Here is a 287236-nt window from a genome sequence, read left to right on the forward strand (position 1 = left end):
TCAGGAAGCCTCTCTTAGATGAGAGCGTTTGCTTGCCTCTAGCAAGCAGAGCAGACCCGAGAAATTGCTGCTACCACATCGGGCGCCATTCTATAGTATGAGCTGAGGGCCTCTTCCCACAGCCCGGCTCCTGGCCGCCTGGTTAGCTTATACCCCGAAATAACAACACACAAACTGTATTCATTTAAATACTGCCTGGCCCATTTCTATTAATGTGTGTAGCACCGAGGTGAGCTTACTGTGAAGATTCTAGCCTACGTCCATCCTAGGTTGGAGCTTCATCGCGCCTGCCCCGGTGATGAGCTACATGGCGTCTGTCTGAGGTGTCTTACCTCACTTCCTCTTCCTCCCAGCATTTTGTTCTGTTTACTCCACCCATCTATGTTCTAATCTATTAGGGCCAAGCAGTTTCTTTATTAATTAACCAATGACCTTCCTCCATCAATTTTTTTTTTTTTTTTGGTTTTTCGAGACAGGGTTTCTCTGTAGCTTTGGTGCCTGTCCTGGAACTAGCTCTTGTAGACCAGGCTGGCCTCGAACTCCCAGAGATCCACCTGCCTCTGCCTCCCAAGTGCTGGGATTAAAGGCATGCGCCACCACTGCCCGGCTGACATGAATATTTTTGACAATACGTTTTCCACAATGAGTGTGATTGACAAATAAGGAAGTAAGTCCCCAGAGACCATTTTTAGTTAAGGGCTTCACAAAGCAAAATGTACGTGAACGTGTATCTATAAGTCTTCCATGTACAAATGTAAACAGTGTCACCTACTGGATGTCTCTGGTAAGACAGAGTTGTCTGTCTAACAGTCATTTATAAAGCATTACTTATGCACACCTCCGCCACAGCAGCTGTGTAGAGGTCAAAGGTCAGCAGTTCTGGGAGTATTTTCTCCTCCCATCTGACCTCGATCAGCTCAGACATCTTGCCAGACCCTATGACAAACATTAAATATTGTATATGACAGTTGTACGTAAAAACTGGTTTTCAACAAGAGGTGGTTGGTGGGGGCTGGAGAGATGGCTCAGTGGTTAAGAGCATTGCCTGCTCTTCCAAAGGTCCTGAGTTCAATTCCCGGCAACCAAGTGATGGCTCACAACCATCTGTACCGAGATCTGGCACCCTCTTCTGGCCTGCAGACATACACACAGACAAAATATTGTATACATAATAAATAAATATTTTTTTTTAAAAAAGAGGTGGTTGGTGCACACCTTTAATTCCAGCAAGTGGGAGGCAGATGCAGGTGGATCTCTGTGAGTTAGAGGCCAGCCTGGGCTACGGAGTGAGTTCCAGAACAGCCACGGCTACACAAAGACAATCCTGTCTCAAAACAAAACTGGTTCTTGGGGGCTAGAGAGACGGCGGTTAAGAGCATTGCCTGCTCTTCCAAAGGTCCTGAGTTCAATTCTCAGCAACCACATGGTAGCTCACAACCAACTGTAATGAGGACCTGTGCCCTCCTCTGGCCTGCAGGCGTACACACAGACAGAATACTGTATACATAATAAATAAATAAAAATTAAAAAAAAAAACGGTTCTTCATACCATGTTGGGTTTTATCTTTTTATTTAGTGGTTCACCCCATATGTGAAATATAACAGGAATTCTGGTTCATGTTTTCTACCATGCTGGATCAATTCATAGGCTGTTATATTTTATTTGACCTCTGAACGGTGAGTTGTGATTTTCCTTTGTTCTAACCTGTCAACAATCCTCAGAAAGAACTTGACTTCAGGGGCTGGGGTTATGGAGAACACATACAGGTCAAGGCCTTCTTCAGAGTTGTGCCCCAAAGTCACCAACACTCAGAATCCAATCTTTATAGTTAAAGTGTTTTTTTTAAAAAGGCCATTGAAACAGCTCAATGGATAATAGCTATCAAGAGATGTGGTGATATTTTGTTTTAACAAATAAAGCTTGCCTGAAGGTCAGAGTGCAGAGCTAGCCACTAGTTAGCCATAGAGGCCAGGTAGCGGTGTAACACACGTTTAACTGCCACACTCTGAGATCTCTGAGAGCCCAAGGCCATCCTAGGCTGTGAGAGTTGGAATCTACCTAAAAGAAAGTACTGCCGGGCCGGGCGGTGGTGGCGCACGCCTTTAATCCCAGCACTCGGGAGGCAGAGGCAGGAGGATCTCTGTGAGTTCGAGACCAGCCTGGTCTACAAGAGCTAGTTCCAGGACAGGCTCCAAAACCACAGAGAAACCCTGTCTCGAAAAAAACTAAAAAAACAAAAAACAAAAAACAAAAAAACAAAACAAAACAAAAACCACAGAGAAACCCTGTCTCAAAAAACCAAAAAAAAAAAAAAAAAAAAAGGAAGTACTGCCAGCAGCTCACACCTTTAATCCCAGCACTTGGGAGGTGGAGTCAGGAGGTGGTGGTACGGTGGGCGGGGCTTAGAGAGGATATAAATTCGGAGGGGAGACAGGGGCTTGTGTTTCAGTCTGAAGTTTCATAGAGGCAGCATTCAGTCTGAGCACTTGTAGAGAGAGGATACCGTATTCGGTCTGAAGCTTTGTGGAGGTAAGAACTAGTGGCCTGCTCTATTTCTCTGATCTTTCAGCTTTCACGCCCTAATATCTGACTCCGGGTTTTTACTATTAAAACCAATTAGAATTCGCACTGCCAGCGACAAGACTCGCGTCCCCTGCGACCCGAGGCCCTGGCCCAGCCGGATTTTTCTCTTCGGGCAGACATGGACTTCAGAGAGATCCTCCTGATTGCTTCCAAGGGACAAGGTGTCAACCATGTTCCGAAAAGATACAGTTTGGCAGTGGGGCCTCCTAAGAAAGATCCAAAGGTGAAAGGTGTCCAGCCGGCAGCTGTGCAAGCTTTCCTGCAGAGGAAAGAAGAGGAGCTTAGGCGGACCGCCTTAGAGGAGAAAAGGAGGCGAGAAGAACTAGTCAGAAAACGAATTGAGCTCAAACATGACAGGAGAGCCAGAGCGATGGCCAGAAGGACAAAGGACAATTTTTATGGCTACGACGGGATTCCTGTTAAGGAAAAGACAAAGAAGAGCCAGAGAGCGGAAAGCCGCCCAGACCAGGGCACTAACCCAGAGTATGAGGTGGAGACAGGAGAGTTCCCAGACTACAGTCAGGGTGAGTTGGAGCAGGAATTCAAGGAGGACCAAGAGCCTCTCAAAGCTGAAAGCCAACCAAAGGCCCGCCTTAAAAGGACCCCTCCCCCCATGACCTTCACTGAATTAATGAGGTTAGCTGAGAAGAAGCAGTTCGAACCAGTGGAGGTCAAGGCAGTAAGAAAAGCAGAAGAGAGGCCCTTGACTGCAAAGGAACTCAGGGAGCAAGAGTTTCTTGGACGAATGCATAAGAACAAGAAACCTGAGACAGAAGCCAAATTCCCTCTGCCTGTGTCTCCCTCTCATAGAGACAGTGTGGGCACAAAACCCAGCAAGGGTTCTGGGGACAGGCAGACTTTTTCCAAAGGATTGCTGTTTCCTCGTGCTGAGAAGACATCCAAACCCAGCACAGGCAATGAGAAGCAAGTAGCTTTGTCTCCATGCAAATCCACTCCAGGAGAGAGGATTAAGGCCGAATCTGGCAGTAGCTCCCAGGCCTCACACAATAGACCTGTCTCCCATGGGGCTGGAAAGCCCCAGCCCAGCACCTGTTCCTCAAGTGTCCCAAAGACTTCTGCTAGTGGGACTCAGAAGTCTGCTTCTGAGCAGAAAGCCAGAAAACCTCTTCCTTCTCATCCAAGTCATTCCAAACCTGGGCCCACAGTCTTCCCACACAACGAAGCTAAGAGTCCAGGTATCAGACAGCCAGGCAGCAACACCGACTCAGCTTCTGGACGACCCAGCCCAGGGACAGCTTGGCCCACAGTTAGTTCTGGCGCCATGCGCAGGCGCCAGAACAGCAGCTCCAGCTCAGGACCCGAGCAATCCATCAGTGGGATCAGAAAGCTGGCCAGCAATCCGCATCCCTCTGGACGAACAGTCAATGGCACAAATGGTACTGGACGACCCGCCAGCAGCTCCACTGGCCCTGGGCGACCCATCAGTAGCCCTGGTGGTTCTGGAAGATCTTCGAGCAGTTCTGGAGGTCCTAGGGGGCCTGTAAACAGTCCACATGACATCCGACGACCAGTGAGCAGCCTAGGTCCCCCAGGACGGTCAGTCAGTGGCCCTGGGAGGTCTATAAGTGGTTCCGTTCTAGCTAGAAGGACTGTCAGTTCAGGCCCTGGAAGACCAGTGAGCAGCTTGGGACCTGGACGCACAGTTAGTAGCCCAGGCCTCCCCATAAAACCCAAGTGCACTGTTGTCTCAGAAACAATTTCTTTAAAGAATATTATTAGTCGGTCAAGCAATGGACAGATAAATGGAATGAAGCCTCTGCCGTCTGGCTACAGATCTGTCCCAGGTCCTCAAAGGCTCCCCTTCCCTACTGGCTACAAAAGGCTTCGAGAGTGTAAAGAAGAAAGTGATGATGAATATGACCCAGACATGGATGATTTCATCGAAGATGAAGGAGACCCTCAGGAAGAAATATCCAAGCACATTCGGGAAATCTTTGGCTATGACCGACGAAAGTATAAAGATGAGAGTGACAATGCTTTACGTAACATGGAGAGCAGCTGGCAGGAGCAGCAGAAGGAGGAAGCCAAGAGTTTAAGACTAGGAAAGCAAGAGGACCTCCAGGAGATGAGACGTGAGGAGGAAGAAAGGAAACGCCAAAAGGCCAAGAAGCTGAAGCTTCTGAAGTGAGCTCCTGCTAACTTTGTGAATCTAGGACACTGTTGCAAGGATTTCTGCCTTCAACTGAACAAGCCCCTTACCAGTTTAGATGGACACCTGGGCACTCAGGGGGAAGGGATGAGGGAATGCAGACTGTCCTGTCATTGCGGGCTATCATTTGAGTGTACTGCGTTATCAGTGTTCTCAAAGAGACCAGAGTGGAATCTATAATGCATGTGATACGATGTGCGCTCTGAGCTCTGGTGAAGTTATCCCTTTACTGGTGCTGGCTTAGATCCTGAGGAGCTGTGCACGCTCATGTCGACCAGTCAGCTGGTCTTTTATTGTTCCTTTGCTACTTTTGAATGGAGACAAAGATTGATGTGTGAGTGGGGTACTACCCAGAACTCAGTCGTACTTGTCCTTAGGAAGGGCCTAGCCCTTCTTTGAATGCTGCAAGCAAATAAATAAAACCTCATACCCACACAGGACAACACATACATGAATACAAAATAAAGAAAATGTAACTTAAATTTTGTTGGTTTGTTTGTTTATTCAAGACTGGGTTTTTCAGCCGGGCGTTGGTGGTGCACGCCTTTAATCCCAGCACTAGGGAGGCAGAGGCAGGCGGATCTCTGTAAGTTCGAGACCAGCCTGGTCTACAGACTACAGAGCTAGTTCCAGGACAGGCTCCAAAGCCGCAGAGAAACCAAAAAAAAAAAAAAAAAAAAGACTGGGTTTTTCTATGTAGTTCTGGCTGTCCTGGAACTTGCTCTGCAGTCCAGGCTGGCTTAGAACACAGAGATTTGCCTCCTGAATGATGAGATTAAAGGAGTGTGCCACCACCTCCTGGCCATTAACTTAAATTTTTAAATGAATTGCTCTATTTTTAATCCCTCCCCTTTCCCTTCCTTCCATTCTGTGAGGGCAGATGCCTGAGTCCCCAAGGAGGCAGTCAGAAGTTACAGGCGGTTGTGAAGGTCTGATGTGGGACCTGAGAATCTAACGTGGGTCCTCTGCAGGAGCAGTAGACACTCCTCTGAGCGGTGCCTATGGAGGCTGGGATAGAGTATCAGATACCCTGGAACTGAAGTTACAATCGAGCGGCTATGTGGATGCTGGAAACAGAATCCTGGTTCTCTACAAGAGAAGCCAGCGCTCTTAACCAGTGATCTTTCCAGCCCCGTTTTTAACTGGGAGGTTCAGTAGGCAGTAGAAAGAGGTACTACCACAACTTCACCTTCCATAGCATGCTCCTCTCCATTGGCACTAAAACTGAAAGATGGGTTTAGAGCTTAGTCCTTCGTCCCGCCCCTGCGACTGTAGTTCCGCCCCGCCCCTCGTGTCCACGCCCCCTAAGGATCCATCCTGTCTCGCGTGGCTCAGCTCCCTAAGAACTAGCCCCTGTCCACTCTCGCGACTCCGCATCCTCCGGTGTGGATCGGCTTCCGAGCCTCAGCCCCGCCCCATCCCGCTGGGCCACGCCTCCTCCGGCCCCGGGCGGACCCCAGCGGTCGCCCTACCCCCGCTATGGCCGCGCCGGTGACGCGGCAGGTCAGCGGCTGCGCGGGTCCAGTCCTGACCCCAACCTGCTCGGACACAGAACCCGGGCAGCCCCTGGCAGCTGCCGTGGCTGATCTGCCGGTGCTGGATGCATCCGGGAGACGGGTGTCGTTCGGCGCGCTTTTCCGGGAGCGTCGGGCCGTGGTGGTGTTCGTGAGGGTGAGCAGGGTAGGGCGGGACGGGAAGGGCCTCCCGGAGGCCGCCCCGCTGCTGGGTCCGTGTGGGTACCACCCTTCACCCGGAATCGAGCGCCTGAACCTTCCAGACCCGGCTGCTGCCTTGCTGACGTGCTCTTCCGCATTGTTGTTGCCTTTCAGCATTTTTTGTGTTACGTCTGTAAAGAATATGTCGAGGATCTGGCCAAAATCCCCAAGAGCTTCCTCCGAGTAAGTTTCCTGAGTGAGCGGCAATGACCTGTGCGATGGGGGAACCGTGTGTGGCTGTCACCTCTTCTTCCGTCTTCTAGTGAAGCAGAGACCTAATGAGCACCTTTGCGCCCTCTTGACTATGTACTAACCATCATGATTTTTGTTACCTGTAAGCTGCCTGTGTCAAACCCAGTGTTGCGTAAGAATGCAAAATCAAAACAAGACACAGGCTTCAACTGCCTTATATTTTTGACGCTTTAATTTTATAACTCAAATAGTTATTTGGTGCTCCTCCTTGCAACAGTTATTCATTATATGAAAATGTTGACATATCTTGGAAGTGCAGGTTTGTATTTGCCAATAAGTTCCAAGTCCCACGTCCCTGTTTTTCTTCGGTCACCAGATGTGGGTGGAAGATGTGAGTGGAAGACATCCAGATGTGAATGTGATGTATGGATAGAAGGTGTAAATGGGAGACACATCCCCGTCCCCAGATGTGGATGAAAGATCTGAGTGGAAGACATTTGTAGAAATAAAGCCTATTTTCAGCACACATGTATCAGTTAGGGTGTATGAGGGGAAAAAATGAGCTGTTCTGCCTGGCCTTCTCTTCCTTAGTTTGCATGTTAATATTCTGAAGCCTCTTTCCAATGTAAAGGCATTACATCTACCTAATATTTTTAATATTATTGACATTGTTGATTTACTGAACATACAAATGGGTCTTCTTATATTTTCATGTGTGAATACTTTGTTCTTATTTGCTGCTTCTCCCTTCCTCCAGAGCCACACTGACTTTCTCCTTTGCTGTCTTCATACATATCTTCATATTCCTTTACCCTCTCATGCCCTTCTATCGCAGACCTCATCCTCTCAGCCTCCTTTCTACTTTAATATCCTACGTAAATGCATGCATAGAAATTTAAACCTAGATCCTGCATGTGAGAGAAAACAGACATATATGTCTTGCGTGGCTTCTTTGACTTGGCACGCCAATGTCCACTTCCGCCCATTTCCTGCACTTATCATGACCTCATTCTTTATGGCTGATTGCATTTCCATGTGTGTCTGTGATGTTTTTGTTGGTGTTGATTTTTTATTTGTTTTTGTTTTTTGTTTTTCAAGATAGGTTTTCTCTGTGTAGCTCTGGCTGTCCTGGAACTCACTCTGTAGACCAGGCTGGCCTCAAACTCACAGAGATCCACCTGCCTCTACCTCCCAAGTGCTGGGATTAAAGGTGTGTGTTACCACACCAGGCTATCAAATATCAAAATACAAAGAACTTTTAAAGGGGATGGATTTTTGGTGATTTTGAAATAGACAGCATGTTGCTAGTCACTATGTCAGTATGCTGGGCAGTAGATTTCTGAAATGATCGTCTTCCTCATATACAACTGAAACTGTACCCTTTGAATGATTTTCTCCCAGACTGTGGTAACCAGCCACTGTTTTTTTTTCTTCTCTACATCCATGAGTTAGACTGTTTGAATCCATATGTATTATAAGTAGAATCGTCTAGTTTTTGTCTTTCTGTTCCTGGCTTATTTCACTTAGCATAATGTCCTTCCTGTTTTCACAGTTGACAAGAAAACAAACCTCCTTTTCCACGAAATGCTACTTCATAGGGATTTGTCCTCTGATGCATTTGACCACTGATAGACACTTGGGTCGCATCCTTGTCTTAGCTGCTGTTGATCATGCTGCAGTGAACATAGAAGTGTGGGGTCTCTTTGCACGCCCATTTCAGTGCATAACCAATTAGTGGCATTTCTGGATCATGTGGTAGCTCTGCCTTTAATTTTTTGAATAGCCTGTGTACTGTTTTCATAAAGTCTATCCTAATTTATTCTCATTAATGCCACAGAAGGGTTCTCTTTGTTCTATGTCCTCACTGATAGTTACCTTTTTTTTAAATATGTATTTATTTATTTATTGTGTATACAAAGTTCTGTCTGTGTATATGCCTGCAGGCCAGAAGAGGGCACCAGACCTCATTACAGATGGTTGTGAGCCACCATGTGGTTGCTGAGAATTGAACTCAGGACCTTTGGAAGAGCAGGCAATGCTCTTAACCGCTGAGCCATCTCTCCAGCCCCCTAGTTACCTTTTTTTGGTTAGTAACATCGCTCCTGGGGTGAAGAGATACTTAATTGCTGTTTTCATTTCCATGTCTCTAATGACTAGTGATGATCATTATTTTTGTGTCGAGAGTGTACAAATTCGTATGCACGTGTGTACAAGTTCATGTGAGGCCAGAGGTCAGCCACAGGTGTTGTTTCTCAGGTGCCATTCACCTTGTTTTTTATGTAACGTCTCTCGTTGGCCTGGAGCTTGCTGATTTAAACGGGCTGGCTGAATTGGGACCCCCAGGATCCACCTGTCTCCAACCCATTGCTGGGATCACAACACACGCTGCTGCACTGGCATGGATTCTGGGATAGAACTCAAATCCTCATGCAAGCACTTTACCCACTGAGCCATCTCTACAGCCCAAGAATTTTTCATATAGCTACTACCTATTTGTATGTCTACTGTCTTTTGAGAACTGTCTAAGTTTTAACCCCCTCATTGCTGGAGATCAAATCCAGATCCTATGCATACTAGACAAGCCCTGATCCCTAGCCCATTAAGTCTCTTGACAAGTGCATAATTTGCATAGTTTTTCTTAGTCCAGTCAGTGGGTTGTGTCTTTGTTGTTTCCTTTGCTATATAACACAACTTCTTGTGTGTTTACTTTCATTGTTCTGCTTTATTGATTTATATGTGCATGTGTGGAGGTCAGACAGCCTGCAGGAGTCAGTTCTCTCCTACCTGTGGGTCTCTGAGATGGGAACTCAGGTGATCAGGGACAGCAGCACCTGTACTCACTGAACCAAATCATTGTTATACTAAATTTCCCCCTGTGTTTTCTTCTGGTAGTTTGATGTTTAATGTTTAAGTCTTGAAATTCTTACATAGAGAAAACAAATTATCTGAATTACTCAAATATTGTGCCATATATATCCTTCTACTCATGGAGTTTTGTTTTCTATTCTCCTAGAAGCCTATAGGTGGCATCAGAACAAAACGAAAGAGCTGCTCAGTTCTTAAGGCATACTTTCTAATAATATGCACTTGTCCCTCTTTTCCCAAAGGAAGCGGATGTCACCCTCATAGTGATTGGGCAATCATCGTACCATCATATTGAGGTAACTAACAAGACGAGAAGCCCCATTTAAATGTGTTTCAGATATAAAAACTGCATTTGCTGAGCCCCTGTATAGTCTCGGTTGGCAGAAAAATTTTAGATTGCCATTACTTTTTAGTTGTTCTAATAGGAAGTCTAATTACTCTCGTTTTAGCCTTTCTGCAAACTGACTGGATATTCTCATGAAATCTATGTTGATCCTGAGAGAGAAATTTATAAAAGATTGGGAATGAAAAGAGGTGAAGAAATTTCCTCCTCAGGTAAGACATTTCACATACAGTGTAGTTCTCTCAAGCACGTGTGTGTTCTCACACTAGAGCATATATGCATAGCAAAGCTGTGTTTGATACTTTTCCTGTTGTTGTGACAAAATAGATATCAAAGGGGCTGGTGAGAGAACTCAGTGATTAAGGGCACCTGCTGCTTTTGCGGAGGACCTAGGTTCAGGTCCCAGCACCAACATAGTAACTCACAACAACTTTTAACTCCAGTTCTGAGGAATCTGACACCCTCTTCTGACATCCAAGGGCTCCTGCACACACACACTTACATATTATTTTTTAGATAATAACAATAAAAATACATCTTAAAAAATTTTGGCAAAGGGAATTGTAGGCAGAAGTTTCTGTCCCACAGCAACTCCCAAATACCCAGCAGCTGCTTCTGAAATTACAACAGAGAAGCTTATATTATAAATGCTCGGTTGGTAGCTCAAGCTTATTACTAACTAGCTCTTACACTTAAATTAACCCACACTTCTTATCTATGTTTAGCTACGTGGCTTGGTACCTTTTCTCAGTACAGCTTTCTCATCTGGCTTCCTCTGCATCTGCCCTCCCTCTTCCCAGCATTCTTAGTTTGGTTCCCCAGCCTATCCTTCCTGCCTGGCTACTTCTAATCAGCGTATTATTAAACCTATTCAAGTGACAAATCTTTACAGTTTACAAAGGGATTATTCCACAGCAGGGAATTTAAGGTATCAACACTGTTCAGAAGTCCAAAGGCTCCCCTGAGATTCAGGCTTTTAACTGTGAGCTCTCAAAAAAAAGAAGACAAGATCTCCCGAGTAAATTGGAAGCATGGGGGGGGGGGGGAGTAGGGGGAAGGGCCAAAGGGGAGAGGGGAGGAGGGAAGGGAAGTGGGAGAAAATGTACAGCTGTTGGGGCCCATGCTTCAACAAGGATACCACTTACCAGGGTCGGGGCATGAGGATTAGGAAAATAGTAAAGAAAATGAAGACGTTAATGGAAATAATAAAACAGAAAACATAGGATAGAATTGGGAGGGAGTTCCAGTGAATCCTGAAATTCATCTACATTTAATTTTCCATACACTTTTATACCCCAGTACCACAGGGGTAAGAAGACAAAAGACCATGTGATACAAAGGAGAACTCAAATAGTTACTTGCTTCAATACTTTGAGACATCAAGTCAACATTCTGTTGTTTAGGCAGTGAATCCGCCATAGACCAAGTATTCTGAATGCAGCCACTCCCAGGGTCAAACCTCCTATTTTCCTGCACTGGGAGGGAGGGAAGAGGTAAGTGGATCTCTGTGAGTTCGAGGCTCAGCCTGGTCTACAGAGTGAGTTCCAGGACAAGCTCCAAAGCTACAGAGAAACCCTGTCTTGAAAAACCAAAACCAAACAAAAAAATCAAAAGAAGGAGCAGCAGAAGCATGCTTGAATTTCCTGACCCTTGGTCAGGGGATAGTGAATCTACCATCTTAATGTCAAAAGGACCAAGTAAGCCGGGCGGTGGTAGCGCACGCCTTTAATACCAGCACTTGGGAGGCAGAGGCAGGCAGATCTCTGTGAGTTCGAGACCAGCCTGGTCTACAAGAGCTAGTTCCAGGACAGGCTCCAAAACCACAGAGAAACCCTGTCTCGAAAAACCAAAAAAAAAAAAAAGGACCAAGTAATCACACCCTACGTCAGGACGTGTCAACAATTTTGAGCAACCTCTAACTCTCTGACCTTCAGACAAGGTGGAAATCGTCTCACATTTTTGGGCCTCCATGTAATAGCACATTCTTATCCAAACAATTAAAATGAGAAGGATTTAAAAAATAAATAATATCTTAAAAATTTTACATATTATAGCTGGGTGGGGGTGGCACACACCTTTAATCCCAGCACTCAGGGAGGCAGAGGCAGGCAAATCTCAGTGAGTTTGAGGCCAGCCAGGTCTACAGAGTGAATTCCAGGACAACCAGAGATACACAGAGAAACCCTGTGTCAAAAACCAAAAAGGAAAAAGAAAGACTTATTTTAAATTTACATATTTTATTAATTTTATAAAATACAATGGTGCAGAGTAAACACTCCCATTCCAGAAAAAAAGAAAGGAAAGCTAATTGGTTTCTTAGTAAGGATTTCTGCTGTGGTGATGAAACACCATCACCAGAATTAACCTAGGGGAGGAAAGGGCTCATTTCGTCTTATACATCCACGTCACAGTCGTCGTTGAAGGATGCCAGGGCAGGAATCAAGGCTGGGACCTGGAGGCCTGAAGTGAAGCAGAAGTCTACTTATTGGCTTGTTCCCCATGCCTTGTCAGTCTGCTTTCTTATACACCCTAGGATCACCTGCCCAGGGGTGGTACCACCCACAGTGAGATGGACCCTCCCACATCAATCATTAATTAAGGAAATGCCCCACAGATTGCCTACAGGCCAATCTCATGGAGGCATTTTTCTCAATTAAGATTATCTCTTCCTAGATGTTTCTAAGTTTGTGTCAAAAACTAACCAGGACAGCAAGGAAAGACCAAACACTGCAGGACTAGCACCAAATCCTGCAACTCCAGGTCCCAAATCTGGAACTCCTGGTGGAATCCTCAGTGTCCCAACAAGCTTAAGCACCTCACCCATCCGGTTCTACCGTCTGCAGCACGGGTTGCCTTTCTGTTGATCTGGCTCCACTTCATGCCTGAGGCTTGCTTCCTTAAAATTTATTTATTTATTTACTTGTGTTAATTAAATTTAATCATTTATGCCTGAGGCTTTCTTTAGCAGATGTCCCACAGCCCTGGCATTTTTAGCATCCTGGTATTCCCAGAGCAGCGTAAGTTTCACCTTCACACCTCTGCCATCCCTGCCCGGCTACTTGCCAAGAATGTGACCCTGCCACACACTGCCTGGCCCCAGTGGCTCTGTGGGACATGGGTGCAAGCTGTCATGACCTCACAACTTCTGCATTTCTTGTGTCCACAAAACCACACAGGCAACGCTGCCTAGCTCTGCCAGCTCAAGTAGCAGAGGGGCCCCTTCTACAACAGTGTTGATGACCTGAGTCTTGGCTATTAAACCTGGGCAAACACTTCCTTGAGCAGTTGTCTTGGACGGAGAGCCCCTCTGACGGACAGAGTACTGTCGGTTCATGCTCTTCTTAGGTGGATTTACATTCACACAAGTCTGAGGCTCCAGTCTTGGGGTCCTGCCCTCAAAGCAGCTCTCCTGTCTGTGAAGAGCTTTCATACGTTCTGTGGGGGCATTTACTTCCATGATTAATATAAAAATATGATGAGTTTACATGCTTTTGCCCTGTCTCTGCCTCCCAAATACTGGGATTAAAGGAGTTCACCACCACTGTTTGGCAAATACACACATTTTAAATGAAAAATACTAGATTCTATAAAGCAATTTTTTTTTTGAGACAGGGTTTATCTGTGTAGCCCTAGCTATTCTGGAATTCACTCTGTAGACCAGGTTGGCCTTAAACTCACAGAGATCCACCTGCCTCTGCCTCTGAGTGCTAGGATTAAAGGTGTTCATGTGTACCATCTGGAAAGATTTTATAAAGTGATTTTTAAAGTTTTATTTTTATTTTATGTGTATGAGTATTTTGCCTGTATGTACCATGTGCAGTGTCCATGGAGACCTGAAGAGGGAATTGGATCCCTTGGGGCTGAAGTTTCAGACTGTGAACTACTTGGGGTGCTGGGAACTGAGCCATCCCTTTACTTCATAAAATGCTTTGAAAGGTTCTTCACAGTTCTGAGAGTCATTCCTAGGATATTCAAAAGCTAAATCACTAAGGGTGGGGAAATGGCTTAGTGGTTAAGATATTGGTTGCTCTTTCAAAGGACACAGGTTCATTCCCAGCACCCACAGGTATCTCACAACCCTCTGTAATTCTGATTCTAAGGGACCTGATGCCCTCTTCTGGCCTCTGTGGGCACTGCATGTACATGGTGCACAGCTCTATGTGCAGGCAAAATGCCCATGCAAGTAAAATAAAAATTTAAATAATAAATCTGCTAAGTTTATATTTTATGCTAAATGTTAAGTGATTATGTCATAGTTTCATTTCTGTGGCTGTGATAAAACATCCTGCCAAATGCAACGTGAGGGAGAGAAGGTGTACTTGGCTCATGATCCTAGACTATAGGCCTTCAGTACAGAAAGTCAAGGTTGCAGGGACTTGCCGCAACCAGTCACATTACATCACAGTCAAGGCGAGAGCCTTGAATTAACGCGTGCTTGCTTGTGCTCAGCCTCCTTTCTACTCATACGTAATCCAGGATCCCCTAACCAGAGAGAGAATGGTGCCACCCACAGTGGATACACTAACCATAATTTCCCACAAACCTGTCATCTAGACAGTTCTTCACTGAAATTCCCTTCCCAGATGATTCTAGACCATCTCAAACTAACATTAGCATTAACCACCATAGACTGTTTGCTTGAATCTGTGAGTCAGTCAAGAAAACTCATTGCATTCCAAAAGGGCTTATAGGAATCCCACTATAACCAGTCACAGTCTTCTGGTGTGCAGACATATATAACACCCTTATACATAAAATAAATACAATTTTTTTAAAAAAAATTGTTTTTCGAGACAGGTTTCTCTGTGTAGCTTTGGAGTCTGTCCTGGCACTCACTTTGTAGACCAGGCTGACCTCCAGCTCACAGAGATCCACCTGCCTCTGTCTTCCAAGTGCTGGGATTAAAGGCGTGTGCCTGGCTCAGTTTTGAAAAATTAAACGACCTAAGCTTGTGGTTAACGTCTGTATTAGATAGGGACTTATCTTGAAACTTAGCCTTCCACCTGTCTGATCTGACATTATCTTCAGGTAGATTTTTGTCACCACCAAGTTACTGCTTGCTTGGCTTGTAGATAAAGGCGCCTTCACGTAGCTGGAGCCAAACTGATCTGAGTCAGAAGAATGCAGTAGAGGAAGGTAAGTTTAGTCTGAGTGGTTTTTTTTTTTCTGTATAGTCATCAAACTTTAAAAGTCAGACATAAACAAGGCAAGAATAAGAGAAAAATAGTTATAAGATACAGCAGAGACTGAGTTTCTCAGCTCAAAAGGAGCAGAAATGTTAGTCACAGAGCAGAAACTGTGAAAAAAAAATCAGTCACTGTGAAAAGAGAAGTAGATGACAGGCATCAAGCCTTCTGAGACCCAGGTCTTGCCCTCCTGTGACTCTGTCATTTCCCATCCAAGGTTTCCAAGATTTGGAGAGAGGTTTTGGGAGCTTGCTCCAGAAGCAACCCCTTCACTCAGTAACTAGAACATTACCACAGCTAATGTGAGGGAAACCGGAAAGGGCAGCCTAGTCGTGGGCCCAGGAAGGCAAGGTGTTGACCGTCACTGAACAGCCTCTGCAGACTGTGTTCTGGGGAGGTGGCAAGGAACCAAGCAAGTGTACACGGGAGACTAAGAAGCAAGACAAATGAGAAGTTTGCAGTGATGTTCTCTGTGGCAGATGGCCCAGGTCCATCCCTTCTTCCTTTAAGACAGTGTCCTCAGCAGACATTACCCTCCTGGCACGTTTGTCCTTCACTGGAGATAGTTTTCGGTTGTCCAACTCAGTGACCAGTGTTATGGACATTTAGCAGTTGTAGAAAGCAAGGATGTGCCGGGCGGTGGTGGCGCACGCCTTTAATCCCAGCACTCGGGAGGCAGAGGCAGGTGGATCTCTGTGAGTTCGAGGCCAGCCTGGTCTACAGAGCTAGTTCCAGGACAGGAACCAAAAAGCTACGGAGAAACCCTGTCTCGAAAAATAAAAAAAATAAAAAAATTAAAAAAAAAAAGCAAGGATGTTGTTGCCAAATGTCTTACACTATACTAGAAAAGGACTGCCTCTGCCGGTACAGCGGCAGGGTAAGCCGTTGTTAAAGTTCAGTGCTGTGCTTTCCGCTGCAGAGTCAGGAAAGGATGATGGCCCCAATACAGAGTGCTTCCAGACTGGAGAGATGATGGCTCAGCCACTGGGAGCTCGCACTGCTCTTGTGAAGGACCCAAGGGGATTCAGCACCTTCTTCTGCCCTCCAGTGGGCACAGCACGCACATGTACAATCACACACGGATACAGACAGACAGACAGACATACAGACAGACAGACATAATTTAAAGTAAGTCTTGTTTTAAAGAATGTTTTATACAAGAACCGACGTGTTTTTTAAATTTATTGTACATGCTGACCACAATTAATCACCCTCCTCTTCTCTTCCCTCTCCCCATCCCCATGCGCTCCTCCTCTGTCCCCATTCAGAAAGGGGCAGGCCTCCCATGAGAGTCAACAAAGCATGCACATCAACTTGAGGCAAGACAAGGCAGCCCAGCATGGGGAATGGGTTCCCAAAAGCTAGCTCAAGTACCTGGAACAGGTCCTAATCCCACTGCTAGGAGCCCCACAAACAGAGCAAGCTACATAACTGTCACACACATGCAGAAGGCCTAGGTCAGTTCCAGGCAAGCTCCCTAGCTGTTGGTCTAGAGTCGGTGAGCTCCCGTGAGCTCAGGTCAACTGTCTCTCTGGGGTCCCCTGTCATGACCCTGACCCCGTCCCCCTGGCTCATACAATCCTTCCTCCCTCTCTCTCTTCAACAGAACTCCCAGAGGTTGGCCAGTGCTTGGCTGTGGATCTTTGCATCTAACACTTACTTGCTGAATGCTCTCTAATGCAATTAGGGTAGTCACCAGCCTGATAAGAGGAGGAGGTCAGTTCAGGCCCCCTCTCCACTATTGCTAGGACTGACCTCTTATTGGAATACAAACACCTAAAGACAATTTTCAATATTTCAGGACAGAGCCCCCACATAAAGTCCAACCTGCTTTCGGGAAGCCTTCAGAGCCTGTGGCGGGCAGTCACTGGCCCGCTTTTTGATTTCCAAGGAGACCCAGCTCAGCAAGGCGGAACCTTCATTTTAGGTCCAGGTGAGCATCAAGGACAGGTTATGTCTCAGTGCCCTCTGCAGTCTAAGAGCCATCCACCTTCCTTATGTGATAGATACTGGTCTAATGAGAGGGCATGCTCTGATAAGGAGCATCTTTCATTTTCAGAGACTTCTGGGTATTGATGTCTGTGTTTGATGAGGGTCCTCATCACTATAGAGTGAGGGCAGGGACTTGGGACACAGAGAGTAAGCTATGAGTTGCTGACTAAAAGTTCAACGGGGCTTAAAGAAATTGCTCAGCGTTTATGAGCACTGCGTGCTCTTGCGATGGACCTAATTCAGTTCCCAGCACCTATATCAGGTGACTCACAACCACCTATAACTTTAGCTCCTAGGGATCTGACGCCCTCTTCTGGCCTTGGGGACCTACACTCGTGTACAACCTCCCCCTCCCCACATACTTACAAGTATACATAATTAAAAATAAAATAAATCTTAAAGGAGTTCAGTGCTCACTTTGGCAGCACATATCCTAAAATTGGGACAATGCAAAGACGAGCATGGTCGCTGCACAAAGGACAACATTCAGATTTGCATCCTAGTCCACATTGTTCCTTCGGCACTCAGAAGAAATCTGGAAATTTCTATGAACAAAGTGGGGGATCCAGATGTGCACAGTGATACCAGGCTGGTCAGAGCCATCTGGCCCAAAGGAATAGGAATGCTCCACAGTGGGCCCCTGTCCATTTGTCCAGAAAACGAATTGAGGCTGAGGAGTCACCAGTCTCTACACTTTGATAACCTGTGTCCTTATCACACATTAAAAAAAAAATCTACAGACAGAAAAACAGACACAGTTGGGAGGTAGAGGCAGGTAGATTTTTGATTTCAAGGCCATCCTGGTTTATAGACTGAGTTCCAGGACAGCCAGGGCTTAAAAGGAAAAAAAAAAAGCTAAAAAGCAAAAAACCAAAACAAACAAAAAACCTACAGTTAGTGGGAATGAGAATATGGAATAAAGTTACAGAACTGTCAAAATATAAGTTCAGTAGGGGCCTGACCAGATAGCTTCCCAGTTAAAGTTACAGAACTGTCAAAATATAAGTTCAATAGGGGCCTGACCAGATAGCTTCCCAGATAAAAACACTTGCTATTCAAGCTTGGAGAGGTGAGTTCCTTTTGTAAATGAAAGAATCTTTACTTTTGCTGACTGAAGTAAGAGACCCACACAGTGTTGGAAAGCAAGCCAGTACCAGGGTTAGCCCGTTCTGAAGTGAGGACTGCCATAAGGCACGACTTCAACAACCGCATTGACCGTGTCTGGGCCAGCAGTGTGGAAAGCAGACTTTCTCCACATTCACGGTCTGCAGTAACAGACCAAACAGCCACTGGCGTAGGCAGATTTTTCTTCATTCTCTGCCTCTTTAAAATTGTACCTCCTGGTGAGTTATTAACACGTCTACCAGTCCCAGACTCTTCAAAGGCCTGCTTTTGACTAAGTGTTTTGTTTTTTGTAGCAGGTACACTTGTACCCATCTCTTACAAATTTAGATCATTTAAAAAAATAAAGAAAAAGAAAAAGCTCTTTGGAGCTGGAGTTGTAACTCAGTGGAAGGTGCATTGTCTCCTAGGCTCATCACCGATAAATGACTAAGTAAATACATGAGCCCATTTTGAGCTCAGCTCAGAGCTCGCTCCTTTCCATCCTCCCCCCCCCCCTTTTTTCTTTTTTTGAGACAGCGTCTCCTGACGTACCTGTGGCTGTTCTAGACCTCCCTCTGTAGTCCAGGCTGGCCTTCAACTCACAGAGATCGGCCTGTCTCTGCCTCCTGAGTGCTGGGATTCTTTAATCCACTACCTCCCAGCCTCCATATTCTTTTTTTTCTCCATGGTGTCGGGTATTTCGCCCAGGGTCTTGTGTACTGTACAGGTGCTTCTATCACTGAGCTACACCCCAATCTTCCAGACCCATATTTTTGCATAACTAATTTGCATCCCCAGACCTGGAAGGTGTTGTTGGAGGCTGTTCGTTTGTTCCCAGACATTCAGACCCAAAATAATTACACAGAAACTATATTATTTAAAACACTGCTTGGCGCCGGGCAGTGGTGGCGCACGCCTTTAATCCCAGCACTCGGGAGGCAGAGGCAGGCGGATCTCTGTGAGTTTGAGACCAGCCTGGTCTACAAGAGCTAGTTCCAGGACAGGAACCAAAACCACAGAGAAACCCTGTCTCGAAAAACCAAAAAAAAAAAAAAAAAAAAAAAGAAAAAAGAGTAAAATACTGCTTGGCCAATAGCTTAAGCGTATTGCTAGCTAGCTCTTATATCTTAAATTAACCCATTTTCATGATTTTATATTTTACCACAAGGCTTGTGGTTTACTGGTAAAGTTCCCAGGCATCTGTCTCCTTCCGTGGCAGCTACATGGCATCTCACTGACTCTGCCTACCTTCTCTGTACATCTATGTTTGGATTTCCCGCCTGGCTTTACTCTGTTAAGCCACTGGCCAAAAGCAGCTTTATTCCTTAACCAATAAAAGCAACACATATACAGAAGGCCCTCCCACACCAGGAAAGGGTTGTTGATTTTTACCCCATTCCTCATCTCATGTCACTGAGTCATTTGACCATTGTCTTAGTATTTCTACTGCTGTAGAGACATCAACAACAGCTGTTGGTGATGATGATGATGATGATGATATATAGTGTTCTGCTTGTGTGTATGTCTGTACTCCAGAAGAGGGCACCAGATCTCATTACAAATGGTTGTGAGCCACTGTGTAGTTCCTGGGAATTGAACTCAAGACCTCTGGAAGAGCTGTGACTGCTCTTAACCTCTGAGCTATCTCTCCAGACAGGGTTTCATCAACTGTTATATAGGAAAACATTTAATTGGGGCTGGCTTGCAGTTCAGAGGTTGAATTCATTATCATCATGACAGGAAGCATGGCAGCATGCAGGCAGACGTGGTACTGTAGAGGCAGCTGAAAGTGCTACATCTGATTTGTCAAGCAGCAAGAAGAGAAAGTGCCACGTGGGGCCTAGCTTGAGCTTCTGAAACTTCAAAGAGGTCCTGTTGACATAGTTCCAATAAGACCTTACCTACTCCAACAAGGCCACATGTCCTAATCCTTTCAAATAATGCCTTATAAGTCACACCATATCCACAGGGGATGAAGAATTAAACCTGTTACTATAGATGTGGCCAGTGGACATGATGCCAAAAACCATGTTCTTTGAGCTAATGTTTCAAGTTAAATTCTGGTTTCGGCTGCATGGTGGCACATACCTTTAATCCCAGCATTTTGGAGTCAGAGGCAGGAGGATCTCTGTGAGTTCAATCTACATAGTATTTCCAGGCCAACCAGTGCTATATAATAGAGAGATCCTGACTCAAAACAAACAAAAATTCTGGTTTTGAGTTCCAGGTGGAACTAACAGGATTTAGACGATAAATTACAACTTGAGTGTATAGGATTGTCAGTGTCTAGGTTTACTGTAGCTAGCTGGCTTCCTGCCTTCACTCCTAACCTCTTTGGTTAGTTATAAAGCATTCTATGAAATCAGTGTTTTTCTTTCCTTCTCGCTCTCTCTCTCTTTTTTTTTTTGGCAGTGCTAGGGATGACCCAGAGCCTCATGAGTACTGCACCCCCTAGCCCCAGGAGTGAACTTTTTGAAGCAAATGATTTATTTTATTAATGCATATGCTAAGGAAATAGATCTTAATTTCCCAGCTGATACCTATGTTAGTTCCAAATTCTGCCTGTCTGGTTGGATGTTTTATTTAATTATACTTGAAACTGAATAGAAGGGTATAATTTAGGATGCTGTTCCCTCAGAGCTCATAATGTGTTAAGAAACACTCTTATTCAACCATTGCCTTGTCATGGTTAATTGCCATGATGCAGAATTATGGTGGCATTACATAGGAAGTATAATGGACTCCAGGTAATTAATTTTTCCCTTAGGACTAATTAGCAATTGCAATACTTCCTTGATCCCGGTAAGCAGTAAATCTAAAGACTAGCACGGCATTTGCCCTCAGCATTTGTCCTTGTTCTCTTCTAGGTAACAGCATCCACTTTGTGCACCGAGACAGGAATAGGTTGGATCACAAGCCCATAAACTCTGTTTTACAGCTTGTGGGAGTTCAGCCTGTGAACTTCATGAGCAGACCTACAGTTATCCATGTGTGAATGGGCCCTTGAAACGTGAGACAAAATGCCAGGCTTCATGAGATTATGAAAACAAAACTCATGTGCCTATAGAACTATATTGAGAGGCATCAGGAAAAAGCATTTTAAATTTTATAGCCTCTATAATTATCCATTCAATGAAAGATTTTTGGCAACTATAATATAAGAAGGGGGCTGGAAAGATCACTTCGTGATTAAGAGCACTTGCTTCTCTTGCAGAGGACCTAGGTTTGGCTCACAATCGTCTGTAGCCCCAGTTCTAAGATATCCAACACCTTCTTCTGGCCTTGGGGACCAGGTGCACATGTGGTAAACATGCATGAATGTAGGCAAGCACATGAAAGAAGGATAAATAAATCCTATAAAACTACATACATATGTGCATACATGCATGCATGTATGAAGGAAGGGAAGAATGGGCCAGGTATGATGGCACAGGTTTGTAATCCTAACACTGAGAAATGGGACAAGAATTCAGCCTGCCCAAGCAATGGGTGGTGCACACCTTTAAACCCAGTGCTTGGGAGGCAGAGGCAGGAGGATCTCTTGTGAGTTCGAGGCCAGCCTGGTCTACAAGAGCTAGTTCCAGGACAGGATCCAAAAGCTACAGGGAAACCCTGTCTCTAAAAACCAAATAAATAAATAAATAAAATAACAAAAAGCAAATAAATGTACAGCCAGATGTGGTGGTGCGTGGGGAGGAGTCAGGAATTCTAGAACAGACTTACATTTTTAGATACCTGCTTTTCTCACCCCCAAATCTGTCTTATTTAGAAAACTATTGTCATATTTTACTTTTTAAGAATTTTAGTTTTGGCCAGGCAGTGGTGTCACACACCTCTATTCCCAGCACTCAGGAGGCAAAGGCATCTCTTCAAGTTGGAGGTCAGCCTGGTCTACAGAGCAAGCTTTAGGATAACCAAGGCTAAACAGACAAACCTAGTCTCAAAAACCAAAGGAAGCAGGGGAGAATCTTAGTTTTTTTTTGTTTGGTGTTTTTGTTGTTGTTGTTGTTGCTGTTGTTGCTTTTTCTATTCTTTGAGACAAGGTTTTTCTGTATAGTCTTGGCTGTTCTGGGACTCCTGCTCTGTAGACCAGGCTGACCTAGAACTCAGAGATCTGCCTGCCTTTGCCTCACAAGTGCTAGGATTAAAGGTGTGTGCCACAACCACCCAGCTAAGAATCTTAGTTTTGTCTCAGAAATTCTCAAGAAAACTATCTCAAAATCAAAATATTGATAATTCTTAGCAACTGTAATACTACTATGACCTTATACTTTTATATAAGCATATTAACTCACAAAACTATTTAATGTATTTTCACACAAATATATATGGACAGTCATGGTTTTAAATCAATAAATTTAAAAATTTAAATTTAAAATTAATTTTTTTTGCTATTTTTTGTTTGGAATATTTTGTTTGTTCTGGGGTCCTTTGGGGGTGAGGGAGAACAATTCCTCACTATGTCATAGGCTGGCTTAGGCTTCCCTAGCCCATTGAGAGATGGCTCATCCTCCTCTTATAGAGGTCCTGGGTTTGTTTTCCTGCACCCATACCAGGCCCCTCACAAATGCCTATAACTCCAGTTCCAGGGGATCTGGCCTCATCAGCATGTGCATGCAAATGGCGTACATGTCCTCTGATACACACACATACAATGTGTAAGGAATAAATCTTAAAACAACCACAAACCTCTCTATCCTAGGCTGGTCTTGAACTCTCAAGCCTCCTGCCCCAACCTCTCGGTGCCGGAATTAATACAGGTATATGCTGTCACACCCAGCCTGTTCTATTTTGAGCATAAAAGAAAGAATAATAGCCAGATCCCCTTTTGCCAGTTTTAACCAAAATTTATATATTTGAAAGTATAAATAAGTGTTATATTTGTGGCTTTAGGGAGGTACAGATCCATAAGGACTGTGCATACGGTTGCCACCCGAATACATGAATACCAAGGCAACAGCTGGGTGTGGTGCCGTCTGTGAAGGGGTACCATGACCACAGCGACTCTTTGTTGTTGTTGTCTTCGAGACAGCCTTGGCTCTGAAACTTGCTCTGTAGAGCAGGCTGGTCTTGAACTCACAGAGATCTACCTGCCTCTGCCTCCTGAGTGCTGGGATTAAAGGCGTGCGCCACCACTGCCCAACTCTTTAAAAAAAAAAGCATTTAAGTACTCTCTTTGGCAACATACATACTAAAATCTGAATGATACAGAGAAGATTAGCATAGCCTCTTCACAAGCATAACATATAGATTTGTAAAGCCTTCCATATTTTTGTAGAATTCTGCAGTTTAAAAAAGGCATTTAATTGGGGATGTGTTTACAGTTTCAGAGACTCAAAGCATTAGCATCATGGCAGGAAGCATGGTGGTATGTAGGTGTTGTAAGACCTTTACATCCTGATCTGCAGGCAGAGACAGACAGACAGACAGATAATGCTTATGGGCTTTTGAAACCTCAGAGCCCACCCTCCAGTGGTACACCTCTGCCACCAAGGCCACATCTTCTAACCCTTTTAATCCTTTCAAACAGTCCAATTCCCTGGTGACTAAGCATTCAAATACATGAGCCTCTGGGGACCATTGTTATTTAAACCATCACAGGTAACATGCACCTATAGTCTCACTTATTTGGGAAATGGATCATTCACTGGAGCCCAGGACCAGCCTGGGCAGTGTGTGTGTGTGTGTGTGTGTGTGTGTGTGTGTGTTATAAAATTATAATGCACACTGAACTATATAAACACACTCCCACCCAGGTCATGATTATACTAAAATCGAAATCCTAAAACTCTTTCTATGAAAAATGTAGAAATTGTAGATAAAACAATAATATTGGACTGGGGAGTGTGGCTCAGTACTTACCTAGCATGTTCAAGGCACTGGGTTCTTACACAATACCACCAAACAAAACAAAACTAAAACATTTTTGTGGTGCTCTGTGTTCACCTATACACTCTTTGCACACCGTGTGGAATTACTATTATAACCATCATCCAGAACACACATTTCACAGAGAAGAACCTTTTTTACAAGAAACTCCAGAGGGGCCACAAACAACCTGAAAGCAGGTTGATGACAATGTGTGAAGTCACGGATCACCTGGGAGGCAGGAACTCCTTCCCAGCTTATGAGAAAGCTGTTCTTTGGCCACTTCAAACAACAGAGTTAACTACGACCCTTGCATGAAACCCTCTGAAGACAACCTGGGGTCCGAGACCCATGGGCTGCACCTTCTCAGAACGGTCAGATTCCCCATGGGCCATGACCCCATGAGGGAATTCACTGGGAACCTTCTGCAGTGAACCTCTGTGCAAACAAAAACCTCGATGACGTAAGAGCAGATTTTGAAAAGCATGGCTGAAAGCAAGGAACAGTCAACTAAACTGCAGTCACAACTACTCAGGACGCTGAGGCAAGATCTCTTAGCCCACAAGTCGCACAACAGCCCTGACAACAGCAGCCCGTAGCTAATAAAGGAAAACAAACCAATCAGGCTGGCCTGTAGCTCATTGACAGTATTTGTCTCACGTTATCTTGAGCACTGGGGGGAAATCAAGCTCAGATTTTTGTTTTAGGGGAAGGGTATGTAGTTCCATGGTAAAATGCTTGCCCAGCATGTACAAGGTCCCTGAGTTCCATCCCTAGAAACAAAGAAAATCTTAATTTAAAATAGAGAATGAACCCCAAGAGGACTTGGGATAGACGAGAAATCTGCAAACACTTGCTAAAGTTACCTTCTACCATGCAGCCGAGGTGAACTCTGACCATGTAGATGGAGAAACGTCTAAGGATGTGTAGTGTTCTACTTCAAAATCAATAGTCATTTTAAGCAGAGCGTTCTAGGGCTGGGTTGTGACATGGTGGTAGATGCTTGCTTAATAGCACAGGCAGATGAAAGAATGGATGATGGATGGATGGATCATTTAAGACAGGCTCTTGACATGCATACATTTTGTAAAAAAATGGTTTTCAATTTAGCTTAAAGAATTCATTTTAGCTAGGCTTGGTTGCATATACTTTTAATCCCAGCATTCAGAAGGCAGAAGGAAGTAGATCACTATGAGTTTGCGCCAGGCTGCTCTACATAGTGAGTTCTAGGCCACCTAGGTATATAGTGAGGCTCTGCCCCCCAAAAGAAAAACCTCAACAAACCAAATCCTCCATAATTGTTAGGGGCTATGAGATGACTCAGAGAGGAAAAGGTACTTGTCACCAAGCCTGAAAACTTGTGTTCTGTTCTTGGTAGAAAGGGGGAATCAATTTCTGAAAGTTGTTTTCTAACCGCACATGCACTGTAATGTTTATAAACACATATGTACACACGTGCACACCACCACTGCCTACGTGTTTTTTAAATCACAAAAAACAAAAAAAGTTCCTAGAAAAATATCAATGATATTTTGGATTTAAACAAGATTCAGACAAATAAAATAAAAACAGGCTAAATAATAAAAACATTTAAAGAACATTTATTCTGTTGTTTTTTTGTTTTGTTTTGTTTTCTTTGTTTTTTCTGTTTTTCGAGACAGGGTTTCTCTGTGGCTTTGGAGCCTGTCCTGGAACTAGCTCTGTAGACATTTATTGTTCTGTTTATTTTATTCTTAGTTAAGAATTATTCAATATTAAGATCACACACTGAACCAGGCAGTGATGGTGCACATCTTTAATCCCAGGCCTTGGGAGGCAGAAGCCAACTTGGTCTACAGAGCTAGTTCTAGGATGGCAAGGCCAAAGAAACTGTCTTGAAAAGCAAAACAAAACAAAAAACAAGCAACAACCAAAAAACAAACAAACAAACAAAAAAACCCCACTGATCTTCAGAGGACCCAAATCCAGGTAGCTCACAACCACAAGTGACTCCAGCTCCAGAGGACCCAATACGCTCTTCAGGACTCCTTGGGCACTGCGCACATATGTGCATACACACACACACACACACACACAATCAGCCAGGCATGGTAGTACACACCTGTAATCCCAGCACTGTATACATCTCCAGAGTCTGCTTCACATAGAAGCCAGACAAGAGGCTGGAGGATGCCAACTGTAACACTGTCACAGCTATGAACTGGAGATGCCCCAAATGTCCAGCACCAGAAAAATGGTCAAGGACATTGTGTTTATTGTATATACCCGTGAGATACAAACCAAAAGCGTGCATAGCTGAGAGGTGTGTCTTAGTTACTTTTTATTGCTGTGCAGAGATGTCACGACCAAGGGAACTTACAGAGGGAAACATCTAACGGGACTCAGTTTCAGAGGGGTTAGAACCTGCAACTGTTGTGGCAGGCGTGTACTGTAGCTATAGCTGAGAGGTCACGTTTAGACAGTGAGACAGAGAGCCAACTGGAATGGTACGGGTTTGTAAACCTCAAAGCCTTCCACTGTGACACACCTCCTCCTTCCCAAACAGGTCTACCCACTGGGGACCAAGTATTTAAATATATAAGTCTATGGGGATCATTTTCACTTATGTTACCACACAACATGATCCCAGAAAACAAAGCAGTTACAGAGAAAAAAAATCCTTTATATAATACACACATTTATATATACATATATGTGTACTGTATATGTATTATACATGTATATGTATACATACATACACACATATATATACAAATACATACACACATATTTAGGCTGGGCAGTGGTGGCGCACACCTTTAATCCCAGCACTTACTTTAATCCCAGCACTTAGGAGGCGGAAGCAGGCAGATCTCTTTGAGTTCGAGGCCAGCCTGGACAGGCCCCAAAGCTACGAGAAACTCTGTCTCAAAAAAACCAAAATAAACAAGCAAATAAACAAAATTTATAAATATATATTTAAATGTGTGTGTAGTTTCTTGCTTTTTTGTTTTATGAGGCAGGATCTCACTATGTAGCCCTGTTTAGCCTAGCGCTCACTATGTGGATTAGACTGGTTTAAAATTTACATAGATTTACCTACTCTGCTTCCCAAATGCTATGCTTAAATCCTGATGAACTGAGTTCAATTCCTGGGACCCATTTGGTGGAATGAGAGAACTGAGTAATGTATGTTGTTCTCTGACAGCCTTCTAACATACACACACACACACACACACACACACACACACACGCACACACACACACACATACACACACGCAGGCGCACACAAACATGCTGTGGCAAACACGTGAATATATACTCACACACAAAAACAAATAAATGTAATTTTTAAAAAGAAGGCTAGGGAACATAGCTCAGCAAGTAGAGTGGCTGACACCCACGAAGCCCAAATTCCCAGTGCTGCATATGCCCAGACACGATGCCACATCTCTGCAGCTCAAGCACTTTGGAGATGGAGGCAGAAGGACCAGAAGTTCAGGTCATCCTCAGCTACACTGAGTATGAGACCAGCCTGGGCTACTACATAAGACCCTGATTCAAAAACAAAGCACGAAATGAGTGACAAGCATCCCTTTGCATGGGGCAGACTAGTTCACAGGAACTGGAAGGTTGGGGACTGCAGTCAATTGAAGCTCCAGAGTTCAGAGCAGCTCCCAGCAGCTACGCATCAGCCTTATTCATCACAGTAAGACACTGGATCAAAGCACTTACAGAAGTCAAACTGGTTTCAAGAAAAGCATTTTGCATGCTATGCCGATCTTAGTACAATGACTTAAAAATGTAGGTAGGAAGTCAGAATGTTTTAAAAGGTTCTTTAGTGAGTCCTACAGCTGGCTGTTATTTAGTCTTATTCAGCTAGCAGTCTGGAATCGGTGAGTCACTGGCATTTCTAGATTTCAACCCTTAAGGCCTTGAAATGTCATACGTGAGCACATTTACTGACTTAATGTAAACGGAACAGCTTTTCATTTCCAGGCATTGTGTGGGAACAGAGGCCTGCACTCTCACCTCCACAGTACAGAATGAGAGACAGGAGGATAGTAGTTTGAGACCAGAGACCCTGTCTCGCAACCCTCTTTGTCAGAGGGCTGTGAGTGTAGCTCGGTGGTTGAGTTCTTGCCTCGCATGCTTGTGCCTATCATTTGCTTCCCAGAACCTTAAATATGTCTACCTACACAAATGATCCATATTTGTTAGGATTTTGGGAAATTAAAATTTAGCCCCAGAGACTTCCTGGTATGGAGACATGTCACCAAACTTAAACACCATAAGCACTGACACTTTTGGAGGAGAGAAAAAAAGTGTCACTTCCCTACATTGGAAACGTTTGTGGATGGAGAACTCCGGGCTGTCAATGACATCACACAAATTTCATTAAAATCCTAGCACTCAGGAGGCAAACAGAGCTCTGTGAGTTCTAAGCCATCCATGGGGTTGCTTAGCAAGAAGACTCTGTCTCAAGCAAAATAACAACATCCCCCAAAACCCAGTAGGGAGAGGGATGTAGGTTAGTGGTAGGACATTTAGCTGGCATAAGAGAGAACGTGGGGGCCGGACGATGGTGGCGCACACCTTTAATCCCAGCACTCGGGAGGCAGAGGCAGGCGGATCTCTGTGAGTTCGAGACCAGCCTGGTCTACAGAACTAGTTCCAAGACAGACTCAACCCTGTCTCGAAAAAAAAAAAGAGAGAGAGAGAGAACGTGGGACTGGCTGGTGGTGGTACAGGCAAATCTCTGAGTTAGAGGCCAGTCTGGTCTACAGAGTGAGAGAAACCATGTCTCAAAAAACAAACAACGGGGCTGGAGAGATGGCTCAGAGGTTGAGAGCACTGGCTGCTCTTCCAGAGGTCCTGAGTTCAATTCCCAGCAACCACATGGTGGCTCACAACCATCTGTACTGAGATCTGGTGCCCTCCTCTGGCGTACAGGCATACATGGAGGCAGAATGTTGTATACATAATAAATAAATAAATCTTTAAAAAAAAACAAACAACAAACAAAACAGAGAGTGCACGAGAGAGCAAGGGAGAACATGGGTTCCGCTCCTAGCATCAACACCCCATTATAATGTATCAAATTATTTATATATACATATATTTATATGTTTTTATTTATATATATATTTTTATATATACATATATATTTTTTCTACTTGTATGCCTTCTTAAGTTTTGTCTCAGGATTGAGAAATAGACCAGAGCCAACTGTAGTAGTATGCATCCTTGGTCCCAAGCAGTCAAGAGCCTGAGTCAGGTGGATCTCTCTGAGTGGAGCAAGAGCAGGGATTACCTGTAGAAGGCAATGTGTGTCCTAGAAGGGATGTAAGGGTAGCAGCAGGTGAATCCCTGAAGTCCCTTAGCCATCCAGCCACTGAATCAGATGAACATCAAACTCAACGAGAAACGCTGCCTCAAAAAATAAAGGTGGAGGGGCTGGAGAGATGGCTCAGAACACTGGCTGTGCTTCCAGGTTCTATTCTACATGAGAGCTCATAGCCATCTGTAACTCCAGTTCCAGAGAACCCAAGGCCCTCTTTGTCCTCCAGGCACCAGGCACCAGGCATGCAGGCAAACCACCCACACATATAAAATCAAAAATTTAAATTAACATATAAAAAGATGGAGATTTATTGAGGAAAGACACCTGTCAACCTTTGGCTACCACACACACGGGCATAACTGTATATGACCTTATGTGTATACACACAACACACACAGAGGCACACACATAAACTCACGCAAGCACAGACATGCACAAGACATGAGTCACTTTCACTAATTTTCATAATTTGATTGCCTGTGTTATGGGTTCCTTAACCTTTGGATGTTTTCCCTCTTCCCTAGCCACTGACTTTGGATTAAAGGATTCACTGTTTGCATGATTGCATTAAAAAACAGAATGGGGGCTGAAGAGGTGGCTCAGGCTGTTTTGTTACTGCTCTTGCAGAAGACCAGGACACATATGGTAGATTACTCCTGAAACTCAGGTTCCAGGGGATCTGAGGCCCTCTTCTGGCCTTTGTGGGAAAACGGAGACCTAAGGGTGGACTAGGACTTCCTCCCCACACAGGGGCTTGAATAAAAAAAAGGCCCAGAGGAAATCACTGTATTCGAATTGGTAGTTAGTTCTCTTCTCAAACTGGACAATCTTCGAGAATGTTCTTCCTAGCCCCACCAGGAGATGAAGAATAAATTGCTTTTACATTGCGACAGACTAAGAGACTTGAAATTGATGTCTTTCAATTACTTCCATATCAGTAAGGGGAGAGTTAGACAAGAATGTCTGTCTTGTTTTGTAATAGTTGGCAAAAAAAAAAAAAAAAGGTGTAGCGTGGGTAAAGGAGCAGGTTGGCTATCTCCAGTTACATGATTATCTTTGCTGATTTTGACTGTGAAGCCTACTGTCTCCTGCCCTGGGAGGAGGCCGCCTAGTCTGGCAGCAGGGCCCATAAGCAGAGTCTACTTGGATCTGCAGCCACTTCCAAAGAGTCCGGGAGAAACTGTCCAAGGCCCGTGTGTCTAAGAGTACCTGGATTCAGCCAGAAGAGCTGATCCAACTCGGTCAGGATGAGAGCGCCAGAAATAAATTTCAGAAGCCAAAGTATCGTGCCAGAAGCTATATCTGACCTGGAGAGTAGAAAGTGAAACAAAAAGAGGGAGTTGGAGGCAGGGGAATGGCTACAGGACATGGTTTGGGTAGAGGTCTGACCTACAGAATCATGCTCATGTCTGTATGTAGGGTTAGCTCATGGTTATTGCTGTAACAGAATACCAGAGGTTAGTTATTTCAAAAAAAAAAAAAAAAAGAGAGAGATTTGTTTAGCTCACAGTGTTGGAAGTTCACTAGGGTGATGGCACACACCTTTGACCCCAGCACGAGGGGCATAGCCCCAGTATGTACTGGGTAAATGGTGAAAACTGCAGCAGTTTGAGAGTAGCAAGTGACACACACAGAAGAGAGATTCAGGTGAAGTGCTAGCCTCTCCTCTATTAGTCTACCCTCTTAGGGGCTAACCTTGGTCTAGGACACCTGTATTAATCCCTTCTAAAGGTGGTACCCCCAAGACCTACTAGCTTTCTACTAATCCCTTCTCTTAAAAGTTCCATCATATCAATACCCCCACGTTGAACACCAAGCCCCCAACATAAATGAATCTTTGGGAAGTAGGAGGCATGGGCATGCATGGGCAGCCCATATATGGTGGTTTTGTTGAGCTTGTCCATATTGGATTTCATGGTCTAAGTTGATGAGGACGACTGGCCAGGTCCTCTTCCTCAGGAGGGCACCAGATCTCATTATAGATGGTTGTGAGCTACCATGTGGTTGCTGGGAATTGAACTCAGGACCCTTGGAAGATCAGGCAGTACTCTTAACTGCTGAGCCATCTCTCCAGCCCTTTGGGAGGTATCCTCAAATCAGATTTAAACTACAGGAGGTGATATTTTAAAAAGACTCATTGGGAGCTGGGCATGGTGTCACATGTTTTAATACCAGTACTCAGAAGGCAGAGGCAGACAGAGCTGGATCCAGGTCACCCTGGTCTACATAGTGAGTTTCAGACAGTCAGAGCTACATAGACACTGTCTCAAGAAATAAAACAAATAAAAAAGACTCACTGGTTATATAACTTGTTTTGGTCAGTGGTTACCTACCATAAAGAATTTTATAACTCACTGAACTAATACCTAATGTGTTAGCTTTCATTTCTGTAAGAAAATACCTGAGAAAATCAACTTAAAAAGAAGAATTGTTATATTGACTTATAGTTTCAGAGGCTTACACTTGGTTGGTTCACTGCTTTGGGGCCATTGGTGAGACAACAGATAAGGCAAACATAAAGTGTAGAATAAAGCTGCTAACTTCATAGTCAAGAACCGAAAAATGAAAAAATCCCATGTCTCACAGTTCCCTATAATGGCGTGCTACCAATGACTGAAAACCTCTTACTAGGGCCTGCCTCTTTGATTCCCACCATTTCCCATAGTGCTTAGGGAGAACCAAACCTTTAACACACGAGCCTTTCGAGTCCACTCAAAATCCTTGTGCAATCTTTGTTTTTACCATTGCTAATTATACTTTTTAAAAAATTTCCTGAGCCAGACATGGTGGTGCATGCCTTTAATTCCACCATGGAATTAAATGGGAGGCTGATGTAGCAAATCTTTGTCCCATGAGCCAGCTCCCAAATAACCACATGGAGACTTCTTATTGATTATGAAAGCTCAGCTGATAGATTAGGCTTGTTTCTAACTAGCTCTTATAACTTAAATTAACTCATTTCTACTAATTTACTTTCTGCCTTGTGGCTTTATTACTTCATCTCTGTAGTGTCCTTCTGCTTGTTCTGCATCTCTTGGCGTTTTCACCTTTCTTCTTCCCAGCATCCTCTCTGCCCCAAAAATCCTGCCTAAACTATTGGCCTTTCAGATTTTTATTAAACCAATCTGAGTGACCATATTCATAGTGGCTTTATTACCTCATCTTCATAGTGCCCATCCTGATGACTCTGCATCTCCTGGCATCTCTACCCCTCTTCTTCCCAGTGTCCTCTATGCTCCCCAAATCTTGCCTTTCAGCTTTTTATTAAACCAATCTGAGTGACACACATTCACAGTGTACAAAAAAGATTATTCCACAACACGCCGAGGCAGGTGGATCTCTGAGTTTGAAGCCGTTGTGGTCTACATTCTGAGTTCCAGAACAACCAGAGCTACATAGTGAGGCTCTTTCTCAAAAAACCAAAAACAATTAAAATTTACTTTGGGTTTTGGAGATAATGTCTCACTCTATATTCCAGCTGACATGAAGTTCACTAGGTGGCCCAGGCTGACCTCAAACTCACCATACTTCTCCGGCTTCAACCTCCCATGGGTTAAAGGGGTGTCATCATGCCCAGCAGGAAACAGTTTTATTTTAAAAAGAAATGATTTTACAAGCTTGGCGTTTTGTCTGCGTGCATGTCTGTGTGAGGGTGTCAGAGGCCTTAGAACTGGAGTTGCAGACTATAGTGAGCTGCCATATGGGCACAATTTAACTCGGGTCCTCTGGAAGAGTAGCCACCGCTCTTAACCATGGAGTCATCTTTCCAACCCCATGGGATGAGTTTATTTTTAAAATATATAAAACACACCAGCCCCTGAAAATATTTCTATATAAAAGAATATTGAACCTTTGCAAATTAGGCTTTACCAAAAAGGCTTCAATTTGACCTTTACAACAACACTGTGCTGGAATTGTGTGTGCGTTCACGTGGGTGCACAAGCACCTGTGTGTGTGTGGAGGCAGACTGGCCACAGAGCCTCAGAAATCCTCCTATGCCTGTCTCCTCAATGCTGGGATTATACATACTTATCCGTGGTTTTTTTTTATTTTTTTTATTTACATGGGTACTAGGGATCCAAACTCAGGCCCTCATTGTTACATCGAAATTACTTTACCCGCTGAGCCATCTCCCAGTCTGGAACTTTTCTGGAATTATTCATGTACCACAGTACATATGCGTTCAGGTGCTTAGGTTGCCAGATTCTCTGGAGCTGGAGTTTCAGGCAGTAGTGAGCAGCTTGACCTGGGTGCTAGAAACCAAACTGCAAAAGCAGTGTTCACTCTTAACTTCTCAACCATCTCTCTGGTCCCAGTCTGAAATTCTTGGTTCTCAGCTGCTAAGATCCTTCAGTGAGAATCCTGAGTAAGGGGCTTATCCTTCTTCCCAGGCCTCCATAATGTTCCCTGTCTTTTCTATCTTGACTGACCACTCCTCTGTGTCCCCTGTCCTCACTGTCAAAGGAGAGCATCAGACCAAATACTGTCTAAGGTGCTTTCAAACTCTACAATTCTGTGGCCAGTGAGCAAACAATGAACAATAATATACTCATACAAGCAAACTCAGGCACTTTCCTGCAGCCAAAGTTTCAGAACCTAGAAACCAGACAATTCAAAGGCAATGTCACACACACAACAAAGATCAGCTGAGAAAGTCCTGCCACTATGTAACCATGACAGGAAAACAAAATATAAGGAGAGCTTGAGGTTACATTTACTTATGTCTTTATGTGTGGAGGGGTATGCGTCAGAAGACAGTTTGCGGGAGCTGGTTCTCTTCTAACAAATGGGTGCCCAGGGATTGAACTCAGGTTGTGACATTTGCTGGCATGTGCCTTTTCCCATGTGCCATCTGACTGGTCTTAAATCTTTTTATTTGGATCTGGTTGTAGCCTAATTTAAGAGAGGATGATCTTAAACTCCGTATCCTCCAGCCTCCACCTTCCAAATGCTTATATATTATAGGCCTGTGTGGCCATACCCAAATGATGAACATATTTAACACGTGGCTTCTAGTTCCCCAAAATGAAAGACATGTCTGAGTAATTAGAAGGTTTAATCAAAAGCCTTGATTTAAAAATACTATTTCAGCAAGATCACAAAATTATGAATTTGCAAAATACGAAAATGCTTACATGGTATAATTGTGTATACATAAGCTCTCCCCCTTTACTTAAGCCATATATGCATTTTGTTAGAATTTCCAGCAACTAGAATCTAGCCCTAACACTATTTGAAGGTGAGAGGAAATCAGCTGAATATGGAAACTACTCGGCTCTTAAGACATTTGACTAAGCCAATCTCAAAAAATAACGTGGGCCAGGAATTTGATTTACTAATAGATCACGTAAATGGCCCTGGGTGTAAATCCCAGAACCTCGAAAAGTGTAACACACTGGACACAAGCACAGAAAAAACCCTGTAAGGTGCCTGCGGTGGCCCACACCTGTAATCCCAGCACTGGAGAGGCTAGTCTGCTTAGTAAGACACAACACATAATCTTTTAGAATACTTTCTTCTCTATAATCCTAGGGACCCACTGGAGTAACCCTGATGTAATTATTTAAAAAAAAATCTACTCTTAAAATTTCTGATTGTGACACGTGGTGGCCTTTCTACTGGAACAGTGTGAAAAGACTTCCTCTTCCAGGTCAAATGTTTTTGCTCCCACGACAAACATGTAGAACATTTTAAATCTAAGGCCTACGTTGGCATCCTTACGGAAAACCGAAAGATGAACACGAAACCGAGCAAGTTCTTAAGCGGTTCCTGGCTAAGGCGACGTCCCACTCTCTTTATTTTCCAACTTAGCTGGTTTAATGGATCGCCTTAAAACAAAAGCCAAAACTACCCTAGAGCGAGGAACTCCGTGAAATCTGCATTTCTGAGAGGTTCCTTGGGGGAAGGGAGGAGGGGCTGAAATTTATTCCTCTCTGACTCTGGCTTCCCTTGCAGACTGGGAGTTAAATCGCTGTGGACAACAGGAATTGGCCTGCAGATGGAGAATTTGGGACCACCGACTCCAAAGGCAGTTTCCAGACTTCTCGCCTATTTAGATGCGACGGTGGAGCTAGGCCCTTCAAAATGGCAGCTGTGGTCAAGTTCCGAAAAGGTCTGACAAATTTTTAACACAGTAGCAAAATATGGGGCTGCATTCCTGCAGAACTGAAAGAGCAAAGTCCGAGGGCCCCGCTGGCCACGTGCTCCTACACTTCTTGTTAAATCAGACCGTGGGCACCCGGGCTACGCACGGCAGGAGTGAGCGCAGCTCCAGGGTCCCGGGACGAGGTGCGGAAGGGGCAAACCACGGCAAATCATTTCTCCAGGTGGCTTGTCTTTTTTTTTTTTTTAACCGACTCCGAGAAGCCCTCGTTGCTCTGTCCCGATAAGTGGAGAAAAGCAGTGCGGGGCTGAACTTCCAAGTTCCGAGGTCCGCTCTGCCTTGTGACCACTGGGCTGCTGACCTCTTCAGCAGGCTACACTCTCCTAGCAGGCGGCCATGACAAGCCTCCCTTGGCGCGAATTACAAGGAAACCCAAGAAACACTTTTAAAAAAGAAAGAAAAGAAAATTCCATCCCAAAGCCCCGGAGTGGAGTCACTTGGGCAGAGCTGTGCAGGAACTTGGGGACTCACTCGAAGAACTGGGGGCTGGGGCGTCGCACCTGGACACGGGAGACAAAAGTTGGGAGCATCCCACCCAGGGGTCGCCAGCATGCTTTCTGCCCGATTGGCGGAAGCGCTCAGACTTTTCTTTATGGCGTCACCGGGTACCTGCCTGTAGGAAAGCCCCGGCTGCGTGACGTCACGCCGCGCTGACCAATGAACGGCCCGAGCCGGCGGGCCCCGAGGAGGGTTGTGGGCTCTTCTTTTTTGTGAATGAAGCTCCACGGAACATCCCTCCTGGGGGTCTCCGGGAGCTGCGGCCCGCAGAGCTCGGGCGCCCACGCAGCAGCGTCCCAGGGCGCGCGCGTTTTGCCCCAGCCGCCGGCCAGCGCTGTGTGGCCCCCGGGGCGCGGGCGGCGGGAGACGCAGCTTGAGGACTCGGGGCCGGGCTGCCGGGCCATGGTCGCGATCCCCTGACGGGCCGCGGCCGCCTCCATGAAGCGCAAGAGCGAGCGGCGCTCGGCTTGGGCTACCGCGCCCCCCTGCTCGCGCCGCAGCTCGTCCTCCTCTCCCGGCGTGAAGAAGAGCCGCAGCTCCACGCCGCAGGAGCTGCACCGCCTGGAGCAGCAGGACGACCTGTACCTGGACATCACGGGTGAGCCCCCCGCCACACCCCCCACGAGACTCGCTGCTTCCTCGCGCCTCTCGCCGCCCGCCCTCGCGCCGGCGGCTGCAACTTTTACACCGAGAGGGGCCGAGGATCACCTCTGTAAAATGCACCCGGCCTCCGGAGGCAGTGAGGGCTGTGCCCTCGAACCCACCTCACTTCGGGAAAGCTGGCGCGGTTGTTCTCACGCCTGTCCGAGTTTCTGCTGAGCTCCGAGGGCCCAAGTCCCCGCTGCGTCTTAGCAACGCGTGGGATCGCCCCCCCCCCACCCCGGAGCCCCTGGCCCTTGCCCCCTCTTCCCCACGCCGTCGCGCCCTCCTCAGGCCTCCTCGGAGATCCTTGCCCTCCGGCGCCTCCAGAGAGGTGTCACGGTGATGGCGTTGGAACCATCCAGCGTTCTAAGAGCCCAGAGGTGTCACTTTTGAGAAATCCCCGCCAGTCCGAACATGTAGAAAAGCCGCTTTCGAGGGGTGATTTTTCTTAGTGTCTCAGTTCTTGAAATTAATTTGGCAACTGCTGGGTTTGCTGGGATTGGTGTCGAAGCCAGAGCTTGCCTTCGGTGTGCTGCTGTACGTGAAATCGCTTTATCAACTGCATAGCTGTCTGCGCGGTTGAGGGAATGTGCCGCGTTTTCTGGGGCGGATGGTGTCCACCTCTGCGTGGGGTTTTAAGAAACGGTTTTCAGGCCTTGGACTTGGACTTTCTTAGGTGGGCTCGGTTGGCGACAACGTTATTGATTTAGGAAGTGTTTACACAGACACAGAAATTTAGTAGAAACTATATTCTAGATTGATGGGCAGCTAGAAAATAAGGCCGATTTTAAAGGAAGCCGAGAGGAGAGGGGATGGTTTCTTAGCGTTTGAAGGAGGAAGAGGAAGGAGTTGCTTTAAGTACAGCCCCTGACTGGCTTCTTCCCAGGCCTAGGGGTGGCCCTGCAGGAGGAGATGCCAGCTTGCCCAGGTTCCTTCGTGCTGGTGGGATCTGCGCATTCTTTACGCTCTTTCTTACACTTCTTAAAATCATCTTTGGTTAGGGCTAATTATTATGGGAACAAGTTAAGCCCTGTATAGCTCTGAATTGTAGAGGTACACAAGAGTATACTGAGAAAAGTTGGTGGCAAAGAACAGGAGTGTCCAAATGTAACCGATGTTGCCAATTTCTCGTGAATCTTTCCAGAAACACCCTGGACCCGCGCACATATGTATCTATTCTTTACAAACCCGTGCGGGATGGCATACAGTTGACTTTGCCTTGCTCTGCAGAGTACTTCAGGGCAGAATGTCAGCCTCCAGTTGCTGTGTTCAAAACCTCATTTGATTAATTACTACCCAAACCAAAGGATGTGTGGCTTTAAAGGATAAAACTTAAAAAAAAAAGGTTTATGGATTTAAACACAGTTATAGATTTAAATGTTTTATAAATTTAGACAGTTCTCTGTTGAACATTTAGATAGTTTTCATTAAAAGTTGTAAGACTGGGCCTTTAACCCTAATAGCACTCTTTAGGCAGAGTCAGGTGGATCTTTGTGAGTTCAAGGTTAGCCTCATCTGTATAGTGAATTCCAGAACAGCCAGGTCTATGTAGAGAGATCCTGTCTCAAAACAAAAACAAAAAGAAAAGAAAAAAAAAACTGTAATAAGATTAGGTGGTTGCTTTCATAATAGAAACTGTTAGTGGCCCCGAAGCTGGCATCAGGGCTTTGTGCGTGCTAGGCTAGCTCTCCCAGCATTGAGCTACAACCCACCAGAAGAATTTTGACAGCAGTCGGAGGAAATATTTCTATTTCATGGGGATAGAGTGTAACTTGGCAAGCCTTCTTGAGGAAACCATCAAAGAATTAACTTTAGAAAATGTCAACTGTTGGGCTGGAGAGATGGCTCAGTGGTTAAGAGCACTGACTGCTCTTCCAGAGGTCCTGAGTTCAATTCCCAGCAACCACATGGTGACTCACAGCCATCTATAGTGAGACCTGGCACCTCCTTCTGGCATGTGGGCACACATGGAAGGAATGCTGTACACATAATAAATAAATAAATCTTTAAAAAAAAAAAAGAAAAAAAAATGTCAACTGTTGGGCAGTGGTGGCCCGCGCCTTCAATCCCAGCACTTGGGAGGCAGAGGCAGGCGGATCTCTATGAGTTTGAGGTCAGCTTGGTCTACATAGTGAGTTCAGAACAGCCAAAGCTATACAGAGAAGCCCAGTCTCGAAAAACAAAAACAATACAAAACTAACAGTTGGAAAGATCAGATTACTTTTAATTTTATTTATTTTGTGTGAGGTGCTGATGGAGGAAGGCTTTGTGCTTAGCAAATGGCACCTGGTCCTTTAATTTCCCAAATTGTTTTTGCCCCAGTCATGGTCTTACTGTAATTTGCTTTTTGATACAGGGTCTCACTCTGTAGCAAGCTGGTTTGGGTTTTCCTGCCTCTACTTCCTCAAGTGCTGGGATTCAAGGGATGTGCCACCATACTTGATACCCGACAGTTTTCTTTCTTTCTTTCTTTCTTGCTTTTTTTTTTTTCCTTTTGAGACAGGGCTTCTCTGTGTAGCTTTGGAGCCTGCCCTGGAACTTACTCTGGAATTAAAGGTGTGTGCCACCACCGTCCAGGCCTGACAGTTTTCTTAATTGTTTAAGAAAATCAGACATTATTACCAAAACAGTTTGGTCTTTTTTTTTTTTTAATCCTTCACTTTTTTTTTAATTTTAATTTTTACTTTATTTGTGTTGGGGGATGGAGGAGAGTTATTGATTTCACCTTAACGGGGCCCAGTGTACAAGTCAGGATAGCTTGTGGGAGCTGATTCACTTCTGCCACACGGGTTTCCAGAATTGAACTAAGGTCATCAGTCTTGGCTGGAGGCTCTCTTTCTAGCTGAGCCATCAGGATGGTTTGTTTTTAACTGCCAGTGCTATCATACTGTATGGCTGAATCACGATTTCTTTAGCAGTAGTGAGCAAGAACACTTGGGAATGTGTTCAGTTCTATTGCAAATGGCTGTGGAAGCATCCCTGTGGATGGAGTCTGTGTATTTGTGACTGCATTTTTGAGCGGATTCTAGAAATAAAAATGTCGGGCCAACTTCTACAGCTTAAGTGGACTTTTGGACCTGTGTGTATGTTGCCACCATCCACCTTCGTGTTCAGGACATGCTCAGCTCCTTTGATGCGTAGCTGGGAGTATACTTCTTGAATTGTGTGCTAACTTCGTGTTTTCATCTTTGGCAGCTGCCAGACTGTTTTAAAAAGAGCTTTCGCCATCAGCTTTCTACCCTTGAGGTGCCAATCATTTCTACGTCTTTACCAATACTCGTTAGTGAACAGAAAGACTCTTGTAGCAGGCATGGTTTGGAAAAATTAAACCATGTTGTCTGTTTCGCCTGTTCTGCTCCTAAAGCTTTTTTTCTTACACAGTTTAGGTTTGCCTCAAGTGCGCTGTGTAGCTGAGGAGGACCTTGAACATGTGAGCCTTCCATCTGGGTGCTGGGATTATAAACACAAATGACTTTGCCTGGTCTTACGTGGTACTGGGATAAATCCAGGCCTTCAACATCCTGGGCAAGCACTGAGCTACATCTCTAGACCCCAGACAAGACCCTTGATAGAATTAATTAATTAAATTATTTTTGAGACAGGATTTCTCTGTGTAGCCCTGGCTAGCTTTGTAGACAAGACGGGGCCTTGAATTTACAGAGGTTTGCCTGCCTCTGTTTCCCAAGTACTGGGATTAAGGGATTTGCCACCATTGCAGGTGGATCCTTGATATTTTTATGATGGCTTATTAAATCTGTAAATTGAATTCCTGCCAACACCAGGGTGCAGCATTGTGTGGTCATCATTCTTGTTTGGTCCAGAGACTGGCTAGCCTCACTGCTGTGCTCTGGGTGGGGGCTTTACTCTTTCCAGGAGCCAACCTACTCAATAGTGGTTTAATTCTTACCCCGACACAAGCAGTATGCTTTGTTATTGATTTTTTTTTTAAACTTGAAGTTATTTCTGGTGTACCGTGAAAAACAAATCTCCTAAAGACAGGTGAACTGTGTAGCTGATACCCCGAGATACTAAAGATACACAAAGGAAGCAGAGAAAAAAAAGAGGACTTGAGTTTTCAGTGGGTTGAAAACTGTAAGATCCAAAATTGGGACAATAGATGAGAAAAAATGGTTGGATGCAGGCAGGGATTTAATTTTTTTATGAACCTCCTTGGTGCCAGAGTTAGAAAGCTTTTTTTTTTTCAACTGTCAAATCATTAAATAGGGCCTTCCATTAAGTGGCCGTGCAAAACTTCCTTTTTTGTTAATAACAAGGACAGTCTCCCTTGTCCAAATATTTGTTTTGTGAGGGGCTGGAGGTGATGGCAGAGTCTCTCTATAATGAACTTGAACTCCATATGTAGACCAGCCTTGAACTCCAGGAGATCAAGACAGAGCCTGCCTCTGTCTCCAGAGTGCTGGCATTAAAGGCAAGCACTGCCACCACCACCCGGTCTGAAGATATTTTTTAAGCATTCCATCACAGCTGCAAAGTCTGATCATTTTCAGGATCTAATAGTTGATGCAGACTTTTGATTTATTTCAGTATCTTAATCTTTTAAGTTTCTAATGATTGAAGAAAATTAGTAATAGTTGCTATTGCCCGAAAGACAATTTAATTTTATTTGTTTGTTTTTAGAGACAGAGTCTCATTTATGTAGCTCAGTATAGCCTAGAAGTTGGTATGTAACCAGGGTTGTCTTGGAACTTCTGATCCTCTGCCTTTACCTCCCTAGTGCTGTGATTATGGGCCTGGTTTATCAGCGCTGGGAATGGATGGAGCCCAGGCCCTTCTGCATGCTAGGCAAGTACTCTAATGACTGAGCTACGTCTACAGCCCCTGTTTTAAAGTTATTTTTTATTTTTAATTTAAAAAAATTTTTCAAGACAGGGTTTCTCTGTGTAACAGTCCTAGCTGTCCTGGAACTCACTTTATAGACCAGGCTGGCCTCGAACTCAGAGATTCCCCTACCTCTGCTTCCCAAGTGCTGAGACTAAAGGTGTGCATCACCACTGCCTGACTCTGTTTTAAGTTTCTCTATTCTTCCTCCTTTTATGTTTCCTGGTGTTTGCCATGATTTAGCCTTAGTGGTGTCTATGTAATAATAGGATTTACTGGAGAAACCCTAGTAGAGGTCAGGCTGGTCCCATCCGAGCACTGGGTAGCAGCAGCACAGGCGACTCATCAGATGAAATCAACAGAAGCATCTCTTGCCCCCTCTCCTTTCTCTTTAGGATCCTTAAAATTCACAGCAGATGTCATTAGGCTAGGAAATGTATTCATTAATTCGAGAAGTGTTTATTGAATGCTTACTATGTAAAATCCTCATGCATATTCATTGTTTGCCCTAATGGAAGTGTCTTTTTCTGGATAGAAGAGGAAATACCGTGACACAGAACATTGAGCCAGAGGGCAAAATAAATCCATTTTCATGGCTCCTTTTGTAGTCAAGGTGGCTGAGTTTCAGGAACCAGAGCTCTGTGAGCTGCTCATTTGTCTTCCCACCTGCGACATGTTTCTGCACTTCGTGTCTCTTGTTTTCTCTGCTTCCTGGCTGTTCTTCTTTGCTTCTGGTTGGTCACGATACTTGCCTTTAAATCTTCTAGCTAAGGCATTTACAGCCCACATACAGGTAAAAAGTTAGCCTCAAATGTTATCCGTTTATGGCCTTAGAATGGCAAGGCATAGAGGTAAGGGGAACGTGGGTAACTTCCCAGCCCTAAAGCCAGGGAGTGAGCAGTTAGTGATCACTGTTAGTTCTCTGTGTTAGTGAGTGGGGCTGGAGCCAGCGGTGCCAAAGTCACTCTGGGTTCTTAGGATGTAAATAGAAGGCAATGGTGCAGCTCTTGAAAAATCCTGATTGTCCCTGAGCTACAGGGAAGGTGCTGTGTTTTTAACATTTTAAATTATGTTATTACTCGTGGTTGTGTGTGTGTGTGTGTGTGTGTGTGTGTGTGAGAGAGAGAGAGAGAGAGAGAGAGAGAGAGAGAGAGAGAGACGGCACTCAGGACAACTTGCAGGAATTGGTTCTTTCTACTGTATTATGAGTCCTAGGGATTGAACTCAGGTCGTCAGGTTTCTGAGGCATCTTCCCAGCCATAGGTGTGTGTTTTAAATAATTCCAAGTGGTCATCTACAGATAATACAACCCTTCACTCTCCCACTGAAGATGCCAACCCAATGCAAGAGACTGGTGACTGGTCCAACGGATGGTTTCTGTTTGATAAAGCCTTGACTGTCTGACTTTGCCTTCTTCCAGCAGGTAAAACTGCTTCGTAGTTGTACAAAACTTACTTGTCACGTTGACCATTTAATTTAGTAGTACATCCTGTGCCCCTTAGGCAAGTAGGCATGTCGTGATGGGTACTTGGTGACTATTACCTGCGAGGGTGAATTTAGCTGGTGAACTTTGGCAGGTGCAATCTGTGGGTCCTCCCAGTGCACGCTGTTTCCCAAATTGACCACCAGCATAGCCCGAACTTTTCAGATATTCCTTTCATTCAACAGTGTCTCAGGTGCTGAAAAAAAAAAGACATCACTAGGACGTATGTGTGTGTGTGTGTGTGTGTCTGTGTGTGTGTGTGTGTGTGAATTGAGAAGACAGAACTTGGAGGGTGAAGCTGAGAGAGAAGATGGCAAGCGTGTACTGTGTTTGAAATCCTTGGGGGCAGGTTCTGAAGAGCGAGACCAGGCTTTTGGAAGGCTGAAGGACTCAGGAGGAACCTTACTTGGTCCCTGCTACCGCTCATGGGACTGACTCAGGCTGATTTTGTTCATAACCCTTTGGAGCCTCAACTCCCCAGTGTGTCAGGGGTGTAGTGAAAGGGATGCCTGGGAAAATGCTGAGGATTGTGGCTGCACCAGGCTCCAGGGTTTCCCCGGTAACGGTGGTGGGGTGTGTGTGTGGGGGGAGAAGGTCATTATGCTGGAAGTCTCCTCCTAGTTGAGGAGGGCGCAGTCGTCCCCTTCCCGTGAATCAACACGGAGGTAGTGCTGTTCTGCTGACATCTCCCAGTTGCTGCACGGTTGTCACAGGAAGCATCAGAGCCAGCAATGAGGCCAGAGACACCGAGGAGTGTTCTTTAAAGACTTCAAAGCGTAGCACTACACCAAAGCTCCGATTTCACGTCTGAGCCGTTATCCTGCAGGGCCTATAGTTGCTAAGTTTACATGTGTCTTCGTGTGGGAAACACAGGTAGAAGGTTTCAGAATGTAAAACAAACACACACCGAGCCAACAACCATTTTCAGGATGGTTAATTGCAAGCATGATTGTGTCCTGTCGTATCTGTATTCCACAGATGGCCAGCTGCTCAAGCGTTTGGTCTGGTGTTGCCTGTCTACCAGGGGGCCTGGTTTTAGTTTGCTCTTGGTTTTGTAAAGCAGATTGGCTTCCAGAGGCCCTTTCATTAATTACTTCATGAGGAGCAGAGACATGTTATATGGAAGGGTCAAAAGCCAGAAATAGATCCCCCCCCACACACACAGGGTTTCTCTGTGTAACAGTCCTAGCTATGCTGGAATTCCTCTTGTAGACCTCGCTGGCTGGCCTTGAACTCGCGGAGGTTTGCCTGTCTCTGCCTCCCGAGTGCTGGGATTAAAGGCGTGCACCACCACCACTCAACTCTAGTTTTTTAATTATTTTTTATATGTAGACACGTGTTTTGTCTGCATGTGTGTCCATGCACTCCATGTGTGCTTGGTGTCTGTGGAGGCCAGAAGTGGATGTCAGATCCCTTGGACCTGGAGTTGTGGGCGTTGGGAATGGAACCTGGGTCCTCTGCAAGAGCAGTAATTGCTCTCAGGCCCCCTGTCTTCTGGTGTTTTTCGTTGTTTGTTTTTAGATGGTCTGGCTTCCAATATTTTACAGAGATTACTATAGAAAACATTTTCAAACATAAAATTGATTACAAAAACAAGGCAGGAGAGAAGGCTCATTAGCTAAGACGTGGTTCCCAGCACCTACGTCAGGCAGCTTACAGTCTTATAACTCCAGCTCTAGGGGATGCAGTGCCTGCTTGGTGTCCTTGAGAACCTGTAGACACAGTTAAAAATAAGTTTTAAAAACTGATTTTAACTTTCCCAAAGCCAAAGATAAATATTTTTAAATTTTTAAAATTTATATTTCTTTAGTGTGTGTATGTATGTGACCGTGTGCGTGTGTGTATACATGAATAAGCGTAGGTGCTGGAGAATTGATTTTCTCCCATAACAGTCTGTGTCCTTGGGATCCAACTCTGTCAGGCTTGGTGGCAAGCCCTTACTACAAGTTAAGTATCACCCTGGCCCTCAAAGTCAAGACTATCGAAGTGTGATGTGTACATCTATCTCATCTGGGCCCTGTTGCCATGGAAATTTTACGCCCTTCTCTCTCTCTTCTGTAGTTTTTTTTTTTTTTTTTTTTTTTTTGGTTTTTCGAGACAGGGTTTCTCTGTGGTTTTGGAGCCTGTCCTGGAACTAGCTCTTGTAGACCAGGCTGGTCTCGAACTCACAGAGATCCACCTGCCTCTGCCTCCCAAGTGCTGGGATTAAAGGCGTGCGCCAACCACCGCCCGGCTCTTCTGTAGCTTTTCATGGATATTCCCCAACAAAGGGATTCAGATTCTTGCCTACTTTGTGGTTCTTTCTGGTAACTTTTTTTAAAATTTATTTTATTTATATGTATACAATGGTCTGCCTGCATGTGTCCCTGCAGACAGAAGAGGGTATCAGATCTAATTACCAGTGTTTGTGAGCCACCATATGGTTGCTGGGATTTGAACTCAGGACCTCTGGAAGAGCAGTCAATGCTCTTAACCACTGAGCCATCTCTCCAGCCTCCTCTGGTAACTTTTAAACAGTAAAATCTCACCGTTGAGTTGTGGCTCTTGGTTCTGTCTGTGTCTGCTTGTCCGTTCTTGAGGTGACAGATTCAGCTCTGACTTCTTCACAGCTGAAGAGTTGATTAATGTGTATGATAATACCAAATGTGATTTCCAGATATTTTACTGATTATGAATGCTAAGTGGTGAATATTTCTGATAGCATTAAAGTTTGTCTTTTAAAATTAAAATACCTTTGAATGTGCTTTCTGAAGGAATATTTATAATTAACTGTTATAGCAGGTATTATTTTGGTTTGGGTTTGTTTTGTTTGTTTGAGTGAGCATTTTTAAAATCTTGCCATTTTTTAGGATTTTTGTGCCTACAGGGCAGGCTTATGTTTTTGTTGTTATTGTTGTTTTCCATGAAGCAGTAGGGAAATTTCATGAAATGCTAATTTCAGTTTGGGGCTCGGGAAGTGCTTTTATGTTCTGTTTTGGGTTCAGACAGGGAATCAAGCTGGGTGCTAGGGTTCAGTCCCAGGGCCTCATGTGTGATTGGCAGGTCCTCTGCCATGGAGCTGCAGAGCTACAGCAGAAGTCATTCTCTGTTTTATTTAAAAATTTTAAATATTTTAATTTATTTTGATTTTCGAGTGTTCAAATAAAGAGAGAGTGATCTCATACATACAATAAGTAGCATATATTTCAATTATTCACTTTATATATATATATATACATATATATATAATTTTATGTGTATGAATGTTTTGTCTGCATGTAAGTGGACCATATGTGTGTGATGCCCGAGGAAGCAAGAAAAGGCCACCAGATCTCCTCAACTGGAGTTGCAGATGGTTGTGAGTTGTCATGTGGGTGCTGGGAATTGAGTGTAGGTTCTCTGCAAGAGCAGCCAGTGCTCTTAATTTCTGAGCCATCTCTCCAGCCCTGTACCGTTCTTAGTATCGTATATATTCCATAGGGGCAGTTCTGGAGGATGCTATGTTCACCAATCAGATTTAGTCCCTTTGTCTGGAAAGCAGAGGAAGCTGGGCTGGAATTAATACTAGACCACATCACTCGCTGACTCCATTTTCCAGGTAGTTCACTTTTATCCCATTAAAATTCTGTTGGCAGCCTGCTCTTCACAAAAGCAAAACATCTTGTTCCTGATGTCACTGGAATTTGTTGTTCCTTCAGGTTCTCATTTGGAAGTGAAATTATTCTCAGCTCTGCTGTGCAGTTTATGACATTGATCTTTTTATACCCAATCCATAATTCTTTAATATCGTTTACAAATTTCAAATTCTGCAAAGCTCCCTATTTTAGAACCATCTCCGCTGAATCATTCTCTGCATTTTGCTCATCATGGAATTAAATAAAATATCTATTTAATAAGGATTTATTGCGCAATTGCTATGAGCAAGGAGTTGAACCAAGTGTTACTGAGGGGAGGGGCAGAGGACTAGAAGATTTATAATAGCACACAGATCATATTCTTGGTCATCTCAGTGAGGACAGGTAACAAGGACTTAACCATGTAGCTTTCCTCTTTAAAGTACCAGTTTGAGACAGTTTTATGTCCCTTGATCATTCCTGCTCAGTGTATCTTTGTGTGTGTTTCTGTGTGCATGTTTTACTTTAAAATTATTCGTTTATGCTTTAGTTTTTTTCTTGTTAGATATAAGCTAGAGTCATCTGAAAGAGGGACTCTCTCCCGCGCCCCCAGACAGGGCTTCTCTAAAGAGGAAATCCTAATTGAGGAATTACTTTCATCAGATTGGCTCGTGGGCTTGTCTGGCTGTGGGGCATTTTCTTGGTTACTGTTGGATGTGGAAGAGCGTGTCCTTAGGTCTGAATAAGAGAACAATAAATTTTTAGTCATTTGGCCTCAACTGTACGGTTTCAGATTTTGCCCTTAGGTCTGTGCCTTCAGTTCCCTCAGTGATAGACTATCATCTGGGAATGTAAGACGAAATAAGTCCTCTCCTCCCCAGATTGCTTTTGATCTCTTATGTGGAAGTCACTAAATATTAATTAAATTGCTAACTATTTCAGTAGCTGAGCAGAAAAACACCCTAAGTCTCACATTCCTTTAGGGTGCTGAAGGAGAATTGCTTTGACAAGCATTGTGATGGAATTAAAATCATGTTAACTTTATGGAAGATGTTCTCAGACTGCATTTGGAACTTACTGTTGAAATACCGTCTAAGTGGTTTGTTGGAAGTGCCTCATACATGGAACTGGAGCATCTTAACATGCGTTTCTCCCTTTTGATACTGAAATATCAGCCAGGCTTAGTTTATAAAGCCAGGGACACAGCTGAGCATGGATTTTTAACTCCACTGTTAATGTGTTCTCATTTTAATATCATTGAAACTGAAAGGGCCTAAAGCACAAATTCAATCAAGACACACTTGAATGCATTTTCTATTTTCATCCTTGCACTGGCTGCAGGGAGAGCTGCAGCAGAGACTCAGCGAGGGAGTTAGAAAAGATGAGGTGTGGCCTGGTGCTGCTCTTGCTGTGTGCAGTGGATGCCTTGGGATGATGGGATACCTGGAAGTTTGAGTAGGATTTTCAGGCTTCCTTTCTCTCCCTCTCCCTCCCTCCCTGCTCCTCTCTCTGTCCCTTTTCTTTATAATTAAAAAAGGTTTTTTTTTTTTTTTTGAGCCTGGCAGTGGTGCATGCCTTTAATCCCAGCACTCGGGAGGCAGAGACTGGTGGATCACTGTGAGTTCGAGGCCAGCCTGGTCCACAAGAGCTAGTTCCAGGACATCAGGGATTGTTACTCAGAGAAACCCTGTTTGTGGAGGGATGGGGGAGTTTTTTTGAGACAGGGTCTCACTATGTAGCCTTGGCTGGCCTGGAACTTGCTTTGTAGATCAAGCTAGCCTCAAATTCACAGAGCTCCACCTACCTCTGGCTCCTGAGTGCTGGGATTGAAGGTGTGTGCCACCATACCCAAGTAAACATTTTTATTATGATGATTTAGTGTGTGTGTGTACATGTGATCATATACACACACGCACTCACACACTAAATACACACATACACACATGCTCTCACACACTAAATACACACGTACACACACATGCTCTCACACACTAAATACACACGTACACACACATGCTCTCACTAAATACACACATATACACACATGCACTCACATACTAAATACACACACATACACACATGCACTCATACACTAAATACACACGAATACACACATGCACTCACACACTAAACACACACGAATACACACATGCACTCACACACTAAATACACACGAATACACACATGCACTCACACACTAAACATACACATATACACACATGCACTCACACACTAAATACACACATACCCACATGCACTCACACACTAAATACACACATACACAGATGCACTCACACACTAAACACACACGAATACACACATGCACTCACACACTAAATATACACATATACACACATGCACTCACACACTAAATACACACACATACACACATGCACTCACACACTAAACACACACGAATACACACATGCACTCACACACTAAATACACACATACACACATGCACTCACACACTAAATACACATATACACACATGCACTCACACACTAAATACACACATACACACATGCACTCACACACTAAACACACACGAATACACACATGCACTCACACACTAAACACACACGAATACACACATGCACTCACACACTAAATACACACGAATACACACATGCACTCACACACTAAATATACATATACACACATGCACTCACACACTAAACACACACGAATACACACATGCACTCACACACTAAACACACACGAATACACACATGCACTCACACACTAAATACACACATACACACATGCACTCACACACTAAATACACATATACACACATGCACTCACACACTAAACACACACGAATACACACATGCACTCACACACTAAATACACACATACACACATGCACTCACACACTAAATACACATATACACACATGCACTCACACACTAAACACACACGAATACACACATGCACTCACACACTAAATACACACATACACACATGCACTCACACACTAAACACACACGAATACACACATGCACTCACACACTAAACATACACAAATATACACACATGCACTCACACACTAAATACACACATGCACTCACACACTAAACACACATGAATACACACATGCACTCACACACTAAATACACACATACACACATGCACTCACACACTAAATACACACATACACACATGCACTCACACACTAAATACACACATACACACATGCACTCACACACTAAATACACACACATACACACATGCACTCACACACTAAACACACACGAATACACACATGCACTCACACACTAAACACACACGAATACACACATGCACTCACACACTAAATACACACGAATACACACATGCACTCACACACTAAATACACATATACACACATGCACTCACACACTAAACACACACATATACACCATGCACTCAGCTATCCCCTGCCCTGCTAGTCTTGGGTTAAACCCAGATAGCCAGGCTTGGCAGCTGACTCTAAAGATTGTCTTACTTCCCCTCTAGAGCAAACAGGAACTAATTTTATGTATTTATTCACTCACTTAATTTTTGAGACAGTTCATGTGACCAGGCTAGCTTCAAATTTAGTAGTCAAGGATGGCCTTGAATTTCTGATCCTTCTGCCTCTACTTGAGTGCTGGGAGTACAGATGTATTACCCCAGGAATTTTTTCTTAAGCAGAAAGTTTTGATAATTTCCAAAATGAAGGTGTGAAATATTTTGAAAAGTAACATATCCTGTATCTTGTTCTTCATTATTATTATTACTATTATTATTATTTTGAGATAAGGCATCACTTATATAGCCTAGACTGGCTTTTAAAATCATAATTCTCCTGCCTCAGCCTTTCTGGTGCAGGGGTTGCAGGCATGCTTCTTTAAATTTTTAAATTGAAGCTTTGAGTTAAGAATCATTTTTAAATGATATATAGGCCCTGAGAGTGTCACTAGATGGTATTTAACAGCATACTTTAATCCCCAGGTTCAGTACCCATCACCCCTCACCCTTATAGGAATCCTGTTTTCTGTTAGTTTGTTTCCAAGTCGGTCGACTTTGTGCAGGGTCCGTCCTTAATCTTGGATATTGTTCTAATTTTAGTTTCTGAGCTAATGAAACAAGCATGAAATAGGAGATTTATGCTTTGAGTAATTTTTAATAAGGCCATTTTTGTAAACACAAAATCCTTGGCAAATGTTGCTTTGTTGCAATTACATTGTCTTTGAAGAAGTCTACTGAAAATAAGCAGGCTTGTGTAGAGCTGAACCCAGTGCCATTGTCTATCAAGTTGTTGCTGTAGAGACCTGGAAGCCAATTTGGGTGCTAGCCTGCAGTTACCAGAGTGTACAGGCCTCTTATGTTTATAAATCAGTGGGTGACACAGTCATTGCCCGAGGGCTACTTGTGGCAGAGTTTTCAGGGACTGTCATGTTGGGCCAATCAGTCTCCTAGGTAGAGAAAGCCTTGAAAGGAATGTTGATGCAATTGAATTGAGCTGGAAATCAGGAGGGGTTGTTAGGCTTTTCTCTTCTGAGAAGGCCTCGTGTAGCTCAGGCTAGCCTTGAACTCACTACGTAGCTCAACCTAGCTGAGGTTGACCCTTGTTCATCTACTTGTTCTACCACTCCCGATTTTTAAAATTAATTAATTAATTTATTTATTTATTTATTGGTAGTACTAGAAGCTCAGGTTCTTATATATCTAAGCTTGCACTCTACTCCTGAGCCAAAATGCCAGCCCCTGGATGAGGTTCTTAAAGTGCTTGCTTCAGATAGTTATGTAGTTAAGGTTTTTCCTTCCTGTTTTTTATTGTGAAGCTTTAACTTATTGCACCCTCTGTCCCAGCAAATGTGATATTGTCACTGTTAGTATTCAGGCACCTGTACTGTCCTGACCGTGGGGTCCTGACAGGATATTTCCTCAGCTGCAGCTACTAAGAGCACCTTCTGTGCCTGTTCACTAAGTTCCCTTTTAAGAGGGCCCTGCCCACCTCCCCCCTATCTCTCCCCACTACCTCTCTGCTCTTCTGCTGCTCCTGTCCCCAGAGACCAGTCTCCCCCCTCTCTTTTACATTTCCTTTACCCTGATAAAAGCCTCTCCACATGAGATGTGTTGCATGGTGTCTTTCTCGCGTGGCGCTTTTTTAAAATTAGAACAATCATTGTGTCGTGTCTGGCTAGTTGGCATTTTTGGGCTAATGGGAGAATACCAGGCTGGATGTTGACGATGGAAACCTAACAAGACTTTTTTTCAAAGACACATGTGTGCTGGGTCTGGTTTTTGTTGTTGTTGTTTTGTTTTCTCTTTTAAACCCCATCAACTTGAAACAAGCTAGAGTCTTCTGAGAAGAGGGAACCTCAACTAAGAAAAATGTCTCCATTAGATTGGCTGCAAGCAAGTCTGATTAGTGATTGATGGTCTGTGTGGGAGGGCACAGGCCACTCCTACTCAGGCGATTCTGATAGATAGAAGAAAGGTGGCTAAATGTGAGCCATAGCTGCTTTCTTCCACAGTCTCTGTCTAGTTCCTCCCTCCCGGTGCTGCCTCGACAACCCTCTGTGATAGTCTATATGTTGAAATAAAGCCCTTTCCCTCCAAGTTGCTTCCGGTCATGGTGTTATCAGAGCAACGGAGAGCAAACGAGGACACAATTGGTACTGGAAAGTAGGTGGTTGCTGTGACACACCTGACCGTGTTTTTGGGGGGAAGGTTGTGGACCTTTAGGCTAGAAGAGCATTGAATAGTTGGAGTTCAGTGAACTGTTGTTCTTTTTTTTTTTTTTTTTTTTTTTTTTTTTGGTTTTTCGAGACAGGGTTTCTCTGTGGCTTTGGAGCCTGTCCTGGAACTAGCTCTGTAGACCAGGCTGGTCTCGAACTCACAGAGATCCGCCTGCCTCTGCCTCCTGAGTGCTGGGATTAAAGGCGTGTGTCACCATCGCCCGGCAGAACTGTTGTTCTTTAGGAACCTGGAAGGTGATGTTGAGAGAGGTGCAGATGGTGGAGCCTGTCTCCTGAAGGTTCAGAAATATGTAAAGATGACCGGGGCTGTTTATGGAATCGTCAGGTCCTCTCAAGAATATGGCTGTAAGTGTTGTAGCTCTGAGGAGAAAGATTTCCTGGGAGTTGGGAGCCAAGGAATACCATAAAGTCACACTGCAACAAACCTCACAGAAGGGAAAAACTCCAGAGGGTAGCTGCCCCTGCTCTGGGCAGAGGCAACAGGGCACTGAGTGAAAGGCGGGCTTTTATAAGGTTTCTTGGGGAGGGGCGGGGTTCCGGGGTGGGGGGTGCTGGTGGGATTTTAAGCTCAGGGATTGGTGGATTTTCCAACCCAGAAGTGAAGATGTGCTTTTTACCCTTTATTCCCGGTTTTTTTTTTTTTTTTTACTATTAAACAGTCAGGGGTTGCAAAAGGGGGTGGTGTTATCGTTACGTTAGACTGCTTCCGTTGGTTGGAGGGCATCAAAGTACTTGAGCAGAAATTACTTGAAGATCGCTGCCTCGCCAAAGCCCCCACCCTAACATGGGTGAGCTCACACAAGCATGGCCTGTGGGCAGCTAACAGTTTGGAGAGTTCCCTTTCCAGGTGCCTCAGTTGGTCTAAATCTCCTTCAGGCTGTCAGGCTAGTTTCTGCTGCTTCTGGGCAGCCTATGTGGTTTCAGTCTTTGCAGCTTTGCCTGTGTGAAAGTTGTCTTCTGCAGTTTGGCTTCTCTTTGTCTGAGAGGATCTTTCAGCTCTTGTTTACTCTAGTGGAGAGAGGCCTAGTGAATCTGGTCAGTTTCAGGAGCTGCCTGAAGTTATTTTGAGTTGCTTACCTTCCTGAGTTTGGTGGTTTTGATTGAGACAGGGGTTCTCTGTTTAGTCCCGGATCTGGAACTCCCTCCGTAGACCATGCTGGCCTCTGACTCGGAGATTGCCTGACTCTGCCTCCTGGTTGCTGGGATAAAAGGCGTGTGCCCAGCTTTCACCTTTTTTTTTTTTTTTAAGCTTCCCTGCAGGATTGAATGTTTCAGTCTGGGAGGATATGTTATACAACAGTGAGTTGAGCGGGTAGGAGAGAGGGGAAAAAAAGAATCTGGATTGTGTCCATTGTGGCCGAAGAGTCAGCTGTGATTAACAAGACCACAGCCACTGAGGTGAAACCTTTGCTTTACTGGGACCAAGTTGGTGAGCTGGGTTGAAAGATCAGCTGTCATCAGTGAGACCAGCGTCCCTGAGGCGAGGTCTCCAGTGAGGTGTGGTCTCCAGTGAGGTGTGTAAGGGATCAAGGGAGTAAGGACTTAGATTTCTTTCAGCAGGAGGTCTTGTAAACATTACTGCTGCTTGAAGGTTCTATTAGCAGTTGTGTCAGGAACATCCAGAAGGTTGGTGAGCAGGCAGATCTTGACTGTGGTGAATGTGGTAAGACTGGAAGAACCAAACCATTGCCAAGGTGCAATGCCAGGAATGGGTCTCCATGGAGACTCAGCCGACTCAGAGTCAAGTTCCATTTCCAGGAACTCTTTGTTCTCAGCTAAATGGAGTGTGCACAAGTGTATGAAGCCAACTTTAAGTCTGTCTTCTAACAAGCTAGATAACAACTCTTAGGCCTTCCTGGGACTAATGCAAGATATATACCCTGCAGGTTGAACTGCTCGGGACTTGGATGGACTGTGTGTGACAGGCTTGTGTGAAGTTATATGCCTGGAAAGTAGGGATGCCTTGGTTTACAGGATGTGATTTAGTAACTGAACACTGCCTTCCACCTTTTGGGTTGCATTCTCTTACTTACCAAAGCCTTGCACAACACCGTGTTTCCTTTGGGAAGAATGCATTCTTAGTCCACGGAAAATAAAACTGCTCACTCTGGCAGACCTGTCATTGAACAAAACTGAAGCTTTCTCCTGGTATCCGCATTCAGAGACTAAAGTCTTGACTTTGGAAGCATGAGAGATAATTTTTCCTTAGTCTACTGAATATCAGTTGGCAGCTTTAGAATTTCCTAGATTAGAGCTTCTCGTCTTACCTACCATTTTGAGCCTGTTCCCTGAACTAGGGGTGCAGTTAGTATTCTGGGTTCTTCACACATCATGTGTTTCAGAGTTCATGGAGACTTCTGGTCACACTTGATGGTGCTGCCTGGGGATCATTCAAAAAGGCAAAACTGCCCCTAATAATTTGGAAATATTAGAGTGTTTTCAGGGACAAGCTTGGGAGCAGTAATGGGGTCAGGAGGGCTGCAGGTTAACCACCACGTGTGACCCTGCCTCAGAATAAAGAGGGCTGTGGATAGGGCACCTGTTTAACATTCACAAGACTCTGGGCTCCGTTCCTAGTACCATATACACAGATTTTTCATGTTTATTCTTTTTAGAAGTTAATTACATTTTTTTTGTTGTGAATCTGTGGGTGGGGTGTGTCATGGCATCCTCAGCTCTGAAGTCTAATATTATTTGAATAGATGGTCTCTTGGGGATTGTTGGCTGTCTGTCAAAAGTGTTTCACACGGGATGACTCCGTCCACATTGTCACATTAACTTGAAAAATATATGCAGAGGATTTTGCCCTCCAAAGCATGCACATAGCTTGTCTTAAGAGCCTCTCGCTTCCCACTTCCTGTGGAGCCGATGCCAGGTCCGTGTGCAGCACAGCTACTGTGGCTGGAGCTAAACGACACCACAGGGAAATCAGCTGTAATTAAGTTGACCTGTAAGTAAAGGTGGGGATGCCTGACGGAGCAGCATTGCTTCGCTGTCTGGGTCCTTGCTGGGCACCCCACCTAGTCCCTTCTGCTCTGCTTGGCATTGTGTCCTCTGGAAGGTGCAGAGCTGAGGGGAAGCTCACATGCATGGGCTTCATTGCTCCCACTGCACCTTGTTTTTTCTTTCCTTTTTCCTTTTTTTTTCCCAAATAGTTCATGCCATCTGATCCAGAATCAGCAGTTGGATGTGGAACTTAATTACTGCCACCAGGCGCTCACAGGAGTCACGCTGTGATGCAGTAATCAGGACCGAGCGAGGAGAGGGCATCAGTCACGCTTGCCTAGTGTGCACAAAGCCTGGAATTCTGTCCTTAGCACCACATCAGCCTGTCAGAGTGGTGCATGCCTGTACACAGCACTGGCAAGGCCGAGACAGGAACATCAGAAATCCAAGATCAGGTTGAGCCAGCCTGTACTACATGAGTCTCGGTGTCAAAAAACAAAAGAAAGTCTTTTTCCTTAGCTCCAGCAGCGTCAGTTCTGACTGCATAAGGTGGTTGGTTCTGTGGGGTCAGAGTTTTGATTTACCCAGATGGCACAAGCCAAATGATGTAGCACAGTTGGTTTGTCTCTCTTGATGCTTTCTGCTGTTTCCTTATTTATTAGGTTCAGGGTCTGGGTTCTGGCAGCCCTAAGAAGCCAGCCTTGACCACCTGTTCTCAGTAAGCGAGTTAAACAAATGAGTCCTAGTGAAAAATAGAAAAAGAAATTTATTCAGTGGGGCCACATTGAGAAGGGGAATAAACAAAGAGATCCATGTGCCCTGCCCCCCGTCCATGTTCTAGAGTTTTGATGTAAAATTTATGTGTAATTGGGGTCCAAGTTTGATACAGAAGCACACACCTTTTATCCCAGCACTCTGAAGACAGAATCCGGTACTCTGTGAGTTCCAGACCAGCTTGCTCTACTACTTAGCAAGTTCTAGTAGGCCAGCCAGGGCTACATGAGACCAGGCCCAAGGTATGCTTAGCTACGCAAGAGTGGTTGAGGTCTGGTCACTAATGCCATCATTCTCTGTGAAGGCACAAGACACCCCAAGACCAAATTCTCAGCACAAAGGAGATTTGCCCCAGAGGAGACAGAGACAGGAGATAGAGGATGAGGGAGAGGGACAAGAGAGACAAGGGTGTTTTTCCTGGTGTGTGTGTGTGTGTGTCGGTGGGGGGGAGGGCATGGCCCATAGACAGTTGGCAGTTTTATAAAGGTAAATGGGATACTCGGTGTTAGGATGAGGCCTTAAATTTTGATTGGGCATGCTAATTAGGGCAAGCCAAAGGGAGTTTTTGATAGCTGAACTTTAATAGATGGATTTTGGTAGTCAGCCTCTGGCGGAAGAAGAGGCCAAATAAGGAAGCAGACCTTGGTAGCTAGCTTCAGGAATGTAATCTGTTTTTAGCCAGGCAGAGGGAATGGAGGAGAAGGGCCAGGCCTGCCAGAGCCATTTTGCTGTGCCTGAGCTGGCAGAGAGTCCCTTCAGTCTAGGCTCCAGTTTCTCCCAAAAGGCAGTGCAGTTCCCAGAAAGTTCCTCCTCTGGCTGGCCTCAGACTTCAGTCTCTCCCTTTTTTCAACATGGAATTTCTGGGGAAATCCCAGTTTCTTGGAGTGTATAGTCTGATAGCCAAAAGGAGGGGCTCAGTGTCTCTTTAGAATACTTTTTCGTTTCTACCAAAATGGTAACACTCCCCGTAGTGAAGTCGGGGTGCCCGGGCATCATTAGATGCTGGATGCCAAGATGCCCTAGTCGGGTGCTTAGACCAGGATGGACTCCTAGGGTCCCTTTTGTTCAGCTTCACTTGTATTTCCATCGGGTCGTTAAACAGGTGTTGGTTAAGTGCCTGTTTTGTTTCCCTGGGGCTGAGAAGCTTGGTGCTGGGGAGTTTTCCAGAGGGCCTCCAGAGTGGCAGGAAAGACCAGCTCCAGTTAGAAACTAGAACTGAGAGGCCTGTAAGCTCGCTGGGCACCAGAGCAGCGGACAGGCGGATAGGCACAGGCACCGTCTCTGCAGAGGGCTGTGCCGACAGCTGCAGGAACTGCTCTTTCTCCTTATTCTTAATCCAGTTCACATTTTATTTTTAAAAAATTTTTTAAAGACTTTTTTTATAATTTATGTAACTTTATTTTATGTGCATTGGTGTGAAGGTGTCAGATCCCCTGGAACTGGATTTAGAGACAGTTGTGAGCTGCCATGTGGGTGCTGGGAATCGAACCCAGCCTTTCTGGAAGAGCAGTCAGTCTCTCAACCGCTGCGCCATCTCCCCAGCCCCTAGTTCACCTTTTAAATAATAAATAAAATGTGGTTTACTTGCAAGGAAGGGCAGATGATCCTAAGGAAAGTAGAAGTCCCGGGGTGTAGCTCAGCGGTGGTTCACCTGCCTAATCCCTTCCACTCACTGCCCCTCCCCACAGAGAGCACCTGGTTTCTGTGACCTTTCCTTTGTGAAGACCTCAGCACCCCAGTCCCTATTTTTTTTTAGAATTTTATATTCCTCTTAATATTATTCTGAGCAAACAGTTTTGACTGAAAATAAGTAAAAATCATATTTTTATTATCTTAGTTTGGGACAGTTCTTTCTGTTATGTAGCTCTGGCTGTCCTGGAACTAGGCTGGCCTCAGACTCAGAGCGATCAACTTGCCTCTGCTTCCCAGATGCTGAGATTAAAGACATGTGTCACCATGCCCAGCATAATAATACTATTTAAAGAATCTTAATTTTTTTTTTTACTATCCTTAATGTGTTATCTGGCAAATCTTTAGGAGTCAGGGTCTCTGTAACCTAGACTAGCCTTTGACTGCAGCTGAGGATCACCCTGAACTTCTGACCTTCCTGCCATCACTGCCCACATCAGTTTTAGGCAGTGCTAGGGAGCTAACCCCAGGCTTCCTGCGTACTAGACAAGTGCTCTCTCGATTGAACCTCATTCTCACCTCATTGTTTCCTTAGTTTTAGGTTGCAATATACTTTATTATTTATGATCTTGAGATAATTAGGTTAACATTATCCTTCATTGTGTTCAACATAGAACATTTTGTTTCACAAGTCTAAGGTAGTCAGAATTCTTTAATTTTTATTTATTTAAGATTTGTTTATTATATATACAATGTTCTGCCTGAATGTATGCTTACGAGCCAGAAGAGGGCACCAAATCTCATTACATATGGTTGTGAGCCTCGTTGTGGTTCCTGAGAATTGAACTCAGGACCTCTGGAAGAATAGCCAGTGGTTTTCTTGTTTGTTTGTTTGTTTTTGGTTTTTAGAGACAGAGTTTCTCTGTATAAGACAACCCTGGCTGTCCTGGAAATCACTTTGTAGGCCAGGCTGGCCTCGAACTCACTATCCACCTGCCTCTGCCTCCCTGCTTCTTATAAAGAGGTTCAGTTTCCTAATCTGTGAGGTGCAGCCCCGTGTAGAGCTGGGTAGCTGAATGTTCAGGCAGCTAAAAAATGGTAATAGTAAAAAACTTCTAAAGCGTACAGTGAGCAAATACTCATTCAGAATCAAACCAGAGTGGCCATGAGGTGTCCCTGGCAGCCCTTGCTGGTGGTGTTGCTGGGCAGCCTCACTGCATCCTTGGTTTTGAAACACAACATAGCGGTTTCCAATGTGCATGTCTCTGTGCAGCTTTAACCAGCGCTGCCTGGGACACCTCTTAGATTGCATGGTTTGCTGCACATAAGATCTCTTCTCTCACAGACATTCATTTTAATTATTGAAGGCAGAGACTTTGGTCATCCTTCCCGCTGCCACCTCAGCATGTATGTGTATCTTTGGGTTGTGTTATGGTAAAATATTTGATTTTAAAAATTGCTGACTTGAGTTTGTTAGACAAACTAAAATGTTTGAATGAGTTTTGCATTGAGATTGGGACAGAATTGAGACAGTTTCTGAAATGACTTTATAAACGTATCTATGACATTTTGTACTATATGTTTATGTAAAAGTTGCATGTGTTCTCAAGCACTGATGATTGTAAAGTCAAAATGTTGAATTCTGAAAAAATCTTGAAGATGCTTTGTGTCCTGCATTATCAGATATTCGCCCCGAAATTCATTCTTTGTGTGAAAACAAGCAGCACATCCATCTAACTGGCCACTTTGGTTTAGCCTTTAGTGGTAAAGTTCACATGTATGCCAAAGAAGTGCTTAAAAATAATTTTCCTCGTGATTTGCATGCCTATTTCATACACCCGTGTTTTACCTAGGTTAATATAAAAAATTCCATGGGTAAAGTGGTCTTCAGCAAAAAACAAAACAAACAAAAAAACAAACACACAAACAACTTTAAGAAGGCCTTCAGTGAAGTATGTTGAAAATATTCCTTAGGGCAAATTTTCCCTTTGAAATCAGGTAAATATAGAGGTAAATCCCCTCTGATGAAATTACTTAAATAGAAAGATAAGAATGTTAAGTTCCTGGCTCATAACCATAGATGAGCATCCATCTGGCTAGCGTGCCTGTGTGTGACTTCTCTCTGGGTCAGCTCTGCCCACTGTGCCTCCTGGGTATGCATGGGACCTGCTCTCTGACCGCACTGAGTTAGTTGTAGTCGGACTTTTATTGCTGTGATTAATACCATGGCCAGAAGCAACTTGGGAAGGAAAGGGTTTATTTTAGCTGAAAACTCTCAGTTCAAATTTTATCACTAAGAGAAGTCAGGGGAGGAACCTGAAGCCAGAGACCATGGAGGAGCTCTGCTTATTGGCTTGTTGTTATGACTTATGCAGCCTGCTTTCTTATACAACTGAGGACCATCTGCCTAGGGATGGCATCCCCCACACCGAGGTGGGCCTTCTGCATCAGTCTACCCCTATGATGGCATCACCAGTATGATGAAGGCAACTCCTCAGTGGAGAGTCTCTTTTTTAACATCCATTTCTGAAAAATCTTGAGTAGAGGGAGTTTGATAACACCCTCACCCTTGGCTGTGGTCATACTCAGAGATCAGGTTCTCTTTGGGCAGACTCCGGTATCTCTTGTATAAGATTGTTATTCTTGGTATTAGTACCACTCAGCTGGTACTTCATACCAGGAACTTGATGGGGGGGCCTGCGTGGTAACCAGCTCCCTAAAATAATAGTCTTCCTAGGCTGACTCTCTCTCTCTCTCTCTCTCTCTCTCTCTCTCTCTCTCTCTCTCTCTCTCTCTCTCTCTCTGTGTGTGTGTGTGTGTGTGTGTGTGCACGCACGCGTGTGTGTTGGTAATGAAGCCATGGGCCTTTTGCTGCTAAGCAGCACAGCACTGGAGCACTGGGCTACACCTTTACCTGAAACGAAGGTCTTGTTTGTTTTTGAGATGGGTTTTGCGTCTCCCAGGCTGGCCTCGAACTTCTGTAGCTAAAGATGACCTTGAACTCCTGTTTCCCCTGATTCCACTTTTCTGGTTTTTCTTTTCTTTCGGTTTTTCGAGACAGGGTTTCTTAGTAGCTTTCGAGACTGTCCTGGAACTCAGTTTGTAGACCAGGCTGGCCTCGAACTCACAGGGATTCGCCTGCCGCTGCTTCCCAAGTGCTTTAGGCGGGCGCCATCACCGCCCAGCCAATTCTACTTTTCAAGAGCTGAGATTACAGCTGTGGGGTACCATGCGGTTTTATGTGGTGCTAGGGATCAAATTCGGGCTTTGTGCCTAGACAGTGTATCATTGAACCGCATCTCCAGCTGAAACTAGAATGTGAACTGGAGTTTTTCACATAGTCAGAGAGCGTGTGAGACATGCCGGGCAGACCCGTGTCCCCCCCCCCCCCCCAGTGAAGTTTCAGGGCCCCTCGCTTTAAAGGATAGTCATCGTTTTCTCTCTCTGGGTCAGTCAGTGGGCATATACAGGAGTCACACAAGGCTGAAAAGATTTTATCTTTAATTTAAAAAATAGTGTGTGCACATGACCTGTGGGAGGCCAGAGGATAACTTTGTAGGTCTTTCCACCATTATGGGGGTTTTGGGCATTAAACTCGGGTCGGGTCATTGGGCTTGAATCTTTGAGGGGTAAGCACCTTTACCTGCTAAGCTTCTTAACACCTATTTATTGAGAGAGACTCTCAACTTAGGTTGGCCTTGAGTTTTCTTTAGGTGAGACTGACCTTGAACTCTTGATTTTTCCTTCTACCTCCGTCTTCCAAATGAGAGGAGCCCAACTCCAGCAGGCTAAACTCACCGTGCTTTACAGTTTATTGCGGAGCCTTTCTGCAGGCCTGTCTGGTCCAAGCGGTGGCGCTCAGCTTTGTGGGTCGCACAGCGCCCCCTCGTGGTAGTGGGGATGGCGGGCGACCGGTGGGAGGCGGGGGAGGCGGTGGTGGGCGGGAATCCCGAGCCTGTGGCGGAGGCTGTAGGCCTGGCTCCAAATCCTTCTTCACGCGTGCCTGGATTGTGCGAGATGGCGGGTTTTGAACTGTTCCTGTGTACCTTGAGCTAACTGAGTCGCGCATTTTGCAAGACAACTGGCCACACGCTCCTGTTTGTCTGGTCGCCTCCTTTACTGGACAGCTGGCCCTAATTGCGTATGCTTGTGGGCTAGGTCTCTCATTTTACAGGGCATTTGACCCTTAGTCGCTCGTACCTGTGGGCTGGGCCCTTTTGCAGGACACTGGCCCCTGGCCACCCCGGGGACGTCCCAGAGTTTGGACTTCCGGGGTTGGCTCCCAGTCTGCTGCTTGTCACCCGCCAGGGCGTCGCCGTGCCAGTGCATGGGCGAGGCCCTTTAAACTTCACTGTTTTTTAAACTTCGGGGGTGTGGTCGCCCTTGCATTCTTTTTCCCGTGGCCGGTCATCCCTGGACCCGCCAGGTCCTTCTCTTGTCCTGCCTTCCAGATGCTTTGGAGTCATGAGCCGGGAGGGCCCAGGGACCCCTTGGGTGGCCGAGGTGATCCGAGGTGAGTGCTCAGGGCAGGGTAGGGTTCGGGCTGGCTAGAGGAACGATCTGCTGCCCCAGAGACCCAACTGGCCTCCCCTCTGGGGCTAGTGGCTTTGGGGCTAACCGACACCTTAGTGTGCTTATGACCTCTGTGCCCTACACCCTCTCCACCCACGCTTGGAAGCTACTGAAATCCCAGGCACTGAGCGCCGCGGATCAAAGGTCATTTGTGGTTGGAAAGGACTAAGCCCTGGCACTCCTTTGAATGCAGTTGCTGGGAGTTTGTAGTTGCGTTTACTAGGACCTATGTGCAGCGGCTCTAAGAGTGGAGGTGCAAATGGAAAAGAAAAGTTTAAATTGCTGTTTGGGGGAAAGCATGTGCCAGCTTGTGTTGTTTCTTACCCCTAATAAGTTGGTTGAAATAGTATATATATTTCAAAGGCTGTCCTTGATTTTTGCCATGTTTTGAATGTAAGCATCTAATTACTGTGAGATAGTGCCCTTTTCTGGGTGTTGGGGGTAAGGGTGGAGCCTTTGGGTTTTACCGCCCTTCTTGCTGAACTCCACGGCATTCTGCATTCATGCAACAGATGCCATCCCAGTCTGGCCTCCCACTGCTTCGGTTTTAACAGTAACCGTAAGAAACTCAAAGCCACGATTCCAAAATTTAAAAAAAAATACGCATCTGTGCAAAGAATTGGGTAAACACACCTTGTGCTGTATTGGTATAATCAGCAATATTGAAAAATTATTTGTTTCTACTTTCAAAAGGTTTGTTTCCTGCTGCATGTCTTTTCAGGATGTCCTCATAAACCTGATGCTTGGCTGCAGGCTAGCCTTCAAATGCATGTTGTATTTCCCAAGATTTCTTAGTTACTTCAGAAGGCAAAACAGTATCCCTGCAACCACTGTAGGAACTGACAGATTAAGGCATTCCTTCTTTAAAAACGTTTGTTTATTTATTGTTATTCACCAAAAGAGACTGTTTAGAAATTTTACATTGTCACCTTTTCCATCACCACGGAGTGGGGGTGGGTTCACACTAACTAGAAAATTAAACCTTGTTATCTTTCCCATCTGAAATGTGGGGTGGGCATGGACACACAAAATCAATTTAGAAAAAAAACAACTTCCATCTTTTAATTCATCAGAAAAGAATTGGGTCTTGACTTGGGACACTTTTAAGAGCACAAAGGAAGGAACATTGCAATTTTTCCGTTTCAGATCGCCTTTGTTTTGCCATTCTCTACAGCAGACCAAAGAGTGCGTCAAACGAGCATTATTTCAGCATAGATAATGAACTTGAGTATGAGAAGTAAGTATTGCCCCTTGAAAGATAGAAACTTTCAAACTGTGTTCTGAGGAATCTCCTGGTGTGAGCACAGAGGACAGAGCCTCGGAGACTCCTATACCTGATGCTCACTTACAGCTGGGTGCTGTTTCAAATCTTGGTAATAAAATAGATCTTTGAGAACTTCCATTTATACACTGAGATTTGATACTGCCGTAGTTTGCACCGCAGAGCTATGTGAAATATGAATATGTAAGATACTGGGTTTGCTAATGGAAAATGTGTGCAAGAACAGTTTTCATAATTGAGGTTAGAGTTAGTCAGCACCTCTGGGGTGTGTGTTGGGGAGGGGCTGCAAGGCCTGGTGCATGCTAGCTGAGCTTTCGCCACCAATGAGGTGCAACTCTACCCCACGCATTGCCTATTTAAACAGGTGTTGGTTACCAGAATGTTCCTTCTGTTAGCGTTAGTAGGACAGGGCCTTAGAGTTGATTTGGGTTGGTGGAGGCCCTCTTGCCGTAGCTTGTTTTTAACAGCTTGTTTTTACGTTCACAACAGCTAATTCATACTTGTTTCTGTCCATTTTTTTAAAGCTTCTACGCGGATTTTGGACCACTCAATCTGGCAATGGTTTACAGATATTGTTGCAAGATAAATAAGAAGCTCAAGGTAAATCTTTTAAGTCAAGGTTGACTGAGGTGATCACTCAGCAGCATTTTAGAGTAAAGCAGAGGAGACTCGGCTCCTTTTTAAAAAGTGTTTAAAAAATTCAAAATTTGAAGGAACACTTCCTCTTACAAAACCAAAACAGTTTCAGACCAGGTGTGCTGGTGCACATGCTGGACATATGAGCATTCGGGTGGGGGGGTCCCAAGTTCAAGGCAAGCCTGTGCTAGACAGAAAGATCTTATCTTTAAAAAACATAAAGGGCTTACCAAGAAACGAGTTTTCTACTGAAGTGTGTCTTGAGGACATACTAAACGTTTTAGCAGTGTGGTAGAATGCACCTTGTAATCTCATACTCTGGGGGATTGCTGTGAGTTCACTGGTATATAGTCACTGTATGAGATTATATAGCCTGACCTGCCTTGTGAGAGTCTATCTCATAAAAAGGTCTTGTGTCTCATTGTAGTAGTATTTAGAGTATATACTTTATTAAGTAATAATAATAAAATGATTTTTTCTAAACAACTACTGCATCCATTTTTTATCCTAGAGTTTTTTCTGGGTTTTGAGACATACTTATGTGTAACCCAGACTGGTCTAGCAGTGTCTGCATCCCCTCGTGGATGCTAACACACGTAACTCGGTTCCTAGAGTAGGTTATGCTTGGATTATTTTGATTCTGGTTTGGGTTTAGGATCCTCAGTGAAAGGCAGTTAGTTAACTAGGTCCCTTTTTGTCTGACCTAATGGGAGCTGAAGCTAGGACAAGAGAAGAATTTCCCTTGCTTTGGCCATCATTCTTCCCACCTTCCCCTCAAAGTGAAGCTGATGCATGGCTGGGAAAGCAGACCCTGGTTTCTCTCTCTGAGCTGGAAACTCGTGGACTGTGGCATGGGTTGCTCCTCAACTTGGATCCTTTACACATCTAACCTGGAAGGGAGAGAAACAAAGGTCATTGACCTGTCCTCAGCTGCCTCCCTGAGAGCACAGTGTGAACACAAACCCCATTCCTTCATTTAAAAACTTTGAATTACTGATCAGACACTTCAGGAGTACCTAGCTGGGCTTGATGGTGCATGCTTTGATCTCAGCACATGGGAGGCAGAGGCAGGTTGATCTCTGTGAGTTTGCAACCAGTATAATTGACATAGAGTGAGTTTCAGGACTACATAGTGAGGCTGTGTCTCAAATTTTAAAAAAGTAACTAGTCATTATAAACTGTCAAGTAGAAAATACTGAATTTGTTATCAGTAATTAAAAACAAAAACTTATCAATGGGTTACCTACCATAGAACAATGCAAAACAAAAAACATTTATTTTTGCTTAATATTGTTACAAGTTTGAGCAAAGGAGACATTTCTCCTCCTGAGCATCAACTGTATTCACTACACATTCAGACACAGGAGTAGATTTCTTCCCAGGCTCTCTTAAATAGCAAAGTAAACACCTGTGGCCTTCTTTCTTTGGGTCCCTCTCCCCTTTTCCACTTGTCACAGGCAGTCTTTTGTTCCCACAGGACTGAGAGGCTAAATATAATCCCCTCTCCTTCCAACTATTGTCATTGGCTTTAGTTTTGAAAGAGTAAGTCTGCGTGTGTGCACCTGTGCACACACCTTCATGCCTAGCCTGTTGGAGACTTATTGTGTCCACCAGAAATGAGTGCATTCCTTTCTAATGACTTGCTAGAAGCCCTGAAAAGTTGAGCACCAGCCTGTCTGAAAACTCACTGGCCGTTTAGCTGGTGTGATTCAGAGAGTCCTAGATGAGTCGGGTGCCTGTGCTGCCAACGACTGACTGGGTTTTGGTTTTGGTTTTAGTAGATTTAGGTTCCTAAGTTTATGTAAATCACTAGGAGAGAAAATAGCATACATGAATGGCAGAGGCACTGGAACAGGCAGATGGGCAGGGCTTTCCAGCTGAGCTAAGCCCCTCTCTGTTCTAGCCTTGGTACATCTCACATTCGTGAAGTGACCCTGGGGACTTGCTGGGCGATGATGACTTCCTTTTCTTTTTAACTTTCTGTCGAAATGTAACATGCATAGAGAAACATACACAGATCCCCAGTGTACACTTAGTTTTCATAAATTAAGAAGAGGCCTTTCAGCTGCTGGCTCATGTCTTTGTTCTGCATACCCTTTTAATTTACTGGCTTTAAGACTAGAGATTAATTTTTTCAAAAAAAATTTTGTTTTTTTTTACTTTATGAGTATTTTTCGTGTGTGTGTATGCAGTGCCCTTGGATTTGAGAGGAGTACATTGGATCTCCTGGGACTGGAATTAACAGACAGACATGAGCTGCCATGTGGGTGCTGGGAATCAAACCCAGGTCTTTTTCAAAAGCAGCAAGATAGGCAGATCTCTGTGAGTTGAAGGACAGCCTGGTCTACAGAGCTAGTTCCAGGACAGGCCCCAAAGCTACAGTGAAACCCTGTCTCAAAAAACCAAAAATCAAACCAAAACAAACAACAACAAAAAAGAGTTCTCGGCTTTATTCCCAGCTTTCTGAAATGACCGGGAGGTTGGCCTGTCCTGTAGGCAGTCCCTGTCTGTAGACAGTTCCCTTTCTCCCTTTTAAGTCATTCTAATGTCACCGCAGGTCTCATGGGAAGGCACCTGAGATTTCAGGGCATCGGGGTTCTTCTGGGAGGTTCTGATATCTAGATTACTTCTGCGTGTGAGATGTAGAATTTAGGAAGCTTGAAGTGGTCAAGAGAAGACTAACAGCAGTTTGTTTTGGTGCAGTCCATTACGATGCTGAGGAAGAGAATTATCCACTTCACTGGCACCGATCAGAGAAAACAAGCGAATGCTGCCTTCCTTGTTGGGTGTTATATGGTAAGTGTCAGCCGGCCGAAAGGTCGGTCAGTGTGCGCAGCTGTGCTGCGTTACAGTCGGGGTGGGTATTTTGAAACTACTCTTTGCTAAGGTACTGTCTTGGTTTGTTTCCAGAGGGGATGTGTTTTTATTTTTGAAAACCGCTCACTCAGGGAGACTTGGCTCATGCTGCTGGGGACTACATGAGTCTCTGTCTACCAGTTTTACTGTGAACTTAGAATGTGAAAACAAAATTTTATTAAAGATTTTTTTGACTGATTACTATGAAAAAGTTGATATCTTTTAGCTTTTAAGGTTAGTGAATAATGTTCCATAGCTGCTTTTATTAATCCATGATCCATTTAGAGATTTGTAAAGTCATTTTATTGGGGTCAATTCCAATGTAGACTGTGTGTGTGTGTGTGTGTGTGTGTGTGTGTGTGTGTGTGTTAGACGATGGCTTTCAGGATTGTTTCTCTCTTTCTACCTTGTGGGTTTCAGGTTGTCAAGCTTGGTAGCAATCACCCTTACATGCTGAGCCATCTCTCCAGATACCTCTGCCCCCTTTAAAGACTTGTTTATTTGTGTGGACATTTCTCTGTGAATATATGAGCTTGTGTGTGTAGCTTCGTGTACACTGGACACACGCGGGGGGGGGTGTTAGATATGGAGTTAGATCAGGCATTTTGCATACACACACACACTCATTCACACACTCACGCTGTGTGTTAACTGATTTGAAATGAGGTCATGATTGTGCAGCAAGAGCTCTTAACCACTGAACTATTGCTCCTGCTTTGATAGGTTTATATGCTTGCATGTAGAAGGAGACTGTACGTTGGTTTCCCGGCTGCCCAGGCCCAAATAATCGTACAGAAACCATATTAATTACAACACTGTTTGCCAATAGCTTAGGCATATTCCTAGCTAGCTCTTACATCTTAAATTAACCCATTTCTATTAATTTGTGTATCTCCACGAGGCTGTGGCCTACTGATAAGGTTCGGAGTCTTTCTTCTTTGGCAGCTACATGGTGTCTCTTTGACTGTGCTTAATCTCTCTAAATATCTTTATTCAGATTTCCTGCTTGGCTTTACTCTGCTAAGCCAATGACTGAAACAACTTTATCAACCAATAAAAGTAATACCTACAAAGAAGGACATCCCACATCATTTGCATTTGTGATGTTGACCCCAGGCCCTTTTCTCAGGCTAGGTATCTCTTTTTCACTGGGCTGGATCCCCAACACAAGTCTTATACCACCCCATACTCATTTATAATTTTCTGTCATACAGTTTGGTAATCTGGTTTACAAAGATTGAGTCAAAAAACTTGGTGGAGTTAGTTGAAGGTGCACCTCAAAATTTGATTTTTTGTTTGTTTGTTTGTTTGTTTTAGAGACTGGATTTCTTTGTAGCTTTAGAGCCTGTCCTGGAACTAGCTCTTGTAGACCAGGCTGGCCTCAAACCCACAAAGCTAGAAATATGCTTAAGCTATTGGCCAAACAGTATTGCAAATAATATAGTTTCTGAGTAATTATTTCGGCTCTGGGCAGCTGGATACGAATGAACAGTCACCGCCAACAGCTCATGCACATCAATTCTATGTATGTATGTATGTATTCATTCAATCATTCATTCATTTTGGTTTTTTGAGACAGGGTTTCTCTGTGTAGCTTTGGTGCCTGTCCTGGAACTAGCTTTTGTGGGTAGACCAGGCTGGTCTTAAACTCACAGAGCTCCTCCCGCTTTTGCCTCCTAAGTGCTGGGATTAAAGGTGTGTGCCACCACCGTCTGACTTTTTAAAAATTTTATTTATATACATTGGTGTTTTGCCTACATGTATGTCTGGGTAAGGGTGTTGGGTCCTCTGGAACTGGAGTTACAGACAGCTGTAAGCTGTCTATGTGGGTGTTGGGAATTGAATTCGGCACTTCTGGTAGAGCAGTCAGTGCTCTTAACCGCTGAGACTTCTCTCCAGCCCCACACATGACTTCTTAACCAGGGTTACCCCTCGATCGATTTCTTGTCCGTTGTCAGATAAAGCACTGGTGGCCATGTTGTATGGGAGCCAGCTGCTGTAATTTTAGAGTGGAAAATTTCTCAGAAAATGATGGAGGATATGGTGGCATCTTAGGGTTAAAACCAGAAAGTACTAGATAATTTTATAGACATGAAGTTGTTCTTGCTGTAGTGTTTTTGTTGTTGTTTTGTTTGATTTGGTTTGGTTTTAGTTTTTTGAGAGAATTTCTCTGTGTAGCCCTGGCTGTCTTGAAACTCATTTTGTAGATCAGGCTGGCCTTGAACTCAGATTCTCTCCTATCCAAGCCTGGTATTAAAGGTGTAAACCACCACACCCAGCTCATTCTTGCTGTTTTTATTCCTTGGTTCTTTGGATTAAACTTGGGGCCGTCAGTATCTAAGGTGTTCTACCGTAAAGCTGTGTACCTAGCCCACAGCTGGTGTTTTTCAACAGTGAAAAAGATAACTTCTTGTATATATGGACAGTGTCTTGACTCTTGACTTAGCTAGCGGTTGTATTTGGGCACACTGAGGCTTAGTTTATTTTTGTTTTCATAGTTAATATGTCTGGATTTAGAGTTCTGCTGAGAGGTTTACCCTTGCACGTCAATGCCGATTCCATGGTAAAGAATTTGCCGGGAAAGCTGGACAGACTTGAATATTCACCAAGGAGTTTATTTCTCTGCTCACATAGAAGCCAGTTCCCGGGAGGGATTAGTGAATGGCCATGACAGGTGCCTTTGAGGCCATAGTGGGTGGTCAAATGGGGGAGCTTGGTGGGGAAACAGGAGAAAGATTTCCAAGAAAAGAAAGTTGTTCATAGTTGGAAAGAGTGATGACACGTGATAAGGACACTTGAGAAGATAAAACACCTAAGTCATCAAGGCCTCTTTTGCTTAAAGTCAGTTTAGTTATCTGGTTAAAGTATTGTAGAGTTGAGCGCTAACCCCTATGAATTGAAGTTTTGGTAACTTCTTCTAGAGTTGTTGAAATTTGGAGGTAGGAAAGCTTGAGCAGTAATTTTGAAACAAAACCAAAAATGTGGATAGAATTTTCCAGCTCAGTGGTAAATTGAACACTTGGCCTAGCATGCAAGGGGTCCTGAGCTCCACCCCCAGTACTACAGGGGAAAAAATTCAACAATTAACAAAAAGAAACAGAACAAAGAAAAACTGGGAAGATGGAGCAGTGGATAAAACTGTACCCATGTGAAAAAACGGAGCAGAGCTGCATGAGCTTGTAGTGTGCCGATAGGCAGCCCTAACTCTGAGGAGACAAATGAGCTTTCAGTTTAGTGAGAGACCTTGTCTCAAGGGAGTAAGTTAGCAACACAGGAGGACATGTGATGTCTTCCTCTGGCCTCTGCATATATGTGCACATGTGTGTACCCACACTCTCATGTGGATAATGCACACATTTGTATACATAGGCATGTACAGAGGCACATATATATGCATACATAAACACATGCTTGCACATGCACACACATGCATGCATACACACACACGTATATACATACACATATCTATTTAATTGCTGGTTGTGCAAATAAAATATTTTTTAGGCCAGACAGTGTTGGTACACTCCATTAATCTCAGCATTTGGGAGACAGAGGAAGGTAGATCTCTCAAGTTTAAGGCCAGCCAGGGCTACACAAAGAAACCCTGTCAAAAAATCAAAACAAACAAACACACACACACATATATTCATATATATATATATGTTACAAAACAATTTTATTAACAGTTTTAAAGTTATTAAACAAGGGTTAGTGGGTTTTGAACGTATTTGCTCAACATTTTACAAAATGCCTGTCAATTTCCAATTTTTTCAATAAAAGATTTATGTATGTATATAGATTTTTTTTCCTGCAGGTATGTTTGTGCTCCATGTATTTGTCTGGGACCTTCAGAGGTCAGAAGAGGGTGTCGGACCTCCTGGCCTGACTAATGTGGGTGCTGGAACCTGAATTTGGGTCCTTTGGAAGAGCAACAAGCTTTCTTAACCACTGAGTCACCTTCTCAGCCCCCGAGCTTCCCTTAACCTGCCCCCCCCCCACACACACTTAATTTGGGATTGAACGTAGGACTTAATGCCTTCTGGTTAAGTGCTCCACTGAGCTACATTTATCTTAATTTGTGTGTGTATGTGCTTGTGCACACCATGGAACACATTTGGAGGTCAGAGAACAACATCTAGAAGTCAGTTCTCTTCCACCGTGTGGGGCCCAGGGATCAAGCTGAGATTGTCAGCCTTGGTGGCAAACTCCTTCACCCACTGATCTGTCTTGCTGCCTTGAAATCTGCTTTTTAAATTAAAAACAGTTGCTATTCTGTCTTACTGGTTCTTACCTTCTAGGTTACACATACTTCTGAAGGCAAGGCTTTTTTGTTTGTTGACTTTTCAATACAGGGTTTCATTGTGTCGTGTAACTCTGACTGTTCTGGATCTCGCTGTGTAGACCAGGCTGGCCTTGAACTCTCAGAGATCCACTTGCCACTGCCTCCCAGGTACTGGGATTAAAGGCCAGAGCACCACCTCCCAGCTGACTGGAACATTTTCCTCTATAAATAAATAAATAGAATTAATTCAAAGGCTCCTAGTGTAGACTCCATGACACAGCAGACTCCTTACCGTATAGCTTGCAAGTTTGCTTTCCTCCATGGTTAATAAATTACTCTGGAAGAACTAATTCTGGTAACTTGTAGGTTCCCTAGTAAATATTTGTCACTGTACGTTTTTTAAATGGTTCTTATAGTCTTTAGAATGGCTTACTTATAAGCATTCATATGGAAAATTATGGTCCTAATTAATTCCTGAGAATATATTAGCTCAGCAGTCTGTGAGTAGAATCCCACAGTGTGAGATTGCCTTAACAGTCAAGCTGAGAACTTCAGGACTTTATTTAGTGGTGGACTTTTGGACCTCTGCTGCACTTTTTAAGTGATTTCATTATTTTGGACTCTCAGTAGCCAGTTAAGGTGGCTCCAGGGCAGAGGGACTGGACAGGATAGGGGGAGGCTGAAGGTCAGATTACAGTTCAACCTGCCCTACAGATGGAAACCATAGGGGTAGAACCAGGTGGGATGGTAACAGGCTCTGTAAACACTCTGGGGTAAACCTTGGATGTTAAAGGCTGTAAACATAGCAAGCAGCCAGGCCCACAGGCAGATACTGCTCCCAGCTCATGAGGCTTACTTCTCTGTCCACTCGGGTCAGCGCCCCTGAGACTCTGCGGCCCCTGGGATATCAGCTGAGTGATATTAACTGACTCTTTGAGCATGTGTGATTCTTGTTTGCAAATCTGTTGCTCTTATCTTTTCGGTCCTGCTTTTAGACAGGGTGGTTTCTTGTGTATAAATTAGGATCGGGCAGTGGTCTCTTATCAGCAACAAGCAGAGTGACCCCAAATGAGCAGTTAATGCCACCTTTGGAGAAGAGCAGCCGTCCATGGTTATGTAACTAACAATATTTTTAAATAGTTGTGGTCCTCCACCCTCACACGTTTAAAAATTGTGATCCCAGAACTGGGGATATATAGTTCAGTTGGCAGAAGCTTGACCAGCATGCAGCAAACCTAGGACTTGATCCCTAATGTGGAATAAACATGGTGTGGTGGTACCTGCTTATAATCCTTAACACTTTGGAGTTGGAGGATAAAACATTCATGATAAGTCTTGGATACATAGCGGGGTTTGAAGCCAGCATAGGCTACATGAGACTCAATGCTAATAAATAGATAAATAGATAATAAATAAGTAAAATACAGGGCTAGAGAGATGGCTCAGAGGTTAAGAGCACTGACTGGTCTTCTAAAGGACTGGGATTCAGTTCCCAGTACCCAAAGGCAGTTCACAACTGTCTGCAATTCTAGGATCTGACATCTTCACACAGACATACATGCAGGCAAACACCAATGCACATAAAAAATAAAAATATCAAAAAAATGGTGATCTTTTAAAAAACTCAGAATGTGCTGGGCATGGTGGCACATGCCTTCAAATGAAGCACTGGGAAGGCAGAGACAGGCAGGTAGATGAATCTTTTTTAGTTAGAGACCAGCCTTGTATACATAGCAAGTTCCAGGCCATCCAGGGTGATATAGTGATACCCTGCTTCACAAATCAAAAACAAAGCCACATGACTAAAACATTTTTATATACATGTATGAAACTATCAGAAAAAAATAAAAAAGCATCGAGTTTTTTTTTTTTGTAAACAGAAACTGCACTTTATTTCCCGACTGCCCAGACACAGAAACTATATTAATTACAACACTGTTTAGCCAGCAGCTTAGGCATAGTCCTACTTAGCTCTTATATCTTAAATTACCTATTTCTGTTTATCTTTGCATCGCCACAAGGCTATGGCCTTACTGGAAAGGTTCTGGCATATTTCTGCTTCGGCGGCTATGTGATGTGACGTCTGCCTGACTCCACCTTCTTTCTCCCCGCATTCAGTTTAGTTTTCCCATCTAGCTCTGTTCTGTCCTGCTATAGGCCAAAGCAGCTTTTTATTAACCTAAAACATATTTACAACATACAGAGGGGAATTCCACATTTTTTGTATACATGTGTATTTATTTGTTTATTTGTTCAGGGGCAGGGTTTCTCTGTGTAATAGCCCTCACTGTCCTAGAAGTCACCCTGTAGACCAGGCTGGCCTCAGACTCATAGAGATCCTCCTGCCTCTGCCTCCCAAGTGCTGGACTAAAGGTGTGTGCCATTGCAGCTGGATAGTAGAGAGATTTGATAGTCTGGACTTACAGTTCTTTTACTTAAGCTAAGGAACTTAATGTCAGCCATAATACGCTTATAAGTAAAAGTAATTACAAGCTAAAGCTATTGTAATGTAAGGGCAGCTGATGTCTTTGGTTTTGTTTCCTTTTGAAGCAGGATGGGCCTTTGTAGCTCAGGCTGATTTCAGATTCTCCATCCTTGTGCCTCTGCTTCCCTAGTGTTAACAGGCCTGTGCCACCATACCTGGATACCATCTGATAGTTTTACAAAGTGAGTTAGTGGCTGGGCTTGATTACTAAAGTACTTGAGGATCTGAGTTTGATTCCCAGAACCTGTATAAAAAAGCTGGGTATGGTGTTTAGCCTAGAGACAGGTTTCTGTCCCACCTGGAGGGGAACTGCTGTGAGATCATGCTGTTGTACACTATAAAGATTTGTCACTTGCATTGTTTTTTTGTTTTTTATTTATTAAAGATTTCTGCCTCCTCCCCGCCACCACCTCCCATTTCCCTTCCCCTCCCCCATCAAGCCCCCCTCCCTTGTCAGCCCAAAGAGCAATCAGGGTTCCCTGCCCTGTGGGAAGTCCAAGGACCACCCACCTCCATCCAGGTCTAGTAAGGTGAGCATCCAAACTGCCTAGGCTCCCACAAAGCCAGTACGTGCAGTAGGATCAAAAACCCATTGCCATTGTTCTTGAGTTCTCAGTAGTCCTTATTGTCTGCTATGTTCAGTGAGTCCGGTTTTATCCCATGCTTTTTCAGACCGAGGCCAGCTGGCCTTGGTGAGTTTTAAAACACTGATTGGCCAGTAGCCAAGCAGGAATTAAAGGTGGTGCAGCCAGACTAAGAGGAACCTGTGGAGAGGGAAGGCAGAGAGTCAGTCACCAGCCAGATGCAGAGGAAGCAAGATGAGAATGCCTCACTGAGAAAAGGTACTAAGCCACGTGGCTAAACAGAATTATTTATGGGTGAGTTTAAGTTGTAAGAGCTAGTTAGTAATAAGCCTGAACAATCGGCCAGACAATAGACAACCTGCCTGAGGTTGACAGCTGAGATTGTCTGCCAGCTTTCACGTGTACACACACATTAGAAAAAACAATTGTGACATTTTTTGTTAGTGTTTATGTGGGTCTGTGAGTTATGTACATTCTGCAACTTTTCGCAGCTGAATATGAACTTCTGTTGATTCTGTGCATATACTGTGGTAATTTGAAGTCTTTTTTTTTTTTTAACTCAGTCAAGTTCTTGGCACACAAAAGACTGTGTCATCTGGCTGACATGTGAAAATAGTTACAGGAGCCTTTAAAGACTCCAAACATTGTGACATTTTTTTGCATGAAGAATATTTGCAAATAGTTTATTGGTTTCTCCTGTGGCTGTGTTTGTTGTTGGGCTCCAAATGCCTTTTGTTCTTAACTGCGACTGGTGTGATGTTTGGTCTTGACACATTATCAGAGCCTGTCTAAGTATGTAGATGAAGCTTCAAAGTGTGTATAAGAACAGAAATGAGAAACACATGTTATGTTGGGTCTTCGTGGCCAGAGGCTGGGCTTGTCAGAATTAAAACCATACGTGATGGAGTAGGGGCTCCTTTTCTAGGTCACCAAGCCCTCTGTCACTAGTGGCATCTTCCAGTATTCCAGGGTCACGGGTCCAGGACCCAGAACTTGTAATCAAAGACTTAAAAAGACTAAATAAGAAGGGTTGTAGTGTGAGGTGGTCTAAATGGGACCTGTCGTTTGTTTTTGTGTCTGTGTCAGAGAGTCTCATCATTCCACTCAAGCTGACCTTGTATTCCCATCCTTAAGCTTCCTGCCAACTAGCTGGGACCACAGTCTCTGTCTCTGTTTCTGCACCACACCACCATTCTTGGCTGGCTGTGATTCATTGATTTAAAAAGGATCATCTTGCTGCAAGTACTTATTACTTTCTTGGGACTTCAGTTGCTGAATAAAAATTACTGATCATATCATATCTCTGCAATGGTCATGTAATTTTCATAAACCAACTGGAAAATTACATGATTATTGCAGAGATATGATACGATGAGTAATTTTTATGCAGTTGTTTTATCTAGTATTATAAACTGAGTTTTTTCCTTACTACTGGGCCTGCTACTGTATAACCTATTGCTGCCCACGTCACCTCTAGAGTTGGTGACCTAAAATAATAGGAAGTGATCTGGTTTTTGTTTGTTTGTTTGTTTGTTTTGATGAAGGGTGTCATGTTACCCAGGTTTACTTTGAATCTGCCTTGCCCTGTTTTATGTGGTGCTGGAGACAAAAGCCAGGACTTTGTGCTTCTAAGACAAGCACTCTTTCAACTGAGCTTCAGTCCCAGCAAATACTCTCTGGGTTAGGAGTTGTGAGGGCTTCTCTTGGGTGGGTCTGGTTCTCAAGCTCCTAGTCCTCAGTAATCTTGAGGATCTTCTCCAGAGATGGCTTACTTACATCTCTGGCAAGTCACTGTTGAACTTTGGCAGGAGACACTGTTCACCATGTGATGTTCCCAAAGTGACAGTTTGCTTTACCCAGTGTGAGGGATCAATGCAGAGCCACATTCTCTGTGCCCCGTCTCAGAAGTCTCTCTGCTGGGTCTTTGTTCCCTCCATTAAACATTTGTATTTGTTTATGTGTATGGGTGTTTTTCCCCTGCATGTGTCTATATCGCATGTGTCCTGTGCCCTTGGAGGCCAGAAGACAGTGTCTGAGCCCCTAGAACTGGAGTTACAGATCATTTACCACCAAGTAGGTGTTGCGAGTAAAACCAGGGTCCTCTGGAAGAGTTGCTGGTGCTCCTAACCACTGAGCCCTCTCCCCAGTCCCACGCTCTTGTTGTCTCTGTAATTTGTGACAATGCACACATTGTCCCTGTTACTGTACGAGAGGAGAGGTTAAAGGTGGAAATACAAGGAGCTAATGTGATTTGGGAGTGTCTTGGAATCTGGCAATCATAGTGTCTAATCTTTCTCTTGGTAATCATCTGTTTCTTGGCTTCAAAATAGCATCATGACATTCGAGTGGGCATTCTGTATACATAGCTTCTGATATAAATATCCTGAAAGCATTTGCCAAGGCATTCCTTGTGTCCAAGTAGCCGGCAGTGATATATTATGAAATTGTGTTGATTCTTGATAATTTTTGCTCATCTGAGCATTTGTGTTAATATAGAAACCAGTTAATAGGGTTCCTCCTGAGAGCCACTTCAGGTGGGAAGGTCTTCGGGTCAGAAAGACAAGTAGGTGTGAAAGGAAAAACTACAGATATTAGCAGACATTTTTTAAAGATTTGTTTTTACTTTATGTGTAAAAGTGCTTGCCTATGGCTTTGTACACCGCGTGCATGCAGTGTTTGTGGCGACTACAAGAGGGTGTCAGATCCCCTGGATCTAGGGTCATAGATGGTTGTGAGCCACCAACTGGGAATGAACCCGGGTCCTCTGCAAGATCAGCAAGAGCTCTTAATCACTGGGCCATCTCTCCAGCTTGCTAGCAAGTATTTAATAGTTATATGTACAGGGGCTTAGATTAAATCTCTAAGTTTATTTCTATTTATCCTGTTAAGTCTTATAATATCTATTTCTATGTATTCATTTCCCAAACAGATTTTAAAACCACAGCTTTTTTAAAAGTTCATAGCTGGGAATCTGGAGTTTTCCCTCACCATCCCCCATAGGAAAAAATGCTACGTTGTTCTCTTCTTCTGAATTGAACTTGTATTCCAAGACTAACCCACAGTTAATGAATTAAAAGGCTATTTTTTCTCTTGAAATTTAGAAAGAAATCAGGGCATTACCATTTTGGTATTTAAAGAAACCATGAAGCTACAGTCTGGCGGAATAAAAATCACTTTAAATTGATGTTTAAGCAAAAAGCTTGTATAGTTTTATACAGAGAAGGTGGTCTTGGAAAGCTAGAGAAACTTTGAAAGAAGGTTCTCTGGATTTCATTAGTTTGAATTACGTGTGTATGCATGTGCACGCGTGCTCTTCTCACTGACTAGTGGGCTTTGGTCCTGTGTATTTGTTCAGGTGATTCATTCAGGAGCACAATGTCTTAGTTTTGTTTTCTTGGCAGTTCTCTTTATTTTAATTCTAGTATCCTCCAGGAGAGAGTTTATCTGATGTGTCTCACATGTCCAGGAGTTTACGGCATGATGTCTGATTCGATCACTAATAAAAGTTGCAGTGAACCAGGAGCCTTTAATCCCAGCAGTGTGGCGATTTCTCAGAAAATTAGGAAAAAAACCTTCCTCAAGACCCAGTGATAACCACTTTTGCCAAAGGATGCTCAATCGTGCCACAAGGACATGTGCTCAACTATGTTCATAGCAGCTTTGTTTGTCATAGCCAGAACCTGGAATCAACCTAAATGCCCCTCGACCGAAGAATGGATAAGGAAAATGTGGTACATTTACAAAATGGAGTACTACACAGCAGAAAAAAAAATAATGACAGCTTGAATTTTGCAGGAAAATGGATGGAGCTAGAAAACATTATTTTGAGTGAGGTAACACAGACACAGAAAGACAATTATCACATGTACTCACTCTTGGTGGTTTTTAAACATAAAGCAAAGAAAGCCAGCCTACAAACCACAATTCCAGAGAATTTAGACAATAATGCGGACACTAAGAGAGACTTACATAGATATAATCTATATGGGAAGTAGAAAGTAGAAAAAGACAAAATCTCCTGAGTAAATTGGGAGCATGGGGACCTTGGGGGAGGGTTGAAATGGGGAGGGGAGAGGCAGGGAGGGGAGCAGAGAAAAATGTAGAGCTCAATAAATATCAATAAAAAACAATACCTTTCTTTGTTCTTGAAATTGATTGATGTTATGGTAGACCTTTTCATAACGTTACTGAAGATAAGTAAATATTTGAGCATTCTGTTAATTAGTGTATTATTTTCCCATTGCTGTAACTAAATACTTAACAAAAATAATGTAATAGAAGGATTTATTTTGGCTCCTGGTCAAAGAGAGTTCAGTGTAGTTTATGATAGGGGATGTGGCTGGGATTCTTCACTTCTCAGCTGACAAAGAAACAGAACAGGATATTCTGCCTAGTCTGAAGCCTCAGCCCACTGGAGAACAAGTCTTTTCTCTTTAAATTGCTCTAGAAATGCTTCAGAGACTGGTAGAGGTTGTGCGTCTTCTAGATGATTCCAAACCCAGTCAAGTTGATAGGGAAGGTTTACAGCTATAGTTTGTGGTCTTTTGAGATTAAAAGGAATAAAATTCTAGCAAGAAATAGTTCAGATATTGGGGAGACAGGCCCTTTATAACTGTTAAAACAAAATAATTGAAATATCCTCTGAAAGGTGTCAAGTTTTTATTATTTGTTCTAAGATCTAGCTTTATGCTTAAGATTTTTGCTCGATATATTAACGTGTTGTTGACTTGTGTGTGTGTGTGCGTGTGTATACACATATGTATAGATACAAGAGGTAGATGTATGTGTCTTCCTCATTTTCCACCTCCTTTTTTTGAGGCAGGATCTCTCACTGAGCCTGGAGGCTCATCAGTTTGGCTAAGCTGTTCTGACCACTGGGCTTCAGAGATCTGCCTGTCCGCCTCCCAGCACTGCAGTTAGAGACTTGCATTGCCATGTTCACCTTTTACACAGATCCTGGAGATCCGACTTCGAATGCTCATGCTTGCTTAGTTATCACTTTACCAAATGAACCCGTCCCCAGCTGTGGTCTCTTAATCTTTGTTTTGAGACACGATTTCTCTATGTAGTCCTGTCTGTCCTGGAACTCTCTTCTCTGTAGGCTAGGCTGGGCTTGAACTCAAGAGATTCAACTGTCTGCCTCCCGAGTACATGGACTAAAAGCATGCACCACCATGTCTGGCTTTGTTACTTTCTTTTTTTTAAAAAATAATTGCTTTTAATCAAGTGATGGGCTTACATTAAAGTCAACTTACTTATGAACAGTTATTAAGTGCTCTTTATTATCCTAAGTACATTGGGTTCTACATAGTAGAATCATTCATTTATGCTTGGACAGGAGTTGAGTGATAGGAAACACAGCCTTCACTTCAGAACGCCTCCAGCCATAAGAACAACTTTCACTTAAGAGTATTAAGCACTAGAGACAGAAGCTTGTAATTGAGCTGATGCTGGTGGTGCAGGCCTTCAATCCTGGCATTCAGGAGGTAGATGCAGGTGAATCTTTGAGTTTGTGGCTAACCTGGTCTCCAGATAGAGTTCCAGGATAGCCAGGGCTGCCCAGGGAAACCCTGTCTTGAGAAACAAAAACCAAAAGAAGCAGCAATAGCTTGTAAGTAACTTGGTAGTGTTTTTTCCCTTTTATTCTGTTTCTTGGACCTAGGGAATCAAATTCAGGGCCTTCTGCACTCTGCTACCAAGATACTCCTAACCTAGATTTGATTATTTATTTATTTATTTATTTGCTATTGTAATTTAAAATCTATTTTCTGTAAATAAGCTTTGGAATTTAGTTTCTGTCTTCATATGTGTCTAACTGAATGCATGTGGGTCCCTGGTTCCTGCATGGGATTTGGGAACACCCTGCAGATAGTGGTGGCTGGGGAAAATAGGATCAGCTTCTTCAGAGATACAGGTAAAGCTCTCAGATGAAAAGACCTCAAAACAATATACAAAAGTTGAAGAAAAGACTCCAGGCCACAATCAAGGTATCTCAGCATGAACTACGATTGGTAAAGAAGGGGATTTGTCCAGGTCTGGTAGTGCATTCCTGGGGTAGGTGCATCTCCATGAGTTTAAGGCCAGCCTGTTCTGCATAGTGAGTTCTAGGTCAGCCAGGGCTACAAAGATCATGAGACTGTCTCAACAAAAAGAAAGAAAGAAAATGTGTTTTTAAAGTGCTACACTTCTTAGTACAGGTTGTTTAGTGTTGGTGCACTCAGGGTTCATGTGGCAAGGAGGACTCTTCCCTGGTAGGTTGTGCTGTGGGAAATGCTTTTGTTCATTGTAAAGATTTGTCTTTCATATTGGTTTAATAAAATGCTGATTGGCCAGTAGCCCAACAGGAAGCATAGGTGGGGCAACCAGACTAGGAGAATTCTGGGAAGAGGAGAGGCAGAGAGTCAGTCATTACCCAGACACAGGAAGCAAGATGAGAATGCCTACTGGGAAAAGGTACCAAGCCACATGGCTAAACATACATAAGAATTATGGGTTAGTTTAAGTTGTAAGAGCTAGTTAGTAATAAGCCCGAGCAATAGTCCAACCAGTTTATAATTAATATAAGACTTTGTGTGTTTATTTGGGACTGAATGGCTGTGGGACTGGGCAGGCCAGAAACTTCTGTCTATAAGGTTGAAACAAACAATTAACTTAGGATCCTGGGAGCCTGAGAACTTGGCTCTGCTGCTAGGCTAGAACTTTTGTAAAAACTGCTCCTTGGTGACAGAACCGTGTCATTTAGAAGTAAATTGCCCTTTTCTTTTTTTCCAAATACAGGTTATATATTTGGGGAGGACTCCAGAAGATGCATATAGAACATTAATCTTTGGAGATACAGCTTATATTCCTTTCAGGTAAATGTATAGATCTATTTGTGTAAATGTATAAATCTATAGACCAAATAGACCTACTTGATCTGTTTGGTCAGATCCTTACCAAGAAGTTCTTAGTGGTAATTCTTTATCTTTTTAAATGAATTTTTAATTTTTTTTTTTAACGCCTTGACCACAGTTTTCCCTCCCTCCACTTTTCCCAGTCTCCCCTTCACCAACTACCTCTCAGCCCCACCCCCATCTACTCCTCTATTTCTATTCAGAAAAGAGCAGGCCCCTCATGGTAAAACCCAAACATGGCGTCTCAAGTTGCAGTAAGACTAGGCAGGCGCTTCCTCTCTTATTAAGGCTGGACGAGGCAACCAAGTAGGAGGAAGGGGTTCCAAAGGCTGTCAAGAGTTAGAGACAGCCCTTACTTCCACTGTTGAGAGTCCCACAAGAGGACCAAGCTGTCACATATATGTAGAGGGCATAGGCCAGCCCCATGCAGGCTCCCTGACTATCAGTTCAGTCTCTGTGAGCCTCTATGAGCCCTGGTTAGTTGATTCTGTGGATTTTCTTGACCCCTCTGACTCCTATAATTCTTTCCTCCCTCTTCTGCAGGATTCCCCGAGCTCTGCCTAATGTTTGGCTGTGGGTCTTTGGATATGTTTCTGTCAGTTGCTGGATAAAGCCTATCTGATGTTTCTGATGTTAATTGGGCTTGGCTCCAGTTTATGAGTATAGCAGACTATCATTAGGCATCATTACATTGACTTTTTTTTTCTGCCAGTCGTGTTTGGTTCTATCCTAGGTCTCTGGGCTGTCCAGCCTCCGAATCCTGGCACTCTAGGCAGTGTCCGGTGTGGGCTTCTCCTGGCATGGGTCTCAGACTGGACCAGTCAGTCATTGATTGGCCATTCCCTCAATTTCTGCTCCTTCTTTACCCCAGCATATCTTGTACGCAGGACAAATTGTAGGTCCGTAGTTATGTGGATGGTTGATGTCCCAGTCCCTCCTCTGGAAGTCTTGGCTACAGGAGATGACCTGTTCAGGCTGCATATGCACTATTGCTAGGAGTCTTGGAGTCACCTTGTAGATTTCTTGGGAGTTTTCATTACACTGGGTTTCTCCCTCACCCCAAATGCCCCCCTCCAGTGTCTCTTCCAGTACTCTTTCCTTTCCATCTCCACCAACTTGATCTCTCCTATTCCCATCCCCACCCACCCCAGTCCATTTGTAAAATATATTCTGTTTCCCCTTCCCAGGGAGATCCAGGCGTCTCCCTTTGAGCCCTCCTTATTACTTAGCTTCTTTGGTTGGTTCTGTGGATTTGTAGCATGATTGTCCTTTACTTTATAGCTGATATCACTTATGAAGTGAGCACACACCATGTTTGCCTTTCTGGGTCTGGGTTACCTCACTCAGGATGATGTCTTTTCTAGTTCCATCTTTTTTTTCTGCAAATTTCATGATGTCATTGTCTTTAACAACTGAGTAATACTCCACCTGGTAAATGTACCGCATTTTCTTTATCCATTCTTTGATTGAGGTACATTTAGGTTGTTTGTAGTTTCTGGCTATTACGAATTTAAAGCTGCTATGAACATAGTTGAGCAAGTGTCCTTGTGGTAAGATGGAGCATCCTTTGGGTAGATGCCCAAGAGCTGGGTCTTGAGGTAGATTGAGTCCCAGTTTTCTGAGAAAACGCCATATTGGTTTCCAAAGTGGCTGTACAAGTTTGGACTCTTACCAGCAGTGAGAGAGTGTACCCCTTGCTCCACATCCTCACCAGCATGAGCTGTCACTTGTAGTTCTGATCTTAGTCATTCTTGACAGGTGTAAGATGAAATCTCAGAGTTGTTTTGATTTACGTTTCCCTGATGGCTAAATGTGCTCAATGTTTCTTTAAATGTTTGTCAGCCATTTGAGATTCTTCTGTCGAGAATTTTCTGTTTTAACTTTGTACCCCATTTTTTAATTGAGTTATTTGTTTTTTGTCGTTGTTGAGATACAGTTTTTTTGAGATGCAGTTCGCATTGTCCCTTGATCCTCTTCTTTGCACCTCCGAAATTCTAGGGTTACAGGCATGCACTACCATGCCTGTCCTGTGGTTATTAATAGCTCGCTTTGGTTATCAGATAGAGAACTGGTTCTCAGCTTTGCTGTTGTCTCCTTTACAAACTTAAGCCTCCATTTGTAATGAAGATAGGAACTATGACCTGCAGAGGTTATGCACATAAAAACAAACAAGCAGATTTAGTGCCTGCTCTCACCCACTGTTTGCTCAGTGTTCATAGCCCTTTCTCTTTTTTTAAAGTTGTTGCATATTTGGAATTTGGAAAGGAAACACTAATGTAAACAGACATTGCATACAAACGTGTACATGTGCACATGTATGTGTGCAGCACTTAAGAGTTGAACTCAGGCATTGCACGGGCACACACCACTGAGCCTGAACCCCAGCACAAAACACTAATCTGAATTATACAGCTGAGTCTTACACATGTATGTGTGACTGCCACACTTTTGGGTGTAGAACTTGGCTCTTATTCCCAAAGATTCCCTCTTGCCCTGGAGACTGCTCTTAGGTTACCTTTCCTGCTGTGTCTTAGACCTGTTTGCTTTTGAACTTCCTGTATTTGGAGTCCTCCAGTGTGCATCTTGAGGGGATGGCTCAGTGATTAAAGCAGTTGCTGCACAGGCCTGGAGACCAGGGTTTAGGTTCTCCAGTACCCATGAATGCTGGGTGGGAATGACAGCCTGCCTGTAATTCCTGCCTTGGAAAACAAAGACAGTGTATCCCTAGAGCAAGCTAGGCTAGCAAGGCCAGTCATGTTGGTGGACTCTGGGTTCGCTGAGAGATCTTACCTCAATGAATAAGGTGGACGAGCAATTGAGGATGATTTCTGATGGCTCAGGTCAAGGGTATTCATGAAGCAAGCATGTGTGTTCAGATAGGGGGTGGGTCTTGAATAGAGCAGGCCTTGAGCTACCGTGGTTCTCAGAGAGATCGTGCATCAGATTCTTTGCAAGGTTGAATATGCAAGCCTTTAGCTGGGTTGGAGAATTGTCGATCACATTAAGGAATTAATGATAGTAGTTAATAGTTGCTGTCAAAGTCGTATTACTGCACTTGGAAAGTTTCCTCTCTTCCTATTGATTGATATAGGGCTGGTGTATTTGACTGTCTGTCGGCTAATTGTGCACTTGCTCAGATGTGGAGAGTTACCAGAGGACCTGGGTTCAATTCCCAGTACCCACATGACACTTCACAACAGTCTGCAATTCCAGTTCCAGGGACTCTTATCCCAGTGTGCATAAAATCAAGTTAAATAAATTAAAAAAGAAAAGAATTAGGAAAAAGTTACCCAGTTAAAGTTGTGATATAGCTGTGGGAACAAAATACTTGGGACTGCTTTAGAGATCATTGGTGCATTGACTTCTAGCCAGCTTTGTCTGGGGTGAATATGCTGTAGAACATTAACAGAGTAACACTTTGGGAATTTCAGAGACGCTGCCTACGGAAGCTGCAGTTTCTATATTACACTTCTCGACTGTTTTCACGCAGTAAAGAAGGTGAGTGTCTTGGAGAAGATGAGGCGTTCTGCACAGCTCTGTTAGAATTTCTTCAAAAGAGGGGTGTGAGGTCAGAAGTATTCCATTCCCAGTTAACATTAAAGAGACCCCAAAGCGATAGACAGCTCATTCTGAATTTCTCATTGCTTCTCTGCATGAATGGGATGGAAAAGGCACAGGCAGGAGACAGGCTGGGTTTGTTCGTTAGTTGGTTGAGCACTAGTATAGTGTTGACTGAGGTTTCTGTCCTGCCCAGTTCCCGCAGCCGTTAAAAAAATCACAGAGAGGCCTACATTAATCATAAACTGATTGGCCCAAAGCTCAGGCTTTTTTTATTAATTGATTCTTATAATTTATATCAGCCCACAATTCTTGTCTGCGTTAGCCACGTGTCTTAGTACCTTATTTGTGTTGACCGAGGTTTCTGTCCTGCCCAGTCCTGCAGCCGTTTAGTCCCAAATAAATTCACCGAGGCCTACATTAATTATAAACTGATTAGCCTGTTAGCTCAGGCTTCTTATTAACTAGTTCTTACATTTTACATTAACCTATTATTTTTATCTGTGTTAGCCACGTGGCTTGGTACCTTTTTTGGCTTCCTCAGAGGCTGGGTCACGACTGTAGAGTGAGCTTTCCTCTTTCCACAGTTTTCCTGTTCTCATTGCCCCGCCTGTATTTCCTCCTTGGTTGCCCTGCCTATATTTCCTGCCTGGCTACTGGCCAATCAGCATTTTATTAAAAATAATACAAGTGACAGAATAAAAGATCGTTGTCCCACGGCAGTGTAGCATGTGAGAGGCTAAGGGGTCAACCCCAGCATCACAAAAATAAGGCACAAATAAGAGAGTTAAGTAATTCGGTTCTAGATACAGTATTAGTTTTGAGTGTGTCTGATTTAAAATAAAAAAGTTGAATACTTTTTTCTCCCAAGTTCTGTTTATGTATCTGTAACATAATAGCCGTGGGGCAGAGACTTGCTCAGTGACATTGTTGGGTTAGCATATACAATGTCCTAGGTCCCAGCCCCTGTACCAACAACACAGTAACTTGAGACTCAGTTTTCTTTCCAGGCATTGAACTTTGAGTTCAACATTGTCACAAAGTTTTATATAAAAACAAGTGAGTCACAATCGCTTTCACAGAAAGTTTCAGGGCTGGGGGTATGGCATAGGGCCCAGCAACAAATAAGCGAACAAAAGTCCCATAGCCTTAGAAATCGCTCAGCATGAATTCAGTGATACTTTCTAGGACGTTTCCTGGTGCTTAGTAGAAACTTGGGTAGGACATTGGTTTTTTTTGTTTATACCTTTGTTCTTAAAAAGTTTTCCTTTCGTATTTTAGGCAATGCAGTATGGCTTTTTAAATTTCAACGCATTTAACCTTGATGAATATGAACACTATGAAGTAAGTTCCTGGCTCTTCTCAGACTCCCTGCCCCACACTTCACTGAAGTGCCCTTGATCGGTGTATCTATATTAGTGCACAAAGTAATGCTTTTAATTTGTTGTTACTGTTATTATTTATATGTGTGTATATGATGTACATTGGTGAGCTTGTGAGGTCAGAGGACAACTTAGCAGAGCCAATTTTCTCCTTTCACATCTGCGTGGGTTCTGGGGCCCAACTTGTCATCAGGCTTGTGTGGCAACTGCGTGACCTGTTAAGTCACCCCACTGGCCGGGATGATGTTTTGATGGATATGTGCTTGCGAAACGGGTCCCTGAGTCAAGTTCATTCACACGTGTGTTATCTCTGAAAACATTTAAGATGTAGGAACAACTTGACAGCGGTGACTGGTGGTGGCTCACACCTTTAATCCCAACACTTGGAAGGCAGAGGCAGGTAGATCTCCATGAATTTGAGGCCAGCCTGGTCTACAGAGTTGGTTCCAGGACAGCCTGGGCTGTTACACAGAAAAACCCTGTCTCTTAAAAAAAAAATTCCCAGCACTCAGGAGACAGAGGCAGATTTCTGAGTTTAATAAGTGGTTCCAGGGTGAACAGTTTTTCATTGGTATAGTCTTTGCAATGCTTAGTTTAAATTCTGTTTTTAGTCTTGGTGATTTTCCTGTAGTGGTGGGGATACAGGTTTTGAAGTCCTCAGTGTGGGCACAGAAAGGTAATTAGTTGCTGTGTCTAGTGACCGCCAAAGTATATTTGACTGTTGTTAGAGCCTATTTGTATTGTCTGGACACTTCTGTTTCCAGTTATGAAAACTAAGCACAAATAACCAGGCCTGGTGTCAGACACCTTTAATCCCAGTACTCAGGTAGATCTCTGTATCTTTGAGGCCAGCCTGGTCTCATATAGTGAGTTTCAGGCCAGCCTGTAGTTTGAGGCTACATAGTGACACCCTATCTAAAAACAAAAAGCCCCAAATGTTTTAGATAAAAGAGTGAGCCTTTTGCTGGAATCCGCACGTTAAAAATCCAGGAGCAGAGCTGGGGAGATGACTCAGTAGATAAAATGGTTATTGTGTAAGAGCGAGAACCTGATTTAGATCTCAGCACCCATGAAAGAAGCCCAGTGTGGCAGCAGACATCTTTAATGCCAGCACTGGGGAGGTACAGAGAGCAGTGTCCCTGGGGCCCACTGGTCAACTGTTTTAGTTGATATCGGTAAGCTCCAGATTCGGTGAGAAAACCTGTCTCAAAAAATAAGGTGGTGCAACCCATGTTGGGGTTCTAGCTGAAGATCAGAAAAGCAAAACAACCAAGCCACAGAAAAATCATACCTCTTACAAGGCTGATGGGCTGCAGACTGAGCCCCGAGCCTCTATCCCCTCCCCTTTAGTGCTGGAATTAAAGGCCTATGACTCCCTAGTACTTGCATTAAAGGTGTGAGCCACTACCACCTGGATCTGTTTTTGCATTGATCTTGTTTAGCCCAGGTAGAAACTCTGTCTCCCAAATCCTAGGATTAAAGGTGTGTGACACCACTGCCTGGCCTCTGGTGCCTTAGTTTTACCTTCTGATCTTCAGGTAAGCTTTATTTATTAAAACATAAATAAGTATCACTGTAAGGTGGAGAGGAAGTCGACCTCCGGCCCACACACATACGCACATACACACACATACACACACATACACATTTGCGTACACAAGCACAACACACACTCATGTGGGAATGTGGATTATTTTTACCAGACTGAAGTCTCTTCCAGGAGCTCTGGTCCTGGCCTACCCTATCAGATAAAGAAGATGGAGAAGATGGGGCAGGAGAAAGTATCCAGGCAGGAAAATTCACAGATATCTTTAAGTTATATATCTTTTAACTTAAAGATAAAAAAAAAAACCCAGAAAATCCTCGGTTCTAGATGTCCTCATCCAAACAGATGAGTAAGAGGAAAGCTGTAGTTACTTTGAGGAGAGGAGGCTCTTTAGACCGTACTCCATGCATTCATATCCTAAGTCCATAGGTAATTAGCTTTTGCTGTTGGTTTCTAAAGAGCTTTTATTTAGAAGTCTGAAGTATAATTGAAGTGTTTTGTTGACGATCTGGGCTGTTTTCATGGCAGAGATAGAGCAAATCCTTGGGGTTCGCTCATGGCAACTGTGTCCTCCTTGTGATGCCAGTGAGTAAGCCAGGCAGGCATGGCTGAGACCTGTAATCCCAGCACTTGAAAGAAGAGACAGATGATTCCAGGGGTGGGTCAGACCGGCCTAGTTAGTGTCCGCAAGCTCTGGCTTTAGCAAGAGACCGTGTTCCAACAAATGAAGCAGAGAGTCATTGAACATCAGATGTCAACTTTGGGCTTCCACACATGCGAACATGCACACATACATGTGCACCATATACACTTAAAAATACTTTTTCTAGGTGTATGAAATATTAAAATAGCAGTTGGCACATGAAGTGCGGTGTTTCTTCTACTGTAGTTGAGTGATTTCTCTCTCTCTCGGCACTGATTCTCTCTGTCACGGTCAATTGCCTTTTGTTTCTTTAAAAGTCTGGTTCTGCCAGGCGTGGTGGTGTATGCTTATAATCCCAGCCCTTGGAAGGCAGTGGCAGACAGAGCTCTGTTGAGTTGAAGGGCATCCTTGTCTACATAGCGGGTTGAGACCATCCAAGGTTACAGTAAGAGCAAGGTGGACAGTACCTGAGGAATGGCACCAAGGCTGTCTCTGTCCTCTGCGCACGCACAGCATAAAGTGTTTTCTTGCTTCCCTCTTGTTAGATGGAAGCAGTGGAGACCGTGCTTCTATCTGACACATTCCCTGTTTTTACTCAGGGAGTCAGAATTAAAATTGTTTACATAGCAAGTTACTCATCTGTGTAGGATAATGGGTGGGAGACCTTTTAGAGTCCTCGTACACTAGACACGTTTGCGTCCTTACTAGGAATTAGTTTCCTATCATAAGAATTTTTTCAGATAAAATAACCAGGTAGTTGAAATATAGTAATTGAGGTCAGAGTATGTTTTCTAGGCTGATGACCCAAGCAAAGAAATACTTTTAAAACAAAGTGATTGACACCAGGAAGGTTAGCCACCCCTTGGGAATACCCAAAGCAAGGCACAATAGATTTCTATCTTGTGCTCACTAACAAACAACAACATGCTAACGCCAGTGGCTTGGAACTCTGAGAGTATTGAGAAGGGAGGTGGAAGGAGATGGGGTTCAAAGGTTATTTGTCCTGGTCTTCCTTTGCAGAAAGCAGAAAATGGAGATTTTAACTGGATAATACCAGAGCGGTTTCTTGCCTTCTGTGGACCTCATTCAAGATCGAGGCTTGAAAGTGGTATGCAAAACTATGGAACCATTGTAGCCTTTGGAAATGGAAGCCCAAGCTGGGCATAGTAGAGTGTGCCTGTTCTCTCAGCTGTTTGAGAGCCTGAGTGAGGCAGGAGGAAGAGTCCTGAGTTCTGGTGTGCTGTGGGGTTGGCTGCCGGTATTGCCATGGTCACCTCTGAGAATGACCCAGCCCAGCTTAGAAAGAGAAGAAAGAATTAAGCTAAGCTTGACTCAGTCTGTATGATTTAATCACTCTTGGTGGTTATTGGAGCGCATTGTTTTGCCTGGATGTTAACTTTTTACAACTTTTGTGTTTTACAGTTATAATCAAATCCAGACACTGTTTCCACCCTCTTTCAGGTGAAACTATTTTTCATTCTTTCCTTCCTGCATTTTACAAGATGTGGTGCATTTCTTCGTGTAGGTTACCACCAACACTCTCCTGAGACTTATATTCCGTATTTTAAGAGTCACAATGTAACCACCATTATCCGTCTGAATAAGAGGATGTATGACGCCAAGCGCTTTACGGACGCTGGTTTTGATCACCACGATCTTTTCTTTCCGGATGGCAGCACCCCTGCGGAGGCCATCGTCCAAGAGTTTCTGGATATTTGTGAAAATGTTGAGGGTGCCATTGCAGTGCACTGCAAAGGTAAGCGGCTGGGCTGGGTTAAAGAGCAGTGTACGCGTGGAGATACGCGTCGTATCCGCTTGTGTTACCAGGAGACATACGACACTGTGTTTTTGAAAGAATGGTTTAAAGTTTTTCTATGACATTATCGTGTGTGTGTGCGTACGCGTGCGTGTGTGCGTGAGCACGCGTGTGTGTGTGTTCTCTTACCATATAGTTTCTGGGGATGAAACTCACATCATCAGACTGATAGCAGATTACCAGTGGATCCATCTCACTGGCCAGAAAGAATGATTTTAAAACCCTAAAATCATGAAAAGCATAGTAAATTATTTTCATGAATAAGCCTACAAAGGCTTATCACATTGAAATGTGTGCATTTATTCAAATGTCTGTCGTGTGCCTATGTGGTAAGTCCTTAGGTTGTCAGTGATAGAGCAAGGTCTTACTGCAGCTTGCTGTGTGGAGAATAAGATCTGACAAGGTGTATTTCAGCAGCCGTAGCAGGTTCTCATACTAAATGTTCCGTGAATGACTGTAAATGACACACTGTATGGATATAGTAGAGTTTATTTAACTTTAATGTGAACTGGTTAAGGAGGCAAGGGATATAATCACTAAGAAAAGTTCAATAGCAAGATAAAGAAAAAATAAAGCAACCACCAAATTAATTTCTGGAATTAAAACTGTATTTGTAGTTAGGAGTCGAGCTATAACCCCAACATTCAAATGTTCATTTTGCAGTGGAAGATGACAAGGCATACCAAAAAGTAAAGTGGAAGGGGAGACAGGAAAAGTAGAAAAAATCCACAAAAATACCCTTGAATTGAACAGTGGTGGTGGACACCTTTAATCCCAGTACTTGGGAGGCAGAGGCAGGCAGATCTCAGTGAGTTCGAGGCCAGCCTGGTTTACGAAGAGAGTTCCAGGACAGCTAGGACTATTACATAGAGAAACCCTGACTCAAAAAACAAAACAACAAACCAACCCCCCCTAAAAACAAAACAAAACTATCCTTGACAAGGATCAGATAGTGGATTCTTTAGATGATTTAACACAGCACCCTCAACGGTGCTCATGGTGAAAAGAAAATAAGAGAAAAGGCGGGGGGGGGGGGGAATTGTGAGCAAAATCTAAGTGTCAATAGAAGACAAAAACCACAAAGTGAACCCAAAAAAACAGTTCTGAAAATACATTTAAAAACTTACTGATAGGGGTTGGGGATTTAGCTCAGTGGTAGAGCGCTTACCTAGCAAGCTCAATGCCCTGGGTTCGGTCCTCAGCTTCAGAAAAAAAAAAAGACAAAATAACAAAAAACTTACTGACAGGGTTCCAAAGCAGACTTGCGCAGGCAGAAGAAGCAGGACGGTTAAGAGCAGAACAAAACCATTAAAATGTCACCAGGCAGGGACTGGAGAGATAAGAGCACTGGCCACTCTGGCTGCTCTTCCAAAGGACCTGGGTTCCATTCCCAGGACCCTCATGGCAGTTCACAACTGTCTGAAACTCACGTTCCAGGGGATGTACAGCCTCACACAGACATACATACAGCTAAAGCCCCAATATACATTTGAGAGAGGGGGAAGAACAAGTCACCAGGTCTAGCAGAGTTGTGGGATGGAGCCCATAAGACCAGCTCCATTGTGTGGAGGAAGCTCCAGCAGAGGAGAGGGAGAAAGGAGGCAAACTCTTGGCTTGGAAAATTTTCCCACTTTGATGAAAGACATGATTGTAAACATTCTCCAAACTCAGCAAACTCCAAACGAAACCAACGCAGAAACTCCCGTGAAGATGCATTATAATGAGACTGTCTAAAGACAGACGACAGACACTGGAAGAAGCATGAGAGGAAACTCTAGTTAACCAGATCTTCTGTTAGAAGTTCTGTGGAGACCAGAGGCAGTGAATTGATACTCATCTAATTGCTGAAGGAAAAACCCTACAACCAAGAGTCCTATAAGTCTTCAAAACTCCCTCAAAAATCAGGAGAAACTAAACCACCCTCAGATGGTCCTGTGCTCTGTTGGGTGGAGTGAAAAGACCCCCGCAGGTATTTCTGGTAGAGGTGAAATTGCACGTGGACAGTTAAAGACTAGTGATAGCTTTTGATATTGTCATTATTGTAATATAAATACTGTAACATTGAAAAGATTGGAAACCAGTACAAAAAATCCAGGATTGGTTCTGCACAAAGTCTAACAAAAATCACAAACCTTTAGTTATATTGATGAAGAGAAAGGAGAAAAGGCTCAGATTATTAAATCGAGAAGTGACCATGTGGACACTAACGGAGAGTCTATAGAAATGACAAGAGGACCTGAACTTGGATCTACGTGTAAAAGTTAGGCAAGGCTGAATGTACCTATAATTTCTGCATGGGGCTTGGGGCACACAGGAAGATCGCTGGGCATAGCAGCCTGTCAGCCTAGGTGAAACCAGCAAGCTCTGGGATCACGGAGAGACCATATCTCAAGGGTCTGAGGTTGAAAGTGATAAAGATGACTATGAGCAGTTGCAGAACAGAAAGTTGGGTAATGGAGATGAAGTGGAAAATTCCTGGAAACACAAAGCCTACCAAGACAGAGTTTCCGTGAGACGTAGACAGTGGGTTTAAAGTCTAAAACACAGAGAAGGTTGAAATGAAGTTTCCAGGTGAAGGAAAAACACTGGACCATGCTTATCCCCTGTGAATAACACCGACTCTCAGAGACTTACTCAAAGTTTAGGAGACCACAAGTTGTTGTGTGAGGCTCGGATTGTCTTGCTCTCAAGCACAAACAAAGAAGCCGTAAGGTACTGTCAGTATTGTAAGCATCCTGAACAAAGGTGTTTACCAGCTGAGCTCAGTAATATGTAAATGGATTACAGGGAGCTGGGTCTCTGTTGGTAGAGGGCTTGCTTTGCAAACATGGTCTGCAGCACTGCCTAACCCAAGTGCTGTGGTACGCACTGCAGTCCTAGCGTTGAGGATCAGAATTCAAGATTATCCTCAGCCACATAGTGAGTCTGAGGCCAGTCTGGGGTACAGGAGATAATACAATACAGTAAAATATTATGCACGCTAATAAAGTGTTTGTCCTGGAGTCACAGAAGTAGTGCAACATAAAAAAGTCGGTGTGAATCTCCACGGCAACAGTGAATTCCAAAACCCACATCATCAGCTCTGCTAATACGGGAATGGCATTTGATGGAATTCAGCCCCTCCCTTTTGTGATAAACAAAGTAGGCCCAGAAGGAAAGTGTCTCAACATAATAAAAGCCGTGTTTAAAAAGCCCACAGCCGCTGTCACCCTGTGGGTTGTAAGAGAGGGAAACTGTTCGTGGCTTGCTCTGATCTGGGGTGGTTTTCTTAATATCTGCCTCTGTTCTCTCCCATATAATTCCAGTTCCAAAGCCACTGCCACAGTTTCATGTATTTGCTTCATGGGACTCCATTTCTAAATCGTGGGGATCAGGGAGGGTCCTCTAGAGAGCAAAAGCAATAGCGTGTTTATATATAGCATGGTTTATTAAAAGAAATTGTGGAGTTGGTGAGTCCATCCGTCATCTGTACTATGAGCTGCATGCCTGGAGGCGTGAAGGCAGACCTGCTTTTGGGTGGAAAGAAAGCTAGTCTTTTTGTTCTGTTCAGACTTTGAATGGTTTGGAAGAGGACTGCCCACATTATGGAAAGCAGTGTGCTTGCTAAAAATGGCACCAATTGAAATGCTGGTTTTTAACCAGAAATTCCTTCCAAGATGACACAGACCATAGGAGTTAATCATGATGGGCTCTGTAGGAGGAGAGAAGGCCAGGAGATGACTCAGCATCTAACGTTCTGCCACACCAAGCCTGAGACTGGAGTTCAGATCTCCTTGACACACATAAACGCTGGGTGGTCATGTAGCTCACTGATAGTTACAGCGACAGAAGAGACAAGGATTTCCACACCAGCTAGCCAAACCAGCCATTTGGGTGAGATCTGTCAGGTTCAATTTAGAAAGCCTGCCTTAGTGAGTAAGGCGGGGAGCAATGATGGAAGACTCTTAGACTTCTAACTTAGGGCTTCCTCATGCATGTGCCCCCCCAAAATGCAATCATACATACACACTCACGTGCACATCACATACAGAGACACACACAAAATGGGGGGAAGAAAAGGAAAAGAGTTGAGGGTATATTTAGGGCGGAGTGCTTGTCTAACATGTCCAAGCACCCCTCAGCTAAAGCAGAGCGTGAACAGTTATGAATGCTGAGAAAGTGATACTGTTGGATTTGATAGCGGATGTAAGGCTTGGGCAGAAAACACTTCTTAAAAATTTATTTTTATTTGTGTGCATGTGTGTGGCTCTTGAGCCAGAGAGTGTCTGATCTCCTAGAAATGGAGTTACAGGCAGTTGTAAGCCACCTGGTAGTGGGTGCTGGGAACTGAACCTGGGTCTTGTGTGAGAGCAGGGGTGCTTGTAGTACAAATAACTTTCTTTTTTTATTTTAGACAAAAAGGGGAAGTAGAGTGATATTTTATTTGTGTTTTAATAAATAAAGCTCATCTGAAGATCAGAGTGCAAAGCTAGCCACACCAGTCAGCCATACAGGCCAGGCAGTAGTGGCACACACCTTTAATCCCAGGAGCCACAGTAGTTAGCCACAGAGGCTGGGCAGTGGTGGTACACGCCTCTAATCCCAGCACCAGAGAGGAATATAAGGCGGGAGGAGACAGGAATTCACCCTTTTCAGTCTGAAGATTTCACAGAGGTAAGAGCTCAACGATAGTTTGCTTTTCTGATCTCCAGCTTGCACCCCAGTATCTATCTGTCTCCGGGTTTTTATTGTTTGTGCTGCAAGTGTTCTTTACCATTGGGTCTCCTCTCCACCACCACATTTCTTAAGAATCTTAAGAATCCCTGTTCAGAAAACGAGTATCAGTCTTTGGCTTCACATCGAATCCTCCGGGGATTTTAGAAGGATCCAGTCTCTGTTCCTAGGCTGCATCCTCCTAGGTCTTGAGGATGAAATCTGGTACTGCCCTTTTTACAGACCTCTTAAGACTGACTCAGAAAACCTCTGTGGAGGGAGGCAAAACCCTGGGAAGGCTTTAATATTTTTGCTTTTTTTTTATTCCTCCTGTTCCAAAAATTCTGGAGGATGTGCAACCAGGTTTCATGGATTGTTTGTTTTTCTAGCTGGCCTTGGCCGAACAGGTACTCTGATAGGCTGCTACCTCATGAAGCATTATAGGATGACGGCAGCCGAAAGCATTGCCTGGCTCAGAATCTGTAGACCGGGTTCCGTGATTGGACACCAGCAGCAGTTTCTGGTCATGTAAGTACCCTGGAAGCTTGTCTCCTGTAACAGCAGGAGTGTGAGTAGGGGCGGGGGATGGGAGGGCATCCTTAATGGAAAGCTGTATTTTCTTGTTGTCTAAACACCCTAGGAAACAGTCAAGCCTCTGGCTGGAAGGTGACTATTACCGCCAGAAGTTGAGAGGGCAGGAGAATGGACCCCCCAGAACAGCCTTCTCCAAACAACTCTCGGATATTGACGACATTTCGATAAGTGGGCTTGAGAATCAAGACAATCAAGAGCCAGAGCCGGTAATGGAACCATCCCGATCACGCTGTTGTTATTGCTGTAAATGCTGTTGAGATCCTTGTAGGGCATGGAGAAAACCATAGGTAAAGATAATAAAGTGACCTTGGAGGGCTGCCACCACACAGTTGTGTTAAGATACAACCCTCTCTGGAAGTGTTTGACTGGAAAGAAAGTTGTGTGCTCGTAGTGTCTTACTTCCTAAACACAGATGGAAATGAGCAGTAGGGAGCCATCTTCAGCTGGATCTGGTCACTGCCCCACCCCAGCGTCCCGTCCTCTTAGCTGCTTTAGAGGTTCAAATGGAGAACTTTCAAAGAGCTGCACTTTCAGAGGCAGCAATACTAGGCTAAGGGGTAATGAATGAATGTCCAAACTGTTACAAGTTCTAATACCAAAAGCCTATTATGTATCTTTACTCTTTTACATATGAGGGCTTTGGGTCCAGTGACTCCAAAAGTCAGCTTTGATTGTCATGAAATATATGGCTGATAGTTTGATTTTTGAAAACTCTTGTAGCATTCAGAAGAAACTTAAAGTATGTGTGTTTGCATGTGCGCATGAATACACATACCTCTTTGAGTGCTCACCCATGCCTCTGAGTGTGTTTGTATAAGTTTGCATGTTTCTGTGTGTGTACATGTGTGCATAAATGCATACATGCTTTGTGTGTGTGTGTGTGTGTGCATGCCTGTGTGTGTCTGGATAAGTAGCCACTTTGCTTCAGTAGGAACCTAAGTTAAGAGCTCAGTGTTTTCTTTTTCTGTTGCTGTTGCTTTAATCCACACAGTATAGTGATGATGATGAAATCAGTGGAGTAACACAAGGAGACAAGCTTCGGGCCCTGAAAAGTGGGAGACAGTCCAAAGCCAACACTATCCCCCTCACGTGAGTGGTTTTCCTTCACTGTGCTCATCCTCGTTTATATCGTGTAGGTTCCTAGTGGACGTTTTTCCTGCATTCTTTTCTCCCTAGCTGCACACCTGTGATGCAGTGATCACACGTGTGATTTAAAATCTATAGGTGCTCACCTGGGAAGCGCTCAGCCGTTCACTTTTCTCTGTGTTCTATTGTAAGCCTCAGGAGCCATGATAGGTAAGAAAACGATATTAGCAAAGCTTTTGTCCAGAGACAGTCCGCTGTGACACCTTCAAGAGAGGAATTGCAGATGTCAAGACCAGAATGACAGAGTTGGCCGTAGTTATTAAGATGATTACATGTCAGTCCTCAGTCTGCACACAGTAGGATGGAGTCAGTTGTCATGTGATGTCTTAAAATCATTCTGTCATCTCAGGGTAATGATAAATTCATCCCCAAATTATGTTCTTATAATTTTTTTTTTGGTCTGGAGAATTAGTTTCAAATTGTCGACAGAGATTTAGTACAATAAGAAATTTTATAGTGGGTGTCTTTATCCCCGTGTGGATTCCTTAAGCACTGTGTTAATTTGGCTCCAACTACAGGGAACAAATTGGTGTACAAATACGGGAACTCAAACTATATAGCCTCCTAGCAGCTCTCCACACACCCAGCTGAGCTTTTGAGTCATGTGGGCGCTTACCTTATTAATGCAACTTCTGGTTGGAACTTTTGGGGTGGGATTCTTATTTCTTTCTTTTTTTTTTAAATTAATTTATTTATTATATATACCCTTTTCAGAGAGTGCGCCAGATCTCATTACAGATGGTTGTGAACCACCATGTGGTTGCTGGGAATTGAACTCAGCCAGTGCTCTTACCTCTGAGCCATCTCTCCAGCCCTAGGATTCTTATTTCTAGCAAGCCTCTTTTCCTGCCCCTTACTCCTGGCCTGGTAGGTGGGTGGGGCACGATACCCTTTGAATTGCAAAGCCTAGGAAGCGAATGCTTCTGTAGATTACACACTTTTTGTGCTAAGACTGTCCATTGCCAGTTTAATTTTTAATAGATTGTTTTATTCCGTATTCAGAAGGTAGGGGATACATATTCTGCTTGATCAAAAGTTCTTGTTATCAGCTAGAGAGATGGCTTAGTTGCTTGAGAGTACTTGCTGCTCTTGCCAAGGCCCCAGGTTTGCCTCCCAGCAGTACCCAGATCAAGCAGCACATAATCACCTGTAACTCCAGCTCCAGGGAGCCTCTCCTCTCTGCAGGTGCACACACACGCACACAAATAAAAGATAAATCCTTTTTTTTTTTAAAAAAAAAAACTATTCTTGTTAAATAGAACTTTCATGAAATGTTACCTTCTCCACTCTTTAGATCTCTTTCTTAGGGACACTGAGATTATGTAATTCATAGCCTTGGGTGTATGGAGACTAAAATTTAAAGACCTTTGGAACTGGCAGAAGATGTCAGATGTCCCTCCACTCAGCAGGGTATGAGACTGGGCTAGACGGATGCTGTTCTCAATGAATGAAAGCCACTAGAGGGGTTCGGGTGAGCTCAGTGGGAGGGTGCTTGCAGGGGGCTGGGATTTAATCCTCTTCACTGCTGGAAAAGGAGGAGAGGGAAGGAAGAAAGGGGAGAGGGATTTAGGAAAGACTGGGTGAAAAGACTGGCCTTCTCTGCAGGCATTTGTTTAGTTATACCCTTCCCCCACTGGGATTAAAAAGAACAAAAGAATGGTAGATGCCCAAGCTTTTACTGTTGCTGTGTTTAAAATACTGGAAGGGGGGTGTTATTTAGGCTCAACTCACAGTGTAATTAACCGCGGTGGAAAAGTCAGGGCAGGAGACCTGGTCACATGTCATTTGATGTTTGTGTGCGCTCAGCCAACTTTCTCCTTCTGGGGATGGCACCACTCGAGGAGGGTTCCATTTCAGTTAATCTTAGATAACCCCTCTCAGACACATCTTGCCTCTTGGATGGTTAATCTATATTCCGTCAGGTTGACAGTATTGACCACCAGATGGCCTGTCACTCTGTTTGCCACTAACTTTCTGTGTTAGATCTCCAGGAAAGAATGCACGGAGGCGGGGTTGCAGTTGTATCCTACGTGGTCATAAGGTAGAAGCATACAATCACTTTAGAAAAACCACTTAAATCCAACCGTGCAAAAAAGACAAGTGAACATTTCAACAAAGAAAAGTAACTCTTAAGCTTTGAGTTTTACCAGAGGAACAAATGGAGATCTCTAGTGCAGACACCCCGTTTGCGTGCCACTACCCACTGAGATAACAGTGTAGTCAGTGACTGTGAGTGAGAATAAGGTGGAGGACAGCTGAGAAAGACCCTGGCATTGACCTCTGTCTTCCACACACATCCACACAGGCATGTGCTCACATGTGAATACCTACAGCACACACACAAGAAACTGGGTATGTGGTGCACACTTGTAATCCTAGCACGTTAGCACTTGAAAGGTGGCAGTAGGAAGATCAGAAGTTCAAGGTCACACTCCGCTACATAGTAAAGTCAAGGCCAGCCTGGGCAATAGGAGACTTTGTCTTAAGAAAGAAGGGAAAATTAGGAAAAAGGAAAATTAATATCAAATTTTGGGTGTGTATTAGATACTTTTCCATTGCTATGATACACACCATAACCAAGGCAGCTTACAGAAGGAAATGTGTATTTGGGCTTTTTGTTCCAGGGGGTTGGAGTCCATGAGCATCACAGGGAAGCGACAGCATGCATGGTGGCAGGCCACCTGGGAATAAATAGCAAGAGGCTTAGAAACCTCAAAGCCCACTCCCAGTAACATAGTTTCCCCCATCAAGACCACACCTCCTACAGCTACCCAAACCATCTAACCAACTGCAGACTAAGCACTTAAACTCCCAAGGCTGTGAGGTCCATCTTTTTCAAATCACCTCAGGTTGTGTAAAGAAAACAAGGAACCACACATAGCGTGACCACAGTAGTGAAGTTGATGGTTTCTGGTCAGGTCTGCTTCTGTAATCCCTGCTGTCAAGTCTGCAGATCACCTGGACTTCCAACTAAAACTCAGTTCCCTGTTCATAGCCACGCCTCCTGATCTTGTCAGACGTCTGTGGGTTGTTTCTGCCTCCTTTTCTCCCGGTGCTCAGGTGTAGAGTTTTGTATGAGCATACTGCGTATTTGACTATGGCCAAATATGTGTTGTTAAGTCAGGATGGTGGGGTGGTTATCCAGCCAGACATGGAGTCTAACCATTTGTTCCTGTGTGCTAAACTAAAGTCAGCATTTTTGTCTCAACAGAAATTGGACCACCACCACCACCACCACCCTCCTTTCCCACCCCTTTGCCATCACAGTTGCTGCTTTGGGACTTTTAGGGTATCTCAAAGCCATAGGCAGCTCTGTGTTTTATTACAGGATTTGTTTTGGCTTCCCAATGTGAACATCTGTTCTTTCCCCTTCGCCCTTTCCAGATGTCCCCTAGCTGTGCTGACCTCTGCACTGTGTAGTGTTGCCATCTGGTGGATTGTGTGTGACTACATCCTTCCCACCCTGCTGTTCTGTCTTGATGGCTTCAGAACACAGTAGCCATCCGGACCCTTTGACAGATAGTTTGCTGTGTAAGTTTCTTGTTCCCGTTTCTCTCCTGCCTTCTCCTGTTGTCCAGTGTGGTTTTCAAGGTGCATGTGTTTCTCCTTCTGGCTCTCCTGGCTGTTTTGGTTTGCTTATTTTCCAGGGTTCTCTTTCTGAATCTTTTTCATGAACTGCATGGTGGTAGCAGCAGGGGGTGGGGCGGGGCCTCAATGATCCTTTGAAGCCAAGAATGATGAAAAATGACACCCATTTTTGAAAGTTGTGCTAGTTATTTATATAAGTGGACTTTGAAATAGTTCTCTTCCCTGTAGAAATGTTTAGGTAGTTGGCCTGGTTAGTGTGATCTCCTTTCTACCAGGGTCTGCACACTCCTCTCACGTTCTGTACCTTGAGTGTGTCTCCAGTCAAAAGGGTTTTATCTCCATTCTTATTTTAGCAAAGATTGGGTTTGTAGCATGGAGGCCCAGCGAGGACTGTAGCGTGATTTCTGCCCACGGAGCGTCTCTCTTGAGGTCCCCTGTCTTTGGTGGTAGAGCACACGCGGTCATGTCGCATCCTCCTCTGTGTTGAGTGAGACTAGGAGACAGAGCTGGCTGTCTCCTTCCTGCTCAGGTTTCCACCTTGCAGTCTCTAGACTCTGCCTTCTTCCTTTCTCAAGCGTAGCTAGATTGTCTTTATTAGATTATGTACCCAGGTTTGTAGTCTCTTGAGATCTGTCATCTTCTTTTCAGCAGAGTGTTGTAAAAAACACCCATGTGGAGCACCACAGTTGAGACCCACAGAGGGAGACTTTGTCCCACAGCAACAACACCCCAAATCTGTCTGTTTCCCGTAACCTTTCTTCTGTTCATTCGAAAAATGACTCTTCTTGTCTCAGATTGGACTTAGAAATTACCAAAGCATTCGGAATTCCTTTCTAGGATCTCTTCCAAAGTAAAAGTGCATTGCAACCAACCCTGGTCCTTTGTGGTTCTGTTGAGTGTTTTCATATGACTGAGAAAAATAAAAAATTAATCAGTGCCAATTCTTGAAGATTAAAGAAAACCTACTAAACACATTTTTATTTATGACATTTTCTTGAATATCTTAGGTGAATTTATAGTCTTACATTCACACTCAGGTTTCTATAGAATTTAAATTTTTTTTTTTTTTGCCTCTTCTGTCAACTGAAGAGCGGTGTTGCCTTTTATAGTTCCTCTCAGACCATTCCAAGTGGCCAGGATGTTCTGAGTGGGTGGAGTTGCTGCTAATAATATTTGTCTTCAGGCTCAAATGTCTTCAACTTAAGTGTTGCTTCTGCTGGGGATTTCCTCCTCGGCGTCCTCTGCCAGATAGTCAGGTCACCTGTAACGGGTTGCCACCACACTTCAGGACCTAAGCAGGGCATTCCATTTAGCCTGCCTACTGATTTGAACTTACAAAAGCAAAAGCCTTTCCGTAGCTGATCTTCGTAGCCATCTGTGTGATCTTTGTAGCCACTAGTTCCTGGTCACTTTCTTCCAAAGAGGCTTCATTTGTGGGTGATGGTCCGTTGCTGTGAGCTGGTAAGAGAGCCTTGCCTAGCAACTGTTAAGACTCCATTAGCTGGTTGTCTGGAACCTGAAATCCAGAAAGCTTTTGGTGTTCTATGTCTAGTGCATGCATGGGGGGGCGGTATCGCTAGAGAAATTTGGAGGGTTTTGTGGGGCATCATACAAAAAACTCTGTGGCAGTCAGTGGTCCCTTAGAAAGCTGGCCAGGCGTTTGGAGGCTCAGAGAACACACTGGTCAAACATTTGGTTTTGGTTTTTTGTTTGTTTGTTTGTTTGTTATATTATAAACTTTGGTATGGCTCATCATTTGCTTTTTGTTTTTTAAGACAGGGTTTCTCTGGGTAGTCCTGGAACTTGCTCTGTAGACCAGGCTGGCCTTGAACTCACTGAGATCCACCTCCCTCTGCCTCCCAAGTGCTGGGACTAAAGGGGTGCACCACCAGTGCCCAGCCTTTTTGGGGGATGTGGGTGGGATGAGGGGCGTTGTAGTTCTTCATATTGTAAAGCACTTAAACTTTCAGTTTCAGTTTTAAGAAACCAGGAGCAGATTTCCTGAGCAGGCGGTGCACTGGTTTCTTGGGTTTTTTTTGTGCTAATGATCTTACAGTACGGTAGTTACCCTTGCTTTTGACCTCAAATAATTTGAAATAGAGGAGTGACATTTCAGAAAAATGCAGTCTCATCTTTCTCTTTTGTCAAGAAGCCATAGAGGAGAATCAACTATACACACTGCCCAGAAACCTGGAAAAATCAAACCAAACCTGGTGGGTTTGGTTGCCTTTATGCAAATTCTAGATTCATATCCTTAAGAGAGATAAATAAATGTTTCCTCCTCCATTTGTATTAGCAGAAAGAAATTTTAGCAGTTGGTTGGGAGAAGTAGTATCAGTATTCTGTATAGCCCAGTATGGGCAACTGTGGTGACGACTGAGAGTTTCTTAAGGCGAGGGAGGGGCCTTGAAGGTTTCCAGCACTAGGGGTGATGGATGAGGCCGGGCTGAGTCAGCTCCTCCATCTTACTGTTATACATTATATACACATACTGAAGTGAGTCCTCGTGCCCAATAAATACGCGGGATTATGATGTGCACCCTAAATTGTTACGTCATTCCTTAAAAAGAACTTTCACTAAATCCTATTTTGGGTATCTGGGCTCATGTTGGTTCCTTCCTGAGTCACATTTTTGCGCGCACCTACTGTTTCTACTTAGAATATTTCAGGTCAGTTGTGTGACACGGGCAGATTCAGCCAGGGCCTCCATTGCCTGTGAAGTTGCAGGGCTTTTGGAACAGCAGTGGGTTGTTCTCACTCTGTTGTGAGTCAAGCAGTGAGGTGTTTGGGTGCCTTTACTGCCGGCAGTCCACCATCATCAGAACTTCGGAACCTGTGCTTCATTAGGAGGACCAGTTGTTGTCAATCATCCTGCCCATGACAGGCCTGTGAAGCGGACTCCTCCAGAGCTGAAAGGACTTATTTTTACTCCCTGGAGCTGGTCTCTTGCAGATTGTTATTGGCTCTCCCGACTATAGTTTGACTTAAAAGGAGGGAGCCCACTCTACCCCCAGACAGGGTTTCTCTGTGTAGCCCTGGCTGTCCTGGAATTCACTTTGTAGACCAGACTGGTCTCTAACTCACTGAGATCCACCTGCCTCTGCCTCCTAAGCTGTGATTAAAGGCCTCACCACCACTGCCCGGCTAAGGAGGAAGCTTTAAAGTCAGTGTTTTCTCCTTCCTCTAGCAAACGCTGATGAAGGAAAATGAGTGCGGGTGGTTCTGAAGCAAAGACTGGCCTGCCAACGTCTTTTGGTGTTTTCTGCTATTTTCTCTTCTGACCGTTTAATGAGAATCACTTATGGGGAGCATGCTTTGTGTGTGACCTGCTCTGTTTTGTGATTTTTCCTCCTAGGCAGTCTTCTGTCATAGAAAGGCTTTTAGGTTTTAACTAAGACAAGTTTCACAGCATTTAAGTGATTAACTGAACATTTAGTACATAGTTATGATACAGACAAAACTAAAATTTTGCTTGAACGTTATTTAAATTTTCCATTGGCATATAAAATTATTTGTTATTATATCTGCTTTCTGCTCTGACCAGTGAATATTATGTAGCTGTTTTGCTACGTTTATATTTAGACGTATATTTGAAATACTGGATTTATGACTATTCTGGTTATCTCCAAATAACCTTCAAAGAGAAACGAGATGCTTGGTGTAGTAATGTGCTTCAAGGTTTGTGTGTGTGTGTGTGTGTGTGTAAGTGGCAAATGTTGACTGCACAAAATTCTTCAATTTGCAAAACAAATAATTATATCAAAGTGCAAAATTGCCTTTCTCTGTCAACTATTTAAAAGTTATTTTAGTGACTGTAATCTTACCTTTTTCCAACTGTTTTCAGAGTAATTCTTCAGCCCAGTGTTCAGAGCTGTAAAACCCCTGAACCTAACCTTTCTGGCAGTGCAGGCATTACTAAACGAACCACCAGATCTGCTTCGGGGAAAAGCAGTCTAAAAAGGTGAGAAAAGAGTCCTGCTCTGGAGGGCCCGTTTGTCTCCAGTTTACTCTCTTGGCCCCAGCTTCTGGGGCGGACATGAAGATAGGAAGGTGGAGTTTCTGTGATGAGAACGGAGGCTTCTGTGTTACTGGCTGTCCAGAGGAAATTCCTTGTGTTGCAAGTGCTGTCTCTGGCATGACATGGGGAAGCTGAGGGCGTTGCCCCAGAACTCTTCCAGGGTGCTGCGCCCGTCTTGGAGGAAGCCCCTTCATGTCATGTCTGTCAGGTCCAGCTCAGTGAGTCATAGCAGAGCAATCTCTGGCCACAGCTCTCTCTTCAAGACCTGCCGTGGCTGCTTCCTCTTCTGTCTCCTCAGTTGTTACTCTTTTCATTTATGCTAGGCTCTGTTGAGAAAGTTTTCCACTGTTTCCGGATGTTTGTGTAATTTTTAAGCTGTCCTGAGACCCAGCCTCTGATAAGGGACAGACCACAGGGTCGCTGTTTCCCGCCCATAAGTAGACAGCAGGAGCTTGGGCGCCATCTGCTGGCCGTGGGGCCGCTCCACTTTGAAATGGGGAGCTCTGAGCTTAACCTGAGCCAGACTCTGCATTCTCCTCGCCCACCTCTTTTACAGTCTTGTCCTTCCTCATCACTTACATCGGTGTAAGTTTGCCCTCATGTTGTGTGTCCATCTGGACTGAAACCACGTCCAGACGGCGTGGAGCATGCAGACTGTGCGGGATAGAGAGGTTTGGTTCCTGCGCTGGTGCCCTGCGTGGCTCCTGCTCATTTGTCAGGTTCAGAAGGAAGTTTGTAGTCTCCACACTTTACACCCCCTACCTCCTCTCAGGAGTGTAAATCCATTACAATGCTGCCTTTCTGTGTTTCCACCCTCATCGCACCCCATCGCTGCATTTCCTTCTGTATGGTCCTTTCTTTTTCATTATTTCATCCCATTTTCCTAAGTCTGTCTTGTCCAAGTGACTTTTCAGGTTGCATCTTTGGGAACCATCACTCTTCTGCCACCAAACTGTCCTAACGCCTGTGGCTCGGGGTAACTTGTACCTTGTCATCCTGTTACGTGGTGTGGTGTGGTGCTCGGGGTCCTTCATTACTCATCCAAACCATAAATCAGTGTGTCTGTGACCATCTCACCTGAGGTGGACTTTTGAAGTCTTCGCTGTGAAATCCATGGCCATCTTTCCTGTCTTTGCATCACGACTCTCACGGTCTCGGCCCCTGGGTCCTGTTCCATTGCTCTGGGATTTCATCCTTCATCCACCATCATCTCCAGGAGTCCCGGGATGTTGTCTCTATTTTTAAGTGCTGGCATTTGGATTCCAGTTATATTTCTGTTTGATTAGACCTGCCAGTTGTCTTTTTACTCAGTACTCTTAGCTCATGTCTGTAAAAACTACACACCAAATTCAGATGTGTCTTCTGTTAGCCAAGTGAGGGTCACCTCCCGATCAGAAGCAGTTTTATGGGTGACTTTGTCTTTTCTTTTTCTCGCTCTTCCTTTTTCTCTGAAAGTTGCCAGTGGGTTTGAAACATAACATTGTGGGAGGAAGGGTGAGTCAGGTTGATTTCTGGTGAGCCCAGATCTCCTTACAGACAGGCCAAGCACTCTGAGAAGGTGGGGCTGCCAAAACTAGAAACTGCTTGAGGCGCTGGAGCTTTTCCTGTGACCACATTCTGGCCTTGGAACCACCCAGTAACCCCTCTCTCTCTCTCTCTCTCTCTCTTTCCGTTCTTCCCTCTTCCCCCACAGCCTGGCTCCTTGGAGGGAGAGGAGGAACGCTTTGCGACAAATGCCCGTGCTGGCGTTATGGTACCTTGCCTTGCTCTGCTGCCTGCGCCTGCTTGTGTTTGTTTATTTTGTTTGTTTCTATTGCTTTTTTTTTAAAATGAAATTTGAACTTTCCTCTGCCCTGCCTTCCTCTCGTGTCTGTCTTCATGGTTGGTGGTGTCCTGTCTCTTCCAAAGAGTCAGATGAACCACACCACGTATGCGCTTCTCCGCGTGTCCCTGCTTGTCTCATGTTGCCGCCCTTGTCTTCAGAAACTCCCTCTGGGACGCTTGAAAGTCTTCATGGTAAATCTTTTTCTTTTTTCTCCTCAGTCCAGCCGTTTCAAGGACTAAGACAGTCTTGCGTTAAAAAACCGCTGACCAGCACTCCAGGGAAGACTAGGAACAGAAAACCCCAACAGGAGTTAGCCAATCGCTCTGAAAACAAAACAGACACTGCAAAGGCCTTAGTTTCTCGCCACATAAGAAGTTCATTCAATGAAGAAAATATCACCGGCCTCTCAGCCACGCACTGACTGTAGGGCGTGGCTGAACATTTGAGGGCCCGACTCCCCCTTTGTAATCTCAAGTTGGATGAAAGCTGCTATCGAAAGTTTAGTCTCAGGTGTCAATACCCGGCCCTCCGCCACCAGAGAGCTGTCTGGTGAGCGTGGTACATGTGTGTTCCTGTGATGGCAATCGTGTTCGCTGCTGGCCTTCAGAAGGATCTGATGAAGGTCTCTTGGGTATTTATTTTTTGTTCAGCCTGTGACCGCCGTCTTGCGATTAAAGATGAAAGAAGACGAGCATCTCTCCAGTGGTACCCTCCGTCTAAGACAGGATTTGGTACAATGTTTCACTTTGCTCCTGTTAATACTGTCGTGATGTTCACTGTGTGAAGTACCCAAGCTGCTTGTCTTTCACCAAAGAGTGCTTTAATAACAATCTGTGAAAACTACATTTAAACACTGTTACGTGTTGCTGTGGTTACCAAAACATGCTAAAGAATGTTGATAGAGTGTTTGAACCTTTTCTCAGTTGAAAGGTTATGTAAGTCCTTCCTTGTGTCCTTTAGGATGAAGACTTCAGGGCTGAGCGTTAGATCGCTCAGTCACACGTCAGAATTGTGTTTCCTCCAGTACATTAAAACCAAACAACAATGCTGGTGTTTGATGGCTTTAAAGACAAAATTGTTCACCCTTTGTAGAGTCTTTTCTCTGTGCTGCTGTGGAGTTTTGTTATTTGTATGATTCACAGTTTGATTTTAGCGGCAATTGCTTGCTTCTGGAGTTAGGCTGTTTGTGTAAGAGAACTCACTGTTGCCTTTGGTTAGGGAATACGACTAGAAACTGTAGCGTGCCTTCTCTCTTCACCCCTGCTGGAAGTCAACAGCACCTGTGCCATGAAGCAATTGCAAAAGCCAGAATTTATCTGTTGCCAAAAAGAAAAAGACAGAGCCAATCGTTAGAGAATGCTTTAGAGTTGTCCTGGTTACCTCCACAGCAGAGGAATGCTTTTTATTGACTCTTCCCAGTTTGGAGACTGGAGAAATGCAGTATTGAAAGCCATTGAGAGCCAATGCCCTCCTAAGACAGACGAGTGTCAGGCGAGCAGGCGATCCCACTTGAACAATTGACCTTCTTGTAGATGGAATGAATAAGTTAAAGTCTGGTAAATTAAAAAAAAAAAAGAAAGAAAGAAAGAAAGAAATGGAAAGACATAGGGTCCCCCGTTTCAGTGTTTCTATCCTCTGTGGCACTGGCTGGCATTGAGTTGGGGGCCTAGGGATAGCAATGTAGAATCCACATGAAGAGCCCCTCCCTAGTCAGCTTTTAAACACCAGAGAAAGGCAGTTAAGGTCTAGGTAGGAGGACATTTCGTTTACTTGTAATGCTCAATCAAACTGCACCTGAGTCTAAAATAGCACCCTCGCAGGGAGGTTCTCCCTCCCCTGAGCAAGCCAGGCCTAGTACTTAACCTTACTTCCTTGTGAACCAAGCTGGATTTGCCCTGTGTATCAGGATGGATGAACAGGGCCCGCCCACCGTGACTCATGGTGATTGAGTCTGGGAATAAAACCACTTGGGCGTCAGTGATAACCACAGTGCTTTTTAGAAATTGCCCCTTTGTTTTCAGCTCCAATTGCTACCACTGTGGTGTGGCTCTTGCTAAAATTTCCTCTCTTTCCTGGTTGCTTAGGAAACGTGAGTTGGTGAGGACACATTCCCAGGAAATCCTACTTCGTTCAGATGCTGTGGTGATAATTCTAGGGATGGACAGTCACCAGCACCAACTGGTGGCATCTAGGACACAGGAAGTCTGGGTCTGACTAATGGAAAATCCTTCCTGCTTTGAATTAGTGGGCAGAAGACCCTGTTGCTACAGAGCATAAATCAGTGGCTGTTGGGTGGAGGGGCCCCTTAACTTCAGATGGCTTTGAAAGTCATCAAGTCCTTCTCCAGCAGAATTAGAACTGGGAAGTATGCATATAGGTGAAGGGAAACTCAGAGCTTCCAGAGTTCCAGAGAGTAATCTCTGCAAAGCTGGGCTTCAGGACTTACAGATAGATGAATACAGTTACGAGGCCCAGCTAGAACTCTGTTGCCAAGAGATAGGAAGGATGGGCCCTGAACAGTGGTAGCCGTATTGGTCAAACATGGCCACATGATGCTCTTCCTCAGAACTTTACAGCTTTAACTTGATTCCCCAAACGTAGTCCCTACCCATTGTCCTGCCCCATGCCCTCCCGCCTCTCCCCCACGGGTGGCTTCTACCTCTTGGCTTGGGCCCTGACAGGTCATAGAGGCTTTCTCAAGTGTTCTCATGAGGCTCTTGGAGCGTTTTCGGGTCTAACAGACCTTTCCAGCTATCTGGGTAACTTTGTGCCTGGAACGCTTAGGCCTCCGTTACCTTGAATCGCTGTCGTTTGGTGTGTGTCCTAGAAGTAACAGCTGCTTTCTGCATATATTTTCTGAAAGTTCTTACCGGAGTTTAGAAAGCAGTTAGTCAGAAACCTTAAAAATCTATTTTCTTTAAGATTTCTCTTCCACTGAAATGTCCTAGTAAGGTTAGCGACCGCTCTTGCATTTCTCCTTAAATCTGAGTGTTTCCCATGCCACTGGGTGGAAATAATACTACAGATGTGTTTGATAGGAGTTTGCCTATCCTGTATAAGAAATTACCTCCTTAGTGACCCAGTAGAACTCACTGTGGATGGATGTGTCCGTCAGATTAGAGAACTCACTATGGATGGATGTGTCCGTCAGATTAGAGAACTCACTGTGAATGGATGTGTCCGTCAGATTAGAGAACCGCAGTTCTGCATCCTTCATTTGAAGACTTTGTTGTACGCTCATGTGCAGGTGATTAAGTGAAGTTTTAAAGTGTAACTGACGAATCAGTATTTGATCAATCGTTGTCTTGATATTTTATTAAATTGTATATTTCTAATCATATTTTTTAAAGCTGAGAGAAGTGGTTGGATGTTTATTCTCCTGAAGGTATTTTTAAGACAAAGCTTCACCGTAGCCTGTAAACTTGGCACATACATGTAGTTTTTGATACTTCTTGTTGCATTTGAAAATCTTGTGTATTGTAAAATGGTTTTATACAAAATATTAAATAGTAGAAATTGTATAATTTACAATCATATAATTAAAAATATTAAACAGTTTTTTGACTTAATGCGTCCACTTATTGAGCAAAATCAGTAGATAGTAATTTAAATATAAAATGGATTTGATTTTGTTTTCTCAAGACAGGTTTCTCTGTAGTTTTTGGAGCTTGGCCTGGAACTCACTCTGTAGACTGGGCTGACCTCGAACTCACAGAGATCTGCCTGCCTCTGCTTCCCAAGTGCTGGGATTAAAGGCGTGTGATTTAATTTTTAGCTTGCAAGGGACATCAAAACAAAACACTACAGACTGTGTAGGACAAGTAAAGAAAAATATATTCCCTTAGTGCCGGAAGCGCAAATCTCAAGATCAAGATGTCAGCGGAGTGGGTTTCTCTTGAGGTTGCTGTTCTTGGCTTGCTGATGGACCCTTCTCACTGGACGTCCTCTTTGTCTGCCCATCCCTGGAGTTGTCTTATGAGGTCACCAGTGAGAATGGATTAGGGCCATGGTAGTGGCTTGCCTTCACTTCTTTAAAAGTCCTGCCTCTAGATGTAGCCAGTTGTAAGGTACAGAGGGGTTAGGGCTTCAGGATTCACAGGAGGTGAGTGAGTGAGGGTGCCTGCTATAAAATCATTCCACACTGGACAACCTGGAAGATAAGAGTCAGGAATAGTAGGCGTGGGGCCTGTAGGTCCTGGATCATAGCATGCAGCCTGGCCGCATACCTGGCAAAGCCCTTTATGTCTCAGCTCCCTGGGTTATCTGCTTGTGTGACCCGGGGCCACACGGTCTGTAGTCTCATCTCCACACTGACATTCCTTCCCTAGTGAACCAAATGAAACAGTTCATGCAGAGTGTTCCTCACGACTGGAACACAGGTTTGCGGAGGTTATTTTGTACCTTTTAGCACAAGTGAATGTCTGATAATGTAGCCTGATTTTAGATTTATAGCTCCCTATCCTGGTATCTTTGGTATGTAACCTCATGCATCGGAATGGGGTCAGTTCACATTAACTTTGCAGGAAGGTGGAAATACACCCAAAGCAGGCAAGTCTCTGGGAGTGTCTTCTTCAGAGCCCTGGCGAAGGGAACGCTAAGCAAAAGGGCTACCAAGATGGCCCAACTAGAAGCCACAGAAAGGTGGAAGGAAAGAACTCGACACAACTGTCCTCAGCCCTCTACAGGGTGCACACACTCCCATCCCCAACATACACACAAACATTTCCTTTTAAAGAAGCAAAGCCAGTTTTCACGCCTATGTTGGTAGGAGCATGGTAGGAGCAGGAGAGCCCAGACTGGTTGTGTATAAAACTGGTCTCTGACCACTATCGACTGGGACTGAGTCAATCGATCTGTTTCTACTTCTGTAAGATGGGGATGATAATATTCCTGCTGGATTATATGAGTTAATACCATGAGCCACTCAGGGCAAGTGCTTGGTATGTACTAATACGTATTTTCAATTAAAAAAATATGAAAATATTGCTATAGTGCTTTTCAAATGGATGGTAACAGCTCCCGTTGGTAGCTGTTGAGACATGGATGAGCTGGTTAGTCAGATAGCAGGATATTGACCCCCCGCCCTGCACTGAGGTCATGGATGGGGTCTCTTTTATCCAGATTTGAAGTGTTTTGTTGTTGGTGACTGGCACAGGATGACCCTGTTTCTATCATGTTTGTTGTGGGAGGGAAAAGGACCCTTCTGGGCAATCTGTACAGTCTCTTCCCTCGTTCCCTTTTTGAAGGGACTGGTTCATGTGTGTGGGAGTCCTTAGGTGCTTCCCTGTACCACGCCTGCAGTCCTGCCTTGTTTCTAACGGAGTCTCATCTCTTTGTCAGCCAGTCTGCATGGCCTTGACGAGCCCATGGATGACCAGTGTTCTGTGCAAACGGAATTGGCCAGGTAAGGAGGCACTTGGCCCGGAGGACCGGATCTCATAGGGCTGCCTGCTACCAGTACTCACCAGTGTTCACAGAACAGCACAGTTTTAAACAGCCTCTGGGTAGGAGAAGGCGGGGGAGGAGGTACAGGCTGGGTGGGTGCTGCCTTACTGGGAGCGAGCTTACAGAACAAATCTTTTCAGAGGACAATTCTCCCTTGTATAGGACTCTAGATGATGCTGGGTGTCTGGCAGTCCCACCCACACCTCAGTGCCAGCCAGACTCCCAACCATTGGACAGCCCCCATCCCCTCCTCTCCCATTTCTGCCAACGTCAGGGGATTCTGCTGCCCTGCCCCCAGAATGACTAAGTGCGTATAGAGCTTTTGTTGGAAGCATCAAAGCTGCCGCCCAAGCACTGGATCCTGCTGAAATAGGGGTTCCTTGCCCTTTCTGCTCTGGTCCAAGACCTATGGGAAGGGAAAAGACATCACTTAGAGACAGTGGAAAAGTGGAGCTTCTGTGGCCCAAATTCTAGGGTGAGCTTGGGGTTGTCTAGTCAGCTATTTTCCTGCCTGATCCTAGGTGTCTTCACTGTAACCTGTATCTGTTTTCCCTTGGAGATGGGGCAAGTCTGTGGTCTGACTGGACGACACAGGAAACACTTCAGGCAGGCCTGGAGTTGGCAGCAAGTCCTCCGGCATTGTGGATTGGCAGGACAGGACGGGGAGGGGAGCTAGCGGCGGCCATGGTGTACTTATCGGGAGGGACATTCTGCAAGGGTCTCATTGGTCATGCTTTGCCATGAGCACAATGGCTGGCCCTGGACTAGGGGTAAGAACAGGTTTGAGAACAGCTTAACCATCTCCTCCTTTTCCAGTGATAGCTGGCTGTCTCGGGCTCTAACCTTTCTAGACCGGCTTTTGATATGGCTCAGAGTCCGCAGGGCCGATCCCTCCTGACTACAGTGCTGCGCTCCTCACTGTGAATCTTGTACAATGTAAGCCTATTTTCTCAGGCTTGTACCTCAGCCACCCCGCAAACGTGTCTGCTTCTTTCTTCCAGTATTGCCACTGGGTGTCACGTCGGCTCTGTTGGTGGGTGAGGAGGGTGCCCAGTTGATAGCCCTGGGGTAGCTGCTCAGTTACAAGCCCAGTGGGGCTGTTACCACTTGAGCCCTCTCAGGTCAATGCCTCCCGTGGGCAAAAGACCCTCAACTTCTCCAGCAGCGTGGCTGGTTCCACGGGTACACAGCATGCCGGGGAGAACAACCTGTTTGCCTGTTACCTCAAGGCCTTATGGGATGCTCAGAGAACATCCTCAATAGTGGTCACACCAGTCATGGTTCACTTACCTCATAGGCCGCCTGGTATTATTTCTTCCCTTTCTGCCCTTCCAAAAGCCAATCTGCATTCCTGAGCACTTGGGACTTTATTAAATAAAGAGCCTCCTGTTGCTGTCCCATGAAGCCGTCTGCTAGTGTCTCCGTGGGCCACCAGTACGGTTCTGGGGTTCATCAGGAATGAGCACACAAGTGCCCTTGGTGCCTTTAGTATTTGACAACTCAGGACTGCCTCTCTGTTCACCCTCTTATAAATGTTTCTGTGTCCCCAGCTACAGTTGGCCATCCGCAACTGGGCATTCTTATGAAGAGTGCTTTAAAGGCTTCTGTGGCTCTGCCCTGTTGATTGGACCTGCCAGGCCCACAGGTGGTTCTCTGGTTTGTAAACACCTGTTTTGATTAGGGGCATTCCTGTTACCAAGCCTTGTAGCCTGAGCAAAAGTTCTGGAGCAGAGATGGATGAGGTTGAGGCAGCAGGAGCCACTAGGGCCTTAAGACTGAGCTCTCCCTTGGTTCCTAGTCTACCCCAGTACCTCTCTGATGGTGGTCCTTGGGGTGGCTGAAACAAGAGCGTGCCACAAATACTCCAGGATTCCTATGTCCCACTGAGGTACACATGGTCCTTTGTGTTCCAGTTACAGTGCCTAGAAAGAACACTGGGCTCGGGGAATGGGGCCTTTGTCTGCCTTGGGCTCTTCCCATGGTGGGGACACCCATGCTGTGGGTGGTCTGAGTTGTATTGTTTCCTTTTAATAGTAATTCTGGTGGGTCAGGATATGGTGCCTTGAGGGAGAAATGACGTTAGCACAGACTCTGAGGAAAAGTGTCTTGGTGTGGACTTTAGTCATCAAGAGTTCTATCTGTTTAAGGACGGTTTCATCTATTTAAGGAAAGTTTTGGGTGAACCCGTTTTGTTTTTTTTCTTAATCCTTTCCTGTACCATATAAACATAGGTGACTACAGGACATTGCCCAGCCAATTCAGTGCTCAGAGTCCACTTGGAGTTGTTCCTTGGGTTGTACCTAGGGCCACAGTGGGAGTAGACTGGACCCTGGGAAATTGATTCTCACAGGGATAGTGGGAGGTAGCAGTAGCAGGAGGAAATATGGGCGGACCTTGCCTCTCCTTGTAGTACTGCATGGTAAACCTGCAGTGGGCAGCACATGTTCACAAGAGTGTGGTCAGTTTTCCCACCCTGGGACAGCTGGCTCTTCAGTCTTGCCTGCACATGAGGAACTAAGGCTGACAAGACAGTGTGTGCCTGACCTGCCTGGAAACAGCAAAGACGTTTGCAGAACAGCCTGGCCAAGAGTGCAGACCTGCGGAGGCCCTTGCAGCAGACATCCCTAGCGCAGCAGCAGCTTCTGGTTCCCAAACGCCTTAAGTTGTCACTCATCCAGAGATGGGAAACGATGTGTTGGCACGGCTCATGCCCCAGCAAAGCAAGCAGAATTTCTTTGCCCGGCTATGTTCTATAGCCCTGAAGTCTGAAACCACTTGGTTCAGAAGTCACACACACACACACAGGCCACCCCGGACTGGTCTCCCACTTCTAAGAGACAAGGTTTTGTAGTAATAGGAGCAGCGGGGCTGCGTCCCCAGCACCCCGGCCGCTTCCATGCTAGCTTATGCCCTGAAATAACAACACACAAATTGTATTCATTTAAACGCTGCTTGGCCCTTTAGCTCTAGCCCTTACTGGCTAATTCTCACATATTAATTTAGCCCATTTCTAATCATCTGTGTAGCGCCCCTAGGTGCGCTTACCGGGAAGATTCTAGCCTTTGTCCATCCTGGGTCGGAGCTTCATCGCGTGCATCTGCCTGGGAGCTGGGAGCATGGCGTCTCTGTCTGAGGCATCTTACCTCACTTCCTCTTCCTCCCAGCATTCTGTTCTGTTTACTCCACCCACCTATGTTCTAAGCTATGAGCCCAAGCAGTTTGTTTATTACTTAACCAATGAAATCAACAGATTGATATATGGCACTCCCACATCAAGGTTTCTCTGGTATGACTAATCTGCTTGGGTTTTAAGTTATTGGTCAGAATCACTGGTTGAAAGTGCCCACCTCATGACATGTTTCCCCCAGCCCCTGAAAGGAGCCTGGCAGGCAACTTTGAGCCTGGGTCCTACTTTGGGTATACATCCATGCAGAATGATCTTGCTGATGGCTTTCTCTGCCCTTGACTTGTTTTTTTTTTTTTTGGTTTTTTTTTTTTGGTTTTGTTTTTCGAGACAGGGTTTCTCTGTGGTTTTGGAGCCTGTCCTGGAATTAGCTCTTGTAGACCAGGCTGGTCTCGAACTCACAGAGATCCGCCTGCCTCTGCCTCCCAAGTGCTGGGATTAAAGGCGTGCGCCACCACCGCCCGGCCCTTGACTTGTATTCTGCCATCTTCTCTCGAATACCCAGGCTGTGACCCAAGGTACAAGCAATAATTAAATCAACTAGCCCCATCAAATCAGCAAGGTGTCCATCGTCTGACGTGTGACTCGAGGCAGCATTGCTTCAAGCTTTCCCAGTGTCATTCACAACTCAGATGGGAATGTTCTTAACAGGAAAGGAAGCCTTGCTCTGCTGACCTTCAGAGCCAAGGGAGGCAGAATGACGTCGTGGGGCAGCCCTTAGTACTCACAAGCAGTGTGCCAGCTCCAGGGAAAATGAATAAGACAGTCAGTTCATATATCTTTGTACTCATTTAATAAACATGGGATCAGAAGCAGGAGGACACCCGAAGCGAACATCCTTGGTAGTAACGTATCTAGAGGTTCAACTTTGATTCAACCAAACCCCAAGAGAGTTCAGAGGGAACGCCGACCCTCACTCACACCTGGGTCCAGTTCAGCACCATCTCAGACTATGACCAAGTGGGGAGGACACGGGTCTTGGAGGCGAGGTTCCACCATAAGCACATCTCCACAGCTGTGATACCTTGGCTCGCCCCCCCCCCCCAAGAGGAATCTTCCGATTTTACCAGTGGCTGGGTGGCTTTGCCTTAGTGGGCTTCCAGGTGAGTGACTGACCCGTGAGGTGATTCCTAAACTCCACCAGAGGTGGGAAGAACAACACAGGAACTAGGGGATGGCCCAGAGGAGGAGCCTGCCACGGTGTTCACAGTTGGTTATAAGTCCGTAGTAACAGCGCTGAATTCTGACACTATGTTTTGTTTTGTCTGTTTTAGAGACAGAGGCTCACTCACTATGTAGCTCTGGCTGTCCTGAAACTTGCTCTATAGACCAGGCTGGCCTTGAACTCTGCGCCAACACTGCCAGGTGACATTAGTTTTAAGAAAGAAAAACTATACATTTACCAGGAAGCTTTTCATTTGATTAGTGACTTAAATAACACAGTTTTAAATCATACACCTAACAACCATCTGAACACTAAGTGTGCACAGACATATACCACGAGGTAGTTTAAATCACCACTGAAAGCTAGTACTTCCTCTGCCTCACCGAGTGGTTGTTACTGGTGCGTGATGACAGTTTAAAGTTGGTGTCTGAATAAAAACAACTCGGGAAACTTCTCAGCAGAACTGAACCATTATGGACAATGGTGTGAAAACCAGGCTATGGCTGCTTTAAATGGGCAGCTCCTGAAATGCTGGAGGGCTTGTCTAGACAACTCCCTAAGTCATCTCAATAGGTGGTTCTTCTTTATTTTTATTTTCTTGGATTTTCACAATTCTCTCTGTAGACAAATCTGTCCTCCAAGTGCTGAATTTAAAGGCGTGCACCACCATGCCCAGCGGCTCTGCCATCTGATTACTTTACACTGGACTTCGGTGGCAGAACTGTTAGAATCTGTGTATACATTTGAAACATTATTCCTTACTAAGGTCTCCATCGTTCATCTGTGGGAAGTGCCTGACCTCACGGGACCTGCACTTCACATCCCACAGAGCAAGAAAGTGCAGCCAGTTCACACGACACAGGAAAAGCAACATCTATTGTTCTTAGAGTCTGACTCTTCTCGCGGCAAGGAAAGTCTCCTCATAGTGCTGCTCTGCTGACGGGGAATGGCTGTTAGGCCAGGGCCGGGAAGTCCTCAGGGTCATCCGGGTTGGGAGCGACATCTTGGGTCTAAAGAAAAGAGGTTTTAAAGTCACTTCCCCCACCCAGCTGTGGCCAGCATTAGACCACTTACTGGGTGACACAGGCGGCCACCTCATTTCTACCCCTGACAGCCCAGGGAGGAACCAATGGAGCCACAGTGGAAGGCACAGTGGCCTGAGGGCCACCGTCAGGAGCTGTCTCCTTCTTGCCCTCTGGATCTGACACTTTCTTGTCCCAATATGTAACTGTTTAGGGCTGTAGAGTAGGCTCAGTGGTTAAGAACATTGACTGCTCTTCCAGAGGACCAGGGTTTGATCCCTAACATTCACATGGTAACTCACAGCCATCTGGATCCAATGCCCTCTTCTGGCCTCCAAGGGCACCAGGCATACAGGTGGTAGACACACACATGTAAAGTACTCATATACATACGCATAAAATAAACCAAAAAAGTAACCATTTACTACAGGCTAGGTACCTAAGGTAAGCAAGAATGAATTCACAGTTTCCCACACAGAGCTTAAGTTTCAGGGAGACCTGAAGTCGGGAACTTAAGTCACAGCAAGGTTTTCTGAAGAGTCCTGAGATGAGCCTCAGCATAGGAGCAGGGGACAGATGTGGCACCTGTGTCCTGCACGGGTTTGCGGTTGTTCGCTCAACAGGAGTGGCAGTTACTGTTCACAGAATACATTTGTTTTTACTTCAAGTGTGTGCTTAAAAAGGTCTTGTCTTTGTTTTTTTAAATATTTATTTATTTATTATGTATACAATATTCTGTCTGTATGTCTGCAGGCCAGAAGAGGGCACCAGACCTCATTCCAGATGGTTGTGAGCCACCATGTGGTTGCCGGGAATTGAACTCAGGACCTTTGGAAGAGCAGACAATGCTCTTAACCACTGAGCCATCTCTCCAGCCCTGTGTTTGTGTGCTTAACAAGCTACAGACCCTTCATCCCAGCACGGGAGACTGGGCTGGGACTGGCTATAGCCTCCTGGAGGGAGCAGCACTGATGGGTAATCGCGCAGTAGGGGGACACAGCAGGAAGAAATGGTTCATGAGGGAAGCCTTTGCTCAGAAACCTCGACTGTTGGAGGGCGCTGTGCACAAGGGTGCTTTAGAGGCTGGGGATCTACGCGAGATTGGCAGGGGAAGGCACACAGTCGAGGCTCTGGGGTGCGGCCTGTTGCAGCTGGTCACAAAAGGCCGTCAGGACTTACCACCACTTCTGCTCTGGGGACATAGTTCTCTGTTCTTCTGATCCTTCCTCGGCCTCCTCGGGCATTGCCTCTGGCTCCCCGTCCGGGCCGAGGGAGGTTACCAAAGTTAATCTCCAGCTGGGATGTGATGTCATTGGCAGCTTTCCGGAAGACGTGGGACTCATCCTCATAGTCATCCTTCACCATCTGGAACACAGCCACGGGTCAGGCGGTCACACGCACGGCTGTCTCCACAGACGCACAGCCTGGGCCTAGTAACCAACATTTTTAAAATGCTGCACTGGTGGCCTGTGTGTCCCTGTGGACTTGGAAGACCCTGGATGTGTCCTAGCTAGACACCAGACACTGGTCTAATACAAGCAAAACCACCCAGGCTGCTCTCCTGCCCTCAGCCTCCCAAGTGCTGGGGATATAGGTATGGGATCCTAGTTAGTCTCTGACCAAGCATCTTTGAATTTACTATTCAAGTAGAACCAAAATCCTATTGGGTGTGGTGGCTCATGCCTTTAATCCCAGCACTCAGGAAATAGGCAGGTGAATCTCTGAGTCTTAGGCCATCCTGGTCTACATAGTGAATTTCAAGACAACCAGAACTACATAGTAAGACCCTGTCTTAAAAGGAACAAATAAAAAAATAAATAACCCACTCTGGGCATGTTAAAATGTAAGATTATATTAGCATGTTTCAAGTGTATTTTGAAGGTCAATGAATCAGCTAACATAGTTACATCAAATATTCCGACAGATCTCTGCAGCCAGGGAATATGAATCGGACTCGGCTAGTTTGGTTTCAATAAAGTAAATGTCTTTGGCAGGGCGATGGTGGCGCACGCCTTTAATCCCAGCACTCGGGAGGCAGAGGCAGGCGGATCTCTGTGAGTTCAAGACCAGCCTGGTCTACAAGAGCTAGTTCCAGGACAGGCTCCAAAGCCACAGAGAAACCCAGTCTCGAAAAACCAAAAAAAAAAAAAAAAAGGTAAATGTCTTTGGTCCTAGTTAATCTAGGACATTTTTAGCCAGGATCATTCTTAAAGCAACATGAGCCAAATCTTGGGGTTGGTTTTGGGGTCTTTTGGTTTTTTGAGACAGGGTTTCTCTGTAGCTTTGGAGCCTGTCCTGGAACTAGCTCTTACAGACCAGGCTACCCTCGAAGGTTTTGGTGTCTTAAAAGACCTCCCACCAAAGAAAGTCCTAGGATACTATGTATTCTTTGAGGAACCGGCTCCTATTTTTACCTGTTTCCCAGCCTTAACAGTACTGTGGCTTCACAGGAAGCTACATTTCTAGTGTTCACAACAGAAAAGAACAACAAAAAGACGTGCTGCCTGCTAAGCCAACTTTGGCCTCCTAGGTCTCTGGTAGAACATCTCAGAACTTACCAGTCAAGTGTCTTAGACATTGAGCTGACCAGGAAGGCAGAGTGGATACACTGTGTCGTCAGCAGCCTCCTAAATGAAGTACTCAAGGTAACTGACCAAAGTGCGCATGAAAATCCTCACAGGAATCTGGAGGAGGTGGGCATGGTAAGAGGAAGTGGGTCGTGGGGCTGAGTCCCAGATGGGGACATCATTAGGACATCAGCTCCTTCCTGTCTGTTTCTTGGCCGCAGTGAGCCAAGCATACGGCTTTCTGCCATCTGCTTGCATCTTTGGGTCACACAACCTGAGGCTGAATCAAAACTTTTCTCATTATAAGTGATCTCAGACATTTTGCTACAACACTGGAAATCTAATAGAGAAACACAGAGAAAAATACACAGTGTTCTGAGCTGGAAGTCGGCGAGTCTCCCCAGCGGGGAAGATCGCTCATCACCACAGTCTGGCTTGTGCTGTGACAACAGGAATTTTTTTTAATATTTTTTATTATGTATACAATATTCTGTCTGTGTATATGCCTGCAGGCCAGAAGAGGGCACCAGACCCCATTATAGATGGCTGTGAGCCACCATGTGGTTGCTGGGAATTGAACTCAGAACCTTTGGAAGAGCAGGCAATGCTCTTAACCACTGAGCCATCTCTCCAGCCCTGACAACAGGAATTCTAAACTCTGCACCTGGGTGCTTCAGTGTTCCTTTAACTTCAGTAACAGGAGAAAGTGGTAAGGGATCAGCCTTGTAAACATTATTTACTTATTATAAACATTATTTCCCTGGAGCCTCTCTGTCCAGGCATCTGGTAAAAAGCCCTGTGCTGGGCTGGGGAGATACAGCCACGGTGGTGAGGGTTGAGTGGATCCCAGCACTCGTGTAAAAAGCTGAGCGCATCTGTAACCCCAACAGTGGGGGGCAGAGACAGAATTAGGATTGTTGGAGCTTGTTAGCCAGTCTACTTGAATTGGTGAGTCCGAGGTTCATTGAGACACCTTGTCTCAAAACATGTCTCAAAACAAAAGTGAAGAGTGATAGACACACGAGCAAGTATGTACGTACACACACGTACACACACACACACACACACACACACACACACACACAGAGGATCAGTGCTAGACAGGAACTGTGAAGAATAAGCCTACACAACACAGAGTCCATAATAATGCCCTCAGTACAGCTGGCTGCAGTCTGGTACCTGATAGTGCCATCAGCGATCTAGGAACTTCTCAGCAGTTCCTGGAGTTAGACAGAGGAAGCAGTGCTGTTCAAATACCGTAACAAAGGGATCACAGAATATAGGTGCTGTGGGATGTCTTTCTGTATACTGTGAATATGTGGTCTCATTGGTTGATAAATAAGAGCCAGGAGGGAAATCCAAGCAGAGATACAGGAGAAGAAGGGCAGAGTCTTGGAAATGCCAGCCAGCCAGCAACAAAGGAAGCAAGACATGTAGAAAATGAGAACAAGCCACGAACCACGTGGTAAAGCATAGATAAGAAACACCGGGTAATTTAAATGTTAAGAGCTAGCTGGTAAGAAGGCTTAGCCATCAGCCATGCACTTATAAGTACTAGTAAGCCTCTGAGTATTTTAAAAGCAGCTGCAGGACTGGGCGGAGCAGCAGAAAGCCTCTGTTTACATATAGGTTCCCTGGTCTTGGTTCAACTCACAACTGACCCAGTGGAATGCTCATCTTGAAAGAGGAGTGTGGTGGTGCAAACCTTAGCCTGGCCCTCGGGACACTGAAACATGGGTCAGTGGAGAGTCTGAGGCCAGACCAGGCTACATACTCAAGACTTTGTCTTAAACAAAAGAACCCGAGGGGATGGCGATCTAATCATCAAAATAGTAGCCTTTGAAACAGCTGCTCTGTGCCTCCGAGAGGCCAAGGTGGACGGAACCCTTGGCGCTTGTGTCTTCCTGGCTTACTTTCAAGGCCAGCAGAGAATGCGGTATTCTCCTGTCGACACACCAAGTTCCATTCCTTCCCATCACCTTGGTGAGGCCTGAGCAGAAACAAGAACGTCAGGTGGAGGGGCTGGAGAGATGGCTCAGTGGGTACCAAACCTGATGGCCTCAGTGCTGAGAACCACACGTCTCCTCTGGCCTCCACATCACACTCCCCACACAGATGGTTCTGTTTTCACGTCCTCCAAGAGAGGTCTGATTGTGCCTGATGAGGGCAGCAGTACATATTCCCCCAAGACAGAAGGCTTACTTACATCGTCTCTGTATTTGGACTTGTGAATCACCACTGCCTTGGAAGGAACTGTGGACTCTGGCTTGCGGATGTTGAACTCAGGCTTTGGTCTGGTTTGCTCTTGAAGGTTTTTCCACTCATCCAAGGTCATCTCTTGGACTTGATTTTCCTCTTCTACCTCCAACTCAGGAACTCTGTAAAGGTATATTATCATAATTTTTTTTTGCTGATGGAACTTTTGTAGCACTTTATTAGAAATGTAGTAAGGTGAAAAGTAACCAGACCCTCAGGGTCACATCTGAGTTTTATCTCTTCCATCCTATCCTGCACTACAAACTAAAGGTACCTTCACAGTGGTTTGTGAAAATGACGTCATCACCCCATGTTCTCCCCATCAATTACACCATCATGCACCTTTTCTGAAGGCAGGGGGCAATATGATAATTGGGGAAAAAATAAGAGATGTTGTGGACACAAAGTCATGGAAATCATGGACTGAAGTCTTAAAACAATGGGTCACAAACGTACACTTTTATAAATACCCCTTCGGTTGGTTCAGACTCTCTCCAGGCCCATGCTCCAAACCCTTTTTAGACCTCTTCCTCATTATGCCAGAACTATTTTTGATCACATTATAAGTTTAGGTTTTCTTGTGGCCTCATTATATCTTCATGCTTATTTCCACATTTGTCTGATAACTTCATCATGAGAACCTGTTAAAAATCGTTCATGTTTTACCCTCTTCTATGAGTCAGTTTGGAGTGAGGTTTTTATTGTAGACCTTTTTGGAGCACTGTGGGTGGAGCTTAGGGGTAGCATGTGTTGAGCAAACGTTCTGTCCCCATCCTATCTAAAACAGACTAGGAGATGGCTCGCTCTGGAAGCACCAGTTCCAAGGAATCTTGTGCCCTCGTATGGCTTCCAAAGGAACTGCATTTGCACACACACATGCAGGCAAAATAGACACATTAAAAACCTTTTCAAATGCCCAATATCATTAGTCGTCAGAGAAGGGTGGCAAACCACAAGAAGTTACCCCATTCCACACCTAACAGGACAACTGGTATCAAAAAGGCACTTTAAGGGTTGCAGAGATGGTTCATCAGCAAGAGTACTTGCAGCTCTTGCAGAAGACCTGGGTTTGGGTCTCAGGATTCATGTGGTGGCTTACAACCAGCTGTATTCAAGGGGATCCAACGCTCTTTTCTGGACCCCATGGCACCAGGCACACATATGGTATACATGTATGCAGGCAAAGCACTCATAAAAATAATTCTTTTTTAAGAAGGAAAAAAGTGTCTTTAAAGGCATTTAAAAAGTGTTGACAAGGGTGTCAAAAATATATGGTTAGGGAATTGTGTGTCAATTTAGAAAACAGTCTGGTAGGTGTTCAAATTTTACAGTCAGGTGTGGTGGTTCACGCCTTTAAACCCAGCATTAGGGAGGTAAGGTCAGCTGGACCTCTGTGAGTTCAAGGACAGCTGATCTACAGAGTGAGCCCCAAGACTGCTGAGGCTACATAGCAAATTCTAAGGCAGCCTACATAGAGAGATCTTGTCTCGAAATTTTTTTTTCTGACAGTTCATATATGACCTAGTAATTTCACACCTGAGAGAAATGAGAACATGCATCCATGTGAGACCACACACGAATGTTCACAGTGGTACTACACAGCGCCTCAAACTACAAACTACCAGTGTCTATTGTCTGATGAATAGATAAGGAAAATAAGGGATTAAAAAATAACAAAGGCTGGGCATGGTGGCATATGCCTTTAATGACAGCACTCGGGAGGCAGAGCCAGGTGATTTCTAAGTTTGAGCCCAGCCTGGTCTCCAGAGTGAGTTCCAGGATAGCCACAGCTGTTACACAGAGAAACCCTGTCCCAAAAACAAAGCAAAGCAAAAGTATTAAGGAAGGTCATTAAATGACAGAAATTTGGAAACATGATGAAGAGTGAAATAAGCCAGCATGTCCTCTTTCCTGTGTAAGATCCCACTTATGTGAGTTCTCCAGTGAAGAGGAAAACTCAGAGACCAAAGCAGTCAGGGTAGCAGACGCCCTCCAACGTCAGAACGCTGTGATGAGGAACAATTCAGCTGCTGCGTGAAGCAAGGGAGGAAGTGTCTAACACATCGGTAAACTGGCCAAACTGGAAGAGTAAGTGTGTGTTTTAGGTTGTACATGCAGGATTCAAGCTCTTCCGTCGAGAAGTTCTGAGCCCGAGAGGTGAACTGGAGCTGCACTGTGGCTAATGCTGACAGCCAGAGCCACGGGGAGAGAACATCATTGGCAAGGAATGGAATTTTTAAACCATCAAAAATGGCACATCGCTATGAGATTTCCATGATTTTGAAGTTTGACGGGGCCAAAGAAACAAGAGCTCCTCAACATTGGCCAACATGGTTTCTCCGCTGGCCGCACTGAATTCCCACAGAGGCTTACATTCCGCTGCTCTGCACAGAGCAGCATGGTGGCCAGCCTTGCTTAGCCTCCTCCAGTGTTAGTCCATCCTACCTTGTCTAATATTAGGAAGGCCACTGTGTCTTAATTCTGTCAATTAGAATGATAAAAACTTGCTGGCTTTCAACCTCCGTGCACCTGAACACACACAAGTGTTTACTCCTCTAACAGTGTTTCCTACATAATTCACTTTCCCAGCTCACAGAAATTATGTGTCTGTTTCTTTAGTTAACACTGTCCAAATAGGCACATTAACTATGAGTCCTATATTAAAAACACATTCTTAGTTGTTTTGAGCAGTAAGTTCGCAGCTGTTGCGACTGTCAGTCACCGCCAATTTTACAAGAAGCAAAGATGAGACTGGCAGGTATTTACATGGCAACCAAGCTCTGGCTCCATTCTCGGTGCCCCTCCCTCTCTCCCACTTGTGGATATGAACATAGCCGTGCACACAACACAGTCCTCACAACTCCGTGCTGCGGCAGCTGGTTAGCCCCATTTTACAGATGAGGGCAGATGAAATAACTTGATCAAACTGGTGCAGTCTACTCTGCAGCTGAAGGTGAGTAAGAAGCCAGCAGCAGGGTCAAGAGCAGAATTCAGCAAGCAGGGAAGCAAGCCTACTACGGCTCCCAGTGGGGTGAGGATAAGGTACATTCAGAACACGAAGTAGGGGCCACAAAATGAATCCCGAGAAGGCACAAGAATAGTCAAACTTGAGTGTCCCAGCGAGGCCAGGCCCTGCGGGACTGTACACATCAGGGTAAGAACAGAGAGGGAACAAGAAGCCACTGGAGGGGGTTTCAAGGGGTCGGAGGACATGACACTCAGAGAACCAGTCTAAGAGCCACTCTGGTGCAGTGGGAATGCAGAGGCCATCGGGAGCTGCAGTGACAACCAGAAAACAGGTTAGGTTGTACCGGTGACAGACAGTGAACAGTTAGGGTCTGAGCGCAAGCCTGAATTTGGGGGTGGGAAAGGACTGAAGACAGGGCTTCCCAGGGAGACTTCTTAGCTTCCATTGTGGAAGCTGACAGGTGATAATGCTGTTCCAGCAGACAGACACTGGTGAGGTCAGACGTCTATGGGGAAGCAAGCAGTGCAGTCACCTAAGCGTGCAAAGCAGAGGGGATGCTGGAGAAGGCGTGCAGGAGGCGCACACAGACCTTGAGCTCTTACTGAAGGAGGAAGCCACTGATCTGTATTCTGGTGTCAACACAGGCATGACAATTTAAGCAGCAGGTATGTAAGATACTGTAAAGATTCAGAAAAGGAGAAGAGGCCTAAGGCAAAACCCTCATGAGTCACAAAGGAGATGTTCAAGGCAGAGGGAAACCAGAGCCAGAGAGCAGAGCTCAAATCCGCACAAATCCAGAATGAAGTAGCCATTAAGCCTGGTGACGTGGAGGGAGTGTTCAGAGGGTAATGACAATAGGAGGCAGGTCTGGAGTTAAAAGAATGAGTAAGAGAGGAAATAACCATGGCACAGTGCAAGGCCAGTAGGAGACAACCAGAGCTGGGGAGGAATACATGAACACACTGACAGCTTGAGGGTTTGAGGAAATCCGTGGGAATGGACCCAAAGCTCTAAGAGGTGGGAGAAGAGATGGTCCAGTGTTCTGCACCGAGGAAAAGAGGCTCTGAGGATGGGAAGACCACCAGCTTCCTGTCTGGGGCACTGGATTGCTCAGAGGTGTGGCAACACCAAGGGAAAGTCCTGTCAAGGTTTGGGATGCTGCCCGGTGTGATTGTCCAGAGGGGATGGAGAGATGGCCCAGTGGGTAAAGGTGCTGTACACAAGCCTAGTGACCTGGGATAGATCCTGGAATCCACATAGAGGAGGAAGGAGAGAACAATGTACAAAGCTGTTCTCTGACCTCCACATGCACATGTGATGCATACACAGACATAGTAATAATAAAAGTAAAAACCAAACTAAACAACAAAAACCTTTCAATGGTTCCAATTAGCCCTGCCTTGTGACTTGCTTGGCTATGGATTCCAGGAGGTGGCTTTGCCTTGAGAGACAAAACTAGGATACTGGAGGATCCTACGAGTTCTGTGGCTAGCACCCTAGCTCATTCACAGGGAAAGGAGGCTTAAAGCCTCAGTGTGCTAGGTATGAACCAGAGACCAGTTCTTCATGGAAAAAAAGGAAGACAGGAGAATAAAGGGGACAAAAGCAAAACAGAAGAGGTAAGGGGGCAGAAGATACAATGCTTGAATTTAATCTATTCTCACTTAAAAAAAATCTATCAGATTACTTAACTAGTTTGTTAATAAGATCAACCTAGTATGATATGAGAAAGGGCTCAGCTTTTAAAACCATTAAGGAAAGACTAGAGAGATGGCTCAGTGGGTTAAGAATGCTTGCTCCAGCTGGGTAAGGTGTGTGCACCTTTAATCCCAGCGTTGGGGTGCAGAGAGAAGTGAGGCTGTGTGAGCTCAAGGTCAGTCTGGTCTGAATATTGCATTATAGGACAGCCAGGGCTACACAGAGAGACCCCATCTTCTTTGAGAGTACCTGCACTGCAAACATGAGGACCACAGTGTGAATGTCCAACACCCACCTAAAAATTCCAGGAATGTGGAGTGGAGACAGAAGGATCCTAAGAATTCACTGGCAACCTAGCTTAGCTGAAACAGTGAGCTTTCATTTGTGAGGGACCCCGTCTCAAGGCAACAAGGGACAAAACCACAGAGAAAGACACCCAGTACCCTGCTCTGGCCTCTACATTCACACAAGCAACCTCCCCGCACACACACACACACACATGCTCACATGCACACATGCACATTCTCACACGCACATGCACACAGTGTCCAATCTTGGGAGGGGAAATGTATCATTAAGAATCACTATGAGAGATAACCCATAGGTCTAAGAAGCAGCTGCTTACTTGGCAGGAGACTCCTCATCCAGGGTGCCTTGGGACTCCTCCATCGCTGAGATCTCGTCCATGGGTACAGCTGGCTCCGTGTCACTGAAAAGCAGCAAGAACATTTGTCATACAGTCCGTCATGCCAAGGAAACACAATTTAGGCCTCGTTTCTTAGGGGCATGCCCTTGAAGCGACCATATCCATACTGCAGTGAAAAACAGTAGTAAGGGCTGCTTAAAAATATGTTATTTCCCACTCAGGAGCAGAGGCAGGAAGATCTCTGTGAGTCCAAGGCCAGCCTGGTCTACAAAGCAAGTTCCAGGACAGTCAGGGCTACAAAGAGAAATCCTGCCTTAAAAACAAAAAGTTAGCCGGGCGGTGGTGGCGCACGCCTTTAATCCCAGCACTCGGGAGGCAGAGGCAGGTGGATCTCTGTGAGTTCGAGGCCAGCCTGGTCTACAAGAGCTAGTTCCAGGACAGGCTCCAAAGCCACAGAGAAACCCTGTCTCGAAAAAACCAAAAAAAAAACAAAACAAAAAGTTATTTCCAAAATGTTAGAGATAAATAGAAACATCCATGAATGCTCTAAATTTAAGACCAGACGATAATGATCAGGGGAAAAAAATCCAAACTCTTATAATACTGGAGAATCTATCTTTTCATTTTCTCTTTATATATATATATATTTTTTTGAGTAAATGTCTCACTGTGCAGCCCGGAGTGTCTGAGAGCTCACTGTGTAGACCAGGCTACCCTCAAACTCACATACAAATCTACCTCCCTCTGCAATGGGCTGGGATCCTCCCTCCAAGTGCTGGACTCACAGGTGTACGTTACCAAGCCTGGCAAGAATTCCAGCTTTGGGGGCTGGAGAGATGGTTAAGAGGTCTTGAGTTTAATTCCCAGCAAACACATGGTGGCTCACGGCCATCTATAATGGGATCTGGCGCCCTCTTCTGACATGCAGGTGTACATGCAGATAGACAGAGCACAATATACGTAAAATAAGTAAACCTCAAAAAATGATTTTAAAAAATTATTCTAGCTTTCAATTTTTTTAAAAGCTTATTTTATTTTCTGTATATGTGTGTTTGTCTGCATGCCTGTATGGGTACCATGTGGGCACAGTGCCCACCAAAGATAGAAGAGTTATTCAAAACTTCTGAAACTCCCTTATATGAGCAGCAAGTGCTCAATTTGATACAAGGCTTCATGAACTCCTTATTTGCTACAGATAACCTTGAACGTCAGAACCTGGGATTACAGGTATGCACCATCACTCCCAGTTCATACGGTGCTGGAAACAGACCCAGACTTTTCTGCATGCTAAGCAAAAAAAAAAAATTTTTTTTTTTGAGACAGGGTTTCTCTGTGTAACTTTGGAGCCTGTCCTGGAACTAGCTCTTGTAGACCAGGCTGGCCTCGAACTCACAGAGATCCACCTGCCTCTGCCTCCCAAGTGCTGGGATTAAAGGCATGCACTACCACCACCCGGTTGTGAGTTGTTCTACCTGAGCCACATGTAAAGACCCTGCAAAATACTTTACCAAATAAACAGCTGTAAGAACTTTGGACACTCACAGGGAAATAAAGTACAGGCCTGAGTGTGATGCATATGTCTATAACCCCAGCACTTGGAAAGCTAAGGCAGAAGGATTCACAGTAATCTGGGCCAAATAGTGAGAACCTGTCTCATATATATATATATATATATATATATATATATATATATATATATATATATATATACACATATTCTGAGATGTGCAAGTGTACACACCATATACTTAAGATATATGAGCATATATGTGGCCATCTGTTTGTCAAGTAGAAATTGATGTGGATTGTTGTTTAGGGCGCGCGCACATCTGCAATTGACTGAATCAGGAGAAAGCTTGTAAAAACATAGTTGTTGTGTTGTATTTAGACTCAAAACTATTTTTAAGGTCTATTTGCTTATTTACTTGCTTTATTTATTTGAGACAGAGTCTCATGATGTAGCCCTGGCTGGCCTGGAACTCATTATATAGACCAGGCTAGTCCAGAATTTGTTGAGAGCCTCCTACCTCTGCCTCCCAATCCAAAGCATCTGCCACCATACCCGACCCCCTAAAGGTCTATTATTTTATCTTATTTTAGCTAAGTTAAAAACAGTCTAAGAATCTAAGTACAACACAACAACTATGTTTTAAAAAGCTTTCTCCTGATTCAGTCAATTGCACATATACACACATGCACACACACACACTCCAAACAACAATCCACATCAATTTCTACTTGACAAACAGAACCAGAGAGAACACAGTTTTTAAAAAGCCAAGGTTCAGGGACTCTGGCTCCACTGCAGGCTCTCAGGGAACACGCCCTTGCACCTTACCTAGTGTCTTTACCTGATCCCCAGGAGCGCACACTGCAGACCCCCATGCTGTCCTCCATTCTGTTTGCTCTGAAGAAACAAAGAACAGCCATGTTCCTCATCGGCCTCCAATCAGAAAGCACTACCCCAGTGTCTGCGGAGACAACTCTCACAAAGGGCCTGGGTTTAATTTCCAGTGCTTACATTAGACAGCAACAACTGTCTGTAACTCTGGCATCATCTTTTGGCCTCTACAGGCACGGCACTCATGCATGTCAGCCCACCCCCACAACATACACACAGATGCACGTCATCTTATAGAATGAAACCCTGTTCCACGAGAATGACCGCGCTCGTATTAAGCTGGTCATCAACAGACACAAAAGCTGAAGTAGAAATGTCACAGCAAAGGAGCTTACGCTTTATCATTGCTGCTGTATCTCTCAAAGTCTCGCTTCCCTCTTTGGTCAAAGGAGTCAAAAGCTCTGTTCCCGGGTCCACCTCGGCCTCTGCTCCTCAGGCCTCCTCTGGGGCCTCCGCGTCCTCTCAGTGGCCTGTCTCGGTCAAACCTGTCAACTGGTCTAGGAGAAGACAGGAATGATGAGAAGTGGTGAACTGGACTTAAAAGGTCCGAAGCCTTTTTGAAAAGAACATGCCAACTCTAGAAGGCAGCTATGGTTATAAGTCAGAAAGTATGATGGCTTGACTAAACTAACAGTTCACCACTGAACACAGTACCTGGCACTTCTCTGGGCACTGAACACACAGCACTTTAATGCTCACAGCCACGTTTAATACACAGAACTTCTGTAAAGAGACGAGAACCTGAGGAAGGATCTGCCCCAGGTCACATGGGTATCAGGTAGGGAGTACAGGTCCTTGTTCTTTCTCAACTGGCTTTCACTTGTGAATTCAGTTTCCTCGTTTATATACAATGACTGTGTTAGTTAAATGTAAAGGTTCTTTCCTGTCTTGGTATTAAACACTTAATTTGAAATGGTCTGTGTAAGAAAAATGCTTCATCTTTAAAAATTATCCCTCCAAATCTCTCTTCTAGACATACCCAGAAGGTGATATTTAGAGCTGAAAACTTTAACATACTGAACTTTTTTCTATTCTGTGACCAAAGACAGGGAAGACTAGTGATTTTTAAGATTAATTTATTTATTTTGTTTTTTGAGACAAGGTTCCACTGTGTAAGAGCCTTGTCTGTCCTGAAACTAGCTCTAGACCAAGCTGGCCTCGAACTCACAGAGATCCACCTGCCTCTCTCTGTCTCCCAAGTGCTGGAATTAAAGGAATGTGCCACCACCACCCAGTGACTTACCTTATTTTTATTTATGTGTATGCCTGTGTCAATCTATATGTAAGCAAACATCTCTGTGTGTGCTCTTGGAGGCCAGAGCTGGAATTACAGGCAGTTGTGAGCTCCTGGTACGTAAATGCGCTGTAAACCAAACTCAGTTCCTCTGGAAGAACAGCAGGTGCTCGCCTGCCAAACCTAAAAAGTCTATGTTCAGAGGGTTCGATTAAGTTCACTAAGAGGCCTAAGGAAAAGCTCCTGCTTCACTCAAAGGAATATTTGCGTCCCAGATCCACATACACCAACATGACTATTCTCTGCATCTGATCCTGGGCTCGGTCAACTCCTCACACAAAGGATGTCACTTCTGAAGGAAAACACGTGTTCTGCCTGTATAGAGTCAACATCCTTGTCAACTAACTGAGATCCGAGTCACTCCAACTCTAGTGTTTGTTTTCCATCTCTAAGGGCTGAATTTAGACTCTTTTAAGATAACAAAAATTTTATAATTTTGTCTAGTAACGTGTATCAAGAAATTTGAAGTAAGTGCACTTTAATTCAAATAAGCAAAAGCCAACCTGGATTACAGCCCAGTTTGCAGACTATGCTGTGGGAGATGCTATCCCAGATAAGTGACAAAGCGAGCTGGTAGGTAGCTGTGACAGTGGTTTGTCACTGTGGGTCGACAAGCCTCCCCCATCCCAATTTTATCTGTTTTTATACCATCTCTACCCACTTAACTTTGTACTAAAGCAGATGCAGGTTACAACCTCACCTGGCTTCTAATTCTAGGACTCTACTGAGGAAATGCCTGACACAGAACAAAAGCTGCTTCTGCTCCCATGCATCATTAAAAAGCCTGATGCTGAGCCAAGCACAGGCCCATTAGCACTGAGCAAGTGGCGATGTATGAGACACCCAAATAATGGGTCACTGAGTACACAATTAACCACTGAGTGTACAGTTAACGCATTGTGTGCAGTTAGCACACAACCAAAAACACCGAGCAAACGCTGCTGATCCCATGGGAAACCGTCATGTGTGTCAAGAAGAATAAGGGAATAGAGTGGTCAGGCGTGTGCACTACCATAGGGTCACATGTTTGGATGTTTGCCTCGTAGTTGGTGGAACTGTTTGGGAAGGACTAGAGGTGTGGGAAGGATTAGAAGGTGTGGGCTTGATGAAGGAGGTGTGCCATGGGGGGTGGGCTTTGAGGTTTCAAAAGCTCTCACTAGCCCACTCCTGTCTCAGTTAGCTTGATCTCTACCTCGTGGTTATAGATGAGAAACGAGCTCTCAGCTGCTGCTCCAGAACCATTCTGCCTGCCTGCTGCCATGCTCCCTGGCATGATGGTTAAAGACACACCCACTGAAGTTTTAAGGCCCCTATTAAATGCTTTCTTTTTTCATAAGTTGCCTTGATCATGATATCTTGTCACAGCAACAGAAAACTAATGGGGCTGGAGAGATGGCGCAGAGATTATGAGCACTGGCTGCTCTTCCAGAGGATCTGGATTCAATTCCCAGCACCCACATGGCGGCTCACAACTGTCCGTAACTCCTGCTCCAGGGGCTCAAACATCGTCACACAGACACAGATGCAGGCAAAACACTAATGTACATAAAATACAAATAAATAAATTTTTTTAAAAGTAAAATTTTTAAAAAGAAAGAAAAATAACTAATATGTCACTTTACTACCTCAGTAGATTAACAGATGGAAAAATGTTGATTGGTTTTGTGATTTCACATGTGTTTGTTTATTGTGTGTGCATGAACACACATGTACAACAGTTTACATGAGGAGGTCATGGGACAACTGCTAATCTCATAGTGATTATATCCCTAAACCCAAAATTAGTTTCCTAATCTAACTTCAGAAGAATTTTTAACCTCTTCAATATACTTGTGTGTGTGTGTTTTGTTGGTTATTTTTGTTTTGTTTTGTTTTATAACATGAGAGCTTTTCAGGAGTTGGAGAAATGGTTCAGAGGTTAAGAGTGCTGGCAGTTAAGAGATCTTAAAAATGACCTGGGTTTGATTTCCAGCATCCACATAGTGGCTTATAACCATTTGTAACTCTGCTTCTGGGAGATCTGATACCCCTCTGGCCTCCATGAACACCAGGCACAGATGTGGTACACATACATACACAAAGGCGGAGTCCCACAAACATAAAATAAGGTTTTTTTTGTTTGTTTTTGTTTGTTTTTCTTTTCTTCGAGACAGGGTTTCTCTGTGGCTTTGGAGCCTGTCCTGGAACTAGCTCTGTAGACCAGGCTGGTCTTGAACTCACAGATCTTCCTGCCTCTGCCTCCCGAGTGCTGGGATTAAAGGCGTGCGCCACCATCGCCCGGCTAAAATAAGTTTTTTTAAATGCTTTTTGTATGAACCTTCTGTTCTTTGAGCTTTATGCATGGTAGGCAAATGCTCAACCACTGAGCTGCACCCCAAACCCACAACTTTTTTTGTTGTTTTGTTTTTCAAGACAGGGTTTCTCTGCACAGCCCTGGCTGTCCTGGAACTCCCTCTGTAGACCAGGCTGGCCTTGAACTCAGAGATCTGCCCGCCTCTGCCTCTCAAGTACTGGGATTAAAGCCGTGCACCATCACCTGGCCACAATTAATTTTTAATTGTATAATCATTTCCTATATACTAAGGTATAGGTAAATGGAAGATCCTTCATGTTCTACTGAAGGTAATATGACTTGAGACTTACTTTGGCAAATTATTTGTAGGACTGCCACCACAGAAATGTCACAAAGCCTAGTAGTTATCTGGAAATCTCTGGGGCCCCGGCCACCCTAACTGAGGTACTAAGGTACATACTTTTCATCTGTAAACTTCTCCGCTGCCAAGTCTGCCTGTCTCTCAGTGTCATAGAGTCGATATTCCCTGTAGGGCCTTCGCTCTGCTCTATCAAGCGCGTCTGTCCCCCGGTTGTCATTCCATCCTTGCTGCTCACCTCTTCTGGGAGTCCGCTTCTGGCCTGCGGGGAACCAAAGCAAAGCTCGAGCACAGCATCCACAGCACCACGGTTTCTGCCCAGAATCAAAGTCGCTGGAAAGCAAGGGCTTCAGGGAGAAACAGTCACCGCCTCCCAGTGCCGCGTCTGCTAATTAGAAAACTGCACCATGTCCTGGAAATGCCAGGGTTAGCCCATACCAACTACAGACTTACAGGATTGATGACCATCTTGCCTCAGGTGTGCCACCATGCTTGGCTAGTCTGACATTTTTTCAGTGCCTCTGTGAATGCTGTCAGGTGTCTTTTACTGGATGGATGGCATTTCACAAATACACCTTTACCAAGCCATAGTGATAAAGATTCATCTAAGAAAATTAAAGGATTAAAAACCCTGTACCTCAGACAATACTTTTAGGATCCCATCTGCAGCTGGGCTTGGTGGTGCTTTAATCCCAGCACTCAGGAGGCAGAGGCAGGTGAATCTCTGAGAGTTCCAGGACAGCCAGGACTACACAGAAAAACCCTGTCTTGAAAAACTAAACAAAAACAAAACAAAACAAAAAAGAATCCTAGCTACAAACAAACCAAGGGCAACTAGGGTCTATCTTCTGGCATGAAGACAGGTGTTTGTGGTATGCTTAGAACATCGAGAGATATAAATAGAGCTTTTATTGCAAAAATTTACATTACCAAGAAATCAAAATTGGGTGCTGGAGAGATGGCTCAGTGGGCAAAGTGCTTGTTGTGCAAATTATGAGGACCAGAGTTCAGACACCCAGAACCTAGAGAAAAGCCAAGAGTGATGAAGAATGCCTGTAACACCAACACTAGGGAGGCAGACTAGCCTTAGTCAGCTAGAACAGATACACAGTAGAGTTCTGGCTTTATTGAAAGACCATGTCTCAGGCAGTGGTGGCAAAGGACTTTACTTCCAGCACTTGGGAAGAAGGTGGATCTCTGAGTTCAAGAACAGCCTGGTCTACAGAGAGTCCCAGGACAGTCCCAAGATTACACAGAGAAATCTGGGCTCAGAAAAAGAAAAAAGAATGAAAGAGAGAAAGGGAAAGGAAAGAAAACTATGTCTCTAGGGGGCTGAAGAGATAGATGGCTCAGCTGTTGGGAGCACTGACTACTCTTCCAGAGGTTCTGGGTTCACTTCCCAGCACCCACATGGCAGCTCACAACTGTTGGTAACTCCAGTTTCAAGGGATCCGACACCCTCACACAGACATGTATGCAAGCAAAATACCAATGTACATGAAATAAAATAAGTCATTAAATTTATTTTAAAGGACCCTGACTCAAGAAAATAAGGTGAGGGCTGGAGAGATACCTCAGAGGTTAAGAGCATTCGCTGCTCTTCCAGAGGTCCTGAGTTCAATTCCCAGCAACCACATGGTAGCTCACAGCCATCTGTAACTCCAGTTCTGGGGATCTGACACCCTCTTCTGGCCTCTGTGGGCATTGAAATGCATATACACTGTATATATACACACATGAAGGCAAATATGCTCACACATAAAAGACAAAAAACGATCTTTTCAAGAAAAGAACTATTATTTTTAATCAACTTCTGATTTCCCACTTGCCACTCATATTTTTAACTATGTATCTCCGTTCAGCTACAGAATTGCTGAAGTGCTTATTCTCACTTCTTTCTGCTTCTCTTAGTTATTTCTTTTTTTTTCCGAGACAGGGTTTCTCTGTAGCTTTGGTGCCTGTCCTGGAACTAGCTCTTGTGGACCAGGCTGGCCTCGAACTCAACAGAGATCCGCCTGCCTCTGCCTCCCGAGTGCCGGGATTAAAGGCGTGCGCCACCACCGCCCAGCTTCTCTTAGTTAATCGATTAAGTGTCTTCCAGTGTCCCTACTAAATGTAATTTATTATAATAATGGAATACCTCGCAAACATTACAGTTCTCTAAAATCCCAAAACAAAGGTAACCAGAGAGATTTCCGTGTTCCCCCACAACTTGGTTCTAGGAGATCCAGTTGCAACTGGACCTAGCTTGTTTCTCTGTGCTGAATCAGCAAGGCAGTTGCAGATGCTGTATTTCCCCAGCCCTTTCAATAAGGAGCTGTCAGCTGTCTACAATAAGACTTCCTAAAAGACAGAACTGAATGTGGGCTTACCCACCAGAACCCTGAAAGTCTATGAGAACAAGAATGGAACAGCCGATGACTGAAGAATGAGTTTATTGGACAAGGCTCACCCAAGGCTCATCATTAGACCGACAAGAACACTAGAAATCTGTATTTCCATGGGAAAAATAGTGACTTCTACATCACTGAGATCAGCAACTGTTCTGTTACACAGCAAATGTGCTGAGTATTTGTGCTCACTACACATTCACTCAGGACATTCAAAGTTTGCATTTTTTTTCTTTTTCTTTTTTTCCAAGACAGGGTTTCTTTGTGTAGCCTTGGCTGTCCTAGAACTAGCTCTGTAGACCAGGCTGGCCTGGAACTCACAGAGATCTGCCTACCTCTGCCTCCTGAGTGCTGGGATTAAAGGTGTGCGTCACCACTGCCCGGCTAAATTTAAAAAAAAATTTTGAGTACAGTAAACCATGGTCTTTCAGGTCAGTTAGCACTAACACCTACAGTCACTCTCTGCGGTCCATCAGATACATTTAGAACAGGAGCCTCGGGCATGGTAATCATGCACACTTGGAAAAAGAACCCTCATTTCAAAATTTCCATTCTAACAGCATCAACTAGGTCTCTAAAGCCAGAACCCCTAGACTGTGGACTGACAGAAGAAAGTTCTAAGTCTACTAGCTTACGGTTCCAAGTGAGAGAGTAGATTGCAAAAACAGAAACAGCAATGTGCTGTGTGCACGCGTGTGCCAGTGTGCGCATGGATCCAGAAGCAAGAGTAAACCCTGGTTCATACCCTCTGAGACCAGGCCTCTCTCTGGGGCTCATGGATTCAGACTAGGGATTGAACATGAGGTCCTCATGTTTTTGACCCACACTGTGCTTTCATTACATAAATATATGTATATAATGCATAGTGCTACTGATAATAAAAAACTAAGGGACCCATTTGCTAGCTTCATACATTTCTGAGATTGCTTGGGGGGGGGGTGGATCACTTGCTCATCATGCATCAAACACTGGGTCATCATAACAAAAAATATTTCTAATTTTTAAAGGGCTAAAAAAATCGACATTTTAGCCAGGCGTAGTGGTACATGTCTTTAATCTTGGCACTAGGGAAGCAGAGGCAGGCATATATCTCTTTGAGTTCAAGGCCAGACTGGTCCACAAAGCTAGTTGCAGGACAGCCAGGGCTGTCATACAGAGAAACCCTGTCTCAAAAAACAAACAAACAACAACAATAACAAATCAAAAATTTAACTGGTACTCTTCAAAGGCTAATATATTTTCACTTGATTAAGAAGTAAATAGAGGGGAGGATGGAGGGAGGGTGGCACGTCTTTAATCCCAGCACTCGGGAGGCAGAAACAGGCAGTTCTCTGAGTTTGAGGCCAGCTTGGTCTACGAGCAAGTTCCAGGTCAGACTCCAAAGCTACAGAGAAACGCTGTCTCAAAAAACAAACAAAACAGAAGTAAATAGGCAAAACAGCCTTTCTCTAATCTTTCCCTTCCATTTTTATAAATGCGTTTAAGAGAAACACATAATAAAACTGTACAGTTTAATGCATTTCAATTTTAAAAGAAATCCTACACCCACTGTGGTATCCATCTTCGTTGTAATAATTTTCTGATTCTCAAGCAATGTCTCAAATTAACTTCACAGATTACAGTAAACATTACCTAGCCGAAGCCTCAACCGTAAAGCTAGAGGTTTTCTAGACCGTTTTTCTCAAGCAAGGACAAAGCAATAATGCTCACAGGAATACCTGCCTACCCCGTGGTTAAACTGCACTCCGGTCTCAATACTCCTTCTTGCCAACCCTACATACGGTCATAGTGTTATCACGGGGAAAACGGGGCAAGCAGGCGGCAAGAGCGTGGCTGCAAAAGCCTTGACGCAGCTCAGGTGACAGCCCCGAAGTCTGAAGGAGCCTGCTGTGCACACAAGCACACCCAGCGGAGGGTTGGCCCTTCTGCTAACCAGAAAGCGTAACTTTGAACATTCTGACTGCAAAGGTTAAAGCCGGCTCTCCAAAACCAGTACTGAATCAATTACAGTTACACTCCCCACCTACGCTATCTGTTCCACCTGCAATCAATGCCACAGAAGCTACGAGAGGGAGATAAAGAAAAGGGATAAGGCGCAGAGAAGCCGGGACCCCAAGCTCAGGGTCTGCCGTTCCGGGGCTCCTGCACCCTCGGGTGCCCAGGCCTCCCTGAATCTCGAGGCCCAGAGTCTGGGATCCCTGAAGGCTTCAACTGCGCGTCGCCTACGGAGCTGAATCCCGCAGAGGCCCGCGGGGTGTGTGTGTGAAGGAATGAAGGAGGCAGCCAGGGGCAGATGTCGGGATCTTAGCTTCGCAACCCTCAGCCTGTCAGTCCCCGGACCCTCCATCGAACCTGGACCCCGGGCCTTCTCGTTCATCAAGAACCTCCAGCTCGGTCCACTCCATCCCCGACGCAGAGCGAGTTCATAGGGACAAGGACCCCCAGACCCCACTCGGGAGGATGACTCCCCTACCCCTTCTCGAGGATAAGGGATCCTGGGAGAGTAACCAAGGATCCTCGGTCCATCAAAATTCACTGCCCAACTGTGATGAGCCTACCGGGATTAAGACCCTGGCCTCTATACCGAGACAGGGTGACCTGGAAAAGTGACAACCCAGGAGGGTGGCCCTGGAGGGTCATATCTTGCGAGAGACTGACTCCAGGAAATTTGACTCTGAGGGGGTGACCCTGGAGGGTAGGATATTATAATAACCCACGGGAGGGTTATTAGGGTGATTACCCTGGAGGGTGGCTGCCAGAAGGGTGACCCCGGGCCCTGAGCCCATCAGGACTCCCAGCTCTGACTTGACTCGCCCACGCGGGACCTGTCTCCGCGACCAGAGTCCAGCGGCGGAGGGGGTGAGCTGGGTGCCCACGGCGTACCTGACGGCTGCGAGCCCCCAGGGTTGTCCGGCTGCTGTGCGCTCGCTGCCGCGAGGCTTTTGCGCTCTTTCTGCGACTCCCTGCGGCCGGCCGCGCCGGGTCTGTGTCCTGAGGCCACAGCCGGGCTCCGGCCGCCGCGGTGCCAGACCCCGCTGGCTGCCGCCGCCTCGTCGCGCCGCTTGCGCTGCAGCTGCTGCTGGCGCCGGTGCTCGGCCTCGCGCAGGATGTCGAACGGGTCCGACTCGTCGTCCAGCAGCTGGTGGAAGCGGTTGGCCACGACGCAGCCGAACGTCTCCTGCATCGCGGCGCCCGCGGCGGCCACCGGGCTCCCCAGGGCCCCCTTCATGCCGCCGCCGCTGCGGGCGCCGCGGGCAGCCTAGGCCAGCGAGGCTCAGGGAAGCCGCGGGCGAGGACCCATGCAGCAGCCGCGGCCGCGCTCCCGGCCCGCGGTCGGCTCCGCCCCGCCGGCGCGCGCCAGCCAATCAGCGCTCGCAGACACGCCCCCGGGCCCGGGCGCGCACGACGACTCAATGGGCAGCCGCTGTCTGTGACGTCACGCCCCACCTTATCCTCCCCCCCCCCCCCCGGTCTGTGGGCGTGGTGGTGCGGGACTGGGGCGGAGCTACCACGGGAGGCACCGCGGAGGCAGCTCGCCTTTGCGCAGCACAGCTTGGTGGGAATCCGGTTGCGCCTCGCTGCACTTCACCTAGGTGACCTGGTCACTAGTCTTTCAGGGGCTGCGTGTTCGGGGAATGGCTGTAGACTGAGAGAAAGTGCTTAGAGGAGAGTCAGAGTTCTCAGGAGATGGAAGTATTGCTGGGAACTGAGCCAGTCAGGCTTGCAGAGACTTGAGCTTCTGACAGAGGTGACAGGGGCAAAAGAGCAAACCAAAGAAATAACCCTGCGACCCACTGTGATGAGGTGATGCGTGCAGGCGCGGACAGGGTGAGGTTTAGATAGTGGTTGTTTGCTTTTGAGACAGTCAGTTAAGGCCTGGTTTCTGGTACTCAAATTTCAAACTAGCTGTCAGGCTTGCTAGAAAGTGCCTTTACTTCCTAAGCCATCTCTCTTGTCCTGAAAATTAACTTTGTAAGTTATCATACAAGTAATGGTTCTGTGGTATATGTGTTTATATATGTGTATATATGCATATATATGCTGTTACGCTTTCTTCAAAATTGTTCCCTTCCCTCACTTCTCCATGCCCCACCCCTGCCTTCTGTTCACATGTAAAAGGAATAGTTAAACCCACGCGTTAAAAGGTCTGAGTTTTACTGCTATTCTACTTTCCTGTGCAAAGAAGTCGAAAGTGATTTTTGTCTCAAGTTGTAATCCCCCAGACTTGCCATTCAGGCAGCTGATAGATTCTCAGTAAATACATGTTGAATTGACTAGAGATTTTAAGAAGCTGGTCATTTTCTTTTTTGAATTAAAGAATAATGCCTGCATTTTCTAGCAAAAATTGAAAACAGTTATTGAAATGAAAACGTGTATTATTCTCAAAGGTGCTATTCATAGTGAGCAGAAGGCAGAGGCAACTCAATGAAGTGTGCCACAGCAGCAGCTTGTATTCTGGGCAGAAAAAGAACAAGTGTTGGTACACTCTGCAGCGCAGATGAACCTTGAAACATTGTGCAAAGGGTCAGGTCATGTCAGGAATGGGTAAATCCACATGGTTTAGTTACCTTTGCCTCGCTGCATTCACAATAGCACATTAGATTTGTTTTGGCTCCTAGTATCAGAGGTATCCAGTTCATCATGGCAAGGAAGGCATGGGAAAGCATTCGGTTCATGTCGGGAGCCTGGGGTGGAGGCTGTTCTCATCATGATGGACCAAAAAACCGAGAGCAAAAGAGGAACCAGGCAGGGGTAACTTATCCTCCAAGGACTCATCCATCCAGGCGCTCTCTCCTAAAGACTCCATAGTCTCCCCAGATAACACTACCAGCTGAAGAACAAGTGTTTAAAACCATGACCCCACGTGGGCATTTCAATATTCCAGCTGTATCACTTGAAACAGAAAGCAGGTTAGGAATTTAATTGGAATGCCTTCTTTTCTAGAAACTAAGGTATTCAATGATTTGTTATGTGGTGTAGATTCATGGCATTTAGTTTATTCTGTGAGTGCAATCCTGCTATGGGATAATGGTCTCACACACTGTAAAGATTTGTCACTCATGTAGGTTTAATACAGTGGTGATTGACCAGTAGCCAGGCAGGAAGTATAGGTGGGGCAACCAGAGTAGGAGAATTCTGGGAAGAGAAAAGTCAATCACCAGCCATATGCAGAGGGAGCAAGATGAGAATGCCTTACTGAGAAAAGGTACCGAGTCACATGGCTAACTATAGATAAGAATTATGGGTGGATTTAAGTAATAAGAGCTAGTAAGCAATAAGTCAGAACAATAGGCCAAACAGTTTATAATTAATATAAGCCTCTCTATGTTTATTTGGGACTGAATGGCTGTGGGACTGGGCGGGACAGAAACTTCTGTCTACACAATCCTGAACTACATTTTGTTGTTGTGTTTTGGTTTTTTGAGAGAGATTTCTCTGTGTAGCCCTGGCTGTCCTGGAACTTACTCTTTGGACCAAACTGGCCTCAAACTCAGAGATCCACCTGTGTCTGCCTCTCAAGTGCTGGACTTAAAGGCATTGTGGCACCACCACTGGCTTATATTATTCATTTTGTTGCCCATGTCAGTGCAGCTTTAGACACAGGACCTTTCTCATTGACTCCTGTGTTGCTTTGAGATACATAATGATAGTGTTCCCATACTTTCTGGAAGTAAAGATGATTATTTACTCCTGGAAGCTCTTGTACATTTCCTGGATTGGTCTTGGCATCAGCCATTTCTCCAAAGAGACTTGATTCCTATTACTGATGATTGATTTTAGAGACCAGAAGCTGTGGGAAGGTGATCTCTTTGTAAATATGACATCAAAGGCACAAGCAAGTCACACTTCATCAAATTTAGCTGTTAAGGAAAATGGAAATAAAAGCTACCTGTGACAGCCTGGCACATTTTCTCTGATAACTGGCATTTCTATTATTCCATTGTATTTTTCCCATTTTTACATGTGTGTGGTGTGTATGTTTACATGTGTTTGAGCACGTATGTATGGATGTGTGTGCACCTGTGTGCAAGTGCTTGTGGAGGTAGGTCTGAGGTTGATATTAGGAATTATTCTCATTTCCTCTCCCACCTTATTTATTGAAGTGGAGTGCCTCAGTCAAACCCAGAGCTTGCCGATGTTGCTAGTCTCCCTTAGCCGGCTTCGTTAGGGAAGTCTCCTGGCATGGCTGTAATTTTTAAAGGAAAGCAAAATATACATTAGGAGGATGTGAAGAGGTTTGGACTTTCAGTGTGAGCACTGGAGGAAAGAGCAGGGCAAGTCTTTAAAAAATTAAACTTCAGAGGTTCTAAATGGGCTTCTGCTTCATGCAGACATGTTGGAGGGTGATTTAGAAGATTTAGAAATTAAATAGAATCAGGCAGAAAAGGATTCAGAAATGAAGACATTTGTAACTGTGAGATATGTATAAGTAGATTTGAAACACACATCCAAACAGAAACTTATACACAAATGACGCTGGCATTATTAACAAAAACAACAGCCCAAATTTGGAAGCTACCTAGCACTTATCAGCTGATGGCTGGAAGAACTTTTTAAGGATTTTAACTTTCTCTCTCTCTCTCTCTCTCTCTCTCTCTCTCTCTCTCTCTCTCTCCCTCTCTCTTTCTCTCTCTGTGTGTGTGTGTGTGTGTATCCTTTGGAACTGGAGTTACAGGCTGTTGTGAGCCACCTGGTGTGGGTCCTGGAAATCAAGCTCTGGTCTTCTCTATAGAACTATTTTTCTAGCTGCATTTCTATAACATTATAGTAAATAAAAGAAGCCAGACACAATATGCCAAAGGCAATAGGATTCCACTTATGGAAAATATCAATTATAAAGTTCATACAGACAGAAAGTAAATTAGTGGTTTCCAAGGGGTGGTATCTACATATTACAAAAGCCTCCTGTTTAATTTTTTCAGATTTAAATATTTTGTGTGTGTGAGTTTTTGCCTTCATGTATGTGTGTGCATCATATGAGTACTTGGTACTGGTGGAATCCAAAGAGGGTGGAGGATCCCTCAGAACTAGAGTTGTGGGTAGTCGTGAGTCATTATGTGGGTGCTGAATGCTGAACCAGGATCCTCTTCAAGGACAAGTGCTCTTAACCCCAGAGTCAATGCTCCATCCCTCAAGTCTCCTGTTGTAAATGCAAAATTCCACTTAATAAACTTAAAGCTTTGTGCACCATTGTTACAATCTAGTTTTTAAGCTTTTTCCCTCCACTTCAGAAGATACCTCTGGCCAATCAGTCAACCTTCTTTCTACCTTTAGCACAAGGCAACCACTAATTTTGTGTTCTAGCTCTATTGATTGATAAGTATGTGATTTTGTTAAATATTTTTATTGCTTTTGTGGAGCCCTCACAGTGTCTGTCTTAGTGTTCTCGTGTGTGTCTTAGACACCATGACCACAGCATATCTTTTTCTCTAAAAAGAAAAAAAAAGCATTTAATTGGGGCTTGCTTATAGTTTCAGGAGGTTTATTCTGTTGTCATAGTGGGAAGCATGGTGGCACACAGGCAGACATGGTGCTGGAGAGGTAGTTGAGGGTTCTACATCCTGACCCACAGGCAGTAGGGAAAGAGAGCAACTGGCCCGAGCTTGGGCCTCTGAAAACCTCAAAGCCCACCCCCAGGAACACAGGCGCTCCAACAAAGGCCACACCTCCTAATCCTTCCTAGTAGTACCACTCCCTACTGACCAAGCATCCAAATCTATGAGCCTGTGGGGGCCATTCTCATTCACATCGCCAGAGTGTCCTCATGTATAAGTAGTGTTATTATATTATATTAAACCTACATGAGAAAGATGACCTGATTTGAGCTTATCAAAGAAAGGTGATTCACTCCCTAACCTATTTTTTCAACTGTTGTACATGGACAATGTCATACATGCAAGTAATTCTCAACATCTATCTCTATATAGCTCACATTTATTATTACTATATTTTAGTAGGGAGGGGCCTTGCATGCCACAGTGAGAATGTGGTCTGAGGACAAGTTGCAAGACTCAGTTTTTTCCTTTCCTGCTGTGAGTCCAGGTATTGAACTCAGGTTGTCAGTCTTGGTGGCATAGGTCCTTACTGGCTGAGGCATCTTGCTGATCCCATCTCTATTCGTAGGTAGCAATCAGATTTTTAAATCTTTCTGAGTTGTTCAAGAATGTCTCCCAGGTCCTATTGTCTCTGTTTATTTGTTTGCTTTATTTTTCCTGCTGGCTGTCATGTGGAACTTCTACAGTTTCAGCCACACCAGCCCTGGAAGGTGTGAACAAGGTGCCAGCCAGTCTTCTATTGCCTTCATTCCTCACAGACTGTAGTAGAACACACCCCTGAGTGTGCCAGACTTTACCAAGTGGTTGGACTAATTGCACGAAAGAACTTGAAGTTCCAGGTGAGATTACTAAAACTGGACTTATGTGTTTGAATGCTTAACCATAGGGAGTGGCACTATTAAGAGGTGTAGTCTTATCACAGGAACTGTATCACTGTGGAGGTGGGCTTTGAGGTCAAATACATGCTCAAGCCATGCCCAGTGAGACAGACTCTTTCTGCCTGCTGATCAAGATGTAGAACTCTCAGCTCCTTCTCCAGCACCTTGTCTGCCTGCGTGCTGCCATGTGATAATGGACTAAACCTCTGAAACTGTTATCCACCCGCAATTAAATCTTTTCCTTTGTAAGAATTGCCATGGTTGCTGGGCGGTGGTGGCACACAACTTTTATCCCAGCACTTGGGAGGCAGAGGCAGGTGGATCTCTGTGAGTTTGAGGTCTACAAGGGCTAGTTCCCAAACAGGTTCCAAAGTTACAGAGAAATTCTATCTCAAAAAATGAGGAAAAAAAATATCATCGTGCCTCTTCACAACAGTAGAAACCCTAACCAACACCTCCACAAACAGTGGCTTTCTTTCTTCCTCTCTCCTCCTCTCCTCTGCCCCTCGTTCTACTCCTCCACTCTTCCTTTCTTAGAACAGGGCATTGTAGGGCTGGTGAGATGGGTCGGAGGTTAAGAGCACTGACTGCTCTTCCAGAGGTCCTGAGTAATCACATGGTGGCTCACAACCATCTCTAGTGCCCTCTTCCAGTGTGCAGTCATACATGCAGGTAGAACACTGTATACATAATAAAAATCTTTAAAAACAAAGAAACAAACGAAAACCAAACCGGCGCCTTATATAGCCCAGGTGGCCTCAAACTAGTTTACAGTCAAAGATGGGCTTCCTCTTCAGATCCTCTTGCTCCCAGTTTTGAGTGCTGGAGTTACAGGTTTGGGTCACCTTTCCTGAATCAGGAACTCTTTTCTTGCTATAATTCTTTGCTTCCCTGTCATGGGTTACACTTTACTATGAAAGGACTTCCTAATTAACCCTGCCATACAGGTATCTTCCATCTCTCTCACTCTTTAAATAAGCCTGTTTCCTACACACAGGATCGTGATTCTTTTTAGGATCTGAGTTTTTCCTGGAGCCGTTTAAATCCTCAAGTATGAGTTAGTCCATCTAAATTAGAATAATATCCCAAGGATTGGGGCTGGGATACTGACTACAGTATACTATAGGATACTTCTACAGAAGTTTGCTGTATCATAATGTAAAAGCTGCTTCTTGGGGCTGCAGAGTTGGCTCGGTAGTTAAGAGCATTGACTGCTTTTCCAGAGGATCTGGGTTTCATTCCCAGCCCCCACATGGCAGCTCACAATGGTCTGTAATTCCAGTTCTAGAGGATCTGGCACCCTCACACAGATATCAATGCATATACAAATAAATATATTTTTGTTGTTTTTGGTTTTGGTTTTTGAGATAGGGCTTCTCTATGTAATAACTCTGGCTTTCCTGGAACTTGCTTTGTAGACCAGGTTGGCCTTGAACTCACAGAGATCTTCCTGGCTTTGCCTACTGAGTACTGGGGTTAAAGGCCTGTGCCACTACTGTCAGGCAATATATATATCTATATATCTATATCTATATCTATATCTATATATCTATATCTATATATCTATATCTATATATATCTATATATCTATATCTATATCTATCTATCTATCTATCTATATATATATATATATATATATAAAGGCTTCTTGGGCTGGAGAGATGGCTCAGTGGTTAAGAGCACTGCCTGCTTTTCTAAAGGTTCTGAGTTCAATTCCCAGCAAGCACATGGTGGCTTATAACCATCTGCAATGAGATCTGGTGTTTTCTTCCGGCCTGCAGGCATGCATGCAGGCAGAATACCGTATACACAATAAATAAATAAATCTTTTTAAAAAAGCTTCTTCTTGATCAATGGAATCTGCCTTTGACATTATTTAGTAGATGTTGTAATATGAACAGTGTTTACGATTCCTTCCTGTTATTGTAAAAAAACACTTTGATAAGAAAAAACTTAGGGGAGGAAAAGTTTTCTTTCCTCTGATATTCCCAGGTCACAGTCCATCACTGAGAGAACTAAGGGCGTGAATTCAAGGCAGGAACCTGGAAGCAGGAGACATGGAGGAATGCTGCTTGTTGGCTCACTCAGAGACTCATGTTTGGCTAGCCTTTCTACACAGCCTGAGAACACCTGCCAAGGGAATGGAGCTGCCCACAGTGGGCTGAGCCCTCCTACATCAGTTAACCTAGACAATTTCCCACAGAATTACCCCAGGCAATCTGATCTGGACAATCTTTCAACTGAGTCTCCCTTCTCAGGTGATTCTAGGCTGTGTCACGTTGATAGTTAAAGCTAATTAGAGTAAATAACTTTAGTTCTTTTATCTTCCTCTTCCTTTGCTTTCACACTGTGATCTCTCAGATCTTCCAAGGAAACAAAGTAATCCTGCTGATAGCCTGTAACTTTTTTTTCTTTTTCCTTTTTTAAGGGACAGCCTTGGGAGCCTGTGACTCTTACTGGATGCTTCTTTAGCTGTATTGGACCAGTGCTTGCTTATTCTTCAAAGACTCTTGGCTAAGGTAGGTCATACTCTGTCTAGACAGAGGTCATGATCCTGTAGCTGTAAGTTTATAATTTCTATTTTACTAAACAGCTCACAGATATGGTGGTACTTTGTTAGCCTTTATTGAATGATGCCTCTAAATAGCACCAATATGAACTGTTGACTTCAGAGCAGAAGACTAGAAAATTGCTTTAAAATAGTTTTTTAATCTAGGGATTTGACTAGAATCTGGTAAGGATCAAATAAAATTATTCAGGATTAATGAAAACAAGAGGAGTGTTTGTAGCCTGGGGACTCAATGAATCAAAAGCATATATATATATTTATTGTATATGCTGATGAGCCTGAGTCCGGAAGGGGATGTCAGATGCCCTGGAACTGGAGTTTCAGGCAGTTGTGATCCACCAGACATGGATGCTGGGAAACAAACCAAGGTCCTCTGCAAGAGCATCAAATATGACTGAGTCATCTCTCCAGCCTCCCAGCTTCCATTTTCAAAGCTGCTTCATGTATATTTTCCATGACAGCAAATCACTTTATTTAAAAAATTACTATGTAGCCAGTCAGTGATGGTGCATGCCTTTAGTCCCAACACTTGGGAGGCAGAGGCAGATGGATCTCTTAAGTTCGAGGCCAGTCTGAGTACATAGTGAGTCCCAGAACAGCCAGGGTTACACAGAGAAATTCTGGAAAAAGGACAAAACAACAAACAACAACTACAATAACACCCAGAAATTTAGTGTCAAAAACTTTAAAAATTTTTGTATCAATTGGCGCCCAACGTGGGCTATTTTGCCCCCGACTCAAGCAGGTAGCCCGCTAGCTAACACAGCACCCTCCTGGGTGCTGTTTTTTAGTTCGTGACTTGGGCCCCAGTGCCGAGTCCGAGACACACTGGGCCACATAGGCCCATTCTGCCCCGCCTGCTCGCCAGAGCAATTAACCCCTCCCTGCCTGCCTTGGCTAAGTTTGGAGCGGATCCCACTGCCTGAATTAGCAGAAACTCAAGTACCTGCGGTTTTGCAACACCAAGTGCTGGGATTAAAGGTGTGTGCTACCACTGCCGGGCTGGCCTCAAACTCAGAGATCCGCCTGCGAACCCATGACCCTGAGATTAAGACTCCACAGCTCTCCTCTCTGGAGCAGATGCCTCAGAGAGACACCATGCCCCAGCTCCGACCCAGGATGGACTTAGGCTAGAATCTTCCCGGTAAGACCGGTGCTCACAGATTATTAGGGATGGGTTGATCGGGATATCAGAATTAGCCAGTAAGGGCTAGAGCTAAAGGGCCAAGCAGTGATTAAAAGAATACAGTGTCCGTGTAATTATTTCGGGGCATAAGCTAGCCGAGCAGGCGGCCAGAGTGCTGCAAACACAGCCCCGCCGCTCTTATCACTACAATTAATTAGCAATAAAGTAGACTCGTGCTTCTTTATGCACTACATGTTCAAATTGAAAAACCTTTTTTACTTCCGTTTTGAGACTTGAAGATACATTTAAAAAAGACTTTTATCAGACTTTTTTTTTCCATAGTGGGTGCTGAGGATTGAGTCCAAAACCTTACATATTCCTAGGTGTACCACTAAACCATACTCCCAGGCCCTAGGGACTACAGTTTGAATAATTAGTCAAATAAAATAATGTAATCTGTTTTCTGAGATTTTTGTTTGTTTTTGTTTTTTGAGATGGTTTCTTTGTGTAGCCCTGGAACTCACTGTGTAGCTCAGGCTGGTGTTGAACTTAGAAATCCATCTGCTGCTGCCTCCTGAGTGTCTGGACTAGAGGCACGTGTTGTCACCACCTGGCCTCAGATGGGTTTTAGTCTGTCTTCAGAGTTATTCCACATCATTAGACTGTTTGTTAATTATATCAGATTTCCAGAATATAACCACACTTCATATAGCCCCCTGGGAGCACAGAAGTGAAACCAGAAGCAGCTCTCAAAGTGACTTCAATTCTCCCAGCATCACACTCAGGTGAATCCCCACATTCCTGATATGTTTTTCATTCTCTTGAGGCTGGAAGCCAATGGAATTTCCCGGTTACCCTTGCTCAGGGGTAATTTTTAGAAGCATTAAGTCAGTGTACTGCTTGCTCTGTGATTCATCCTGCATATGGGCATGTTGTGAATGCTACACAGGAACTATTGGCCAGTGTTTAACCGTCGACTCTTGCCAGCCCCTAATTCAAGTGTTCCTGTGGCCATCACTCTTTTCCCTTCCACTATCAAGTGCCAGATAGATGACTTATAGTTCCCTTTCAGGGGATTCCAAAAATTGTACTAAGGCTTTTTTGTTTTTAAATTGTAAAACTTTTTTGTTTCACAATTTTATTACATTAAAGGAAACAAAAGCTGAGCTTTCAGTTTCCAAATTGACTATTAAAATCTCATCTGGATTTGCCCTACACATACAGTAGATACCAGCTCTAGTAGCCAGCCTCCAGGAAAGAAAGAATATATATTTACAATTTTAAATATGTATGGGTGTTATGCTTCCTTTGTGTATATCATATGCATACATTGTCCTAGGAAACCAGAAGAGGGAATCACATGCTGCTACCATGGGTGCTAGAACTCAGGTTCCTGAAGAGCAGCGAGTGCTCTTAACCACGGAGTCATCTGTCTGTCTGCCCAGTTCCTTATTTTTTGAAAGGATATTTTCACTTGTCCCACTTCAAAGATACACATTATTCAGTGTATCCCCTTGAAATATTTTCACTTCTGTTCCCAAGTTACTTTCTCTCCATGAAATCAGATTTGATTTGTGTATCTTGCCATATTTTGTTTATGGCAAAATGTGATTTCTCCACTTAAAAAAAAAATAAAACATGAGACGCACACTATTGGCTGCTTTGATTTGTTAACTTGGGAAGTTCCCTTTAAAGCAAAATAAAACATTGTGGCTAAATTAACTTACGCATAACTTTGCATTAGCAGGTTTAGTTAACGTGTTATTTTGCACACATGATGGAGTTACCAGTTCTATCGCTTGACCACTGGATATTCATTCGATATATATATATAAATCTTTACTGAATTGCTATTAGGATCAGGCTGCCTGGAAAACACAGCGAATGAGTCAGTTACCAGATCTATCCTTTAACCACTTAATTTATTTGTCGATTCAAGTCTTTGAACCGCTACCGGCATCGGACTGCCTGGAAAACACGGCAAGCAAGTGGGCCGGAGCCACGCTTGCACCTTCCAGTGAGGAGGTTGGGCCTTCGATTTGCCACTGTTCGGGCACTGGGTGCTGAGACGGGAAGGGAGCAGAGGGCGAGAGCCGCCTTATGAATGCACGGTCGCTCTGCACCCCACCGCGGTCCCAAGCTTAGTGGCAAGCTCCCGGAGGCGGGGGACGCTGCAGGACTCATTCTTAGCGACGCTGGTCCCAGGACTCCATTAGGCGGGCATGCTGGCGCTCGCCTTAGTCCTAGCAATCCAGAGGCAGGGGAATGTGAGTTCGAGGCCAGCCTGGTCTACACAGTGAGCTCCGGGCCAGCCAGGGTTATGTCGAGAGACTCGGGTGACTCGTCTCGAATACAAAAACCTGTGCCCTGCTGTCGCTGAGCTCGGAGTAGGACCAGGGCCCCGCACGGCCACAGCCCTTTAAACAGGCTCCGCGCGGGAACCACCGCCCAACAGACACAGGCGGGCCCCAGGCGGGCGGGGTTCGGTAGGGTGGGGAGGTGGGGAGCCCTTCCTGCCCAGCAGCGACCTTTACTGGTGTGGGCGGGGCCGAGGGTACTCTGTCCCCGCCCCTTCCCCGCAGCGCTCCAATTATCAGCCTCCTTTTGCAGGGCACACCGGCGGGGGCGGAGCTTCCGACGGGTGTGTCCGGAGGAGGAGCGCGCTCCGACCGACTTTTCGAACGCAGTTGGCCCTCAATACAAAAAAAAAAAAAAAGGGGAGAAAAAAAAATATGAGAGCGGCGGCCAATGACGTGGCAGTAAGGACCCGCGCTCGGACTTGGTTCCGCCTCCTCCGGACGAAACACAGCCTGGGCCCTGCTATTGGCCCGCGAGACCTGTCACTCATTGCGGCGGCCAGCCGCAGGGTCCTCGCGGTGACTGGTTCCGCCCAGGCGCGAAATGTAACGCGGGAAAAGTCGGAGCGGGGGGACCGCAGCGGCAGGTTGTTATTCTCGGGGACTCTGGTCAGCGCCGCCTGCCATGAGCCGGCGGCTGTGAGGCGCCGAGCCGGAGCAGCACGGGGGAGCAATCCGAAGCTCGAGCTGAGAGCGCGAGGGCTGCAGACGGGCCGGTCGGCATGATCCGCGGCGCCCCGGCACCCATGGCGGAGCCGCCGCCGGTCATCTTCTGCCACGACTCCCCGAAGCGTGTGCTGGTGTCAGTCATCAGGACCACGCCGGCAACGCCTCCGTGCAGCGGCAGCAGCAGCGGCGGCGGCGGCGGCGTGGGGGAGCCCGAGCAGCCGCCGCCGCTCGTCCCCACCAGCCCCGGTTTCAGCGACTTCATGGTGTACCCGTGGCGCTGGGGGGAGAACGCGCATAACGTGACGCTCAGCCCGGGGGCGGCGGCTGGCGGCGTCGTGTCGGCTGGGCTGCCCGCGGCCGCTGAGCTCCCGACGCTGCGGGGTGCGCCGCCATCCACCGCTTCGGTGACCGGGGCGTCGGGGGGGGAGGACGAAGAGGAGGCGAGCAGCCCAGACAGCGGCCACCTCAAGGTGAGCGGCGCGGGAGGGCGGGCGGCCGGGGCGCGGGGCAGCCTGGGCCCGTTAACGGTGCGGCTCAGCCGCGGGGCGGGGCTGGGGAGGAGAAGCGGGGCGGCGGGGGCAGTGGCTGACAGGACGCTGACGTCACTGCCGCGCGCCAAAACCGGACCCCTGGGGGCGGGGCGGTCACGTGACGGGCGCGGAGCTAAGGCCGGGCGGAGGGCAGCAGGTGCAGGGGGGTGATGAGGGAGGCTGGCCGAATCCGTGGTCCAGACACCCCGCACCTCAGGCTTCTAGATCTGGGAAGAAAGGTTGTGAGCTCCCGGCTTCAGCCTTCATGGGGGTAGGGGTCGAGGTATCAGTGTAGCCCTGGCTGGCCGGGGACTCCCTAACTAGACCGGGCTGGCCCCGATCTCTCAGAGTTCCACCCCTCTTTACCTTCCGAGTGCTGAGATTCTAGGTTAGCGCCACCATGCCCAATAAATACTTTCTATCCGGAGCAGCTGAGGCTTCAGAGTTTGTTGAACCGTTTTCATTAAGATCGCATAGTTGGCTACTGGGAGTGCTGGTCAAGATTTTGTGGGGAGCCTTCCTTGAGTGTTGGTACAGGGTGACTGCTTGGATGGACCCTGTACTGTGTCTGTGGACTTTAATACTTTACAGTCGTCAGCGCTCGATAAAGGTGCCGGTAAATTTGTGTGTGGAATAAGTATTGATAATACGAGATAGATATCCAAGTTCTATTGGTTGGGTGCCTGAATAACATAGGTTTGCTACAGATGTAGTGAGCAAATCACCTAGCTACAGATGTATCACCTAGTGGATAAAGGGATACTTTGTTTATAAATTGAAACAAGTTTAATCCCATTACTGTCTTTAACTAGAATGTTGAAACTGTTTCGGTGGAGGAAATCAGTCTTTACCTGTGGCATTATTATTGGAGAGCAGTTAAGTTTTAAGACTGCTTTGGCACATTTCAAGTACTGAAACTGCACGTCAGTGCATATCTGAAAGAGCAGTCGAGGTGTTGGTACCTGTGTTGGTGTAGGGAACAGCTGCTGTTGTCGGCTTTAGGTAGTCTCCTAGGATAACATCTTAGGTGCCTTAGGTAGCTGTAATTTTTGTGTTAATGTTTTAGTCTTTCTTAGAACATGCCTTGTAAGGTTAAGCAGTGTAATGACTTACATGCACAAATACTTGTGGAAGGTTTTGTATTTGTGACTTTAATTTTTAATTTTATTACTTTATGTGTATAGATGTTTTTGTTGCATGTATGTCTACACATGTGCATGCCTGGAACTGGAGTCATAGACAGCTATGAGCCACCATGTGGGTGCTGGAAATCTAGATTGAGTCTTCTGGAAAAGTGCTCTTAACCACCGAGCTATCTCTCTACCCATTCCTCCCATGTCTTAATCTTAGCTTTAACTCAATATGTTTTTGGATTATCAAAGAAAAATAGTGTTGTAAATCAATGGTTCTTAACCCTCCTAATGCTGTGACCCTTTAATACAGTTGCTCATGTTGTGAAATTATTTCATTGCTACTTCATATTTGTAATTTCTACTATGAGAAATTGTTATGTGAATATCTGTATTTTCTGATGGTCTTAGGCAACTCCTGTGAAAGGGTTATTTGACCCTCCCCCTAGGGGCCACTACCCATGAGTTGAGAACCACTGTTATAAATAAGTAAAATCATAACTGTGTTCTTTTTTACTTGAGTCAGACTTATCTTTACACAGATCTGTGTAAATGTTCTCACAGTGCATAAACTTGAGTTTTATTTCTGCATCTTCACCTCTTTTAGAGGAAAATATACCAGAAGTAATGTGGAAGTGAAAAAGCTGTTACATATGTATTTTTTTTCTTCTCACAGAATATTTGTAATTTTCAGAAGTAATTTGATTACAGATTCTGTCTTTTTTATTTTCATTAGTGAAGACATCCAAGTGCAGCTCGAGAAATTCATTTAGGATTCTAAACCTGAGAGAAAGTGCTGGAATATGCTTTTATTTGAGAAGGGGACCTTGTCTGGTTTCTGGTCAAGGTGTTGGTTTAAAGAGGGAGTTCAGTGCCCCTTGTGTTACAGTGATGATCTCTGAGTGAGTCATGACGCTTGCCCAAGTCTGTGGGTAGCCGGTGTCAGCAGCTCTTCGCACCGAATGGCTGTGAGCAGTGTTTACTTTCTGTTTGTTGCTATGACTTCTAGGGGCGGTGTTAACATCTGAGTTGTGCACACTCTGTATCAGCTTTCTGTTGCTCTTTTGTGTGTCCCTACCTATGCTGCCTTCCTGAGTGGATAAAGAATATGTCACCTGCTAGCTTGTTTTGGTTCCTGCCTGTCCTGTATTCATTTTTAATATCCAAACATCTAGAGTCTGTAGTCTTATACATAGTTGATTTGTATATAGTAATTTTTGATCATCATCACCTAAAAAATCTATTCTTTTAGCATAGTTGCTACCATTTGTTACATGACATGAAGTGGACACTTTGTAGTATCAGGAGTAAACAACCAGGATGGCATTGCTTTTTCTTTGAATCACCAATAATCTTGACAAGATTTGTCTTTCAGGCTAGGGATACAATTGGTTGCTGATAAACTTGCCTAGAAACATGGTTTTCTTATTTTTAAGACAAAAATGAAAAGGGACTATTCAAATAATACTGGTTATTTTAATATGTGGTTGGGACTGGGGAGGCTGCTCAGGGTGCAAAAAGCATGATGACCTGTGTTCAGATCCCTAGCACCCACGTAAAAGGTGAAACACATCTATCTATGTCCACAGTGATGAATGTAGAAAGACAGGCAGATCCCGGGGCCTCTGGCCAGGTAGCTTAGTAGAAATGGTGAGCTTCAGGTTCAGCTAGAGACCCTGTCTCCAAAAATAAGGTGGAGAGGGATAGAGGACACTTGACACTGGCCTCTGGTTCCCAGATGTGCACACACAGGCATGCACGCAAATATGTGTGGCTAGTAGATACTGCTCATTATTGAGCTACTACCTGTACATGGCAAATATGTTGTATTTGTGCGCCCCTTACAACTGAACATGTCTTATTTTTCTCTAGTAGTAAAGAAAATAGTAGTAGGTTCTTTAATTAATTATTCTTTTTCTTTTTGGTTATTTGAGACGGGTTTTCTGTATAGTCCTGGCTGTCTGGAACTAGCTCTGTACACCAGGCTGGCCTTGAACTCACTAATCTAGAGTACTGGAATTAAAGGTGTGTGCCACCATGCCTGTTGTGAGTTTCTCTCATTCTAGGTTTGAGGCTAAGATTTATGCTTTGGAAACATGTAGGTTTTTACAAGAAAAGCAGTGACAACATCTTCACAGTGCTTATAGCTGTGCATGATACTTGTAGCACTGTTCGGTTTTCATGTAACCTATGAATGTGACAACTTACCTGGAAAATAAAATGAGTTCTTAAAGAAAAACATGTCCTTTTAGATTAGAGGAGATAGTCCAGACTTCCCATGAACACTATTCAGTTCTGTCTTGTTGTTGTTACTGTAATACATTTGTGACACACTGGAATGCTATCAGCTATTTCAATTGTCTTTTGTTTGCTGGTTGGTTTTGAGATAGAGTTTCATTTGTAGCCCAGGCCTCAGACTCACTTGTAATCATCCTGCCTGGACTCCTGAGTGCAGGGATTACAGGTATGTGCCATTATAGTGTCTTGATTTTTTTTTAATTTAATTTTTTTTTCTTTTTGAGGCTTATGTCGTCTTGGTTGGCCTTGAACTTAGAAAAATCCATCTGCCTCTGCCAAGTGCTGGGATTAAAGACTTGAACCTTTTTTTTTTTAAATTAAGGTAAAACTGTATGGCATTAAATTATTAACATTATGAAGTGTACAATTCTGACATTTAGGGTATTGATGGTTGTACAACTTTCAGAACTTCATCACTGTCCCTGCATCCACTGAACAGCGATCCTAGAGCCCCATTTCCCAGCACACACAGAATGACCCTTTCCAATTTGGGAGCTTGTCTTGGGTTGTATTGATGTCTTTAGACCTTCAGATTCCTGACTCAGGAGTTGTAATCTGTTTTCAGTTATATCAAAATGTTTTCTCTTTTGTCTTGTACAGCTTTTGAATATTTAATTCTCTAAGGTTTTTTTCTTTCTTTCCGTTTTTCCATGTGTTGTTAACTTACAGCTTCATTCTTTGTGTCCAGGAAAGGGGTCTAGGATACATTGAGATGTGTTTCACCCTGCTAAGGCAGGGTCTGTCCTCTTTCTTTGTGGTCCTGCTTATTTGCCTTACACACTATTGAAGTCTCCAGATTATTTTGAACTATTTCTTCCATTAATTATGTCATTTTTAATTGTGCATATTAGGGAGTCTATTTGGTGTGAAGTATTTGTAATTATCTTTTTTATGTCCTTTTACTAATATAGTCATGTTTTATCTAAATTAAATCTTGTGGAAAGCATGTAGTTGTCATTGAAAATCTCAGTCTTAGCATTTTAATGGGAGACTTTGCCCTCCTCATTTTCAAAGTAGTTACTGATGAGGAAGGACTTCTTTTTTTTTTTTTTTTAATGTTCATTCAACTTGGTCTGTTTTTCAATTTCTTTATTGATGCCTTGTATGTTGAGCTGACTTTCCCTCATACACCATTTTAATTTCTTTTTTAAACTTCCTGGTGATTGTCCTGAAATTATTAATTCACCTTTTAAATGTATAATAATTTATTTTGAATCCACATTACCTTAGTTTCAGTAGCCTATTAAAACTACACCTGTGCTGTTTTCATTTATGATTATCTCTTTCTAGGGCAGAGGACTGAGATTAAGCTTAGGGCCTCCGGTTTAAGCAAGTGCCTCGACCCTGAGCCACATTCTCAACTGTGGATACGTTTAGCTTACCTACCTGTTTACAGCTGCTAGAGCTTTCACGTTCTTGTGTGTTGAGCTTGATCAGCCCCAGATAGAGCTTCTGACTGGGTTCAGGGTTTTCTGGGACTATGCTCAGTTTTCTGTGTTTTTCGGTGTCCTAACTTTACAAAAAAAAAAAAAAAAACCTTTCTCCCTGATATTTTCCCTCCCACGCTTTTCCTGTGTCTGCTTGCTTTAGCTGAAACCAATAATTTGGTCCAGAAAACAGCAGGTTGTTTTACAAGGTTTATGAGCAATGCCTTCTCGGTAGTTAGTCTTAAATCCTGACAGATATCCAAATTAGGTGAGGCAAAGACAAGTGCCTTGTGTCAGTTCATCAGATGCCCAGTCCAGGTCACAGCAGACAGTTCATGTGGAACAGGGTCTGGTCTGCCGTCTCTGCAAGTGGGGACAAGGGCCACACACTAAGAATATAGACATTTTGAAAGTTGCTACTGGATAAAGAAAGAATGGGTAAGTGAAAATGCTGTAAGGATGTTTGTTGATTCAGTATTTGATGAGATGGTTGCTGGTAGACTATACTAAGTCTGTGACCACTGATTCTAGTTTTCTGTTATCTGTGGAGAGGTGAGCTATTGGAGCCCATTCTTGCTGATGCTACTAAGTTTGTATCATTTTTATTTATATATATATATATATACATATATATATGTATATATATATAAAATTTCATTTTACATTCCAACCCCATTTCTCCTTCCCACCCCTCCTCCCATCCTCCCTCACCTTCCCCCAGCCCACTTCCCCATCCATTTCTCCCAAAGGGTAAGTCCTTCCTTGGTGAGTCAACAAAGCCTGGCCCATTAAGTTGAGATGGCAGAACCAGGCCCCTCCCTCCCCTGCATTATGATTGAGCAGGGCATCCCACCATAGGTAATGGGCTCCAGCAAGCTAGCTCATGAACCAGAGACAGATCCTGGGCCTACTGCCAGGGGCCCCTCAGATAGACCAAGCTACACAATTGTCTCCCACATGCAGAGGGCCTAGTTCGGTCCCATGGAGGCTCCACAGCTGTTGGTCTAGAGTTCATGAGTTCCTACAAACTTGATTCAGCTGTCTCTGTAGATTTCCCCTTCATGATCTTGACTTCCCTTGCTGACATATTCCCTCCTCCCTCTCTTTGACTGGATTCCTGGAGCTTGGCCTGGTATTTGGTTGTGGATCTCTGCATCTGGTTCCTTCAATGACTGAATGAAAGTTCTATGATGACATTCAGGGTATTCGCGAATCTGATTACAGGGAAGGCCAATTCAGGCACCCTCTTCTCTATTGCTAGGGTCATTTTGATGGATTCCTGGGAATTTCCCTAGCACCAGGTCTCCTTAACCCCATAATGGCTCTGTCAAGATCTCCCTTTCATTGTTCTCCCGTTCCATCCTTCCCCCAACTCGACCATCCCGTGTACTGCTTTGATTATAGGAAATTATTAAAGTCTATAAAATGTCAACAGGATGGAATCCGACGTGGTAGACCCAGAGCAGACACTGTCCGGGACTTAATAAATGAAGGAGAACATTCGTCCAGCAGGATCCGCTGTAACATCTGTAACAGGGTGTTTCCGAGGGAGAAATCACTCCAGGCTCACAAAAGGACTCATACAGGTAAGATGACAACATTGTAGAAATGGCTAGAAGTAATACTTGGTTAGTTGGGGGCTCGAACTCACAGAGATCTGCCTGCCTCTGCCTCCTGACTGCTAGGATTAAATGCATGCACCACCATTGCCTGGTTGCATATATAGCTATCATGACTGTAAATGTCTCTGTAAGTAATGTGATATGAAGGGATGTGTCATTGTTTTGAGTCATATTGAAAGACTTGTAATTGGTTAAAGTTTGTCATTTGCAATAAATAATACATTAATTAAAACTGATATTTTTGAACATCTTATCTAGCTTTCATTATGTTGTATGTAGAAATTTAAATGATGCAGAAAGTAAGAATTTCTGCAGGAGACTCCTGTGGTAAATAAATACCACAGGACACTTCATGGGGGGTACAAAGTGCTGCTGAGAGCCTGTGTGAGGATTTGAAAGGGCAGGGAGGATGGTGTGGGTTTGTTTGTTTATGGTTGTTTTTTTTTTTTTTGAGACAGAGTTTTTTGTATAGCCTTGGCTTCCTGGAACTAGCTCTGTAGACCAGGCTGGCCTCTGCTTCCTGAGTGCTGGGATTTAAAGGTGTGCTCCACTATTATCAGTATTTTTAAGGATAAGAAACAGATAAAAAGGCATTGCCTCCTGGCTGGAATGTCTCTTCTGAAGGAAAATAAAGACACTTCTCCAAGTAGCTAATGAATTTGGTGACATTGCCAGCAGAGAAGATATTAGGAACCGTTTAAAAATCAGCAGGCAACTTTCAGTTGTCCAAGGAGCTCAGCAGGGCTTGGGATGGTCTGAGGAATTACTGATACTACAAACACAAAAGCAGTTTTCTGTGCTGGTGCGTCCAGCTTGAGGCACAGTGTATGGAGGCTGGAGATCAGCTAGCAGGCTATTACAGCATCCCCTCTGGTGAGCGAGACCCAGGAAATAGCCACAGACAGCAGAGTTGGAAGTAGTGTATCAATCAGGAAAGCCTCATAGCTGGAGTGTTGAGGAGAAAAGTATACAGAAGCTGAAGATGTTGCTATTAAGGACTATACCCTGGGTTTCTAAATCCTCAAGACCTAGAGGAAGCAGTGTGCTCTGTGGAGGAGGGCTGCTCTTGTGTGTTGGGCATTGCTCACTTGAGTTCTGACCCCTGTAAAGAGGATTGTCCTCCTGTCCCTTCCTCCTCTTGCCTTTCTGCCTCAGGTCTGATATGATGTCTGTCTTCTTAGGTGAGAGACCATATCTGTGTGACTATCCTGATTGTGGAAAAGCCTTTGTTCAGAGTGGGCAGCTGAAAACACATCAACGTCTTCACACCGGAGAGAAGCCTTTTGTCTGCTCAGAAAATGGTATGGTGTTAGAAGTGATATTTTAGAGTAGTTAGAGTAAGGTTTACTTAGATTTTTAGTAACCAACTGGTAGTTTTACTTAGATTTTTTGAGAAGAGAGAATTGTTGAAAAGCTTTTATAAAACATAAATCTACCCCCATGCTATGGATTAAGCTCAGATCTTGGCACATGCTAGACAGGTACTGTATTAACTGGAGTAGATATATATTCTTTTTCTTTTTAAATTTTTATTTAAGTATGTATTTTGAGTATGAGTGCTCTATCTTCACGCATGCCTGCATGCCACAAGAGGGCATCAGATCCCATCATAGATGGTTGAGAGCTGCCATGTGGTTGCTGGGAATTGAACCCAGGACCTCTGGAAGAGCAGCCAGTGCTCTTAACTGCCGAACCATCTCTCCAGCCCCATTGTATATCTTTTCTCAAGTGATCTATTTTTACATCCATCTATTTGTGTGTGTGGTCGGGAGACTACTTGGATTCTAGGGATCAAACTTAGGTTATCAGGATTGGATGCAATTGCCTTTACCCATTGAGCCATCTTGCTGGCCCTTGAAGTGTTATTTTTTTAAATCACAGTGTCCAAAAAAAAAAATTTTTAAAGTGCATAAATTTTCAGTTATATTTCAGTATAGTTCTGTCCTTTTTTGGTGGTTTTATTGATAATTTGCCTACATCTTATAAATGTTTACAGGGTATTTATTTTTAGTTTCCACATATGAGAGGAAACTTCTTTTTCTTTCTGAGACAGGGTCTCACATGTAGCATTGCAGGGCCTGAAACTCACTATGTAGACCAAGCTGGCTTCAAACTCAAAGAAATCTATCTGCCTCTGTCTTCTGAGTGCTAGAATCAAAGGTGTGTAAAACCACAGCTGACATGATAGAAAGCTTAATTTTTTAAATTTATTTTATTTTATGAGCATGTGTTTATCTGTATGCATATATACATACTGTATGTGTTCTTGGTGCCTTCGGGTCAGAGGAGGGCATGGAATCCCATGGATGTGACTATGGAAGTTTGTTTGGTTATAGAATGTATTGAAGCTGAGCATGTTTAGTATGTCTGAGTGTCCAGTTTCTAGTGAGCATTTCTTCTGTGTTTTAAAGGCTGCCTAAGCAGATTCACCCATGCAAACCGCCACTGTCCAAAGCACCCCTATGCCAGGCTGAAGAGAGAAGAGCCAACAGATACACTCAGCAAGCATCAGTCTGCAGACAACAAAGCTGCTGCCGAGTGGCTGGCAAAGTAAGGCTGCGTGTGTTGTCTCCCAGAAAGGTGCCTTTGGGACTTGGGTTCATGTTACATTTTGAGAATTCTCCTCTTATTTTAAATAAATTACTTTTATATGTACTTTACAAAATAGTTCAGATAACTGTTAAATTCCTATAGAGTTGTTAATGGTTCTTGGGATCTATGTGTGATAGAAATGAAATATAATAGTTTGTGTGCTGCCTCAAGAATAGAGTGTCTCATTTTCTTTGTTTCACTTTTGAAAAATATGAAACACTCATGAATTTGCAAGTCATGACAACAAGGAAGTCAGTATTAAAATCTTAGGATGTTTGACTTAAAGACTTGTCTGTTGCAAACATCCTTACAGCTTCTCAGCAGTGCTGCTGTGGCTCCGCCTCCCCCAGCCACAGTGGGCCATTGTTTGTTTTTAGCAGCTGAGAGACTGTTGTTTGGGGCCTGTGCTCTTGACTGGAGCACTCCCTTCTTCCTTTAGCAGGTCTGCTTATCCTGGAACTCGCTCTGTAGCCCAGGCTGGCCTTGAGCTGACAGAGCTGTGCCTGCCTCTGCTTTACATGTGCTGGGATTAAAGACGTGTGCCCAGCTGTTGGTCATATTTCATAGGTTCAGTGTTTAATTCTGCCAAAAGTTAACCATTGTCTTGCCCCCCACCCCCTCAAAAAAGCTGAGCAGTGGTGGCACATGTCTTTAATCCCAGCACTTGTGAGGCAGAGGCAGTTAGATCTCCGGAGTTAGAAAATAAGAAAGGTGGTGTCTAAAGCTCATTCATATATAATCATAGAGGTAGGGGGTTTGTTTGTTTTTTCCTGGTGTTGGGGATTGAACTCAGGGGCTTGATACATGTTATGCAAATGTTCTACCTTTGAGCTGAGCTACAGACACGGCACCACATGGTGTAATGGTGAACAGATGATAGAGCATGGAGTATGAGGGCTGAAACAGCAAGGACTGACTGTAGATGCCTGAGGGAGGAGTCTTCTCCTGAATTTCATGTCCCTGTGCTACCTCTGAATAGTCACAGAAAAGCAATTACTAAAGAACCGCTTTAACAACATTCCATTTTTATTAATATATCTTCACTGGATATTGTAATAGACTTCATTAAATACATAAAAGTCTATCAGATAATATGATCACAGTAATCCCTCCATATCCTTTTCTTCTAGTCACCTTTATTCCCTTGGACATTCTTGTTTCTACTTTACACATAAACGATTTAATGAAACTATATAAAATCTGAGATCCACAAATGAGCGAAAACATGCTATTTGTCTTTAATGTCTACATAATTTTGTTCTTTATGGCTGAATAAAATCCATTATATATGATTTACTGTTGTAAAGGTGGTGGAACCTGGGAGAATGGAGCTGACCAATGAGGCTGACTACAGTCTCATGCAATAGATAACTTATTTAGAGCATCAGACAATTTATACCCCGAGGGCTAAGAGGAGCCATGTGAGGAAAGTGCATGGGGGCAGCACTGACACTCGCAAGTGCTCAGACAATGTGCATCTACAACATTTTCCTCATTTGTTCATCTACTCAGACCTAGGCTGATCCATAATGTGGCTACTGTGAGTGCCGGAGTAAGCCTACAGTACACGGATCCTATGGGATAGCTGAAGTGGCTGAGCTATTTCTATTCCTATCAGTATGTATAATAGGTCTGGTTGAGGCAAGATAGGATCTCAGTGTAATTTTAATTTTCCTGATAGTTAAAGATGTTGAATTTTTTAACATGTTTATTTACTGTTTTTGCTTCATCTTTTGAGAACTACTTTTTAAAAGCATTTATTTTGTGTGTGTGCTCCTGCATGTATGTTTGTGCAGGAGTTCATGAGGGCCTGAAAAGGGCATCAGATTCCCTGGAACTGGAAGTACAGATGGTTGTGAGCTGTCATGTAGGTGCTGGGGACCTAACCCAGGTCTTCTGGGAGAGGAGCTAGTGCTCTTAACTGCTGAGCCATCTCTCCAGCCCCACTAAGAAAATATTTGACAACCTGATATCCACTATGTAAATAATCTGCCTGCCTTTCACACAGGTACTGGGAGATGAGAGAGCAGCGCACGCCCACCCTGAAAGGGAAGCTAGTTCCGAAGGCTGATCAGGAGCAGCAGGACCCGCTGGAGTACCTCCAGTCTGATGGCGAGGACGATGAGAAGAGCGGCGCCCAGCGCCGACTGCAGGAGCAGCGAGAGCGGCTGCATGGGGCCCTGGCGCTCATTGAGCTGGCCAACCTAACAGGGGCGCCACTCCGCCAGTAGCCCCGACACTGACTCTTCACTGTACAAAAGTACTGCCCAGCATACTTAAAAAGTAGATCCTTGGGCATAAGCTAAGCACCTTATTTGCTTATCATAGGCTGCTATTCTGTAGAAACTTATGAAGAATGTTGTTGCCTCAGACATGGGGTGAGAGAGAATTGCACTTTTTTTTTATACAGAAATGGATTTGATGTAAAGTTTAAAATATTTTGTAAATATGGACTGCAGTTACAGGGTAGAAGCTACATGTTGTGGGAAGCTAGGTTTTGCAAGTTTAATGCATTCATTGAAAGCAGTTCTCACAGGAAGCACTTTGTGAATAAGACATTTGTATGAAAAAACAGATTGGTACAAATAGCCAAAGAAGGTTGAAATAGATTATTTATAAGATCATTTTAAACAGTTTTAGTATGTGTGACAGTACTGTAAACACTGAAACAGGGCAGTATGAGACATATGTATAAGATACATATTTTTTAAATTGTAAAATCACATGCCCATTAAGGCTAGAGAAATGGGAGGCCAACTATTTGTAAAGATGCTGTAAGTTATAGACTTGGAAGAAAATAGGTATTTGAGGATCTTGGTAAGGGGCAGTAGTTGAGAGTTTTTTAAATTGGTGAAAAATGAGTCTTATCCCATCTTTCTGGGCTTTTTACTCACTGTAGTGCTGATGCCCAGAAAGCGCTCCTCACCCAGCTTGTGGCCTGGGGACTTTTGCACATTGCTCAGCTGCTGGGCCTGAGTGATTAATTTTGCAAAGTCTAGGTAACCCAGCAACTGGTGCGTGTGTGTGTGTATGTGTGTGTGTACACCAGAGAGATCTTTATGGGTCCTGTATTGAGATTGGCACTTGTGTTTATATTAATAAAAGGGACATCTGCAGGGCTTTTTTGTAGTGGAATGTTTTAGGTCTTTTGATAGTAAACACTAAATTTTAATTGTACTGCTTGTTTAGCATTACTAGCAAATGGGAGCCTCCATATTTATATTTCAGTGCATATTCCCACCTTTCTGCTTCACTTCAGAATAACATGCCAAGCTATTTTGTGTTCACTAAATTGAGCTATCAGTTAAACACTTGAGTAAATATTTGCTACTCTAGTGTGCAGGCTTCTGAGATAGTTTTAACTGTAAGTGTGTTGTCTGGTGGTTCAAAACCATTTTCTCCAAATAGATGAAGTTATTGAATACACGCTGTGTATTTAGGAATGAACAGAGTCCCAGGGCCAGGCAGCCACCTCTTTTATGGAGCCAGGAATCTCTGTCACTTGAGCTTTTGTTCAAAGGGGAATGAAATTAGATACAGAACACGGTGATTTATAGACCCCTTAACTGAAGACTTCAAAGTAACGGGGAAGACGGGCTCCTCAGTGCCTTTTCTCTGAGTTGAGAGAGCACCCGACAAGTTTAGATTACACCGGTAGTTAGACTGTGCGCCTGGAGAGGGAGAGGGGGGTAGCACTGGTATGAAACTGAGGTGGTAGTTACAATAATGTGTGACGAGGACACACTGTAAAAATGGAGTCCTCTGTACAGTCAATTGCAGATCTTTAGGGGCTTTTTGTAATGACAGAATTTATATTTGTAATGGTCTAAGAATTTTATTTGTAGTCTGGTATGTAGACTTTTAACTTGGAGCACTTATAAGTTTGGTAAGAGACCATAGCATCTGAATTTTCTTGGTTTGGGGTTCAACATTGTCTCTAGAACTTTCCCTCAGAAAATGAATGGGAGTATATGGATCAAAGTGCAGCACTCATCAGTATTGGGAAGTTTGGAATCTGATCAGCTCACCTTGAGGACAGCAGTACAGTTTGAAAAATGCAGTTAGCCAGTTCACAGATGATAAAAGGGCTTTGTTTCTCCAGCTGACTTTGTCACCCATGTAGTTATGTTCCCAAGTATTTTTATTTGTATGATTGGACAGTTTAAGAAATTATTCCAACTGCTTACCATTGGCCATGTTTTAAAGGGTATATATATGCTATGTACTTGGACAAAATACATTGACATCTAAAATTTGAGGTGTGTTATGACTGCTTTTTGTTTTAAAAATGTGGTTACATTCAGATTTTTGAAGTGTTTTATGCTTCATATGGCTAAGTTGTAATTTGGCAGAATTAACAGCATATTAATAAACATGCTGTAATTTTAAAAGATGCTTTGAATAAAATTTTATTTTAATTTAAAGCTTAAATGACATGGGTCATTCTTGCAGCTTTTATAATTTATTTCTCTATCAAAAATAAAATAACTGCTATAAAAACAAACCCTAAAAAAATAGAAACACCTCATAACCTGACATCCATTACCTTAGCTCTCTCAGATAGCTTTTCTAAGGTTCAGGGCCTCAAAAAAAAAGGCAAGCATTCTACCACTGAACTACATCATATATCCAGCCTTCAGCATCATATATATATATAGTCAGAATTACTTTTTTTTTTTTTTTTTTTTTTTTTTGCTTTTTGAGACAGGGTTTCTCTGTGGCTTTGGAGCCTGTCCTGGAACTAGCTCTTGTAGACCAGGCTGGCCTCAAACTCACAGAGTTCCACCTGCCTCTGCCTCCCGAGTGCTGGGATTAAAGGCGTGTGCCACCACCACCTGGCCAAATTACTGTTTCTTTAAAACTGGTTTGAAACAGGGTCTCACTTTGTAGCCCTGACTGATGTGGATTTCCCTCTGTAGATCTGTGTGTCTGTGCCTCTTGAATGCTGGGATTAAAAGCTTACCGTATCAATAATGGCTTGGTGTGGATGTTAATTTCCTCACCTCATTCATTATCACAGTGCTAAAATTATGCTGGGGCTGGGGAGATGGCCCAGTGGGCCAAGTGCATGCTGCACAGACGTGAGGACTGGAGTTCGATCCCCAGCACCCACATAAAAGCTGGGCAGGGTGGTGAGGCCTCCAGCTCCAGTGGATCACAGGGGCTCTCTTGCCTATCAGCCAACCTACCCAAAATGGCAGGCTCCAGTTCCCGCTAAAATAGGGCAAGAAGAGATTGAGGAAAGATCCCAGCGTTCCGCCCAGAAGTGGCACACACTTTAGTCCCAGCATTTGGGGGGCAGAGGCAGGCGGATCTCTGAGTTCAAGACCAGATGGATTTCCAGGGCATCAAAGACTACACAGAGAAACCCTGTCTCTAAAAACAACCACGCACACAAAAATCCCAGTGTCAATCTGTAGCCTTCACATGTGCTGGGATGAGTGGGTACATCTCTGTACATGTATGTGTGGGCATACATATACTGATGTTGGGTCTCAAACCTGGGACAAATGGCTGACCGCGGTGCTTTTAACATATCAAGGTGGTCACCAGGCTCTTCCAGCATCCCTCAGTCCTTACCTGTTACAAGGTCCTCCTGGCAGGCACATCCCACCGCCTGCCCTGAACTCTCCCTACCCAGGGACTGGGCCCTTCCCTGTAGCACAAATTCTAACTGTTCTCAATGATAAAAAGCTGGAGTAAAAGCTGGAAAATCAGAGAAGCCTTGCAGCCAGCCACTAGAGAGACCTTTATCTCTACCAGTGCTCAGACCACAGGGGCAATCCTGTCCTCAGACTGCAACTGTCTCCACCAAACCTCAGACTACACTGAGCTCCTGTCTCCTCCCACTTTATATTCCTCTCTCTACCCAGCCATATCAATCCTGTCTCCACCTCCCTGGTGTGGGATCCCAACTGCTTAGATAACCTTTATTTCTCTTTTGGAGAGAATAACCCAGGGTGGCTTTGAGCTAACAGCTCTGCCTCTGTCTCCCTCGTGGGATTTAAGGTATAAGCCATTACTCCCTAGCCTCCAGTGACTTAGCTCTGCACTCTGATCTTCAGGCAACCTTAATTTGTTAAAACACAAGCAAAATATCACTACACTTCTGCCAGCTGCTTCCCCCTATATAATAAACCACTTTGGCCATGCTGGTCCTTTTGGCCTTTTGGTCTCTTGGTCTCCTGTCTCTCCCCTCTTCCTTCTCCACTCTCCTCATATAGCCAGGCTCAGGGTTTTGTTCACTCTGGGACTCCTCCAGATGCCTCTGCCTCTGGCCATATTTTCCCTTTTATCTACAATAAGCCTCTTCCACCACACCTGGGGACAGTCATCTTTTTTTTATTTCTCATTCAATTATATTGGTGTAGTTAATTTTTAGAAAAACAAAACATGGGTGGTGGTGGGTGGGTGGGTGGGTGGGGGAGGTGCATTGCCCTGGGTTTATGTGTGGAGGCCAGGGGATAACTTGGAATGGGCTCTCTCTAACGTGTCGATTCTGGGGACCAGACTTGGGTATCAGGCATGCGTTTTTATCTTCTTTGCTATCTCAAAGGCTCTAGTGTAGTTAAGTATTAATTATTGCCAGCCCTACCCTAAGGCCTTAGAGTAATAGGGAAGGCAGTGAGCCTGCCCTTTTGTGTGTGTGTGGGAGATGGGACGGGATTAGTAACGTGCTGGGCTTAGTACTTCATGTCTGCAAGACTGTAAATGTGACTATGTGGAGAGTGATCAGAAACAACAGATCTTTGGGAGGAAATCAGCCCAAGTGACTATATTCAGAGCTTTCTTTTATGATTTGTTTTATTGTTAATTCTGGCTATGTTTGTGTATATCTGCCCAGGCCAGAAGCTCGGATCTGCACGGATCTGGGGTTATAGGCAGTTTTGAGCTGCCTGGTTTAAGTGCTAGAACAGCCTGGGTTCTCAACAAGAACAACTAGAGGTCCTAACCCCTGCTCCTCTCTCCATAATTCAGATTTTAAAATCTTGCATGCCCCCACATCCGCCTTGGGGGTAATCTAGCCAAAATTTTCAGAGGTAGACCACTTCTCAAAAGTTCCACTCAGCTTGTAATCCAGCTGTTGGCAGACAGTTCGAGCCTTTATACAGTTGGATTTCAGCTTTATTTAAAAGGAAATCTTAAGCATTTCTAAAAGGCTAAAATCTCAGATTTTTAAAATAAATTAGAATTAAAAATATGGGACACTTCATTTGAAATAACACTACAGCCGTTCTGCAGTTCCCAGCCTTGATTCCCAAGAATCAGTGATCCTGCACTGCTGTCCTAGGGATCCTGGGTGAGGGAGGCCTGAAGCATCCACAAGGGAAGCCCAATACTTGACTACCCCTGCTCTGCCGCACCAGTCCTAGGCATTTATGAACGGGAAACAGAAGCTCCACACAAGCGCTTGCCCTTCAATGTGCCTAGAAGTGTTTAGTAATTGTACATTGGGAACGACCAAAATTCCATCATTGGCAAATGGACCGATGTAGTTGGGGGTGCTTCCAAGCACCGAACCATCCGAAAGAAGGTCTAACGCAGTGCCACAGCAGGAGAGAGTTCCAGAGCTCCGTCCGGAAGGGCCTAGGGGAACTCTCACGCTTTAAGAGGATGTTGAGCTATGTTCAGCAAGTCCGGTTTTATCCCATGCTTTTTCAGACCCAGGCCAGCTGGCCTTGGTGAGTTCCCGATAGAACATCCCCATTGTCTCTGTGTGTGGGTGCACCCCTCGCGGTCCTGAGTTCCTTGCTCGTGCTCCCTCTCCTTCTGCTCCTGATTTGGACCTTGAGATTTCTGTCCGGTGCTCCAATGTGGGTCTCTCTCTGAGGACTAAAGAGAACTCAAGAACAATGGCAATGGGTTTTTGATCCTACTGCACCTACTGGCTTTGGGGGAGCCTAGGCAGTTTGGATGCTCACCTTACTAGACCTGGATGGAGGTGGGCGGTCCTTGGACCTCCCACAGGTCAGGGAACCCTGATTGCTCTTCGAGCTGATGAGGGAGGGGGACTTGATCGGGGGAGGGGGAGGGAAATGGGAGGTGGTGGCGGGGAGGAGGCAGAAATCCTTAATAAATAAATAAATTTAAAATAAAAAAATAAATAAAAATAAATAAATAAATTGACAGACACAGATGGAAAAAAAATAAAAGGTAAACATTCCTGAACGTGTAAAGCTCAAAAAAAAATTATCAATAAAATATTTGCAAACCAAAAAAAAAAAAAGAGGATGTTGAGCTTGGATTTTCGTGTATACTTGGATGTATTCATTTGTCAAATACGCATCTCAAATTAGCAGCTCAGGCGCGTCCTGTAGGATGTAAATTACACTTTTTTTTTTTTAAACAAACCAAAGGAAAAAAAAAGCGGAAGCAAATCTCAGCCTTGCTGGAGGTGTGGCCTGAGGGCGGTCCACTGGACCGCGGGCTAAGGCCGGCTTTTCAGCAGTACCCGGTACTGGGCGCTTACGAGGCAAGAGCGCACTAGGGGCGCGGGCCGTCTCGGGGTTCGCGCCCCGGCTCCTCCTGTTCCTGCCGCACCCTCTTCCCGGGCGGCTAGGGGCGGGGACCGCGGGCTGAGTGGCGGCGGGGCGGCGGCCGGCGGAGATGGAGGAGCCTGACGCGGCCCTCCTGCCCTCTCGCCTAGCCAGGCTGCTGTCGGCGCTCTTCTACGGGACGTGCTCCTTCCTCATCGTGTTGGTCAACAAGGCTCTGCTGACCACCTACGGGTGAGGCTGGTTATGCGGGACGCAGGGTGGCCGGGGCCTGGAACCGTCGTCTCTGGTTTGCCTTCACCAAGTCACAACACAACAAAGTCCACTTGCAGTCAGGGGCACAGCACACACCAGCTGAATTTGGAAAGCCGCCGTCTCAGGCTTTAAATAAATACACCAACTGAGAAAACTTAATTTTGAAACAGGCATTCATCAGGTAGCTCACGCTGGCCTTGCTCAAATCCTCGTGGCTGAGCCTCCTTAGTGTTGGCATTACAGGTGTGCAGCAGCATAAACATGTGTATTTTGAGCAAATTATTACTTTTTAATCTTTGTGGTGTTTTTGACACAAGGTTTCGTGCATCCCGGGCTAACTTCGGGACTCCTTAGCAGCTTTCCTGTCCCCCACCTCCGCCGCATAACACCACACCTGTTTTAGACAGTGTAGGGAAGCAGCCCAAGACTTTTCTCTCTAACATCTCCAGCCAGCCGCAAGCAAAACAAACAAAACAAAAGTGTCCCACAGAGTACAGTCTGGACTTGTGATCATCCGTTTATTTGGGTTGATCATCCATTCTCAAATAACCATTACACTTCTGGAGAACCAGAACAAACAGAAGTTTACAAGCTGAGTTTTGGATTAGAGTTGAGTGCACCAGCAACTCTATGCTTCTTTGAATTTATTGTAAAGACTACAATGTCCTATTTAATTCTACTGTGTGGTAGAAACCCTGAGAGAACTGTGGGCTTAAATCCAGCCCCAGGGGTGAGGGCTCTGCCCCCTGGCACTAGTCCATACTTAGCATTTTCCTTAGATGCAAAACCTAGCTGGCTGCAAACCTGGTACTGACCTCACAGGGCCTAAGATGCCACAAGTTGGGGCTCTTTGTAAACTATAGGGCTGCCTTTTTGTTTTATATCTGGGAAAACTCACACCCCATCAGGAACACAGGCTGTAAGGACTACAGATATTGAGCGTCTGTTACGCGCCCACTGTGGACACTGGGAAAGTGGTACGGACCCTGTGAGACATCTTCAAGGGTAGAGAGTAAACAAACAGGTTCAAGAACAGATACGACATCGCCTGTGATTGGAGAGAAGTGAGAGGTCGGTGCCAGGACATCAGGCCAAAGAGAGCGGCAATACCATGACCCCCGGGAGGAGCAGAATGTGAGCAGGACTGGATGGCCGAAGGGAGTGAGCAGGTGCCACGTGATAGGAGAGCTCAGTAGAGCTTTATAGGAGCAGCAGGGGTCAGAGCCTTCATTCATTCACCCAGTGACACTGTGTGCTCAGGGTGTGCCAGCCTTGGTCTCAAGCACATCGGTGAAGTTACCTATGTGAAGAGAAGAGGTAAAAACCCTTAATCTCATACCCTAGTTTGCCAATAATAAACTAGCAACATTTAAAGGGTGTGTGTGTGTGTGTGTAGGTCAGGAGACAACTTTCAGGAGTCAGTTTTCTTCTGCCACTGTGTGGGTCCCAGGGATGGAACTCAGCTTGTTAGGTCTGGCAGCGGTTCCTTTACCCACCAAACCATCTTGCCAGCCTAGCACTCCCATGGTGTGGCTGGCAACTACCTATAACTTCAACTCCAGGGGGTCTGACGACTCTAGGGAGTCTGGCCTCTTCAGTGAATGATATACATTCACAAACACATAAATAAAAATAAATTAAAAAAAAAGTGCCGGGCAGTGATGGCACACACCTTTAATCCCAGAACTCCAGAGGCAGAGACAGGTAGATCTCTATGAGTTTGAGGCCAGCCTGGTCTACAGAGCGAGTTCCAGGACAGTCTCCAAAGCTACAGAGAAACCCTGTCTCGAAAAACCAGTAGTAGTAGTAGTAATAGTAATAATAATATAATAAATAATAAAAATCCCACAAACCCCATGTTGAAAAAGCAGAAATGAACATACACTTAAGCCACTTAATACATATAGTGCATGGTAATAAAGGGAAGGAACTGTCAGGGTGGAGATGAGGCTGTGGCGGTGCTGGCCTAGAATACAATGTGCTGGGTTCAGTCCCTGGCACGCATAGTGGTGGACACCTGTAAAGAATCCCATTGCTTGGGAGGTGGAGGCAGCAAAATCAGAAGTTCAAGGTCATCTGACACACTGAGTCCAAGACCAGCTTGAGCTATAAGAGACCTTGTCTCAAAGTAAAAAAAAAAATGTAAAGGGCTTGGTGAAATGGCTCAGCAGTTAAGAACACTAGCTACTCTTGCAGAGGACCCAGTTTGGTTCCCAGCACCTACAGGTTGGCTCACAACCATCCATAACTCCGGTTCAAGGGGATGCAGTACCCTCTTCTGGCCTTATTGGGTGCATACATTTATGCAGGCAAAACACCTAAACACATAAAAGAAAATAAATATTTTAAAAAATAAGACATTGGCAGGTGGTGGCACACACTTTTGATCCCAGCACTGGGGAGGCAGAGGCAGGTGGAGCTCTGTGAGTTTTGAGGTCAGTTTGGTCTATTAGAGCGAGTTCCAGGACAGCCAGAGCTATTACACGGAGAAACCAACAAATAAATAAAACATCAAAATCTACAATTGAAAACATGAGGGTGTCATGGGCATATTCAGGAGTAATGTTGTTATGTCAGCCAAAGGCTGAGGATAAGTCTGTTTTGCGTTGGAGTTTGTGGGCTTCTGACTGGCTGTGATTTTAATGCCTCTAAGAAACACATTCTTCTTGTTTTCAGCAGGAGCCAATGAACACTGGCCACTGCTCTGAAGACAATGGGTGTCTAATCATTGAGAGATCTCAGACACTGGCCCTTTTGTTTTTAAGATTTTGAGTTCCAGATTAGGGGGTGTGTGTAGCCTAAGTAATCGACTACCACTTAAGTCTGGAGTTTCATAAGTTTCATAAGTATGACTGAGTGGTGGGAAAGATTTCTGTGACTAAAGTTCTTACCTTGGGAAAGCTAAAGCACTTATACTGTTTGTGAATACACCCCACCCCGTTTCTGTAGTGTAATATTATACATCCGGGCTCTGTCAAAATAACATTCATTCTCTCATTTCAAGATTCCTGAAGCACACATTGTTGAGACGGGGATTGGGGTGATTTAGTTACAATGAACCATAGCAACCTGACCCCAGCAATAGCTGTTTGAGCAGATTGTATTCTGGAGGCCAGAAGGAAGAAGTTTTTTCGTTTGTTTTGTTTTTGACAGTTCTTTGATAAGACTGTGGGTGTGGAAGGAGCTCAGGGGACTTCTTCTGTTCCATTTTGAACAGATTCTTTCTGGTTGGGGTACAAGCCTTGTTGTGTGTGGTCTTAGCTTCTTGTTAGTTTAAGTTCATGCTTTTCCTGGCTACTTTATTGACACAAGTTAGAAGTGCTATCATAAACCATAATAGAGAAAATGCCTCCATAAGATTGGCCTCTAGGGTATTGGGATACTCTTTTTTAATATAAAAAACGCTGGCTCTAGGAATTAATATAGGCATATTTTGTTAATTTTATGCTAATAAATTTTTAAAAATATTTATTTATTATGTATACAATATTCTGTCTGTGTGTATGCCTGCAGGCCAGAAGAGGGCACCATACCCCATTAGAGATGGTTGTGAGCCACTATGTGGTTGCTGGGAATTGAACTCAGGACCTTTGGAAGAGCAGGCAATGCTCTTAACCTCTGAGCCATCTCTCTAGCCCCGGTAATAAATTTTAAAAATTAAAATATAATGTAGTTATTTTTAAACTGTTGAATATACATTATAAACTGTGTTTATAACTAGCGAGAGAATGACCAAGATAAGCAGACACCAGCTGCTCTCATTAAGTGACTTGTCGGGAGATTGTGGCTTAAAATGACAGACTGTGTATCAGTGTCTTTCTCACAGAGAATACAGACTGGAAATAACATTCCTTAGTAAGTGATTAAATTTACAACCCCAGTCTCGGCCCACCCATTGTGGTGGTGCCAGTTCTGGCAGGTGGTCCTGGGTGTATAAGAAACTAGGCTGAGGGGCTGGAGAGATGGCTCAGTGGTTAAGAGCATTGCCTGATCTTCCAAAGGTCCTGAGTTCAATTCCTGGCAACTACATAGTGGCTCACAACCATCTGTAACGAGGTCTGGTGCCCTCTTCTGGCCTGCAGACATACACACAGACAGAATATTGTACATAATAAATAAATATTAAAAAAATAATGTTTAAAAAAAAAAGAAACTAGGCTGAGCAAGCCATGGGGAACAAGTCACTAAGCAGGGTCCTTCCATGACTTCTGCTTTACTTCCTGCCCTGACTTCAGTGTAAGATGAAATAAACCCTTCCTTCCCCAAGCTGCTTTTTGCTCACGGTGTTTTATCACAGCAATAGAAACCTTAACTAAGGCAGAAATTTGTATCAGGCCATAGGGCATTGCTGTGACAAACCTGACCATGTGTTTTGGAGAGGGTTGTGGTGGCATTTGAACTTTGTGCTGGAAATTCCTTTGAGTGCTCAGAGCTCAGTAGGCTGTTCTGTGGAAGCTTGGAGGATAAGACGTTGGGAACAATGCAGGCCATGGGTGTCTAGTTTGTGAAGTTTCAGGGAGAAGCAAAGACTCTGTCAGGGCTGTTTATGTGATATTTTTCATTAAGAATCTGTGTTTTTCTGGTCAGCTCTAGCTGACCAGAGAATCAGCTGTGGTTAACAACAGACCACACCCGCTAGCTTGAAATCTTGCTCTGCTGGGACAGTCAGTATTGGCCATCTGGGGCTGGAGAATCAGCTATGATTAAGAAGAGACCAGCATCACTGAAGAAAAATCTGGGAAGTATTTCCTTAAGGCCAGCATGCAGAAGCTGTGGTCCAGAGGGGCCCAAGATTGTACCTTGGGTTAGCAGATGAACTTGTGTGAGAGTTTCCCAGGTTTGTGGTGAGCATCTGTAGCTTGGCACCTAGAGAAGCCAGGGCAGTTCTAATGCTAGATTTACCTGGCAGGAAAGGGATTCTGTGAGCATGTGAACTCAGTGGCTTTCAAGGGCTAGAACAAAAGGAGGCCCGTCTAGGAGTTTGTGTTTTAATAGTCTGGTCAACTGGCCACAGTTGTGATCATAAGGGTTGTACAAGCAGGCTGCTTTTGTGTTTCCCATGAATATTCTTCTCTAGGACATGAAAATTTACTAATGACATCTTATTAAAACATATTGAATCCTAAAGCTGGGTACATCTGTGATATCAGCACTCAGGAGGTGAGGCAGGATGGTCGCTAAGTTTGAGGACCATCTGAACTATATAGGGTGCCCTTGTCTTAAAAAAAAATCAAATTTGTTTTATCCAGTTCAACAAATATTTGTTGAGAACTTGCTGTGTGTATTTGCTTTATGATTCACCAAAGAGTATCTTCAATCAATCTCCACCCTCTCGGACAGGATCTCATTGGAGCTGGCTGATTGGCTATTGTTGCTGACCAGCAAGTTCCAGGAATCCTGTCTCTGCCTCAGTGCTGAGATTACAGGCATGGGTGCATTAGAATTGGGGGCATCTTATTTAACTTTTTGAGGGTTACCTGTTTATCTGCCTGCCTACTTTGTCTAAAGGTTTTTTTTTTTTGTCTGGCTCTAAATATGTGTCTATGTATGTGTCTGTGTACATGTGCTATGGCTTTGGAGATGGAGTGATAGGAGCCGGAGAGCTGCCCACATGGGTGTTGGGAACTGAACTTGGGTCCCTGAGAAGGGCAGAAAGAACTTTTAACCACTGAGCCATGTCTTTAGTCCCTTGTTTTTCTTTCTTCAGAGAAGGGTCTCACTTACTTATTCAGGCTGGCCTTGAACTTGAGATACTTTTACCTAACCTTGCAGTTAGCCAGGTAACAGCCTGCCTGCACCAACAGACTTGATTCTTCTTTGACTTTTAACTTTGATTTAGTTTTCTATGTAGAGGTGTCTTAGTCAGTGTTCCATTGCTGTAAAATGGCAACTCTTATAAAGGAAAGAATTTAATTGGAGCTTGCTTACAGTTTTGGAAGTTTAGTCCATTATCATCATGGTGGGGAACATGGCAGCACACAGGTAAACATGGTGTTGGAGAGATAACTGAGAGTTTTACATCCTGAACCGTAGGCAGAGAGAGACAGAGACTGGGCCTGGCATGGACTTTTGAACCCTCAAAGCCCACCTAGTGACACACTTCCTCCAACAAGGCCACACCCCCTAATCCTTCTAATTCTTTCAAATAGTGCCACTCCCTGGTGACCAAGCATTCAAATATATGAACCTGTGGGGCCATCTTCATTCAAACTACCACACGGGGTCTTCTTGTATATGGCATTTTAAATTTTATTTTATTAACTTTATTTATTGTATTACTCTATTTCTTTCCAGTATACACAATTATGACTAGTTTACCTTCACAGAACAAAGGAAAGCTGGCAAGTTTAGCAACCATCATTTTTTGTTGTTATTTCTGTTTTTTGAGAGAGGGTTTCTCTGTGTGGTGTTGGAACTCACTCTGTAGCCCAGGCTGGCCTTGAACTCACAGAGATCCACCTGCTTCTGCCTCCTGAGTGCTGGTATTAAAGGTGTGCTCCACCACCCAGCAGCAACCATCAGTTTAAAAAAAAATGAAAAAGAAACGGACACAAATTTTTGAAGTTTCCATTGTCTAATGCCTGTAACAGCTCTTTATGTCATTACGGTCTACATATTCTCTTCAACCTTTTTTTATGTTGCTAAACTGATTCATTATTTTATATTTCTTGCAGTTTTCCCTCACCAATTGTTCTTGGAATTGGGCAGGTAAGTTGAAAAAAAAAACCAGTCTTAACTCGCCATTGGTGTTTAGGCTGGCCTTGAACTCACAGAGATCCACCTGCCTCGGCCTCACAAGTGCTTGGATTAAAGATGTGCTCCACACCCGCAAGGCTATTTACTTATTTTTGAGACAAGATCTTACAGTGTATCCCTGGCTGGTCTTGCACTCTTAGAGATCAGCCTGCCTTTGACTCCAGAGTGCTGGGATTAAATCTCCGCCGGGCTGAGATTTATTTTATTTTTAACTATGAATGTTTGTGTGTGTTCATGTGTGGGTATATAAGTGTGAACACAAGAACTCAATGGCCAGAGGTCATAGTTTCCCCTAGAGTTAGAATTCCAGGGAGTTGTGAGTTTCCTGAAGTGGGGACGTGGGTGCTGAGCACTAAACTCAGGTCCCCCAGAAGAGCAGCAGGTGCTACTCCATCTTTCCAGGCCCTGAGAGGAAAAAAATCTTAATTCTGGACTTCTCGAAAAATACACTCTGACTTTTCTTAGGACTTTTTATTAACTTGTATTTATTGTACAAAATAATGAGTCTCATGATATTTTCAGTGTGTATAATGCCTTTTAATCATATTCACCTCCAATACACCCTCTCTCAACTTCTTTCAAAAAGTTTAGGTCTATTTTCATTATCTTTCGATGGGTGCAAGGAGGCGGTACCTTCTCACACCCTTTTGAGACAGGGTCTCTCTATGTAGCTGTTGTTGTCCTGGAATTCCAGCCTCAAACGCACAGAAATCTGCCTGTCTCTCCTTCCTGGGATGAAATGTGAGTGTCACCATGCCTGCCTAGGAGTTTTTCCTTTTTAAAAATTGTTTCCTCTTGCTGGCCTTTAAGGGAAGTTAACAGACCATACACTCCGTTTGTGGAAGTGTGGTCCAGGGTCATCCGGTCAGTCTGGTTACTCTCAGAGGCAATCCTTTGTTTACTCCATGGCTGTTTCTAGAGCCCCTGAGACAATGTATCCAGGTGAGTCCACTCAATGATACATTTTACCTGTTCTGATTCGAACAACTTCTCATCCATGGGTGAGAATCTTAGCTTCCACGAGATCCCTCCCTTCAGCCTGAAAAGTAGATTTTTGGGTTCTGTTTCTGATAAATATGCTCTGATTACACCATTGTATCAGTAAACCTCACACTGTCTTTCCAGATGGTATTTTGCTGTTTCTTTCTCTTCTAGATGGCCACCACCATAATGATACTGTATGTATCCAAGCTAAATAAAATAATCCACTTCCCTGATTTTGACAAGAAAATTCCCGGAAAGGTATGTTTGAAAGATAAAAAACAAACAAATTAAAAAATGAAAAGCAAGCAAACAAACACACAAAAGACCCAATTGGATTAAAGTAGGGATCCATTTCATACACTGTGGATCTTCCTTTCCCCTTATACTCAGTAGAAAGTTGGTTTTCTTTATTTTTCTTCTTTGGAATTGGCTCTTATGTATCATTCCAGGTCAGATTTGAACTCGAAATCCTTTTCTTAAGCCTCGTCAGTGCTGGAAGAAAAATTTGTTATTTTTTACTTTTTTAATTTTTGGTCTTTGAGCCTGAGTTTCTCTGTATAGCCCTGCTGTCCTGGAACTTGCTCTGTAGACCAGGCTGGCCTTGAACTCACAGATCTGCCTGCCTCTGCCTCCCGAGTGCTGGACTAAAGGTGTGTTCCATTACCACCTGTATGAGAAAGTTTTTAATAAATATTTTATACATAAATATCTATTTGTATAACTCAATGAAGATGCAGACAGGCTGAGCTGGGCTTGTGAGATCTGTAAGTGTGTAAAGTGCTTGCTGAGGAAGTGTGAGACCTGAGCTTGGATCCCTTGCACCTGTGTAAAGCCTTACCTCAGCACGGCTGCATCGAGGTAGGAGGCAGAGAAAAAATGTGAACGTAGGTGTTTAACAACACAAATGCTCTTAGTTTTTAAAGCCTGTGTTTTGCGAACTCTTTGGCTAAGGGCCGGACTCACTGTTTATTGTACCGTGAAAGAAGCCCTGTGTGACACACAAATGAGTCAGTGCGGTCATGTTATGATAAAGCTTTATATAAATAAGCATGGGCCAGATTTGCCCTGGGTCCTAGCTTACTGACTTACGTTTTCAGATTTTATTTTTAGTTTTTTTTTTGTTGTTGTTTTTTGACACAGTTTACTGTGTAACAGAGCTCTGATTTGATTTGTAGACCAGTCTGGCCTTGAACTCACCTGTCTCTGCCACCCTAGTGTTGGGACTAATGGTGTTTGACAGCACTCCTGGCTTGCATTTTCACTTTAACCTGATATAAGCTAGAGTTAAGAATACAGTTTGATACATTGAATAAATGTACAAGTACACATGGAAGCCGCATTGAAGGATCTGTCTTCCTACTGGGAATATGGAGTGGAAGTAATTTTTAACAACTGGCTGCAGGGGGCCAGGCTTGAGACAGACATTAAATTCTTAGAGTAACCCTTTGATGGATGATATGAAGTAGCTAATGGTAGTGTTTGGATTAACAGGTTTAACTGGTGTTTCTTAAGAAACCCTTGAATAGCTTCTTCATATATATTTACAGTTGATAATCATAGGATATTAGGTCAGATACTAATATATCTATTATAAAGATATATTATATTAAATATATATTAAAGGTAGATGGCTTTCAAAGGGACTAAATATAGCCCAAGATAATTTGTCTCTTGCATTTTAATTCTCCATAACCTTGAAGTTTCCCTATTAGTCCTTCTAGAATCTTCCACACAAGTGAAGTTTCTCCTGTCTTCCTCTCCCACCTTCCTCCGTCTCCATCTCCCTACCTTCCCCAACCCTTTTGGGAACTTCAGTCCACAGTGTGTACAATAAGGAGCGTTAATGATGCTTTATTAGACATGTTTTTTTTTGTCTTTTTTTGTATGTAGGTTCAAGTTATCCAATCAAAATTACTCCCCGAGAAGCTAATTTTCATGTCTTTTACCTTCTTTGCTGTGTAGCTCATGTTGATAGAAATGGCATCTTTGGTCTCAAAGTAAGGGCTTAAATATTTCATCATGAAGCAGGGCTCTGTGGGTTTTTGGGGGCCGTGCCATTTACTCTTTGCTGTATAATGTAATGGCTCAAAACGGTAATCTTTTTATTGTCTTTCATACTGATTGAGGAGTCTTCGCAAGGCTTGGCCAAGCAGTTTTGACTTAAGGCCCTCCTTTCCTTGTGGACACAAGGAGAACTGTGTTAATTATGAGCGTGGTTAGCGCAGGTGGGAGGTGGCACCCATCTGTCTCTTGCTGTCTAAGAACTCTACATACATACATAAATACATACATACACACACACACACACACATAAGGAAAGCATGCAAACGAAGTTCTAACGGCATCTTTTCCCTTTTATTGAAGCTCTTTCCTCTGCCTCTTCTCTACGTTGGAAACCATATCAGTGGCCTATCAAGCACCAGTAAATTAAGGTACAGTTCAAGATGACAGTGGGGAGGGGTATCCATCACCTCTGGTGGTGCAAACGCTGGGTTTGGTTTTCTAGATTTTGCTTGGGGTGATGTCCTAGTCTGCTCTCTGTTTCTGTGATAAACGCTATGGCCCAAACTAGTGTGGGCAGGAAAGGGTTTATTTTAGCTTCCAGGTTACCTTCGGTTGGGGGAAGGCAGGGCAGGAATTGGAGCAGAGACCACAAGGTAGTGCTGCTTACTTGCACGCTTCCCCACTTTCTCCGGCTTGCTCTCTGCCCAGGGTGGACTGGGTCCTACATCCATTAACAATCACGAAAATGCCACACAGCCGTCCCCACAAGGCCTTCTGATGGAGGCAGTTTTTCACTCACAGTCCCTCTTCCCAGGTAGGTCGGTTTGAATCACAGGTATCACGTGGGAAACATTAGTATTTAACAATTTGAGAAAGTATAGCTTTGAGTTTAATTAGAAACACCTTTAGGAAAGTTTAAAAAGCTTATGCTTTTCTTGATGGTCATGTCTCAACATAAGTATGAGGTCTGTGTTTGTCAGGTAGAGAAAAGGTGATCATCTGGGGTGGATTTGTTTATACGCATATGACCATGGTAACTTTTCATCGTAGTTGTATAGAAACAGGAATATCCTGTCAGACTTGGCACAGATCACGTTTGGGGTAAGGAAAAAATGAATGTCAGACAATAGGTTTAAGTATGGACTACACTTGACATGTTTGCATCTGTGTTTATTTCACCATGCTTTGATTAATCTTATTAAAAGCTACTGTAGAAAATGAAAATCATTTATAGAAAGGTCACACTATCAAACTACTAACCAGAAACTGTGATCTGAAATCTACAGAAACAAGACTCGTGTGCAAGCTGATTGATGGTGTGTGTGTGCGTGTGTGTGCAGGGGTGGGTGGGAATTGTGAGGAGGGTTGATCATCAGCCCGACTAACGTAAGCAACAAGCCTTGGGCACTGTCTAGGTTAAGACAGTCTGAGAGCGGCTGGGGAATAGTTTTGGTTAGGTTGCCCTTCCCTGGCCTGGGGTCCTAGACGCTGTGCCTGGGGAAGCCGAGGTGAGTACCAGCCTTCCTTGTTCTGCTGCCTGATTATCATACGATCTGCCACTTTCTTCCCATCATGATGGACTGTGCTCTTGAACTGTGAGCCAGAAGCAAACCCTCCTTCCTTAAGTTGCTTTTGTAAAGGGAAAGAACTCTTCATGGGAGAGATGTGTTTTCCTCTATCACTCTTTGTCTTATTTCCCTGAGTCTAGAGGTCACTGATTGGCCAGACCAGCTGGCGATCAAGTCCCAGGGATCCTCCTGTCTCTGTCCCTAGTGCTGTGTTTATAGATGTCCATACCCGCGCATGCTAGAGAACCAGACGGGGGAGTCTCATGTTTTTATGGCAGACAGTGTACTTTGAAACACCAAAATTTTAAAGTCTTTCTAATTTAGATAAAGTATATATAATACAAAGTTTATCTCTGTATCTGTTTTAAATGTACAATTCAAGTGCATTAATTATATTTACATGTGTGTGTAATCCCAGCATTTGGGAGGCTGAAGCACTGTAGCGGCGTAAATGAATACAGACAGATTGTAAAAAATATACACAGCTTTAATGGGGAAAGTAGACTTACAGTACCACGGTTCCCACGGAGAACAGGAAGAAGAAGGGAAGGGTGGGCCCACACCCGGCAGATTTATAGGTAAACATTAGCCCGAGGTGAACCTGCCCCCAATGGGCTGGGCTTAACCCTACAAAGCATGATTGCTGAGCCTTCCAGGCCAGACTTGCTACATAATGATTTTGAGGCTAGACTCTATCTCTTAAAAAGTATATGCACAGTGTAACCACCACCATTATTTATTTCAGAACCTTTTTCATCATCCCAAACAGAAACTCTGAGTCCACTAAACAATAATCCTCTTAGTTAGTCTCAATTTCTCAGTCTCTTGATGTGGGAATTCCCCTCTGTATGCTGTGAATATGTTTTACTACCATTGATTAATATACAAAGCTACTTTGGCCTATAGCAAGGCAGAAAATAGCCAAGCTGGGAAAAGATATATATGCAGAGAGAGAGGGAGAGAGAGAGAGGGAGAGAGAGAGAGAGAGAGAGAGAGAGAAAGAGAATACAGAGTTAGAGAGACGCCATGTAGCTGCCAGAGGAGACAGATGCCAGAGAATCTTACTGGTAAACCACGAGTCTTGTGGTAAAATAGAAAATAATAAAAATGGGTTAATTTAAGATGTAAGAGCTAGCTAGAAGTACGCTTAAGCTATTGGCCAAACAGTGTTGTAATTAATACAGTTTCTGTGTGATTTTTAGGGTCTGGGAAGCTGGGAACGAACAAGCAGTCTCCACCCACAGTCTCTGGATCTCTTCCTTTCTCTTTCCCTCTCCGTCCCTCCTCCCCTCCCTCTCCCTCTCTTATGTGTTGCGTGCATGTGAGTTTGCATGTGGTATGTGTGCCCACGAGGAGGCCAGAGGGGGATGTTGGGTTTCCTCTGTTACTCTCCATCTTATTCCCTTGAGACAGGGTCTCTCAATGAATTGGAAGTTCACCTTGTTGGTGAGGCTAGTTGACTAGCAAGCTTCTGGCATCTACTGGTCTCTTCCTCCCAATACCGAGGTTACAGGCATATACGAACATGCTTAACTTCATATGTAGATGCTGGGGATTTGAACTCAGGTCCTCATGATAGTACAGAAAGGGCTCTCTTGCCCACTGAGCGATCTCCTTAGCCCCCAGCTACTGGTAATCTCTGCTTTATGTTCTGCACCTATAGCTTTGCCTTCTCTGGGTAGATACAAACAATTGTCCAGTTTTGGGGGGTGAGGATCTGGATTATTTCCATAGCATCGTGTCTTCAGAGTTCATCCATGGTAGAGTGCCTCTGACTTCCATTTCTTTTAAGAGTTGAATTATAGTCCATTTATATGTGCGTCCTGCTGATAAACATAAAACATCAAAGTTTTAAATTTTAATTATTTCTACTTTAGATATTGTTTCTATATTGTTTTTATTTTTGTAGTTCTGGGGATTGAACTCCTGGCCTTGCATATGCTACAGAGGTGCTCTACCACTGAGCTACATTCCTGTGCATCCTTTCTTTTGCTGACTATGTTGTTGGTATTATATCTGAGAAGGCTTGCTTGATCCAGGATCGTGAGCATTCTCTCTTATACAGCTTTAGTTCCTGCACTTAAGTCCTTGTTATATTTCATGTCAGATAATAAATATATAAGGTCGATGTCGTGTGTGTGTGTGTGTGTGTGTGTGTGTGTGTGTGTAGTGTGATGTGTGTAGGAATTCAGTTTCATTCTTTCATGGGAGTTATAGATAGATGTCCTAGCACCGTCCTTTGGAAAGTTATATCTTTCTTCCATTGTGTTATCTTACAACCCTTGGTAAAATCAATCTATTGATCTGGGAGAGGTGTTGCATGCCTGTAATTGTACTATTTAGGAGGCAGAGGCAGGAGACCACAAGTTCTGTGCCAGCCTGGACTGCATTTGTCTGCTTCACATGTCTAGAGTAGGCAAGTTTACAAAGATGGGGCACAGGATAGATAACCAGTAGCTTGGAGCTAAGGGATAAGGAATTGCTGTTGAGAAGGTTCTAAGACCCTGCTCAGGGGAATGGAGCTTCGGAAATCAATTATAGGAATGAGTATGCAACAAAGACAATAAAAAGAAACAAGATAATTGCAAGCCTTTATTTTCTGTCCTTCAATTCTATTCCATTAATTACATATATATTATTAAATCAGTAATAGGTAGTCTTGGTTTCTGTAGCTTGTAGTAAATCTTGAAGTTGGGAAATGTGAGTGCACCTACTTTGCTAACTTTATTTTTAAAACATTCAGAAATCCCCCTCTCTCTCTGTCTCTCTCTCTGCACATGGAGGTCGAAAGACAACTTTTAGGAACTGGTCCTCTTCTTCGGCTAATCTGTGTCATGAGATTAAACTCAGGTTATTAGGCTTAGCAGAGGATGTCTTTACCAGCCAAGCTGTCCCACCAGCCCCCAACTTGGTTATCTTTTAAAATATATATTTTAAAATAATTGATTTTATTTTTAATTATGTGTGTACGTGTGTGTGTGGTGTGTGCATGAGTTTGTGCGTTTGAGTGCAAGTGCCCATGAAGAACAAAAGAGAGTGTCAGATCCCCTGGAACTGGAGTTATAGGTGGTTGTGAGCCTCCAAGTGGGTGTTGGGAACTGAAATTGTGTCTCTGCAAGAGCAGCGAGTGCTCTTAACCACTGAGCCATCTCTCTAGCCCCTTGACTTTGTTATCCTTCAACATGGTTTGGCTCTCTGGGGCCCTTGAATTTCTATATTTATTTTGGAATTAACTTGCCAGTTTCTGTAGGAAAAAGAAAGCCAGATAAGATTTGACAGATTTTGTGTTGAATCAGTTTGCCAAAGTGGCAGGAAATTATTCAATCCCTGTTTTATGACTTAATATGATTTGTTAATGGTAAATATTACAATGAATGTTAACTCATTTATATTTAATTTGGAAAATGACCTTAATTAAAAACGTTTACCATATTTAAAACAAAATAGCAGCTGACACTATGTGCCTGACGTTAGGGTTGGATCTTTTCTGACAGCTTGCCAATGTTCACTGTGCTCAGGAAATTCACAATTCCACTGACTTTACTTCTGGAAGCCGTCATCCTCGGGTGAGTCTGCTTTTCCTTCAATCCTTCATTATGTTTCCGACATACTGTGTTTATTCGTGTGAGTGGGCAGTGTGTTCACATATATGACATGTGGGAGTGCGAGGCTATGTGTGTGCATGTGGAAGACATGTGTTGATGTCCTGTATTTTTCTTTTTCTTTTTAAGAATTTATTTATTTACTATGTATACAGTATTGTATCTGCCTGCACAACAGAAGAGGGCACCAGGTCTCATTACAGAGGGTTGTGAGCCACCATATAGTTGCTGGGAACTGAACTCAGGACCTTTGGAAGGGCAGTCAGTGCTCTTAACCACTGAGCCATCTCTCCAGCCCTGACCTGTATTTTTCTCTATTGCTCTCTGCTATTGTTTGAGACAGGGTCTCTCACTGGCCTTGGAGTTCACCTACTGACTAGGTGGGCTGGCCAGCAAGCTCCCGGATCTGTCTGTCTCTGCCACCTAGGTTTGTGCTATTCTGCCTAGATTTTCATGAGTCCTGGACCTCTGAACTCAGATTGTCAGGCTTGATGCTTGTTTGACAAAACTTTACCCACTGAGCCGTCTCCCCAGTCCCTCTCACCTTGGGGTCCTCTTTCTGAGTAACTGCTTAGAATTACTGCTTGCAGCAGCTTAAGGAACTATTATTTGTTCATTTAAAAGGAGTCAGCTGTACCCACAATTCCCTAAAATATTAACGAGGGCTATTTAAATGTTTGTTTTTGCAGCAGACTAATAGCATGCTTGTAGTAGAGAGTTATAATAGAATTAGCAACCACGCTTAAGCAGATATGAACCTGTGTGCTGAACTGGAGAGGACGAAAAGAGACAAAGAACTGCCCACAGACAGGAAGGGCAGGCAGGAGAGCAAGGGACAGGGTTCTGATGCTCCACGACATGAGGTCAGAATAAATTAACTTTACAAATGTTGATATAGATCTTTCTCACGGGGACACCCAGGCTGACCCATGCAAACTTTGATTTTGCAGTAAAGACTGTACGGCTGTGAAGTTTAGTTACAATGTTGTGAGCCTTGCTATGGACCTAATCTTTGAATGTGCCGTAGATGCTCCTGCAAACTAAACGCACAGCAGCCCCTCTTCTTTATTTCACCCCAGCATCCTTCCAGGGAGAACAGAAAAATCACATGATTAGGTTAAGGAAACAGCTTAAGAAATAACTAAATTTAGCCTGACTTACACTTCTAGCACCTTCTCTGTATAAAGATGTTAAGTTTTAGCCACAAAGTCACTAAATTTGTTTTCAGGTTGGTTTTTGTTTGTTTGTTTTCTGTTTTTTTAAACATAAAATCCATATTTTAATTCTTTCTCCCCACCCCCTTTCTTCTTTCTTGACTACAGGAAACAGTATTCCTTGAACATCATCCTCAGCGTTTTGGCTATTGTGCTTGGGGCTTTCATAGCAGCCGGGTGAGACTTGGCATTCCCTGCCGCTCGGTGGCTTCTCTGTGTCTTTGACAGTAGGCAGTGCTGTCCGAGAGATTTTCCTTTTCCATCTGACTGCAGCTGGGTTGGGCAGCTAAGAGACAAATCTGTTGAGTTAGTGGCATCCCCATGTGTCCCTCATCAGAAAGTGGGTCCCACATTGTCCGGAAATGCTTCTGAGAACTCGTGCAGGCATGTCTAACTGTGGCCCATGGGGGTACGGCCCAATACACCTTAAACTATTATGAGACTTTTTTGGTGATTTTTTTCCCTTTGTAACTCAATTGTGTGAGTCTTGAGTGTAAATTCTGTAAATGACAATGTCCTGTTATAAGAAAGCATCACTGGGTATTAACGCAGCTACACTTGACAAAGGGGAGTTTACTTCTGTCATTGAATGCCCTTCAAGTTTTATTTGAAGTGTTCTTAGGCATTTGCTTTAAAATAACAGATTTGGGCTTGAGGTGTTACTCAGTGGTACAATGTGTACTTAGTGTATACTAGGGCCCATGTTCACTCCACAGTGCCCAATACACACACACACACACACACACACACACACACACACACACACACACGCCTAAAACAAGCCAACAGGTTTATAAACCCAATTATTGCTGTTTTATTGTTCTGTGATGACTGATAGACTGTGGTCATTACATATGCTGATATATTTCAGAACAGGTCAATGCTAATTAGCTCAGATTTCCTACCTGACGTAATTCATCATTCATGATTAATATGTAGAGACGGAGCAGGAGGAGATGACTCTGTCTGTCCTTCTAGGCGTGTAATCCCACACCATGTTAAAAAAAAAAGAAGCCGGAAGTGGTAACACACGCCTGTATCCCAGTACTGACCTGTAGAGACAGGCAGTCTCTGAGACTCACTTGGCCAGCTAATGTATCCAAAATCGCGAGTATAAGGTTCAGTGAAGGGACCCTGTGTCAAAAACTGAGGTGGAACGTGACCAAGGAAGACATGTGAGTGACATCAGCCTCTGGCCTCCACACACACCAGTGTACATACGTGCATGTGTGTCAGCACACACTTGTGTGCATGTACATTCTTCAGTCTTTGGTGAGGAGTGGCCAGCGTAGAACCTGAATGAGTCCAGCTGATTTTGAACACATTGATCATTGTTTCTAATATCATCTTACTTTTGCCCAAGCGGCAGCTTGGAGCAGCAATCCTGACTTTCCCTTCCTCAGGCACCCACCAGATGGATGCCTTCCTGAGGAGCGACATCCAGGGCCCTGAGCCACAGGACACCTGTGACACCAACTTCTGCCCTCCTAGTGAAGTTTCCTCTGCCCCCCACACCAGCTTTGCCCGTTTTTGCGCTCCAGAAAGAGTACTCCATAGGATGCAGTGGCAGGTCAAGCACTTAACAGTTTAATTAGAGCAAGTGAGAAATCAGGCTGTACTCCTCCTAGCAGATCGATGGCTTCTCCCTGTACTTCCCATGTGTCTACCCCAGGGTGAGCCTTTCCAAGAAGGGGCATGCTTTTACCCAGAATTCAGTCTGTTACAAGTAGAGAAAGATAGCCCATTGGCCAAGTGGACCCAGGTTCAGTTCCCAGCACCTACATGGTGGCGGACAACGATCCATAACTCCAGTTCCAAGGGATCTGATACCCTCTCTTTGGGTACCAGGGACACACATGGTACACATACATGCATGCAAGCAAAATACGCATATAAAAATGTTTAATACAGAAAGTTGCAAGAGTATGTATGGGGTTTCTCACCCCCAAAGGTGAAAAGTTTACTGGAGGAAAGGGTACCAGCACTCTGCATGCTTCTTGGTGAGGAAGTTCCCGAAATAACTTCTACTTGACCAAGCTCGTTTGCCTGCTACCGCCCATTGTCATTTATATCCTGCTTTGGGGACCGTAGCTATCTGTCTGGGGTTGGCCATTACCAGTATCTTCATGTTGTAACCATCAGCCAACCATCACTGTCATCTTCCATCCTGTTTCAGGTCCCCGAGCAGACCCAACTATTGTTCCATGTGTCCTGTTTTTGGTGCCTGTTGATCAATCCCTTCCAGCACAACTTCCTGTCTACTGAAGCTAGCCAACCCCTGTGCCAATAGTCCCTCAGAAGTAGTTGGGATGAGCTAGGTTCACCTGCTGTAATAAGCAGGCCCAACAGTTTACTGTTTCCAAACATCAGCTATACACTTCCCTGATAGTAAACCTACTGCAGAAAGTGCTTATGAGTGAGTTCTGTTTACCGAACCCAGGCACCCAGCCACGAGGTCCCTACCTCAGGCTTCCTTGGAGACCTAGGAAGGAAAGGGGGTTATTTCTGCCCTGGCTCATAAAACTTTTGCCCAAAAGTGACGTATCTCATTCACCCAGGGAAGCCACATGGCTGGGAATGTTGAAAGAGAATGTCTAGGAATGGACCAAATGACAGCCACATTCAGCTGACCCTGAATATGCGTTATTTTCTACAAAATAACATTTTGCATTCCTCATACACTTTGTTCTTATTTCCGGTTCAGTAAGGATGGGTAAGAGTGGGGTGGGCCATACATCAGGGATTACGCGTGCCACTATTGGGCATTCTTGCCCCCAGAGGAGACAGGACTCTGCAATCTAAAGCTCTCCCAGGAAGTGCCTTTTCCTCATGCCTCTAGAAGCCTGGCTTTTCTTGCTCATTCAAAATTAGAGTTTAGTTGTTTCATTAAAATATTTTGTACATATGTGATGTATTCACATGTGTATGGGCGTGTGTATGTTCGCTTGTGTGTGTACAGCCCAGAGGTCAACATTGTTCCTCAGGAGTTGTCCACTTCATTTCTTGAGACAGATTTCCTCACTGACTTGGAATTTGCTGAGTCATTTAGGTTGGCTGGCAAGCCCTAGAGATCCACTTGTCTCCCCTTCTCAGCAATAAGAGTATAATCAACAGAGTTTTAAATGTGGAGTCTGAGGTTGAATTAGGGTCCTTGTGTTTATCTGACAAATGTTTTGCCCATAGAACTACCTGTCCAGCCCCCAAAGAAAAGCCTATAGACAAGTTGAATTTAATAGTTCTATTGTCCAGTGGAATCTTTTGCAAATCTAGTAGTCCACAGAACCAGCACAGATTCAGCTCCCTCCAGCAATTCCTACAGGAAGCATTTATGAACAGGAAGCTGCCAAAGTGACATAGCCAAAATGATTAGCCAAAACATGCTGCTTTGGCATCAGGGTTGTTCTGAAGTTAGAGGTAATTGAGAACCAAGAGATGCAAGGTTTTGCTGTCCTTTGTCCCTGACAGCTGGGTATAGTCTCTCTGTGGAAATGGCCAGCAAGAGCAGCCGCTTCTGCTGCTGGACACAGAGTGGACACTGAGATTAAGTCTGCATAATTCAACTCTAAAATAACTTCTCCCTGCCACTGCTTCCTCCTGTGTTTCCTGCTAGGTCACGGTTTGGCTCTGGACATTGAAACCCTTTTTTCCTTTGTTAATATGTTATATAAATCTCAGTATCCAACAGCTTTGAGTTTCATTTTTCCGTGAATTACTGTGCATGAAAAATAGTAACACGATTTGTGTTCTTTTTCACTTGTCCATTCCATTAGCAGTTCACAACCATGAGAAGCAATGTTACTTACCTCTAGTATTATCTACCACAAAGGGGTATTGTCTGAGTCGCAGACCCTCCAGGGTGAATGTAGTGAAATATTGTTAACTAAGTAACCAGCTAGCGAGTTAACTAAATTCATAAGCTCCAAGTATTCATCCTAAGAGGGTATGTGAAAGGCTTGACTTCGACAGTCTAGAGCATGAATTATGACCTGGGTCTGGGGCAGGAAGGAAGTGCAGGTGGGTGAATCACATTACATATCCATTATAGTTGTCTGCCTCATCCGTAGGTCATATTCCCTCATGTTTTTATGTTGATGCTATTTATTTATGGGAGTTGCTGAGGTTCTGGAAGAAAGGAGCCCTGGAAGGCTTGCATAGGCACACAGGTCCTTGCTTCACCTTTTGGCAGACACGGCACTTCCCCAGCTGTCCGACATGGGCTGTACCCTGGGGATGGCCCTGCTTAGAATAAGCAGGGATTCTGGTGAGTGGGCAAAATGTGCCCTCGGGGCAGTCACGGCTCACCAGTTATTGTGCCAACCTGTCAGCTAGCAAATAAAGGATTTTGCAGTTAAGACAGTTCAGTCCCTGGTCCTGAGCGAAGTGTAATTACAGCGGAGGTCAGCTGATGAGATGTCCCATTCTCTCTCCTCTGGGAGGAATCAGAGGCGGTAACAACGCACTACGTGTGTGTGTGTGTGTGTGTGTGTGTGTGTGTGTGTGTGTGTGTGTGTGGTTTCCCCAGAAAAGATGGCACCAGCACCGCACACAGATCTAGCTAGACGAAGGACAAGCAGCCAGGCTCTGAGGCCGTGGTGAGAGTGTCTTATAACGGCCTCCCCTTCCTGTTCTCCCTGCCAGCTCTGACCTTGCATTCAACTTGGAAGGCTACATTTTTGTGTTCTTGAATGATATCTTCACAGCAGCAAATGGAGTTTATACCAAACAGAAAATGGACCCGAAGGTACCAGACTTCCCTCCTGCAGCTTTTTGCCTGTGCCATCTGGCTCCTGAAATGACATGAAAAATGAAAATGAACATGTTCAGTTGGCATGCAACTTGATGCGCACCCTGCGATCTAGAAACTACTAATTTCTCCTTACTTACCTTGTGTGTTATTATTAACCTTGTTAGTCTCGGCACTGTAAAAGTTTGGTTGAAAATTAGATAAGGAGAAAAAGATGTTACTAGTTTACATATACAATCAGAATATACACACATACATGCATGTAAATATGCACGTACATGTACACACACGCATGTATACACATACATAGACACATACATATTTACGCACATACATACATGTACATATGTACATACACAATACATGAATACATATATTTGAAAAGCAAATTCATTTTTTAAAACAGCATCATTAATGACCATGATAAATTCAGAAGAGGCCATTCCAGCTTTAAGCCTTCATTTCTCCAAACCTGTTTCCTCATCAAGAAGTGAGATGGCCGGATGGTCATTTGTCATGTCCTCCAATGGCAGCCACCTCTTCTGATTGCAAGCTGTAGGGGCTGCCTGTTGTGCTGCCCCCAGCTCTCACCAAGCCCCAGCTGTGACCGGAAGTGGTCTGGGGTGGGTCAGGCATATGGGTCTTTGTTCTGTGCTCTTTGTGCTTTGTGAGGGAGTTCTCTCTGACTGATGGGTGCTTTTCTGTGAGCTATTTTTAAAATCTGTATGCCCATTTGTTCCCTTGAATGGTGACAGTTTTACAACGACGGGTTCTTTGCCTTCCTGAAAATACAATATGTCACCCTGTTTTTGGCAGAGAAGTGGGTGGCCACTTTAGTAGAAGCAAATACGGAAGGCTGCCATTCTTTAATGGATGGAGCAGATGTTGGGAAGGAGTTGGTTAGCATTTTAAATTTCCATTATCTCGTTTCAGATTTCCTATTTTGAATAACGGGCTTAAGAGCAGAGTGTTAGAGATGAGTAGAACATCAGAGGCGTTCTGTTTCCATCCGTTACATATGTAGTTGGTGTGGAAAGAATGTTTATTCTGAAGTTACAACACAGTAAAATGTTACATTTTACCAGACATTGGCCAAATGTCTCCCAGCACAGAGCCAGCCTGATACACATTCTAACTTTGCATAAATAGACAAACTGGCCCAGGGGATATGATGTATCTCTAAAGTTGAGTGCAGTTTTCTTATCCTCATAGGAGCTGGGGAAATACGGAGTGCTTTTCTACAATGCCTGTTTCATGATCATCCCCACCGTCATTATTAGCGTCTCTACTGGAGACTTCCAGCAGGTGAGAATGGCCCATGTGAAGAACATGGTTAAGGTAGGGGAGGCTGAGCTATGACGTCTGCTAGGGTGAGTGTACTCAAGGCATCTTTGACATTATTGTGTTTTCACTCTATAGGCTAATTGAGAGGTAACCCTATTGTTGGTGAAGAGATATCAGTAGTTTATTAAGTCCTTATGGTCTAGGAGACGATCATCTGCTGGTATGGTGCTGGAATGCCCATTGTTTGCCCCGTCTGGCCTCTTCCGTTTCAGATTCTGGAGACTTAGACAGAACTCTTTGAACTGAGAAATTGCCAGACCTTGAAACTGCAGATGGACCAAAAACCTTTGTAGAATTCTTATTAAGATGAAAATCATAATCAGAAAAATATATTTAAAGTCATAAGAACAATATCTAGAGCTGAGGATATAGCTCAATGGTAGTCATTGGCTAGCATGCATAAGGCTGTGGGTTTGATCTTCACTGCTACAGAGGGAAGGGGGAATTGAGAGATTCTCTCTAAAGTGATAAAATGCTAAAGCTATAATGTTAAAATACAACTCTTTTGGGTTGGTGAGATAGCTTAGCAGGTGAAGGCACTGTTGTCAAGTCTGATGCCCTGAGTCACCCCAGGACCCACATTACAGACAGAGAGAGCTGACACTGTGAATTATCCCCTAACTACCATCATGTGCTGTGTGTCTGCCCTACACCACACCACACACAAACACATGTAATAGGAGACTTAAAATAAAACATGAGTACACATTAAGTATTGTATGACAAGAGATGATCAGAGATGCAGGATGTAGACTGTAATTAGTAATGAACATCTAAAAGAAGAGATGACCTGTTTTTACTCTGTAACGGTTGTAATGTCCACTGAACTGTACTAAGATTGTTCAGCCGGTCACTTGGGGCCATGGCTGAATCGGTTTTAGAATTTGAACCAAATATGATAAAGAAGAAAATTCATGCACATTGGCATAAAGTTTGAGTTAAATACATTGAAAGCTGACGGACAGCACGGAGTGAAATCTTTACTCCCCTTTATTGGAGGAAGAAGAAGGGAGCAGACTGAGAGAGATGGAAAGGCCAAAGTTTTGGTGACTCACTGTTCTGGGAAGTGAGTCCTGGACTTCGGACTTGTATAGTTAGTAGATTATTAACTGTGCTTTGATTCTGCTTCTGGGAAATAAAGTTAGAGACAAAAGCCCCTGTGTTAATAAACCAGGTCCTTGGAAGAGACTCCTTTGGCCTTCTGTACAGTAGGGCCAAAATACACATAATGTGTTGCAACTGATGAAGAGGGATTTAAAAATGGACTTTTTTTTTCTGGTTTAAAACCCCCCCAAAGTGCAAAACAAAAAAGTTCATAATCTAGAATTCTTTGTAAATGCTGTTTTTTTAAATGTCACCAGTATAGATTCAGTCTTAAAAAAATAAAATAAAACTAACATATATTAAAGTGTAGGTTGGTGGAGAATCTATATATTAAGGAATATTACTAAATAATCGCTCCTGGGTTTGTGATATCAGGAGTAAATAATTTTTATTTACTGTTCACATAAATACTTCTAGATCCTGGTTTTTAATTTATTACATTTATTATTATTATTATTTATATGTGTGTGTATGTGTGAGTGTGCACTCATGCCCTGGTACACATAGGAAATCAGAGAACCTATTTTTTTTATTTGTAAGTAAAAATAAAATCTTTTTATAATGGAAACTTTCAACATATACAAAAATTTGGAAAGTAGTATAATAAACCCTTGTTTAAATCATTATCAATATTCACTGCATGTCTCTTTCCTAGGAGAAATGGGTAATTATTAATAATACATCAACTGCATCAAAGGTAAAACTGTGCCAACTGGGTTTGAACCGAACTGTCACTAATCTCACCACGGATCTTTCATTCCAGGCTACTGAATTCAGCCACTGGAAGAACGTCTTATTTATCATTCAGTTTCTTCTCTCCTGTCTTTTGGGGTAAGAAGCTGCACATGAGCAGAGGAATTGGTTAATAGTATCTCTTGACAAGTCAGATCTAAATATGTCCTCTGTCTGTCTGCCTGCTCTGCCAGAACCCTGTTTCCTGTGTTTCTCTTGACCCTCTCTGGACAGTACACCCAACCCCATTGCACACACATTAGTAGAAGATGTTTTAAAAATGTGTCTGGGCTGGAAGTACAGACTTTATATTCTTGTTGGTCCAAACATTTCAGTGTCACAGCTATTAATGGAGGTCAGACAGAGTGCTAGGTCCCCTGGGACTGGAGGTACAGGTGTTGTGAGTCCCCGCATGGGTAGTAACACCTGAACCCAGGTCCTCTACAAGAGCAGCCAGTGCTCTTAACCAGTGAGCCATCTCTCCAGCTTCCGTTAACTCTTTCTTTAACTTTGTTGGATTTAGTAATTATCCTGTTGATGGAGTTCTTAATTTATTATTATTATTGTTATTATTATTAGTACTGTGTGTGTATGTGTGTGATGTGTATGTAAGTGTCCATATACCCACTGTGGAGGTTTAGTCCTGGTTTTGCCATTTACTAGCTCTGGATAAGCTGCTTAGCCTTGTCTTTTCATGAGGCTAGGATATTCATACTACAAGATTTAATTATAAAGCAGACTTGGGACTTACTAAACACACAGAAAGGACTCAGTATGAAATGCTAAACTGTGCCCTGTGGGTGTGCCTAAAGTTCCATCACCTGAGAGGTGGTGGCCAGAGATTCCCAGAGTTTATGGCCAGACTGAGCTAGAAGGAGGAGAAGAAAACAAAAAAGAAAAGAAACATTCTTGTGGTTGCTAATATCCCTTTCTTGGTTTCGTTTTGGCCTTTTTTGAGAGTAGGTCTTATGTTATCCCAGGCTTGTGTTCTGGCTGTCCTGACTTTGCCTCCTGAGTGTTGGGACCACAGGATCACACCACTATGCTCTCCTGTTGAAATCGCTGAGTTTGGTTGTCTGCTTTCCCCAGATTGTCATGGTTTTTCTACTCTTTCATGTACTTTGCCCTCTTTTGTTAAGTTTGATTCCAAAACTGTGAGAAGAAAGCTCCAGCTTTGACGTACTAGATTTTCGAATTTCTGTTTCCTTGAGGATGCTTAGTTAAAAGTTGTCACAATCAGCTGTTTTGCTTCTCCACAACCTCAAAAGTGACTCTTCAGACCACTGGCCACTGACTAGGGCTGTCCACTCAGTAGGCATCTCAGGTTCAGTGTCAGATGCATCCCAGGGCAGGACCCAGAGAGCCAGCTCCAGCGTCTTAGTTGATTTCACCACTTTCAAGTCTGTTTTCCAAACTTCTTTTTCTCAACCACCAGACCTTTATTGAACTTATAATTAAAAAATATTACATTAAAATTTTACTTTACATTTAACATTTACTTATTCATTGTGTGCATGTGTGTGTATGTGTGTGTGTGTGTATGTCTGTGCATGTGTGTGTGTCTGTGTGAGTGTGTATAAGTGTGTGCACATACCCATATGTTGCCTTCGTATGAAGGTGGAGTTTATTCTCTTCTTTCACCATATCCATCCCAGGGATTGAACATAGGCTTTATCTGCTGAGCCGTCCCACTGGACTTTACGACATTTTGAATAAACTTGTTACAAAGCCAGTAGAATGTTGAAAGGGTAGGTGTTTAATTTCCCTTTGAGTTATGGTGAGGTTGCACTAATCCTCTGGAAACTTCAGTGTGTGGTTAAGGGTTTTCTCATAGGCTGTCGGGGCTGAGTGCTTCAGGAAGGTGAGATGGACCATGGAGCTCAAATGATCAGTGCATGCAAGGTGAAAAGCAGGCTGAGCCACAGGCTGGCAGCCTCAACTTGAAAAAGGCCACTCTGCCAAGAGATTACAGGTTTTAGTTCATTCCTTTAGCCGCGGGTACCGGTTTCCTGTCTTTCAAATGGATTATCCTAATCTATTTCCAAACTGTCGCAGGACCTTTGATCTCCCAGAGGAACAATATGCTCTATAATAGAAAGACAAATGCATCAGACCTCCCTACTCAGAGTGCCCAGAGTTGTTCGGCTCCTCCCCCTGCCTCTCTCTCTCACACTTCTGCTTTTTGAATTTTCAGCCTGTACTTCTAAAGAGGCAGCTCAGAAGGATGGGTTCTGAGGATAGCTTGCACACAGGACGCAGGTATCTGCATGGTCTCTTGATAAGGCAGATTTTTTTCTTTTCTTTTGTTTTTGTTTTTTGAGACAGGGTTTCTCTGTGTAAACCTGGCTGTCCTGGAACTCGCTCTGTAGACCAGGCTGGCCTCAAACTCACAGATATATCCACCTGCCTCTGCCTCCTGAGTGCTGGGATTAAAGGTGTGCGCCACCTGATGATGCATGAGGCTGATGAGGCAGATCTTTTTTTATTCTTCTTTCTTTCTTTCTTCCTCCCTTCCTCCCTTCCTTCCTTCCTTCCTTCCTTCCTTCCTTTCTTTCTTTCTTTCTTTCTTTCTTTCTTTCTTTCTTTCTTTCTTTCTTTCTGTCTACCTACCTATTATTGTTTCTGTTGAGCTATATATTTTCCTCCACTCCCCTCCTTTCCTCCCTCTCCCCTCCTCCCTTCTCCCGTGACCCAGGCAGACCTTAACAGAACATCAAAGCTTCAGAAAGGCACACCATGGTCAGCCTGTTTCCTTGGCCTCTTTAGCACATTTTAGAGTCTTCCTAGAGCAGGAGAGCCGGGATTATTTGAAATTCTTTGAACTGCAGAGAATAATGCACTTAGGTTCCCAGTAGAAAAACCAAATTCAAACCTAGATTTCCCTACCATACACTCACCACACAGGTCGCTTCTGCAACCTAGGAAGCCCTAGGGATTTCTCCTCACAAGCGTGTAAGTTGTTCTTCAGAGGATACCCAGCTGGTGTCCTCCGGTTCAGTTCAGTTCTGACAGATTTACCTAGAGGTAGTGCCAGATCCTGGCCCACGCTGGAATCCAGCTCTCTCTCTCTCTCTCTCTCTCTCTCTCTCTCTCTCTCTCTCTCTCTCTCTCTCTCTCCTTCCCTCCCTCCCTCCCTCCCTCCCTCCCTCCCTCTCTCCCTCTCTCCCTCTCTCCCTCTCTTTCTCCTCCCCCTCTCCTCCCCACCTCTCTCTCTTCCTGTCTTCCCCGCTCCACATTGTGTGTGCCACCCCACAACCATGTATGTGGCCCAAATACAAAGGTCAGAACCGTTCCAGAATGTACGTTCTCCAAAGTTGTCCACCTTGTTCCTTAGAGACAGGGTCTCTTACTGGCCTGGAAGTCACCGACTCAGCTAGAGTGGCTGGCCATCAAGCCCTAGGGATCCACCCATTTCCCAGTGCTGAGGTTATAAGTACACTACCAAGCCCAGCTTCCCCCCACACCCCCACACAAGTTTTAGAGATAGGACCCAGGTCCTTGAGCACTGTACCAACTGAGTTGTCTCCCAGCCCATAAGTCAAGGACTTCCAGAGCATTGGCTAAAACTGGGGTTCTCTTAACACCTTCTTCGGGTCCAAGCCATTAGCTAGAACAGCTCTCAAAACTCATAAAGAAAACACCAGATACCCTGAAGCTTGTTACAAAGGATATTTTAAGGGATACAGATGAGCAGATAGAGGCAAAAATGCAGAGAGACTTGGGAGGGTCAATCATGGAGGTGGGGTACACCTGGTGAATGCAGGGTTCATCCTTGCTTCTCGGTTGCCACGGCACAGGCAGGATTGCAATGTGCACCGTGGTGTGGAAATGCAGTTGACAGACAAGCCATGCCTGGAAGGCCTTTCTGTTCAGATGTTCCCCACACTCTCTCTGGAGCTTCCTTTCTTCTAGGTGTGGGACCCCCTTCAGAAATGGGGTTTTTATGATCCCAGATAAGTCAGAGAGTTTCTTTAGGGTCAGCTCCAAGACAGAAGGAGGAGAAAGATGGAAGTATAAGCCTCCTCTCAGGAGAGGAGGAGGAGGAGAGATTCTGGTTTCTATGACCTACTTGTGACTGTGGGTATTGAGCGTGGAATCAAAGATGAGGAGACACTCTTCTCCCTGCTGTGACCCGCTGTTGGTGGCAGGAGAGCAAGGCGGCTGTCACCCGGCGTCTGTAGTAAAGCAGAAAGAGATGAATAATGGTGACGGCCCTGCTCCTTTATATGCAGTCTGGGACTGAAGCCTAAGGGATTGTGCTGCTCACATCCAGGGTGGGTCTTCCCTTCCGCTAAAGTTAAACCTTTCTGGAAATTCCCTCGCAGAAATGTCCGGTAGCACCGTTCTGTGCTGATCCTAAGTTTAGTCATATTGACAGGATTGATCCGTTACATCCACCTGCAGGTGTGTAAATTGGCTTTTCTGGTCTAAACATGTGCACTACACTCGTGTATGTGTCGGTTTGTGTTGTATGGAACTCAGAAATAAGTCGATGAAGAAATACAAGCAGAAAGCGAGTGATGTGATCTGCTATGTGTGCTGGATAGTTTTATCTGACCCAACACAAGCTACAGTTATCTGAGTGGAGGGACCTCAACTGAGAAAATGCTTCCGTGAGGTCTGGCTGTAGGGCATTTTCTTAACTAGTGATTGACGGGGGAGGACCCATCATTGTGGGTGGTGCCATCTCTGGGCTGGTGGTCCTGGGTTCGATAAGAAAGCAGGTTGAGCAAGCCAGTAAGCAACACTCCTCCATGGCGTCTGCATCAGCTCCTGCCTCCGAGTTCCTGTCCTGTTTGTGTTCCTGTCCTGACTTCTTTCAGTGATGAACAGAGCTGTGGAAGTGTGAGCTGAATAAACCCTTGCTTCCCAAGTATCTTTGGTCATGGTGTTTTATCACAGCAATAATAACTCTAAGTAAATCACCATGTAGGAATTAATGAAGGCTCTTTTAGATCAAGGGCTTGGTCTTTTCCAATGCCCTAGAAGTGTTTCTTTAAAAATAATTTATAGTGTGTGTGTGTGTGTGTGTGTAGACATGCACATGTGTGTACGTGAGTCTGAAGCCAGTGGTTGACATCAGGTATCTCCTCCATCTCTCTCCACCTTGCTTGTTGACAAAGGGTCTCCCACTGAACCTAGAGTTCCCTGATTTGGCTATACTGGGTGACCAGCAAGCCCAAAGACCCTCTTTCCATCTCCTGGTCCTGGGATTACATGCGTGAACCATTATTCCTGACTTTTTGTGCTCAAGATCTCAACACAAGCCCTCATTCTTGCCTAGCAAACCCTTTACAAGCTGAGTCCCATTTAAAAATAATTTCTAAAGCAAGCAAACAAACAAATGAAAAACCAAAACTGGGTGCTGGTAGCACACACCTTCAATCCTAGCTCGGGAGGCAGAGGCAAGTGGGACCTCTGTGAGTTCAAGGCCAGGGCCAGCCTGGTCTACCTAGCGAGTGAGTTCCAGGACAGTTAGAGCAGCACAGAGAAACCCTGGCTTGAAAAACAAAAAAGAAACAGAATTCTCCTTTTCTGAGGACATCTAGTGGGCATATTGAGAAGTGCAGCCTCTCTAACTCAGGAAGGACTAGGGTTCATTACCAGCAACTCCAGTTTGTTAGCCAGAGGTCCCCGCCTAGTGGGCATATTGAGAAGTGCAGCCTCTCTAACTGTTAGGAAGGACTGGAGTTCTTTACCAGCAACTGCAGTTTGTTAGCCAGAGATCTCCACCTCTAGCTCAGTGAAGTGGTGAGTGAATGTCCTGGCTGCCCAGACTCCTGGCAGATGGGTAATGGCATCTCGGGTCTCCATCTACTGAGTCAGCAGGCGGGCCAAGGTGTTTTCTAGAGTGGCCTGACAAAACTAATAACACTTCTATCAAAATGACATTTTTACAGGCATGGTGTTGCATGCCCTTAATCCAAGTACTTGGAAAACAGAGGCAGGATCTCTCTGAATTTAAGGCCAGCCTTGTCTACCCAGTAAGTTCCACGCCAGCTGGGGCTACATAGTGAGACCTGCTCTGTCTCATAAATAAATAAATAAATAAAAATAAAATAAAAAAAACATAAAAATTCAGTGGATCAGCAAAAACAAAGACAAAATACTTCCCTTAACATAAACAAAAGCCTCTTGACAATAGAAATAACTGAGAAGGGGGTAGTGGGAGTGGAATATGATCAAAATACGCTGTATACCATATGAAGATCTCATAATGAAACGTGGAATTGATACATGTTGATAAAAACCCCTTTTCTTCCCCTCTCTTGTGGACACACGGAATGAGAAATGTAGGACACCTAATCAGGTTTGGCTTATGCACACCTGAGCCTATTGTGAAAAAAAAAAAACCCTAATGATGGATATCTAAATGCAGGTTCTAGAACCGTCACGACAGCCGGAAAAGGTCGGCGCTCATGCTGTTTTTCTCCTGCCCTCAGGTTTCTGCTGATGTACGCCACAGTTCTTTGTAGCTATTACAACTCAGCTCTGACCACAGCAGTGGTTGGAGCTATCAAGGTAAGTAATGAAGCCTTGCACTGGACACTTGGGTGGGGAACAGATGGAAGCTGTGTGTGGAAAGCCGTTTGTGCTGTGGACAGAGACGTAGCAAATGTGGAGGCTTGTGACTCCCTCAGGGGGTCTGTGTGACCCCTCTGCTGATCTGGCATGTGAGTGAGGTTGCTAACTCAAAAAGGTAAGAGACTATTGCTTTAAAATTGGAATCAGGTGAGGGCATACTTTGAGGAAAAACAAGTAACAACTGGAAAGAAAAATAATCCAAATACCCGTGATCACTTTGTTGTCTAGAATTTGGTTGGCTGGGAGAACCTGCCCTCTGAGAAGACAAGCTCTCCCGAAGGAAGTTTTCAGTGATACCTTTGCTCTGTGATAAAGCAATGAACTTGGACTGGTAGATTGTTGCAAACGTGTCTGTATATGCTTGTGTGCGTTTGAAAACACACGCTCTTGAATAGAACGTGGTCTGAATTCCAGTCCACTCTTTCCTGTTCACACAGGCTCCGAGAGTGAGTGGGCAAATCTTACCTACTCCATCCAGTGGCTTCCTCAAGTAACTTTCACTGAGTTCTGCTTAGTTTAGCTGACTGCCCTGTCCAGGTTGGGGGTGATGGGGATAAGATATCCGGTGCAGTGATGGAATGAAGACGGGAGCTGGCATGCTGACTGCAACGCCACTCTCCCAGCTTTTGCCTGGAGTGCGGAAGGGATGAACAGTGCAGTTTTCGGTTACTACATTTTAGTTGACTTCATCTATTCCTAAAGCTGTATGTCATTAGGACTTCCATGCAAGCCTCTGTGCAAAGTAACCCACGAGTCTGGCTTCAGGCTTTGCACGTCTGCATTTCTGCTGAAGTTCCATTCAGTGATGAGCCCCCTTTCTTTGCAGAATGTATCGGTTGCCTACATTGGGATGTTGGTTGGTGGAGACTACATTTTCTCTCTCCTAAACTTTATAGGGTTAAATATTTGGTAAGTGAACTCACAGTAAAGTGATGGACTTAACATGATTACCAGGTATATAAATAGGTGAAAAAGCAAAGAGAAAGGTTCTGTTTGTCACGCTGGGGATGGAACCAGGGCCACGTGCGTGCCAGTCAAGTGCTCTGCCAACAAGCCACACCCCTGCTCCAGGCTCTTTGTGTTTGTAGACATCGTTTTCATGTGCTCTCTGGGGGACACTTGTCACAAAGAACCTCAGGACTGAGGTTTCCTCCTGCCGTGTGGGTCTCATTATCTGGTGGCTTTTGAAGTGCTGTAGCCTGAGGATGCTGGCGGGACTGTGATGCTTCTTAACACAGTTTTGGGTTCTGGACATGGGTATCATATGCAGAATCATTGCATATATACTTTATTTAATAAAAATTGAGCACTTGCTTTCTTCTCCTGTCCCAAATGTTTGTAGAGAATAAATTCTCAATCTATAGCCCTGTGAGGGAAAAACCCAGAGATCCTAATAGTTGTGTGCAAATTAAGCTGATTGCAATTATAAAAACATTGACAGCCTCTGTGGGATTTTCACCTTCTCCCCTCTCTTCAGCATGGCAGGTGGTTTAAGATACTCCTTTTTAACACTGAACAGCCAGTTAAAACCTAAACAACCCACGGATGAAGAAAGCATCCCTCTGGATCTGAAGAGCTAGACTGGAAGGCAGAGTTGCAGGCCTAGGCAGGAGAGGTCAGCCCCAGCAGGTGTGGACAACCCGGAGATCCCATAGCGGGGACAGTCACCTGCTTGGTTAGAGCACAAACAGGATTGTTTGCGAAACACAAAGAAAGCTACCTCATGTGTCTCTGCACAAGGAGCCAAAGGATCCCAAGACACACAGCACAGAACCTTCCCCAACCAAGTGAAGCAAATCCAGCCACGGGGCCCTACACTGTGTGCTGAGGGGGATGTTTCAAGGGTGACTTTGCTTATCAGCACCTTGGCCTTAATTTCAAAGGTCCCAGCCAAAGCAAGTGCCAGAGAGAACTTTTATTGTTGTTGTTGAAACATCTCTTTATTTTCATAAAAATAAACCAGTTTTGATTTACACAATGCTGGTATGTTGTCTTCCAAGTCATCAAGGTGAAATAAAAAGCCGTTTCTATTTATGCCTCACAGTGTGATTGCGTTATGGTAGAAAATACAGTTGGTTGTTCAATGCCTAGGAATACTCCTGGGGCAAAGGTGATGGCCCAGTGATAGGGAGTGCTCACAGTACAGACGTGAGACTCTGAGAGAGAGAGAGAGAGAGAGAGAGAGAGAGAGAGAGAGAGAGAGAGAGAGAGAGAGAGAGGTGGAGAACGGGTGAGGAAGACTCCCATCATCACCTTCGTGTCTCCATACACACATGTACGTGTGTGCACAACATGTCCACACACATTTATCCCTCCCTACGTACGCATTACTCCACCTTGAAGGAACAAGGAAATACCCACTTTAGGACAAATGTTGGGAAAACTTGGCAAAAACCAAAAAAGTCCTCAGTACATCCCTTTATTCTTGGACATTTGAGTGTATGGTCCCCAGTTGGGTGGCCTTACTGGAGGAAGTGTGTCACTAGGGTGGGCTTTGAGGTTTCAAAGGCTCCGGCCATTTCAGGTTTGCTCTCTGAGCTTCCTGTTGGCAGTGTGATGAGCTCTCAGCCGTTCCTGCCATCATGTCTGCTGCCTGCTACCATGGCTCCCTGCCGTGATGACCTGTCTGGAACTGAAGGCCCAAGTAAACTTTTTCTTCTTTTAGTTGCCTTAGTCATGTTTCTGTTGTTTGAGTCTTGTTGTTTGTTTGTTTTTTAATCAAAGCAACAGAGAAGGGGCTGATGCAAGTGGCTAATCTGTCTCGTTCTGCCCAGTGCTTCCCCCAGGTGTATTCAATATAGTACAAATAATAAAAACCCAGAGACAGCTATTGGGGTTCAACCTGAAGATCAGAAAAGCAAAAAGCAAAGCAGCCAGCCACGAGAGGGACCTTTTACCTCTGCCAAATCTTCAGACCAAAAGGGCAAGATTCTGTCTCCACAAATACTCAAATTACACACTCCACTGAGTTCCTATCTCTTCCCCTTTATGTTTCTCTCTCTGCCCAGCCATATTGCTCCTGTCTCCACCTTCCTGGTGCTGGGATTACAGGTGTGTGATACCAAGTGCTGGGATCACCTTTGTGTGAGTTCTGTTTCTCTTTCAGACAGATTCAATCTCGTGTAGCCCAGGGTAGCCTTGAACTCACAGAGATCCATCTGCCTCTGTCTCCTGAGTCCTGGGATTAAAGGTGTGTGCCACCACTCCCTGGCCTGTAGGGCTGACTAGTGTGGCTGCTTTGCCCTCTGATCTTCAGGCAAGCTTCATATATTAAAACCCAAATAATATGTCACTACAGTTCAAGGGAATTTGAAAGTTACAATGTGTGTGACTTTACTGAATTAACTCCCCAGCCCCACTGGCAACAACTAAGTTTGTAGAAGCGGAGCCAGAGGTAGTAGCAACTGAGGGAATATGCTTCCAACTACTAAATACAGTTGTTGTGGTAGGTGTGTATATACATGTGCCATGACTGTGGGCATCAGAAGACAACTTTGTGGAGCTAGCTTTAAAAGCCATTCCCCTTCCTGTGGGTTCTAAGGATTGAACTTGGATCAAGTGCCTTCTCCCACTGCCCTCTTGTCAGCCCAAGGACAGGATCTCACTGTGTAGTCTGGTCCCGTTGGAGTGACAAACACACTGGCAGAGGCAATTTCATGGAGAAAGGGTTTGTTTGGCTGACAGGTGTAGGGTGCACTCCACTGTGATGGGCAAGTCTTTTTTTTTTTTGACTATTAAAAGTTATTTTATTGCTTCATACAATAAAATTAATTAAACTCTTAATTAAAAGTTTGCTATCAATAGAAGCCTTTGGATTCTTTCCCTACTCAGGAACAATGGGGAAGAAACCATCACAGTCCCAGCTTATCTGACTTGCAGAAATGAATCACAACACAAGTTCTGTCTGACGTCAGCAACACAGCTTTCTCAAGTGTTTGCAAGAGCCCAGGTGCATTGCGTTCCCCAAATAAGCATTATTGCAACACAGTTCGGCTGCATAGGTGAAGACCACGTTAGGAACCAGATCTACAAGGATTTCCTAATGAGAGCAGGTGGCTGTTGATAGTCTAAATAGATTCAATAATTAGCTAAACATTTTTAGAACTTTAAGGGCACCTCACAAGGGATTTCAGTAATGTTTAAAGGACAATTCCTTTGAATGCCTGTTAAGGAATTTCTTCATTTACATTCTCCTAATGGGGGGAACATATTTTTAAAACAACACACTATAGGAAAGACTATTTTTTTTAAAAAAAATTACCTTCTGCATTTTACAAATGTCCCTAAAACAGTTAGGGATTTTATCTATTTACCTAGTTGCTTCTTGAGTAAAGCTTAAAAAATGTACACAAGGGACTAACATGTAGCTACTTGATATGTAGCTTTTCATACCAAAATTAAGTGATAATGTGTTTTATCTTCAACACCACATCTGGTTGTATACTTTAAATACATTATGTGTCCTAAATAAGGCAAACATATCTTTTGGTCTGAAATCGATGGGCAAGTCTTGATGACAAGAGTTGAGTTGGTCATGGACCCATAGTCAAGGGGCAGAAAGTCGTGGATGGAGGTGCTCAGCTGGCTTTCTCCTTTTTACAAAGTCTGGCACCCCAGCCCATGGAATTGTCACCCGCATTCAGAGTGGGTCTCCCCAAATTAATTAACCTAATCTAGATGACCCCACAGGTATGCTCAGAAGCTTGTCCCAGACAGTTCTAGATCTTGTCAAGTTGAGGGTGTTGACCGTCACAATACCCCATTTGCCTATTCTCTCAGCCATTGATCCCCTTGGGGTGTTTCTATCTTTAGGATTTTGGTGATTGGTGACACTCTAAATACAGAAGTACAAATATGTCTTCAAAACCCTGATCTCAGATGCACATTCATAATCACAGCACTCTGGAGGTTGAGGCCAGCCTGGGGGCACAGCAACACCCTGCCTCAAAAAGTAGAAGGTCACGCTTTCAATTATGTTTGGATTTATACACAGTAGTGGAATTCTAGTTAATTTGTTTTCAAGACAAGTTTTCTCTGTATAGCTCTGGTTGTTCCGGAATTCGTACTGTAGTCTAGGCTAGCCTCAAACTCAGAGATCTGCCTGCCTCGACCTCCTGAGTCCTGGGTTTAAACTTAAAGATCTGCCCGCCTCAACCTCCTGAGTCCTGGGATTAAAGGTGTGTGTCACTAGGCCCAGCTCTAGTTTTAATTTTTTAGGATCTGATACATTGTACTCTTTTCACAGTTACTGTGAAGTTTCTCATCTTTCACAAAACACATTTTGGCTTTGTTTTTCAGTAGTAACCATCCTGATGGATTTTTGGCTTGGACCTTTAATGTCCTATTTCTTCTGTTTCTGTTCAGGAAGGGGCAGGCCTCCCGTGGGTGTCAACAAAGCAGAATCATTAGGTCATACTTCAAAAATCTTTACTTTACAAAATTGGAAAATCTAAAAGAAATGGACAACTTTCTTAATAGGTACCACATACCAAAATTAAATCAAGATCAGATAAACATGAATAGACTTATAAACCCTAAGGAAATAGAACCAGTCATTAAAGGGCTCCCAACCAAAAAGAAAAGCCCAGGGCCAGATGGTTTCAGGGCAGAATTCTACCAGAATTTTGATGAAGAGCTAATACCTTTATTCTTCAAATGGTTCCTCACAATAGAAACAGAAGGAGCATTGCTAAATTATTTTTATGAGTCACCCTGATACTCAAACCATACAAAGACTCAACAAAGAGAATTGTAAACCAATTTCCCTCATGAACATTGATGCTAAAATACTCAATAAAATACTAGCAAACCAAATCCAAGAACACACCAAAAAGATCACCCACCATGATCAAGTAGGTTTCATCCCAAAGATACAATAAATGTCAGTCATGTACCCCTTTTTGTTTCTGATTTTGTTTATTTGGGTATTCTCTCTCTGGACATTTCCTGGATGTTTTGTGTTAGAATTATTTTTTTTTGGATTTAGCAGTTTTTTTTGACTAATGAATTTATTCCTTGATCATATCTTCAGTGCCTCAGATCTCTCTGTCTTTTAGTTAGTTTGGATAAGGGTTTTGTTTATCTGTTGACTTTCTCAAAGAACCAACTCTGTTCCATTGATTCTCTGTGTTGTTCTCCTTTTTTCTATTTTATCAATTTCAGTCCTGAGTTTATTTCCTGCTGTCCTCTCCTCTGGGGTGCTTTTTCTTCCTTTTGTTCTAGAGTTTTCAGGGGTGCTGTTAAGTCACTAGTGTGAGATTTCTCTAAATTCTTTATTCAGGCACTTAGTGCTATGAACTTTCCTCTTACCACTTCTTATGTGTGTTCTGTAAGCTTCTTGTAGCTTTACGGGCATGTCCTTCTTTAGGTTGAGAAAGCTTTCTTCTATGATTTTGTGAATACATTTTCTGTGCCTTTGAGTTGGGATTCTTCTCCTTCTTCTATCTCTGTTATTCTTATATTTGGTCTTTTCATGGTGTCTCAGATTTCCTGGATGTTTTGTGTTAGAAATTTTTTGGATTTAGCAGTTTCTTTGACTAACGAATTTATTCCTCGATCATATCTTCAGTGTCTGCGATCCTCTCTTCCATCTCTTGTATTCCATTGGCAATGCTTGCGTCTGTATTTCTTGTTCACTTGCCCAGATTTTTCATTTCCAGAATTTGGTTTATGTTTTCTTTATTGCTTCTGTTTAAATTTTCAAGTTTTTTTTGGGGGGGGAGGGGGGGTTTCGAGACAGGGTTTCTCTGTGTAACAGTTCTAGCTGTCCTGGAACTAGCTCTTGTACAACAGGCTAGCCTTGAACTCACAGAAATCTGCCTGCCTCTGCCTCCTGAGTGCTGGGATTAAAGGTGTGCACTACCACCGCCCAGCTCAATTTTCGAGGCTTGAACCATTTCCTTTGCCTGTTTGATTGCGTGTGTGTGTTTTACTTTATTTAAGAGACAGTTTTTTTTTTGTCTTTTCTTCAGTTTCTTTATGTGGACCTGGACGGTTTCAAAGTCAGAGATCTGGCTGCCTTTGACTCCCTTGTTGAGATTAAAGGAGTGCACTACCAGGCCTAGCTTTCCATTTCTTAATAATGTTGTTTCTTTTATTTCTTTGTTTTGTTTGTTTTTTGTTTTGAGACAAGGTCACCTGTAATCAAGGATGGTTGAATTTATGATCCTTCTGCTTCCATCACTCAAGCTGGGATTACGGTTATGTACACTGAGCCTGGCTTCTGTGGTGCTGGGATTACAGTTACAGACACTGAGTCTGGTTTCTGTGGTGCTGGAATTACGGTTATGGACACTGAGCCTGGCTTCTGTGGTCCTGGGATTATGGTTATGGACACCAAGCCCAGCTTCTGTGGTGCTGGGATTACAGTTATGGACACTGAGCCTGGCTTCTGTGGTGCTGGGGTTACGGTTATGTACACCGAGCCTGGCTTCTGTGGTGCTATCAAAACCAGACTTCAAGTGTTAGCCAGGCGCTCTTCCGACTGAACTGCACTCATCCCTGCCCCTGCTTACTTTTTAAGGCTTCGAGACTATGACATAGGGGCTTCCAGACTGTTGTTAGGGAAACCTCTGGCATCCCTTCTGAAGCCAAAGACCAGAAATCACTCACTCAGCAAATAAGTGAAAACAGCTTTTCTGTTTTAGACGCTGTTTTCCTTATCTTGAAGTTTTATTTTTGGATTTCGTTCAGAAATGATTTTAAGACTTTGCCTTGTCTTCCACATATGGCCAGCAGAGGGCACCCTAAGAACAGCATTTGTATCAGGATGGCCCGTAGCCATTTTCACTCTAGGAAGGCCTGTAGCAGATGAGAGTGCCAATCAGGGTTCTGAATTAAGGTTAGGTGGGGTGTTGGATGCAGGAGGTGGTACCAGCTAGACACCTGTGCGGATGAACCTCGATCTGTGGCCACTTCTGTGAGGCATTTTCTGATCCCCAGAACCCACAGCAGAAAGAGCAAACTGACTCCTAAAAGTGGTCTTCTGACCTCTGTGTGGGCATAGACACCGCACTGTCCCCAGAGATGCTTGGGCCGTTTCTTTTGGCCATCAGGTATTAAAACAATGGTCTCTGAGGAATTGAAGTCCCCCAGGAATCACATGTTGGGGAAGGAAAGGGCCGGAGCTTGTTTTCCAGGAAGATTTCCAACGTACGCGGGAAAGCTCTCTGAGACGTTGTTCTGAGCGCTGGGCAGGAGTGGTAGCCTCTGACAGTTAGACCACCTTGCAGGGCAGACTAGAGCCCAGACAATGGTGGACGGAGGGTGAGCAGGGTCCTACTTGATCAGGATGCCTTACTGACATGTAACTCTTGCTCACTATTTCAAACTAAGCCTGCTGGGGACTGAGGTCAGCCCACGGACTGTCAATCAAACCAAAGGTACTGAGCACGGAGACAGACTCCACACTGGGGAGACAATGGGCAATTTCATTTGATGTTTCTCTGAGTTTGTTTTATGCCTTTCTCCCTTTGACTGATTTTAATTTGTCCTCACTGGATACTGCAGCAGCAGAGTTGGCCCCACCCCTCACTATAGGCATAGGCCTCACCTGGGCAGCACCTTAAAGCTGACCCTGTAGTTGGGATGCAGGTGGCTGGCCCTACGGGGCTGAGAGCAGGAGAGCTGGCCCTGATGATGTGAGTGTGGGGGACCCGGATCTACGGGCCCGAGAGCAGGAAAACTAGCCTTGCTTCTTTCTGCAGGCTGCATTGGGTGAGCTAGCCAAGGCTGGAGAGCTCACCCAGGTAGTGATGATGAGGAAAAGCTGGTGGGCTGACCAACTCAGCTACAACCAGGGCCCAGAACCAGGGCTATGAGTTGGTCCACCCCACCATCCTCTAAATCTATGAACCATGAAGCATGTGGAGCAATGGAGCATGTGAGGGGAAAAGCCTACAGATACAAAACATTAGGATCTCCCTGACACGGGTCCACAGCAGGATACCAAGAGAAGCTCCAATGAGAACCCATCATCGATGATGTAGCAAAATCAGAGACCTCCAGCCAGATCCATGACCCAAGACAATGAACCCCTGCAAGTAAAATGAACGGGCTAAAGGGTGAACTGTGTGATTCGATGGGTCTCACTACAGCTTCCATGACAAGATTCATCTTTTGTTTGGTTTGGTTTTTGATTTTTCTTCTAAGTCTAATTTTGATCGAGAGGTTGTAAGGGCAGAGGGTGGGGAGATACAGTAGAATCGAAATGCATGATATGAAATCCACAAAGAATCAAAAAAATTTTTTAAAAAAGATAAATAAAAAAGAAATAGGAAAGTCACTTGGAGACTAGAGATGGAGGGGCCATTTAATACCATAAGGCACAGTGAAAAGCAGGAGCCATGTTGGTGTGCATGCCTATAATCCCAGCTGTTCCAGAGGTTAAAAGAACAATACAGAATATCAGAGAAACAATTCTTTGAAAAGATAAAATTGGAAAACTCTTAGGCAAGTTAAACAAAAGAGAGAAGACCTCAATTTTTTTAAATTAGACATAAAATAAGAATATTAATAGATACCACTGAAATCTAGAGGATTATTAAAAATGTATATCCTGATAAATTGTAAAACCTAGGAAAAATGGATATTTTTTTTGACACATGTGACTCAAAAGAATATAAGCAACCCCAAAATGATAGTGAGCCTTGAAACTGGAGGAGCAATAGTCTCCCAATAAAGACAATCAAAGTACTTGGCAGATTAATTGCTGAACTGTACCAGATCTCCAATGAAGAGCTAGACCTTCTCATACTATCCCACAAAACTGGAAGGGAAGGAAGGAAGTTACAGCCACTCTGATGGCAGAACTGGGTGATGATATCACACACAGAGAGAGCTACAGACAATTTCCTTGATAAACACAGATGCAAAATCCTCAGTAAAACACCAGCAACTCAAGTTAAATAACAGAAGAAAAAGCTAAAACCCCAGGAGCGAGGTGGTTTCACTCCAGGGATGCTGGAATAACAAGTGAGTTAATGTAATACAGTCTAAAAGCAGAATAAAGACAAGTTACATAACCATCTCAATGGATATAAAAAAGGTTTTGACAAAATTCAGCATCCTTCACGATTGAAAACTCTGAAGTAATCTCCCCATGATAACACTTGTCTGTGAAAAGCCAGCAGTGACTTTTATACCAAATGGGGAAAATGGACTGGTTTCTCCTGAACCTGTGACAAGAAAGGATATCTGGTCTGCTCACTAATTTGGTGACCTCAGTAAGATCCTGAGCTGCGTTCTTGTAGCTTCCTTCCTTTCTTCCTCTTTCTTTCTCTCCCTCCTTCCTTTCTTCTTCCCTTCTTTTATTCCTTCCTTTCATTTTCTTTTATCTTTTTCTTTTCAGACAGTTTTAAGTAGCCCAGACTTGTCTTGAATTCACAATGTAGCCAGTGACAACCTTGAGCTTCTGATGACAATTGGGGTAGTCACCAATCTATGAGTAGAGCAGAATATTGTTAGGCGCCATTATGTTGGCATTTTTCCTCCAATTGTGTTTGGTTCTATTCTAGGTCTCTGGGCCATTCAGTTTCTAGATCCTAGCACTCCAGGCCGTGGCTGGGTGGGCTCACTCTTGTGGTCTCAGGCTGGACCAGTCATTTCCCACAGTCTCTGAGCCACCCTTACCCTGGTCCCTTCTCCCCTACACATCCTATAGGCAGGACAGAGTGTGGGTTAAAGGGTTGTATGGCTCAGTTGGCGTACCAATACCTCCACTGTAAGACTTGCCTTTCTAGTCATCTCTTTCAGTACTCTCCCCTCCTCCTTCCAAGCCAACCCCTCATGTTCCTATCCCCACCTGCCCCCAGTACGCCCATGAGATCTCTCTATTTCCCCTTCCCAGGGAGAACCATGTGTCTCCCCCACTTGGACCCCCCTTGTTACCCAGCCTCTCTGGGTCTATGGATTGTAACATGGCCTTTCTTCACTTTACAGTTAATATCAGCTTATAAGTGAGTACATACCATGTTTGTTTTTCTGGGTCTGGGTTACCTCATCCAGAATGATTTTTTCCTAGTTCCACTCATTTGCCTTCAGTTTTCTTGATGTCATTTTTTTTTTAACAGCTGAGGAATACTCCATTGTGTAAATGTACCACATTTTCTTTATCCATTCATCAGTTGAGGGACATCTACATTGTTTTCAGGTTCTGGCTATTATGAGCAAAACTGCTATGAACATAGTTGAGCAACTGTCCTTGTGATATGATTGAGAATTCTTTGGGTGTATGACCAAGAGTGGCATAGCTAGGTCTTGAGGTAGATCGATTCCCAATTTTCTGAGAAACTTCCATATTTATCTCCAAAGTGTGGGCCCCATTTCTTAAAAGTTCTATCACCTCCCACATCACTAACACCATGGGGATCAGGCCTTTAATACAGAGACCCTTGGAGACCAACTCATAAAACCAAGGCTCTTTGGAGACTTCAGACCCTAGTATCCCTGCCATGTTACCTTTCTCTGGGCTTTGCTTTTCTGCAAGTCTACTGTCTCTTTCACTCAGAAACTCCACTGTCACAAAAGCCCAAGCATGCTGTAAAGATATTATGAAGAATACTTTATTCAAAAGCTTGTGAATCACAAGGTTACATAGAGAAGTTACTCTAATCTTGAGGAACACACCCAGTGCCTCCCGGAAGGAGATCTGGCAAGTCCCCAGGCCGCCTGTCCTGGGAGGCACACAAGGGGCAAGGGCCAGGTCCCAGCAGCATCTCCAGCAAGACAGCCACGGAGAGACCATGGAGCAGCTCTTCGTTTTTGTGGGGCAGCTTGTGTGCCTGCTCTGCCTGCTGAAGTGTGTAAGGCTTTCCCGGTACCTCTTGCTGAGCTTCTGGAAGGTTTTACCAGGGTCTTTCCTGCGATCGATGGGACAATGGGCAGGTAAGAAGACCCCTAAGTCGTACTGATTTGATTGCTCCTGTTTCTTATTCTTGTGTCTCAGAACGCTTCTGAGACTTCACATAAATGCAATGGCGTGGCTAGACAGCCCGAGTGGAATTAGAACTATCTGAACATCAAGGCATGGGTCAGGAGATGGTGGAGGGAGACTGCCCCTCAGTTCTCACCCATGTGTCTGCTACTTTGCTAGATTTTCTTCTTACTGGAGTTTTTCTGGTAATACAAATAATAAATAAGGCAGAAATACCTGTCTCTTCATCTACAGATTTCTAAACCCCGGACTGGTGTGCATCCGTTTGCTAAAGGGTATTTCAAAAAATTTGAGGTGCAAATGTTAATTTATTTTTTATACATCCCATGCCCTTCTCCACTAAACTTGTCAACTTTGCAAACTTTGTCATAAGTGTTTGTTAAATGACTATATGGGAAATTGTTTAGAATGAACCCGTGAGTTTCTAATTGATGCTTCTTATGCTTACACTGTGTGTGCACACATATATGGTGTGTGCACATGTGTTTGTTGCCTCTAGTAACCTTACTAAGCTGCCTGGGCTTGTGTGCTCTAGATCCGAATATCAAATGCCGTGCACAATCAAATGCCTATGTGCCTGGAGCTACCAGACATCTCAACAAGCACTGCCCATGTAGACCCTCTAAGAACCCTCCCCCAAAAGCAGTTAAAATGGAGCCAGAGACTCTGCGGCTTCAAAGTGAAAAATATAATCTTAGCTCGTTTGGGAGTCAAGAATGCATAATGTTATCATGAACAAATATGTAATGTCTTCAGGCACAGGCCAGCCAGCGGGGGAAAATATTTCAAGGAGGGGACAACCCCCCCTCCAGTTATAAGGCTGGAAAACACACAGAGAGAATATCATGAGATCCATGCTCAATAAACTTAATAGATTTTTTTGTTGGCATTTTTTAAAGCATGTCCTTCAATTGCTGGTGCCAAGGGCAGTCGCAGGTGTAGTGAATTGTGGCATTCTGTCTCCAATTTTAGGAAGGAAGGATGTAAAGGCATTTGAGATTGTTGGGTACTAGCAGATAGTGGTATTGAGGATTAGCTGTCTAAAGTCGTTGGGTTTCTGCACCCCTCATTCCTGTGTCCTTTTTGCTAGGTTCCCTATCTTCCACAGGCATTGAAGGCTGCTGTCCTCTGGGGTGAAGGAAGGGAGGGTCCAGACTTCACTTGTCAGACAGAACACTGAGGTGTTCTTAGGGTAACCACTGGGCAGGGTGAAGCAATGACGGTTCACTTGCTTGCCCTGGAGGTGCTAAGGCTTGTGCTACCCCACACATTAAGAAACCTGGATAAAATACTTATTGATTTAGGCTTTGCTGCATTTCAGAGTGTGTTTTCTAGATACACGGATCCCTCTGAAAATGACACACACAACCCCTCACACCCCAAACAGACAGAAAAACCCTTCACATCAGGAGTTCTGTAAGGAGGGGGGGCAAAGCTGGAGTGAGAAAACATGGCTTTGTGGTATTGAGAGTTCTAGACTGAGTTGTACAGGAGACTGTAGGGGGGAGAGAGAGAGAGAGAGAGAGAGAGAGAGAGAGAGAGACAGAGAGAGAGAGAGACAGAGAGAGAGAGAGACAGAGACAGAGAGAGAGAGAGAGAGAGAGCATTCTGTTGCTTCAAGTCTGTCGCTGTTTCTTGCAGTGATCACCGGAGCAGGAGATGGCATCGGGAAAGCCTATGCATTTGAGGTGAGGTGGCCGCTTTTTTTTTTTTTTGTGGTTTGGATTTTGGAGATCAGGTCTTACTATGTCTCACTGGCTGATCTCAACTGGATCTCCTGCCTTGGTTTTCTAAATAGCTGGGACTCAGGTGAATTCCACCAGCCTAGCTTTGAAGCTTTCTCCCTTGTTGTCATGGGACACCCACCCCACTCATCACTTTCCTGTGTATAAAAGTCATAGACATTCATTTAAGAAGTATACTACCTTTAATGTGAGAGCCCAATAAAAACATCTCACCCTTTAGAAACTTAAAATAGTTTTACATGCATTTGTGTGTGCAGAAGAGGAGCTGGTGTTACAGGTGGTTCTGAGCCACCACTGTGGTGTTGGGAACCAAACTCTGGTCTTCTGGAAGGGCAGCAAGTGCTGAGTCATCTCTCCAGTCTCTTCTCTAACACAAGCAGACCAGTGGCTGTGCCTCCAGTTAGACTTTAGGGACTTATGGGGCATTTGACGTTTTAGGGTTGCAATTGTGCCATGGTGTTTAGATATTTACCTTTAAAAATGTAAACTCAGCCTAGTGTGGTGGTACAGGTCTTTAATCCTAACACTTGGGAGGCAGAGGCAGGAGGCTAGCCTGGGCTACAGAGCAAGTTCCAGGATAGCCAGGGCTACATAGTGAGACCCTGTCTCTAAATAAATAAATAAATGGATAATCCCTTTTATTTATTCCATAGAAAGAGGTAACATGCTGATTCAAAGATTATTGTGTGTGCTAGATGAGTCATGTATAGCTTCTGTTTCAAAGCACTGGGGAGGCAGAGACAGGGAATTCCCTTTGGACAAGCTGACTAACTAGACCAGACAATCAGTGGGGGTTGGGTTCAGCAAGAGATGCCTCCCCCATAAATAAAGTGAATGATTGAGGAAGACACCCCATGTAAACTTAAGCCCTCCATAAACATGCTAGCCTGACACACTTGTGAGCTCATGCATATTTAACACCCACGCATACCACACATGTACAAAAAAAAGTATTCAAGTCTTTATAGAGAGTATTATAAACCTCCAATGAGAGGAACGAGTCCTCCTGAACAAGGGAGACAGAAAGATACTCAGACTTTTCAGTTTCTCCTAAATGTCTTTCAAATTCCAGGTTATATATATATATATATATATATATATATATATATATATATATATATATATATATATATATAAATGTGATAGTTATTAGCATTTTCTTTTATAAAAAGATTTCCTTAAATTTTATTTACTTATTTTTTCACGTGTGTGTGTGTGTGCACGCCATGGCATGCATGTAGAGGTCAGAGGACAACTGCAGAGTCAATTTTCTCCTCCACCAAATGGGTCCTGCAGATGGAACTCAGGTCATCAAGCTTGCTGCCAAGTCTTTTCTCTCTGAGCCATCTGCCTAGCCCTCCACAATATCATCTGGAAGTGGCAGTGTAATACTCTCTCAATGAAGGTCTGTAGCTCAGCCGTGTTTTTCTCACTAAAAAGGTTTAGGTTAACCTCCTATTTTTTCCTCATTCTCTATAAACTTGGAAACACCTCTCTCAGTGACTGTGGAGACTGTGGGCACAGTAAAGTAAAGGCTCCCACGGTCTCAGTGAGTTGTAGAGATTTATATTAAACTCTGAAGTCCTAGCTGGTCCCAGCCGTCACACAAATGTTGCCATAGGCTGGGTAGCCCAGACAACGCATTCCTCACAGCTCTGGAGACTCGAAGGCCACATGCTGAGTGCTCAGTCCTCCTGCTGGATTACAGACAAAGAGCGTCTCAGTGGGTCCCCAGAAACAAGCTCTCTGGGCATATCTCAGGGCACTAACCCCACAACACAGGCTCCACCCTCAGGAACTGGTCTACAGCATGTTGTACATTACATGCTGAAAATTACACCTTTGGCTGTTTTCCCAGTAAGGGTTAGGATTTTGTTTGTTTGTTTGTTTCCTTTTTTATTTGTTTTTTTTTCAAGACAGTGTTTCTCTGTGTAGCCTTGCCTGTCCTAGAACTAGTTTTGTAGACCAGGCTAGCCTCAAACTCACACCTGCCTCTGCCTCCCAAATGCTGGGATTAAAGATGTGAGCCACCGCTGCCCAGCTAAAGGATTTTTTGTTTTGTTTTATTTTGAGACAGGGTCTCACTAGATATCCCTGACTGTCCTAGAACCCACTTTGTAGACCAGGCTGGCCTTGAACTCATGGTTCAAGCCTCTGTGCCTATCGGAAAATGTGTGACCTCTGGTTGTTTGCCCAGGTCTGTTTGATCAGATGTAAAGAGTTCTTCATTCTTACCCTAGTTCATATATAAGGATGTCCTCACAAGCATTGGCTGGCCCTTGATAGATGATGAGTGGTCATATTTGAGTGTGTAGAATAGGAAGAGGGCTCAGCAATTTCTTTTGAAAGCGGTATGTCTTTTGCTATCAAAACTAGGGAAGACAGGGCTTGCAAGATGCCAAGCCTGGAAACCTGAGTTCAATCCTACTATGATGGAAGGAAAGAATCAAGTCCAGCAGGTTCTTCAATGATCTTCACACATGCTCTCTCTCTCTCTCTCTCTCTCTCTCTCTCTCTCTCTCACGCACGCACACACGCATGTAACCCTTCTCTTCCCCACACACAATACCATACCACAACACCCCCCCCCCAATATAAAGGATGCCTTCTCACTGCTACAGCCTGGAGCTTGACTTTCCCTTCAAGGCCCATTTACAGCTCGTGGTGCTGCTGGGAGGCTGTGGAGCCTCTAGAAGGGAGCTAGGCTCTGAGATGTGTTCATAATTCCCGGCTACCCTGAAGGGAGCAGCTTTCCCCTGCTGAGTTCAGTCACTGAGAGTCCATAACAAAGGGGTCATGGCCACCGACAGGAACTTCGTTGACCTTGGGTTCAATAAACCCTGCTGCTTTTTAAGTTGTTTGTCACAGTGATAGAAAACTGACTGAGGTCTGTGGCTGTCGCAGGGTTCTATTGCTGTGAAGAGACATCGTGACCATGACAGCTCTTATAAAGGAAAACCTTTAATTGGGACTAGCTCACAGTTAAGAGGTTCTGGCCATTATCAGCACGGCAGCACACAGGCAAACATGGTGTCAGAGAAGGAGCTGAGAGTCCTACATCAGGATGCACAGGCAGCAGGAGGTGACTGCCACACTGGGCGTGGCTTGAGCATCTGAGACCTCAAAGCTGTCCCCTGTGACCACTTCCTCCAACAAGGCCACATCTCCTAATAGTGTCACTCCTATGGGCTTGTGGGGTCCATTTCAAACCACAACAGTGGCTTAAAACTCTGGGCTATTGGGATTCTTTCGGACTTCTCCTTCTTTCCTTTACTCCACATAGACCTGACTTTGTTTCTTGGTACTTAGAGGAGATCCCAAGTCAAACGCTGCCTGAGCCATTCATTTCTTTACCATCTTTTAAAGAAAGGTTCATGAACTGGGGGCTGGATGGGCTGGGTGGGGTTGGCAATCCTCCCTCCGATAGGATCTTTCGATTCTGACCAAGGGATGCATCCTCCTGGGGCTTCTGAGTCACCAGAGAGTTCTCCTGTGAGCCTTGGGTCCTGACATTCTGTTCCGTCCTTGACTAATTCTTGTTTTTTTCTTCTGTACAAACTTTTTAATATTTCCTCGTGTTCTTTTAAAAAGTTAATAAATTTTTTCCCCTAGGCTTGTAACTTTTCTTCATGCAGGCTTTTCTTTGTTCCAGAGTCTATTCTCTCCTGCTGACTGCTGCTCCAGAGACAGGGGTTCAGTCTCGGGTGGTCAGGACTCCATGGCTGAGAACTGGTCAGATATGTGGGTATCTGGAGCTTGCCTCTGACCATCACTACTGCCCCCTTCCCCTCCCGTTGTCGTCGTCTTCTTCTTCTTCTTCTTCTTCTTCTTCTTCTTCTTCTTCTTCTTCTTCTTCTTCTTCTTCTTCTTCTTCTTCTTCTTTTCTCCTTCTCCTTCTCCTTCTCCTTCTCCTTCTCCTCCTCCTCCTCCTCCTCCTCCTCCTCCTCCTCTTCTTCTTTTCTTCTTCTTCTTCTTCTTCTTCTTCTTCTTCTTCTTCTTCTTCTTCTTCTTCTTCTTCTTCTTCTCTTCTTCTTCTTCTTCTTCTTCTTCTTCTTCTTCTTCTTCTTCTTCTCCTCCTCCTCCTCCTCCTCCTCCTCCTCCTCCTCCTCCTCCTCCTCCTCCTCCTCCTCCTCCTCTTCTTCTTCTTCTTCTTCTTCTTCTTCTTCTTCTTCTTCTTCTTCTTCTTCTTTTCTTCTTCTTCTTCTCCTTCTCCTTCTTTTTCTTCTTCTGACAGGGTTTCTCTGTGTAACAGGCTGTTCTGGAACTTGTTTTGTAGACCAGGCTGGCATATCACAGATATCCACCTGCCTCTGTCCCCCGAGTGCTGGAATTAAAGGCTGCTGATCTCTTCTTTTTTACTTTTGCTTTTATTTTTTATTTTTAAAGTTTTTTTTTAAATTTATCTTTTTAAAATTTAAAAACTTTTTTCATTTTACATACCAGTCCCAGTTTCCCCTCCCTCCCTCTTCCTGCTCCTCCCACTTCCCCCCTTCCCATCTACTCCTCAGAGAGGGGAAGGCCTCCCATGGGGAGTTAACAAAGTCTGGCACATCAAGTTGAGGCAGGACCAAGGTCTTCCCCCTGTATCTAGGCTGAGCAAGGTATCCCTCCATAGGGAATGGGCTCCAAAAAGCCAGTTCATGCATTAGGGATAAATACTGGTTCCACTGATGGTGGCCCCACAAACTGCCCAAGCCATACAATTGTCACCCACATTCACAGGGCCTAGTTCAGTCCTATGCAGGTTCCCCAGCTGTCAGTCCAAAGTCAATGAGCTCCCACTAGCTCATGCTGGTCTCTTCTTAATCACTTCTTAATCACTTAATATAATGTCTTAGCCCAGCACCAAATATCCCAGCAAGACAAAGTTTTGATTTAGTAATTCAGGTATCTTGTTAATCACAGCTGACTCTTCAGCCCCAGCTAACCAGAACCACAGAATCTTAATTTGAAATAACAAATGACCCTGGCAGAGTCTTTAAAGTTCCTTCTGGAACCTCACAAGCCAGGCCTCCGTCCTCTGCACTGCTCTCAACGTTCTTACCTTCCAAGTTCCCACAGAACGTCCCACAGAGCTTTAACACTTCATGGTTCTTCTAGCCCAAAGTTCCAAAGTTCTTCCACAATCCTCCCAAAAACATGGTCAGGTTTGACAGTCACAGCAATACCCACTCCTGGTATCAATTTGTCTAAGTCAGGGTTTCTATTGCTTCAATGAAAAACCACAACCAGAAAGCAGGTTGGGGAAGGAAGGGTTTATTCAGCTTACACTTCCATAGTGCTGGTCATCACCAAAGGAAGTCAGGGCAGGAACTCAAACAGGGCAGGATCCTGAAGGCAGGAGCTGATGCAGAGGTCATGGAGGGATGCTGCTTATTGGCTGGCTTGCTTCCCCATGGTCTGCTCAGCGTAAATTCTTACAGAACCCAGGACCATCTGCCCAGGGATGATACCACCCACCATGGACTGGGCCCCTCGCACTGATCACTAATTAAGAAAATGCTTTACAGCTGAATCTCATGGAGACAGTTCCTAAACGAGGCTCCTTCCTCTCTGGCGACTCTAGCTTGTGTCAGCTGACAGTCAAAACCAGCCAGAAAAGCCCTCATTCTTCTAAGCTCATCCACTGAGTGAAACGTGGCTTATGCAGAAGTAGTGGTGTAGCGCTCCATGTTCGTAATTCTACTGCCCTGGAAGTGGAGGCAGGAGGAGCAGGAATTCAAGAACATCATTTTGAGTGTGAGGCTAGCCTGGGCTACACATGACCCTGCCCCCGCTCCACCAAACAGATAGGACTTTTCCCCTGGAACTTTTTGTTTTTCATGTTCCCACAAGGACTCTTTAAGGCACTTTAAAAAATATTTATTTTTAATTGTGTATGTATGCATGCCACACGTGTGTTTGTAAGCACCGCACAGTGTGGTACCTGAGGAGGCCAAAAGAGGGGTCAGATCCCCTGGAGTCACAATTGTGAATTGCTTACTGTGTGGTATTGGGAACTGACTTCAGAATCTCTCCAGTTCCCTTGTGAAGTATTTTTATCCTTCAAAATCTTGTCAGAGAACCACAAAGAAAAGAAAAAGAAAAAAAGAAAAAAAAAGTGGGCAGTGGTGGCACATGCCTTTAATCCCAGCAGTAGGGAGGCAGAGGCAGGCAGATCTCTGAGTTTGAGGCCAGCCTGGTCTACAGAGAGCATTCCAGGATAGCCAGGGGTACACAAAGAAATCCTGTCTCAAAAAACAAAACAACAACATAAAACAAAAGAAAAATCCCATAAAATCTTGTCAGAGAACTCTAAATATTGGCATCTAAGTATCTTTTTCTTACTCAAATTTCTTTTTATGTTGGGTAAATTTTTTTTTTAACTACGTCCTGGACATTTCTGGTAAAATGTCATGAGACTATGGGTCTTACTCAAATCTGTTTGTGTGGTTTATACTGACGGCACATTAGCAGCTGGGGAAGGGACCCAGGTTTTCTACTTGGCCCCCACTAAGGCCTCTGCCTCCTTGCTACTGCTGGTGGTTTGCCGGTCAGAGCTAATATTAAGTAACCTAACCAGATGTGTTTCATCTCCAGTAAACCTTTTTTTTTTTTTTTTTGGCTGAGGCCATAGTACTTTTTCTAATTTCTAAGGTGTGTACTTGAGATAGAGTAGTTATTGAAATTACCTGGAGCAAGTGAGAAGGAAACAAGGAACACACAACAAACCCGCTTAGGAGTTTATTCATGGAGGGGTGGAGAGAGAGAGAGAGAGAGAGAGAGAGAGAGAGAGAGAGAGAAGGAGAGAGAGAAGGAGAGAGAGAGGAGAGAGAGAGCAAGAGAGAGACAGAGAGGAAAGAGGAGAGAGGGAGAGAAGAGAGAGAGAGCGAGAGAGAGACAGAGAGGAGAGAGGGAGAGAAGAGCGAGAGAGGAGAGAGAGGGGCAAAGGAGGAGGGAGGGAGAGAGTGCTGAAGATGGTACTTCTAGCCTTTAAGGGCTGCCTAGCGCAGGAGCACAGGGGATGACATGTTACATCATATGCAGATGACGGAGCTCACGCATGTGGGCAAGAGTTCACACAGCTGCATCATACGTAGGTGATGCAACCAACCATACTGCATGTGGGACAAACCTGGTGGCCATGGAACCCAGAAGTGTCAGCCATATTGTGACTGAATCGTAACAGTTATTACCTGTGTGGGGTGTGTGTGTGGGTGTATGTATGTGTACATGAATGTGCTGACCCATGTGAGTATGCGTGGAGGTTAGAGGTTGGTATCATTGTCTTCCCTATTACCATACATATCATTGCTTTTGTTTCCTTACACCGTATATTGGTGTTGATCTTGCCATGTTTGGATGCCAAAATATAACATAGGAATAACAGGCTTGGGGCCGGAGAGACAGCTCAGTGGTTAAGAACACTGGCTGCTCACAGCACCCACATGGTGGCTCACAACTGTCTGTAATTCCATCTGCAAGGGATCTAACACCTCCTTCTGGCTCTATGGGTATCCTATGCTTATGATGCACTTATAGACGGCAAACACCCATGCACATAAAATAAAATACAAAAATTAAATCAAAGAAACTGGGTTTGATGATACATTGACAGTTATTATTACTCTAGCAAAAAGCAGTTGGAATCTGAAATGTTGCATTCCAACTGTTATGAAGTGTTATTTTTCCTACCCGAAGTCTCTCTGATCTTGATAACTGTGTCTCCTCTAATGGTGTCCCTGAAATAAGTAAAATGTTACTTGTCTGTTTATTTATTTATTCGTTTGAGGCAAGGTCTCTCTTTGCACCTGGAGCTACCTAGCTAGTCCTGAAGATTCAACTGTCTCTGCCTCCCCAGCTCGCGGGTTACAGATGTACATCGCTATCGCCATGCGGCCTGGGGTTGGGTATTCAGGTCCCTGGGCTTGCACAGCCAGGCACCTTACCCACAAGCCTTTTTCCAGCCCTGCCTACGCACTCTGTCCTTAGACGTCCCCTTTTCTGATCCTTTAATCAGAGAAAGTGAGCTTCCTTGGGATTTGGTTCACATTTCTGATTTATACGCCGCTCCGTCTTAATTAAAGAACTGGACGTTTCAAGGGAGTGCTTAAAGGCAGGAACGGGGGAACGCGCTTCTCTGGCTTTCCGGAAGCCTATTCTGTGCTCATTTAAGTTTAATCCGCATTCACCTTTAAAGTGGTAGGGGAGGCTTTGCCTCCTGTCCAAGGAATTTCAAGTATCAACCAAAGCAGGTGGGAAACAAAACAAAACAAAACAAAAAATACTTTCGGAAGGGGCTAGGCTGGGAGGCAGAGGGTGGGCTCTGTCTGCACCTCTGTGGCTCTCTGTCTGCACCTGAATTCCAGCTCTGTCTTCTATTCTCTCCCACACAGAAGCAGCCCTGTCTTATTCCCACCCCCGCGTGTAGATTAGCAGCCACAAGCACCTTCCTTGACCCAGGCTCCCATTCAGTCCTGCAGTCGCTGCAGAGATCCGGGACTGGTGGGCAGTGCATTATGGGAAAGGCCTTGCTGGGGGCTTAACTCTCTGAAAAGGGGCTGAAGACCCGCATATGGGGCCTGTCAGCCCCGACTTTCTCAAAATAAGATTGAGTCCTGCTTGAGCACACAAAGGGGACAATGCTGCCCAGACTTCGGCCCAGACCACTTCACATGCCGCCTGGAAACTCTCTCCAGAAAAAGGCGCCACCAAGGAGAGGCTGGAGCCCACAGGCAAAGAGCACCCTTTGTGCTGGAAATGCAAATTGTTTTCCATTTAATGGACAACTTCCCCTCCAGGAAGCTGATGAAGTGAACGGGGAGACAAAAGTCCTTCATTCTTAAGTCACATTTGTGACAGATTCTGGCGGGGGTGGGGACTCCACGGCACCCTCAGCCCAGAATTGCCACCACTCTGGGTTTTGGGTTTTTCCCCCTAATTAATATTTTATTTTTGTCAATATATTTTATAGTTAAAACTGCTTGGTGAAATCTTACTTTAAATTGCATTTCCCAGAGGGGTGGTAATGATTCTGGGTGTTTTTGGTCTAAAGAGATATAAAGGAAACAATAGGAAAAACTCAAATACATTAAATAAAAAAGAATAAATCTTTTTTTTAAAAAGAAAACTCTTAGTTATGTGTAGAAGCAGATGTTGAGAATATGGCTGGCAGTAGGAAAGGGCCTTGATAACGTTCAGAGGGCTCTAAGTGATGGGTGCTTTCCCGGGTAGAACTCTATCTAATTAGCGTCCTTCCTTCTGGTCCTCACGGGCAGTCTGCTCTGGGTAAAGGGAAAAGGAGAGAAACCACTGCACTTGCTCATCTTTTCTTGGGCAGAGAAGACTGCGACTTTCTGTCTAACCCTATGCCCAGAAGGGGGATCTAGCATCATTAGGACTGCTAGTGTCTGAATTTACCCTGTAATTTAGCTTCTGCCCATTGAGCAACAGCGAGGGCTCTCTGTCTCTAAATCTTGCTCTCAACTTCCCTTTATTGCTGTTTTTTTTTTTTTGAGACAAGGGCTTCTCTGTGTGTGTAGTCCTGGTTGTCCTGAAATTCACTCTGTAGACCAGGCTGGCTTCCAACGTGGAGATCTGCCTGCTTCTGCTTCCTTAGTGCTGGGATTAAAGGCATGTGCCACCACTGCCTGGCTCAACTTGGGGACTCGTTTCCTTCAGAAGGCTGGGTATTTCAGTCAGTGAGTTGACAGAGGCAGACAGATAACATGCAAAAGGACACAGATTTCAAACCATCCTAAGCCATCCGTGTGTGAGACTCATGAGGGGCCAAAATGGCTGGACTCTATGTAGGGCAAAAGGAGATAGGGACTGGACCTTTGGGGAGAAGGGAGGTGGTACAGGAGATGCATATTCCTGGTTGTCAATCTATTCGAGGTGATACAGATGAGAATCTCTCAGGTAGCAGTCATCGTGGTCCCCCTGGGCAAGAGTCGCATTGCAATCTGTTTGGGCGTGTAACAAGAAAAGCCTCTGCCTGCATTCTATGTTTCATCTATGAATATTTACGTGGGGTATTTGACTATTCTCTTTTTGGGGGCTGTGATTCCAGCACAGATATTCGGACAGCCCTGCTCTCCATAACAGTTCTCAGGGTGGATTATCTCAAGGAAGTCTCATGTCTGGTGCCAGCCTTCAGGGATGGTCATTAAGTTGACTTTAGTTGTTCTTGTGGTGGGGTGCATGCATGTGTGTGTGTCTGTGTATGTTTGTGTGTCTGTGTGACAGTGTTAGCCAAGTGTACCTTATCAGGAAGCCTGCCAGCTAGGTTGGTATTGAACTTCAGCATTGGACTCCACTGCCAACTTGTTATGAGACTGATATGACCTGACGGTACCCAAGATAAGCCGAGGTCCCTATTCACCAAACTATAGCCTTAAATAGTATAGAGTTGGCTTGTGGTCACATTGATGCATATTTTGGTTGTTAATGGCCAGAGAATCCCAGAAACAAAAAACACTATGCAAAGTCATTTATTTTCATTCCTTTTTATCTGAACAGTTGGGGGCTACTCCCCCCACAGTGTGGCAGATGAGAACAGTACCATTCTGGAGGCCATGTTCCTGGTGGCTGCAGGAGATGGTGTCCTGTTAGCACTCAACTCTAGCATCCCCTGTGTCCCGATGTAGCCATGCTTTCCTCAGTCCACAGACACCTGTGCTTTCCCATAGGTCTGCCTCTGACTCTTAGAGGACACGCACGTCAGTTAACAGCATCCGTGAGAACAAACTGCTGAGTCATGGGCTGTGCTTCCTGATGATCAGCTGGACTAAATGACGGTGTTTGTCTTCTAGAGAATCTGAGGTGTCAAGGTTGTAGGCACTGCATGAAAAGAGAGAACTTGGCCTCCTTTTTATTCTTTTAAAGGATTATGCAATTTTGAAATGATTGTTTTTTTTTTTTTTAAATGTTTGGTAGAATTTACCCAGAAGATAATCTGTGCCTGGAATTCTTTCTGTGGGACAGTTTAAATCACTTGTTTTTAATCTTTATTGCCTTATTATTAACACTCGGGTTTTATCGTTTTTTTTTTTTCTTTTGAAACAGGGTCTCTTGCTGTCTCCTGCTCCATATGCCAGCCTAGCTGGCCTGCGAGCTTCTGGGCTTTGCCTTTCTCCACCACCCATCTCCAGTTTGCTGTAGGAGCAATGTTAGAGATGTGTGCTGCCTGGTCTGGCTTTGCACGTTCCTACTGATCCAAACCCAGGTCCCCATGCTTGCAGGGCAATGGTTTTACCCACAGCACCGTCTTTTCAGCCTTGTTTTATTTTACTATGTTCTTTTTTGATGCAAAAATTAAAAATAACTAAAACAAGGGGACAGGTTCTTGTTGAATAGCCCAGGGTATACTTGAATTAAGGCAGGGTTTTGCTCCACAGCTCAGCCTAGCCCCACACTTGCAGCAACCCCCCCTGCTCCCTTACGTGCTGGGATTTGCAGGCGTATGCACCACACCTGGCTAGAACTGTCTAATTGCCTGCCCCTTTCCAAAGAAATCAAGAATACCTTCCCTTTCTGAGAACACTGTGTGTGTGTGCACTTAACACAGCTTTAAGAAACAGCCTTTCTGGTTTTCTCTCAATCCTCTGAGGATGGCAGCCTCTCTTCCCTGCTAGTCTCTTCCCCTTTGCTGGACCCTCTGCCTGGCAGGTTTGCTGCCTCCCACAGATGTTCCTGGGTCAGCTGTTGAGGGCTGAGGAGTCTGCCCTGCATACTGTTGTGCAGGTCCTTGTGCTCTTTGGAGGAGAGGTGTTTTGGAGTCTTTCCTCACTTCCTGCCTGGTTTTGGCTGTTAAGGCTCATCTCTTTGTACACATGCCCTGAACTCAGTTCTGAGGGAGAGAAGGGCACTTGGGCTAATGACTTTAGGAAAAGCTAGGACCCAGTCCTCTTTATCTGGCTTCTTTGCCCCAGCTGTGGTGCTGGTGTGGCCTGAGAGTTTAAAATGTTCAGGGGCTTAGATAACAACTTCATTGGTTATTTCAAAACAGGAGAGAGGATTCTGAATATTCAAACACAAGTGAGTGATCTGTATCTGAGATGCCAGATATGCCAGGCCACAGAGTGATCCTTACACATTGTGCACACACACTGAAATGTCACATTAAAATTACTACGTGCCAATTAAAAAAAGAACATGTTATCTATATATAAGTCTATGTATATAAAACATGTATAGTGTAAACTTTTAAGTTAAAGTTCTAAATTATGTTTATGCGCTGGGGAAAGGGTGTGTGCACCTGAGTGCAGGTGCCTGCAGATGATCCCCTAGAGCTGGAGAGGAGATTCAGGACTTCTGGAAGAGCAGCAAGTGCTTCTAACATTTGAGCGTTTCCTTCAGCTCTTACCAGGATTTTCAGAGACAGCGTTCAGAGGATGAACTCTTGCTTCATATTGGTATGGATTCATAAGAGGAAGCTTATTATTTTTGTGGTTTCTGTACTCTGTTTCCTTACCAAATGTCTATTGCTTCGTCCAGCAATTAAAATCTCCAGCTGAGCTGGTGTATTTTTATCCCCTGTTGTGTTACCTCTTCCGTGTAAAGCTTTTCGTCTAGGTAACCAGGACTAGGACTGTGTGTCTCCAGCAGGAGTCAGCCTTTCACAATGTCTGTTTCTAATAATATTTAATTGTTTCAATGCTGATTTTGATGGACTTACTAGAGCTGTCTTTTTCTTTTGGTTTGTCTTTATTGCTTTCATTTGCTCTTGTTGCTATAACACAAACACTCCAAAGTTAGGCAATTTTCTATCCTGAACCCTGAAGCTCTCTAGGGTCTCCAGCTGTCATTGGTGTTCTGATAGACACTTAGTATTTAGAATATTCCAAGATTCTCAGGGGGTAGGGATGAGGGACCAAGACCGAAGAAGGAGCAGGAGATGTTCCTGGAATTTCTGTCTCATGTGGAATGATGCTCTTATCCTCTCCTGCACGGGAAAGAGACTCTTACCGTTCCCAATGTGCAGGAAGTTGCAAGGCCTGGAAGCTCTTACTAGCTAGGTACAAGAAGTGAATGTATAATTTGTACCACAATAGCACAAATATTGGCTTTTTTCTCTTTCTCAAATCATCTTATGATGTGTTGTCTATTATATCTTAGCGTGTGTGTTCAGGTGAATGTGCATACTCGTGTGTATGCATGTGCATGTGGAAGCCAGAGACTTATGCTGAGTGTCTCCTTTACTCTTTCCACCTGTTTTACTTTGAAGACAGGGTCTCTTCTTGCTGAACCTGAAACTCACTAACTGACTAGACATGTTATCTCCTGGAATAGTTCTGTTTCCATCTCCCCTGCACTGAGTTTATTGGTCGTGCTGCATCTGGCATTTTTTTGGTTTTGTTTTGTTTTTGTTTTTCGAGACAGGGTTTCTCTGTGGCTTTGGAGCTCTTGTAGACCAGGCTGGTCTCAAACTCACAGAGATCCACCTGCCTCTGCCTCCCGAGTGCTGGGATTAAAGACATGTGCCATCACCGCCCAGTGCTGCATCTGGATTTTTACATGGGCACTGAGGCTTGGACTCGAGTCTTCACGTTTGTGTGACAAGCACTTGAGCATCCTGCTAGGCCCAGTGATATCTCCTCTATCTTAGCACCTCTCTTGAAACATCCACCCTCATAACTAACTTACTACCTGAGGAAGACGTAAGGAAGATGAAAAGGTTTTTGAAAACACACTCACATTTGTTTCACCAATACCAGGTAAACACCTCTGAGACAGGTATGGATGAAAAGCTGCAAAAGTCAAAGGACTTTATCAGGCACTTATGAATTTCAGTTTGGGAAAATGGATTTGGATAGTTTCCCATCAGTGTTCCAAAGAAGAAAGGAGGAGGAGGAGGTTCATGCTGAGTGACTGAGGAATTGTTTTATTGCAAGGGAGTAGCACTCAACCTGGTGGAACTGCAGAAAGTGCAGCAGGAGCCATGGAGCCCAAGGAAGATAAGGAAACGAGTGCATACTATTAGTGAAAATACCCAGACAGAGTCCGGTTAGTCTCTGATGCACACCTTGAGTCTCTGGGTGCCATGTAGATCTAGGAGATGCTTTGTCAGAGGGGAACCAGAGCTCACAGCATTGGGCAGCCTGGCATTGCCTGTAAGCCCTGCTACACTGATAGTCACCCAGTAACACTTCAAAAGTGTGGAGGGATAGCCCAGTCATAAGTGTTTGCATTGCTGAGGTTGATTCCCAGTGCATACATGAAAAGCCAGGTGATCTGATGCCTGCTTGTGATCTCAGCACTAGAGTGGTGAGGGTAGTTAAACCTTGGGGCTTGCCTGCCAACAAGTTAAGCCTAGTGGATAAGTTCCAGTCCAGTTAGAGTCTCTATCAAAAAGTAAGGTTTGCAGCCCCCAGACTTTACAGTTGGCTACAGGGAGCCCCACCATTTCTAAGGAGGGACTCCCAGATGATGATCCTGCCAAGACTTCTCACAGTGACTCTTGCCATATAATGGGCACACAGCGACACTTATAACAGCTACAGTGTTGGCTTCAGCCTTACCCACAATGGCTGTTCACTCACAGCACAGGAACCTCCATCACAGGAGGAAGCAGGAGACTTGTGGTGCAGTCAGGGACAGAAGGACCTTCTACACAACTAAGGCCTCCCATCTGCTTAGCATCTTTCTGTTTTTTCCATTCCTGCCTGCAGCTGGCCAAACATGGACTCAACGTTGTACTTATCAGCCGGACACTGGAAAAGCTACAGGCCATTGCAGAGGAGATTGGTGAGTGATCCCACACAGCAAGGCGGGTGTGTATGCATGGAACTGGTCAAACATGGCACTGTCCTGCCTGTTCATGCCATGTCTGTTGTGGGAAGCCTGGGCTGCCACCCGCCCGCTGTATACAGAAGGGCCCAGTAGACAAAGGGAAGGACAAGGTATAAGGCATAGGCTGTCACCCTGAATTCTGTAGCCTGGATAAAGGAAAGGTTTTCTCTGGGCCTTTACCCTCAGAATCAGCCCTGCTCAGCCAGAGCCCTAGCTGCCTCTTAGCTTTCGTCCCTTTCTTCGAAGCCAGAAATAGTGTCTGTTATTTGTTTCTATGTTCATAATTCTTATTTTTAGATATTAAATTTTAATAATTACATAGTTAATAATTAAGTAAAGTATCAAGGCAAAGGTATGAATCTTTAATTATGAAGGCTTTTTAAATCACAGCAGGCTGTCCTGGGTCAGCCTTGTTTCTTTGGGGGAGGTTCAGAATAGAAGAAGGTTGTGGAGGTGGGGGCTGTGCGATCAAACTGTGGAGGCTCCCTGCCCTTGAACCGGTGAATTTGACTTTTGTTTGGCATCTGGATATTAGAAGTCATTCCGATTAGGACCAAGGCATTCTTGAGTGTCTTCCTCGTGGTGTTAAATGTGCTTTTTGTCACGTTATAGGAAAGCAAGTCCTGCCTTGTATTTAAAGAATCCTTGACTCTTATGTTAGGTCTCTTGATTGCTTGATCAGAGGAGCTGAGTCTAGACTCAAAGTCAAGGTTCTTCTGAGAGAGACTGGGACACCTCTACCTGCAGCTGTCACCACTACCTATAAAGGCCTTCCCCGGGCAAGTGAGCGCAAAACCACAGAGAAGGCGCTAAACTTGAAGAATAGGTTCTGTGGACAAGTTAGTCCACTAACTTGTCCTCAATTTGCTGCTCTGGAAAATGGGAAGAAGAGTGTCTGCTCCCTCAGGATTGTGGGGGACAAGCTGCCATGTATGTAGATTCTGGAGCATAGGACTCCTGTGTCTATGCTGAGGGGACCTTAGTCTGCTGAGTTATGAAAGCATCCGAGGGTGTGCACAGTCCTCCTCCAGGGGCTCAAACCTGAGTTTGTGTCAATCACCTGGTGGCTTATGTAGGCCAGTCTGGCTCAGGCCAGTATGTCCGAACCAGTAGGTCTGGGGTAGAGGCAGATCTGGGTCTCTAACAAGATTCCTGATGATTTTGATATGACTTTGAGAAACACAGTCCCAACTCTCTTTTAGATATTTCATTGTAATTTTTAATTGTGTTTATGTGTGTATGTCTGTGTTGGTGTGTGCAAGTGCCTATCAGATCCCCTGAAGCCAGAGTTACAGGAGTTGTAAGCCACCTAATGTTTGTGCTAGAAACCAGCCTGGGGTCTTCCATAAAAACAGAAAGTACTCTTAAGTGTTGGACCATCTCTCCAGTCCTACAAAATCTATTGTATTGCTGTGGACTTTATGGTCAAGAGGGATGATTGTACTCAGGCTTACTAGAAACACCTGTGGTCTCTCATACAGAGGGGACCACTGAAAGCCGTGTGAAGATTGTGCAAGCAGATTTTACCAAAGAAGACATTTATGACCATATTAAAGAAAAACTTAAAGGTTTAGAAATTGGAATTTTAGGTAAGTATATTAAAAATGAAAATCTTGATTTTCCATGTAAATATGATAATCACCTCAGTGACTATTGAAGCCCCTTTTGGGAGTGGCCTGGTGAGATGGCTTGAGCATAAAGACACCTGTCATCAAGTCTGATGACCTGAGTTCAATCCTAGTGATCCATTTGTGGATGGCAATAACAGAGTTCTTCAAGTTGTTTCTTCTCCGGCACCTTATATATCATGTGCATTAGTGCACACCTGTAATCCAAACCCTCAGGAGGTGGAGGAAAGAGATCAGAAGTTCTTACCCTTAGGTGTATGGTTAAAAACTCTCGTATCACCGGACAGTGGTGGTGCACACCTTTAATCCCAGCACTCGGGAGGCAGAGGCAGGCGGATCTCTGTGAATTCGAGGCCAGCCTGGTCTACAAGAGCTAGCTCCAAGACAGGCTCCAAAGCTACAGAGAAACCCTGTCTCTAGAAAAAAAACTCTCCTATCACAAGTTCTAATGTTTTTACATTCTAAATGGACGTGTGTGCGTGTGTGTGTGTCTGTCTGTGTCTGTGTACATATGGAGGCCACTGGTCAATGTCAGATATCTTCTTCTATTATTCCCATCCTTATATTTTGAGTCCTTCCCTCCTTTTTTCCTCCCTTTCTCCCTCTCTTTCTTCTTTCTTTTCTTTTTAAAAAAGATTTATTTATTTATTATGTATGCAGTGTTCTGTCTACATGTATGCCTGCACACCAGAAGAGGGCACCAGATCTCATTATAGATGATTATGAGCCACCATGTGGTTGCTGGGAATTGAACTCAGGTCCTCTGGAAGAGCAGTCAGTGCTCCTAACCACTGAGTCATCTCCCCAGGCCCCTTTCTTTCTTTTCTATTTTAACTCAGGTCCAGGTGTTTGTGCGGCTGTCACTTTGTTCGTTGGGTCACCTCCCTGACCTGCATTCCCTTGTTGTTATTAAATCATGTTGCAATGAGCACCCATACACAGAAATCATTTTGTGCATGTTTCTGTAGAAAGATTTCCTATCTGTTCTGACGTCCTTTACCTCTCTCTGTCAGTCAACAATGTTGGAATGCTCCCCAGCCTGCTCCCAAGCCGTTTCCTGAACACTCCCGGTGAGATCCAGGTGAGCTTTTCCTTGTCCTGTCTGCTTTTGTCTCTCAGACAGGTATGGACCCCTGGCTTGATCATCAGGATTCAGGGAAGAGAGACAAGAACCAGGTCAGGGCAGACTCTGCTGCGTGGTGGCTGTCTTGATATTTTTCTTCTCACCCTAGAACTTGACACAAAGGGTGTGCTTTTTCATCTCTGCTCATCAAAAACTTCCTAACCACCTATGAGTCTATTCCATCCTGAGTTTTCAAGGCTACTCTCCTTCTGCCACTGCTCACATACGGGCAGGACTGCAGAACAATGCCACTGAGCCTCAGCTAGGAGCCAGAATGCAGGCTGAGCATGTAATGGGGTTATTGGGACTCAGCTTTTGCGCATTGAGTGCTTGGTTAGCACCAGCTTATTCCCAGGACAATTCTCCTAGGACTGGACTGACTTCTGTCTGTGGTTATCTATTGCAGAGTCTCATCCACTGCAACATCACGTCGGTAGTCAAGGTACGTGATGAACACGTGTGCTAACACATCAAAACACAGAGGCTGAAACATTCCTCGAACTGAAACTAAACTGCTCTTAGCCACAGTCTGTCCACTGTTCTCATCTGGAAAACAGAGATAGGTTCATTCTCTCCAGTATATAAACCCTATTTTTGCATTCAGAATGCACTAGGCCTGAAGATACTAATATTTCCTCAGGACTTCAAAGCAATTCCCTAAAAGTTAATATTTTAATAAATGTTTAGTAGTCTCTAAGAGAAGGACATTTATTATGTCAGAAATGATAGAGGGCTGGGTTTTCTAGGTGTTTGTTGTTCAGTATTTTTTGAATTGAGCTCAAAGTTATCTATGGACTAGGCTCTTTTTAAAAAAACATTTAATTGATTATTTTACTATTTTTAAATTATGTGTGTATCTGTATTCCTGCATGTGAGTAGGTGCACTGAATGCCATCTGTGTCAGCTCCCCTGGAGCTGGAGTTCCAGGCAGTTGTGAGCTGCCTGACATGGGTTCTGGAGGAGCAGTGCAGGCTCTTAACCTCTGAGGGCAGACTCCAGCCCAATAATCCCTTGTAATTTGTGGTTTAGTTATCTGGGGTCAGTCCTGGTTCCAGAATGCTAGAAGGAAGATTGTCTACTTTAAGAAAGAGGCTAGAGAATAGTCTAGGTTTGCCATCTGCCTAGGTTGCTTGCTGTGGCTTCTAGCCAGATTCTCAGGTTGCCAGAACCGCCTCTAAGGTTGCCAATAACTTTCAAGGTCCTCTGGGAAGATTAAGCTTCCCCAACTTCCTCCAAGGACCCTGTTGATTGCTACTTAGTTTCTTTTTCAAGGCTTAACCCTGGCCTTCTCTTCTAGATGACACAGCTTGTTCTGAAGCGCATGGAGTCAAGGTAAGGCCTGTCAGGAGAAGCAGAGAGCAACGTGGCTTCCTGCCCTGGCAGCCACTGCTTGGGGACTTGGTGGTGGTGGAGGGAGCACATCAAGCTGTTGCTTCAGTTGGTGGCTAAAACCTCTGAAGAGAGAACACAGTGATTATCGGGGGGAAGGCCAGGCCAGTGTTTCACATACATGTGTGTATGTGAAGGTCAAGTGTAACATGTTTTAGAAGGAGATTGAGAACAGCTGTTTGAAAACACATTGGCTTTCAAAGAAAATTAACTTATGTTGAACATAAAAGACGCAAGTTGGCCTCAGATCAAGACTATGTCCTTTTTTATTGTGAATTCCATCTTCTGTCAGAATGAGTACCCCATTCCCCTGGAAACTGCCTGCCCCCAGTCTCTCTAATAGTCCATATTTGGGGCACCCTAGTACAACACTCATGAGGGGCTGGTTTTCATCACCCATTATTCATTAAGAGCAAATAGTTGATAGTTTATTTTTTCTAGAGTAAGAAGGGGGTAGCTTTGTATTCTGATTTGCGGTGTCTTGCAACCCCACTCCAGGCATCTAACTGGGAATATTAAAGATAATCGAATTTTATCCAGCAAAAGGGAGGCTGAGGTAGGAGGATCACCACAAATTCAAGACCAACCTGGGTTCCATAGTAAGGCCGAGGCTAGCCTGGATGATATAGCAACATAAATATGTCTCAATAAACGAAATAAACAAAACCAACTAAATTTCGAGAGGTATAAGCAAGAGCCCTGAAGAACACAGGGATGTTGGAGTGAGCACAACCCATTTAAGATGGATCCCACCACATGACACCATCCCTATGAGCCCAAAGGGTTCCAGAGCATGTGGTCCCATGGAGACTGGAAAGTCCCTTCCTCCTTTCCTGTCTGAGCCAGTTTGGGTTTTCGTAGCTTGGCAGGGAAACGATTGCCCTAGCAGAGCAATGGACCAAGCCCTCCATGTCTGCAGAGAGTGACGTCACCGTGCAGTGTCCTCCTTGAGATCATGGGGGATGTTTCCTCACAGTTCTCGCAAAACCAGCCCTTGTGAGCCACGGAAGCCTGGAGGGTGGGTTCTGACAGCCCCAGCCCTCAGGTGTGTTTGCTGCAGTGGGATGGGACAGCCAACAGTGCTGCCTTTGCTCCTTTGCCTTACAGGCAGAAAGGCCTCATCTTGAACATTTCTTCTGGGGCAGCCCTTTGTCCCTGGCCTCTGTATGCCCTGTACTCAGCTTCCAAGGTGAGTGACAAGCCATCGGGGTATCTTCCTCCTCCTCCAAGCAGGAAGTGTCTGTGATTCTCTTGGGAACCTGAGGGGTCCTGTCTATAAGGGCAGGAGGAAACAAACTCCAGAACTGAGGTTTTTTCTCTCTTACTGCAGGCTTTTGTGTGTACGTTCTCCAAGGCCCTGCATGTGGAATACAGAGCTAAAGGAATCATTATCCAGGTGAGGCAGACAGTGTGGGAACTCCCGAGAGGGAACCAGCTGGCTGGCTGGTGGTCCATCATCCCTTGCAATGCTGGCTGGTGGTCCATCATCCCTTGCAATGCAGGTTGTATGTATGAAGATGGTCTAGTGATTCTGCTGGGCTCCCCTGACCAAGACCAGGCCAAGTGCTGTCTCTACAACCCCTCCTGCTGCTGGGATTTCTGCTGGCCTCCCTTCATGCTGGTGTTGGTTGAGGAAGGGAATTGCATATGGATGTGTTTGCTCAAAGATGCTGTGGGGGCTGGGGATGTAGCTCAGTTGGTTGAAGGCCTGCCTAACACACACAGAGCCCCGAGTTTTATCTAAGGCACTGCATAAAAATGGGTATGGAGGTGCATGCCCATGATCTCAGCATTCAGCAGGTGGAGGCAGGAGGTTCAGGAGTTCCAGCTGGTCCTTACTACACGGAAAGTGTAAGGTTAGCCTGAGCTGTCTGGGGAAGCATGCTGTGGACCCTTTGCTGCGTGGTATGTATGTTGTGTGAGCAGGTATGTATGTTGTGAGCCGGCATGTACATGTGTGAGCAGGTATGTATGTGTGTGATCGGGTATGTAATTAAATTTGATTTCCAAAGGAACGTGAATAAATCTGTCGAGACAGAGTTTTACTAGTAGCCTAGTTGGCCTTGGACTGCCAATTCCATCGCTCAGCCTTAGATTAAAGGTCTGTGCCGCCACTTCTGACTGATTGACTCTCTAGTGTAAGTCCATTCAATGCAATACTCGGGACAAAAATTATGCTGAGTGATTTATGCTTGGCTGGACTTCAATTCTGAGTTCCTTTTATTTGTGTGTGCAGTGCTGGGACGCGAACTCTGGGCCTCATGCAGGCGCTCGGCTTCTGAGCTTATCCCCAGTCCTGAACTTCAGCTTTAACTGCTGCCTTGCACTTTGTTTGCTGAGTCTCCCAGTTGCCGTGTGTGCTCTGAATGGCGTTTGAGCCCCTTGCAATGAACAGTTTAGGCCTCTTGAGCAACCAAACCTCCTGCTCTCCAGCTTCATGCCAACTTTGCATCTTTTATCAAGGACCTTAGAGTGTTTCACAGGCAGAAAGGAGCTGGAATGGATGGTGGAGTGTGCATTCACACCTCAGTCTCCGATGGCCTTTACAGTGCTGTGTCCTGCTCTTTATCTTTCTCTGCAGGTGCTGACCCCTTATGCTGTCTCAACCCCAATGACAAAGCATCTAAATACCAACATGGTGACCAAGACTGCGGAAGAGTTTGTTAAAGAGTCCTTGAAATACGTCACGATTGGGGATGAAACCTGTGGCTGTCTTGCTCATGAAATCTTGGTAATCAATGACTTCTTTTTAAGCAAGGGAGGAAGGGTGTGTGTTTTCTTTCACCACAAGCTCACAGAGCCAGCCAGCTGCAGTACAGCCGGGGAAAGCAGTAGGAGATAGTAGTAAGAACTGAGGCCAATGCCCTCAGCCTATAAACAACCATGAGACTCCACTTCTCCACTTAGAATGACCCCACTTAGCGGCTCCTGGGAGTTCTTGGGTAGGAAAAACAGGAACACCTGGCTCTTCCATGCAGCGGCCTCTGCCTCCCTTGGCTCTGTGTTTCAGTAAAGTTGAGCCTCTAAAGGAATGCTTTTCCTTAGCTATGGGAAAGCTAGCTAAGGAAAAGGGAAGGAAACAGGGAAGGAAAGCCACTGAGGAGATGGGGTTTCAGGAAGAAATAGCCAATGCTCCATAGGACAACAAAGAGGTGTGGTGGGGTGGTCAGCCCATGAGTGATTTAACAAGTCCTTCAGAAGGCATTTAAAGGGACAGCCCGGGTGTCTAAGAAGTTCCCCATTGCAAAGTGTCGCAAGATCTTGATAGTAGTCAGAAAAAGTCATCCTCCAATGACTGACTCCAAGGACTGGCTGAGGTATAATTTCTTCGCTTTGCTCAGATACTCCTATTTTTCTGTTCAGGCAATGCTGCTGAACCTGATCCCTTCCAGAATCTTCTACAGCGACACCTTCCAAAAATTCTTCCTGACAGGCTACTCAGATTATCTGAAGCGCAACACCAGCAACAGATAGAGGGAGTGGGGGATGGGGATGGGGGTGGGAGGTGGGGGTTTAAAAGGGTATAGTTTCTATAAAAGGGAGGCTTAGCATTAAAGGCAACACTAAAAAAAAAAAAACAAACCCTGTAAAGGTAATAAATGTGCTGAAAAGAAACTTCCAAGTCTCATTGAGAAGCATCTCACCTAAAGGGTCACTTTAGAACTCTGTGTAGAAATCAAAACTCAAACAATACCTGGGGCTGCTAAACTTTGCCAGGACCTCTGTGGGTACAGAGCATGGTTTTTAAAATATGGCTTCTTGCAGGTCCACGAGACTGGGTCAGAGAATGAGTTGGGGCAACAGTTGTCTCAAGCCAGTATCCTGTCTTTCCCAACTCCCTTTCTTTTACCGTGAGAGCACCGGGTGCTATCTGTTTCATTCATAGTAGGTTCTGTAAGGCTGTGCCGGTAAGGATAAAAACGCAGAAGGAGGTTTTAAGATATCGCTCTGAGGCTAGGGAGATGGGTCTGTGGATAAAACACAAAAAGTGGGGTTCGAATGCATACAACCCACACCAAAGCCAGGGTGGCTTGGTAGCCTGTCCATAACTCCAACACTCAGGAGGCTGAGACAGGGGATCCCTGGGGAAGCTGTACAGTTATAGGAGCCAGAACTGGTGAGGTCTGAGCTCAGCAGGAGACCCTACTTCAGTAAATAAAGTGAAGTATTGAGGACATTTATGTCCATAGGATTGCTTGCATACCCACATGTGCATATGTACGCTCACCATATACATACACATGGGAAAATGTCCTAAAACAAACACACGTCTGGGCATGGTGCTGCAGGTCAGGACACAAGTGGGAGCACCTCCACAAGTCTGAGGTTAGACTGGTCTGTGTGGCAAGTTCCCAACCAGCCAGAGATACATATCGTTACCTCTCTAGTTGGAGATGCATCTGGGAAAGCGGAACCTAAAAATGGAGGCAGACTAAAGTCTCATGCAATGGTTAACTTTATTCAGAGCTTTGGACAATTTGTACTGTAAGGGTTAAGTGAAACCTTTGCTTTTGTGGGACAGTCGATGCTGGTCAGCCAGAGCTGAAGAGTCAGCTGAGTGTGATAGAGACCAGCACAACTGAAGAACCTTCTAGAAAATACTCCCTCAGGGCTAGCACACAAACTGTGGTCCAGAGGACCCAAAGCTGCACTCCGTGCTGGCAACTGAATTGGAGATGTGTTAAGAGTCCCTACCCCCTGCCCCCCACACAGGGTCATGGTTCCGACATTATGGAAGCTGCAAGCTTGAAAGCGGTCACGCAGACCATTTGAGGCTGACCATGAGGTGGGGTCAGAGTCCCCGAGGAGAGGAGAGGTAGACATTGTTAGAATGCAGCCTCAGTTAGTGGAGACCCCAGCATTTGGAGATGTCAGGACTGTTAGATGACCACAGGGACAGTAGCGGATAAGCAGTGTGTGACCTGTAGGCAGAGCCAGAGAAGGGGACCTGCCCAAGCTCTTTGAAGCCCAGGGCGGTGGTGGCACACGCCTTTAATCCCAGCACTCGGGAGGCAGAGGCAGGCAGATCTCTGTGAGTTCGAGACCAGCCTGGTCTACAAGAGCTAGTTCCAGGACAGGCTCCAAAACCACAGAGAAACCCTGTCTCGAAAAACCAAAAAAAAAAAAAAAAAAAAAAAAGATTGTGTGTGAGTCCCAGACGTAGGACACTGCACTTTTTACAGAGTTAAATTTTGGGTTTCCGGGATAGGCACCAAAGCTACAGAGAAACCCTATCTCGAAAAAAAAAAAAAAATTTGGGTTTGCTCTGATCTGCCCATGGTCTTCCCTGTTGATATAAGAAACTATTGGATTTGTTGACTTTTTTATTTTAAAAGAGTCCACAGTTAAGAAACTGGATTTTTTTAATCACTGAGTTTTTTGTTTTTAAAGACTGTGAGACTTTTAAAGTTATTATGTTTTTGTGTTGTGATAGTAACATGATATCCTGGGTTATGGCTTAATAGTGATGCATCTGTGTGTCAAATTGACAAGAGATTAATTGTGTTATTTAGGTTTTTTCTTTTGTCAGTTTGACACAAGCTGGAGTCACCTGATAAGAGGGAACTTCGCTGAGGATTTGCCTCCATCATGCTGGCTAGTGTGCATTTCTGTAAAGCATTTTCTCCATTAATTATTGACGTGGAAGAGACTAGCCTACTGGGGTTGATACCACCCTTGGACACATGGCCTGTGTTATATAAGAAGACAGGCTGAGAAAGCCACAAAAAACAAGCTAGCAAGCATTTTTCCTCCATAGTCACTGCTTCAGTTCCTGCCTCCAGGTTCCTGCCTCCAGGTCCTGTTCTGGCTACCTGTAATGCTGGGGTATGGCCCGGAAATTGTAAGATGAAACAAACCCCTTCTTCCCCTAAGATTTGGTCAGTGTTTTATCACAGCTATGGAAAAGCACGCTTAGTAGGGTTTAGGTAAGAGTTCCCAAAGACTCATGTTAAAAAGTTGGTCCCCAGCCTGTGGTGCTATTGGGAAGCCATAGGGTCTTTAGGAGGCAGGGCTTTGGTGGAGGAGGTGTGGATTGAAGGGATTGTGGGACACTAGTCTCTTCTTACCTTTCCCTTTGCTGTGAAAGGGTGTGGTTCCTTCCCTGGTTACACACACCCTGTGGTGTTCTGTCTGGCCATAGGCCTAAAACAATGGGGCCATTTTATGTAGGAATGGAAAGACAAGCCCAAATGAGCCTCTCCTTAGTGGGCTATCTCAGGTGTTAAACCTCTCCTTCTTAGTGGGCTATCTCAGGAGTTAAGCCTCTCCTTCTTAGAGAGCTATCTCAGGTGTTAAGCCTCTCCTTCTTAGTGGGCTATCTCAGGCATTAAACCTCTCCTTCTTAGTGGGCTATCTCAGGTGTTAAACCTCTCCTTCTTAGTGGGCTATCTCAGGAGTTAAGCCTCTCCTTCTTAGAGAGCTATCTCAGGTGTTAAGCCTCTCCTTTTTAGTGGGCTATCTCAGGCGTTAAACCTCTCCTTCTTGGTGGGCTATTTCAGGTGCTAAACCTCTTCTTAGTGGGCTATCTCAGGAGTTACGTTATGTCACAGTGACAGAGTTAGGACAACATGGTGTTGTGGTCTGTAAGTTATATTAGGCCATAAACGTAAGGATGCGGGAACACATGTTCTCGAGGCTGCAGGTTGCACCTACCTGCTTGGGAAACAGAGAACTTCATTTCAAAGACAATTAGCCAGTGCTAGCCAAATCTGTGCCCCAAATACAAGGGCATCTACATTTGTAAAAAAAATATTACAAGAGCTTAAATCACACTCAAATCACACACATTAATAGTGGAAAACTTCAACTGTCATCAGTGGACGGGTTGTTCAGCAAGAAACTAAAAAGAGAAAGGATGGAACTCACAGACATTATGACTCAAATGGACCTAACAGGTATCTACATTTCATCCAAACACAAAATAATATACCTTCTAGATGACTTTTTAGCTTTAACATTTAACAGATGACACAGCATGACCTGACCTTGTACGCACACCACTTTGTTGCCGTTAATATCTAAACTCTAACAGCTTGCACGCTACACTTTTCAGGTTTGGAATATGTGATTCAAGGACTGGGAGGATGCCTCTACGGGTAAAGCTCTTGCTTTGTAGGCAAGAAGACCCAAGTTAAGGTCCCTAGCACCCATGCAAAACCCTGGGTGTGTGCATCTGTAGCCCCAGAAAAGGGGGCAAAGACCGATGTGTCCCCGGAACTCATGGAGAGGAATTGAGAACGAGATGGGTATTGACTGCTGTCTTCCCCAGGAACACACCCAGGAGCACACACACAAACATGCATGCAATCATAAACCACACAGGCACACACAGAGTATACAATTCAGTGTTTCTAGTGCATTCAGAGTAGTGTAACCACCATCACAACTAGTTCTAGAACATTTTTCGTGGCCCCGCACTGAAACGCCACACCCGTTAACAGTCACCTTTCACTCCATGCCTGTTTGACACACCCTGACCAAGGCAAACACTAATGTGTTTCATTTCTTTATTTGATCACACTATTGAAAAAAATACAGGGTCATGATTTATATCCCAGGCTGGTCCCAAACTCTCCATCCTCCTGCCTCAGCCTCGTGAGTGCTGTGATTACTGGCGTGTTCCACAGCATGGCGCTGGCTATTCTGAAAAGTCAATATAACTGGCTTTTGTCATTGCATACTTTCACGCAGCATAATATTTTAAAGGCTCGTCCATGATGGACCATGTACCAGTACCTCTTTCTTTTTTTACTTCTTAGCTCATGAGTTGATGGACATTCAGCTTGCTCCTGATTTCAGTGCTCTGAGGGAGGTTGCTCAGAACATTGATAGACACTAACAGACTAATAATGTTTTTCACTTCTGTTGGATATATCCCAACCAGCGAACTTTAGGGCCATATGGCAGCTCCACAATTAGCCTTCAGTGTAACTGCCAGACCATTGTTCAAATGAGCTGAGCTGGGTTCATTTCCACCCGTGGACATGAAGGGTCCAGTTCTTCAACCTCCTAACCAATACCCATTATTTCTCTCTTCTGAAGGGCGAGGGTGGGGAGAGGGAGGAGAAGGAGACAGGTGATCAGAGAAGAGGTTCACAATCCTGGCCTTATTTCCTTGAGACAGGGTTGCTTACTGAACCTGGAGATAGGCTGGCACACAGCAAACACAGAAATCCTCCTGCCTTCACTTTCTACAGCTTTGGGTCACAGACACATGTAGCTATGCCCAACTTCTTTTTTTTTTAAAACGTGGGTGCTAGGATCTGCACTCAGGTCCCTCCTGCTTGTACAACAAGGGTCTTGCACACTGAGCAGCCTCTCTTCAGGCTGCTTGCCTTTTGTCAGTAGACTCTGTGAAAGATTTCATTGCTTGCTGGTGTTTGCAGAGCTTACTTCACATTGCATAATTCTAGATGCGGAGGAAGCTACAGAGCTTCAGCTGGCCAGCAACTGCTTTTGTCCACACCTGGCATGTGCTGTAGACACAGATACCTCGTCTTATCACTGCATTGAGAGAGTTAGGTGTCACAGCGGGTTCAGTTCAGTCGTATGTAATTGTACGACAGAGGCTTTAGGCGAATCTTTAGGTGAATCTTTAAACACTGAGATTGCTTCTCTTTTTATCAGTGACCTATGTGTCTCTACACTTTACACTGGTCGTTTCCCCAGAATAAGGATCCCTAGATGGGAATGTCTGAACAGGTGTGCCATCCCCAAACACTACCACTATCCCAGAATGCTCTGAGTTGTTTCCTTCTCGGATAGTTGAAATCATGCAGTGTGGACCATTTTATGTCAGACTTCTCTTTCTTGGCTTCACATCTGTGAGACTTGTCCACAGAACTGCATTCATGTCTTTTTCTTGTTGAATCTATTTCATACACAACTGTACCCAACTCATTTTCTTTTCTCCTCTTGATAGGTGTTTGGCTCCCCAGTGTGGGGCAGGCTGCTATGAACATGCTTGCCTAAGAATTCTGTGGACATATGTTTTCATTTCTTTTAGGTTTATCCTTGGGAATGGATTTACTGGGTCAAAGGGTTGGTACATTAAACATTTTATTTTAACTTAAAACATACAAAATTGCGTTCTTTTAGCAAATCTTTTGATGTAGGGCCAAGTCCTTTCCTTCCCTTCTGGATTCACTACCTGGAACCACAGCGTGCCTTTCTTCCCTAAATCACACCCCTAGTGTGTGTCAGCTGTGACATACAGCTTTGAATTCTTTTTTTAAAAAATATTGATTTATTATGGATACAATATTCTGTTTGCATATATGCCTGCAGGCTAGAAGAGGACACCAGACCTTATTAAAGATGGTTGTAAGCCACCATGTAGTTGCTGGGAATCAAACTCAGGTCCTTTGGAAGAGCATACAATGCTCTTAACTGCTGAGCCATCTCTCCAGCCCCCTGACTTTGAATTCTTTAAGCTAGAATGAGAACCCAGTGGCATTTAAAAGCAACCAAAATGCGTCTGAGTTTTCAAAAATCCCCTCAACAATCTTCTACAGGCGCCATGGCCACAGATTCTGTACCTAACCCTAGGGGATAAATGCTTTCTCTTTTATAGCTTTATATTTGACCTTTGGATCTATGGTCTATTTTAAGTTGCTTTTTGTACAATCAGCCCAGTGTAAGCTGAAGTTCATGCTCCATTATTTAACACTATTTGCCAAGAAGACTGTCTTTGCTCAGTGAGACACCACTTTGTCAGCGTTTGCAGCATACCATGTAGATCTGCTTCCCAACATTTTGTTCATTTACTCTGGCTTTTGTAGGCCTGTCACTATGGTGACCCTTAAAGATCAGTGATGCCACTGGGCGGTGGTGGTGCATGACTTTAATCCCAGCACTTGGGAGGCAGAGGCAGGTGGATCCCTGTGAGTTCGAATCCAGCCTGGTCTACAGAGTGTGTTCCAGCAGCCAGGGCTGTTACACAGAAAAACCCTGTCTCAAAAAACACAAAACAAAACAATAACAACAACAACAATAAAAATCAGTGATGCCGTTCTTCCAACTTCTTTTGTGCTCAGAATTGGGTAGGTGTTTTAGTTACTTTTCTTCTTCATCCAATCTTTATATTTAGCTTGTTTGTGACTACAAAGCCTGTTGGGATTCTGGTTGGAACAGTGTTGAAATTTCTAGATCTGTTTGAGAACTTCTATCTTCCTTAGGTTAAGTCTTAACTACCCATATGCCTGACACATCTCTCTTTAGTCATTCAGATCTCTTTTGTTTGTTTCAAGTTTTATTGTTTTCAAAGTATGAATTTTGTGCAGGGTTCTTAGATTTGTGTCTTCTTCTTTCCTTCTGCTCTTCCTTCCTTCTTCCTTTCCTTCCCAGAAAATGATTAATGATTCTGTGTGTTTGTGTTTAAGATTTATTTTAGTTTTTATATTTTTTATTTTAATATATTTAAAATTAAAATATAATTATATCATTTTCCTCTTCCCCTACCCTCTCTTCAGCCCCTCTCATGTTTTTATACGGCTATTAACTGGACGTTTTTCTTTTGCTCAGTTCTCACTTGCTTGTTGGACAGTGATATAAACTCTGGAGTACTAGCTTAGCTGTTGTTTACACTTAACGAGCCCTATTCTTTTCATTTTAATTTATGATATTTCAGTGAGTCTGGAGAACGATGCTCTGCTCAGGGAATGGCAGTGTTTGTAACTGCCCCTCCCGCCCAGGCCAAGGAAGTAAAGGAAATGAGCAGGTTCCGTTTCAGCAATAAAACTTCACTCTGTCACCAGAGACTCTCACCCAGAGTCCAAGACCCAGTTTTAAAAACACCGAGGTTGCACATTTGTTTGTACAAGTAACGTACAAATGAAATTTCCTTCTTTTAAAATATACAAATGCCCAGGAATATGCCTGTGAGCCCAGATCATGATTCAAACCATAGATGCTGAACTTTCAAAGTTCTGGGGAAAGTAGAATAATTGCTTGGGAGGCGCTCAAGAAAGAATTGGCCAGGATGGCTCTGAATGTCTGTTAGTGTGAGGGTTCTCTAGGGCAGCAATTGGAGGTCAATCTCCCCTCATCGGTAGCCTCCTGGAAGTACTGGGAAGAACTGCTTTGCCATGGTTGCCAACAGCCCAGCTTGTTGGCTGCTGCCTGCGAGAATTTTCTTGTCTGCTCTGACTGCCATTTGCCTTCATTTCCTACAAGTTCAGTCTTCCAGAGGTGGGTGGTGCTGTGTCAATGGGTTGATCTAGGGGCTTCCAGGGCCTCCCAGGGTTTTTCAGCATTGTTGGTTTGTGGACAGAGAACATTTCTTTTCCCCCCATATACACTGTATTTCTCTTCTAAGCTCTTCATGAGCACAGTTCATAGCATACAGTAAGTGTTAGCAGCAGCTATTCAAACACTTGTAATCAGTTTTATGAAGTCTCTGGTGGGAATCAACATAAAGTTCCACAGGACTCTGGTCATTCTTTCTAATCCCAGGGACTCCAAGTCTGGTTCAGACACTGGCCCTTATGATGTGCAGGGTGCTCCACTCCTGTTTCCCCCGTCACACATTCTGGAATTGTGGAAATGAACTTGGGGCTCTGTAGCAGGTTTTTTGGACCACCAGCCCCCCAATCATGACACGGAGACTTATCATTAAACTTAGGCTTGTTTTTAACTAGCTCTTATAACTTAACCTATTTCTATTAATCTACATGCGGTCACATGGCTCTCAGCTTTTACCTCTCCTCTTGCATGTCCTATTTCTTCTGCATCCAGCTGGCGACCCACCTTCCTTCGAGACCTCTCTGTTCTCAGAAGTTCTGCCTAATCTCTTCCTGTGTAGTTATTGGCCATTCAGCTTGTTATTAAACTAATCACAGTGACACAGCTTCACACAGTGGAAAGGAATATTCTACAAGACTCCACCCTGCTTCACCTGGATGATGAGCTACCAGGGGTGGGTGGGGGTTGGTGTATGTGTGAGTGCCCCTGCCTTTCCCAACAGGCAGTACTGTGTTGAATTCAGTCTCCCCAAGAACCACTGGTCTCTCTCTAGTCATCACCAGCTAGAAGAATGAATCCTTCTCAAGATCTCCAGGTATGCAACTTTTCCAGAGGAGTACTACAAATTATCCAAATCCATTGTGGTCACTGAGCTGAGCTGGCTGCTGTGGTGCCTTCCCTGCAGGCAGAGGGCAACACTGGCATGTGAGAGCTTCTCCTGGGCTGCAAATAGACACTAGTCTTCTTCAGAGAGTCAGCTCCGGAGTCCACCTTATGTGGAAGGTGAGCCTTCTCTTCTGCAGATCTTTCTTGTTGACTATTTACAGAATTTGGGGCTACATTATGTCACCCTCAAACTGAAGCCCTAACCTCCAGCGCTTCAGAATAACTACATACAGAGAGAATGTCTTCAGAGATGTTTTGTGGGAGATGTGGCTCCATCTGGCTGGTGTCCTTATGAGAAGAGAGTGTCAGGGCACACTGAGACATCAGAACTCTGTGCACACAGGAACAGAAGTAGTACTGTCTGCAAGCTAAAGGAGAAGCCTCCAAATCACAAAAAAATGCATAGCTATTTTTGCTTGTTTATTTTTGAATATTTTTTTCTATAAGATTTATTTGATAGATAAAATTATATTTCAAGTCAGATGTTGTACACACCTGTCATCCCAGGACTTGGAAGGCAGAGGCAGGAGGATCATGAGTCCGAGGTCATTTTTGACTACAGTTTTAGCATGAATTCTAATTGGTCTTAATAATAAAAACTCAGAGTCAGTTATCAGGGGGTGAAAGTCGAAGGGTCAGAAGTAGAGTGGCCAGTCACTAGAGAGTTCTTACCTCTACCAATGCTCAGACCAAAGGGACGATCTTGTCTCTTCCTTCTTTATATTCCTCTCTCTGCCCAGCCCTATCACTCCTGTCTCCATCTCCTCAGTGCTAGGGTTAAAGGCATGGGATCCCAAGTGCTGGGATCACCTTTGTGTGAGTTCTTTTTCTCTTTTAGATTGGATCAGTTTCATGTAGTCCAGGCTAGCCTTGAACTAACAGAGATCCATCTGTCCCCTGAGTCCTGTGATTAAAGGTGTGAGCCACCACTGCCTGGCCTCTAGTGGCTTAGCTCTGCATTCTGATCTTCAGGCAAGCTTTATTTGTTAAAACAGAAACAAAATGTCACTATATACAGCTAGCTTCAGGCCAGGCTGGGCATATGAGACTCTATCAATAAAATTGAGAGAGGGTGGAGAGAGGCAGATAGAAGGAGAGGGAGAGAGACACACACAGAGATAGAGAAGTACTCTTAAATAAAAAAGCATAAATGGAAAAAATGATTGCAAAAAATTTGTGCATGTCTCTTGAATGTGCATATTATGTAATTAGCAGAGTATTGCTATTATACATGGCAGCCATGGTCTGGTCACAAATGAACGCAAATGAAGGAGTAAGACAATGTTACCCTACTTTGCAGGAACACCATTTTAGCAGTGAGGGATTTTTTTTTCTTAAAAATAAGTGTGTGTGTGTGTGTGTGTGTGTGTGTGTGTGTGTTGATATGTGCCACAGTCCGCTTGTGGAAACCAGAGGAGAGTCAGTTCTCTCCTGTCATAGGTGGGCTCCAGGAATTGAATTCAAGTTTCTAGGTTTCTGTGACAAGTGCCTTTCCCCACTGGGCCATATTACCGCTCCCAAAAAGCTTTCAAGGATTAAAAACTAACCCTGCCCATACTCTTATTGCCGTAAAAACATACCATGACCACAGCAAATCTTTTTTTTTAAAAGATTTTTATTTATTATGTATACAGTGTTCTGTCTCCATATATGCCTACTTTCCAGAGAGGGCACCAGATCTCATCACAGATGGCTGTGAGCCACCATGTGGTTGCTGGGAATTGACCTCAGGACCTCAGGAAGAGCAGTCAGTACTCTTAACCTCTGAGCCATCTCTCCAGCCCCACAGCAAATCTTATAAAGAAAATATTTAATTGGGGTGGCTCACTTACAGTTTCAGAGGTCCAGTCTATTATCATCATGGTGGCAGGCATAGCAGCATACAGGCAGATGCAGTGCTGGAGTAACTGAAAGTCCTACATCTTGCAGGCAGCAGGAAGTTGATTGACACTCTGGGTGGTATCCTGAGCATAGGAAACCTCAAAGCCTGCTCCCACAGTGACACACTTCTTCCAACAAGGCCATACCCATTCCAACAAGGCCACCCTGATAGTGCCACTCCCTATGAAGTTATGGGGGCCAACTACATTCAAACTACCATACCCACTAACCTAGGTCAGGAAGGACTGTACGAGTACTTTGAAGGTGCAATGAGCGTTGAAATTTTCTTTTAAAATTAATTTCTAGGGCTAGAAAGATGGCTCAGACTTCAGAACAGTTTCTGCTCTTGCAGAGGACTGGAATTCGGTTCCCAACACACATATGGTGGCTCACAACTGTTGCAGGAACTCCTTCAGCCAATAGCCTTTAAGATCTGGTCCAGTTGGGCATGGTCTCATGTACTATAAGTGTACACTCATTCCTAGACACCCAGACCCAAATAATCACACAGAAATAATATTAATTACAACAACTTTTGGCCTACTAGCTCAGGCTTCTTATTAACTAACTCTTACATCTTAAATTAACCTATTTCTATTAATCAATGTATCACCACGAGACTATGGCCTACTGGAAATAGGCAGCAACATAGCATCTCCCTGACTCTGCCTACCCTCTTTCTGTATTTTCTTTCTTTTTTTAAATTTTATTTATTTATTTATTTATTTTTAATTTATTTATTTATTAAGGATTTCTGCCTCCTCCCCGCCACCGCCTCCCATTTTCCTCCCCCTCCCCCGATCAAGTCACCCTCCCTCATCTGCTCGAAGAGCAATCAGGGTTCCCTGACCTATGGGAAGCCCAAGGACCGCCCACCTCTATCCAGGTCTAGTAAGGTGAGCATCCAAACTGCCTAGGCTCCCCCAAAGCCAGTACGTGCAGTAGGATCAAAAACCCACTGCGATTGTTCTTGAGTTCCCATTCTTCCTCATTGTCCGCTATGTTCAGCTAGTCCAAATTTATCCCATGCTTTTTCAGAACCAGGCCAGCTGGCCTTGGTGAGTTCCCGATAGAACATCCCCATTGTCTCAGTGTGTGGGTGCACCCCTTGTGGTCCTAGTTCCTTGCTCGTGCTTCGTCTCCTTCTGCTCCTGATTTGGACCTTGAGATTTCTGTCCGGTGCTCCAATGTGGGTCTCTGTCTCTGTCTCCTTTCATCGCCTGATGAAGGTTAATATTCAGGAGGATGCCTATGTGTTTGTCTTTGGATTCACCTTCTTATTTAGCTTCTCTAGGAACATGAATTATAAGCTCAATGTCCTTTATTTATGGCTAGAAACCAAATATGAGTGAGTATATCCCATGTTCCTCTTTTTGGGTCTGGCTTACCTCACTCAGGATAGTGTTTTCTATTTCCATCCATTTGTATGCAAAATTCAAGAAGTCCTTGTTTTTTACTGCTGAGTAATACTCTAATATGTATATATTCCATACTTTCTTCATCCATTCTTCCGTTGAAGGGCATCTAGGTTGTTTCCAGGTTCTGGCTATTACAAACAATGCTGCTATGAACATAGTTGAGCATATACTTTTGTTGTATGATAGGGCCTCTCTTGGGTATATTCCTAAGAGTGGTATTGCTGGATCCAGGGGTAGGTTGATCCCGAATTTCCTGAGAAACCGAAACACTGCTTTCCAGAGTGGTTGCACAAGTTTGCATTCCCACCAGCAATGGGTGAGTGTACCCCTTTCTCCACAACCTCTCCAGCAAAGGCTATCATTGATGTTTTTTATTTTAGCCATTCTGACAGGTGTAAGATGGTATCTTAAAGTTGTCTTGATTTGCATTTCCCTGATCGCTAAGGAAGTTGAGCATGACCTTAAGTGTCTTTTGGCCATTTGAAGTTCTTCTGTTGAGAATTCTCTGTTCAGCTCAGGGCCCCATTTTATAATTGGGTTGATTAGCCTTTTACGGTCTAGTTTCTTGATTTCTTTATATATTTTGGAGATCAGACCTTTGTCAGTTGCGGGGTTGGTGAAAATCTTCTCCCAGTAAGTGGGTTGCCTTTTTGTCTTAGTGACAGTGTCCTTTGCTTTACAGAAGCTTCTCAGTCTCAGGAGGTCCCATTTATTCAATGATGCCCTTAGTGTCTGTGCTGCTGGGGTTATATGTAGGAAGTGGTCTCCTGTGCCCATGTGCTGTAGAGTACTTCCCACTTTCTCTTCTATCAGGTTCAGTGTGTTCGGACTGATATTGAGGTCTTTAATCCATTTGGACTTGAGTTTTGTGCATGGTGTTTCTATATTCTTTCATCCTGGCTATATTCTGTCCTGCCATAGCCTGAAGCAGCTTTTTTATTAACCAATGGCAATAAAACATATGCATAGAATACAGAGGGATCTATCTAAATAAAAAGGAAGGTTTTAACTTTAACATAGTAAAGTTACATATAACAAAACAGTTATCAAGCAAGAATTACAGTTACAATATTTAGTCTATTTGTATTTGGCAAATTAAGGGAAATACTCTACCATCTATCCTACCTTTGTGAGTTTAAAGTTTTAATCTAATTTATCTTTTATTATAACTAAGGAGAACTATATCTATCTGTCTTCAACTCTTCAAAGACCCCTGGTGCATATAATATTACCTAAGTAATCAGGAAGTGCATTGTAAGCAACTTCCAAAACTCTAAAATTAACAGAGACATCTCTCTGCCTGAACAGTCACCCAAAGTTCTTCTGTAATGTTGGGGCATCCATCTTCAGCCTACAGGCCCATAGTATCCAGCAGACTTTTCCATGAAGCAAGAACCTTCAAAGACAGTTTGGCCTATATTGGCAGTTTGTCAGTCACTTTCTTCTGTGTCCTGCAGAATGTCTGGCAATTTTCTCTGTGAAGCAGGAACCCTGAAGGACCATCCCATCTTTTAGAAAGCTTAGCAGTCACTTTTCTGTGGGTCTTGCATGTCCAGTTCATATAGCATACCATCAAGCAGTCCAGGCAAGAACAGTTTCTTGCCCACATGGCTAGCAATCTTCATAAGTGTTGACCTAGGTTTCTGTCCTGCCGGGTCCTGCAGTCATTCAGTCCCAAAGAATCACACAGAGGTCTACATCAATTATAAACTGATTGGCCCAGTATCTCAGGCTCTTCTTATTAACTAATTCTTATAACTCATATTAGTTCATAATTCTTGTCTATGTTGGCCACGTGACTTGGTACCTTTTTCAGCGAGGTAGTCACATCTTGCTTCCTCTGTGACTGGGTCACGACTGCAGAGTGAAGCCTCCCTCTTCCCAGAATTCTCATAGCCCTGCCTCTATTTCTTGCCTGGTTTCCCTGCCTCTACTTCCTGCTTGGCTTCTGGCCAGTCAGCGTTCATTTAAAATATAAGTGACAGGGTATATACAGACCATTGTCCCACAGCACATAAGGAACCTCTTCGATGCCCAACATTTTCTTGAAGTAATTGGTGCTGCCAGAAGCAGACACATCTCACTTTTGAGAAAAGTATAAGTTCTTAAAACATTTTAAATGCCATATTCTATAGGTCTTTGAAGTGTTGAAGATTATCTAACTGAAATATATCTCTATATATCTAGAAAACCTAACATGACTACAAGTTTGGCTATTATAAATGACTATTTATTAATTCATAATTTTAATTATATATTACATTTTAAATGAGCTTCACAAATACCTTAAACAAGAGAAGAAATACATATACACAACGAAACAAAATTGACCTTAATTCTGTATCAATAGACCAAAGTCCATACCAATGTAAAGTATTCATCTCTATATCATATCCCCCCTTTTTTTAAAAAAAGAGATTGACTGTGACCATTAACGATTTATACTCAATCCCTTTTAAATAAAAACAAACATTTATAGGCAATTATTTTGGGAATTTGGGTGTAGTTTTCTCTAAACTGCTTTCTGCTTTTTGTGGGGTGAAGTATTTTTAGGGTTCACAGATAACTTTAGGAGGGTCTTGTCCCATCAAACCACATTAGCCTGGAAGAAATCCACAGGTTCTCATTTTCTGTGGAAATAAAAGCAGAACCTCTTTTCCAAAGCAACATATCCTTAGACGCAAATTTTGAAGTCAAGATACCTTTATGTTGGTTTAACTTAGCAGCCCCCAGAAACAAATGTCTCTCTGAAGTCAAAAAATTCAAAGAAAACACAATAATATGCATAATCCAGACTCTCTGTGTATTTTCCATCTTTACATGGCTCAGTTTTCTTTACTCTTTTAATTTATGATTGTCTGTACTCTTTTATATTACTTTTACTGTCTCTTTAAAGACTTTACTTTAAAAAAAACTGTCTATACTCTTTTCCCTCTCTCTCCCAAGACTATGCATATTTTTAAACACACCGTGTCTCACTTAGAGGTCTTTTATGTCTGAATCTGTCCTATTGTGTATCTGAAATCCTTTTCTGACCAGGAGCATTTTAAAATGGTAAGCAGTGTGGTTGCAGCAGCCCTGGATGCTGGCTCCACTGTGGCGGACTTCTCGACCAGCGACGGAAGAATGACCACCACACCAGGATTCCACTCAGATCACGCTTTACTGGAGTGCCCTTGATTGATGGGGAGCAGGAAAGGAGGGGGCAGGAAAACGAGGGACAGGGAGCAAAGGGGCAGGGAGCACAGGGGAGAGGCAGCAGGAAGCGAAGGGAAGGGGGTGCACTTAGGCAGCCGCTTAAATAGGGAATTGGCACACGGGTCGCCCTGTGATTGGCTGCCACCAACAGCTGACACCAGACCGCATAGGGATAGGCTCAAGAATCTACATCCACCGTGCATGCGGGAAGCGGGGAGCGCAGCTCTCAAAGCCATAGCCAAATATGGAGTTGTTTGTAACAAACAAGACAGGATGTCAGCGCCATCTTGTAATGGCAATCCTGTCCGGCTCACTACACTCCACCTCTCTTGGTCTTTCAATATGGTGGAGGTACATTTACTGCCAGCTCTGGAACTGCCGGGTGGGAGCTGTGCTCTCCACCTCAACTCTGGGAAGCACCGTGAAGCATATAAACCCTTTCTAAATCTGAGAAAAAGCTGAATCTGCCATGCAGTGTTGGGAGCTGTGAACCCCCAGATCCTGAATTTCTTGTAAACAACTTGTTTTCCCCTGATCTGAGTGCCTACAGCTGCTCTGAGCACGAGACCCTCAGGAGTTCCTGATGGCAGGAGAGTGGTTTCTGGTGCGTTTGACTGGGGCATGGCTATCCCTGTATAAGCTGCCCCAGGACACAATAAAGGGGGCACTCTTGGGGCATTCCTGTATCAAGGATGACTCGTGTCTCTGTCTGTGAGTCTTTGTGTGTTTCAATCTCCAGCCCCTAGCCCAGTTCACAAACTGTATGGGCACATACAGCACAGACGGGCGTGATGCGCCGCAATGCAGTGCACTGCCTGGCCTGGAAATGTCTCTGTGTATGGCGGCAGGAATCAGCCATGCTTTCCTTCCTGTGCACGCCTAGCAGACGCGATCCAGCTGCTTTCTTAGGAGGGGATGCTTAGTGGCAGGCATGTTCTCGGTTACATTCCTCCTAACCCGGAGCAGGCATACAAGCACCTGAACCCAAAGTGTGTGGCTTGCCACACAGGTTAGCCCCAAATATATTGCCACCATTTTGTAGTCAGAGACTGTTCATTTGTTCCTGGCCATCCAGGAACAATAATCACACAGAAACAATATTAATTACAACACTGTTTGGCCTACTAGCTCAGGTTTCTTATTAACTAACTCATATCTTAAATTAGTCCATTTCTATTAATCAATGTATCACCACAAGGTTATGGCCTACTGGTAAAGTTCCTGCGTCTGCCTCCTTTGGCAGCAACATTGTCTCCCTGACTACTTATTCTTCCTCTATATTCTTCCATCCTGGCTCTATTCTGCCCTGCCACGGCCAAAACAGTTTCTTACTAACCAGTGATAATAAAACATATTCATAGCATACAGAGGGGAATTCCACATCCATTAGTGCAGATGAAAAGCATGTGTGCCCCCTTTTTCTGCTGGATTCCGTTCCAGTTCCCAGCACATGCAGAGGACTGTGAGATTTCCCCGAAATAAATAAACTTTGTTCTACTCCATTCCGGCTATTGTGGAACTCTTTGATACTACTACACACAACCTTTTCTAACTCAAGTTCCAGGCATACACAGGGTGCACTTACAAACATGTAGGCAAACACTTAGACACATAGAAAATATTAAGTCTTTAAAAATTAATTTGTTAGCTTGCAGTGTGATGGATACCATATGGCATTTTCATACGTACATGTTGTTATACATACGTGTTGTTATACATACATGTTGTTATACATACGTGTTGTTATACATACGTGTTGTTATACATACGTGTTGTTATACATACGTGTTGTTATACATACGTGTTGTTATACTTCATTGTTTTTCACTCCTCCACTGCCATCACATGTATACATGATTCTGTTTAAGCCACTCAATCTGTGGTATTTTGTCACAGGAGCACCCAGCCCAGCCTGTTTCTCAGCAGTTGAGGAACTCACTAAAGCTTGACGCTTGACAGGGTGCTGGCATCCAGAGTAGTGGTTTACCTGAACTGATCCCCCAGCTTCTGACTCCTCCCACGGCCATAAGATGAAACCAGTGTGGATGCAGCAGAAGCGGCTGAGGGTCTTGCTATGCCAAAGCAAAGGTACTACAGGAAGCCACCCCTGAGAACACACCATGCTGAGACAGCTGGACTTTATGAGATTAAGATGATGGCTGGATTCTTCCTTAAGAGGCAGAATTCAGAAGCATTCAGCATGGGTCTGAAATGTGGGCCAGTGATGGGGACAATCTGGAGGAGAAGCCCATATGTAGGGTTGTTTTCTCTACCTGGGACAGCGTGTAATTGTTCTCCCTGGTGGCCAGCAGCTCAGAGGGTGTGGTGACTGATGGTGACAAGAATTTCACTGACAGAGAGATGACTTACTTCTGAAGAAGAAAAATGACCTCAAGGCATATAATTTACATACAGTCATCTGGGTGGCAGCAGAGTGTAGATGGGCCTTTTTTGGAACTGTGCATTTATTGGGTAGCTAAGGTTTGCGGATGCAGCACTTTAGAAAGGCTGACATTCCCAAGCTGAGTTCCAATGTTTCCATGGTTTGGTCTTAGATGAAAGGAAACCTTTGATCCAGAGGGAAGCCTGGTCTGGCTTCTGAACTCTGGCACGTTGGAAATACTCCCGAGGTTCTAGTAAAGCATGCTACCCTTCAAGGGGCAGCTGGATGGCAAGCCCACCCCATGCACAGCCATCAGCTACCAGGGGCTTCCTGCAGATCTGCCACCATCTGCCCTCTCTGAGGAGGCTTTCTACAGGCTCACTGGACTTTGAAGAGTTGATGCTCAGCTCCATCTTTCATGGCCGTGAAGCTTGGCTCCGCTTCAACTGCTTTTGCAGTTTCTGTGTTCAAGGAAAATGCAAATGTAACGACTGTTTTAGGAAATGCTCATAAAGTCAGCATGCAAGCAAGGGATGGCACATACCCTCTTACCCTCTTCATCTTCCTACTTCCTCCACGACACACGCAGCCCAACCTCAGGCCAGCTGCTGACCCAAGGCACTGACTCCAGAAGATCAGCAGGGCTGAACAGATGTGGTATTCAGGATGTGGGGTGTGGAGAGACCAGAGACTACTCCACTGAGCACAGCACAGCCTCTGCAGACTGGGGGCCCAGGAAAGCCAGGAGACACAGAGCTGAGAGCACTGTGATGGAAATGGGCCACTTGGGGGAGCCTGGAAAGGACCTTGCAGAGCTCCAGCCTGGGCTCAGCTGAAGGACAGATTCTGTCCTTGGGTTTCTGCCCAGTCCCAGACCTTGAGCTACACACAGATGGGGCTGGGATGTCTGGGTGCCTAACAGCACAATAAGGTGGGCGAGATTCCAGAGCCTGACCCTGCCAGATTGAAGAGCAGCAGAAGGGACTATGTTTTGAAGATACCTCAATCCACTTCCTTATTATTTATCTATTCGTTTAGTATGTGCATAGACACAGGCACATGTGGAGGTCAGAGGCAACTTTTGGGAGCTAATTCTCTCCTACCATGTGGGTCCTGGGAATTGACTTCAGACTTTGCCACAAGCACCTTTACTCACTAAACCATCTCGCAGGTCCAGTGAAACTAGGCAGTCATTCTTGCTCTCCGTTGCACTGTGTGTCCTGTAGTTATTAACAGTTGCCACACGTGCGGCCTTTACAAAAGTCCTGTGTCACACGCAGCACAGGTTTTAATTCTTTGTCTTCTTTGCTGCTCAAACAGCCTCTCAGTACTTACCCAGCACTGCAGACTAGCTTCCGACTCAAGATGTAAGAACACCAACCAGATGCTCAGAATCCACCTTCTACCTATATTTAGGGAAGGCAGAAACTAGAGTTTAATTTCTACAATGTGTTAGGAGCGGAGGAACCTGTTCAGTGAGCAGCACTTGTGAGTTTAGTCTTTTAGTGACCACCAGAGGGCAGTGTGGCTCCGTGCAAGCGCTAGTGACACTGAGAGCAAGCCTGCTTCCAGTTCATTCCGAGATTGCAAGGCCAGGGGGAATTTGGATTCATTGACAAAGAGTGGGGTGTGTGTGTGTGTGTGTGTGTGTGTGTGTGTCTGTGTGTCTGTGTGTCTGTGTGTCTGTGTGTCTTGTCTGTGTGTCTGTGTGTCTGTGTAAAGACAGGGGTCCAATGAAGCCTGGGCTGGCCTCAAACTTGCTGTATATCCAAGGATGGCCTTGAACTTCTGATCTTCTGGACTCTTCCTCTGGAGTGTTGCTACTGCAGATGTTCAAGCCATGCCCTGCTCACATGGTGTGGGGGTCAAACACCGTGTTTTTGTGCCTGCTAGCTACATACCTCACCCACTGAGCTCCATCTGCAGTCCCAAATGCTGAAACTTTGGTCCTTGGTTAGTTAGGTCTATGGAGTGGAGCCCACAAACACAGAGGGTGACTATGGTCAGGTTGGAGGGATGCCCACATCATTCTAATGATAATTTAGTCTTGGGGAATTTGTGGGTTTTTATCCCCTATAAGAAGCTACTATCAAAGGCTTGTCCAGCCCAGTAGGAGCTGCCCACTTCTGGTAAATTTAGGCAGACTTCTAAGGTTCACTTTGCCCTGGACATGGAGGTTGGGGTTTTGCGACAGGTCTGTCCAGATGTAGCCCTGTCAATCTTCAGGAGACATTTTGGTCATGACCTCCTGGCCTCTTGGAGAGGGGCACTAACAGTGCTTTCCCTCTGGGTGGGGGGAACCCACTGAGGGGTAACTCAGACCCAGGGTGGGTGGCCAGCTGGAGCTTTCCTCTGAAGAGAAACACATGTGGTTCTGGCTTCTGTTGACTCAGCTCTGGGAACACCCGCCCCTCCCAGGGAGCGTGGAGGCCTTGGCTGCTGGAGGTGACCTGCAGGCTTTATCAGTGTTTCTCTTTCAGCAAAATCCCAGAGTTTGAGCTTGGTGTCTGGGACTCTGACAGCCTGGAGGGTAAGCAGCTATGCTTTTGTTCCTCACCCTTCCTTGGCAGTGGGAGGCTCTGAAGAACGGCAGAACTATCATCAGGGCTAAACAGAAATCTCTGAAGGGCTGGAGAGAGGTTTCACAGGTTAAGTTGTTCTTCTAGAAGACCCACTTTCTGTTCCCAGGACCTGTGTGGGACAGCTCACCACTACCTGTAACTCCAGCTCCAGAGGATCCCATATCCTCTCTGCCTTCTGTGGATCAACATACATGTTCATGCACAGACACTGTGGAGAATAAATGGATTTCAGGTTAGCCACCCTTGTCTAGAATACTCCATTAGCTTTCCCATGGGCTCCAGGGCAAGTTCTCTGCTTTCTCCTGGTCTTCTCGTCCCTTTGTGACCTGGCTGGCTTTTTGACTTATATAACTTCCCCTATGACATTAACGCCAGAAGCTTGGGAGTGTGTGACATCACCGAACAAAGGAGACAAATTGCAACCATAATGAATGTGTGCTTGGATGCCAACACTTGAGCTACGCTCTTCCACATACAGATCTGTTGAATATTGCAGCTCTTCCCTCCCTCCTCCTCCCTCCCAGGCACTGGCCTCCTGCGTGCTTCACGGACCTGCTCAGCTTGTCTCCTCCTCAGGGCCTTTGTATCTTACTACACTATCTGGAACATTCCTGCCCCAAATTCCACACGGCAGTCACTACTTATCATTCAGGTCTCCGCTCAAAGCATAGCAACAGTAGAAAAACCCTCTTTCCTGGCTGTCATGGGAGATGGTTTCTCTCCTGCCTCACAGTTTTCTTTCTTTCAAAGCTCTGGCATTTTCTGAAAAGTTCTTCTTTCCACATTGGTCAATTTTTTTTTTTTTACTCCTGCTGCTCCCATTCCTTGACCAGCTGTGATCCAGGAGGCAACAATGTCAATTTTCTCAGTTCGGGATTCCCCAGTGTGCACAGCATTTTCAGAGCTTGGCTAATCAGAAACCATTTGTACATGAGGCTCACTGCACTCTAACTGTATTATATCTCTTCTCCTTCCTATAACCAAATACCTGATAAGAATCAACTTAACGAAGGGGGCATTTATTTTACCCAACAGTTGGAGGGAATATCATCATTGTAGTGGGGAGGAGGGCCGGAACTAGAAAACTCAAGTCAACTCAAGGCAACCCCTGACCCCTTCAAGACCACTTCCTCCAGCAAGGCTCCACCTCCTGAAGGTCTCACAGCCTTCCAAAACAGCACACTAACCAGGGACCAAATATCAAAACGTATGTGCCTACGGGGGACATTTCGTATCCAAATAACTACACAAACCAAGATAGGCAAGAGGATGGTAAGGTTCACCACAGTGATGTCACCCGGACGCTGTGATGGGCCCTGGTGGGCTGGAGGACATCATTTCCAGGTGCCCTCACTTGTCTAGAGGCAGGGCCACAGGACACATGATTCAGGAAAGAACGACATCATGGAAAATAAGAGGGGTAAAGGAGTCGGGGCCAGTGTTGTGGGGCATACTGAAGCCTCTATTTATCCTGGCCCACAGAGTGAAGAACACAGATGACCCAGCTTTTGCAACAGAGATGACTGGGAACCAACCCGCTAGGGCTGGATCTGGGAAATCGAACCCAGTAGTCAGGAATGAGTATTTTTTCAGCTGTTTTTGTTTTTTGAGCCATCTTGCAGCTGAGGGTGACCTTGAACTTTTGTTTTTCCCACCTCCATGGCCTAAGTGATAGAACTACAGGTATGTGCCTCCACACTTGCTGTGTGTACGGCTGAGGTTCACCCAGGGCTCTGTGCTGGCCAGGCAAGCATCCTACCAACCGCATGCCTCCTGAGCTTAAATAGATGTGTGTGCTTGTCTTCATGGTCCTGGGGTTGACACCTATACTATAACCAGCCCTATCTAGTTCTTTCATTTTTGTTGTTTATTTCTAGTTGTTACTGTTTGTGGGTGCTGGGGTTTGGACTCAGAGCTTCGTGCTTGCTAAGCATATTCTGTTTTACCCAATTATTATTATTGACTCTCTTTTTTAGGTCAGCTTTATTTATTTTATTTTAAGCTATTTTTTGTACATAGTAACAAGATTGTCCCTGACTTCGTTTTTACCAGCTGGGAGCTCTTACAGGTAAGCCTGTACTTCTTTCTTTTTGTAACACAGGAGAGATGGATATGATTGGGATAACTTGCTCATGTCTCCACTCTCAGCCCAATCATAGAAGGCAGAGGATGTTTTTCTCACGGCCAATGCCTATGTCACATATGTTACAAGGAGGCCGCTTGTTTGTTTCCCAGCCACCCAGCAGCTCAGACCTGAAATAATCACCCAGAAACTATATTATTTAAAACACTGCTTGGCCCATTAGCTCTAGCTTCTTATTGACTAACACTTATATCTTAATTTAACCCATTTCTAGTAATCTGCCTGTCGCCACATGGCTGGGATTACCGGGTAAAGTTCCTAGTGCCTGTCTCCAGTGGGGCTCCATGGCTTCTCTTTGACTCCACCTCCTTTCTCCCAGCATTCAGTTTAGTTTTCTCTGCCTAGCTAAGTTCTGCCCTGCCATAGGTCCAAAGCAGTTTCTTTATTCATTAATGGTAATCACAGCACACAGAGGGGATCCCCACATCATACATGCCTACCTGGCCTGCAGGTGGGGCTCATTCTTTGCAGGGCTCTCCACTCATGAGATCCTTTATCTTGGGTGCTTTCTTTCTCTCCCCCTTTTTTTCTTTTCATGTGTGTGTGGTGTGTACTCCGTTGGCATGTATGTGGGGGCATATGTGTGTCGAGGCCCAGGGTTGATATCAAGAATCTTTTTTGATTGGTCTTCCATATTATTCTTTGAGGTGGGGGTCTCTCAGTTACACCTAGATCTCACAGATGTGGATGGTCTATTTGTCAGTCTCTGCCTTTTCTGAGTCTAGGATTACGGGCAGTCTGTTACAACCTCTGGCATTTATGTGGTTTCGGGGGACCCAGACCCTGGTCTCTCGCTTGTGGGGCAAGAGCTCCAACCACTAACCATGTCCCCACTCCCATACCACATTTTGCTCTCATTGTGTCTCTAGTTATTTTTAGAAGTTTCTTCACTAGAAGGGAATTGACTGAGGGTTGGAACCAGGTACCATTCTTAGGAGGGCATCTGTACTTACCGTGTCTCTGACACCTGAGGCCACTCTCCACCTGGAATGCTTTGAACTGAAGCCACATCTCCAGGGATGTGTTTGGTTGCAGCTTTTTTTTCCTGTCTCAGTCTCCTGAGTGGAGGGTGAGGCAGCCTTTGGGTGGATACTTGTGTTGAATTTCTCTCCTTGGGTGGTCCCTAGCTATCATCATCTTCTTCCCCGATGCTCCAGAAGGTTGTGAAAATTGAGGCTCACATGTGCCAAGTTCTGTTAACACCTCCAGGGCAGAAGGGTTTCAGATCTCAGAAATCTCTCCCTTCACTTAGGCTTGGCCTGATAAGCATCAGAATTTTTTTTCTTGATGCTTTTTAGCAGGTAAAGAAATTTTGTTTTAGTATCTCAGGTGCCTTTCCTGGGAAGTTGGTTTAAATCACATCTTGTGGTGGGCCCAGAAGCCTAGCAGCTCTGTCTGAGGCTTTCACACTGGAGACCACTGTTACAGATTTGGTCTGCCACTTGGCATATGCCAGGAGTCAAAGTTAAGTTGCCATGCATGGGCTCCTAAGCCCCCCAGCCTCTCTTCCTGCCTGTCAGTCACGACTGACCCAGGACCCGGATAACGTCTATGTCTAGCAGTTTGGGATGAGAAGTTATTTGGGATGGGTACTTCTGGGAAAAGATTTCTCTTTTCTTTCTCTCCCAGCTTTGACATTTCTTATGGGTTATTTCAAGGACCTTTTAGACAAAACCCAAGAAGGGGAATGTTGCTTTTCTTGGGCGAGAAACAAACTTAAAACAAAGGATTTTAACCTCGACTTTTTAAAAAAGACTCTGAAAAGCACCTTTCTCTCAATCTAGCTTTAAACAAAACTTAATGAGGTCACATATCCCGTCTCCCACAGGCATGATGTCATTTTTTTAAAATTTAAATTTTAACTAATTTGTTTTCTTTAAATGTTATGTGTATGGGTGTTTTGCTGTATGTAGGTCTGTGCACCATGTGTGTGCCTGGTGCCTGTGGAGGCCGGAAGAGGACAATGCACCCCCTAGAACTGATGTTACAGACAGTTGTGACCTTCCATGTAGGTGCAAGGAACAGAATCCAGATTCTCTGGAAGAGCAGCCATTGCTCGTAGCCACCGAGTCATCTCCCCAGCCCTGTGATGTCATTGCTATCATGTGAAGGGTCTCATGTTCACACTCCTGGAGCCATGGAGTCAGCCCAGGGTTCTTTATAAAGTGTGAGCAGGGGTGTGTGTGTGTGTGTGTGTGTGAGCATGGCAGCATCTACTACTGTCATCAGGGCACGTGGTCCACCTAGCCCCTTATCATAGTCTTGGCTGGAGATGCTATAGACAAGTGGCTTTCAACCTTTCTAATGCTGTGATCCTTTAACACAGATCCTTATGTTGTGGTGACGATAGAATTATTTCATTACTACCTCATGACTGTAACTTTCCACTGTTACGGATCATGTGTATATCTGAGATTCAGGACCTCCCACGTGTGACCCACAGTGTACCTCTGCTGTACACTGTGGTGGATGCTGATCAAGACTCAGAACTCACAAATGACCTGTCCTTCACTGCGCTTTGTACATTTCACAGATGTGTAAATCTGGCGTGATCACTCTACCTCACTGTGTGGCTACAGAGACCAAACGTTATGAGGGAGCTCTACATAGCTGCCTCAGGGAACCACACGTTTAAAACACCCAGCAGGGGCGACAAGAGCAGCGTGACTGAGAACAGAGCAAATAAGGAAACACGGACAGACACATCTTCCAATCAGGCGGAAACAACTGAAAACAGCACGGGCATTCAGCCCTGTCGGACAGTCTTTTTTTTTTTTTTTAATTTATTTATTTATTAAAGATTTCTGTCTCTTCCCCGCCACCGCCTCCCATTTCCCTCCCCCTCCCCCAATTAAGTCTCCCCCCAGCCCGAAAAGCAATCAGGGTTCCCTGTCCTGTGGGAAGTCCAAGGAACCCCCACCTCCATCCAGGTCTAGTAAGTTGAGCATCCAAACTGCCTAGGCTCCCACAAAGCCAGTGCGTGCAGTAGGATCAGAAACCCATTGCCATTGTTCTTGAGTTCTCAGTAGTCCTCATTGTCCGCTATGTTCAGAGAGTCCGGTTTTATCCCAGGCTTTTCCAGACCCAGGCCAGCTGGCCTTGGTGAGTTCCCGATAGTCTTGCTGGAATCTCCAGCCCCTGGAAGGCTTGGGATCTGAGAGATCTTGGAATCTCTCACTCTGTATTTCTTTGTGTCAGTTTCTTTATTATTCTAATTCTCCTGTCCTACTTCTAACTCCTCCTGACTTCTTTCCTCCTGCCTAAAAACTTTTTTCTCTAGGAGCCTTGAGTGATAAAGAAATTATAAGAGTTGCTTCTCATTGGTCAAAAGCACATTCCTAGAGCAAGCAATAGGAAGCTGAGCTATTGTCATGGCAACACAAGGCTCCAAGATTATAGCAGTAAGACCAGACTGAGGGGGGCCACAGTGCCCAGTGGCAGACTTGAGAGATAGGTCTGTTATCAGCAGACTGGCAAGCAAAGAATTGGCATGCTTTTTTAAGGGCGCTTTGTGTAGTAACCTTGGTTGGACATCTGTGGCTCTGACCTTGTGCATAGCTGTAAAATTTTAAACTTATGATCTGTTTACAAAAAGCCTTTAGTCTAGTTTGAACTTGCTCTGAGGTAAAAGCGAGCTAATTATGTGCAGTTTGTATTAGATTAAGAAGAAATTGATTTTTTGTATTTTAGTCTGAGTAAAAAGGAACAAAGCAGGCTTTTAAGTGTCTACAGTCTGCATGGGACAAATAGATCCCATGAATCATGTCCTAATATATATTCTATATATCAAAATTATGCAGCCAAATGAACAGTCATCTTCCTGAGCACCCACAGATATATGTGCCCATAAGACTGAGATGTAATCATGAGATTATACATACACATCACATGAGATTTCACGCTACAGTGCAGGTATTGGGGAGACACCTAGCTGATTTAGCAAAAGTGAGCAACAGTTTCCAGAGTCGATGGTCCTACAGATCTCATCTGGACAGGATTGACCTCCGTTAGATAATCACTTCTCTGCTGGATTGACATCTGGACACCAGTTGTCACTTGCTGTAACTCTCATGGCCTCTGACAGACCAGACTGGCCTTGAACTCACAGAGATCTGACTGCCTCTGCCTCTTAAGTTCTGGGATTAAAAGTGTGAACCACCATGCCCAGCTCATCCTGGTATATATTTTAAATCATTTCTTGATTGCTTATTATATCTGATACCATATAAATATGTTACAAATTGTCTCCATACTATATTGTTTAGTGAATAGCATCTGACCATTGCTAATAAAAATGCTACCAACCATGGGCCTCTCGCTGTAATTAGCCTGTTAGGGATGAACGTATTTTTAAAAGATATTGTGTCCTTTATTTTGACTATCAGACTAGTGAACCAATGGACCTCATGAAACCGGAATTCTTTCAGGAATTTCATGCTGGCAGAAGAGGAATCTGAAACCCTATGATATCCAGAGGAGAATAGATATGTATATCCCCAGCCCTCTATTTAAAAATTAAATCTCAAGGATTTAACAAAACTCTAGGAGCAAAGCCCAAGACAGAGAGAAGCAGAAAAATCACAGGTCATGGCTGATGGGAGGATTCACGAAGTTCCTCAACCATGAGCTTCAGGTGCTGACTAGCCCTGTTCCAATGGAGTTTCTTGCACCACAGACTATTAACCTTTGAAACAGCAGCTGAGTGCCCAGTGTGCCGGGACTCTTTGTACACAGTCTTGTCTAATCCACACATCGACCCTCAAGTGGGTCTGCAAGAGAACAGAGCCAGAAGGAGAGCAGCTCCACCTCTGTCTTCTCCATAGCTTTTATTTTGTGTTCTCTCTCCTTGAATAACAAGCTAGATGCAGTAACTTTACTCTGGTAAGTGGCTCCTTCCTTCTTCCCTCGGCAAGGGCCTTGTGGGGGCTGGTACTGAACCCTCCTACCTGGTGCCTTCTGACCACAGCACCCACAGAGAAGCCTGGCCACTCCCTCCCCTGCCTCCCTCACATCCACACACTAAAGACTTCATTATTAATGATTACCACACTAGAGGCCAATGGCAGTGGTGTGCGTGACGAGCCCGGGGCGGGGGGGCATACCTTACGCTGTTTTCTGTTCCTGCCAAGCCCAGAGGTTATGCACTCTCACCTGTTCTACAGAGAGAAAGGAGAAAAGCGAGATGCTACTTGGTGAAAATCACACAGCCAGGTCCCTGATTCCTGACTCTCAGCCCCAGACAGTGGGCTCTCCTAATCTGCCCAGAGCTGTGTCCCCCAGGGTTTTCTGATTTGGTGTGGCCTTTCCCCGTGCTGAAGGTCAGTGTAGCGGGTCTCAGTGACGCTTAGGGAAGATTTCCTTATCCGTACCTGATACCTCAAGCCCTATCCCATCTTCGGGGGCAGAATTGCTCGTGGTTCTGCCATATGGACATGGAGGCCAGAGGCCAATCTTGGGTGTTGTCCCTCAGACAGTGTTAACCTTGTTTTCTGAGACAGGGTCTCTCGCTTGTCCTTGCACACCCTGGATAGGCTGGGCCGGCTTTCCAGTGAGCCCTAGGTATATTCCTGTCTGTCTCCCCAGTGCTGGGAATGCAATCATACATTACTATTCTCAGCTTTTACGTGGATGCCAGGGTTTGAACTTGAATCCTCAAGGTTGTGTGGCAAACTCTTGACTGAGACATTTCCCCAGCCCCATGGGAGACCCTTTGAAAAAATCTTCAGTTGAGTCCCCGGCTGCAGGCTTTGGATGTGAGACATAGCCAGCCCTGTGGAAATTTTCTCTTTCAAACCTGCCTGTAGATTGTAACCACGCACACTCCAAATATTTCAGAGGTAACTTCCTTCTTGATCTCATCATTTACTAAGGCTTCTAAGTATTTTAAGACGTGATGACAGGGTACACTTTCTCTCTATAATATCCTCCCTTATATTTGCTAGTCATTAATTTTAAAGACAGCATTGGGCTTCGGATATGTGTGCCTATTTTTTGTCTGCTATGAAATTTAGGCCTTTTGTGTGTGTGTGTGTGTGTGTGTGTGTCCTGGAGGCATGGAAGACAAGACTATGGGGTAGTTTAGGGTTCAGGTGGTTGAGCCTAGCCTGCATATTGTGTGTGTGTGTACATGTGTGTGTGAGTGTTTGTGCATATGTGTGTATGCCTGAGTATAGAAGCCAGAGGTTGACAGCAGTGTCTTCCTAATTGCTTCCCCATGTCCCCCGTCCCCTTTTTATCTTAAAGACCAAGTCTCTCACTTAACTTAGTGCTTGTTGATTTACTAGATTAGTTAGTGAACTCCAGAGATTTGCCTGTCTGTTTATCTTGACTAATGGGATTGTGTCTACCTCACCTGGTTTTTTACATAGGTGCTGAAGATCTGAACTCGGGTTCTCATGCTTGTATTTTACCAACATCTTCCAGGCTTTACTTGGGGTGTGTATTAAATAAAGGTAGGAGCTGGGGAAACACAAAATGGCCTAAGACTTTTACATTGAGAAGGAAGGAGGAAAAAGTAAGTAAGTCCCTAAACATAAGAGACTGTTATTACGTTTCCTGGTTGCCCAGACCCAAATAATCACACAGAAACTATATTAATTACAACACTGTTCAACCAATGACTCATGCATATTTTTAGCTAGCTCTTACATCTTGAATTAATCCATTTCTATTAATCTGTGTATTGCCACGAGGCTGTGACTTACCAGAAAGTTTCCAGTTCCTTCTCCTTCGGTAGTTACGTGGCATCTCCCTGACTTCACCTACTCTCTTTCTGTATTCTTACGGCCTGGCTATATTCTGCCACAGGCCGAAGCAGTTTCTTTATTAACCAATGGTAATAAAACATATCCACAGCATGCAGAGGGGAGTCTCACATCAGAAGGGAAGGAAGGAGAGAAGGATAACGAGCACCATATTAGTCTTAAATGAGAGCTTTATTGCAAAGCAAGTATTTTCTCTTTCCAGCTACTTAGCACTCATGTGTCCTAGCTTACGCCACTAAAGCCCTCAGCGTGGCAAGCTGGCATCCTGGGCAGGCATGCGGAAACCCTGGAGCAGCCCTGCAACCCCCACCCTGTGGCAGGAGGAACATTTGCCATGTGATACACACAGCCATGTGTGTTTGTGTAAACAGCACGTGTGCCCAGCTCGTCTGGGAACAACCTGCTGGGCGTGCTGAGCTGTGAGTGGATCACTAAATCAGACACAGGCTTCTCGGAGCCACGTTTGGATGAGGCCAACCTGCACTCTGGGTAACTGATGACAAGGTGGAAAATGTGAGATCTGGTTGTCAGGGCCAAGGCGGGCATCTCAAGGGAAGCTCACTAGGAAGAAGAGGGGCTCTTAGCAACCACATCATGGAGGCCAAAGGGAAACTAATCCAAGCATGGGCCCATCTCAGCATCCCCAGCCTCCTGCTGTGAGGAGGACTCAGGTGAGCCTGAAACGGCTCAGTGAATCAGAAATCTTTTATTCCCACCAAGATAGGCACAGATGTAAAAACTTGCTTTTTTGCAATCTATTGTTAGAGAGATTAGATTCAGTATGATGATAAACAGTCACGTACAAGGCTGAGAACTGTTCGTTAAATAACTTAGGAGCACACTCTGCCTGATCCTTCATCTTGCCGAGTCTCCAGCTCTTTGGCTCCTCTATGGTGGTGGGGAAGGTTAGAGACCCCCTCCCCCCGTGTGTGTGTGTTCTGTGAAGGTGTGCATGGTGTAGACACAGAGGCCAGAGGAGGGTGTTTGGTTTTCTCTCACACTCTCTACCCTATCCTCCTGAGATAATTTCTCACCGAACTCAGAACTAGTGGACGCCGGTAAACTCCAGCAATTCTCCTGCCTCTGCCCCTCACAGGGTCATAGGCACACATGTAGCAACACCCAGTTTTTCATGTGGGTGCTAGGGGTCTGAGCTCAGGTCCTGACATGTGAGTAAAAGAGTTCTTACACTGAGCCATATTCCCCAGCCTGAGACTTTCTTGTCCAGGACTTGAGGTTTTGTTCAATTCTGCCCCAAACCCAGCCTATCTTAAATACCCTCTGTGATCCCAGGCCTGGTGCTACACTTACGTAAAAGCCCGATTATCACAATAAGCTTGAATCAGACATCCTCTCGGTTGTCTTTCAATTTTATAGCTTCAAGGGCATCTTTTCCAGCCTCCAGATACCACACAATGTGTGTGAGAAGGCATGATGGCCACAGGAATGTGTTCACCTGTGTGTCAGGATAAACTGGATTTGCTGCATAAACAACCGGGCGCCAAATCTCAGTGATTTACAAGAATGTAAGATGTTGCATCTCAACATTCAAGAGTCAGAGACAGGAGGATCGCAACTCCAGGCTAGCTGGGAAAGAAGGCAGGAAGGAAAGAAGGAAGGCAGGAAGGGAAGAAGGAAGGCAGGAAGACAGGAAAGAAGGCAGGCAGGAAGGAAAGAGTCAGGAAGACAGAAAGGAAGGAAGGCAGGTAGGAAGGCAGGAAGGCAGGCTGGTTGCTGTTCTGCTCCAGGTAAAGTCGGCTTGGGATCTAGGCTTCTGGAATGACTTTCCTGGAACTTGATGTGACAGAGGAAGAGATACATGGTCAGGCACATGTTGTCTTTGACAGCTTCTGCCTGGAGATAGCGTAGCTCAGATTTGTGCACATTCTGTGGTTCAAAGCAGTCACTAGGTCTTGGTTGTGTTCAGTGGGAAGGGAACACGTAGCCTTTCTTGGAGGAGGTCTGTTCAGGTCTGGATGCTCAGGGACAATAAGAGGTTTGGTGCTAGAAAGGGTCCATCTGTCTATTCTTGTCTGGCTTTAAATTAATGGATGAGACTCTATATAATAATTTTTTTTTCCAAGAGAAAGCCTAAAGTTGATTATTTCATTGTGGGCGGTGCCCCAGGCCTGGCATTTGTGTTCTCTTTAGGATTCTGTGGGGGTGGGGCGGGGATAACGTGTGAAGAACATTCTTACAGTCTTTGAAGCCCAGTCACACAGAAAAGTTCCAGCTCAGGCCTAGGCCTGCCCATCCTGAGCCAAACCACACTCTCCTTGCAGGACCTGGAGAGTCCTCCCCCTCTGTGTACCCTGGGTGGCCCAGCCCTCTGGAGGCATCTGCCTCAGGAGAGTAGAGGCCCCTAAGTCCCATCTGGATCCCAGAGCCCAACCATCTTGGTGGAGGCTGCCCAGGGTGTCAGTCAAACTAAAGAATATTCTTTTAGTACTGAATAACCATGTAGGGCTGGCAGGGCTCCCTCCGCCTGACAGATGGTGAACACATGCCTGGGACGGCCGGGCTGCACATCAATCTCTCTCTGCTGCTTTCAGCACGTCCTCCCAGCCGGGATCCTTCTTAGCTTGGCTTGTGATTGCCGTATAGAGTCCCTGTCTGAGGCCCGGTGTGTGGGGAGAGACGTCTCCAAGGAAGAGCAGGAAGTCTGGGCATTGGTATCCTATGCGATCGGACAGGTGGTCTACTCTTTCCCTGAGGAGAGCTAGCTTTGCTCTTAGCCCCCCTCACAGTTCCTGTGCGGGACAGGGGGATTTGGAAATCACTCTGGCTACCGGGAACCATTTTGGGTTTCTAAGATTACAGCTGGCTTGTTATTGCTAGGCTTCGTCTACATTTTGAATCTCAAAACCAATCCTTCAAAACAAGTCTTTGAAGAAGTTAAAGGCATGTTGGAAAAGGCAGCATGAAGAAGCTCTTGTGATTAATAGGAGAGGGGATTTGGGGGAGTCTGGTCCATCCTGGAGACCCTCAGTCGTAGGCAGAACTACTGGGCAGAGTCTTAGCATCAGGCTGCCCTGATCCGTTCTCTCTTGTTATCATTATTGAAAAGTTATCCATGGACCAACAGCTTGCAGATTTCTACTTCTGCCTTACAGATCCAAAGCTACCCTTTCTAACTAATTCCCTTCTGGGTGTCCCTATCAGGTACAGTGTGTATAGTGTGTATAGTGTGTCCATCCGAACTTCCCACATCCTCAGCCAAGACCAAGATCTTTTCTTAGAGCCTATATTTTTTCTTTTATTATTATTATTAATATATAATTTATTTATTATGTATACAATGTTTTTGTCTGAAGATCAGAAGAGGGCACCAGATCTGTTACAGATGGTTGTGGGCCACCATGTGATTGCTGGGAATTGAACTCAGGACCTCTGGAAGAGCAGTCAGTGCTCTTAACCTCTGAGCCATCTCTCCAGCCCTGAGCCTGTATTTTTTCTGCCATTCTTTACCAAATTACTCACTGACCTCCCCCACTGGCCCTGCAGGGACCTGGGAATTAATTTTGGTTTTCTCTTTCCTTTCCTCAATCCACTCTATACTTCACCCATTCCCCAGAAAATTCTTCCTGATTCTCCTTAGACATCCTTCTTCACTTCTCTCTGCCTTCATGGCAGCTAGTTCCCTGTAACCTTCTATTATTTTCATCCCTGGACTATTAAAACACCCCCTACTCTCGTCTTATCTTCTGTATCCATCCTCCGCTCGGCTGCCACTGAGATCTTCCCACAGAAACTGGACCATGGCTGTAGGAGGGATGGCCATTCTTCAGGCACTAGAGAGCCAAGCTCACCTCACTGTCCGCATGAACAGGTCCATGGCTGTATCCGCTAGCTGTTGCCGTGGCAAATAACATGGGACCAACAGCTTATGAGGAGGAAGGTTTGCTTTGGCTTCCTGGACACAAGGCTTCACCCTTGTGGTGGCATAGCGCACCACGAACAGAACATGTAGAAGAGAAGCCGCTCACCTCATAGCAGCTTGGAAGCAGAGAGAGAGGCAGGAGATGCATGGGCCCCATTGTACTCATTCTTGCCCCATTTTGGTCCACCAGGCCCCATTTCTCTAGGACCTGCCAGCAGCACTGGCTGCTTGGAGTCCCCCAATTTTATGTTGTTGGAGTTTTTACTCTTTTGGATCTTTCCTCTTTTGGCTTTTTTGGGGGGCCACCACCCAGCTCCCAAATAATTCACTCACGGAGGCTTATTCTTAAGTTATTTATGACTGGCCTTGGCTTGGTTTTTGGTTTTTGTTTTGTTTTGGTCAGGCTTTCTTAGTGTAACCCGTCTACCTTTTGCCTCTCAGCTTTTTCCTTTTCTTATTTCTGTATATCTTACTTTCATTCTTATTCCTTGGCTGACGGCTGGGTGGCTGGGTGGCTGGGTGACTGGGTGGCTGGGTGACTGGGTGGTTGGGTGACTGGGTGGCTGGGTGGCTGGGTGGCTGGGTGACTGGGTGGCTGGGTGACTGGGTGGCTGGGTGACTGGGTGGTTGGGTGACTGGGTGGCTGGGTGACTGGGTGACTGGGTGGCTGGGTGGCTGGGTGGCTGGGTGGTTGGGTGACTGGGTGACTGGGTGGCTGGGTGGCTGGGTGGCTGGGTGGCTGGGTGGCTGGGTGGCTGGCCCTTGATCCCTTGACATTCTCCTTCCCCGTTCTCTCATTGCTCCTCCTCTTCCTCCTTTCTCCTCCTTTTTAACCTCTCTGCCTGCCAGCCCTGCCTATCCTTGCTCCTGCCTCGCTATTGGTCATTCAGCTCTTTCTTAGGACCATCAGGTGTTTTACACAGGCAAAGAACCACAGCTTCACAGAGTTAAACAAATGCAGCATAAACAAAAGCAGCACATCTTTACATTGTTAAACAAATGTTCCACAGCATAAACAAAAGTATCACACCTTAGAATGATATTCCCCATCATTTCCAAGCGCCAGGGACTCTGAATACCTTTCCCTATTGGCTGGACTGTGTTTACACAGCTTTCCACCTCATCAACTCTCTTTGGTCATTAGGTCTCTGCTTAAAAGTTTGTGGCTTGCAGCAAATGGTGAACGGAAGGTTCTACAAGCCGGGATAGATGACAGACTCTGGCCAAGGCAGAATAAGGAGTCAAAGGCTATGCTTTGGGCATAGACTGGTATTAGCTGACTGTACTGAAATGTAGAAATACTTGGGGAAGTCGACCTATTAGAAAGATGCTACAATCTCAAGGTGAGGGTTTAAAACAAGGGTAGAGCTGGGCGGTGGTGGCGCACACCTTTAATCCCAGCCCTTGGGAGGCAGAGACAGGTGGAGCTCTGTGAGTGTGAGGCCAGTCTGGTCTACAAGAGCTAGTTCCAGGATAGCCAGGGCTGTTACAGAGATACCCTAACTCGAAAAACTAACCAACCAACCAACCAACCAAAACAAAAACCAACAACAACAACAAAAAAAAAAAAACCCAAAAAAACAAAAACAAAAAAGAAGGGTAGAACTGGGGAAGTGGCCAAAGGGAGCTGGGACCAGTGGTAGGAACTGGCCCACCTCCCACTGTCTTAAGAAACTATCTGGGGCCACAGAGAAAATACCCTAGCAAATGCCTTTCTTCTGGCCCTGCTTGCTGGCACAGGGAGGATCCTCCCCCAGGTCTGGCATTTCCAGTCTAGATTAGTCTATAGGACTGTTTTGCATTTTACATCTGTAGTTCCTGCTGGCTGGGCAGCCTTCCTTGCCATTGCTTAAGTTACTCTGGTGTCTTGCATATGTACTTGTAGAAAAAGAATCTTCAAGATCAGAAGGTGTCCAAGTTTCTCCAGAAATGCATCTGTAAGATTCCCCACTGAGAGAGAGAGTTGAGCGGCCCGGGAACCCGAGCTCCCAGGGGCACCCACAGTGGGAACATCCCAAGGCCATCTGTCTCACATCACAGCCAAGTCAAAAAAACTTCCAGAAAATGGTGTGAATTACTGCTAACCAAAAATAGTAATGATGGGGGAAGAGACCCAAAGCTGGGCCCGCCCACCATATGCCTCCTCACACAGAGAACTGTTAGAGGGGCCTATTTTCACATTATTGACAGCAGATTTTTTTCTCAGGAAGGGACATTCTCACTCAACCTACTCTCTGCCTTTTGTATGTTCGGTTGTTTACCATCCGAAAGAGCAGCAAATCCACTTCAGGTCTGCACAGAGGTGGGGACAATCTTCTTTCCTTCTCAGCTTGGACTGAGGCAACCAGGGGAGGTTGTGTTGCTTTACACATCGAACACACAGAACCACATTCAGCAGGGAGTGAAAAAGAATACTAACACTGAGAAATAGAACGGGGGCTTCCAGGAAGAAACGGAGATGCTGGATGGGTCGGGGAAACTTGTAGTTGCGTTCAGGAGGGGCCTCAGTTGGTAAAGTGCTTTCTGTACAAGCATAAGGACCTGGGTTTGAGTTCCCAGCATCCATATAGAATCTGGGACAGTAGCATGTTTGTAAGGCTTATAGTGCTGGGGGTAGCGGGTAGAGGCAGGCAGATCCCTGGAACCCACTGGCCAGCCAGCCGAGGTCCAGGGCCAGTGGGAGACTCTCTCTGAAAACAAGATGGAGAGAGACCGAGGCAGATAGCCAGTACCGACTTCTGGCCTCCACATTACACATGCGCACACATATGCACCTGCACACGTATCCACACCCCAAATACATGGACACAAAGAAAAATAAATAATTACAGAAGGAGAAGGGGTGAAAAAGGAGAGGATAGCAGGTATGGAAGAATATACTCTAAGTATATTATACACATGCATGAAAATGCCCTTATGCAACCCAGTATAATAAAGTAAAATAATTTTTTTTTGGTAGAAGAAAAGCATGTGGTCATTTACTGTTGTCTGGACCATGATCCACTTAAACGGTTATAGAAATGCAAGTTTAGGGAGTTCCGACTTTGATGAAGAAACCACAGCTAGATGCTTGGGGAACAAAAAGAAAACCAGGCTCAGTGGCACCGCATTTCCCCTCATGGTAGAGAGACCATGATTTATTACTCCACACGGCACATGTGCAAACCCGGGGTGCATTCACATTGGAGCAGATCATTTTAATTTACATAATACATCTTCAAGTCAAGATTTGCCACCAAGAGGATCAAAGGAGAGAAAGATGGAATTCATCCATCCATGGCTCTGTGCTTTCTCGTCTCAGGGCTCATTCGGGTGGGATTTGGAGGTAACAGGAGGGACGCAGGGTTTGGAATAAAATTCTCCATATAGGTCCTGCTCTCCCTGTGTGTATCCTTTTCAGTGACTCACAGTGTTTTATGTAGGGGACTGTGTACTGCCTTTGTGGAAGACTCCAGTTGGATTCCCAGTACTCATATGAGATGGCTCACAGCTGCCTGTAATTCCAGTTCCAGGGAATCCAACCCCCTCTTCTGACCTCTGTGGGCACCTGCACATGTGTATGCATACACACAGACACAAGCAATGCACATAAATAAAAATAAAATTTAAAATATTTTATCCATTGTTTTTGTTGATGCCTATTTAGTGGATAACAGGTACTCTTCTTTTGTTGGTTTTCTGAGACAGGGTCTCTCTTTTGAGCCTGTCCTGGAACTAGCTCCTGTAGACCAGCCTGGCCTCGAACTCACAGAGATCTGCCTGTCTCTGCCTCCTGAGTGATGGGATTAATGATGTGCCTACCCGGCAACATGTACTCTTTTAAAGAGGGTGTAACAAACTGTAAATTACTCCCCCACTCCTTCACAACCCAACAAACCTTTGCAGTCAGTGGCTTTGCTCTCTTACCAGATATGACCCACACATGAACGTGTGTGTGTTGGCATGTGTTTATGCCAAAGAACAGAGTGGTTTTCCGCTGTTCTGCCCCTTTAAGTATTCACCTATACATATTTCTGATTTCACTGACACTAACTCTTAAGTGGGTGCTATAGTTTGGATGTGTTTTGTCACTAATAAAACTCCTGGGTGATACAGTTGTCAACAAAGCTGTGTTTGGGAGGCAGGGCCTTGAGAGATGGATTGATGGATTTCTCTTTAAGTCTGATTAGTTCTCACAAGAATAGATTTGCTATCATGAGAGCGGCTGTTATAAAGCAAATATGCCCTCTTCAGAGTTCTCTGGCTTCCCATCATGTGATACCCTGGTTCTCCCCCTTTCTGCCCTGCATTTATCATCAGATTCTGGTGGATACTGGCAAGATAGACCTGTTTACTATATAAGTTACTGGTCTCCGGTACTCTGTTATAGAAACAGAAAATGGGTTAAGACTAAGCTAAGCCCAGCCATGGCATCTCTTCTGTATTTCTGTCTTAGCTCCAAAGCTCAGGCAGGCAGCATGAAGCCAGTTTGCTGTGCCTGCTGCATAGTCCCGCTGTTGATTGGAAAGAGTGGGTTACCTTGTATTTTCCTTTTCTTTCAGCCTTTCTCTCCAGCCTCTATCAGCTTCCATTCCCGCATTTACTTGGTGTATCTCTTTGGCCCATCCTTGGCTTCATGACTATTTTTGTCCTTTCTCTCTTACACACACACTCTCTCTCTCTTTCTCTCTCTCTCTCTTTCAACATGCCCCCTAGGAGCTATTATTGTTCCCTCTGGCATGTTTTCATTTCTTTCTGGCAATTTCCTTCTCCCTCAAGAATTAGTCTGGCTTTGCACGAAGCAGCCCCCTTCAGCTAGTGATTGACACAAGATGCATTTCCTGGCTTCAAAAGCTCTTTCTTTTTGGGGAGCTGCATCCATGAAGGAGAGCTTGGAGATGACCTTATTTCCGGTATACAGGGAAGCATCGCCCCGCCATAGGGCGGGCCGTTCAGCACTGTGATAGAAGGAGGCCAAACGCACTTGTCTAGAGTGCCGGGGAGTCACCAGTCAGGCTAAGCTAGGATTCAGCATCCTCTTCCCCACATTAGCCAACAAGGAACAGCTGCCGATGAGAGAGACCGCAAAGTCACGGGAGTAAAGACAAGGCATGACGGGAGATGCGAAGGGAATGGGTGTTAGCACCAGTAGAAGACTCTGAAAAAGGTCAGATCACCAAAGGACATCACAGCAGATGATTAATAAGAAGTGCAGGAGACGGCAGGAGGAAGGGTGCCCTCTCTTTCTGTCTTCGCTCTGACTTGGATTCAGACATTGGCACAAGCGCCCTTGTGGACCCAGGGCTTGAGAGCAGTGTGCGCCAGAGGAGTGTGGTTGGCGATTGGAAGAGGGGACAAAGCAGGCTCCCTGGACAGAAACGTGAAAACGCCAAGGCCGGGCGCACCAGGGAACTTCTCTCTTCCTTAGTATGCTGGATTTTGTCAACTTGACACGGCATCTGGAAGAGGCAACCACAATTGAGAAAATATCTCTATGAGACTGGCCTGTGAACATGTCTGTGGGAGCATTTTTTTGATCAATTATTGAGGTGGGAGGGCCTGGCCCACTATGGATAGAGGGGCCGTACAGAGAGGTGCACGCGTGACTGTTCCTTGAGGCATGGCCTGAGCCCTCCACCCAGTGACGTCTTCTCAAATGAGGCTCATTACTCTGACTCTCTTCACCCCACCCTACCGCCTTTGTCCTTTATACTTCTCAAATACTTAATGTGCCGTTTTCCTTGCTATTCGAGTTAAATTTTTAAAAATGTGTTTCAATGGTGGAGACTGAAGCCAGTACTTCAATAAAGTACAGAATTTGTGCATACTACGCAAATGCCCACCCCTGAGTCATGGCTCCGGCTCTGACTATGCATCTTACAAGTACGCTGCCTTCCTGTGTTGGAACGAACACTCCACCAGGGCAGAGAACTTTAGTCCATTTAAAAGTTCCCCCATTTTAGTCCTGCATATTTCCACGGCTTCCGACAAGGCCAGGCATCCAGGAGGGGCTCTTTAGCCAGTTGTTGAATGAATAAATGAATGAATGAAGATAGTTAACAGTAGACATTTTGTGATATAACCTACAACAATGATGTTCTCTTATACCGGGCTGGCCTCAAATTTGCTATGTAGCTGGGGATGGCCTTGATCTTCCTGCCTTCACCTCTTTAATTGGAAGATTACAGGCATGTACTACACAGTTGGTTTATAGAGTTGTCTTAGTTTGGGTTTTTTATTGCCGTGGAAAGACACCATGACTACGGCAACTCTTTAGCGGTGGTGGCGCACGCCTTTAATCCTAGCACTCGGGAGGCAGAGGCAGGCGGATCTCTGTGAGTTCGAGACCAGCCTGGTCTACAAGAGCTAGTTCTAGGACAGGCTCCAAAACCACAGAGAAACCCTGTCTCGAAAAACCAAAAAAAAAAAAAAAAAAGAACAATATTTAATTGTAGTGGCTCGCTTATAGTTCAGAGGTTCGGTCCATTATCAGCACAGAGGGAAGCGTGGAGGGATGCGGGCAGACATGGTGCTGGAGCTTAGAGTCCTTACATCTTCATAGGTAAGTGACAGGAAGTAATCTAACAGTCACACTGAAGGATGTCTGAGCAAAAAGAAAGACCTCAAAGCCTGACCCCACAGTGGCACACTTCCTCCAACAAAGCTATACCTCTGAATAATGCCACTGCCTTTGGGGTCATTTTCTTTCAAACCACCACAACAGTCCTGGCCTTGAAACTCAGAGCTTCCTGAATGCTAGGCAGCCACTCCACCTAAGGCTTAACAATTTGGCCAAGGAGCCTGGTGGTGGTGGTATGGACCTCTTTAATCGCAGCAGTTGGGAGGCAGAGCAAGTTCCAGTACAGTCAGGGCTACAGAGAAACCCTTCTCAAAAATAAAATAAAATAAAATAAATAAATAGGAAAAAAAAGAATCTGGCCTAAGGCTGGGGAGCCGGCTCAGCCAATAAGAGCAACGATCTGAGCTCAGTCCCTACAACCCATATTGAAACAAAATCTGGGCACTGTGGCCCGAGACCTAAGGATCTCACTGAGTGCCATGTCAGTCCCAACTCCCAGACCTTTCCTAAGCCCAGCTCTGCACCTGTCCCCAGCCCCTGCACCAACACACGCACAAACAGTACAGGCAGCAGCTGGTGTACTTTCCGACTCCGCGTCTGGTGTGAGGGGGCTCGAGCATACCCTTCCCCAGAGAGGAAGCTGCACGGGGAAAGGTTAAGGACCTTGTGTAGATTCCCAGGGAGCTGTTGTCTCCTGCGCTCTGGCATGTGGTTCCATTTATTATTTCTCTTTATAGCCCCAGGGTCATAAAATTAGAGAGTGGTGGCCTCATGCAGTTTCCCAGATTTCCACGTCATGTTTGGATATGCACGGAGCTCCTGATCAATGTTACTGTGTGGCTGCAAGGACTGCAGCTAAGGATCATGGAGGTCGGTGGAAAATGGCTTGGTGGTGGGGGAAGGGGAGGGGAACAAAACAAAGTCAGACGTTGTAGAGCAAACCTATGCTTATGTGAAGAAAGGGTTAGTGGTTTCAGTCAAATTTGTACCTTGAATATCCTTTGTATGAGAAATGTGTATGCCAGGTCACCCTGCACCCACCCTCAAGCCTGAGACCACCCAAGGAGAGTCTCAATGAGGGAAGTGTTAGTCTCCAGCAATCTGGGAGCTGGGACCAGCAGAGGCATCTGCCCTGCTGGCTTGCTTACCTACCTGTTTGAGCATGAGCTGGCCTGCAAGGGGGAAGCCATCTCCTGCTCTGTCCCACACAGCCTTCCCCTCCCTCAGTCAAGGAGCAGGTTGTTTGCCTCCCATCCCGGTCCTAAAGGACAGGGAATGGTTCTCTTTGAAGTGGGAAAACTCAAGAAGGGCTAACCACCAAACAGCACCAAAAGTTTCTTTTGTTGTCCTTCCAAACCAGGGCTCTGACAGAAAATAAAGAGAGAGAAAGAAAAACAAACAAATAAACACTCCCCTTCAGATGCCATAGTGAGCATGTTTCCAAAACACACAGTGTGGAGGAAAATACCTGTTTTCACTGCAGTGCCAGCAAACAGATAATGTGTGACACGCTCCCTCGGGTGATCACCAGGTATACGTAGCCTTGTGGAACATACACAAGAACCCGGGGAAGGAGTCAGGCCCCTAACAGAGCTGAAGAGAGAGGCCTCGCCAGCTCTAGACTATGCTAATTCCCATCTGAGTGTAGCAGACTTTGGGCTTATAGCCTTGACTCCAGGCAGCTTGTTCTCTCTGAAGCTAGGTGTCCCCACTTGATATAAATGGCTACTTCCCCAAAGGAGCCCTTGTTCCTAAGTGGGAGCGACTTTTTCCCTCAGGGGAAGTTTATGTGTGTTGGGGTACACACATGTGTGTACATGTGCATGTGTGCATTCAAGTGGAGGCCAAAGGTCCATCTCAGGTCTCTTCCTCAGTCCCTCTCCATCTTGTTTTTTGAGACAGGGTCCCTCACTTTTCCTTGTCAGCTACCTAGCCATCAAGCCCCATGGACCTGTCTGTCTTTGCCTTTCCAGTGCTGGGATTGTAAATCTCCACCAACATCCTCTACTCCTGAACGTGGTTCCGGGATCTAAGATCAGGTGTGTCATGAGCACTTTCCTGACTGGATCATCTCTCCAGCCAGGATGTTGACTTCTGAGGTTAAGGAACTTTCAGGGCCAGCAAAACGTACTCGCAGTGTACCTGTTGTGCAAGCCTAGTGACCTGAGTTTGGTCCCTGGAAACCAAGGTAGAAGGAGAGAATGGACTCCTAAAAGCTGTCCTGTCATCTCCATGCCCACTGTGATGCACCCCCCCATCCATCACACACACCCCTGCACGCAGACTGACAGACACATCACACACACCCCTGCACGCAGACTGACAGACACATCACACACACCCCTGCACGCAGACTGACAGACACACACAGACAAATATACGCACAATAACAATAAATTAAAATTTAAAAAATAATTAATGATTTAAAAAAGAGAAACTTCCTTAGGTGAGCCTGTCATTTGAGCTCAATGTCTCGAGAAGCCTGCGTGGAACCGTGAGCACCAACTGCGTGCATCTTTTTCCAGCTCCGGTTTGGTGACATCTGCGAGTATTTATACCACAGCAGTGGGCAAATGCTGCAAACATGTCCTTCATTTTAAGAATGTATCAAACATTTTCCAGAACTCCTGGGTCTGAGCCATCGTAGTCAGTCAGGAGTCCTGGTGCAGTGACCTCCAGGCTAGAGATCACAGGATACACAGCCGTAAGGTGGACAGATCCTCTGGTGATGTGGGGGTATGGCTCAGTGGTAGAGCATCTGACTGCACAATCCTCTGGCGGGCCACAGGTTCCATCTAGAGCAGACAACAGCCAGAAGACCCAGCTGACTCCTATTATATGGGAACACAGACCCGGTGGTAACATCTTCTGATAGTTTTCAGGAGAAGCTAAGATCCAGAATTTTATATGAAACCTCAATTTTAAAATGCTGGCAACATGTTTTAAGAAAACATCGAACCCATCCTCAAGCCAAAAGAAACACATCTGTTGGCAGCATTGGCTCTGGGCTGCCAGCTTGTGATTCCTGCGTGGACTTGATGAGCTCTGCCGCCTTCTGTCATTGTTCCTTGTCCTGGTTGTCCTTGTGCTTGTCAAGTCCTGGCACACAGGACTCTTCTTCACGCCCACCCTGAGTCTCCCGTTACTCTCCTACTCTGTCCCTCTCTTCAAGAGCCTGTTTATGGGTTTGGTGTAATTCCTGCATGTGTTTTACTCTCCTGGTAGCCTGAAAGTTCCCTGGAGATAAAAATCTATGTCCTGGACAATAGATACTCACTAGTAAATTTGAAAACTATCCAGCCAGAGAGACAAAGCTTAGATGAGACACTTCAGAGGCCTGATGACAGCCTTGGACAGACATCACATCGTTGCAACATTCATGAGACACACTCAAGGGAAGACTTCATTGTCCTAAACATGTTGATGTATGTAAATGGGGTTTCCTGAGTCAGCTTTGTGGTCCAAAGAGGGAGCTTCCCCGTAGGATTGTGGTTGGCCACATTCTGAATGAATAGTATATGAACACGTTCCTCCTCACTTAAGCTCTACCTAATCAAAATAAAAGCTCTTGTGAGCTCTGGTGTATTTACATGTGTGTATGAGTGCAGGTATGTATATATATGTGTACAAACATGTATGCATGCTCACGGGTGTGTAGAGGTCAGAAGACCATGTTGGGTATCTTCCTCAATCTCTTTCTTTTTAAAAACATATTTTATTTATTAATTTTATGTGTAGGGGTTATGTGTACACAATGGTAGAGCTCAAAGGACCGCTTTCAGGGGTTAGTTCTCACCTTCAACCATGTGGGTCAAACTCAGGTTGTCAGACTTGGGGCGGTAAGCTTTAGCAGCTGAACCATCTTGCTGGCCCCTCCACCATGTTTTTTAAGACGAGGTCTCTCACTGAACCTGGAGCTCACTTAATTAGCTGGGATAGCTGGCTAGTGAGCTCCAGGAACCTGTCTATCTGCCTCCACGGTACTGGGATCACGAATACAAGCCACCAAGCCCTTCAGTTACTTTCTTTTATTGTTTTTAAACAACACAAATTTAAATAGTGAATTTTTGTGATCTTTGAAAGACTTATTATTCTATGGGGACAGTCATTGTCTACCTGTAATATTATGTAAATTTTGTGTCTCATAAGACAGTCCATAAGGCACCTGTGTAGTGGGAAGGGACAGGTTTTTATCACCGGAATCCAGTCCCTCCCTTTGACAGAGCAGGGACCTGAGGTCCAGAGAGATATGATGGGTCCCTAGAGGTCCACAGGCCATCACAAAGCATGTCCCAGGTGCCATAGAAAGAAACTGCAAGTACTGCATCCCCATCCTTGGTTGCCAGCTTCAGTACTGCACTGGTTACAGGATGCCAGGGTCACTGGAGCTGTGTGTTTAGGTACCACAAAAGTGTTTCAAGGTTTTTTATTTTCCTTTTTTCCCATGAAAGTCGTCTTTCCTCCAGGTATTTGGAGGTGGCCTGTCTCAGAGAATCCTCACTACTCACCTTGGACAGCCTACTTCTAGCTGCTGATTGTCCAGGGGAAAGAAACCAAAAGGAGATTTGGAGGTAGCCCAGGTTGCCTACTACTTATGCTCAGGGTTGATCTGGGACCTCCGAACTCCCTGATTTTATTCCACTGAGAAGGGATCCTGATTCTAAGGAAGAGGTTTGAAAGGAGACCCAAACCCTGGTGGAGGTGATTGTCTATGTGGTAATAACAGAATGCTTTCTTACTCATGAGCCTGTGCTGTTTACCAGGCAGATCAATTGGTATGATTTAATCTAATCTGCCTTCCTTCCCTTTGTCCCTCTTCTCCTTCCAGTCCCTGGCAAAGTATGCTTGCTTGGCCTGATGGTAAATCAGCTCTTCAGTTTGCTAGTACCAAAGTCTTGTATCTCCTTAACATGGAGCCTCCAAAGCTCTTTTCAAAATTTCAGACTTGCTGTTTGCAAAGTACCATCTGATTCAGCTAAGGTTCCAAGAAGACACTCACACCTGACTGCCAACCAAGAAGACTGCTGGCCTGTGTCTGGTGGAGCCCTTGCTGTTCCCAAGGGCTCAGGGCTGCTGTCACCTTGTTGGGTGGGATCTGGTCATGATGGAGTCAGAGATACAACTCTACTCTTGCCCAGGCCAATGGCAAGATGGCACTCTTTAAGTATACACTTCATTTATTTAATATATTTATATTACATTGTAATATTAATCATTATAAATAAATATAAAATTAGTATATTTTCAATAAACATTTTCCCTTTTTTGTTTTCATGTGTGGTGTGTGTGTGTGTGTGTGTGTGCACATATGCACACAGTAGGCGAATGTGCATGTAGAGCCCAGGGATGTGTTAGAAATGTCAGGAATCTTCTTAATTGTTTCACCTTATGCACCGAGGCAGAGTCTGTCAATCAAACCCATAGCTCATTGATATGGCTAGTCTTGCTAACTCGCTTGCTATGGGGAGCCCCTGTCTTTGATGGAATTTGAGGCTATAATTACAGGTGGGCCATCAGGTTCACTCGGCATTTATGTGGGTTCTGGGGATTTGAACTCTGGTCCTCCTGTTTGTATGGCGAGTACTATAACCACTGAGCAATCATCCCAGGCCACGGTATATTGTTATGTATAAGCATTTTTGTATGCACATCTCTCTGGAGAAGATCCCATTACAAAATTCACTGGTTTTTCTTGTTCTTGAGATGGTTAAGAACTTGGACTGGTGAGGAGAGCCACATATGAATATGACTGTGTTTCTACACATTATATATACAGTGATCCATATCTATATATGAGCATGAATATGTTTCTGTGCATTATATATGTGTATATATACATATTGTTTATATACGCACACACACATATACACACATATTGTTTCGTGTGTGTGTGTGTCTGCATGGTTCTTGAACATACCTTGACATATGAATATGTGTGAGTATTTATCAGATAGCTCTGCCTGTGTGGGTGAGGGCCTGAAATCTGGAAGTACTGACCTTGGAGACGTCTCTGAGTCTCTCGAGTGCTGCTACAGAGTCCTGTGGTAGGACTGAGACTCTGGTTATGTCCCCATATCTCTAACTTAACGCCCAAATGTCTTATTACTTGACTGTTGTTCCCTAGACCCGAGTGAATACCTTGTGCCTTGTCCGGGAAACACCCTGTGTCTGTTCTCATCAGGCAGCAGACCTGGTGCAATAGGGAACCTACCCAACTGGGGAGACGATGCCAACACAGTTTGGGGAGCCACAGTTCTCAGGAAAGCACCTGGATGAACTGTCTTTGTCCCTTCATTCTCAGGATTCAGGAATGAACACATGTTGTCATGAAGGCCTCTGTGGCCTTGCTACAGAACTATGATGCTGTCTACAAATTGAGCTATAGGAACAAGATTCTTTATAATCGCAAGAAAGACTTGTTCTACCAAATCAGTTGGTAAGTGACAGGAGAATTGAATCCAGTCATGAACCTGAGATCCCTCTGCTGTTGTTGTCTTTTGCTTGGCCTGTTTATCTGGTGCCTGGGGATACCAGGTCTGGAACACAGGGTCAGGAAACACAGCGGGAGGAAGCCAGGATGAATTGAAATGCTTTAGCACATCGAGTAGATAGGATTAATAAAACCAGACCTTCTGGAGATCTTTACCTTTGGCTGTGCTTAGACCAGTGACCATTCCAGTTTTTCTGAGTTCTAAACCTTGCCTGTGCAATCCAGTCCACAGCCTCCTCTGGTGGTCACTGGCAGGAACATGACTGACCTGGACTTTTCATTCAGTCAGCCTGCGTTTACCATCACGCAGGCACTAGCTCTCATCTATGTTAACAGATTTCAAACGCTCTCTCCACAGCAGGGACATGGCTTCCACACCAAAGCTTTCACACTAAAACAGACATGCGGACTGCAAAACCGCCTGAGCCTGTCCAATCAGAACCCTCCAGGAGACTCTGACACACCCTAAAGATGGAGAATAACTGTTCCAAGTGTGAGGAATGAAAACATGAACGGAGCTTCTAGGTTTGGCCTTCAGGGCCACGTCGCATGGTAAGAATCATAAAACAAGGTGACACTCTCCTGCCTAAACGCACACATATATACACACACCTATTTAATTTTTCCAGCTATTGAAAATGAGGCTACATTAAAATGATGAATTTATGTTTGGTGAAATGTCACTATGTCCCTTGAAGCCAGGCCACATATTAGGAAATTCTGGAGTTGTTCAACTATGATGTAATGTTAAAATTCTACTGTGATCAAGTCTAACGGCCTGGAGACTTTGTTATCAATGGTGCATAACTTGATTCGGTTTCCTTTCTGGCTGCAGAGTATTTCAGATAAAATACTCTGATAAAAGGCCATCATTGAGAGGAAGTCAAGGCAGTGGGAATCTGAAGTAGCTGCTCACATGACCTCCACAGTCAAGAGCAGAGAGCAATGAGCTAACAACGTAAGCATGCTCACTTTTCACACTCTGTGTAAGCCAGGATGCTCTACCCAGAGAATGGAGCCACCCACAGTGGGCAGATTTCCCACCGATGAAGACTATCTCCCATAGGCCAACAGAATTTAAGCAGTCCCTCACTGAGACTCTCTTCCCTGGTGATTATCGATTGTGCCAATTTGACAATGAAAACTCAGCATCAAATAACTACAGTGGAGTCTGCCATGGAGTTTAGCTGCTAGGAAATGCTGTCCTCATGGTATTGCTCCTGTCTGAAGACCAGGCGCATATCTGAAAATGCCTTGTATCAATTCCAAGGCTGTGACCGGAGGTTGAGGCGTTCAGTTGGCAAAGTGCTTGCCCAGTATGCAGGAAGCTCTGGGTTCTGTTTCCAGTACGCCATAAAACTTGGTGTAGCATCGAACGTCCATCAGTATTTCCAGTCCTCTAGAGGTAGAGGCGGAAGGATCAGGAGTTCAAGGTCATCTCCAGCTTTTTAGGCTAGCCTGGACTAAACATGTTTTGGTTTTTTTGGTTCTTTTTATAACACAGTCAGATTTGTGTTGCTTTTTTTCCTCCTTTTCATCTTACTCCTTCCTATTTTTCCTCCCCCATCTTCCATCCCTCCCATCTCATCTTCCCTCCTCCCCATCCTTCTTTTCTCCCATTTTACTTCTTTTTCTTTTCTTCTCTCTTACATTATGTAAAAATTTTCTAATGCAATGGGGCCTTGTCTTTCATCAGCCACCTGTTTAAATCTATTTCATATGCTTGGTTTCTTTCATAGAAAAGAGACGATGAAGGAACTGGGCCACCATATAAACATTCAACGCCTGTCATGGTGAAACATCCTTCATACTTACTGACTGTCTAGCTGCCCAAGATATGCTTTTGCAGATAGAAGACCAAGGCTGGGAGCACTGGAGTAGCTTGACCTAAATCTAAGTGGGAAGTGACTGAAGAATTGGGGGAACTGAGCCCAGAGTTTATTCCTCCTAGATCATGCCTGGTGCTTACCAGGTGACGCCATGGGCTTAGCTCATTGCACCTGTGTCTGTGGAGCACTGGGTCTGGTGATAAGTTTATCTCATGCCTCTTTTCATTTGGATGTTGCCTCCTGCTCTGTCTGTTCATGGATTCGGTCAAAATACACTGCAGAGGAGGCTCTGAAGATGGAACCAGATATTTGCGCACACATAGAACTTCCAACAGTAGAATCTCAGAAGTCTCATGGGAGTGGGACATGGAAGTCTCTAGGTCATTTAGTGTGGTGTCAGAGCCAGTACGTAAACACTCCCCACTGATGCCGCCAGAGTTTGTGTTCAGGGTTCCGATGAAGGGACATTCCAACATCAGGTATACTAGCAATTGGAACAGCTGCCATCTTCAGGCTAAAAGTCTGGAATTTCTGTTTGAACAGACAAAAGTCACATGTGTTTCAAACAGGGCGTTTTATATGCTAAGTTGAGTATTCTTGAGAAACAGACTTTGTACTGGTGGGTCACTGAGGGTTTCCAGAACAATCAGAGTACTTCATGGGATACACATACATCACCAGAACCCACAAAATACACAATACCCCGAGTGATCCTGGCATGACCTGGGTCCTTGGGGTTGTGATAACACGCCACTATGGGTTTCTCTATGGTAACAGATGCTCTGCTCCGGAGTGGGATGGTGATGGGGAGGAGCTGTATGTGTTGGGGCAAGAATACTCTGTATTATACTCCATTGTTCTATCAACTTAAAACTGCTCTAACAATAAAGTCTATTAACAGAATCGCACTTACCCTTAGAGAATGGAAAAATTGTTTTAAAAACAAATTTCTCCCAATCCGTGTGTCACATCTGGCTATATATTTGGGAAATTATTGGAAGAATTTGCATATTGGTCTGACATTGTAACTGGCCTAGCAAAAAATGAAGATAAGCTAAAGAAACATTTGTCTCCAAAGCTGACATCAGACTATTGAAACAATGTATCCCAAAGAAGTGGGACTTTCTCCTGGAGTCTCATGCAGGGAGGAGGAAAAGGCACCAGCCAGACAGGGAAATTGTGTCCTGGGGAAAGATTTCAGGCAGTTCTAATAACTTGTCAGAATACCTTGCAGACCGAAGCCCAGACACTGATGGGACAGTGGTGGGCGGGACCACACCTTCCTTGACTGGCACGGCTTGGATGTGTACATCCTTGGATCTCTATTTAAATGTTGGTCTCACTTCTGGATCCCAAAGATGGACTTGAGGTTGCCGGATCTTTGTCCTTTGTCCCTCTTCCCACTGTGGTTACGCTGAATAAATCTGTTTTCTGCTTTCCACTTTTAATTTGGCTCTTTGTATTGGCTTGCTGAGAATGACTGGCCAGACCTGACTAGGCTGGGACTCCCGCATCCCATAACAACATTACTTCTGAAAGCGCAGCTGACCATTCAGTTAGGCACATGCAGCAGGAGCAAAGGCGGAGTGGTTCCTGGAGCTGTGCAAGTGGCCAGAGAAAGACACTGAGAAAACTAAAAGAATGAAAACAACCAAACACACAACCCTCCCTCAACTTTGCATCATAAATACAATAAAATCTGGTCAGCAATTCCCGATTCAAGACATTGCTCATCTGGTAGGAAAATACACGAATACAGGACAAGTCAAACAAACACCAAACCTAACAAGGACCTTGTTTGACTTAATTTCAGTGAGGTCTGAGATTTCCCACATCACCTGATTGTTCGTGGGTGACCTGTGGGGTTTGGAATCAGGATGTAAGTTGCTGACTGGGGAGCCCCACACAGACACCTCAGCCCTGTGCTCTGCAGTTGGAAAGGTCTCTTGGACCCATCTGGTCCCTCTGCAAACAGTCCCTGATTGTTTGCTTTTCCAGTGACCTTCTGTTTATTCAAGCCTTTTCTCTTCCTTCTGAGAGAGAAGGCTTAACCTTTTCTTCTTTTTTTGTTATGGTCTGCGTTTCTTTATTACCATTGCAGCTGAGAAGAATAAAAACTCTGAAGACAAAATAAAAGAAAGCAGAGCCCAGGAGAAAGCCTGGGGAGGAGGCAACATTTGCCTGTTGGTGTGTCTGGGTGCGGCTGGCAGCACACACATTCCTGGGCAGCTGTGGTACTTGAAAACACAGGCTGTCATTTCCCCTGCATGGAGGCATAAACCTCCCAGCAATGTGTGTGGCCTCTGTGAAGACACAGCGTCTGTCCCATTCAGGAACAGCCCTCACTCCACTGGGCCCCATGGCAGGCAGGATGTTTGCTGTTTAAATAAATAAACTGATCAGAGGCTTACTGGCTGTGAAGGCTCCCTGCCCTCCCTCCCACAAGGCAGGTCCCGAAGCAGAGACAAGGCCCACCAACAGAAAGGAGTCACCAATGCCACCCACTGTGACTCACCCTTCTCCTGGTCCCTGACCAAATGGTGCCAGGCAGCCAGTCGTTGTGGTCAGCGCTTGGCTATTGGAGGCAGCTGAGTGTGTCATTGAATCTACTGTGACCAGGCCTTCCTAGAAATGCTAGGGACAGAGGGGAGAGGGAGGCCCCTTCAGGGCCCCATTGTCTCCTTCTTTTGCCTAGGTGCTTTGTCTCCTTGTACCCCTTTTCAGAGAGGAAGTTGAGTAGCTTATCTTGATCTTTCATTGGCTTCCCTTCCTGCCTACCTATTGATCAAAATCCAGGAATCTCAGTCTTTCGGATGCAAGCTTTAGCCCCAAAGGAAACCATGTCAAAAATACAAATTCTGCCAGGAACCAGCTCATGAACAGGCTCAACTGTTCATACCTGTCTTTCCAGAGTCTCCACACACAATGTTGAGCAGCTAGACCACAGTCGAGAGTCGGATTCTGTGGGGTCTATGTACCAGGGGCTCCCTAGAAGTCCTGTCTGTCCAGGTGCTCAATAACTTCTTATAGACGAACAGAAGACAAAGGTGGGGAAGCCAACACGTTTGATTGGCATGCTTCACTTTTTCTTTTCTAAAGTTTTCTCTCTCCTGCCCCAGGCAGCCCTTCAGGGTTGTTGCTGGAACAGCAGTGGCTCTTGGCTACCTATGGATGAGTGTCTCCTGCTGTGATGGTTCTAAAGGGACAAATATTAAAAAGTAGGAAAATATGGCATCTTAGCTCTACATAACTGAGATAATTAGAACCAGAAGTTGTGTTTTCAGCTTGGGTCAGTGTGGATACTGGAAGCTGCTGGCAAGTATAAAGAAGGAATGGGAGCTGGGCATGATGGTGCACGCCTCTAATCCCAGCACTCAGGAGGCAGAGGCAGGAGGATCTCTGTGAGTTCCAGGCCAGCCTGGTCTGCAAAGCAAATTCCAGGATAGATGGCCAGGACTATTACACAGAGAAACCATGTCTTGAAAAACCAAAAAAGAAAAAGAAAGGAATGGGTTACTGGACA

At 44.7% G+C, this 287236-nt stretch overlaps 6 protein-coding genes, 1 non-coding gene and 1 pseudogene across 19 annotated transcripts; 7 read left to right on the forward strand and 1 right to left on the reverse strand.

Annotated features, from left to right (window-relative positions):
- The first annotated feature begins 2702 nt into the window (after nucleotides 1-2702).
- Nucleotides 2703-4733, forward strand: LOC142849008 (protein SPT2 homolog pseudogene; annotated as a pseudogene).
- Nucleotides 4734-6076: 1343 nt separating this feature from the next.
- On the forward strand, nucleotides 6077-35535 carry Prxl2c (peroxiredoxin like 2C). 4 transcript variants are annotated; one of them, XM_075969368.1, is made up of 6 exons: nucleotides 6077-6425; nucleotides 6584-6652; nucleotides 9769-9822; nucleotides 9976-10081; nucleotides 15975-16183; nucleotides 16857-16971. In XM_075969368.1, the coding sequence occupies exons 1-5, from the start codon at nucleotides 6234-6236 to the stop codon at nucleotides 16175-16177; spliced, it is 624 nt and encodes a 207-aa protein (XP_075825483.1). In that variant the 5' UTR covers nucleotides 6077-6233; the 3' UTR covers nucleotides 16178-16183; nucleotides 16857-16971. The 4 variants fall into 4 exon arrangements, with proteins under 4 accessions (XP_075825483.1, XP_075825484.1, XP_075825482.1 ...); XM_075969366.1 differs by lacking the exon at nucleotides 15975-16183 and adding an exon at nucleotides 21019-22525 and having other exon boundaries at nucleotides 6095-6425; nucleotides 16857-16988; XM_075969369.1 differs by lacking the exons at nucleotides 15975-16183; nucleotides 16857-16971 and adding an exon at nucleotides 35299-35535 and having other exon boundaries at nucleotides 6080-6425.
- Nucleotides 23319-23425, forward strand: LOC142849166 (U6 spliceosomal RNA). Its single transcript, XR_012910559.1, has one exon. It is a non-coding gene; the product is annotated as a U6 spliceosomal RNA (small nuclear RNA).
- A 167-nt stretch (nucleotides 35536-35702) lies between the features above and the next one.
- Cdc14b (cell division cycle 14B) lies at nucleotides 35703-109598 on the forward strand. 9 transcript variants are annotated; one of them, XM_075969356.1, is made up of 15 exons: nucleotides 35703-36602; nucleotides 63361-63451; nucleotides 64021-64096; nucleotides 66836-66928; nucleotides 81117-81193; nucleotides 84664-84730; nucleotides 86072-86134; nucleotides 89382-89469; nucleotides 89887-90117; nucleotides 95259-95397; nucleotides 95510-95669; nucleotides 96455-96552; nucleotides 104042-104158; nucleotides 105909-105968; nucleotides 106259-109598. In XM_075969356.1, exons 1-15 carry the CDS (start codon nucleotides 36443-36445, stop codon nucleotides 106293-106295), a joined length of 1557 nt encoding a protein of 518 aa, XP_075825471.1. In that variant the 5' UTR covers nucleotides 35703-36442; the 3' UTR covers nucleotides 106296-109598. The 9 variants fall into 9 exon arrangements, with proteins under 9 accessions (XP_075825471.1, XP_075825473.1, XP_075825474.1 ...); XM_075969360.1 differs by lacking the exon at nucleotides 35703-36602 and adding an exon at nucleotides 62011-62155; XM_075969358.1 differs by lacking the exons at nucleotides 104042-104158; nucleotides 105909-105968 and adding an exon at nucleotides 99994-100140 and having other exon boundaries at nucleotides 35704-36602.
- Nucleotides 109599-115442: 5844 nt separating this feature from the next.
- Habp4 (hyaluronan binding protein 4) lies at nucleotides 115443-139079 on the reverse strand. 2 transcript variants are annotated; one of them, XM_075969370.1, is made up of 8 exons: nucleotides 138611-139079; nucleotides 133440-133599; nucleotides 129728-129889; nucleotides 129330-129398; nucleotides 126971-127054; nucleotides 121630-121801; nucleotides 118036-118221; nucleotides 115457-116844 (listed from the first exon to the last, which is right to left on the reverse strand). In XM_075969370.1, the coding sequence occupies exons 1-8, from the start codon at nucleotides 138954-138956 to the stop codon at nucleotides 116788-116790; spliced, it is 1236 nt and encodes a 411-aa protein (XP_075825485.1). In that variant the 5' UTR covers nucleotides 138957-139079; the 3' UTR covers nucleotides 115457-116787. The 2 variants fall into 2 exon arrangements, with proteins under 2 accessions (XP_075825486.1, XP_075825485.1); XM_075969371.1 differs by lacking the exon at nucleotides 129330-129398 and having other exon boundaries at nucleotides 115443-116844.
- An 11711-nt stretch (nucleotides 139080-150790) lies between these two features.
- On the forward strand, nucleotides 150791-164905 carry Znf367 (zinc finger protein 367). Its single transcript, XM_075969372.1, has 5 exons — nucleotides 150791-151352; nucleotides 157703-157853; nucleotides 159071-159190; nucleotides 160301-160439; nucleotides 162490-164905. The coding sequence occupies exons 1-5, from the start codon at nucleotides 150936-150938 to the stop codon at nucleotides 162710-162712; spliced, it is 1050 nt and encodes a 349-aa protein (XP_075825487.1). The 5' UTR covers nucleotides 150791-150935; the 3' UTR covers nucleotides 162713-164905.
- A 4005-nt stretch (nucleotides 164906-168910) lies between these two features.
- Nucleotides 168911-201847, forward strand: Slc35d2 (solute carrier family 35 member D2). The gene is made up of 12 exons (XM_075969373.1): nucleotides 168911-169210; nucleotides 175906-175939; nucleotides 177143-177229; nucleotides 179336-179403; nucleotides 184038-184109; nucleotides 185468-185536; nucleotides 189998-190100; nucleotides 191316-191408; nucleotides 193315-193382; nucleotides 199727-199805; nucleotides 200695-200777; nucleotides 201346-201847. Exons 1-12 carry the CDS (start codon nucleotides 169089-169091, stop codon nucleotides 201446-201448), a joined length of 981 nt encoding a protein of 326 aa, XP_075825488.1. The 5' UTR covers nucleotides 168911-169088; the 3' UTR covers nucleotides 201449-201847.
- Nucleotides 201848-211609: 9762 nt separating this feature from the next.
- Nucleotides 211610-235931, forward strand: Hsd17b3 (hydroxysteroid 17-beta dehydrogenase 3). Its single transcript, XM_075971142.1, has 11 exons — nucleotides 211610-211751; nucleotides 213442-213488; nucleotides 228197-228272; nucleotides 229799-229906; nucleotides 230959-231026; nucleotides 231475-231510; nucleotides 232366-232400; nucleotides 233565-233646; nucleotides 233788-233853; nucleotides 235039-235188; nucleotides 235821-235931. Exons 1-11 carry the CDS (start codon nucleotides 211610-211612, stop codon nucleotides 235929-235931), a joined length of 921 nt encoding a protein of 306 aa, XP_075827257.1.
- Nucleotides 235932-287236: the final 51305 nt, after the last annotated feature.

This window comes from Microtus pennsylvanicus, chromosome 4 (genome assembly GCF_037038515.1).
Source record: "Microtus pennsylvanicus isolate mMicPen1 chromosome 4, mMicPen1.hap1, whole genome shotgun sequence".
In the NCBI taxonomy this organism is placed as follows: Eukaryota; Metazoa; Chordata; class Mammalia; order Rodentia; family Cricetidae; genus Microtus; species Microtus pennsylvanicus.

Bases quoted from the DNA above. Each gene is read 5' to 3' on its own strand.
- Prxl2c (XM_075969366.1), top strand. From the start codon at position 6,234: ATGGCCGCGCCGGTGACGCGGCAGGTCAGCGGCTGCGCGGGTCCAGTC. The intron at 6,426-6,583 runs GTGAGCAGGGTA...GTTGCCTTTCAG, and splicing joins CCGTGGTGGTGTTCGTGAGG to CATTTTTTGTGTTACGTCTG. The intron at 16,989-21,018 runs GTGAGCATCAAG...GTTCTCTTCTAG, and splicing joins AACCTTCATTTTAGGTCCAG to GTAACAGCATCCACTTTGTG.
- Cdc14b (XM_075969356.1), top strand. From the start codon at position 36,443: ATGAAGCGCAAGAGCGAGCGGCGCTCGGCTTGGGCTACCGCGCCCCCC. The intron at 81,194-84,663 runs GTAAATGTATAG...TGGGAATTTCAG, and splicing joins ACAGCTTATATTCCTTTCAG to AGACGCTGCCTACGGAAGCT. The intron at 84,731-86,071 runs GTGAGTGTCTTG...TTCGTATTTTAG, and splicing joins GTTTTCACGCAGTAAAGAAG to GCAATGCAGTATGGCTTTTT.
- Habp4 (XM_075969370.1), bottom strand. From the start codon at position 138,956: ATGAAGGGGGCCCTGGGGAGCCCGGTGGCCGCCGCGGGCGCCGCGATG. The intron at 127,055-129,329 runs GTAAGGTGCAAG...GCTGCTTTTCAG, and splicing joins GGATCAGGTAAAGACACTAG to TGACACGGAGCCAGCTGTAC. The intron at 118,222-121,629 runs GTAAGTAAGCCT...GCTGTGTTCCAG, and splicing joins AGTCCAAATACAGAGACGAT to ATGGTGAAGGATGACTATGA.
- Znf367 (XM_075969372.1), top strand. From the start codon at position 150,936: ATGATCCGCGGCGCCCCGGCACCCATGGCGGAGCCGCCGCCGGTCATC. The intron at 151,353-157,702 runs GTGAGCGGCGCG...AAATGTCAACAG, and splicing joins CAGACAGCGGCCACCTCAAG to GATGGAATCCGACGTGGTAG. The intron at 159,191-160,300 runs GTATGGTGTTAG...TGTGTTTTAAAG, and splicing joins TTTTGTCTGCTCAGAAAATG to GCTGCCTAAGCAGATTCACC.
- Slc35d2 (XM_075969373.1), top strand. From the start codon at position 169,089: ATGGAGGAGCCTGACGCGGCCCTCCTGCCCTCTCGCCTAGCCAGGCTG. The intron at 177,230-179,335 runs GTATGTTTGAAA...CTTTTATTGAAG, and splicing joins ACAAGAAAATTCCCGGAAAG to CTCTTTCCTCTGCCTCTTCT. The intron at 200,778-201,345 runs GTAAGTGAACTC...CCCTCTCTTCAG, and splicing joins TTTATAGGGTTAAATATTTG to CATGGCAGGTGGTTTAAGAT.
- Hsd17b3 (XM_075971142.1), top strand. From the start codon at position 211,610: ATGGAGCAGCTCTTCGTTTTTGTGGGGCAGCTTGTGTGCCTGCTCTGC. The intron at 213,489-228,196 runs GTGAGGTGGCCG...TCCTGCCTGCAG, and splicing joins GGAAAGCCTATGCATTTGAG to CTGGCCAAACATGGACTCAA. The intron at 233,647-233,787 runs GTGAGTGACAAG...CTCTTACTGCAG, and splicing joins CCCTGTACTCAGCTTCCAAG to GCTTTTGTGTGTACGTTCTC.